The sequence below is a fragment of the Ovis canadensis genome, chromosome 3, assembly GCF_042477335.2.
Source record: "Ovis canadensis isolate MfBH-ARS-UI-01 breed Bighorn chromosome 3, ARS-UI_OviCan_v2, whole genome shotgun sequence".
Taxonomy (NCBI): Eukaryota; Metazoa; Chordata; class Mammalia; order Artiodactyla; family Bovidae; genus Ovis; species Ovis canadensis.
The window spans coordinates 112854529-113142886 of NC_091247.1; the positions used below are offsets into that span (position 1 = coordinate 112854529).

At 39.8% G+C, this 288358-nt stretch overlaps 1 protein-coding gene across 1 annotated transcript; it reads right to left on the minus strand.

The window, feature by feature from the left end:
- Positions 1 to 30883: 30883 nt before the first annotated feature.
- Positions 30884 to 215149, minus strand: TSPAN8 (tetraspanin 8). Its single transcript, XM_069584009.1, has 12 exons — positions 215063 to 215149; positions 165094 to 165299; positions 147979 to 148127; positions 146745 to 146790; positions 66663 to 66830; positions 57300 to 57362; positions 49367 to 49504; positions 44889 to 44963; positions 44682 to 44789; positions 37747 to 37878; positions 34333 to 34416; positions 30884 to 31170 (listed from the first exon to the last, which is right to left on the minus strand). Exons 5-12 carry the CDS (start codon positions 66720 to 66722, stop codon positions 31117 to 31119), a joined length of 714 nt encoding a protein of 237 aa, XP_069440110.1. The 5' UTR covers positions 66723 to 66830; positions 146745 to 146790; positions 147979 to 148127; positions 165094 to 165299; positions 215063 to 215149; the 3' UTR covers positions 30884 to 31116.
- Between the last annotated feature and the right edge of the window lie 73209 nt (positions 215150 to 288358).

A 288358-nucleotide genomic window follows, 5' to 3' on the forward strand; every position in this document is an offset into this window, starting at 1 on the left:
ATAGCTCAGCTGGTAAAGAATCTGCCTGCAATGCAGAAGACCCCGGTTCGATTCCTGAGTCAGGAAGATCCCCTGGAGAAGGGACAGGCTACCTACTCTGGTATCCTTGGGCTTCCCTTGTGGCTTAGCTGGTAAAGAATCTGCCTTCAATGTGGGAAACCTGGGCTCCATCCCTGGGTTGGGAAGATCCCCTGGAGAAGAGAAAAGTCTACCCACTCCAGTAAGCTATTTAGTTAAGTCAACAGACTTAAAACACTATCTATGATTTTCTCATCTACAAAACAGAGATAATAATAATAATGTCTATTTCATTTACTTCTAAAGGTTTGAGGAACCTTTAAAGAAACCATGTAAGTCAAAAGACTTGGCAAAATACACCAAATATAGGGAAGGACTTCCCTGGTGGCTCAGATGGTAAAGCGTCTGTCTACAATGTGGGAGACCCGGGTTCGAGCCCTGGGTTGGGAAGATCTCCTGGAGAAGGAAATGGCAATCCACTCCAGTACTATTGCCTGGAAAATCCGATGGACAGAGGAGCCTGGCAGGCTGCAGTCTATGGGGTTGCAAAGAGTCAGATATGACTGAGCGACTTCACTTCAGTCCTATAGAACCTGCATTCTCTAAAAAGATTAAATTATGAACTGTATACTTTTAATGATCAACCTAGTCTAGTCATACCATGGAATATGGGAAACTTTGTAATAATAAAGAGATTAATTAAATATAAATTCTTCCTTTTCATGATGCCTAAAACAGAGAGCTTTCTAAACTGGGTTCCAAGTAGACTAAAGCATACAAGTTACACTGACATTCACTTCGTTTCCTGGGATTTCATCATCTCAGTATATAACAGGCAAAACGAGAAGTACTCTTCATTGCCTCACCTGTAAAACATAGAGATTGGTAGATGATCTGCAAAAATCTTTCCAGTTCAAGAGTTTTTAGGATGTCTATATTATTCCAAAAGAGCGATAATTCAAGGCAATGCTTCCCAGGATTATAGTTGGGGTATAGGGAAAGAAATGTATACCATCTGTAAGCTTGCTGTAGTTTTCAACACATTACCCATTAAAAAAAAATAGTCTTTGCAGTGAACATCCTAACAATGAACACACTCCAAAGAGATCTTGAACCCAATAATCTTCTTATCATAAATTGCAGTTTACTGCTCAGATTTTCGGAGAACTATCATCCACAGTGGTCAACTACCAACTGTCAATATTCTAACCAAATATTGAGCCAGGATAAAAAAAAATGTCAGTGTGTTTGTTCTTGTCTTAGATATTACAGCTGAATTCAGTACATTCAAAAATTCCATTTACTTAATTGAGTATGTGTGTGAGTATGTGTCTTCTTCATATTAAGGCCTCTGAATTCGGTGAAATTCTTATTAATTGTCTTCAGGCATACAAAATTGCCTGACTCCAAATAGGCAAAACTCAAAACAATCAACTCATCTTTTTCCCAACGTTGGCTACTTCATAGGAAAGGAACTTGTAATAAATCTAGTCCAAAGAAATCTGTTACATATCAGTCCAAAATAATTACCCAAGCCCAGCTCAAACTCAGTTCAATTGGCCAATTCTTTTATCTCTGTGATGTTTACACAAATCTTAGGTTTGGCTTGAAGGCTGCCAAAAGGATAATAATTTAAAAATAAAAAATAAAAAATTCATATTTGACTCCACTTTTACCAGCTCTGGAGTGCTAAAAAGAACCTTCAGGATACATGACTAGATGTTGCCCTCTGTTTTGTGAATTAAGAACCATTTGACCTGTAAAAGAGTCTTTCTGCTCTGTTCAGATTACCTCAGAGGTATGTATCCCTGTAAACAGCCATAGCTATGGCCACTTTTTAGCATGTTAAAAATAAAAGTATCAGGTGGGGCATCTCCAATTCATCAACCTTAGGGAGCATTTCAATTCATGTAAATTCAGGAGTTTGGGCCTATTCCTCACTTAAGCCAGATATACTTTAGGATTCATGTTTTTCAGATTTGGGAAAGGTAATAAGAAGCATATATGGAGTACCATCCCCAGGGAAGTCGGGAAACACACAATCAACTATATGATCATGACTTCAGTGAAATACATGAATAGCCACATTCAGTGGAATAGACTATTAATAGCTTCAAGTCAATTCAGGACAAGTTTTGTAATAAAATGAATTATGAAAACAACTCACTTTCTAGAATTTTTTGGATTTGGAAATTGGAACTCATGATTGTAGATCTGTAGTGGAATTAGGATTTGAGTGTAAGAGAGGAAGAAGGAAAGAAAAATCAGTTTGTTTTAGTGTGTTCCTGTCTAGAAAAGAAAAGATATCTCCACTCTCAATAGTTAAAAGAATCTTTTGAGGGTTGATTCTCTCCAACTGAGACCTCAGCTTCTCACCTTCAAAAGGATCCTTGCAAGTAGATAGCAAGCATCTGTGCTTCCAATGTAGACCCTACAGTAATTTACTGCTTCCAAACTCCATCCAATTTCTTTTATGATGTTCACAGTTTCAGAAGACAGCTCTGCTCAAGCCTGAAATAGCAGCCCACCTGGCTCCATTTATCTCCCTTTCATATTAAGGACAATGTAACCCAAAACCTTTATCTTCAACCTTTAAAGATTTCACACAGGCCATTTGGGAAATTTATTGTCATCTTACAGAGACTTGTCTTTTTCATTCAGTGTACCCTACTACAAAAACCAGCTCGGTACCTGTCGGCCATCTGGTCTCTGTGTACATACCAGGCCAAAATTTCCAGATTTCCTTCTTTGAGCTTGCTCTGTAGAAGACAAATCCGATTAGGTGAAAAATAGTGCTGGAAGATTTACAAGCCATTATTCTGAGCACAGATGACATTTTCTTTAATAAGAGTTCCCAGTTTAAATAAGCTTTGAACTTCAGATCTGCCTGGGTGCTGGGGTTTGTTTGCAATAGTCTTGTAGTCAACATGACGACACCTTTGGCTGAGACCCAGATATTTTTAATCAGCAAAGCTGTAGTGTATGAAACCAGATTCAAATGGCCCTTCCTTTTTCCATGTCAGAAATTTCCATGAACCTAACCTAGTGATTTTAGGACAGAGTAAATAAAAGTAAACCAAAGTTAATTCTATCATTACAGTCAGCATCTACTAGCAACTTGAAATCTAGCAGATTCTTCTAACAATAATTAAGGAAATATTTATTTATTGAGAATATATAGGGTTATATGATGGTGATAGATGGGGAGAGTTCAGTTTCTGATCAAGCTATGTTATTATTTTATTAACAGGTATTATTTCCTTCTCGTCACTGTTTCTCATTTCTACCTGTATATCAGTATCTTTGGAGAAACTTTAAAAAATATCAGTGCAGCTATCTATGACAAACCCACAGCAAACATTATCCTCAATGGTGAAAAATTGAAAGCATTTCCCCTAAAGTCAGGAACAAGACAAGGGTGTCCACTTTCACCGCTACTATTCAACATAGTTCTGGAAGTTTTGGCCACAGCAATCAGAGCAGAAAAAGAAATAAAAGGAATCCAAATTGGAAAAGAAGAAGTAAAACTCTCACTGTTTGCAGATGACATGATCCTCTACATGGAAAACCCTAAAGACTCCACCAGAAAATTACTAGAGCTCATCAATGAATATAGTAAAGTTGCAGGATATAAAATCAACACACAGAAATCCCTTGCATTCCTATACACGAATAATGAGAAAGTAGAAAAAGAAATTAAGGAAACAATTCCATTCACCATTGCAACGAAAAGAATAAAATACTTAGGAATATATCTACCTAAAGAAACTAAAGACCTATATATAGAAAACTATAAAACACTGATGAAAGAAAACAAAGAGGACACTAATAGATGGAGAAATATACCATGTTCATGGATTGGAAGAATCAATATAGTGAAAATGAGTATACTACCCAAAGCAATTTACAAATTCAATGCAATCCCTATCAAACTACCAGCCACATTTCTCACAGAACTAGAACAAATAATTTCAAGATTTGTATGGAAATACAAAAAACCTCGAATAGCCAAAGCAATCTTGAGAAAGAAGAATGGAACTGGAGGAATCAACTTGCCTGACTTCAGGCTCTACTACAAAGCCACAGTCATCAAGACAGTATGGTACTGGCACAAAGACAGACACATAGATCAATGGAACAAAATAGAAAGCCCAGAGATAAATCCACACACATATGGACACCTTATCTTTGACAAAGGAGGCAAGAATATACAATGGAGTAAAGACAATCTCTTTAACAAGTGGTGCTGGGAAAACTGGTCAACCACTTGTAAAAGAATGAAACTAGATCACTTTCTAACACCGCACACAAAAATAAACTCAAAATGGATTAAAGATCTAAATGTAAGATCAGAAACTATAAAACTCCTAGAGGAGAATATAGGCAAAACACTCTCAGACATAAATCACAGCAGGATCCTCTATGATCCACCTCCCAGAATTCTGGAAATAAAAGCAAAAATAAACAAATGGGATCTAATTAAAATTAAAAGCTTCTGCACAACAAAGGAAAATATAAGCAAGGTGAAAAGACAGCCTTCTGAATGGGAGAAAATAATAGCAAATGAAGCAACTGACAAACAACTAATCTCAAAAATATACAAGCAACTTATGCAGCTCAATTCCAGAAAAATAAACGACCCAATCAAAAAATGGGCCAAAGAACTAAATAGACATTTCTCCAAAGAAGACATACGGATGGCTAACAAACACATGAAAAGATGCTCAACATCACTCATTATTAGAGAAATGCAAATCAAAACCACAATGAGGTACCACTTCACACCAGTCAGAATGGCTGCGATCCAAAAATCTGCAAGCAATAAATGCTGGAGAGGGTGTGGAGAAAAGGGAACCCTCCTACACTGTTGGTGGGAATGCAAACTAGTACAGCCACTATGGAGAACAGTGTGGAGATTCCTTAAAAAATTGCAAATAGAACTACCTTATGACCCAGCAATCCCACTTCTGGGCATACACACCGAGGAAACCAGAATTGAAAGAGACACATGTACCCCAATGTTCATCGCAGCACTGCTTATAATAGCCAGGACATGGAAACAACCTAGATGTCCATCAGCAGATGAATGGATAAGCAAGCTGTGGTACATATACACAATGGAGTATTACTCAGCCGTTAAAAAGAATTCATTTCAATCAGTTCTGATGAGATGGATGAAACTGGAGCCGATTATACAGAGTGAAGTAAGCCAGAAAGAAAAACACCAATACAGTATACTAACACATATATATGGAATTTAGGAAGATGGCAATGACGACCCTGTATGCAAGACAGGGAAAGAGACACAGATGTGTGTGACGGACTTTTGGACTCAGAGGGAGAGGGAGAGGGTGGGATGATTTGGGAGAATGACATTCTAACATGTATACTATCAGGTGAATTGAATCGCCAGTCTATGTCTGACGCAGGATGCAGCATGCTTGGGGCTGGTGCATGGGGATGACCCAGGGGGATGTTGTGGGGAGGGAGGTGGGAGGGGGGTTCATGTTTGGGAATGCATGTAAGAATTAAAGATTTTAAAATTTAAAAAATAAAAAACTAAAATTAAAAAATAAATAAATAAATAAATAAAAATTAAAAATATCAGTGCAACAGACTTTGCAACAGAAAGTAAACCAGACACTCTAGATGTGGGTTTCAGGAGTCTTTACATTTTAAAGTTTTCTTGGTGATTCAAATGTGCTGCCGATTTTGATAACAGCTACTATGAACCACTCGTTCATTCAATTACTCAACAAGTGTGTATTGACTACCAACTATGTCCTGGGACTATTCTGAACACTGGAGATTTGGAGAAAAAAAAAAAAGCTGGAGGACTGGCATCAAAGGTCACAGCTGCTGTTTGGACAGAGTGCAGGACCTGGGTCATATAGAAGTTTGAAGAACTTTGGATTTTATTCAAGGTGCAAGGGAAGGCCATGGATGGGGTGGGAGAGGAGAAGGTTAAGCACAGAAGTGACATGATCTGATTTAGATTTTTAAAAGAACACTTTGGCCACCCCCTTGGAGAATATCATTAAAATGATGAGGTTTGAAGACAAAACAAACCATGAGTTTGGGGAACATGACAATAGAAACTGTTAGACACTTGTTTTTATTATTGCCTTTGTCTCAGACCAACAGAATAGTACACCAGCTGTTTTAGAGTTATCATTCCTCTGGGCCATATTTACATGAATTACTCCTGCACTAGCCCATTCTGTGAGCTCCCAGTATTTGGAGGAGACTACACATGACTTCCTTAGCTACTAGACAGAAGTCACTTTCAGAGCACAGCTCACATTTCTCATCTTGATTGTGCATGAATGACTGCTTCCCAGCCCAAGTGTTCACTCAGTAAGAGGAGGATTAAAAGAATCTAAAAGATAACTCTCCCCAGCTGAGGCTTTATATGCTCATAGACTAACAATTTCTCCTTGTCAAATATTGTTCAGATTATAGATTCATTAAATGACATCACAGCAGCAGCATCTTTCTAATTTTTGCAAAATGGAATTAAATGTTTACTCCATTATACTATACCCTTAAAAGCACTTTAAATTTTAATTATTTAAAATAAATGCTTAAAATATGTATTGTTGTGATCATAAGAAGAGTAACCCTCCTGCCTAGCTTGATTCTATTTTCATCCTAATTATATAGAATGCTTACTAAGCAAAATATCCATGCAAACTGATTTTAGCTAGCTGCCCAGTGAGTATACATTTACTTACATTTATTTACTATTTTTATCATTCATTAATTTATGCTTTAACTTATGAATAAGCAAGGAAAAAGGCAATATGTTATGGAATGTGAGTCAAAATACCTCCTTTTAAGCATGGTGCCAAAAACACTAGCTATTTGTTTGTCTGGGTCTCAGTCAAGTATTCATTCCACTTTGTAGAGCTCTCAGCTTTCTTTGCTGACACCTTAAAAGACAAAAAAATAACAGTTGATTAAAAGCAAAAAATGTACATAAGGCTAAAACAGCAGACACAAGCTTTAAGTGTACACGTGTACAGCTACAGAGTATGGGGAATAGTGGGGGAAAGGGCGTTGGAGAAAGCGTTCTGAAAGAGAATGTCGGGCAGTGCAGATGAATGAGATTTCCAACAGAAGAATGAGATTTCTGATTTCACAGTTATGCCCAAGAGAATCCCTATAGTCCTGCATTTCCGTTGTGAGTCAGAGCATAATGTTTCAATTCTTAAAAATATTAGCTTGTCTTTTCATCTGACGCCACCCATTGATAAGACTACTAAGGGAATTAATGGAATTATTCTTATTTCCTGAGCTTTTTGTCCCCTCTCAAAGGGTCAGGTTCCTAGAGGATGGTAATAAATGAACCATGATAGAGCAGTTTGTGGAAATTTTTACTTGACCTGTAACTTAGCTTTATAAATAATTCTAAACAGTCATAAAATGACTATGTTTGAAAGATAATTGCTCATTGAGGTAGCAAATAAACTCTCTCCACACAATTCAGCAAGAATATAATATCTAAAAAAGACTTTCATCTAAAATTATGGTTTATAGCTATCATTTTTGTATGCTTGGCTAATTCTATAACTTTATATTTTTAGAAAGTATACATTTTGCATATTTTAAAGGAAGAGGGAAAAATATTTACTTTAGTGATCCAGGATTTTTATTTTTATTTTTTATGAGACAACATAGGGAGAGGACCCAGGGAAAGAATTATTGAATTGGAAGATAAATCTAAGATTTTATAGTATAGCTCAGAAAGTTAAAAGCAGGGACCTATAAGAGATTCAGTTATGTGGAGGCTATGCTGAGAAAGCAAAATATATATATACGTATGTATGTACACACATAAAATAAGAATCATAGAAGAATGATGACTTGACAATTTAATATCTGAAGCAGGACACATTACAGCGTGAGATGAAAGAGGCAATGAGAAAATTAAAATTGTAATCTTTAAACATGTATTTATTAACCTATAAATTGAAGTGAAGTGAAGTGAAAGTGGCTCAGTCGTGTCCGACCCTTTGCAACCCCATAGACTGTACAGTCCATGGAATCCTCCAGACCAGAATACTGGACTGGGCAGCTTTTCCCTTCTCTAGGGGATCTTCCCAACCCATGGATCAAACATTGCAGGCTGATTCTTTACCAGCTGAGCCACAAGGGAAGCTCAAAATTGGTTTCCCTTTAATTACTGATCTACAAAATAGTTCTATTCAATGTATTTTCAAAAATAAAACTTATTTAAAAAATTAAATAACATATAATAAAGAAAAGACACACAGTGTGAAACCGTCTTAAAAAGTCAAAAGACTTCCCTGGTGGCTCAGATGGTAAAGTGTCTGCCTACAATGCGGGAGACCTGGGTTCAATCCCTGGGTTGGGAAGATTTCCTGGAGAAGAAAATGGCAACCCACTTCAGTATTCTTGCCTGAAAAATCCCATGGACGGAGGACCCTGGTGGGCTACAGTCCATGGGGTCACAAAGAGTCGGACACGACTGAGCGACTTCACTTTCACTTTCACTTTGAGGGGATATGTTCAGAGAACCCTCATCCTGATCCTTTTCCCTCCGCTTCGCTTCCCTGGTAGCTCAGACGGTAAAGCATCTGTCTACAACGCAGAGACCTGGGTTCGATCTCTGGATCGGGAAGATCCCCTGGAGAAGGGTATGGCAACCCACTCCAGTATTCATGCCTGGAAAATCCCATGGACTGTCACCCTGCTTATTTAACTTACATGCAGAATACATCATGAGAAACGCTGGGCCGGAAGAAGCACAAGCTGGAATCAAGATTGCCGGGAGAAATATCAATAACCTCAGATATGCAGATGACACCACCCTTATGGCAGAAAGTAAAGAGGAAATAAAAAGCCTCTTGATGAAAGTAAAAGAGGAGAGTGAAAAAGTTGGCTTAAAGCTCAACATTCAGAAAACTAAGATCATGGCATCCGGTCCCATCACTTCATGGCAAATAAATGGAGAAACAGTGGAAACAGTGTCAGACTTTATTTTGGGGGGCTCCAAAATCACTGCAAACGGTGACTGCAGCCATGAAATTAAAAGACGCTTACTCCTTGGAAGAAAGGTTATGACCAACCTAGATAGCATATTGAAAAGCAGAGACATTACTTGGCCAATAAAGGTCGGTCTAGTTAAGGCTATGGTTTTTCCAGTAGTCATGTATGGATGTGAGAGTTGAACTGTGAAGAAAGCTGAGTGCCAAAGAATTGATGCTTTTGAACTGTGGTGTTGGAGAAGGCTCTTGAGAGTCCCTTGGACTGCAAGGAGATCCAATCAATCCATTCTGAAGGAGATCAGTCCTGCGTGTTCTTTGGAAGGATTGATGCTAAAGCTGAAACTCCAGTACTTTGGCCACCTCATGTGAAGAGTTGACTCATTGGAGAAGACTCTGATGCTGGGAGGGGTTGAGGGCAGGAGGAGAAGGGGACGGCAGAGGATGAGATGGCTGGATGGCATCACTGACTCGATGGACGTGAGTCTGAGTGAACTCCGGGAGCTGGTGATGGACAGGGAGGCCTGGCGTGCTGCAATTCATGGGGCCGCAAAGACTGAGCGACTTCACTTCTTCACTTCACTTCACTTCTCACTTCCCTTCCATACCCCCTCTGTGGGCAATCATTTTCATTAGTTTCTATTTTATCTTTTGGTCTCCTTTTCCACAAATGAGTGAATATGAATACATATTCCTATATCTCCTTATTTCTTATATACTGCTGTATATGCTGCTGCTGCTAAGTCACTTCAGTCGTGTCTGACTCTGTGTGACCCCATAGACGGCAGCCCACCAGGCTCCCCCGTCCCTGGGATTCTCCAGGCAAGAACACTGGAGTGGGTTGCCATTTCCTTCTCCAATGCATGAATGTGAAAAGTGAAACGGAAGTCGCTCAGTAGTGTTTGACTCTTCGCGACCCCATGTCCCGCAGCCTACAAGGCTCCTCTGTCCATGGGATTTTCCAGGCAAGAGTACTGGAGTGGGGTGCCATCGCCTTCTTATACACAGAATTATGATATTGCAACACACATCAAGATAGCCTAGAAATCAACTCATAGACAGGAGTCAGCTCACAGAGATCTTCCTCATTCTTTCCTTACAGCTGCATATTACCTCATAAGTGGACCATAGTTTATTTAACTCACCTCCTTTATTTGGACCCCCAGTCTTTTGCTATTGCAGATAACACCAACACATAAGCTTTGTGCATGCCATTTCACATTTGTGGAGGTGGAACCACAAGGCAGATTTCTAAATGTTGAGACTACAAGATCAAAGGTTAATCAGAGATGTAGCTTTGTCAGATATTTCTAAATTTCCATCTGCAGAGGTTAGACACTTTTCCAAGCCTACAGCATTATATAAAAGGGCTTATTTTTTTATAGTGCTGCCAACAAAATACATCATTAAAGCTTTCAGATATCTGTCAACCTGCAAGGTAAGAAATGATTTCTTAGAGCAGTTTAATTTATAGTTCTCTTATTTTCAGTTAGTTTTCTTTTTCTATAAACTGTCTTCATGTTTTTGCCCAATTTTCTATTGGATGCTTGATCTTTTTCCTCTTGATTGTAAATAGCTCTTTACATATAATGGAAATTAGCACTTTTCAGTTCAGTTCATTCAGTCTCTCAGTTTTGTCCGACTCTTTGTGAATCCATGAACTGCAGCATGCCAGGCCTTCCTGTCCATCACCAACTCAAGGAGTTTACTCAAACTCATGTCTATTGAGTCAGTGATGCCATCCAACCGTCTCATCCTCTGTCGTCCCCTTCTCCTCCTGCCTTCAATCTTTCCCAGAATCAGGGTCTTTTCCAATGAGTCAGCCCTTCACATCAGGTGTCTAAAGTGTTGGAGTTTCAGCTTCAACATCAGTCCTTCCAATGAACACTCAGGACTGATCTCCTTTAGGATGGACTGGTTGGATCTCCTTGCAGTCCAAGGGACTCTCAAGAGTCTTCTCCAACACAACAGTTCAAAACATCAATTCTTTAGCACTCAGCTTTCTTTATAGTCCAACTCTCACATCCATACATGACTACTGGAAAAACCATAGCCTTGAATAGACGGACCTTTGTTGGCCAAGTCATGTCTCTGCTTTTTAATATGCTGTCTAGGTTGGTCATAACTTTCCTTCCAAGGAATAAGCGTCTTTTAATTTCATGGCTGCAATCACCATCTGCAGTGATTTTGGAGCTTAAAAAAATAAAGGCTGCCACTGTTTCCACTGTTTCTCTATTGATTTGCCACGAAGTGATGGGACCAGATGCCATGATCTTAGTTTTCTGAATATTGAGCTTTAAGCCAATGTTTTCACTCTCCTCTTTCACTTTCATCAAGAGGCTCTTTAGTTCTTCTTCACTTTCTGCCAAAAGGGTAGTGTCATCTGCATATCTGAGGTTATTGATATTTCTCCCAGGAAAAGCACTTTTAAGTTGTAAATATTTTCTCCAGCTTATTCTTCTTCTTTTGACTTTAATAGTGGCTCACTTTTTTATACTACTTCTTACATAGACAACATTATGGGTATATCTCAGGCCAGAATTCTTTACTTTTATGTAAAAATTAGATGTATTAATTTTTACTGCTTCTGTATTTTATGAAATAGTTTTTAAATTTTTCTTTAATTCTAGATTAGTAAAGAATGGAATGGTTCTTTTTGCTGCTTATGCTTTCTTTTTTAAGATTCACTTAGAATTATTATGGTATAGTATGAAATGAAGATATACTTTTATTGTTTATCAAATGCTGTCCAATTGCTCCAACAGAATTTACTAAAACTCATTTTTCCCCATAGTGATTTGAGATGCCACCTTTACCATAAACTAGTCAGATGGACTTCAGGGTGTTTATGGAATTTCTATTCTCTTTGTATCATATTATCAATTGTTTTCATTATTACTCTTCATTTTGCTGCATACTTATTTTTTGCATATGAATTTTAGACTAAGTCATCTAGCTACAAAAAGAATGCTTTTTGATATTTGTATTCAGATTGCATTAAATGTGCATACTAATGAGATAATTGACATAATTATGATATCGAATCTTCTGCTCCAAGAACAAGAGTTATCTATTTTTTCAAGCCTTATTTGTGTTTTTCAAGCATTTTCAAGTTTTCTTCATACAGATTTTAAGCATTTTATGTGAAATTTTACCCTTAAGTATTATATCTTTTTTGTTTCTATTATAAATGCAATCTTTTCCTCTATCTTTTAAACCCATTTGCTACTGTTATTGTTTAGTTTCTAAGTGGTATCCATCTCTTTTGCAATCCTATGGACTGTAGCTTGCCGCATTCTCTGTGGGATTTCCCAGGCAAGAATACTTGAGTAGGTTGCCATTTCCTTCTTTAGGGTATCTTCCCCATCCAAGGATCAAACCCATGTCTCCTGCATTGCAGGTGGGTTCTGTACCACTGAGCCATAATTATATGATTTTTCTCATTATTCTCTTTGTAGATTAAATATTTGTATACTATATACATTCATGCATAGATTTATGTGTGTGTGTTTCTTTAACTTGATCAAAAGCACACACATACACACACAAAGGAACTGACCAAATTAAATATCAGAGTTGGATCTGTCTGAATCAAACACTAACAGAAAACATCTCCCTCTCCAGATGGGAGAGAAAGCGGTGATTACAGCAGCTACATTCCCTAGCATAAAACTTTATTTTAAAATGTAGCTGTAAAAATTATTAAAGAAAATTAATAAACAATATATGTTTTTTGATAAATAATTTTGTATGTATACAATGGAAAAATATAAAGCAATGAAAATTAATCATCTACAACTACGCTAAAAATTGTGACTAAATTTCATAAACATAATATGGAGAGATAAAAGGCAGACACAAAGTAGTATATACTGATACATTCCACTTATATCAAGTACAAAAAAGGGAAAAATGAAGTATGCTGTTAGAAGTCACTAATAGCATCACCCTCACACTGATGACTCAAAAGGAGCAGAAAAGGGGCTTCTGAGTTACTGGAAGTAGTGGAGTAAAGTTCTGTGTCCCAATCTGACCACTAGGGTGTTCAGTTTCTGAAAATTCTTTGAGCTGTACACTTACTGATTTTTTGGCTAACAAAGTACTTAGAAGGTAGAGAGTTAAAAGAGCAATGAATCATTATTATATAATTTCTTTGGGCTAGAAATTGGTGAAAGGCTTAACTGGGTAGTTCTGGTTCAAGATCTCTCAAGAGAGTTAAACTTTTTTTTTTTTTCTTCCAAATGAATTTTTTTTTTTATTAAAAAAAAGAGAGAGTTAAGCTTGAATGCAATAGTCATCTAAAGGCTGGATGGGGCTGAGGGATCTACTTCTAAGAAGGTTCACTCACAGACTGTTGGTGAGAGCCTCAGTTCCTCACCACACAGATGTCTCCAGAGGGATGCTTGAGTGTCCTCACAATCTAGCACCTGGCTTCAAGGGCAAGGGGGAAGCCACAGTGCTTTTTACAATCTGCTTTCAGAATTCACACACTATCACTTCTACAGCTTTCTATTCATTAGAGTGAGTCATTACATCCCCACAATCAAGGGGAGCAGAATTGGACTTTACATTTGGAGAAAGGAGTAGTAGAGAATTTGTAGACTTGCTTTAAAAGCCTCACACTCGTAGGGACTTTGGGAAGGTCATATAGACAGCTGCCATATTTAAAGTGGATAACCAACAAGGACCTACTGTGTAGCCCTATGCTCAGTGGACTCTGCTCAATGTCATGAGGCAGCCTGGATGGAGGGGAGTTTGGGGGAGAATGGATACATGTATATGTATGGCTGAGTCCCTTCATTGTTCACCTGAAACTACCACAACATTGTTAATTGGCTATACTCCAATAAAAAAAACAAAAAGTTTTAAGTTTGGGGGAAAAAAAACAAACTCACACTTGTAGTTGTTTTTTTTTTTTTTAATGCACACCATTCTTATGACAAACCTAGATAGCATATTCAAAAGCAGAGACATTACATTGTCAACAAAAGTCCGTCTATTCAAGGCTATGGTTTTTCCAGTGGTCATGTATGGATGCAAGAGTTGGACTGTGAAGAAAGCTGAGCACCGAAGAATTGATGCTTTTGAACTGTGGCGTTGGAGAAGACTCTTGAGAGTCCCTTGGACTGCAAGGAGATCCAACCAATCCATTCTGAAGGAGATCAGCCCTCGGTGTTCTTTGGAAGGAACGATGCTAAAGCTGAAACTCCAGTACTTTGGCCACCTCATGCAAAGAGTTGACTCATTGGAAAAGACTCTGATGCTGGGAGGGATTGGGGGCAGGAGGAAAAGGGGATGACAGAGGATGAGATGGCTGGATGGCAACACCGACTCGATGGACGTGTGAACTCCGGGAGCTGGTGATGGACTGGGAGGCCTGGCATGCTGCTATTCACAGGGTCACAAAAAGTCAGGCACGACTGAGCAACTGAAATGAACTGAACTGAACTGATTCTTTGAGTAGACGGTAGAACAATGCAATTTTAAAATTAATACTCTTTCAACTTATACAAGGCTGTATGTCAATTATATCTCAATAAAACTGGAAATAAAGGCTTTAAGCCTAAAAAATAAATAAAAATTTTAAATAACTAAAAAGTTTATTTCAAATGAGTACTGTATGGAGAAGCACTTCTTCCCCATATCTGATATTTCTTTCCTATTTAGGGACCCCTGTTAGTTTAACTCTGGAGGGCTCTGTGCATGCCATCCCCAGCCCCTATTCAACATCAAGCTATCCTACAGCCAGCCTTCCTCCAGAGAAGGTAGAGTGATTCATCTGGTGGTAAATTAGAAAATAATACACTGGGCCTCCTTGGCTTAACTCCTCCTCTCCCCTTTAGAAGCCAGCATTCATCTCAGCTTACTTCATGGGTGTATTTTATCGTTTGGGGAATGTTATCTCAAACCCACCTTTTGGTGTATGTGCTTTGAACACTGAGAAATCAAACTGGGAGTAGAATTTATAGATCCAATTTTCTTATAGGGCTTGTATTCATGGGCCATGGATTTAAATGCGTGGGGAAGGAATGCTCCTTTGACAGTTCGTAAAACCCTACTTACAGTAAGCCAAGAGGGTTTTTACTATGGCATGACTGGAATTTAACTGCTGCAGCTTGACCTTGGCAGGTGGTTACCACTTTTGGCAATATTGTCCACAGGTTAATGGCTGTTTCATAGAGGCAGGACAGTCTTTGGACCATGGAGGCCTCAGCAAAGGCATGGGAGTGGAAGGACCTGGCATGGGCTGAGGAGGTGCAGCGCAGATCTCAGGAAAGATGTTTGCCATCAGCCCATCCTAAGCCAAATGGTGGAGGTTTTATAACACAAGCTGCTGTGCTTACTCCACAGGCACACCTGAGGCAAAGATTCAAGTTTAAAGAAAGGACAGCCATTGCATGTTAGACAATAGAAGACGGAATCATCTTTGCTGCTTTCTTCATTATAATTTATTTGCTTCTGGCTGTGCTGGGTCTGCCTTACTGCAGGGGTTTTCTCTAGTTGTGGTACATGGGCTTCTCGCCGTGGTGGCTTCTCTTGTTGTGGTGCACAGGCCTCAGAGCACATGGGCTTCAGTGGTTGTGGTGCGTGGGCTCACTAGTTGCAGCTCCTGGGCCCCAGAGCGCAGGTTCAGGAGCTGTGGTACACGGACTTAGTTGCTAAAAGGCACATGGGATCTTCCCAGACCAGGGATTGAACCCATGTCTCCTGCATTGTCAGGTGGATTCTGTACCCCTTGAGCCACCAGGGATTCCCTGCTTGCTGCTTTCAATGCAAGATTTCTTAAGTTCTTTACATACTACCAAACACTAAGGAGATTATAGCTATGAATTATTAGAGCCAGTCTGTAGGAAGGCAGTCATTCCACATTAGACAATAGAAGACAGAATAATGTTTGTTTAGCTACCCCGACTTTCACTCTGAAATAAGGCTGAGATGGAACCCATGGAAAAACTAATGTTGAATTTATAAAGCTTATCCACAGGCTCAAGAGCAGAAAATATTTAGAATTTACTGGGCACATTTCAAGGTGACATTTAGGAGTTACTGCACATTTCAAGGTGACATTTAGGAGTTACTGGGCATATTGTAGGTGTATGCAGTGCTCTGATGGGAATGTGCTTGACAAAATTTTTGAAATTCAACAGCACACAGAAAAGATACTGAGCAACTAACACTTTGTTTCACTTTCCTTCATGGTCCAGTGGTTAAGAATTCACCTTCCAATGCAGGGGACACAGTTTTCTCTCTGGGCAGGGAACTAAGATCTCCACAGGCCATGCAGCAACTGAGCCCACCTTCTAGAGCCTGCAGTCCACGACCCAAAAAGCCCCTGTCCTTCACTGAAGAGCCCTGTGCCTCAACTAAGACCTGATGCAGCTAATATATAAATAAATAATTTTTTTAAAGGGAGTACTAGGAGCAGAAACTGGTTCTCACTGAATTCCTCTAAGGACCTGGTTCTCAAGTGCACTGCACATCCATTAATTCAAAATCTCAAGGGATCGGAGCCAGGCATTGGTACTGAGATATCAACTTGGAATAAAGCATGCAAAGTGCCTAGCCTTGAACCTGACAAATAGCTGGTGTCTACTAGATAGACGACGGTGCCTGTCCCAGTTTTCACCTCTGCATAATGTGGTCTTTCCTTCTCCTAGAATGATTGCATAAGTTTCCCAAAGAATGTTAATTATTTTACCAACATTTTTTTCACAACAGGTAATTCAACACTTCAGTTTAATCCAACCAGCTCAGAAAACCTTATTTGAAAGGTTTTGAAAACCTTTTCTTTGGAGACTTAGCAGTCTTGTAATCCCAGCACCATTCTTTCTTTTTCCCCTTTCTCAGTTGTTTAACCAGGACACACATTACTACCATTTAACCATAAAGATATAGAATAATTATATATAAGAGTAATCTGAGCATAAGGAAATAGCATGTCTGCTTTATGTGTCTTGAATATTTCTGTTTCCAAGATATTTTTAGACTTTATATGGCTGGATGCTGCCCAGGAAAGTTGGTTATTCCATCAGAAATTTGCTCTTTCTATCTAAGTATTTTTAGATCTTTAGATCTTTGGAAACTACTTTCCAAAATCCAGAATTTTAACCACTGGGGGATAATTAATGAGGATAAAAATGGTATTGGGATTTTAGCCAACATCACACAAAGCCAGGCCCACAGCCTGACAGCTCCAGCTTCCAGACCCATGAGACTGTGCTTTTCCCAGGTCACCTAGTCTTCACATCTTAATGCTCTTTATACACGTTTGATAATCATTTTAATTCTTAGTACTTACTGGGCTTAGTTTTCTTTAACTTGCCTGTCTGTATATAAGGCTTTCTCTTTTGGTTATGAAAAAAAAATAGGTTCAATTGCCAATTATTATAGCTTCCAGGTATGAACTTATTAATGATTTCTTGCATGTTTATGACATTCCTGACCATTTCCATTTGCTATGACCCTAACCTGTTTTCCAAAATTGCGATTTCTTCAGAGAACAACATGTTCTGTTGGAATCACTTGAAATAATGCCACAAATTACTCTTGGAGGTATCCTGAGCCAGGTGCAATGTCATGTTCGCCTCAGTTTGTTATTGCTCTTGGCTTTGCCACAACTGAGGCTCAGATCGTATTAAATAGACACAACTTATTCAGGTCTCACCTTACTGGCAAAGCTAACTGATGTTTCTCTCCATTTGATGCATGCTGTTTAATATCATGATGAGCTCTGAATTACATCCCTTTCCATTTACTATCTGTCTTTCCATGCAGCTTGATTCCTGGCCTATTATTCCTTCCTTGTTTTCTTGATTCTGTAACTTAACATGATCACTGGATGGCAGTCTTGGAAAAAGATTTTGGGCAAATTTATCATTCTGTGGAGGAGCTGGGGTCAAAATCCATCTCAAAAATTCAGATCTTTGAAGATGAATTCCATGATGGCTCCAAACTTTCTTTGAAGTGTAAAGAAGCTTCATAATCAAAACCAAAACTTGGTAAGTGAGTATTTAATGGTAACACTAGGTCTACTTATTCTTATAATGATGATATTATAGCTATTAACACTTATTGAGTAGTAACTGTAGAATACATTCTAAATATTTTGTATGCATTGACTGCCTCATTTAATCTCACAATAGCCATCTCCTTGGTTTTCAGATGAGGCACAGAGAAAGTAAGTAACATGTTCAAAATGACTCCATGACTAGACATTGAAGCCATGATTGGAACTTGGACATACCTGATTCCAGATTCTATAGTTCTTAATCACCACCAATTGTTATAAGAGGAGATCAAACTGATCAACTAAACAAACTCTTTTCAGGAAAGAGGACAAGATATTTTAATCTCCCAGTATCTTTTGGAATCAAGTTCAGTGCAGTTCAGTTCAGTCACTCAGTCATGTCCGACTCTTTGCAACCCCATGAATCGCAGCACTCCAGGCCTCCCTGTCCATCACCAACTCCCGGAGTTCACTCAAACTCATGTCCATCGAGTCCGTGATGCCATCCAGCCATCTCATCCTCTGTTGTCCCCTTCTCCTCCTGCCCCCAATCCCTCCCAGCATCAGAGTATTTTCCAATGAGTCAATTCTTCGCATGAGGTGGCCAAAGTACTGGAGTTTCAGCTTTAGCACCATTCTTTCCAAAGAACACTCAGGACTGATCTCCTTCAGAATGGACTGGTTGGATCTCCTTGCAATCCAAGGGACTCTCAAGAGTCTTCTCCAACACCACAGTTCAAAAGCATCAATTCTTCGGCGCTCAGCCTTCTTCATAGTCCAACTCTCACATCCATACATGACCGCTGGAAAAACCATAGCCTTGACTAGACAGACCTTTGTTGACAATGTAATGTCTCTGCTTTTTAATATGCTATCTAGATTGGTCATAACTTTCCTTCCAAGGAGTAAACGTCTTTTAATTTCGTGGCTGCAGTCACCATCTGCAGTGATTTTGGAGCCCAAAAAAATAAAGTCTGACACTGTTTCCACTGTTTCCCCATGAAGTGATGGGACCAGATGCCATGATCTTCATTTTCTGAATATTGAGTTTAAGCCAACTTTTTCACTCTCCCCTTTCACTTTCATCAAGAGGCTTTTTAGTTCCTCTTCACTTTCTGCCATAAGGGTGGTGTCATCTGCATATCTGAGGTTATTGAGATTTCCCCCAGCAACCTTGATTTCAGCATGTGCTACACCTAGAGCCAGAGATCCTGGAATGTGAAGTCAAGTGGGCCTTAAAAAGCATCACTATGAACAAAACTAGTGGAGGTGATGGAATTCCAATTGAGCTATTTCAAATCCTAAAAGATAATACTGTGAAAGTGCTACACTCAATATGCCAGCAAATTGGGAAACTCAGCAGTGGCCACAGGACTGGAAAAGGTCGTTTTCATTCCAATCCCAAAGAAAGGCAATGCCAAAGAATCCTCAAACTACTGCACAAGTGCACTCATCTCACATGCTAGTGAAGTAATGCTCAAAATTCTCCAAGCCAGGCTTCAGCAATACATGAACCGTGAACTTCCAGATCCTCAAGCTGGATTTAGAAAAGGCAGAGGAACCAGAGATCAAATTGCCAACATCCGCTGGATCATGAAAAAAGCAAGAGAGTTACAGAAAAAAACAAACAAACAAACAAACATCTATTTCTGCTTTATTGACTATGCCAAAGCCTTTGACTGTGTGGATCACAAGAAACTGTGGAAAATTCTGAAAGAGATGAGAATACCAGACCACCTGACCTGCCTCTTGAGAAACCTATATGCAGGTCAGGAAGCAACAGTTAGAACTGGACATGGAACAACAGACTGGTTCCAAATAGGAAAAGGAGTATGTCAAGGCTGTATATTGTCACCCTGCTTATTTAAATTATATGGAGAGTACATGATGAAAAACGCTGGGCTAGAGGAAGCACAAGCTGGAATCAAGATTGCCGGGAGAACTATCAATAAGCTCAGATATGCAGATGACACCTGTAACTTAAGAAAGAGGTAAAAAATGCCTGACACTGTTTCCTCTGGAGACCCCTGGCCTTCCTGCCTGTTACCCTCTCAGCAACGGGAATAAACTAAAGTGACATGAAACAATACACATGAATCTCACAAAATGTTGAGCAAAAGAAGCTATAATGCGGACTTTACTTTCTATTTGTAGAAAGTTCAAGAAGGAGCAAAATAAACAAATGGTCATAGAAATTAGAAGAATAATTACCTTTAGGGAGGTATTTGCTGAAGGGTAGTGGTGTATTGATAAATGTTTAACAACCAGTACTCCAAAAGAATGTCCTGATTTTACAGAATTTCTGTGATGTAAATACTTAAATATTCCCACAGTAGTGGATTTCAAGGTGCTAATGTGCTGTCACTGAGCATGAAGATGGGAAGAGATGTATATGTACATGCATAGATATTGCTCTGACAAGTGAGTTGTCAACTACAAACTGGCATATACCAAGAGCATTGCCAATGACTGACCAACAAAGGCCTTTGCCATCTGCGTGTATGGAGATTGAACCCCGTGCTGCTATAGCTGTTGACCTTCAGTAACCCCTGAGCGAGTTCAGGGTGAAGCGAGGCACTCTGTGCTCCAGGGAATCTGGTGGGACAGGTCTTTAGATGGTTGGATGTTTTTAGGAACAGATTTTATGATCTCAGTCCTTGCATCTCCTCATATCTAGAGAAGCACTAAATCCCTTCATGGCGATGTTAGATCCTCATGACTCACAAAAAGCCTTTTGTAAAATGAGTGCCTCATGGTATTGAACTCCCCCTTCACCAAAACCTTATATATTGTCTTTCCCGCACTGCCCACTTGGAGCAGTCTCTCAGAGCTATCTGAGATGCTGCCTCGCAGGCTGCAATCCTCATTTTGCCCCTAATAAAACTTAACTTACAACTCTCAAGTTGTACATCTCTTTTTAGTCGACAGTTATGGTGACCACAAAGGGACCCAGAGTGGACTTCCTTCCATCAGCTGGAGTCCATGAGGAGCCAGAGCTTTGATACCAACAGCGGCACCTTGCACCCATCCGCCTCCATGGGGAGTGCAGACGAATTTGGGTAAGTCTCTCCTGGTTCTTGAATCTCCCGTACCGGTTGAGATTCTGAGTTTTATTTGGCAGTGGAGCAGGTTACCTGCCCCCTCCTAGTAGGAAAGATAATGGGGAGGGGGGTGCAGGTGAAACATCCAGGGCATACCCACTCATGGTCTAGACACTGAATGGGGTTCAGTTGGAAGATACCAAGGAATTCCCACCTAGTCCAAAAAGACTGGGTGAGGGGCTGCCTGAAAGATGCCAGGAGAATTGCCCACCCAGTAGAAATGTACTGAGTAGGGGGGCTCAATTGGGAAAAAATCAAGGAATACCTGGGGCTTGGCTGAAAGATGCCGAGGTGGCTCTGTTGTAGGGGACTGAATGGTCTTGGCTGAGTGGTTAAGTAAGAGGCTGATCTGACACTTTTCCTCAATTTGACTGCCTTTATAAAATTTGTCAGAATAAAAGTGAGGAAAATACATGAGAGCTTTGCTCTGAAGAAAAGGGACAAGACTCCTGGCTTGTTTCGGTTTTCTCAGGTGACTGAGAAATTTACTGGAGTGGTGGAGGCCTAGTCCTCATACCACGCAGTGGGAAAACCATTCATTAATTAAAATACTTGCTCATCCGGGGGTCACACATAAGAACTGGCCATTCAGCAACCTGAGCAGCCACAGTGGTCTTAGATTGCCAGAGGCAGAATCTGAGACATGTAAGACAAGCTGAAACGACTCTGGGGTGACTCCTGGAGGAGTTATGCTCACAAGCAGCACATGGGCCCACTACCCAAGTTCACTAGTGATTTGTATCCCTGACAAATTCAGCTTAAAATAGGAAACAGAATCTCTCAACAGAAACAAAGGAGTGTCAGAAAGCCAGTCTCTGATTAACACTCTAGCCAGATTCATGTACAATACATACAGAGCTCATACTTGCAAGTACCTAGTTAATTGAAGAAACTATACTAAAAGAGATTTCAACCTAAAATGGCCAAATTGGGGTTCTTTTGATATTCTAAAATTGATAGTTTTGCATGCACAATTAGAAAAGGCCGGCCGTGCTTTGACTGGTGTCTAGAAGTTTGTTTCTAAAACAGGAAACTTCTTCACAGAAAATCAACAAGAAATTGCTTAAAACTATCAGGACTAAAAAGGCTGCTAGCACTGATTTGCCAGGTCACAGGTCTAGTGGAACTGAGAAGTCACATTTGGCATTTATGCCATTTGGCTTTTGATTTCTGGGCATCTCTTTGCCTTCTGTTTCATTTGGAGTGTGACTCCTGGCTGGTGAAGTTCTGGTTTGGTTTGGATTGTTGGTTTGGTTTGAGTGCACAGACATCTGGTACAAACTGTTTGAGCTAGTATGTGAATTGCTCACTCTAAGGTTCCACACCCAACCTGGGAACCCCTTGGGAAAATTTTTTAAATGACTAGTCAATCTATAGCTATAATCCAATGACAAGAAAACTGGGCTAAAAATATTAGATCTTTATTGATATAGGAATGAAAAATGGACTGAAGTTCCCTTACGTCCAGGACTTCCTCTTGTAATCAACAACCAGGGGCTCATCAGACTGAGACCCCTACTTCCCCAGAGGGACAATCCCTGCTGGGACCAATCTGCCCTTAGTATCAGGGCCAAGTTGAGCACTATCTGGTCTAAATTTCAGCTATAAAACTATGGTCACAAAAAAAGTACAATATTTGACAATGTGGTCACAATATTCTTTAGACTCCAGAGGAAGTTTGAAGAAAAAATTCTCTCTTTAAGAATTCTTGCCATGAGGAAATAACTCCTCCTATACCTTTAGACCAGAGCTCTCTGGATCACTTATCTAGACCATATCTAATTTCTGAAACCAAAAGGAACAAAAAAAGGGGAACAAAGCCTTTTAAAATCCTACTCCAACCATTTTTTATTCATAACTTAGTTTGGGAAATAAAGCTATAGGATCTCTTGTGTCTATTTGGATGCATGTATGTTTCAGTGTGTGTCTTTGGTTTTTTTTAATATATATATATAATATTGCTGATTGTTGAGATCAGCTTGTAAATGAGCTCTAATCTAATTGGACTTTACAAAAAAAAGTAAGTGCTTACAAATAAAATAATTCTAAATACAAGAGAAATTAACCTTAATGAATTTCAGGTTCATGTGAAATAGGAAATATTCAGTGCTAAATACCTGTTATTAATGTTTATTTGTTGATCTAAATAATGTTGACATGTCTAGGAGTAATTAACATTAAGCAGAATATTTTCATTGTACCTAGGTTTAATATAAGCTAAATATTATTACTGGAGAACGGAATGGCAACCCACTACAGTATTCTTGCCTGGAGAATCCCAGGGACAGAGGAGCCTGGTGGGCTGCCGTCTATGGGGTCGCACAGAGTCGGTCACGACTGATGTGACTTAGCAGCAGCAGCAAATATTATTTTATCTGTTACAAGTTTGTCAACAAGGAAATTACCTCGAGTGAAGAAATTTCTAAAAGAAATGTAAATGAGATATGAGCCTTAGATAGACTCTATTACAACAATTATGCTCTTTAGGAATATGTGTCTAAAATAGTCTCTCCAGATTGGTATAACTTGAACTTCTAAGCGTTGTGCTTAAATAAATGTTGGAAGTCTATTGAATAGCTAAGTTATTGAAACAGTTACTACTAAACACTGATTACCTCTTACAGAGACACTAAAGAGATTTGGGATTAAAAATAAGTGATGCTTGGTGCCATCCTAAAATGTTCTAAGAAAACCAAGGTGTTAGAAATTATCACTGGTATTTATGCCCACCAATCTATAAAATTCTAATATAAAAGCCATTTCTTGGTTGCTTAAGGGAAGTAGGAAGTGTGTTCCCAGTAAAAAAGGAGACCTTGAGAAGGGAGTAATTCACTTAGATCTTTCAGTCTGAGATGTTTACAGTCTCAGCAAAGCAGAAAATCTATGATCAATAATGGTTATATAAATCATCAGGCCAAGTTTATTGCGACCAGACCTATATTACAAACAAGTTTTAATTTGGTTATATTTGGTAAAAATGATGGTGATTTTCAGGAGAAAAAGATATTTCAATGAATGTTAAATCCCAGTTGGTTAATGGAGGATAGTTCTATGTTCTTAGGGTATATTAATGTAATTTTAATTGCACTATTAAAGGACACTCTAGGGTTGTTTCTGAAGCTAATTTTAGTAATCTATCTTTGGATGAAGATCAGATACCTCACACATGACCTGCAATCAAGACTGCAAGACATCATTTAAGGAACTGTCTCCAACCTGGATGGATGGACCTTTCTATCAGGTACTCTTAACTAGCTCACTCCCAGTGAAATTGAAGGGAAATTGACTCTGGGGTTAACTCCCACTTCCAAAGGCCCCTAAGCTGGACTGGTCTATAGAGAGGCCTGCTGACCTCAAAAGCACCTTAAAACAATGCTCAAACAAAGGAAACTAAACTACATGAGGACGAGAAGACGACTTCAGAAGTAGACAGCTTGCCCAAGATGCTGGTCTGACTTTTATGATCATTTATAATCTTTTCTTGATTCCTTGGACCTATGCCTATCAATCAAATGCTTTCTATCATGGACATGATTCTATCCTAGTATAAACTCAATCCAATTGTTTGGTTGTGGCCAGTTACCTATGTCTGGTACTTCTGGGATTACCTTGGAGGATTTCTGTTCTCTAGGGATACCCACTAGGAAATTTATTTTAGATAAATTCTATCTTCATGATATTACTAGATGGGATTCTCTCACCTGACCAGTTAATAATACCTGCTCTGAGGATGCTGGCCTTAGATTTAACTTTTCTCTTATAGTCATTTATACTCAGTTGGAGTGATGAGCTAAGTCTCAATAAAAAAATTAACTTCTCATCTATTTAAAGGAAAACTCCCACAACTATGGGGAGAATCTACATAGTTAACACCAGGCTATGGTCATTTAGGTTTAAAGGTTCCTCTATGTTGGGAATGGTTGAAAATGAAAGTGAAGCCACTCAGTCATGTTCGACTCTTCATGAACCCATGGACTGCAGCCTACCAGGCTCCTCTGCCCATGGGATTTTCCAGGCAAGAGTACTGGAGTGGGGTGCCATTGCCTTCTCCTCATTAACTTATAGAATACATCGTGGGCAGATTCTTTACCAGCTGAGCCACAAGGGAAGCCCAAGAATACTGGAGTGGGTAGCCTATACCTTCTCCAGCAGATCTTCCCAACCCAGGGATCAAACTGGGATCTTCTGCATTGCAGGCATATTCTTTATCAGCTGAGCTATCAGCTGATAGCTGATAGCTATCAGGGAAGCCTAAAATAACCTCCGCCTGAATGGGAGGGTTAAATCATACTAAAAATGGTCAACCTGGTAATTATGAGACAAGGCTGGGTGCTTTATGAACTATATCTATTATTACCTTAGAGTGGTTGATATGGAACTCTGGATTTGTGGCACTAATTCATGGCCTTCACATCTACAGGGATGGATATGAAACTGTGGCCTGGGAATTTATGTAGCATGAATTTAAGGTCATACATGTTAACAAAGCCTTCCCTGATGGCTCAGATGGTAAAGCATCTGTCTGCAATGCAGGAGACCTGGGTTCGATCCCTGGGTTGGGAAGATCTCCTGGAGAAGGAAATGGCAGGACAGGCCTTCCCAGAAATGTGGGACAAAATGGTCTTGAAATACCCCCCAAAGTATAGTCAGAATTATGACCACAAGGGAGCTGTGTCAACTAGAAAGTGGCACTTACAAAAGCATTGCCAACGACTGAACAACAAAGGCCTTTGCCATCTGCCTGTATGGAGATTGAACCCCGTGCTGCTATAACTGTTGACTTTCAACAATCCCTGAGCGAGTTCAGGGTAGAGTGAGGCACTCTGTGCTCCAGGGAATCTGGTGGGACAGGTCTTTAGATGGTTGGATGTTTTTAGGAACAGATTTTATGATCTCAATCCTTGCATCTCCTCATATCTAGAGAAGCACTAAAACCCTTCATGGTGATATTAGATCCTCATGACTCACAAAAAGCCTTTTGTAAAATGAGTGCCTCATGGTATTGAACCCCCCTTCACCAAAACCTTCTATATTGTCTTTCCCCCACTACCAATTTGGAGCAGTCTCTCAGAGCTCTCTGAGATGCTGCCTCCTGGGCTGCAGTCCTCAGTTCAGTTCAGTTCAGTGGCTCGGGCATGTCCGACTCGTTGCGACCCCATGAATCGCAGCACGCCAGGCCTCCCTGTCCATCACCAACTCCCAGTCTTCACTCAGACTCACGTCCATCAACTCAGTAATGCCATCCAGCCAACTCATTCTCTGTGGTCCCCTTCTTCTCCTGCCCCCAATGCCTCCCAGCATCAGTCTTTTCCAGTGAGTCAACTCTTCGCATGAGGTGGCCAAGGTACTAGCGTTTCAACTTTAGCATCATTCCTTCCAAAGAAATCCCAGGGCTGATCTCCTTCAGAATGGACTGGTTGGATCTCCTTGCAGTCCAAGGGACTCTCAAGGGTCTTCTCGAACACCACAGTTCAAAGCATCAATTCTTCAGCACTCAGCCTTCTTCACAAGGCTGAGTCCAACTCTCACATCCATACATGACTACTAGAAAAACCATAGTCTTGACTAGACGGACCTTTGTTGGCAAAGTAATGTCTCTGCTTTTCAATATGCTATCTAGATTGGTCATAACTTTTTTTCCAAGGAATAAGCGTCTTTTAATTTCATGGCTGCAGTCACCATCTGCGGTGATTTTGGAGCCCCCCAAAATAAAGTCTGACACTGTTTCCACTGTTTCCCCATCTATTTCCCATGAAGTGATGGGACCAGATGTCATGATCTTCGTTTTCTGAATGTTGAGCTTTAAGCCAACATTTTCACTCTCCTCTTTCACTTTCATCAAAAGGCTTTTTAGTTCCTCTTCACTTTTTGCCATAAGGATGGTGTCATCTGCATATCTGAGGTTATTAATATTTCTCCCGTCAATCTTGATTCCTGCTTGTGCTTCTTCCAGCCCAGCGTTTCTCATGATGTACTCTGCATATAAGTTAAATAAGCAGGGTGACAATATACAGACTTGGCGTACTCCTTTTCCTATTTGGAACCAGTCTGTTGTTCCATGTCCAGTTCTAACTATTGCTTCCTGGCCTGCATACAGGTTTCTCAAGAGGCAGGTCAGGTCGTCTGGTATTCCCATCTCTTTCAGAATTTTTCACAGTTTCTTGTGATCCACAGAGTCAAAGGCTTTGGTATAGTCAATAAAGCAGAAATAGATGTTTTTCTGGAACTCTCTTGCTTTTTCCATGATCCAGCAGATGTTGGCAATTTGATCTCTGGGTCCTCTGCCTTTTCTAAAACCAGCTTGAACATCAGGAAGTTCATGGTTATGTATTACTGAAGCCTGGCTTGGAGAATTTTGAGCATTACTTTACTAGTGTGTGAGATGAGTGCAATTGTGCAGTAGTTTGAGCATTCATTGGGATTGCGTTTCTTTGGAATTGGAATGAAAACTGACCTTTTCCAGTCCTGTGGCCACTGCTGAGTTTTCCAAATTTGATGGCTTATTGAGTGTAGCACTTTCATAGCATCATGTTTCACGATTTGAAACAGCTCAACTGGAATTCCATCACCTCCACTAGCTTTGTTCGTAGTGATGCTTTCTAAGGCCCACTTGACTTCACATTCCAGGATGTCTGGCTCTAGATGAGTGATCACACCATCGTGATTATCTTGGTTGTGAAGATCTTTTTTGTATAGTTCTTCTGTGTATTCTTGCCACCTCTTCTTAATATCTTCTGCCTCTGTTAGGTCCATACCATTTCTGTCCTTTATCGAGGCCATCTTTGCATAAAATGTTCCCTTGGTGTCTCTCATTTTCTTGAAGAGATCCCTAGCCTTTCCCATTCTGTTGTTTTCCTCTATTTCTTTGCATTGATTGCTGAGGAAGGCTTTCTTAACTCTTCTTTGCTATTCTTTGGAACGCTGCATTCAGATGCTTGTATCTTTCCTTTTCTCCTTTGCTTTTCGCTTCTCTTCTTTTCACAGCTATTTGTAAGGCCTCCCCAGATAGCCATTTTGCTTTTTTGCATTTCTTTTCCATGGGGATGGTCTTGATCCCTGTCTCCTGTACAGAGTCATGAACCTCAGTCCATAGTTCATCAGGCACTCTGTCTATCAGACCTAGGCCCTTAAATCTATTTCTCACTTCCACTGTATAATCATAAGGGATTGGATTTAGGTCATACCTGAATGGTCTAGTGGTTTTCCCTACTTTCTTCAATTTGAGTCTGAATTTGGTAATAAGGAGTTCATGATCTGAGCCACAGTCAGCTCCTGGTCTTGTTTTTGTTGACTGTATAGAGCTTCTACATCTTTGGCTGCCAAGAATATAATCAATCTGATTTCGGTGTTGACCATCTGGTGAAGTCCATGTGTAGAGTCTTCTCTTGTATTGTTGGAAGGGGGTGTTTGCTATGACCAGTGCATTTTCTTAGCAAAACTCTATTAGTCTTTGCCCTACTTCATTCCATATTCCAAGGCCAAATTTGCCTGTTACTCTAGGTGTTTCTTGACTTCCTACTTTTGCATTCCAGTCCCCTATAATTAAAAGCACATCTTTTTTGGGTGTTAGTTCTAAAAAGTCTTGGAGGTCTTCATAGAACCACTCAACTTCAGCTTTTTCAGCATTGCTGGTTTGGGCATAGACTTGGATTACCGTGATATTGAATGGTTTGCCTTGGAAACGAACAGAGATCATTCTGTTGTTTTTGAGATTGCATCCAAGTACTGCATTTCAGACTCTTTTGTTGGCCATGATGGCTACTCCATTTCTTCTAAGGGATTCCTGCCCACAGTAGTAGATATAATGGTCATCTGAGTTAAATTCACCCATTCCAGTCCATTTTAATTCGCTGATTTCTAGAATGTCAATGTTCATTCTTGCCCTCTGTTTGACCACTTCCAATTTGCCTTGATTCATGGACCTGACATTCCAGGTTCCTATGCAGTATTGCTCTTTACAGCATCGAACCTTGCTTCTATCACCAGTCACATCCACAACTGGGTATTGTTTTTGCTTTGGCTCCAACCCTTCATTCTTTCTGGAGTTATTTCTCCACTGATCTCCAGTAGCATATTGGGCACCTACTGACCTGGGGAGTTCCTCTTTCAGTATCCTATCATTTTGCCTTTTCATATTGTTCATCGGGTTCTCAAGGCAAGGATACTGAAGTGGTTTGCCATTCCCTTCTCCAGTGGACCACATTGTGTCAGACCTCTCCACCATACCCACCCGTCTTGGGTGGCCCCACAGGGTATGGCTTAGTTTCATTGAGTTAGACAAGTCTGTGGTCCTAGTGTGATTAGACTGACTAGTTTTCTGTGATTGTGGTTTCAATGTGTCTGCCCTCTTGCAACACATACCATCTTACTTGGGTTTCTCTTACCTTGGACATGGGGTATCTCTTACCTTGGACAGGGGTATCTCCTCACTGCTGCCCCTCCTGACCTTGAATGTGGAATAGCTCCTCTAGGCCCTCTGGTGCCCACTCAGCTACCGCTCCTTGGACGTGGGGTCGCTCCTCCTGGCCACCGCCCCTGGCCTCGAGCGGGGGTAGCTCCTCTCGGCTGCTCCTGCGCTGTTGCAGCCTGGCACTCTAGGCGTAGCTCCTCTAGGCTGCCGCCCCTGATCTCAGACATGGAGTAGCTCCTCTAGGCCGCCGCCCCTCAGGCGTGGGGTCGTCCCGACTTCTGCCCCTGACCTAGGACGTGGGGTGGCTCCTCTCGCCTGCTCTCTGTGCATCATCGCAGCCACCCGGGCTCTGAGTGTCGTCACAGCCTCCCGCACTCGGCGTAGTTTTTGTGTAGCAGAGTTTTATTAAAGTGAAAAGGGGACAGAAAAATTCTGACATAGACATCAGAAGGGGGCTGGAAAGTGCTCCTCTCAAGTTGTACATCTTTTTTTAGTCGACATAGTGAAAGCCAGCTTTAGTATGCCCCACAGTGGAGGGTAGTACGAAGGGTGTCTGGTGTGCTGGAGATGCTCTGTGTCTTCATCTGGACAGTGCATACTATCCAGGTACTGAATACTTGAGATTTGTACATTTTATTGTGTATAAGCACATGTGCACGCATGCTAAGTCACTTCAGTTGCGTCCAATTCTTTGAAACCCCATGGACTGCAGCCTGCCAGGCTCCTCTGTTCATTGGATTCTCCAGGCAAGCATACTGGAGAGGGTTGCCAGGCCTCCTCAAGGAGATCTTCCTGACCCAAGGATCGAACCCACATCTCTCATGTCTCCTGTATTGGCAGGTGGGTTCTTTACCTCTAGCACCACCTGAGAAGCCCTTATTGTGTGGATATTATACCTCAATATAAAGTAAAATGCAAAAATGCTCATGAGAATTAAAAAAGATAAAAGCACTTATAACTATGTTCCAGAGGAAAATCCACAGACACCAGCAATTCACTGGCTGGAAAGGAAGCATCTTCTTGTCCTCACAGAGAGAGAAAGAGACCCCATTAGTAAACCTTGGCAAGACTGGCAAACTAATGGCAAGACACCACTAGTAAACATAGACTAGATGTGGTGACTTTTCACTAGGCCATTCTCAATCTTCCAACATGAGGCTTAATTCAATCTTATCATCAATGGTTGATACATCTCACGAGAGAGTATTACTTCTAAAAAGACTAGTCACACAGCCCTAACTATGGCCCTGTTACTCAGAGATTATTATTCCACTGGGTGGCTCCAGATGAATGTTTTAAGCTGTGTTCAGTACCACCTGAACACAATAATCAGACAGGATTGCACCAAAGAAAAGACTATTACTTTTATTTGGGGGAAAAATACACAGTCATATAATTTCCTGTGTCTCTGAAATTTTAAATATGTTCAATATGACAGGAAGATCTCTGTGATCCAGCTAAATGACACATTTTAATAGGAAAGCTGCTCTCACCATGGCACTCATAAAGTAACAACTCCAAAGTAAAACTTTAAAGGGGTTTGACCGATGATGCCTCGACACATCCACAGTTTTATTTCTTCCTCATCTGGCAGTACAGGACAATAGAAAATATCAGACCAAGTACCTAGAAAATAGAATGACAGGAGGAACACGGAATTTAAGGATACACTAGAGATATTATAAATAAAAAGAACATTATTTATGAAAAAATTCTGGCTATTGACAATTCTAATATTATTAATCTAAGTCATCTCTCTTACTGGGAGTCTAACATTGAGAAAGCTTCTGAGTACTTTTTGTCTTAATCAGGGTTTTCGGCTGGCAGTCTGCCTCGATCTGGCCCTATTTGACCGTGCAGTAGCACTGCCTCTGGAGCAACCCAACCTTCTGAAACACGCACACCCTTCTGTAGGTCATGGCCCTGGAACTCCGGGAACTCAGGCCTCCAGGGCTAAAGACACAGACTGCTTCTATCATCTGGTTTAGATCATCCATGGAAAAATCAAGGAGTCTAGAATTTCTCTTTCCATATTTTTAGGCATCTCCAAGAAGAATGGGGAAAAAAGTAACTTATTTCTTAAAAAGCTTCTAAATCTAAAGGGAAGAGCAGCATCCAGGAATTTCCTTTAAAGTGAGAATGCACAGCTGAAAATCTGGGGCATAATTTCCATCTCATTAAATGGCTCCCCCAAGAATAAGGGACCTCAAAACAGTGCCTAATTGTCTCTGAAATTGGTGAGTGGCATACTGTGGCTTTGATGCAGAAATGACAGAAAGGACCTGTGTGTACTGTGGAAGGAAAGTTTTGGCTCCACCAGCCTCCTCCGAGAAGAGGCAGAGGGTGAGACACCATTTATGCTGAGTCATCTCCAGTGCTCCCACTGTACTGAGGTATCCTGCTCACTATTCCGTTCCTGAAAATGCCCTCCAAATGAGAACTTATGCGCAATATTTTTTTCCCTACCAAAAAAAAAATATATATACACACACACACACACACACACACACACACACACACACACACATATATATATATATATATATATATATATATATATCAACATCAATTCTCTGGGAGGACAACAACTTTCATTCAGAACGTTCTAAAAGTCATTCTTTTAGAATGACTTGAGAAAACATTACAACTTAGTCTTTTGCTTTGCTCCCAAGACTTAAATCTGGGAGACCAGTACCAGCAAAGAAAAAAAAAAAAAAATGTCCAAAACAGTGGGATGAGGCAGCTATTGCTTTTTGCTGTTGCAAACTTGAAATAGAAGCCCACCATGCATCAGCAAACTAGACAGTTAATATCACACTTTCCTGCATTTCACTGCCTCTGAAAAGAAAACGGATCATTGTTCACAAAAATAGGCAATAATTAGGAGATTCATCCTACAGTAATGTACGCTAAGACTCAGGATAATCTTGCTAAGTAATGTGCACAAGCTCCCATATTCTGAAGCCATCTAAAAAATGTAAAATTACTTTTTTCTCTTATGTAACTGCTCCATTCCTGGAACTTTCTTTTAGTATAACTTTTAGCCTGCAAGTGGTGACTATCAGTGTCAATGGATTTTTTTCTTTTCTTTTTTCTTTTCTTAATTAAAGTGAAGAGAGAAAGTACTAATCTTTTTTGTGTGTGCTTGTAAGTCGCTATAGTCAAGTAAGGAGAGATATCATAGTTTGGCTATTTAACTCAATGATGAGAATTCCAATGTCTATAGATAAAAAATAAATCATTTTGGGGACTTCCCTGGTGGTCCAGTGGCTAAGCCTTGGGGCTCCCAAAGTAGGGGGCCCAGGTTCAATCCCTGCTCAGGAAACTAGATCACACATGCAGCAACTAAGACCTGCTAAAGCGGAAGAAATTAATTTTAAAAAATACAAAGAAGAGAAACAAAGGAACTTTTACAATGGGCAGAATAGAGAGAAATAGACTTATTGCTCAGCATCATTTGATTTGGGTCATATAGTGGATGTAAAGAAAGACAGCTACATCTACCAACCAAGAATGCTTCATATCTGGACCTATTCATCTGGGCTAGAGGCAAGTCTGGAGGAGGGTATGGCAACCCACTCCAGTATCTTGCCTGGAGAATCCCATGGACAGAGGAGCCTGACAGGACACAGTCCATAGAGTCACAAAGAGTCTTACACAACTGAAGTGACTTAGCATGCACAAGGAGGTCAGGCTTAACAGCCCAATTTTCTGCTCATAGTTCAACCCTGTCTCTTATGCTTTGGCTGGGAAAGTCCACCAGTAACCTAAATGACAATCTAGGATACTTAATTGCTTCAATCTGTGCTAAAATTCCTCTCAGACAGTGATGTGGCACAAGAGAGGTAAAAGTTACCAGAAAGCCCAAGGAGAACATTGGGCAGCATTTGTGAGAGTGAAGCAGAAGTTACTTCACTGAGCAAACCAGCCTGCAGAGGTGTTAACTAGGGAGACACCTTACACCAGTAGGATTCTTGCCAAGGCCCTGATGTGGGTTGTGAGTGAATTTGACTCATTTGCTATCTAAATTAGCAAGATCCAATTATTGATTCCAAAACACTTCCCTGAAACAGTTTTATTTCATCTTTTTGCAAAGAATTTCAGGTCACATTAAAAAAAAAATTCCTTCAGTTTCTGCAAAAGTCCTACTAGGAGGGCCCATCAAGATAAAAACCTATACAGAATTCTTTTTTTCGAAGTCAATAATCAAATTGATGAGAGCAAATGCAGACATCTCAAGCAAAGCTTCCTCAAAAACTTCTCCAAGTGAGTTCATAGTTCTTACAGTGAGAAACTCAAAGTCAACTGTCTAATTTTTAGAACTTGTTAGATTTCTCTATAACAGAATACCAGGAAAATAGCTCTCCACACTTCTGAGCTCGGATATTTTCTGTTTCAAAATCAGGAAGAGAGATAAAAAAATTGCAAAGTTTGTATTTTCATTTTGTTTGCTGCTGTTTCTTCAAATGAAAAAACATTAAATCTGTGCTAGTTTTCAATGGGAAAAGAATAGCTGGGACTAAAAACTGTGTGGAAACTAATTCCGTTTTCTCCCTCAGGAGAGAAATCATTCAGAAATAATAGCTTCAGCCCTGCTGAATTCCTAAGACTATAATCACCTCCCCAGACCCAAGGATGATAGATGCAGCTGCTGGGCCATAGGCACTTGGTACCCAGTGCTTTTCTGGAGCACCTGGTTTGTATCTGGCTCTTCATACATTTGTTAGAAAAATTAATGAGCAAACAAAGGAATAAACAAAGAATGAATAATGCAAGATAATACTGTACCTCAATAGCCGCCAGTCCAAATGCTAGTGCCGTAACTATGAAAAGGTGTTTTGAAAACATGTGGCTTATCGAGGCATAGCATGACTGTTAAAAACAAAATATAAAAAATTACTGTTTGCCAAATTTTGACCTTGTTTTAATATGTACAGATTTTTATTCATTGGGTTGACGTTTTTATGTGACTATCAAGGAATATACTCAACAAAAAGGAATTGGATTGTTCCTATTATCCCAGCTCCTTACCCGTGCCCTTCAAAGGTTGTAACTGTTGTGGTTGGTTCATACATTAGGAAGCATTTGAGGAACAAAGTTTTTGCTTCAACTTCCTAATTGCTGAATCTAGGACTATTTAGCTATAAATACTCATTTTACCCTAACTTCTGATTGTTCATTTTAGAGCTGTTATCACCTTGACTATGTATCTTTTAGGTTTGTAACCTGCAGCAGAGAGTTCCCTAGTTGAGGTTTCAGCTAATTATAGTATAGATTTTCACTTTTAAAACAAGCTCTTTTTCCAAAATCCCTTAATATGTCTCAGGGTTATTTTTATCTTAAAAACGGAAAAAAAATCATTATATCTACTGTTATATTCTTACCTTAGACAAAAAAACAGAATTTAGAAAATTGTCTCTCTGCCACATTTTTAAACATTTATTCAAAGCAGCATGAAATATCAAGCTCAAATTATTTTAGTATACTTTGAAGTCAGGTTGATTCCTGTAACTCCACTCTTCTTTTTCAAGATTGCTTTGGCTACTCAGGGTCTTTTGTATTTCCATACAAATTGTGAACTTTATGTTATAGATCTGTGAAAAATACTATTGGTAGTTTGATAGGGATTGCATTGTAAAGCAATTATCTTACAATTAAAAATAAACTCATTAAAAAATTTTTAGGCCAGACCTAAAAATTTCAGCAATTGTAAATTATGTGGATAATTTTTAAAATGGAAAAATAATATGCAATATGATAGTGGTATTGTCTGTATTGCCAGAAAATATATTATTCCTATGATAGTCTTTTAAGTGCAAAGGGTTAACAAAATATTGCTGTTTGTTAAATAAAAGTTCTGCATGTGGTTGAGTAAAACAGTTTTTTTCCCTGCGTTCCTGAATGTAATAGGTTTCCCCATTCTCATCTGATTCAAAATGGTAAACTTGAGAGGAAATTATTATATCATTCAAGATAAACTATGAGATTAATGATATCTACTGAGTCACATTCATTATATTTTAGGTGTTTTCTCCCTCCTTTCCCTCTAATCAGGTTATCCTGGCAAAAGGGAAGGGGAAAAATGTGAATTATGGACATTCCAGATTTCTTATTTTTCCAGACTTCTTTCAAATGACACAAGGCAGACAAAAGTATTTTATGACTTTATGATCTTCCTTTTGGGAAACTGGTGCAACCATAAGCCTATCGTCAGCTGAATTATGTGTGAATTTGGAGGGAATATCTATTATCTTTCAGGATAATACTAGGGCTTTTCAAAATCTATTCTCAGGAAAGATATCTTTGAGTTGAATCTTTAACAGGACACAGATAGCAATTTGCAATTTAATTTACTAATTCCCTCAATAACCTAAGAGGAATCTGCATTTGTTAACATCATATTTATTCCCTCTTTTCCTTGTGGAGATTGTGTCACTAAAATTATGTAGAGAGAAGGAGAACAGAGAGGAGTATAAAAATTAATAATAAAGCATTTTAGTCAGATCACTTTGGTAGCTCTGTAATCTGATGGATAATTTCTCCCCCAATATGTTACTTAAATACTTGGAACAGCAATTTCTCTTCAGAACAGTCTCCTTAACTTTGATAAAATTATTGGGTTGGCCAAAAAGTTCATCTGGGTTTTTTCATAACATCTTGCAGATGTTACAGAAGAGCTTGAATGAACATTTTGGCCAACCCATTAGTAAAAGGGCTGTGATAGTCAACAGGTGAGATGTTTCCCCTGAGATACTTTTTATTTCCTAATCTATAATTAACCTCAGTAGCCAGTACTCAACCAATGCTAGATTGAAAATAAATCTTTAGGTATTATAGAAATCAACCCATTGAAATATAATATTTCATGTATCTCTTTCCCAACTAGACTATAGTCTCCTAGAGGGTCTAAAAGCATGTCTAAGTCTAGCAAAGGTCTCTCTGACACATGGTGGTGGTGGTTTAGTCACTAAGTCCTGTACGACTCTTGCGACCCCACAGACCATAGCCTGCCAGGCTCCTCTGTCCATGGGATTTTCTAGGCAAGAATACTGGAGTGGGTTGTCATTCCCTTCTCCAGGGGATCTTCCCAACCCAGAAATTGAACCTGGGTCTCCTGCACTGCAGGCAGATTCTTTACCAACCTAGCTATGAGGGAAGCCTATACGACACAGAGTAGGCACCAAATAATAACAAATAAGTGAAACATTAATATCAGCTGTCATTTTTGTACACATCCATCCAAAGTTTCTTCTAGGAAGGAATAAATTATGTAAAACTCTATGGTAAGGGGTAGATATCATGTTTTCCATGAAGCTGTATCTTGAACCCCAAAGACTGAGTTACATGCGGTTAGATATCTTGTGCCTGTCCCTATCCAAGAAATACCAGTAGTTCAGTGAGTTAAAGTTGCCTAATTATTTTTGTCTCTTCCCTATGAGACCATTCATTTCATGAGTGCAGACACTGCAGGATATTCAGGAATGGATATCCAGCTGCTGATAAAAGGCCAGCACATAGGAAGTGGCCAGTAAATATTTGATGAATTAAGCAATAATAAGGAATATGACATCCACGTGTTAACACCTGCAAGTAACATAAATATGTCGTCTATAATACATGAAAGACAAACCCAAGTTTTCATTGACTTTAAAGGTGTGAAGCAACTTCTCAACTGGAACAATAATCAGACAAACTGGTAGGTACATTTAACAGCTCTGAAGAGCTGAAATCTCTAAAGTCCAGGTTATTTTTCTACATTCAATACAAGTCCTTGAGAAAGGCAAACTTTGATTAGAAAAAGAAAGCTTTACTTTGAAAACTAAAGTAAAAATATACATTTCTAAAGCATATGTTAAAATAGAAAACAAAATAGTGGAGAAAAGATGATTAAAGTCACCAAAGAGAGGACAAAATAAATTTTATCTGTTAGTTTGTACTTTGCCTCCCCTTGCAGCAGAATGATTCTTTGATCTAGTAAGGTTGAGTTTAAATGATGCCAAACTCATAGAAGAAATAAAAAACTTTTATTCTTTTATATCTGCTTTTATCTTTAAAAAAGGATTTATTTTTTATTTACCAGGGAAATTCCTGGGACTTTTATATCAAGATTCCCATTGAAATTGCTGAAATTTAATATTTTGTAGAGACATTGTGAATAAAATAACAGAACCCCTTATTGTGCCAAATTTTATTTGTTCTTACCTGTTTGTAAATAGTTTTTCCACTATACTTTATACAAGAATCTGATTCCCTTGGACATTCACATGTCTTGTAGTAGTGCCGAAAATTACTTCCCCAATCAGAAGCTCCATTGACCAAACCACAACATCTTAGCTGTTTGATGAAAAGTAGATGTGAAAAACAGTCACTAGAGAGGATAGAACACTGTCAATACATTGAATCACGTTCTTTTGAAATTACTATAAAGATGCTTCTTATACCAGAATATTGTGTGAGTAACCTCACCTACCTCCTTGAATGTAGAAACAAGAATGAAAAAATATTCCATTTTGGACTTCATATCAATGGAGGAAAAATAAAGTTTCAGGCATAAAAGTCTGAAGAATTTGGAATAAATATTAAGCATTCACCTTCTATTTTTTAATAACAAAAGAGAGGCAGAATCATATTTATGTTTCTTATATCTTAGGAAATAAGCTTCTAGAGAGCTCATGAGAAAGTCAAAGTTTCTTTAAAGTACCTTTACTTTAAAAAATATGAGAGGTTTATAAGGTGAAATTTCTATCTCATGACCTTTGGTCACTTTTGGAGGAAAGGGAGAGAAGAGTGAGAGGCATCTCAAAACCCAAAGAAGATGCTCAGTTGGCCTTCCATGAGACTGAATTTTACTTAGACATCTGTAAAACAGCAAAAGGGGGAAATGAAGAATGAAATTCTTAGAATAATGTCAAGAAGGTTAAGGCTTAAAATAAACCAAACATTTGATTGTTGGTCAGCCGCTCAGTCATGTTCAACTCTTTGCGACGCCATGGGCTACAGCACAACAGGCTTCCCTATTCTTCACCAGCTCCTGCAGCTTGCCCAAACTCAAGTCCATTTAGTCAGTGATGCCACCCAACCATCTCATCCTGTCATCCTCTTCTCCTCCTGCCTTCAAACTTTCCTTCAAACTTTCTCCAAACTTTCTTTCAAAAAGAATCAGGGTCTTTTCCTTCGTATCAGGTGGCTAAAGTATTGGAGCTTCAGCTTCAGCATCAGTCCTTCCAGTGAATATTCAGTGTTGATTTCCTTTAGGACTGACCGGTTGGATCTCCTTGCAGTCCAACGGACTCTCAAGAGTCTTCTCCAACACCACACTTCAAAAACATCAATTCTTCTGCACTCAGCTATTTTTATAGTCCAACTCTCACATCCGTACATGAACACTGGAAAAACCATGGGCTTGACTAGACAGACATTTGTTGTCAAAGTAATGTCTCTGCTTTTTAATATGCTGTCTGATTTGGTCATGACTTTCCTTCCAAGGAGTAAGCATCTTTTAATTTCATGGCTGCATTCACTATCTGCAGTGATTTTGGAGCCCAAGAAAATAGTTTCCCACTGTTTCCATTGTTTCCCCATCTATTTGCCATGAAGTGATGGGACCAGATGCCATCTTCGTTTTTTGAATGTTCTGTTTTAAAACAACTTTTTCACTCTCCTCTTTCACTTTCATCAAGAGGCTTTTTAGTTCCTGTTCACTTCCTGCCATAAGGGTGGTGTCATCTGCGTATCTAAGGTTATTGATACTTTTTCTGGCAATCTTGATTCCAGCTTATGCTTCATCCAACCCAGCATTTCGCATGATGTACTCTGCATGGAAGTTAAATAAGCAAGGTGGCAATATACAGCCTTGATGTACTCCTTTCCCAATTTTGAAACAGTCTCTTGTTCCATGTCCAGTTCTAACTATTGCTTTTTAACCATACAGGTTTCTCTGGAGACAGGAAAGGTGGTCTGGTACTCCCGGCTCTTGAAGAATTTTCCACAGTTTGTTGTGATCCACACAGACAAAGGCTTTAGCATGGTAAATGAAGCAGAATAAGATGTTTTTCTGGGATTCTCTTGCTTTTTCTATGATCCAACAGATGTTGGCAATTTGATCTCTGGTTCCTCTTCCTTTTCTAAAACCAGCTTGAACATCTGGAAATTCTTGGTTCATGTACTGTTGAAGCCTAGCTTAGAGAATTTTGAGCGTTACTTTGCTAGCATGTGAAATGAATATAATTGTATGGTAGTTTGGACATTTTTTGGCACTGCCTTTCTTTGGGATTGGAATGAAAACTGACCTTTTCCAGTCCTGTGGCCACTGCTGAGTTTTCCAAATGTGCTGGCATGTTGAGTGCAGCACTTTACCAGAATCATCTTTTAGGATTTGAAATAGCTCAGCTGGAATTCCATCACCTCCACTAGCTTTGTTTGAAGTGTTGTTTTCTATGGCCATTAAACACGGGCAAACACTAAGGGAAGTTGTGGTCATGTTTGGGAAAGGAAAACAAGAAAGCAATAAGCCCAATGACTCAGAGTAATGGGTCACAGTATTATTAGATGAAAGTGAGAGGTAATTCTCTCTCCTCTTGTCATATTTGCTCTAAATAGAGACAAAACTTTTCATGCAGAAAAGAAGAAAAAATTGCTTAAGAAAATAGAACCAACACTTGGTGGTTTTCTTAGGCTCAGATGCATTGCCATACAAGGATATTAAAAGGACTTTCACTTACTGAGTGACCTGTTACTCACGTTCCTTAAACCTCTCTACACCACAATTTCTTCATCTGTAAAATACAGATAATGATAGTTTTTAATGATAGTATCATTCCTTCATAGCTTTGTTGTAAAGATAAATTAGAATATCCATGTGAAGATATGAAGTGTTTAGCCCAATGCCTGGGCTAGAAAGTACTCAATATATGTTGTCATCATTGTTGGTTCTATTTTGTGGTGGTTGTTGTGGTTGTTGTTATTGCTCTCATGTGGACAGGATCTGTTCAACACTAATATGAATATTTTAGATAACATTATGGAAAATGCCTTTTCAACTCTATAGCTGATATACAGGTGGGAATGATGATTAATACACTTGAATGCAAATTGGAGTTCCAAAGGTATTTCACACAGTGGCCTTCAGCAGGTCCAACTGTGGCAGATATAAAGCCTTGTGATTTGGCTCAAAGATTCACTTGCACAAATGTATGACTCATTAGATATTTACATGACAAAGAGTTGGAGATTTCAGATGGTTTCAAGGTCAATCAATATTAGCAAAGAGAGTAATCTTGAAACAACTTCTTTTCTGGCTTCCACAGTAGACACAATCAATTGCTCACTCCTTCTGATTAAATAAACTTGAATGACTGATACAGACACAGCAGATCAAAAAGAATATAAATCCCACTACATACACTCACAGATCAATCCATTTTTGGAATACAGTATCCCTTAGGACAGCATAGAGATACACAGGAGACAGAGCAGGAGGTAGAAAGGCTAAACTTGGTTTGGAATCTAGTCACCAGATCAGGTGTGGGAGCAGCTGGGGAAGAAGTTGGTTGGGATGTATTAAAAGTGTGATAGCAATGGATGAACAAGGCACTTCTCAGTGAATGATACAAATAGTCATTTCCAAGAATCCAAGATGGGCACATTCTACTAGTATATTAGCAGAGAATTTGTGTGAGAATTCCCTGAAAACCAAAAAGAAAGTCACTTAGCAACTACAAATTATCTCTGTGTGATGGGACCCCAGGTCACCCAGCCAGAGTTTTCTTTTTCCAAAGAAGCATTAGTTAAAAATAGAAAAGAAAGTCCTGGTGGATATATATTATAAAACAAACAAAAACCAGAATAGACAATTCTGTAAAAAAGAACCATAGTCCTGTGAACCCAAGAAGCTTCAGGCACAGAATTCATGCACGGAAATACGTCAGAATTGTGCCCCACACAGGGAGCTCAGCTCAGTGCTCTGTGATGACATAGAGGGCTGGGGTGAGGGGTGGGAGGGAGGTGCAAGAGGAGAGGCATGCATACAAATAGCTGATTCAGTTCATTGTACAATAGAAACTAATACAGCATTGTAAAGCAATTATTTGTCTTTGTTGTTCAGTCATTAAGTCGTGTCCAACTCTTAGCATGTCCATGGACTGCAGCACCCCAGGCTTCCCTGTCCTTCACTATCTCCCAAACATGAGTTTGCATAATCTCATGTCCATTGAGTCAGTGATGCCATCCACCCATCTCATCCACTGTTGCCCCTTTCTCCTCCTACCCCCAATCTTTCCAAAGTCAGGATCTTTTCCAATGAGTCGGCTCTTCACATCAGGTGGCTGAATTATTGAAGCTTCACTATTAAAATATCTGACAGTAAGTGTATTGTCTTCAGAAGAAAAGTATAAATGTATATATAATTTAAAAAAAAAAAGAATTGTGTTACAACAAACAGAACACTTAGAATCCTGTGGATGACACTAAGACCTTGGATACCAGGGACAACATGCAGCAAGTGTGACTCAGGAGCCACCCAGAGACCCCGTGGTTACCTGTAGTATATTTTGTCCTAGATTAACAGGGAAAATCAAGGATGCTTGGCCCCTCCCAGTGGAGAAGCTGAGTTGCCTATATTTTTCCTGCTTTTAAATCTAGATTAATCTGGACTCTAAAGTGGGAATGATCCAGGAGGAGAGAGGATCAAGGAATGCAGCTCTGGCTGAGCTAGGAGAAACACAGCACAGAGGAAGTTAAACAGGGACTAATGCATATCAGGTTTCAGCTCCTGGAAATGATGCTTTAAGCAGAATTTTTACAAGCTGGAGTCTATCCAAATAGGAACTGGGCTCTGGGGGAAATGTCATCTGATAAATAGTTCAAAAAACCAGGGATGTTAAGATGTTTTGACTTGAAAAACCAAAGCTCTTAGAAGTCATACAAGAAGCCAGTTTCAAAGAAAAAGTTCCAATATGTAGAAGTAGATTTTCTTTTTCCTCTGAAACTCCATAAGGAAGAACTAAAACTAAATTATATAAAGTCTAGGGGAGAAAGATTTTGTTTCAAATTAAGAAAGAACACATTAATCATCAGACTTAGATGCAAAGGGAATGGGATGGGATGGGCAAAATGGGCAAACTGTCGGCTCTTCCATATTTAATTAGAAGGTGGGTGGACATAAACATAAAATACTTCCGTTACTGATGTGTGTGCTAAGTCACTTCAGTCATGTGCAACTCTTCGCGTCCCTATGGACTGTAGCCCAACAGGCTCCTCTGTCCATGGGATTCTCCAGGCAAGAAAACTAGGGTGGGTCGCCATTCCCTTCTCCAGGGGATCTTCCTGACCCAGGGATGAAACTCACATCTCACACCTACATGCATTGACAGGCGGGTTCTTTACCACTAATACCATCTGGGAAGCCCCAGTTAATGATAAGTCAGGTTAAATGTCCTGTAAATCCTGCTCTACTCTTGAGAGTCTGAGGATTTCTATGGCATACGTGAAATAAATGCTACATGTCATTAATATGATGGAAATTCTGAGTAAATAAACTGTAGAGCGGAGAAGTTTCACAGAGCAATATTTCAGTCAAGTCTCAAAGTACAGGTAGTATTTGTAAAGAAAGAACAGACTTCTGGACTCAGTGGGAAAAGGAGAGGGTGGGATGACTTGAGAGAATAGCATGAAACATATACATTAGCATATGTAAAACAGATGGCCAGTGGGGGTTTGGTGTATGACACAAGGCAGTCAATACCAGTGCTTTATGATATTCTGGAGGGATAGAGGGAAGAGGGGGGTTCCAAAGGGAGGGGACACATGTATGCCTGTGGCCAATTCACACTGATGCATGGCAAAAACCATCACAATATTGTAATTATCCTCCAATTAAAAATTTTTTAGAAAAGAAAGCAAGTCAAAAAAAAAAAAAAGAAAAGTAGTAAGTACATTCCAAGGATGAGGAATGATGCAAAGGCAGGAAGGCAGAGGTATTTAACACATCCTCAGTAGACACTGGTTGGACCAGAGTGCTTTCTTCATGGAGTAGACTTTAGTAAAGTTAAAATACGAGGTAGGAGCCAGAGAGTAGAATACCTTCAACCTCTGTCCAAATCTTGACTTTACCCTGAAGACAGTGAAGTAGCCAAAGTAAATACATACATACATACATACATACATACATACATACATAAATACATACATACATACATACCTAGGGGGAGGGGGGCTAGTGTACTGATTAAAAAGAATTAGTGAGTCAGACAGATCTGCATTCAAATTCCAACCCCATCACTTGTTAGCTGTCATGCCTCTCTAAGTTGTAATCCCCTCATCTGTCTATTAAAGATAATGCTGCTGCTGCTGTTGCTAAGTCGCTTCAGTCGTGTCTGACTCTGTGCGACCCCACAGAGGGCAGCCCGCCAGGCTCCCCCATCCCTGGGATTCTCCAGGCAGAAACACTGGAGTGGATTGCCATTTCCTTCTCCAATGCATGAAAGTGAAAAGTGAAAGTGAAGACGCTCAGTCGTGTCTGACTCTTAGCGTCCCCATGAACTACAGCCTACCAGGCTCCTCCCTCCATGGGATTGTCCAAGCAAGAGTACTGGAGTGGGTTGCCGTTGTTTTCTCTGGTTAAAGATAATGAGGGTAATGATATTATCCATCTCATAGACTTGTTGTCAGAATTAAGTGAGCTATTGAATGCAAATCTGATACATACTAAGCAACAATAAACAGTAGCTATAATTATTTTTAAAAGAGAAGTGGATAAAAAAATAAAGAAAAATAAAAAAATAAAAGAGGAGTGGGACATGGAGGCAGAGAAAGAGAGAAGGGAAATTCCAAGCATTCAAAACACACTATCCTTCTAAATGGTAAATATTAAAGCAATTATTGATTTGGCTCAATCAAGACTTAATCTATCATAAACATATCATCTTAATATCTGTCCTAAACTGCCTCAGAATTTCATAAGAAGCTGGGGAAAAAATTAGAAATAGTCCCGGCTTCTTCTTATTGCATAGTGACAGAATAATTGGTCAAAATATGCAAAAGGGAGACATTTTTCCAATTCTTAAGGAACACAGCTGTCAAAAATTAAGTAAAAGGAGAACTATCTCCAACTCTCCAAATAACCCACAAGTTCTAATTACCTCTTCTTGAAGTTCAGAAAAGGCTTTCTGGAATACTCTTTCATTTTCATTTGTTGAACTCAAAAGACGTGCATTCATCAGGAGAGTCTTATTCAGAGCTTGTTCAGTCTGAAAATTGAAAAGTGCTGTTAAATGATTCATGTCAGGAGGTAGCATGTCAATTTTATGCACTTTTCCAAAACTGTCAGGTATAATATGTGTACACACCTTAGATTTCCTAGCAGTTGCTAGGATACCTGCCGCCACCTGCAGGAGTAGGATCATAAGCAGTCCTATGAAAAACTGACAAAAAAGAAAAGGAAAATATATTCAATATTATCCCCAATACATTCCATAACCACCTGGGGACATTTCAGACATGGCGCTTCTTTCTGCACTAGAGATCCTAATTACAGTATTAACCATGCTCTGCATTTATTCTACTCTCTGCCTCAAAAATCGAAGTTGGAGCCATTACTGCTCAGAAACATTTGCTCCAGAGACTGACTAAGGAAAATGATTAAAACTAAAATCGAATAATAGGATTGTAGGCATCAGTACGATGTTGAATGGAGGGAAGTTCAAAAATTCAAATGAAGTTGTTTGAATATGATTTTTTTCTTCATAAAATACCAACTCAAACTTCAAGACGAATTTCAGAACTGACTTCAAAACAATGTCTCTACCACTATGAGAATCACCTGGAGTCTTTTTACAAATGTAGTCCTGAAATCTGCCTCAGATATACTGAATTCTAATTTCAGAGGTTCCCACAAATTAGTTTTCATAAAAACAAGCTCAAGTAATTAAAGTCCCCAAATTGCAAATGAGGCCTTATTAATCAAAAACCAACCACCAGGGATGATATTAGTGTTCCATTAAAGCTCTTTCATTGAAAAAGCAAGAGAGTTCCAGAAAATCATCTACTTCTGCTTTATTGACTGTACCAAAGCCTTTGACTGTGTGGATCACAACAAACTGTAGAAAATTCTTCAAGATATGGGAATACCAGACCACCTAACCTGCCTCCTGAGAAATCTATATGTGGCTCAAGAAGCAACAGTTAGAACTGGACATGGAACTACAGACTGGTTCCAAATCGGGAAAGGAGTACACCAAGACTGTAGATTGTCACCCTGTTTATTTAACTTCTATGCAGAGTACATCATGAGAAATGCCAGGCTGGAAGAAGCACAGCTGGAATCAAGATTGCCAGGAGAAATATCAATAACTTTAGATATGCACATAACACCACCCTCACAGCAGAAAGTGAAGAAGAACTAAAGAGCCTCTTGATGGAAATGAAAGAAGAGAGTGAAAAAGCTGGTTTAAAACTCAACATTCAGAAAACTAAGATCATGGCATCCGGTCCTGTCACTTGATGGCAAATAGATGGGAAACAATGGAAACAGTGAGAGACTTTATTTTGGTTGGGCGGGGGGGGGGGGGGGGGTGCTCAAAAATCACTGCAGATAGTGACTGCAGCCATGAAATTAAGAGACTCTTGCTCCTTGGAAGAAAAACTATGACAAACTTAGACAGTATATTAAAAAACAGAGACATTACTTTGACAACAAAGGTCCATCTAGTCAAAACTATGGTTTTTCCAGTAATCATGCATAGATATGGATAGTTGGACCATAAGGAAAACTGTTCACTGAAGAATTGATGCTTTTGAACTGTGGTGTTGGAGAAGACTCTTGAGAGTCCCTTGGACTCAAAGGAGATCCAACCAGTCCATCCTAAAGGAAATCGGTCCTGAATATTCATTGGAAGGACTCATGTTGAAGCTGAAACTATAATACTTTGGCCACCTGATGTGAAGAGCTGACTCATTTGAAAAGACCCTGATGCTGGGAAAGATTGAGGTCAGGAGAAGGGGATGACAGAAAATGAGATGGTTGGATGGCATTACCAAATCGACGGACATGAGTTTGAGCAAGCTCCAGGAGTTGGTGACGGACAGGGAGGCCTGGCATGCTGCAGTCCATGGGGTCACAAATAGTCTGATATGACTGAGTGACTGAGCTGAACTGAACTGAAAGCTCTTTTACCTTGCTTCATAATAAACCATCAGTTAAAAAATATTTGTTCAGGGACTGACACAATGCTTCTTTTATTAGAGAAGAAACAAGTTCAGATGAGCTCTGATAAATTTTTATGTCAGTTTTCTATCCAATAAATACTTAAATTAAAATTTTTTTTCTATATCTACTTATTATTTTCTACTGTGTATGTGTTCAAAGTAAATTATCTGTTGGTTATCTCAACCCAAATTATCCTTGAAGATTTCTAAAGGACAAATCTGATTATCTCATGTCCTTACAATTTTCTTAGCATGCACTGTGATTTGACACTAGTCCACACTCAGACCCACCTTCCATCACTTACTGAATATAGTCCTTACACACTCTAGCCATACCCAGAAATTTTCAGTTCCCCAAAGATGCTAGCATTATAGTTCCAGGCCCTCTCCCTGGAAAGCTCATCGCACCCTTACCCATACAAACACCTTATCCACTTCTGCGTCCAGCTTGAAAGTTCCCTCCTCCATCCTTGCTCTTTTCTTCTTGGACCACCTTTGCTGTAGCTAATTGCTTACTTGTTAGTCTTCCTTATGGGTTCCATGACGTGATGGGAACGATTGCCACGATCTTAGTTTTCTGAATGTTGAGCTTTAAGCCAACGTTTTTACTCTCCTCTCACTTTCATCAAGAGGCTCTTTAGTGCTTCTTCACTTTCTGCCATAAGGGTGGCATCTGCATATCTGAGGTTATTGAGATTTCTCCCAGCAATCTTGATTGCTGTTTCTGCTTCTTCCAGCCCAGCGTTTCTCATGGTGTACTCTGCGTATAAGTTAAATAAGCAGGGTGACAATATACAGCCTTGACGTACTCTTTTCCCAATCTGGAATCAGTCTGTTGTTCCATGTCCAGTTCTAACTGTTGCTTCCTGACCTGCATACAGATTTCTCAAGAGGCAGGTCAGCTGGTCTGGTTTTCTCATCTCTTTCAGAATTTTCCACAGTTTATGATCCATATAGTCAAAGGCTTTGGCATAGTCTATAAAGCAGAAGTAGATGTTTTTCTGGAACTCTCTTGCTTTTTTGATGATCCAGTGGATGTTGGCAATTTGATTTCTGGTTCCTCTGCTTTTTCTAAAACCAGCTTGAACATCTGGAAGTTCATGGTTTACGTATTGCTGAAGCCCGGCTTGGAAAATTTTAAGCATTACTTTACTAGCATGTGAGATGAGTGCAATTGTGTGGTAGTTTGAGCATTCTTTGGCATTGCCTTTCTTTGGGATTGGAATGAAAACTGACCTTTTCCAGTCCTGTGGCCACTGCTGAGTTTTCCAAATTTTCTGGCACATTGAATGTAGCACTTTCACAGCATCATCTTTTAAGCTTTGAAATGGCTCAACTGGAATTCCATCACTTCCACTAGCTTTGGTCATAGTGATGCTTACTAAAGCCCACTTGAATTCGCATTCCAGGATGTCTGGTTCTAGGTGAATGATCACACCACTGTGATTATCTGGGTCATGAATATCTTTTTTGTATAGTTCTTCTGTGTATTCTTACCATCTCTTCTTAATATCTTCTGCTTCCATTAAGTCCATACCATTCCTGTCCTTTATTGAGCCCATCTTTGCATGAAATGTTCCCTTGGTAGCTCTAATTTTCTTGAAGAGATCCCTAGTCTTTCCTGTTAAATTGTTTTCCTCTCTATCTTTGCACTGGTCACTGAGGAAAGCTTTCTCATCTCTCCTTGCTGTTCTTTGGAACTCTGCATTCAGATGGGTATATCTTTCCTTTTTTCCTTTGCTTTTCACTTCTCTTCTTTACACAACTATTTGTAAGGCCTCCTCAGACAACTATTTTTCCTTTTTGCATTTCTTTTTCTTGGGGATGGTCTTGATCACTGCCTCCTCCTGTACAATGAAACTGAGTTCTGTCCATAGTTCATCAGGTACTCTGTCTATCAGATCTAGTCCCTTAAATCTATTTCTCACTTCCACTGTATAATCATAAAGAATTTGACTTAGGTCATGCCTGAATGGTCTAGTGGTTTTCCCTACTGTCTTCCATTTAAGTCTGAATTTGGCAATAAAGAGTTCGTGATCTGAGCCACAGTCAGCTCCCAGTATTTTTGTTTTGTTTTGTTTTGTTTTCGCTGACTGTATAGAGCTTCTCCGTCTTTGGCTGCAAAGAACATAATCAATCTGTTGACCATCTGGTGATGTCCATGTGTAGAGACTTCTCTTGTGTTGTTGAAGAGGGTGTTTGCTATGACCCATGCATTCTCTTGGCAAAATTCTGTTAGCCTTTGCCTTGCTTCATTCTGTACTCCAAGGCCAAATTTGCCTGTTACTCCAGGTGTTTCTTGACTTCCTACTTTTGTATTCCAGTCTCCTATAATAAAAAAGATGTCTTTTTGGGGTGTTAGTACTAAAAGGTCTTGTAGGTCTTCATAGAGCCATTCAACTTCAGCTTCTTCAGTGTTACTGGTTGGGACATAGACTTGGATTACTTCTCTCAGGGTACCCTCTAATTTGAGATAATTATATTAGCTTCCACAACCAAACCCTCTAAATAAAGTGAGGGTTACATCAGTCTTCACGAGTCCTTCTTACAGATAATGGGGATGGGAGATAATCCTCCAAAGTCTGAAAGTTGGGTATTGGGATGCATTGGGAAAACTCACCAAAATCATCATGAACTGGTTTTCTTTCATGGCACCACAGCATCCCAGGAAACCCAGAATCATGATGACAGCACCCACAAAAATTAATATATTCACAGCAATAAAAGGGCTAAGGTTAGCATCCCCAGGAGTGAAAATCTGAAAATGAAAAAGAGATTAATGACGGAAAATTCCTTTTCTTGATGTTTGCTATTCAACAAATATCCACTGGGGAACTACTATATGCCAAACACTGTTCTTAGACACTGAGATGCTACAGTGACATAAACAAGCAAAAATTCCTGCCTTTAAGGAGCTTACCTTCTTTTGAGGTATTACTTGTCCAATGTTCCAATTTTATGTCTTTTGAAGATTTATATTGGATGTTGGACGGAAGAAATGCAATAGGCTTTTCAAACAAAAATTTTTTCAAGTTTAGAAGGATCAGTAGCTTTATCCATGATGTGATCTTTGATTTGCATATTTTGTGTTTTATGCCTAAGTAGCATCATAAATATGTTTTTATGGCAGTTTAGTTAAATTATAAAGCCTAAGTTCCTCTGAACTGAACTGAAGTTCCACAAACTACTGACTCAACAGTATGAGCAAATCTCTAAAATATTATGTTGAGCTAAATGTACCTTATTCAAGAGTGACTGCTGTATAATTCCATTTATATAGCAATCCAGAATAGATAAATCTATGCAAAAATAAACAAATGGGATATCATCAAACTTACTAGCCTATGCATAGCAAAGGAAACCATAAACAAAACAAAATGTACCCCAATGTTCATCGCAGCACAGTTTATAATAGCAAGGACATGGAAACAACCTAGATGTCCATCAGCAGATGAATGGATAAGAAAGCTGTGGTACATATACACAATGGAGTATTACTCAGCCGTTAAAAAGAATTCATTTGAATCAGTTCTGATGAGATGGATGAAACTGGAGCCGATTATACAGAGTGAAGTAAGCCAGAAAGAAAAACACCAATACAGTATACTAACACATATATATGGAATTTAGGAAGATGGCAATGACGACCCTGTATGCAAGACAGGGAAAGAGACACAGAAGTGTATAACGGACTTTTGGACTCAGAGGGAGAGGGAGAGGGTGGGATGATTTGGGAGAATGACATTCTAACATGTATACTATCATGTGAATTGAATCGCCAGTCTATGTCTGACGCAGGATGCAGCATGCTTGGGGCTGGTGCATGGGGATGACCCAGAAAGATGTTATGGGGAGGGAGGTGGGAGGGGGGTTCATGTTTGGGAATGCATGTAAGAATTAAAGATTTTAAAATTTAAAAAATAAAAAACTAAAACTAAAAAAAAAAAAAAGAAAAAAAAATAAATACAGTTTTTATCACCCTTTAAAAAAAAAAAAAAAAAACCAAAAAGACAACCTACAAAATGGGAGAAAATATTTGCAAAAATGCGACCTACAAGAGATTAATTTACAAAAGATACAAATAGCTCATGCTATCAACAGCAACAACAACAAAAACAATGCAATCAAAAAATGGGTAGAAGAACTAAGTGGACATTTCTACAAGGACATAAAGATAGCTAACACACATGTGAAAAGGTGTTCAATATAGCTTACTATTAAAGCAATGCAAATCAAAACTATAATGAGATATCATCTCATATCAATTAGAATGGCCGTGATGAAGCCTACAAAAAAGTGAGGGAGAGGGTGTGGAGAAAAGGGATCCCTCCTACATGGTTGGTGGGGTAAAAGCTGGTGCAGTCACTATGGAAGCAATATGGAGGTTCCTCAAAAACTAAAAATAGAGTTGCCATATCACCCAGCAATCCTAGTCCTAGGCATATATCCAGATAAAGCTATAATTCAAAAAAATATGCATCCTTATGTTCAAAGCAACACTATTCACAATAGCTAAGACATCAAAACAGCCTAAATGTCCATCAATGGATGAATGGATAAAGAAGATATGCTATATATGCTATTTAAAATAGCTAGGACATAGAAGCAAGCCAGACGTCCATCGACAGAGGAATGGATAAAGAAGTTGTGGTGAATATACTAAATAGAATGTTATTCAGCTATAAAAAGGAATGCATTTGAGTCAGTTCCAATGAGATGGATGGACCTAGAGCTTATTATACAGAGTGAAGTAAGTCAGAAAGTGAAGGACAAATATCATTATTAATGCATATAGAGAAAGTCTAGAAAGATGGTACTGATGGTCCTATTTACAGGGCAGCAAAGGAGATGCAGACAGAAAAGACAGACTGTTGGTCACAGTAGACGGGAGAAGGTGGGAAGACTGTGGAGAGTAGTAGTGAAACATATGCATTACCATATCTAAAATGTAGAGTCAGTGGGAATTCCTGTATGATGCAGGAAACCCAAAGCCAGTGCTCTGTGATCATCTAGAAGGGTGGGATGGAGAGGGAGGTGGGAGGGAGGCTTAAGAGAGAGGGAACAGATGTATACCTATGGCTGATTCATGTTGATGTGTGGCAGGAATCATCACAATATTGTAAAATAATTATTCTCCAATTAAAAATAAAAAATTTAAGAAGATATGCTCTGTTATTCATACAATGTCTGATATTCAAACATTGTCTGATAGTCATACAATGCTACACATATGCACACTTGCAATATGGAATACTACTCAGCCATTAGAAAGAATAAAGTAATGCCATTTGCAGTAACATCAAAGAACCCAGAGATTATCATAGTAAGTAAAGTAAGTCAGAAAGAGCAAGATAAATACCATATCATATAACTTATATGTGGAATCTAAAATATGACACAAATGAGCTTTTATGAAACAGACTCACAGACATAGAGGAGAGACTTGTGGTCCCAAGGAGGAGGTGGGGTGGGAGGGGACGGAGTGGGAATTTGAGGTTAACAGATGAAAACTGTTAGATACAGAATGAGTAAACAACAAGGCCCTGCTGTGTAGCACAGGGAACTGTATTCAATATTCTGTGATAAACCATAATGGAAAAGAATATTTTAAATGAATATATATATATGTACAGTATAATTGAATCACTTTTCTGTACAGCAGAAGTTAATATAACATTGTAAAGCAACTATAATTTTATTAAAAAAAAAACTAGATGGGGAATTAAAAAAAGAGTAGGTAAATCTAAGCTATGATGATAGAAATCAGAGCAGTGATGGACTTGGAGCAGAGTATCAAGTAAAGAGGGAACAGATTGCAAAGGGATATGAGGAAACTTTCATGAGTTAATAAAAATTCTTCTCATTTTGATTGTAATAGTGATTACAGAGGTCTATACATTTGCCAAAACAAACCAACCATATTTTAAACTAAGAAAATAAGTCTAGTTCCTGATATTCTACATCAAGTCTATCTCGTTCCCAGGAGGTATAGTCTATAGAGTCTTCCAGAAACTCTTTATTTTGCCTGACTATTTAGAAATGGGATATTGAGGAAAACATCTTAGGTCTCTTTATGATGGGCTGGACTACCAATCCTGCATAATTTGGTTCTTCTCTTCCCCACATACATAACCTTCCTCACTATAACCTAGCCTCAATCGATATCTTGCTCTACAGATATGACCAGAAGCAAATCACAATGAAACAATGAAACCTTGTGCCTGTGTGATATATGAGTGCTGTGCACAGCCCATTCATCTCTCAGGAGCTTTATCTACTGGGTTATTTCTAGGCAGACTACTAGTTCTTACACTAGCTAAGAGGCTGCCGTCTGGGATCTGCGGCACAGTATGCAGATGTGTGCCTTTAACAGGAAATACCAAAAAACAAACGAACACTACTACTCATGATCTTTACATTTTTAAAGACTTTTAAAATCAATCCATAGCCTAGACAAAGCCTTTGCTTGACAATCAGAAGGAAGGAATGTGCCCAAGATGTAAGCGCACTAAAACAAAATCTATATTCTAGTCAGAGTCTTTATAAATTAGTTTCTAACCATGAAAGTCAACTAACTTTACTGGGCTCCAGTTTCCCGCTTATGAAAGGAATTAAGTCAGCCTCTGTGAATACCCAAGGCTTCTTTTGTCTTTAAGAGTTGATGCTTACAGATAATGTTTCAGTTTGCATATTTAGAAAGCTTGGTTAAGTCCTTAAGATTGTTTGCCTCTTTTTCAGGCTTTTCTGGTTTCTTTCTTTCTTTCTTTCTTTTTTAATTGGTTTGCTTGTTAAGATTGGAGCTAAGAGATCAGTTTTGTTAGTAACCAGGCATGGCATCTGAGTGAAGACAGACAACAACCCAAAAAAGCAGCATCAGGAAACCCACTCACCATCAAACATTGTTTCATGACATCATAGCCAGTCAGGAAAACCCTAACACATCCAAGACAGTTGAAGCCTCGCCAGCGGAGCTATCGGTACTTTGGTCAGACAACCCGGATATAGAAACAGTAGGTCAAATAGCTGCCAGTGAGACGCGAACAGCGTGTTGTTGCTGTTGTTCAGTCACTCAGTCGTGTCTGACTCTTTGCGACTCCACAGACTGTAACCCGCCAGGTTCCTCTGTCCATGGGATCTTCTGGGCAGGAATACCAGAATGGGTTGCCATTTCCTTTTCCAAGGGATCTTCCCAACCCAGGGATGGAACTCGCATCTCTTGAGTTTCCTGCATTGGCAGGCGGGTTCTTTACCACTGAGCCACCTGGGAGGCCCCTGCAGAGTGTGGCCAGCACTTATTTGGCAGGTAATGAAGCACTTCTATGAGACTGATCTGGGCACAGCAACCCACTACCAATGTGGCCTGAAAACGATGTGCTGGCTACATAACGGTCACTGTTTTAAGACCAGCCCAACAAGTGGCTATTCTTATTTAGAAACAAAGTGAACATTTGAATTCAGGTATTTGTGTCATGGGAGAGATGTGTGTGCACGGTGGCTCAGTCGTGTCCGACTCTTTGCAACCCCGTGGACTGTAGCCCACCAGGCTCCTCTGTCCATGGGATTCTCCAGGCAAGAGTACTGGAGTGGGTTGCCTTTTCCTTCTACAGGGGATCTTCCTGACCCAGGGATTGAACCCGCATCTCCTGCATTGATTGGTAGGCAGATTCTTACCACTGTGCCACCTGGCAAGCCCTCAGGGAAGAGACAGCAGTTTTAAAAGCTGTCTTGGAGAGATGTTATGACGAGGGAGGTGGGAGGGGGGTTCATGTTTGGGAATGCATGTAAGAATTAAAGATTTTAAAATTTAAAAAAAGAATAAAAAAAAAATAAAAGCTGTCTTGGAAGAACACAGTCTCTGTGTGTCTTTGGATGAGGGGGGAATTTCTATAGAAAAGGACATGACAGAACCTTGAAGAAGAAGACTCAGGGTCCTTTTTGGATTATAAGGAATCTCCTAGGATGGCTGCACATACACTTTGCCTTATGCAGGGCTGAGTTCATCCTGAGGGAGAACAAGGCATCTCTAGGGGACACTTTAGTACCCATGGCTTTGCTGAAAGATGTGCACAAAGACATCCTGGCATCCTTCTTTTCTGTGTTTGCTCTCAGGTCTCCCCCTTCTAAAACTTCTCCTGTTTTTCCAGTAGTAAACTTTGGTCCTCTGCACAGTCTTGATTCTTTGTCACTGACTTTGAATAAATATAAGTCAATTTCTCGTCTGTCAAGCTGGTTAAAGTTGTTCTGGATGATACTGCCTTTTGTTTAGGGAATAGAGACAGAGTACAAGAGTCAAAATATAACTCAAGATGATGTCTAGCTCTATTAACTCATTCTTATCCCCAGATTTGGAGTAACTCTCTCAAGGACAGCTCTTTAATACATTCAATGTGTGTAATTTCTGAGACTAAACACCAAGTTTGTTTACCAGAAGCACTGGGGGGAAATACAGCATTCCCACATCTACCAGAAACACAATAAAATGTTTAAATGAAATACAGGTTGCACACACATCTTAAAAAAAAGGCCAAAGTGAAGTGAAGTCACTCAGTCGTGTCCGACTCTTTGTGACCCCATGGACTGTAGCCTACAAGGTTCCTCCCTCCATGGGATTCTCCAGGCAAGAGTACTGGAGTGGGTTGCCATTTCCTTCTCCAGGGGATCTTCCCAACCCAGGGATCGAATCTGGGTCAGGGATTGAACCCGGTCAGAAATTGAACCTGCATCTCCCGCATTCCAGGCAGACGCTTTAACCTCTGAGCCACCAGGAAAAGCACCCTCTAAATCAATGGCTGTTAATCTCTATGCTTATTTATGAGTTCCCAAGTCAGACATCAGTTTCTCAATGATTCTATACACTTTTGAATACTGTTCTTGGCTCAAATTTCAGAATCCAAGGACATCAAGAAGTCACAGTTATATTTATCAGTATAAAACAACAAAGTCCAGATGGAGTAGAATGTTACCAACTCATTGTCACACCTGTCTCCGACTCAGTGTCCTCACCATGGCGAGGCTCAGAATGAAGATGTGCTTAATCACCACTGTGGTTTTCTGGGTTCTCTAATGGTAGAAAGCAAATTTTAAAGGAAAGGAAAGAAAAGGAAAAGAAAGAAAGAGGGAGGGAAGAAAAGGAGGGAAAGAAAGAAGGAAAAACAAGAGAGAAACAGTGAGAGAAAGAGAGAAGGTGAGGAAAAAAAAAAAGAAAGGTCCAGAAAACCCACCCATTTTAGGAAAAAGAATCAAAAGAGACGTCAACTTGCTTTTTCTTTCAACTAGGTTATTATGTCTAATAGCATATAATTGCACCACGGTCAAATGAGTTTTAATAGATGATGCATTACCTGAATTTTTGTTTTAAGAATAACTTAATACTTATTAGATAGGAACTGATAGTCCTCTTAAAGAGGAAACTTTACCTGGGCAAACACTTTGAAATGGCCCTAGAAGTAGAATATGTGAGCCTGAACAGTGGTGAGAATCCAGATAACAGAGCACAAGGTAACTGCCCCGCAAGAGGTAAGAATCACAATCTCAAGGGTGGGACATCCCTGAGAAGAAGGGAGACAGGAGAAAGGCAGCAGGGAAGTCAGGAAATGGTGCCAGGCACCTGTGCTGACTAAAATTGACAGAACAACCCCACATACACACACCCTCCCCCCCACCACCCCCACACTCTTTCCACACTGTGACACTGTGGTACGGAACAGAAACCACATGTATGGAAATAAAGACTAGAGCCAGAATTAACTGTATGAACTAAACTTCCTCCAGACCTACAGAAATCCTGATAAGTGCTTTGGCAGCCATGGAATGGCATGCGGTGGGAGAAATGGGATCCTGCTAATCTTATCTTGATGTCAGGAAGTTGGACATCACCAGTCAACTGCTGAGTTGCGTGGCTATGACCAGCCTCTTACTGTTACAAGGGATTACCCTCAACACCAGCTGCCCCAAGTCATTACAACTCTCTTTGAATTTTGCTGCCTTTAAAACAGTTAAAAAAAAGAAATAAAACAGATTCAAGTAATTCTTCTCCAAGAGAACATCTTACCATCTTTCCTTTTGGAGCACCACCTCACCCTGGGAATCAGCCAAATTAATTGTCAATGTCTTGTACAAAATTTCTCCTGGTTGGAGAGGCAAAGCAGTCTATATCCTGTAGATAATTTCAGGCTATCTTGTATTTATTTATTTATTTATTTATTTTGGTGGAGAAAATCTTAGAATGAACTTTTTTTTAAATCAGGCTATACTTTAACAAATAATGAAGCAGGCTTATTTCTGCTTTGGCCCCTTCTCACCTCTACTTTCAATGCAATCTTCCTATTTGGGGAGTAACATCTCTGTTCTCCAGAAGGACTCGTTAATGCCTAACACAGTGCCAGGCACAGAGTGAGCAATCTTGATTAACTAAATTATAAAATCACTTAGCACAAATAATTATGTGAGGCAGTTAGGAAAATGCTATAAAAACATTTTATTATTACTATCATTACTTTCACCGCTATAAGAGAAATAAACTACTTTGTCAATGGAATAACATATTTATTTACCTCTTGACCAATTTTCCCTGCTCGTATTGAAATAGCTACGGAAAGGATAATGGCACCACATAGCTGCAGAAAAAAGGAAAAAAAAATGTTAGAGTGTGCCTAAGATAAACTAAAACTCTAATTCCATACAACCCTAGCCATCTGGTTACAATGGTTTATCATTAATTCTACCATTATATCCTAAAAGACATAAATGAGGAATATTCGTGTATAGATAATTGCTTGAATATTCCACTGCAGTTGGAAAGTTTGATAAGAATAATCTGTTTCCCATCCAGTCATTCATAGGTCTAGAACAAGAAGTCATCTTCACTATGGGGGACAGGAAAGATGGTTTTCCATATTTCAACTCTGTTTTTGCTAGATTTTAGCGTGCAAAGGGCTTCCAGGTGGCACAGTGGTAAAAAATCCACCTGTCAACGCAGGAGACACAAGAGACCTAGCTAGGTTCAGTCCCTGGGTCGGGAAGATCCCTTGGAGTAGGAAATGGTAACCCACTCCAGTATTCTTGCCTGGAAAATTCCCTGGACAGAGGAGCCTGGTGGGCTAGAGTCCATGGGGTCACAGAGAGTCAGACACGACTGAGCACACACAGGCACACTCACACCACATACAAAAATTATGTCATAACAATTTTAAGAAAAAATATCCTTATCAGGCCTCTGGGCTTGTCTCTCGGAAGCTGTCTTAGACCTAAAAGGAAAGGTGTAACATAATCACCAAACATTCCTACAAGATTCAAGTCAGATATACAGGCAATAGTAGAATATTTGACAAAATTTGCAGTTAAGCAACAACGGTTTATAACACTTTTTGTGCCCAAACTCTTTAAAATAAGCTCTTTAAGGTAGTAAAGCTTACCCAGAGAAGAGGAACGATGAGGAACAGTATTTAAAGTCTTAAGTTCCTGTAATGACTGTACCAGATTATTTAATTTGGACCAAGGCCAACACATAAAATGTGAAACACATTTTACTTTAGTGTAAGAAAAAACCTTGTTTTTTAGGTTTGGGGTTTTTGTTTTGTTTGTTTATGATGTAGATGTTATAGCCTTAAAAAAAATCAAAGACAAAGACGTTGAGAACAAGCTTGGTAACTGACAGACACAGCGGTAGACCTTAGAGGAGTTTCCAGACTATTCTGGCCTCAGGGTGCTCTGACAGAGAAATGTCTGAGTCCTCCAAACCCCATGACCTGGTAGCATCATTGCTTTCATGCATGCTTGGGCTGAATGCTCCAAACCCCCAAAGAGCTGTTTCACTTAATGGCTTCTCATTACATTTGGTGTGCAAGCAGACTCAGGGCTTTGTGAAAGCAATAGCAAGTGCAATGAGTGACTAGACCTATGCTCCCTAATAGATCTCAGAAACCATCTAAATTCAAACATTTCATTTCAATAAAGAAACTGGAATCTCCCAAGAGATAACTGTCACATGGCGAAAGTCCAGTACCACTCCAAATTTAGCCCTGACCTTACTTCAACACAACAAACACAATGGGAAACCAAAGCTTTCTACCAGAGAACTCTTTGCCAAGGCACCAAATAACCTATACAATTTAATTATCTTATAGGTGCGCGCGCGCACACACACACACACACACACACACTGTAAAACACAAAACATTGAAAAAACAGCTTTAGAGTCTGAAAACCCTTCTTACTTCTTTTCCTTCTTTCTGCTAAATCCTAATTTTATTTGCAGATGGAGATCAATACTCATTTTAGCAGTTCTTGTTAATAAATCAATCTGTAAGAATTTATGTCAAATGATAATGAGACCCTCTGGGATTTTTAGTAATTTTATAACAGTTGGATTTTTATTTGTTATTTCAATTTGTTGACTGACATTTTTCTTTCTTTCTCTTTTTCTCCCTTTCACAAGTAGATTTACATTGATTGTCTTAATAGTCACTCTGACTTTCAGCTTTAACTGAAAATAACATTAATTATATGAAGTTATTATTATTATATTTACTTGAGTTTTTAATGAAATTATACATGAGACAATTTTAAGAACTACATAATTTATTAATTAAATTAATTAAATGTAACTTTTATATCAAGAATGATCAATCTAGAGTCATGATTGATACTAACTTGTTTTATCCCAATTGTAACACTGACCTTCATAATAGTTCTTGGAGCCCTTTCTCCAGTTTGACTTTAAGCATTCACTCTTGGTCTTTTTATAATGCCTTAAATAATTTGGAGTATGAATTAAAAAATAAGCATCCAAGTCTGTCCTCCTCTCTGTTGTTAAGATTGTAAAAGGAAATGAGGTCATATGTTGGACCCCCACAGTGGATACTAAGGAACTTACTAGGCCTTCACCCACTTCACCCCCCTTTCTGGTTTCTCTTTGAAGAAAGTCATTTTTGTTGCCACTCAGCTCTCCTGAGACATCTTTCTTTTTATGAAATTAGGATGCAGTTGGTCTGAACCAGCATTCTACAAAATTAGGTAATTGACACTTGCTTACAAGTATGCTATGGACTGAGTTATGTGCCCCCTAACTTTCTATGTTGAAACTCTAATCCCCAATGTGACTATATTTGGGGTATGTACCCAAAGTGGAGTGAGCACCTCCCTCTAGCCCCACAGATTCCTTGTCCCATGAGGTTGGAAAAGGATAAGAGTAGGGCTAAAATACTATCACATCAGATTCCAGTATTTTTAAATTAAAAAGCAATTTGATTGTTGGAACTGGAAAAATAGCATTAATTGAATTATTATTGTGTGTCAGTCCCTAGTCACAAGCTTTCATAAAGTAGATTAGTTAATCTTCACCATTGATCCTACGACATAAAATTACCATCACTGAACAAGTGCAGAGACTGAGGCAAAGAAAAGTCAAGGAGCATAGGTCTTTACAACTGTTGCTCTTACACAAGATATCTCATCTAGAGATTGTAGATCCCACCACTATGCTAATGGGAAGAACAAGGTCTTTTCAGGAAAGTTAGAAACATCTAACTGAAATCCATAACATCAGAAAGACTTCATTATCAGGAAAACAGGCCACAAAGCAATGTAGATTCAGGATTTGCATCTCAGTCTGTTAGTTTCTTCAAAATCCATTTGCTTTCCATTCTTCTAATTTATAATAAAAGAATTTCTGACATCATAATTCTTGCCATCTTATTTCTTCTTCTGTTTCAAAATCCAACATTGGAATTTACTTCTCACTAAAGTAACGTTCAAAATTCTCCAAGCTAGGCTTCAGCAATACATGAACCATGAATTTCCTGATGTTTAAGCTGGTTTTCAAAAAGGCAGAGGAACCAGAAATAAATTGCCAAAATCCACTGGATCATGGAAAAAGCAAGAGAGTTCCAGAAAAACATCTATTTCTGCTTTATTGACTCTGCCAAAGCCTTTGACTGTGTGGATCACAATAAACTGGAAAATTCTGAAAGAGATGGGAATACCAGACCACCTGACCTGCCTCTTGAGAAATCTGTATGCAGGTCAGGAAGCAACAGTCAGAATTGGACATGGAACAACAGATTGGTTCCAAATAGGAAAAGGAGTACATCAAGGCTGTATATTGTCACCCTGCTTATTTAACTTGTATGCAGAGTACATCATGAGAAACGCTGGACTGGAAGAAACACAAGCTGGAGTCAAGACTGCCGGGAGAAATATCAATAACCTCAGATATGCAGATGATACCACCCTTATGGCAGAAAGTGAAGAGGAACTAAAAAGCCTCTTGATGAAAGTGAAAGAGGAGAGTGAAAAAGTCGGCTTAAAGCTCAACATTCAGAAAACGAAGATCATGACATCCGGTCCCATCACTCCATGGGAAATAGATGGAGAAACAGTGGAAACAGTGTCAGACTTTATTTTTGGGGGCTCCAAAATCACTGCAGATGGTGATTGCAGCCCTGAAATTAAAAGATACTTACTCCTTGGAAGAAAAGTTATGACCAACCTAGATAGTGTATTGAAAAGCAGAGAAAAGGTCCATCTAGTCAAGGCTATGGTTTTTCCTGTGGTCATGTATGGATGTGAGAGTTGGACTGTGAAGAAGGCTGAGTGCCGCAGAATTGATGCTTTTGAACTGTGATGTTGGAGAAGACTCTTGAGAGTCCCTTGGACTGCAAGGAGATCCAACCAGTCCATTCTGAAGGAGATCAACCCTGGGATTTCTTTGGAAGGAATGATGCTAAAGCTGAAACTCCAGTACTTTGGCCACCTCACGCGAAGAGTTGACTCATTGGAAAAGACTCGGATGCTGGGAGGGATTGGGGGTAGGAGAAGAAGGGGACGACTGAGGATGAGATGGCTGGATGGCATCACTGACTTGATGGACGCAAGTCTGAGTGAACTCTGGGAGTTGGTGATGGACAGGGAGGCCTGGCGTGCTGCGATTCATGGGGTCGCAAAGAGTCGGACATGACTGAGCAACTGAAATGAACTGAATGCAGAGTGGCTTCATATTGCTATCTCATAAAACTGCCTATACAATGATGGCTGAAATACCTGTTTCTTAAACATTTATTCAGCATTATTCTGAGTTCCTTGTATGTATGAACCCATCTAAACTTCACAATAGCCCATAAAGTTAAAACTATTACTAGTCCCATTTTATAGATAAGGAAATGTAAAGCTCAGAGAGGTTAACCAATTTCCCTAGAGTCACACAACTGATGATGAAACAATTGAGGTTCAGCTCTTGACCTCTGGGCTCCAGGAATTTTGTCATTGTTATAGTTCCAAGCTAACTGCATAGTGGTAGGAAACCATTATATTTACAAAGATCACACATTTTCATCATGGTCAAGTTTTAACTTGGGGGACTTCATCAATCAGAATGGAATATAATCATGCCTTATTTTTCAGGGATCTCATCTCATAGTTATGTCTACTCTGTTTTGCTGTTGTGTAGTTACTAGTCATGACCGACTCTTTGAGATCCCATGGCCTATAGCTCACCAGGCTCCCCTGTCTATGGGATTTCCCAGGCAAGAATACTGGAGTGAGTTACCATTTCCTCCTCCAGGGGATCTTCCCAACACAAGGATCAAACCTGCATCTCCTGCATTGGCAGGCAGATTCTTTACCACTGAGCCACCAAAAGCCCCTACTCTGCTTTAACTGTTTTAATTGCTCTCGGCACATCCAATCTAGAGGCCCAAGTACCATATAAAATGCAATGATGACATTGAAATGTTGGTTTCTGAACTCTCTCAATTCCTGACATCCTTCTGCTGTCTTCAAAACTTTTCATGTGTCATCTTCCTTCAGCTGCTAACACATTTGGTTTTATAACCCGGCTCCTCCTTCTCACCTTCCCCCATTTGGGTTAAGTAAAGTTACTTCACTCTGCTTTCTTTCATGAAAAACCGGCCTTTCCACAATCTCTGCCTCTGGCAATGATTTCACTGTATCTGTGTGCTACAGGCCTGTGTTCCATGCTTGTTGTCATGATCATTGTTTAGTCACTAAGTTGTGTCCAACTCTTTTGTGACCTTGTGGACTGCAACCTGCCAGGTTTCTTCTGCACCAGACCCCTAAGATACTCCAAGCATCCAAAACACTCCTAAGCCAGACCTAAGAGGACCGTAAGAAAATGTGGGCAGTTTATCTGTTTCAACACAATAGGAGAAATAGGGTTTACACCCATCATTTACCTATTCTCCACCATACCTGTCATTCACTCTAATTTGCATCAAACTCTAGCATGAGTGATTAAAAATTATTTTTAGTTTCACTTATTTTTCTTCAATTGCATATTCTAACCAAGAGAAATGACTGCCCACTTACGTGACATGTCTCCAGTTCTCTCACAAAAGAAAGTGGTATGTTAGCTTAAATGACCATATGCATATGTTGGAGCTATTTCAACATATGGCCCTGCTTTACAAAGGCTTAGCTTCTCGAAAGTTACACCAGAAAGAATGCATTTGAAAACACAAGGTCATGGATATCTACAAGAAAACCACATCAGTGGGACCGTAAAATAGTTGCTTAAGTAAACATTAGAAATGTGACAAATTGCTAATTTCCTATGAAGGATTGTAAAACTCCAGCTGAGAACTCTGGGTTGGGAGTACAAGGGAGACTAGAATAGGAATAGTTTCCTAACCTCACAGACTCCTCCTGCTCTAACTTTTGAATGAAAATATTTATGTCATCTGTTGGCTGAGAAGTTATTATCAGCCTTTATGACTGTTGGGAAGATCCCCTGGAGAAGGAAAAGTCTACCCACTCCAGTATTCTGGCCTGAAGAATTCCATGGACAACAGTCCATGGGGTCGCAAAGAGTCGGGCATGACTGAGCAACTTTCACTTTCACTTTTCATGACTGTTGTTCTTCCTCAAGATACCTAAAGACTGTAAATCCCACCGCTATGCTGATGGGAAGAACAAGGCCTTTTAAGGGAAGTTAGAAACATCTAACTGAAATCCACACCATCAGAAAGACTTGATTATCAGGAAAGCAGAGATAGAGGTAAACCTAAAATAATCACAGCTTTCCAGGAAAGCAGTGACAATGTTCGGGTACAGCACGTGCAGATGTCTGCAGCTCACCTTGTACGCTCATTGTAATTTTATAATCCTGAACTGTAACATACCCATTTCCTAGACTGTCCTTTTCATTTCAGTTTAAAATTCAGATCTCTTTCAAATTCCTGATAAGCAATTTAATGAAACACTGACCTCTTATGTATTTACACTAGTCATCAAAATTTTGCATGCTGTTTTTATACAACAGGGATATATTTTGACTATTTTATAATTTGAGGATTGTTACTAGTTTGAAGACTCTGAAACATGTTATTAAAATAGAAGCATATTTATTAGCATATTTCTATTTCAGTTTGTTTAAATGGCTGGTATACATTGTGTATCATAAAAAGACAATGGCTTCAGCTTTTTAAAAACAGGTATCAGGACTTCTTAGAGAAATAGCCGATTCCAGGTCTGAGGCAGGAAACGAGAAAGTGAGCCTGGAACATCTTATCATCCTAAATAGTGAAGAAGTTATCAGAGTTATTAGGGCCATGTAGAAAGGACTCAGGAGCCAAACTGAAGATGCTCCCATTGCCAAAAATGGAATAAATTACACATCAGTGAGGATAAGAATGGTGATAGTATTTAACTCTATTATTTTTTAAGGATATTTAAAAAACTACTTGCTTATTACTGCTGCATGATAACAGAAAATTAACTCTTCCTTTTGAAATCTGTTGAGTAAAGAGTAAAAACATTTCTGCTTCTATCTTAAAAAATAAAAATTGGGCACTAATGTTAACCAATTAGTAAATACTAAATCTCTTCTTGTTGAAAGTATTCCAGCTAACAAATGAAGGGAATGATAAATATAGGATATCACCACTCCGAGACGCTTAATGAACTAACAGGTTTAGGTTCTTAAGCACCAATAGCTACTAACATCACAAAAAGAGAGATGGTCAGAGAGTATATACCTTTTGATGAAAGAACAAAATATTACTTATAAATTAGTTATCCCCTATATACCCCAAATAATAACCTGAATCTCATCAATTGCCAAATGCAACTACTAAGTTAAAGATAATATAAAAGACAAGGGAACATGTTAAACTATACCATGGATGTGCAAACAGCAAAATCCAGATCATGGAAAATATAAGACAAACCAAACATGCAACTATATAAAGTTTCTGGGGGAAGAGTGGGGAGATGAACCTAGATGGAGAACCTAAAAATGAAAACTGACATAAAAAATAAATAAACTCATCACAGTGTTTGGACTCTGTTTGTATTCAAATTCAAAGAGGAACATTTGTGAGGCAACTGGAAATTTGAATCTTGAATAGATACTTGATAAGCAATTTAAAAATTGTTGTTAATTTAGTGTGATGGTTGCATTTTTTTAAAAGAGATTCTTTATCTTTTAAATTTATACATTAAAGTATTTACAGATGAAATGGCATATCCAGGATTGGCTTCAAAATAATATGTGGGGGGGGGAAAGTATATGAGGATATCGATGGAGAAAGATTGGCCAAGGTTTCATGGCTCTTGGGCTTGGCTGATGGGACTGATTACCCTTTTATATTTTGTGAATGTTTGAGATTCTCCATAATAAAAACTTAAAAGCAAAGCCAACCAAAGCACATAGGCATTTCTTTGTTTACATTCTACTCTCAATGTTTAATCAATTTTAAATATTTCAAAGGGAAGAAATTGATCAGAACAAACTTCTAAAATCTGGCATTGTATTCATGTGCCTCATTTAATATTTGCAAAATCAGCCCATTTTTCTAAAGAAAAGAGGAAGCACAAAGAACAAAACTTCTTTATTTTATTTATCTATATTCTCTCTTATTTACTTTAACAATATATCGCTTGTACTCATTAGGACTACTGACACTGAAAGTCATTCTTGGCAGTAAGACTGTATGCATCTACTTAAGTTTAATTAAGAATATCGTTATTTTAATAGGAAATAGAAATTTACCAACATGTAGATACCAGCTGCCTATTTACCAGGTGAAAAAAAAATAGAACTTTCTTTTGCTTATATTGTATAAGTCATTTTTCAATATAGTACACAAAATAATTTTTTTATTTAAGCATTTTGGGCTATTTCTACTGACTTACTTTTAAACAATCTTTAATGGCACCACTTATATTACAAATGACAACATCAATTTTCCAACATCCCAATCCATATCTCATTTTTCCTTTTTTCAGTGTTAGATGCTGCTTATCAATCTGTTATTTCTTATGTCAGTAGACTTTCAACAGAAATGTAAGAGTTGGTTAAAACACAAACTTTATTGATTAAAAGATGAGGTGATAATACATCAAAATACTAGCTTTAAATTTCTGATTCAAAAGTAGTGGCTTAGTTTAATCTTTCCATGATTAAATAATTTTATTGTTTCTCTCCCAAGTTTAGAATGACCATTGTTTCTTCTTTGGACCTTTGAAAGTGATCCTCTTCTGATGTCTTTACACCCTACCATTCATCTGTTTCTAACCCAGGTGTCAAGATTAGAATTATGGAATTGGGCTCCAGGTGGAATCAGACAGAGTCCTTAAACTAAGGATGACTGCGTGATATACAACTAAGAACTGTCCTCTAGTTAAGGGATATTTTTTTCCTCTGTGATTGTTTTATAACAATATCAAAACATTTATGAAATGTTTATCCCCACAGAACCTGAGGTGCCCTTTTTGGGGTCATTGTCTCATTTTCAATTACTGAAATAACCAAAGAAAGAACAAACAGGTTCTAACAAGTCAATGGAAAATATATTCTCCTCCTCCTCCTATTTCTCTAGTGCAGTCTGTTCTCATTTATGCTATTTGCATCAAGATCCCCTTTCTTGCATAAAATTGATAATTACAAGAAAAACACTTACCCAGAACACAAAGTTGAAGATAAACATAGAACATTTTATACAGATGTTTACACCTGCCATGTTGGAAAAGGCTCAGGAATTCTGATACTGTGAGTTTAACTGTTTCTTCTAGGATTGTTCTGTGATGGCTCTGGAGTAATTTGCCTGCAGAGATTTCTGCACTCACAGCTTCAAAGCAAAAATAAAAAGCAAAGAAGTGGAGGGGGGAGAGTGATAATATGGTTATTAAAGTGGATAAAAAGAATTAACCCACACATTTAAATATCACAAGGACTATCTCTAGGCAGGTGTGTTCTTTTGCTTGCCATGGCTCCTGGGGTATTGGGTCAGAATATTTATGATCCTTTCTCCAAAACTGCCTCCCCTAAAGTAACTACTAGTTTAAGGGAGAAGGGCTGGAGCAGGGAGAGAAGGACACAGCCGTGATACAACATCATTGGATTCAGATAACACAACCTGACTTCCCCTACACTTCCCCTTCCAATACAGGGAAATAAGATTGTTTTGCCCTGAGATAAAGGGACATTGTGTGTCACCTCATTTTTGCACTGCTTTTTCTCAAGAGCACAAAATTTGTTCTCGAAGCAAAAAAAAAAAAAATGCATTTAGAAATCTGCAAAGTCTTCAGGCTTAGCTACAGCAATCCTTTATCCTTAACCCCAGAAGAGTGAGAACAACCATTACCTAGACCTGCCTTCCAAAGCTTCAAAATTTAATTCAAAACAATCCCATGAAGCTGCCTTAAATGCATTGCAGATAAGGGAAGTGGGGAGGGAGAAGTTGCCCTGTCCATCCCAAGACTGCTCAGCTTTTTAATTTTTATTTCTTTATGAAGTAAAAGGGAAAAAGTTCTAAGAGTTACTCTCTGACTGTCACTTCTGAAGTCATTTTCCAACATGTAGCCATTCTGATAGCTTAGTTGGCATTGTACTTCTCTTCCTCTGAAAAACTGTATCTAACAACACTTCTCTCCACTAACTCAGTTTCTGTATACCCTGGTCCTCTTGAACAGAAAATTGAGAATAAGAAGGTAGTCATAGTTCAGTGATCATAGATTGTACAATTTGTTTCCAGTACTAATAAAAGGCAGCTGTCACAGGTAAAGGCAAAATTGCCTGCCCTAATCAGGGAGGTGTAGACTGCTTTTGTGTAAACAGTTTGGGTCATGCTAATTTCCACATCCTGTTTCTAAAGGGGAGTTCTTTTTCCCCCCAGTCAAAGAATTCTATACTTCAAAAGATTGTTGGGAAAAATTATTCTTTTAAATCTTTGTGAAGTTCTATACACTAAACAAGCATGGACTTCTTTAAAATGTGATCACTTAAAAGAATATTTTTCAAATTTTTCAATGACATATAAAGATGCCTTTGAAAAATCCCATTCCCCAAATATTAAATTTTTAATGTAATAGTGGCAATAATATTTGGAGTTAAGGCCAAATTTAGGGTTACTTAAAAAATAATAAGGGCTTCCCAGGTGTGCCAGTAGAAAGAATCTGCCCGCCAATGCAGGAGATGCATAAGATGTGGGTTCAATCCCTGGGTTGGGGAGATCCCCTGGAGGAGGAAATAGCAACCCACTTCAGTATTTTTGCCTGAGAAATCCCATGGACAGAGGAGCCTGGCGGGCTACGGTACATGAGGTTGCACAGAGTAGAACACGACTGAGTGGCTGAGCACACACACAGATACTGGCTTAACATTTGAATAATCATGAAATTATTGGTGTCCTGAGCGGTTTCCTCCTAGAATATAAAAATAATTTCACCAACTTCTACTGAGATACTAATGTATACAAAACTATCCATGGCTAAAAGAAGAGAGATGCTGACTGAATGAAAAACAAATGGATTTATAGTCCTAGAAATGATTATCTATCGTTTAGAGGTAAAATCAAAAAAATGTATAGATTAAAATGCTGTTTTGTTGACAAGAATGTATTGAGAGTACCTATCAAATTTTGAAATAGATTTTTCTGTAGATGTTGAATCTCCTTTAATATGTATATGTATATATAGTCTTTGGTTAAATTATTATTGAACCCTGAAACAAAAAGAAAATTTATGTGTGTGTTTACAGGAAAATTACTCTGTGTAATAGAATCCTCAGTCCAATACAAAATCTATATGAAATAGCTCACTGTTTCTATCTTAGTAGATTTTATAATTACCGACATTTGCCCAGGCCAAATGCTACACAGTCATTTTGTATTCCTCTTTTTGCCTCATATCCAAGCATTTCCCATGGTCTGTTGAGCTCCTAAATTGCCTTCAAACCTGTTTCTTACTTCTCATCCTTTGCCACTGTCATTCAACTCTTTATTGTCTCTTACTTGAGACATTTCAATAAAATCATAACTTGTTTTCCTACCAGTCTCATCCCTCTCCTATCCGTCTTAGCATGCCAGAATTTTCTCTCTTGTCTTTCCATAATCCCCTTTGTAAAATACTTATTGCCATGTACTTCCCCTGATTAAAAACCATTCTAAGGATGGCTTCCTGTTACCTACAGGATAAATTTCAGACTTCACAGAATAAGACTTAAAACATCTCCCAAAACTTTCTCCTGCTCCTCTCTCCCTAGGTAACCACAACTCTTAGACTCCACAGCTTCAGAATTATTTCACAGGCCTAGAATATACCTGGGGATGCTATGCCTCTGTGCATGTTGTTCCTTCTGCCTGGAATATTCTTTCCTACCTCCTCTACTTGGTGAGGGCTTCCCTGATGGCTCACATAGTAAAGAATCTGCCTGCAATGCAAGAGATTCAGGTTGGATCCCTGGATCAGGAAGATGCCCTGGAGGAGGCATGGCAACCCACTGCAGTATTCTTGCCTGGAGAATCCCCATGGACAGAGGAGAAGAGTGGGCTACAGTCCATGGGGTCACAAAAGAGTCAGACAGACTGAAGCAGCAGCATGCAGCACACCCTGCTTGGTGAGTTATTCCAAGACCTCTTGGTGCTCAGCTCAGCTGGCGTTTCACCTGTGGAAACTGCTCTTCTTTATCCACTGCCCCTACTCTGGGAAGACCTCCTTGCTTCTCAGTTGTTATGCCACTGAAATATGAACAAATCTTTAGTCCAAAATCACTGTCCTTTATAGCATTGATTTTAATGCATGAAAGGCCAAGATCCTGACTTATTTATTTATCTCTATGCCCACAGCAACTAGCATGGAAAATAAGGGGATGTGTGATTACAGCCAAGACTTCTAGAGAGTTCAACTGGGACTCCTTCATAAATTTCAAAGGAACTACCAAGATGTTTCCTCTCCCCACAATAAAAGTCAATTGCCAAGTAAATTATTTCCTTTATTCCAGGACTTGTCAGCATCTTAACTTGCTAATGTTCAAGTAGGTGATAGAGTGTGTATGTGTGTGGTGTGGGTAGGTGGGTGTGTGGGGGTGTGTGGGGGTGTGCTCAGTTGCTCAGTTGTGTCCTACTCTTTTCATCCCCCATCTCTGTCCATGGGATTTCCCAGGCAAGAAACTGGAGAGGGTTGCCATTCTCTTCTCCAGGGGATCTTCCCAACCCAGGGATTGAACCCTTAGTCTCCGTCATCTCCTGCACTGGCAGGTGGATTCTTTACCACTAAGCCACCTGGGGAGCCCCACAAAGTATATACATAGCAATTCCCAAATGAATGTGACCTCAGAACATATTTTTGAAAGACATATACATGGATCTATGTGGAAACAATGATCTAGATAAATCCTCACATGAGAAAAGGGAATCACAGAGAGACTGAGTAGCCCAAGCTCACAAAACTGGCAGAGCTCTTTCTAGAAATGAGTCCTCATGATGACCAGATCAGTATTCTGCCCACTTGCATAAACCATCTCTTGGGTTACATACAGTGATTATGAGTCAATTAGCACCTTGGATCTGGAGAAACTGTCATATAATATAGGTAAGGGTGACCAATAGCAGGTACAGGAGGGGGGTGGAGAGTGTCACTAGTAACTCTTAGACCCAGGGAAAGGCCAGGTCTGAAAGGAGAAACAATGAAGAGTGGGATATCGCAAGAAATGACAGCTGTAGAGCAGAAGGAAAAGTCTCAGTAAATTTAGATAAAGTTTTCCTAATGCTCTAATCCTGTCAAGTATTATCTCATACAGTGACTGCATCGAGTAAAGCAGGATGAGGACGGAAATCTGAATAATCATGAAGACTCTCCACAAAGCAGTTGTATTAAACTAGGTTTTCCTAGCAGTATGGGAACCCTGGCGCAGAAAAAAGAGAGATTCCCTGTGTTCAAAGCAGACGAAAGGGCATGAATAGAACAGTCAGATACCCTACACAGCATTTCCTCTAGGTCATCAAGCAAAGTAGGCCTACATTTGGGGTGTAAACCAGAAAACAGACATTGGTAAGAGGTCCATAATCTTATCACTATGTTTCCTCTACAACATATGCCTAATAATTCGTTCAACCAATATTTTGAATGTCTTCTATGTCCCATGCATGATACTAGGAGCTGGAAGGACTGCAGCTTACTAAAAAAGATAAAAATCCCTGCCTTCATGGAAGATTATATAGATATATGTGTAATTAGAGAGAATAATTAGATATTTTGAGTAACCAGATATTTTGGTAACAATAGTTTAAGAAGGAAGTTTTTCCTCATTACTATGTGAACAAATACAGATGTTTTGTTATTATTTTTTTAATTAACATATTCAGATAACTTACTATTTAGTCTACTATTCTTTCAGCAAATATCTATTGAATACCCACTATATTCTGAGACCTGGGGTATGGCACTGAACAACACAAAAATGCTCCGATCTCTTGAATTTTACACCACCAGAGAGGAAGACAACTTCCTGTTTCTATTCTTGCTTCAAACATCTAGTTAACCAATACATCTGTCAGTGGAAAGTGTGAAAGAGTTAGTTGCTCAGTCATATCTGATTCTTTGGGACTCCATGGACTGTAACCCACAAGGCTCCTCTGTCCATGGGATTTTCCAGGCAAAAATACTGGAGCGGGTTGCCATTTCCTACTCCAGAGAATCTTTGTGACTCGGTGATCGAACCTGGGTTTCCTGCATTACTGGAAGATTCTTTACCATCTGACCTACCAGGGAAGCCCCTGTCAGTGGAGTGGGTACTGAAAAACCAAACCACATGTTTTAGAGAAAAGATTACTTTTTTTTTTTCATCTTATATAGCCTCCTATTATCACCATCACTCTATACTAGAGGGCATATTTGGCATTGTGAGTCTTCAGCTCATTTTTCAAAGGCTGATAACAGTAGCAAGAAAAATGATCCTGAAATTTCTCTTCCTTATGACTGTGCTTAGGTGTGAACATGCAAGTGCATGAGGTGATGAGTCATGCGTTCTAAAAGGAGTGAAGAGAAAATTTTGGTATTCTTTAGCACTTCATTTGTAAAACCTTTTTTCTTATTTTTGGAAAATCAAGATTGCTCATTTATGGGTTTTACGATCCCTTTTATAAGAGCAGAAGCTTGGCTCTTGTCCTCTGATCCAATTCCAGCATTCTAGAGACCAACATTCCTCTTATGCTTTCATTTGAACACAGTGCTCTGTGCTTCCTATCCTGTGTGCGTATGGAGTCTGGCTTATAAAAACATTCTGCATATTCTCACCAGGAACAAGAAGCATCTGGTATGAGGATGATCCCTCTTCTCCTTTGTAGGACATTCTGAAACCAACATATCTACTTGCAGTATTAGTTCTAGCTCAAAAAAAAAAAAATGTGAGTGAAACTGTCAATCTGAAGTAGCAATATGGTTTATGAAGAATGGGTACTAATATTCTTCCTTTTTATGGGTATTTTATTCTAAAATATCCTGGATTTTCACCTGGACATAAAATTAATAACCAATAAAGGTCACATAAAGAAAAATATGAAAGTATGTATTACAGTATACTAACACATATATATGGAATTTAGAAAGATGGCAATGACAACCCTGTATGCAAGACAGCAAAAAAGACACAGAGGTGTATAACGGACTTTTGGACTCAGACGGAGAGGGAGAGGGTGGGATGATTTGGGAGAATGGCATTGTAACAGGTATACCATCATGTAAGAATCAAATCGCCAGTCTATGTCCGACGCAGGATACAGCATGCTCGGGGCTGGTGCACGGTGATGACCCAGAGAGATGTTATGGGGAGGGAGGTGGGAGGGGGGTTCATGTTTGGGAACGCATGTACACCCGTGGTGGATTCATGTCAATGTATGGCAAAACCAATACAGTATTGTAAAGTAAAATAAAAATAAAAGTTAAAAAAAAGAAAGTATATATTAGAATACAGACTTTGGATCACCAAAATCTATTGTGTTTTTAAGTAAAGATTGAAGCAAAATGGTATGGTAATTAAAAATCTGTTTTCTGAGCATGATGGATTAGAGATACCTATGATTTCTTATTCACAGAGGATGAGATGATTGGATAGCATCACCAACTCAATGGACGTGAGTGTGGGCAATCTCCAGGAGATAGTGAAAGACGGGGCAGCCCGGCGGGCTGCAGTCTGTGGGGTCGTGGACATGACTTAGCAACTGAACAACAACAACAACAATGAATTCTTATTAGTCCTCACTGCAGTGTTTATATTCCTTTTGTATTTGTAAAAATTACCACACATTGAGAAAAAGGCCAGCTACTGGGTGGGCTTGGGGTCTGGTCCTTGGCCTGGCAGCTCCCTAAATTCAGCTTTGCCAGCCTTTCCTTAAGTGATCTGCTTCTTAGAACAGATTCCCTTTAAATTATCTCACAGGAACCAGAATGTCAATTTATTAGTTCATCATAAGAAATAGCCCCCCATCAAGCCATCTAGCAAGAGATGCAGGATGATCATAAAATCCTCTCCCATAAAGAAACAGACTTACAGATATAGAGAAAAAACTGGTAGTTACCAGTGGGGAGAGGGAAGGGGAAGGGGCAGTATAGGGGTAGGGGATTAAGTAAAAACTACCATACATAAAATAAATAAGCTAAAAGGATATATATACAGCATAAAAATTATAGCCAATAGTTTATAATAACTATAAATGAAATATGACTTTTAAAAATTGTGAATCGCTATATTCTACACCTTAAACATATAATATTGTGCATCAACTATTGTTTGCTGTTTAGTTGGTAAGTCGTGTCTGCCTCTTCTGTGATGCCATGGACTGTAACCTGCCCGGCTCCTCTGTCCATGGGATTTCCCAGGCAAGAATACTGGGGTGGGTTGCCATTTCTTTCAGAAAGCAACAGAGAAGCCAGAGCACACACAGGGGTTTTCATGGTGTAAGGAGGGAACAATAAATTCAGTAAAGGAGGCAGTAGACATATAGCCAAGATTTGGTAGGCTGATGGTGAGTCTAGAACCATCCCAGGAATCCAAAAACTAAATCCGCCACAAGACCCTCTTCTTCCACAATATGACAGTAATGCACCACCGTATTCTTTCTCCTCCAGGTGGCTTGCCCTGTACTCTCTTCAGTTCATGCCTTGTCATGTGATCACAGTCTATCCCTAGATAAGAAGACATCAAAATTGACTAGGTATCCATTTACCAAACTGCCTTCTCAGGTCCTGCTAGTGGTAAAGAACCCACCTGCCAATGCAGGAAACATGAGACTTGGTTTTGATCCCTGGATGGAAAAGATCCCCTGGAGGAGAAAATGGCAACCCACTACAATATTCTGCCCTGGAGAATCACGTGGACATAAGAGCCTGGTGGACATAGGAGCCTGGTGGGCTACAATCCATAGAGTAGCAAAAAGTTGGATATGACTGAAGCAAATTAGCATTCACTCACTCACTCAATTATAATTCAGTCCTGCTTCCAAGATTGCCTTTTCATTGCATTTTAGATAATTCAAAAATTCTTCATTTAAACATGACTGCTTTCTTGGTCCATTTCTATAGATTTTACTAGCTGATTTCTCAGAGGTCATTCTTCTCTCCAAACTGGGATGTGGGCCCTTGTACGGATGACACTCAACAAGAGAATGAAGAACGCAAAACACAGCTTTGTAATCACCAGCCCAGGATCACTGGATATTCCATTTGTGTGCTGAATATTCGCCTGGCTGTTTGCTTTTTAAATGTTCAGTTTAAATGCCAATGTACTTTCCCATGAGTTCTTCCTGAATCAGCCTTTGTGTGGACAGTTCACGGGTACACATTAGCTGCCAGTATAATTAGGCTCTTGGAGTAACAGTGGTTAAGAGGGAAGTTACTAGAGGCCACCAACACAGAATTTAAAAAGAAAAAATGTATATCATGGTGGGGGGGGGATAAAAAAAAAAAGAATAGGCTGTCTGATACAAGCATGTTTAATGTTTGTATCAGACACAAGATTTTCAAACTAAAGAAGCCAAGAAAATGTGACAGGCTTCTTCCATGACTAGTCAGAAATAAACATAGACATTTTACTTTATTAGGACCTCACAAGTGACTAATTCCAAATTATGGTGGAGCCTGGTGGGCTGCCATCTGCGGGGCTGCACAGAGTCGGACACAACTGAAGCGACTTAGCAGCAGCAGCAGCATTCAACCTCACACAGTGGGAATGAATTGAATGTCTATTCTGCTTCCCAGGAGACAGTACATAACAGGAAATAACTATAAGAAATCGCTTATCAGGGAATCTCAAACTTCCATTTCACATCTTTATAAGAGGCAACAGCATGTATCCCTTATAAGCTCAGGTAGAAAAGAACTCAAACCCTGGTTTGAATTTTTTTTAACCATGGAGAGTCCTATTTAGATTTTCCTTGTACACTTGGAAAGCCTTTCTTAATGTAAGAAGGCAAACAAAATAGATATCCCAGGAATTCTATGGCCTAACACCTAGAAACAAGAGGGCCTGCCTACATTTTCCTTACTCTTGGCCCGTATGAATGGATCACCCTAATTTCAATCCATATCAAATAAAAGCACACTATTCAAATGCAATCTTTAAGGATACAATAACCAAATGAAATCTTTCCAGAAACGAGCATGGACTATGCCATTTCTCCTAGAAATCTCCTCTAGCCCCTTTTTTCATTTATACTCAGGCTGTACTGCATCCTTCCTTGAACTTCCAAGTAATTCTTATTTATTAACAACGTGATTGATTCAAAAAATGCTTTAGTCATAGGCCAACCATGTGAGGAGGTCAAAACTTTTTAAAATAAGCTACTCTTGGGGTCATGTAAGTGCCTGTGGGTAAAACAAAATCAAGGGATTGTTTCACTTTACGTGAAGCCATCATGCTTGTGCTCAGTCTCTAGGTCTTGTCTGATTTTCTGTTGCCCGCCAGGCTCCTCTGGATTACTGTCCATGGATTACTCCTCTGTCCATGGATTACTCCAGGCAAGAATACCGGAGTGGGTAGCCATTGCCTTCTCCATGGGATCTTCCTGACCCAGGGGTCAAACCTGCATCTCCTGCATCGCAGGCAGACTCTTTATCACTGAGGCACCAGGGAGGCCCTACATGGAGTCATATTGACTCCTAATTCTACCTACATTAATCACTAAACTTCCAGAAACTATTCCAAAGGAAAGGGTACTGATTGTGTTTAATTGTGGAAAGGACCCAAACCTTCTCTGCATGCTCTACTTGAAGCTTCAGCGAGCCAGAGAATTACTGTAAGTGTTCTGCTCTCTTTCCTCTTAATTCTTCACGCTTTCTTGGATGCACAAGTGTGAAGAGGTATTGTTAAGCCAAAAACCCTGGCCTAGCTAAGGCCCATCTGAAAGGAATGTGAAAATCTGGGAACATATTCCAGTATTTCTAGCTACCAGTACAGGACCTGATGTATAAGCAGTATCAGCCAGAAATATCAAGTTTCTCAAGAACCACTGAGTCTCAGCCAATCCCCTAAAGAGTTTTCAGGAAATAGTTCATAAAGCAATTCTCTGTGCAGTAAAAGATTATGTCACCCCCAGGCTTTGAACCCTCTAATGGATTCCCATCACAACTAAGATGAAATCCAAAGCCACACAAGATGGGCCCTTGGCTGCCTCGCTGACCTCATTTCCTCCTCCCTTTCTCCCTCACTCAGGCTGCTCCAGCCACAGTGGACTCCATGCTGCTCCTTGGACTGGCCAAATGTGCCCCCAACTGGGCGCCTTCCCATTTCCTCTCCCCTCCGGGGAATCCTCTTCATCTGCAGAGTGAGATGGCTCATCCTCTCTACTCATTGGATTACATATTTCTTTGTCTGATTGAAATTTTCCTCTCTGGAATGGAAACTTCAGAATATTGGGAACATTTTCTGTATGTATTGTTTATTACCTGTCCCTGGGGCTTAGGATACAGTTCAGTTCAATTCAGTCTCTCAGTTGTATCCGACTCTGCAACCCCATGGACTGCAGCACGCCAGGCTTCACTGTAATCACCAACTCCCGAAGCTTGCTCAAACTCATGTCCATCGGGTCGGTGATGCCATCCAATCATCTGATCCTCTGTGGTCCTTTCTCCTCCCACCTTCAATCTTTTCCAGCACTAGGGTCTTTCCAAATGAGTCAGTTCTTCACATAGGGCTTCCCTTGTGGCTTAGCTAGTAAAGAATCCACCTGCAGTGTGGGAGACCTGGATTCAATCCCTGATCTGATCCCCTGGAGAAGGGAAAGGCTACCCACTCTGGTATTCTGGCTTGGAGAATTCCATGAACAGTATATATAGTTCATGGGATCACAAAGACCTGGACATGACTGAGCGACTTTCACTTTCAGAATATTGTAGGTGTTCCATAAATATTTATTGAGTGAATGACTAAACAGTAAGTTACCTGAATACAATAACTCATGTTTTAATAATAACAAAGAGCATCTGTTGTATTCACCATTACCTTCCTATTGCCTAGCACAGTGACTGGCACATTTTAATGCCCATATGTGCCAGGATACAATGCTGCAAAAGGAAAATGAGGCTGCTCTTATGAACCTTATATTCCACCAACTTGAGGCTGCAAAAAAATACACAAATACACCCAGGGATCAAACCAGTGTCTCCTGCATAGGCAGGAGGATTCTTTATGGCTGAACCACCAAAAAAGTCCCCTTTAAAGAGGTAGTTAAGGTAAAATGGGGTCACTAAAGTGGACTTTAATCCAATATGATTAATGTCCTTGTAAGAAGAGGAAATTAAGACACATACATGGAAGAAAGACCACATGAAGATGCAAAGAGAAGACCACCTACAAGCCAAGGAGAGAAGCCTCACCGGTCTCCCACATTGCAGGCAGACGCTTTAACCTCTGAGCCACCAGGGAAGCCCCTCAGAAGAAATCAGCATACCAATATCTTGATCTTAGACTTTTATCCTCTAGAATCGTAAGATTAATTTCTCCTAAATCACTTGGTCTGCAGTACTTTGGTATCATAGCCCTAGCCAATTAACACAGCAAGTTTTAAGCAGTTAAAGTGACATGATACAGTGATCCAGGAAGAAGATGATGGTGGTTTGTCTAGGTTGAACGTGCAGAGGAAGAGAAGCAATTGGATTCAAGATACACTTTAGAGCTAAGATTGATGTTGAAGGTGAGAGAAAGAGAGGATCCTGGATGCCACTCAAATCCTACTGTGAACAACATGGTACTAGCAACGTCACCAAGACGGAGAAAACCCCTGACCCCACCTGTTCCCTTATTAACAGCATCTTGCCTTAGTGTGGTACATTTATTACGGTTGATGTGTTAACTATTAACACATTATTAATAACTAAAGCCCATAGTTCACATTAAGGTTCACTCTTTGTGTTTATATTCTATGGATATTGGTGAAAGTATGACGTATACCCAACCCACCGTTCAAGTATCAAACACAATAGTTTCATGGCCCTAAAATCCCCTGTACTCCACTAACCCATCCTCTTTCCCTCCCCCACTCCAAATCCTGGCAACCACTGATTATTTTACTCTACATGCAGTCTTGCCATTTTCAAAATGCTGCAGAGTTTGATCCTGTGGCGTAATAGGAAATATATGCTTAGCTTTTGTCCCAGTTCCTGGCAGACAGCTTCCAAAACCCCTAGAACTTTCAGAAGAATAACAATGTCTTTTGTATGCTAATAAAAGGACTGGTGACTGGGGGGCCCTAAATAACTTCAGGATGATAGCTGGTTGCCTGAGAGACTAAGGCTTGATTGCAACTTTCAGCCCCACCCCTGACCTCTGGGAGGGGAGAGAGGTTGGACATTGAATTGATCATCAATAGCTAAGGACTGAACCCATCATGTATATCTTATGAGACCTGCGTAAAAACCCCTAACTAATGATACTGAGAGAGCTTCTAAGTTGGTGAACACATTGAGGGGCTGGGCGGGCGGCATGACTAGAGCAGGCCTGGAAGCTCTGTGCACAGCAATCCCCTAGTACCTTCCACTGTATATCTCTCCCATTTGGTTGCTCCTGGGTTGTATCCTTTATAACAAACCAGCAATTTTAAGGAACGTGCCTTCCTAAGTTCTGTGAGTCACATAAGCAAATTATAAAACCTGAAAAAGGCATATGGGGACTTCTGAACCCAGTCCCTCAGAAGTGACCAGCGTTTGAAGTAGGGGGCGCGGCACGCTGAGAGTGAGTCCTTAACCCCTGGAGTTTGTGCTAACTTTGAGTAGTTAATGTCAGAACTGAACAGAGTTGTTGGATATCTCTGGTGTCTGGAAAGTTGGAGAACTGGTTGGTGTGGGGAGGAAAAAAACCCATTATTTGGTAACAGAAGTGTTGTGAATAAAAGCAGTTCAGAGTTCCCTTTTCAGAATGACCTCTTTCACTTAAGAATGTGCATGTGTATTTCCTCCATGACTTTTCATGGCTCAATAATTAATTTCCTTTTAATGGTAACTAATATTCCATTGTATAGATATACCAGCTTATCTATCCATTCACCTATCAAAAGATATTTTGATTGTGTCCAAATTTTGGCAACATGAATAGAGGTGCTGTCAACATTTATGTACAAGTGTTCATATGGACAGGAGTTTTCAACTCAATTATACCAAGGAGCATGATTGCTGGATCATATGGTAAGAATATGTTTAGTTTTGAAAGAAACTGGCAACTATCCTCCATAGTAGATCTACCATTTTACATTCTCAGCAGCAATGAATGAGAATTGCTGATTCTCCACATCCTTGCCAGCATTTGGTGTTGTTGGTATTCTGGATTTTGGCCATTCTAATAAGTGTGTTGTAGTATCTCACTGTGTTTTAATGTCCAATTCTTTAACAACATATGAGTCCTTTTTTATACTTTTATTTACCATCTATAGATCTGTTGTGAGGTGTTTTTCAGATCTTTTGCTCAGTTGTTCTTTGGGTTGTTTGTTTTCTTATTGCTAGGGTTTTAGAGACAATCATTTGTCAGATAATGTGTTTCGCAAATACTTTCTCCCATTCTGTGGCTTTTGTTTCCATTCCCTTAATCCCATTTTTTTTTAATGAAACAAGCATCATTGCATGGGAAACTGAGATTCAAAAATATTATTCTTAATTCTTTCTTCCAATTTACTGACACATTTTGTGAATTCCATCTCTGAAAACTTCTAGCTTCAAGTCCACTGCCGAAACCATATTGTACATTATTAAATTACTACATTAGCTGTCTCCAGGTATCTTAACATTTCAGTCTGTCACGAACTGTGAAGGTTCTGATGTTTCACCCTGCTTTCAAACTAACCAACTAGCCTGTTGCAGTTGACAGCAACAAGACTCTTGAATCAGAGACAAATGTCTTTATAACTCACGGCACAGCAACCTCTATGAGCCTCTTTTTCATTGGTTCTTTTGGATCCCCAAGTCCCAAAGGAGAAACGCCCAGCAGTCTAGGTGGATGTTGAGGATAATTAGTTTATATCACACTGAGAGACTCAGGTTAGGAAACGCCAATTTCTTAAAATCTTCCTTTTTAAAATCCCTCTGCCACACTATCTATTTCCAAGGACATTCTTGAAAACCTATCCAAAATAAAAGTTTTCAATGTCCGCTCAGAAGATATACAGCAGTGTGAGAGACCCATGGAGAATTTTCCCTCGATGTAATCTTCATCTCTCTACTTTATGGTGGACAGTCAGAACAAGTAATCAATTAAAAACTCCTTATGTTTAATAAAAACCTTTGATAATTCTGTTTCCTAAACAAAATATAAATTCCTCATATTTGAGGCCTTTCAACACCTTGCAGAGCAGCAGTCTCCTAATCTCCCCTTTTAACCTTAATTCCTAAGACTTCCCAATGTATACCATCCATGCCAATCAATAAGGACTTTTTCTGACTTTATCAGCTCTATATATCCTTTTATTCCTTCCATTCTTCCTGCCTCAAATATTCTCCCTATATCAATAATCACTGATAAAGTCAGATCTGTTCAACTCTTAACTCATGACATGTTTTTAAAATAGATCTCGTCCTAGGAGGATGTGGAGTAAAGGAAACTCTCTTGTACTGTTGGTGGTAATGTAAACTGACCCACTCACTATAGAGACCAGTATGGATATTTCTTTAAAAACTAGGAATAAAACTACCATATGACCCAGCAATCCCACTACTAGGCATATACTTTGAGAAAACCATAATTCAAAAAGGCACAGGTACCCCAAAATTCTCTGCAGCACCATATACAATAGCCAGGACATAGAAGCAACCTAAATGTCCTTGGACAGATGAATGAACAAAGAAGTTGTGGTACATATTAATATATACAATGGAATACAACTCAGCCACAAAAAGGAATGAATTTGAGTCTGTTGAACTGAGTTGGATGAACCTAGAGCCTATTATACAGAGTGAAGTCAGAAAGCAGAAAACAAATATCATATATTAACACACATATATGGAATCTGTCTTCCCTTGTGGCTTAGAGCACAAAGAATCTCCCTGTAATACAAGAGACGTGGATTCAGTCGCTGATCAGGAAGATCCCTTGGAGAAAGGAATGGCAACCCACTCCAGTTTTCTTGCCTGGAAAATTCCATGGACAGAGCATCCTAGTGGGCTAAAGAGTTAGACATGACTGAGTGACTAACACTTTGTGGAATCTAGAAAAATGGTAATGAAGAATCTATTTGCAGGGCAAGAATAGAGACACAAATGTAGAGAACAGACTTGTGGACCCAGCAGGAGAGGGAGAGGGTGGGATAAATTGAAATAGAAGCATTGACATATATACACTACCATGTGTAAACTAGATAGCTGGTGGGAAGTTGCCTTAAAAATAGGGAGTTCAGTCGATTTCTCTGTGACAACCTAGAGGGGTGGGATGGGATAGGTGGGGGAAGCTTAAGAGGGAGCTGATAACAATATACTTATGGCTGATTCACATTATTATACAGCAGAAACCAACACAACATTGTAAAGCAATTCTCTTCCTTCTCATCTCTTACAGCATTTTCCCCATAACTCAATTTAAGTATTCTCTATTAGTTAGTAGTCTATTTTCATTTTCTTTCTACTAGTGTTTCTTTCTACTAGCTAGGGTTTATATTCTTCAATTTCTTATCTCTCATACTATGATCCATATCTAGTGAATATTGAATGTTAATCAATAAATAGATATTATTTTTGCTTTTCCCTAAGTAACGGGCTTCCCCTGTGGCTCAGACGGTAAAGAATACGTTGCAATGCCAAAGACCCAGGCTCAGTTCCTGGGTCAGGAAGATCCCCTGGAAAAGCGAATGGCAACCCTCTCCATTATTCTTGCCTGGAGAATTTCATGGACAGAGAAGCCTGGCAGGCTACAGTCCATGGGGTCTCAAGAGTCAGACACAACTTAGCACCTCAACAATAACAATGAAAGAAAAGGACAAATTATCAAGAATGTCAATGATAGTAAGAATCTACTTTGAAGATACTCCTTGGGAGGTAGCGTTTTAGTTGAGGTGCAGAAATAAAGGAATCAGTCATACAAGAGTTGACGGGGGGATTATTCAGGAAAAGGAAAGGTGTTTTACTTCTTTCACAAGATATCTACATATAAAGCGCTCAGCACAAGACTGCATTTTGTAAATTCTCAGTAAATGAACATATTTGTAATTGCTATGACTGTTGAACTTATTCTCTTGGTAGCCAGTCCATAAAGACCTGCAGAACACTGACTAATCTTCTAAACCCTAACAGATACTCAAAAAATAAGCACTGGCAGTTACATCTTTAAACAAGAGGGAAATACATAGAAAATTTTACAAACAGAAAATCTCATGAGAAATTCAGCTTCCTTTCTCTCTTTTTCCCTTCATTAATCATTCTCTAGATTTCTATATTATGAAAAACCTCACTAATTAATATAATGATAATTAAGGAATTCACATTTGTTCTGTGAAGCAAATGAATAATGTAATCAAAATATAAGGAGGTAGAGTGTTTAATTAAGGAAACCTTTTGTTTCTGAGCATTTGCAACCATATACATTTACATACAATCAATGTGTTGATTACAAATGATGGACTTTTTCATTAAAACAAGATACATTAAGATCTTACTCTTTAACTCTTGACCTTCTTAAACTTATCTTTCTTGTCAAAGTATGCCATAAATTAGGTATATCACTGAGACAGATTCTTTTCTTTGGTTAGTCCAAGTTAAAGTTCTTTGTGTGGCCAGTCCTAAATTGACTTGCTTTCCTTTCATAGATTTTTATAATTCATACTTTGTCATTTTCCAGAAGTTAGTGGATCTAATTAAGTTATACTCTTTTACGGTTAAATGATTTTTTAAATTGTTATAATTTGATAAAGATTGAAAGGGTGTTCAAGATGTAATTTTCCTTCCTTTATTATTCTGCCAAATCTTCTTTCTATAATCCTCAAGACTATTTCCATATCTCTAATTCCACATGCCCAGAGCTCCATAAGGGCCCCATATGGTACTCTACATACCTTTAAAAAATTGTCTGTGTTCTCAGCCTCATGGCAGGAGATGAATTGCTAAGTTTTAGCACCAAGACCCTGAAGTCAGGCCTCGCCTTAGACAAAAGGTTTTAAACTTGACCCTGAATGACTAATGTGTTCTATTAATCTTAAATGATAATATTGATGTCCCATAGGAAGGACAGTTTCAGATCATCTCTAGAGTATGTCTTATTCAGACCGTCATGTAAAGTATTTTAAAATATCCAAGATAAGACAATCATCCAAGACAACTTTTGGTTACTGTTAAAGCATTTTTTTTAAACAATAATGTCATGACACTCATGTAGATATCAAATAAGCCTGCATTTAGATTTTTATTAGTCATTAATCAAGGAGTTAAGAGGTTACAAGCAACTTTAAAAAGACTCCAAAGACCATGTATAGGTCAAGAGCACTGAAATGAATTTGCAAATGGAGGCAACGTTAGCTACTTTCACAGTGAAGGACAGGAAGGTAAGAAAAAACAGTTTTGGAGGAAAGATGAGCTTAGTTATGAAAATTTTAAAGTTGAGGCTAAAAACAAAGAGCAGAAAGTTGGATACCAAAGACAACTCAAAAGAAGAGTCAGCAGTGATAGAGATTCATGAATCTCTCATCATAAGGAGATAATCAAAACCATGAGGAAAAATAAAATGACCCCAGATAAGCAAAAAGTCAAAAGAGAAAAGACAGAGGTAAGAATGTTGGGATACTTTAACGTTAAAAAGTATGGACTAGGAAAGAGGACCCTATGAAGGGATGAGGAATGAGGAGAAGTGGGGGATTCAAGAGTGAGAGAGTTGCAAATCCTAGGGAAAGGAATGGTTTTAAGGATGATGCCTGCATGCATGCTAAATCACTTCAGTCGTGTCCAGTTTTTTGCGACACTATGGACTATAGCCCGCCAGGCTCCTCTGTCCAAGGGATTCTCCAGGCAAGAATACTGGAGTGGGATGCCATGCCCTCCTCCAGGGGATCTTCTTGACCCAGGATCAAACCCATGTCTCAGTTCTCCCGCATTGGCAGGTGGGGTCTTTACCACTAGCACCAACTGGGAAGCCCTTCAAGGATGATAAAATGGCTCATTTCAAATGCCATTTGTAAGACAAATCCTGTGGAGGTTTCAGTCATCACTTTCCTTACCATAGAGGTTTTGGTAGTGAAAAGTGTGGTTAAAGAAGTTACTTGAAAGGTGAATAGGGACTTCCCTGGTTGTCCAGTGGTTAAGACTCTGTGCTTCCACTGCAGGGGGCATGGGTTTTGACCCCTGGTCAAGGAACTACGATCCCGCATGCTACATGCCACAAGGCTCAGCCAAAATAAAAAATAAATAAAATAATTTTTTTAAAAAAAGAAAGATGAGTAGGAATACCTGGTTAAAGACACCAGATAGAAAATATTCATGTACTCTTGTTCTTTCTTGAATTCACCAAGATAACAGTAAAAAAAATTTTGAAACCCGTTAACCTGTGGAGACAAACCCAACAAGCAAGGAGGCAACAAAAAATTTTGGAATCTGGAAAACTGATGGATGAGTGGCAAATGACTACATGATATCAAGAACGCTGAATCTAAAGCAACAGTGAAGACAGTTAAGAAGCCAATCATTTCTTTCCACAGATCCCGTATCCAAGAATTCTGGAAGTAGTGGCACCAGATTCTGATGCTGCTGAAGTTTGTCTCTTCCCAGGTGGCGCTAATGGTAAAGAACACCTGCCAATGCAGGAGACATGGGTTCAATCCCTGGGCCCGCTCTGGAAGATCCCCTGGAAAAGGAAATGGCAACCCACTCCAGTATTCCTGCTTGGAAAGCTCCATCGACAGAGAAGCCTGATGGACTACAGTCCAAGGAATTGCGAAGAGGCAGACACAACCGAAGTGACTAGCATGCACAAGGGGTTCAAAAGAGAAGAATCATTTGAGGATTTGTACAGAACAGACTCCAAGATGGCCACCCTCTCCAGTAGAAAGACTTCACCTCTTACAGAAGACTAGAAGTTTATAGTCTGTAGAGGGTGTGAAATTTCTTGCACTAGAAGATGCCAACACAGCCACTGGAAGTGTACCCATACTGAATTCCAGATGAGTGGGAACTGAGATTTAAAGGAGGACTTTTGAATACCAAATATTGAAATCTTCAGCCTCTTTGACAAGTCTGTCCCCATAAAACTGGCAGCTAGAATTACAACTTTCATGCAGAAGATTAGAAACATCTTTCCCAGAGACTCCAGCCAGCAAAAGGGAAAAGTTTTAAAATATGGACATCAGGAATTCCTGAGGAAACAGGCAGCCACATCTCCACCATTAAGCTTATTGTCCATGATGCAGAATGCACACTACCCTTTCAGATATTTTCATCAGCTTTTAGGTTCTTCAACTTAAACATAAACATATAGTCGAGGATCCCTAAACAACAAAGAAAGCCGCTAACATGAAAGGCAGAAAACAAAACAAACAGCAAATAAATCAACTGTGCAGGGAGGTGAAAACCTCAAAACACTAATATTTATATGTCAGAGAAATAAGACATGTTACCCTTGAAACACGAACAGAAATGCTGCAGATAAGGGAAACAAAGAATAAGAAAGAACTCTTGGAAAAATAGAAATATGTTCGCAGATATGACAAAAGGGAAATCTTAGAAAAGGAAAAACTAAGAAAAATGAGGAAATCTCCTCATAAGTAGACCAAAAGGTAACAAGAAAATAAATTGGAAAATCAACAAGGGAAGTTCAACATTCAAATAATAGGAGTTTCAGAAAGAATGAATAAAGAAAATGGAGGAAAGAAATCATCCAATAACAAATTCAAGAACACGTCCTACATTGAAAGCATCCGCAGAGTGTCCCCCCAAAATACAACAGATAAAATATTCCATGTCAAGGCACATCCTGAGAAATTTCAGGACACTGTTCACAAATATATTCCTAAAAAAGTAGCTGTAGAGAAAAATTAAAAGAAAATATCAGTAAGGAAGATGAAGAGGGCATAGTAGGAGGATGCTGAGCTCACCTCCCCTGAAAATACATAAAAAATATGACCATATGAGGAGCAATTCTCACTGAAAACAATCTAGACACTGGCAGAAACTATTCTACAACCAAGGCTGTAAGGAAAGCTCCAAATGGAATTTGATGGGAAGCATGGAGAAGTGACCTAGTCAGGACCCACACACCTAACAGGGGACATGGAAGAGGAGAGAAGTATTGCAATCTCAGATATCCAGATATCCTTCCTTGTGAGTGAGAAGTTTGAGTTACTTTTTCAGTTCAGTTCAGTTGGTCAGTCGTGTCTGACCTTGTGACCCCATAGACTGTGGCACGCCAGGCCTCCCTGTGCATTATCAACTCCCAGAGTTAACGGAAACTCATGTCCATTGAGTTGGTTTATCAACCATCACATCCTCTGTAGACCCCTTCTCCTCCTGCCTTCAATCTTTTCCAGCATCACGGTCTTTTCCAAAGAGTCAGTTCTTTGCATCAAGTGGCCAAAGTATTGGAGTTTCAGCTTCAGCATCAGTCCTTCCAATGAGTATTCAGAACTGATTTCCTTTGGGATGGACTGGTTGGATCTCTTTGCTGTCCTAGGGACTCTCAAGAGTCTTCTCCAACATCACAGTTCAAAGACATCAATTCTTCAGCACTCAGCTTTCTTTATAGTCCAACTCTCACATCCGCACATAACTATTGGAAAAATCATAGTTTTGACTAGATGGACATTTGTTGGCAAAGTCATGTCTCTGCTTTTTAATATGCTGTCTACGTTGGTCATAACATTTCTTCCAAGGAGCAAGAGTCTTTTAATTTCATGGCTGCAGTCACCATCTGCAGTGATTTTGGAGCGCCCCATAATAAAGTCTGTCACCGTTTCCATTGTTTCCCCATCTATTTGCCATGAAGTGATGGGACCGGATGCCATGATCTTAGTTTTCTGAATGTTGAGTTTTAAGCCAGCTTTTGCACACTCCTCTTTCACTTTCATCAAAAGGCTCTTCAGTTCTTCTTCTCTCTCTGCCATAAGGGTGGTGTTATTTGAATATCTGAGGTTATTGATATTTCTCCCAGCAATCTTGATTCCAACTTGTGCTTCATCTAGCTCAGCATTCTCATGATGTACTCTGCATGTACATTAAATAAGCAGGGTGACAATATACAGCCTTGACGAATTCCTTTCCTGATTTGGAACCAGTCTGTTGGTCCATGTCCAGTTCTAAGTGTTGCTTCTTAATGTGCATACAGATATCTCAGAGGCAGGTCAGGTGGTCTGGTATTCCCATCTCTTGAAGAATTTTTCACAGTTTGTTGTGATCCACACAGTTGAAGGCTTTGGCATAGTTAATAAAGCAGAAGTAGATGTTTTTCTGGAACTCTCTTCCTTTTTCGATGATCCAGCGGATGTTGGGTATTTGATCCCTGGTTCCTCTGTCTTTTCTAAATCCAACTTGAACTTTTGGAATTCACTGTTCATGTATTGCTGAAGCCTGTCTTGGAGAATTTTGAATATTATTTTCAATTTCACTTTCAATTTCACTTTCAATTTCAATTTCACAGTAGTTTGAGCATTCTTTGGCATTGCCTTTCCTTGGGATTGGAATGAAAGAAAACTGACATTTTCCAGTCCTATGGCCACTGTTGAGTTTTCCAAATTCGCTGGCATATTGAGTGTAGCACTTTCACAGCATCATCTTTTAGGATTTGAAATAGCTCAGCTGGAATTCCATTACCTCTGCTAGCTTCGTTCATAGTGATGCTTCCTAAGGCCCACTTGACTTTGGACTCCAGGATGTCTGGCTCTAGATGAGTCATCGCACCATCATGGTTATCTGGGTCATTAAGATCTTTTTTGTATGGTTCTTCAGTGTTTTGTTGCCACCTCTCCTTAATATCTTCTTCTGTTAAGTCCATACCATTTCTGTCCTTTATTGAGCCCATATTTGCATGAAATGTTCCCTTGGTATCTCTAATTTTCTTGAAGATATCTCTAGTCTTTACCATTTTATTGCTTTCCTCTGGTTCTTTGCATTGATCACCAAGGAAGGTTTTCTTATCTCTTCTTGCTATTCTTTGTAATTCTGCATTCAAATGGGTATATTTTTCCTTTTCTCCTTTGCCTTTCACTTCTCTTCTTTTCACAGCTATTTTTAAGGCCTCCTCAGACAACCATTTTTCCTTTTTGCATTTCTTTTTCTTGGCAATGGTCTTGATACCTGCCTCCTGTACAGTTTCATGTACCTCAGTGCATAGTTCTTCAGGCACTCTAAGAGATCTAATCCCTTGAATCTATTTCTCACTTCCACTGTATAATCATAAGGGATTGGATTTAGGTCATACCTGAATGGTCTAGTGGTTTTCCTTATTTTCTTCAATTTAAGTCTGAATTTGGCAATAAGGAGTTCATGATCTGAGCCACAGTCAGCTTCTGGTCTTGTTTTTGCTGACTGTATAGAGCTTCTCTATCTTTGCCTGCAAAGAATATAATCAATCTGATTTCTATATTGACCATCTGGTAATGTCCATGTGGAGAGTCTTCTCTTGTGTTGTTGGAAGAGGGTATTTGCTTTGACCAGTGCATTCTCTTAGCAAAACTCTATTACCCTTTTCCCTGCTTCATTCTGTACTCCAAGGCCAAATTTGCCTGTTACTCCAGGTATTTCTTGACTTCCTACTTTTGCATTCCAGTTCCCTATAATGAAAAGGACATCTTTTTTGGGTATTAGTTCTAGAAGGTCTTGTAGGTCTTCACAGAACTATTAACTTCAGCTTCTTCAGCATTACTGGTCGGGGCATAGACTTGAATTACCAAGATATTGAATGGTTGCCTTGGAAATGAACAGAGATCATCCTGTCATTTTTGAGATTGCATCCAAGTACTGTACTTTGGACTCTTGTTGACTATGATGGCTACTCCATTTCTTCTAAGGCATTCCTGCCCACAGTAGTAGATATAATGGTCATCTGAGTTAAATTCACCCATTCCAGCCCATTTTAGTCTGCTGATTCCTAAAATGTTGATGTTCACTCTTGCCATCTCCTGTTTAACCTTTTCCAATTTGCCTTGATTCATGGACTTAACATTCCAGGTTCCTATGCAATATTGCTCTTTACAGCATCAGACTTTACTTCCATCACCAGTCACATCCACAGCTGGGTGTTGTTTTTGCTTTGACTCCATCTCTTCATTCTTTCTGAAGTTATTTCTCCACTGGTCTGCAGTAGCATATTGGGCACCTACCGACCCAGGGAGTTCATCTTTCAGTGTCCTATCTTTGCCTTTTCATACTGTTCATGGGTTTCTCAAGGCAAGAATACTGAAGTGGTTTGCCCTTCCCTTCTCCAGTGGACCACATTTTGCCAGAACTCTCCACCATGACCCATCCATCTTGGATGGCCCTACACAGCATGGCTCATAGTTTCATTGAGTTAGACAAGGCTGTGGTCCATGTGATCAAATTGGTTAGTTTTCTGTGATTGTGGCTTTCAATCTGTCTGCCCTCTGATGGAGAAGGATAAGAGGATTAAGGAAGCTTCCTGATGGGAGAGACTGAGGGGAAACTGGATCTTGTTCTGATGGACAGGGCCATGCTCAGTAAATCTTTAATCCAATTTTCTGTTGATGGGTGGGGCTGCATTCTCTCCCTATTATTTACCTGAGGCCAAACTATGGTGGAGGTAATGAAGATAATAGCCATCTCCTGCGAAAGGTCCCATGCAGACACTGCTACATTCAGTACCCTCAAGTCTGCAGCAGGCCACTGCTGACCCATGCCTCCACTGGGAACTCCTGGACACTCACGGGAAAGTCTGGGTTAGTCTCTTGTGGGGTCACTGCTCCTTTCTCCTCGGCCCTGGCGCACATAAGGTTCTATTTGTGCCTTCCAAGAGTCTGTTTCCCCAGTCCTATGTAAGTTCTGGCGGTTCTATGGTGGGGTTAATGGCGGCCAAGAGGGTTTATGCCATACCCAGGTCTGCTGCACCCAGAGCCCCTGCCCCTGCGGCAGTCCACTGCTGACCCATACCTTCTCAGGAGACACCCAAACACAGTTCTGTCTCAGTCTGTGTGGGGTCTCTAGGTCTTAGTGTGCACAAGGTTTGTTTGAGCCCTCTGAGTGTTTCTGGTGGGTATGGGGTTTGATTCTAAATGTGATTTTGCCCCTCCTACCATCTTGCTGGGGCTTCTTCTTTGCCCTTGTATGTGAGGTATCTTCTCAAAGTCACTCCAGCACCACAAAGCCACTTATTAGGTACCCAATTGAAAAATGGGCAAAAGACCTGAATAGGCATATTTTGGAAGAAGGCATACAGATGGCCCATATTACATGAAAATATGTGCAACATTGTAATCATCAAGGAAATGCAAATCAAAACAATAAGATATCAGCTTTCACCTATCAGGATGGCTATTTTCAAAAAGACCACAAATAACAAATGTTAACAAAAAGGCGGAGAAAAGGGAACCCTGGTACCCATGATGGGAATGCAAACTGGTATAATCCCTGTGAAAAACAGTATGGAAGCACCTCAAAAAACTAAAAATAGAACTATGATATGATCCAGCAATTCCACTCTTGAGTGTATCCGAAAAAAAAAAACAACACTAATTCAAAAAGATTATTTGCAACCCGATGTTCAAAGCAGCATTATTTACAACATCCAACATATGGAGGCAACCTAAATGTCCAATCAACAGATGAGTGGATAAAGAAAATGTGAGGTATACACATGTATACATACAATATATGTATTATATACATATAAAATGTATATAATGGAATATTACTCAGCTGTAAAAAAAAACGAGAGAGAATGACATATTGCCATTTACAGCAAAAGAGATGGACCTGGAGTATATTATACTCTGTAAAAATAACCAAGACAAATTCTGTATGTTTTGACATGCATGTGGAACCTAAAAAAATTTTTTAACGAATACAATATAACAAAACAGATGCACAGATACAGAGAAGGGAGAGGGAAGTAGGGAGGGTCATATAGGAACAGGGGACTAAGAGGTACAAACCACTGTGTACAAAATGAATGAGATACAAGGATGCAGTATACAGCACAGGGAGGATAGCCAATAGTTAATAATAACTTTAAATGGAGTATAATCTATAAAAATATTAAAACACTATGTCATACACTTGAAACTAATATTATAAATCAACTATTGTTTAATAAAGGTAAATAAATAAACAAAATTAAGTCACAAAGAAATCAAGGATTAGAATATCTTTGGATTTCTTAGCAACACAAAAACAATGGCGGAATGGTTTCAAAATTCTGATAGAAAGTGCCTTCTGATTCAGAATTCTAGATAGAGACATACTACCAATCAAGTGTAATGAAAGACTGCAGAGATTTTTAAACAGGCAGGAAACCAAAATATTTACACACATCCCCTATGTACCCTTTCTCTAGAAGTTACTACAAATATTCTGCCAAAGAGGGTATAGAAACAGGAAACCCACCTCAAGGGCTATGCAGAGGAAATTGTGAGTGATGAGCTAAGATTAGAGAAGGACAGGCATGTCACAGCCAGTCAAAACTGGAGCAGGCCAGAAGTTCGAGTAAAGAAGTCTGCAAAAGGTGAAATTGATACAATCCCTGGTGTGTTTTGAGGGATTAAATCAGTTTATAGAAAAACTAAGCAAATGAAGACAAGACAAATTAACTCCAGGGAATATTTAAAAAGTGTGCAGGAAAGAACATCTAATTATGTGAGTCCCCTGTGAATGACATTTAAAAGTCATAGCCATGTGACACCAAAATTGGTCTTTAACTATATAAGGAAGGGAGTTCTTAAAAGTACATGTGTGAAGGACAGAGTTATCAATAAAAGAAACCTCATCTTCATGGAAGTGGTCAATAGATAGAGCCTACAATGTAAGAATCAAGGAGTAGTATGCTACTTAAAGATATTGAGTAAAAAATAAAAGAAATAAAAGTCTATTGCCCATGGGCTGCCAGAGAGGCAAAGTCTGGGGTTTTGTTATAAGCTTTGGAAAACTATCTGACCCCTTAAGTTGAAATTTTAATCAAGTTTTACATTTTGGTAAAAATGTAAACTAAATTTTTAAAAAGTGAATGGGAGTTGAGGACATTGAGATAATTACACATGAGTTTTGGATGAATTCGGTGGAGGAAGAAAAAATAAGGTAGGTAGGTAAAGAAAGACAAGAGAAGTTTTTTACAAATATGGAGAAGTGAGACTTCCCTGGCTGTCCAGTTGTTAAAACTTTGTCTTCCAGGGCAAGGGGTGTGGGTTAGATCTCTAATCAGGGAATTACAATCCCACATGCCTCAGGGCCAAAAAAAAAAAAAAAAACTCAAAGCATAAGATAGAAGCAATATTGTAACAAACTCAATAAAGACTTTAAAATGGTCCTCATTAAGAAAAAACCTTTTATTTAAAAAAAATAATGAGATTCTTGAGCATTTACATGAGTCGCAATGTCAGAGCCAGAAAATGGAAAGAAGTCACAAGTATACATGAGAGAAGAAACAGTAAGGGAACAGGGTCCTCCCCTTGATGGAGTAGGAAGAAATGACTTGGAAAGCACAACTTTGCACAGAAGAGGGGACACCTTTTCTGAAATTTGAGGAGGGGTGGGAAAGTGTGTGCATACAGACAAAATGAAGTGATCTTGGAAGGGAGAAGCAGGAAAAATACAACAGTCTAACACCAAATTCTCAAAATTCAATGAACTCTGAGATTTGAATTTTCACTACATTTGAGATACTCTTTCTAGTATCCAAAATCAGTCCCCACTATTTTTGTTATTATGTTGTGAAGTCAATGCACTCAGCGATCCCTGACCTTTTCAAGTCACTCATGCAACAGTAAATGTGGGTTTGCGTTCATGTCTACACACACAGTCATACCTCTTTCACTTACTGATAGACACCTGCTTCCAAGAAATTATGCTGATGCCATAGCAAAAAAGGCTTTGGAATTTTCTTGTAATTGAAAGAAATCTATTCCTGTTTGCATCTCTTAAGGATACAGCAGCAGTGGTACCTTGTGGCAGCTACCAGCTTAACTCTACACTTAATTTAGGTATGGTAGTTCAACAACAGGTTCATCAAGTTACATTTCCCGTGCATCTCTAGAGCCATGTTAATTGATCATGCCAACAACAGTGTCAGTGTCCTGTAAGATCACATCTCCCAAATGATAAATCATTAGCCAGGGAGCAATAAGTAATCAATTGTCTCCATCCTATTTGATGGTGCTAAATTTTCAATTACAGCTTTCTCACATTTATGTGCCTTGTAAAATTCCTGGTTGCACTTCAAACACAAATAACTATCATTAATGGATAATTTATAATGTGTCAAACACTGCTTATTTTTTGTGTATTCATGTCAGCATTTTACTTTCATTAACTTCTGTTATTCTCCTAACAGCCACCTTACAGCAGAAGTAGAATATGTACTGGCCTTGCTTTAAGGAATGTGAAGTGACTGAGCCAGGATTCAAACCCAGGCATGTCTCCCTCCAGAGTCCTAGAACAGCAGGTACTATGCCTCTCTTGCTCCCAGGGCACAGGGGCAACAGAGTGAGGTTTAGACTAAACCCTTGACACTGGTCCATTGGAAAGAGCCATTTCTCCTTTTTGCTTCACAGCATATTTGATGCAAGCCTTTCATAGAGCTGACATCTGCTACAAAGCTTATATAAATCCTCCCTCCTATTACAAACATTCTTCCTGAATTCTTTAGGGCTTGGAGATGACTCTGTGTGTGTGTGTGTGTGTGTGTGTGTGTGTACATGTATGCCCATATGCCAGAAACTCTATGTTACTTTTTCAAATTTAGCAATAACATTATGAATTATAGAAGCTGGTGCAAAAGTAACTGCAGTTTTTGCATTGTTGAAATTTGCTGTTTGATACCAGAATACATTCTTAAATAAATGTGGTTATGTTATACACCACTTTAATGTGAATTTCTGGCTTATGTGTTTTTTGGTTTTTTTTGCTAATGACTTATTGCTTTTTTATATTTATTTAAGACTATGAAAATGATGTTAGACAAAAAGCAAATCTGAGCAGTTTCCTTATTTGAGTTCAAAATGGATTGTAAAGCACTGGAGACAACTCACAACATCAACAACACCTTCGGCCCAGGAACTTCTAGCAAACATACAGCACAGTGGTGGTTCTAGAAGTTTTGCAAAGGAGACAAGAACCTTGAAGATGATGAGCACAGTGGCTAGCCATAGGAAGTTGATGACAACGAATTGAGAGCCATCACTGAAGCTGATCCTCTTACAACTACACGAGAAGTTGCTGAAGAGCTCAACATTAACCATTCTATGGTCATTTGGCATTTGAAGCAAATTGGAAAGGTGAAAAAGCTCAATAAGTGAGTGCCTTGTGACCTGACCAAAAAAAAAAAAAATCATCATCATCATTTGGAAGTGTCATCTTCTCTTATTCTACCCAACAACAAGGAACTATTTCTCAATCAGATTGTGACATGCAACAAAAAGTGGATTTTATACAACAACCAGTAACAGCCAGCTCAGTGGTTGGATGGAGAAGAAGCTCCAAATCACTTCTCAAAGCCAAACTTGCACCAAAAAAGGTCACAGTCACTGTTTGGGGGTCTGCTGCCCATCTGATCCAGTACAACTTTCTGAATTCTGGTGAAAGTAATATATCTGAGAAGCATACTCAGTAAATCAAGATGCACCAAAAACTCCAATGCCTGCAGCCGGCATTGGTCAACAGAATGGGCCCAATTCTTCTCTACGACAATGCCCACACAGCCAGCACTTCAAAGGTTGAACAAATTGGGCTACGAAGTTTTGCCTCATCCGCCATATTCACCTGATCTCTCACCAACTGACTACCACTTCTTCAAGCATCTCAACAACTTTTTGCAGAGAAAATGCTTCCACAACTGCCAGTATGCACAAAGTGCTTTCTAAGAGTTTGTCAAATCCTGAAGCATGATTTTTACCCTACAAGAATGAACAAACTTATTTCTCATTTGGCCAAAGTGTGTTGACTGAAATGGTTCCTATTTTGATTAATAAAGATGTGTTTGAGCCTAGTTATAATGATTTAAATTTTATAATGATTTAAATTCCAGGGTCCAAAGCCACAATTACTTTTGTACTAACAACTCAATTTGTGATTATCCATGGTGCTATGTTTTATGGGGGGAAAACTGGGATTCAAAATGGCTAAGTGATGTCTTGTTTAAACAACTCAGAACTGCTGAGCCTAAGAGTTTGGGAGAAAATGCAACATAGAACCACCTTTTGTGCCCAGCTCTGAATACAAAAGCTGGGAATACAACAGAAGGTGCAGCTGTATTCCTCTTATCTGTTGCTGTTATGCAAATGGCCCAAAGGTGATGAAGAAATGTAAATATTTCTCATTAATTTCATTAAAGACCCTTGATAGCATTGATTTAGGAAATTATATATGTATACTATTAAATGGAGACGCACAAAGTGAATCCTTAATGCAGGAAATGATAGGGTACACTCAGCTCATTATTTTTTTATGATAGGGGAATAGAACAAGGATGCTCATTGAACATAAATATAAGACCATACAAAAATTACTCCTTCATAAGTCTCATGTTGTACAACACAAGGCTCAACAATCCCTTGGATGCTGAAAACAACTGTGCTTGGTCCTTCTAAAAGATGAAAGATTTCCCTGAACAACTTCATTTCTTTCCTGATAAAGCAAGAGTTTCTCTGCTTTGCAATATTCAAAGGACAGCCTGTTCTCACCAAGAACCAGGAAACAATGCTCTGCTTTCTATAGAAAACTGGCCTCACAAAATTATCCTGACCTTGAGATTTTTTGAAGTAGAATCAATGTGAAAACTGTCCTTGGGCACCTCCTTTCCCAAAAGAAAAGTTTCATGGGAAATTTCCACTACCTGAACTGTTTAATCATGGTTTCTACTTTCATCACATCTTATTCTTGTCTTTTGAAGGAGCCCTTATTTATTTTAGTTGGAGCAGACCGAGGACTGGCATACACAAAGTCACTGTAATAACTCACACCCTCAGGAGTTAGAAAAGGATAATTCAATTCTTTTTAAAAATCACATAAAAGTATATTTTCTTCATATGGTTATCTGGCTCTATACTCCAAATCTAAATATACTACGAACATCAAAAAATAGAGTATGTTTGTGCATGCTATATGCACCATCTTCAGAAAGCTCTGCCTACTTTAACAGACTTTTCTTTTCCACAAGGAAGATTCTAGAAACTATACAAGCCTATCTTGTTAGAAAATTAAAAATAAATTTGCACACTGATGCCAGCTAAACCCAGAATCAACTTTAAAATACAAAACAGTTCCACATTAGTAATTATGCAAAACATCCCAAACAGGAGGTTGTCACACCCAAGGGAACCCCTCAAACTTAAAAATCTCATCACTTGTGTGACTTTCAGAGATTTATGCTCTTCTCTCACTTCAAACTACATCATATGTTACCGTTTCATCAAAGCAGTTTGTTTCATTTAAAATATCTTCAAGGAGCTTAGCGAGAACAGCTGCAATGCAGGCCCCTCCTCTCACAAGAATACTACTGAGTGTTCCTTTCTGTTTTGTCTTCAAACTAGACTTGATTAATCAGATTTCTGGTAAGTCTGCCCAGACCCCTCTCTCCATGTTGAAAGTTAACCATTGTTTGTCTCACTTGAGTATGAGTGGATAACATTAGTGTACTTTTTATAGGGAGAACAAACAAGTTTTAATCATCAGAAAGGAAGGGAGGAAGGACAGGAGGAAAGGAAGACATGAAGGGAAGAGAGAGGGAGAGGGAAGAGGAAGAACTTTTTATAAGAGAGTGCCCTGGTTGCTTTTCATGGCAGAACTAATCACCATACTTAGCTATATTGGCATTAGCATTAATCAGTTACCCTGGGACAGGAGTCAGTGTAGAGCCAGGAAGCACCCATTTGCTCTGCAGACTTCAGTATATGAAATATAGTGATGCTCTCCTACATACATTGTCTATTGTGACATCATTTGGCCAGTGAGCCCACACTCTTCAAGTTGGAACTTGTAAAGTGCCACTGTGAGCCCTCCTCCTGAGCAACCCCGCCCTGCTCCAAACTGCCCCACCCCACCCCACCCCATTACACCATTATTTGTATAATCTTACTCCACTATGGTTTCTTTCAAATTGGTTACAATTCAACAAACTATTTTCTGCAGAAAAAAAGACATATGGACAAAAGTAAAAGAACAAATTAAAACATTTTAGCTGTTAAGATGAACATAAATATACTGTGCCTCACCGGTAGCTCAGTCTATAAAGAATCTGCCTGCTATGCAGGAGACCCAGGTTCCATCCCTGAGTCATTAAGATGCCCTGGAGAAGGAAATGGCAAACCTCTTCGGTATCCTTGCCTGGAGAATCCCTTCAGTCCTTGGGGTTGCAAAGAGTAAGGCACAACTGTTCTATTTACACTTTTACTCTAATAAACTAATCAGATGTTTGTCCATACATTATACATAGAATCACCATCAATAAAGCAGAACTGCCAAGACTGAATGCTGAAAATTAAAGGAAATGTTGACACTAAATTTACATACATTTTGGGTGTGTAGCATTAACCTTTTAATTCTTTTTAGTTTCACACATCTGGTCCTCTTTGTTTTCTTGTGAATTTCTGTATACAAAATAATACTAGTTAAGGTCAGAAGCTTGACATTGTTCCTTTGAATTGTCTAGGAAGCAGCTTTACAAATGTGCTTCTTTATTGGGGCAACATATTCCGAAGAGTGGGGCTTCCCTGATGGCTCAGTGGTAAAGAAGCTGTCTGCCAATATCAAAATCAACCTTTAGGAGATACAGGTTCGATCCCTGGGTGAGGAAGATCCCCTGGAGAAGAAAATGGCAACCCACTCCAGTATTCTTCCCTGGGAAATCCCACGGACAGAGGAGTCTAGAGGGCTACAGTCCATGGAATCACAAAAGAGTCCAACAGGACTTAGCAACTAAACAATTTAGAAGAGTAGAGACTCATCATCTCCAGGAAGAATGGTTTAGTTATAAAAACTAGTGGTGCAGAAAGAACAGTGTCAAAAGCCATTCACTCTAACTCACACTGCTACAACCACTGGTAGCAAAGTATATTTACATGGCAGCCTTGATCACAGGTGTATCACTACATAGTGGGGCATCCTGGGTGGCTCAGACAGTAGAAAACCTGCCTGTACTATATACACACATCCTATATTTTAAGAGGGTCATATCTCTGGAGAAACAAAAATCTCTGTAAAGCAGAAGTGTATGTATCTGTGGTTCACTGATTGGGGTGAGAATCTCAGGGCATAGATGCTTTCAGTATTAGTTCTAAGCTTCATCCAGGGACAGTCTCATCTTCTCAAGTGAAAGAGTTGGAAAAAGATTCCCCCAAGAATCTTTTAATTACCTACAACTGAGGAAAGTAGATAGATTAGACCTAATTTAATTAGCTAAATGCTTTTCCAGGGAAATGGGTAAAAAGAAGAACCCCAGGCTGAAAACTGTAAACGCATTCTTCGCAATATCGTACATGTGGCAGTCCCATTCATGGGTAGCAGCGTAATGCAATGAGGTGTCAGATTCTGGGTGTTTTCTGAACCTGGTTTTCCCATTCAATAGCTATCTGATGGTAGAATGGTTGTCTAAGTTTCCTGGGCCTTCATTTGCTCATATTTTCCAAATGGATAGGAACTGTGTGTTTGTCTTGCTTTGTCCTGTAATCATAAAGGTTTTTAAACTCAGTCACTGAAATGTATACAGAAGGGGAAAATTACATTCTAAGACTGTCATAGCTCTTGCTATTTCTGTTTCATTATTTCCAAGCAAGGCACTGAGAACATACCACTATTACCAGGCAACCTAGATGGCTCAACAAGCTTTCTTGTCCAGTATTAATATCCACGATGCAATTAATCAAGCTAGCAGGACTTCCAGAGAAAACAGATGCCTACAAGGGAAAAATGGCATGGATCTGCCTCACAGTGATTTCCAGGCAGTTCTCCTGGTGGATGCCAGATGAGTGACTAAATTGGGATTCAGCAAACTTTCTCTGCGGAAGGCCAGATAATAAATATTTTAAGTTTTGCAGGCCTTTGTCAAAGCTACGCAGCTCGACCATTATTGTACAAATGTGGTCATAAACAGTATGTACATGAAGAGTATGGCTCTGTTCCAATGAAACTTTATGGCCACTGATATTTAAATTTCATAATTTTCACATATCACAAAATCTTCTTCTTCTTTTCTTTTTTTCCCCTCAGCTGTTTAAAAATGTAAGGGGTGGGAGGGGGGTTCATTTTTGGGAACTCATGTACACCTGTGGCAGATTCATGTCTATGTATGGCAAAACCAATACAGTATTGTAAAGTAAAATAAAGTTAAAAAAAAATGTGAAAGTCAGAAGAGTGAGAAAGGGGATCAGAGAGATGGCAGTGTGAGGACTCAGCAGCACATTGTTGGATGAAGGGGCCACAGGCAAGAAATGCAGGCAGCCTCTAGAAGCTGGAAAAGGTAAAGAAACAGATTCTCTCCAGAGCATCCAGAAGGAAGCAGGTAACACCTTGATTTCACTCAGTGAGACTGGTGTTGAGAGTCTAACCTACAAAACTAAAATAAATGTGTTGTTTTAAAACTCTAAAAAAAAAATGTAAAAGTCATTCTTAGCTCTTTGGTGTACAAAAGCAAGCATTCCCCAGTATTTGGGCCAATGGCCTTAATTTGCAGATCTCTAGATGAATGTTAAGAAATTATAGAGGCTTTTCCTCTGGCTCTGTTGAAATGTCTGTCTGGGTTACACTGTGTGGTTATTCATTGTTCTCAGCACTGATTCCCCTGGCAAGGGACAGTGCAAGGGACCGTGTGCAAAGTGAATACACCGAGAGAGAAACCAAACCACACCAAGCATCTCACAAGTGGCACCAAGACAAAGGTTAGCAGTGGATACAAGTCTGAAGCCAGGTGGCAGGTACTCTGATCTCTGATCCTGCCTTCACCATGGAATCACCATGAGACGAAAGGGAAGATAACAGTGGGCGCCCCACACAATATAGGCAATGCCACGTTGGTGTCTGCACATGAAACAACATTCTGCCCTCTAACAGAGCTCATCTAGTACCTTGATCACCTGCTCCTGAACTGGTTTCACAGGTCTTGGAGGCCCCCTGCCCATTATAGAGGGAAAAATTCTGTTTAATACCATGTACACTCAGTCTTACCTCTAATTCCCTTTGGAAATTGCAAATAATTCTCAAAAAAAAGAAAATTCAGTAAGTCATCAATGTTTGTGTTGATCAGATTATTTGACTCAGGGCTTAGAGCAAACAAAACCTGGTAGAGGCCTGGGGTGAACAGACATTCAAGAAGAAGAAAAGAAGTCAACAAGAAGAAGGAAGGACCCAAACTTCATCAGTTTCATAGTTCAGACTATGTGAATTCTTGCCATTTGTTCCATAGCATTTACTGAGCTCTTCCTCAACTCAAAGTTGGAAACCAGAACCTTTACCTTCATGATGCTTACAAACACAGAAATATGATTGAGGATTATCCCTGTGTTAATAATAGCCAATGTTAAACTAAAAGGTCAATTGGACTCTAGTAAGAAAGTCGGATTTAGTTGGGAATTTCAGAAGTATCTATTTTCATTCAAAATAGCCTATAATCAAATCTGCAGCATAATGATACACTGAGTTGATTGCCTACCAGATCCTTTTGCTTATATTTTTTTCTCACATTTGTAATCAGAATACATTGGTTGTTCAACACCAATGTAATGGTTGTGATGGTCAATCAGCCACGTTCAAGAAAAATACATAGAAAGAACAGTCCCAATTTAAGTTTGGCAAGATTTCCTACCATTTGCTTCACTAATATTTTGTGGTAGGAACAAAGCTCAAGAAATTCTCTGTGGAACACTCAGCTCATTAAAGTATACATTAATTAGGCCACTAACAGAGGCATAGACAGCCATTATAGCCATTATAATGGCCATATACAGCCACTAACATATTGCCACTAACAGTGTTGGAAAGGCAGGTTGATTGGAAATGTCTAAAAAATAGGGGGTAACACCAAGGATGAAGTAAAGTCTAGAGTCAGATGGGTCCAGATAGGAGTTCTGGTTCAACCATCTACTAGCAGTGTGACCTCACAAAGTGATGTCCGCTTCCCAAGACTCAGTCTTCTCATCTGTAAGACACGAGTAGGAATTCGTCCCTACAGGTTGTTGTGAGTATTCCACAACATGCTGTCTAGAAGAGGGTTCAGGAAAGCATCAGGCACAAAGTAGGCTTCCAATCAGTGTCAACCTCTCTAAAGAAATCAGATTGTGTTGGTCAAGTCCTGTAAAGTCAAAATCCAGGGCACAGTCATTGGCTTCCTGGTAAACTGAGATTATACAACAAACCCCTGCTCCCAGGCACTGGGAAACCTGGATTCACTTTCCTGCTTCAAGTAGGAAGAGATTTGGGGGATTTTTTTTTTTTTGGTAACTGAGGACCTAGCAGTGACTGCGCAGATCTAAATCCTGTCACTTGTTGAGACTTTGCAAATTGTTTAACCCCGTCTATACCTCAGCCATGCATGTACAGTAGCTCAGTCATATCCTACTCTTTGTGACCTCCTGAATTGTAGTCCACCCGGGATCCTCTGTTCATGGAATTCTCCAGGCAAGAATACTGGAGTGGGTTGCCATGTTCTCCTCCAGGGGATCTTGACACAGGGATCAAACTCACATCTCCTGCAGGTCCTGCATGCAGCAGGCGGATTCCTTACCACTGAGCCACCTGGAAATTCCTTCTATGCCTCAGGATAATGTCTTTAAAATTAGAATAATAGTAATACCTAATTCTTATGCTATTAGCATTATTGTGTAGAATTACACACACAGATGAGCCTGCAATCGGCTACAGTCCATGGGTCACATAAGAGCCAGACATGACTTAATGGCTAAACAACACACACATACATATATACATACAAACACACATATAATAGCAATTCTGTGTAAGTTTAGTAATAGTAATTCTATATAAGACTGTAAGTATTAGCTTTATAATTAACACTGACATTCTGGACATTAAAGAAAAGTATATATAGAAAAAAAATACTGAAGCTAAAAGATTGAGAAGGTCAGCTAAATGCACAAAGACAGCAAGCTTTATTCATTAATAAAACCATTATTGAGTACTGTAAGGTACTAGGCACTGTCCTTATTTTTAATTTAAATTTATTTATTTTAATTAGAGGCTAATTACTTCACAATATTGTATTGGTTTTCCATACATCAACATTTGCTATCCTCCTTCTAAAGGTGAGGGGAGACTTCACCTGCAAGATACACTTTCAAAATTATTTGCTTGTTTAAAAAAATCTATACTTTATTTATTTAATGACTGACAGATTTTTGGCTGCACTGGGTCTTCCTTTCTGTGTGGGTTTTTCTCTAGTTGCTGCGAGTGCAGGCTGCTCTCCAGCTGTGGTGCACAGGCTTCTCATTGCGGTGGCTTTTCTTGCAGAGGAGCATGGGTTTTAGGGTGCTAGGGCTTCAGTGGTTTCAGCACAGGGGCTCCATAGTTGCAGTTTTCAGGCTACAGAGCACAGGGTCAGTAGTTGTGCGCAAGGGCCTAGTTGCTCCACAGTATGTGGGATCTTCCCGGATCAGGGATTGAATCCCATGTTTCCTACACTGGCAGGCAGATTCTTCACCACTGAGTCACCAGTGAAGCCTTGTTTTAAAATTTTAAATAAATCTCTTTGTAAAGTTATGCTGCAGCCATTTGCTTCTTTCTCAAAAACCTGAAGAGACAGAAAAACAATTCAATCCAAGGGGATTTTTTCCATAGTTCTGATCCCCTAATAGATTTGTTTCTTTGCTTAGTTCTGCAGGAGCCCTCTCACCTCTCATCTTGGATTTTGAGAGAAGGTTGCAACATCGTTGCGGTGTCATAGGAGATGCAGCCTATTAAAGGAAACCTTGCTCTTGGAAGCTGCACTTAAATGTACCTTCTATAAATGTTGTATTTAAGGCAAGAGGTAGCTCTGAGCCAAAAAGAAACTGAGACAGTTCCCCAATCCTAACTTGTGGTGATAGACTCCTAATGCTGGAAGGATAAATCCCAGCTGCTGTGAGGTAACAGCAGCAGACTAACTCTTTAAAGAAGCTGTTTCTCAGGGATGGGGAGAGATGGAGATGAGGGCCTTTACAGAATGTGTGACCCAAATCAGTACTCAAGACTTAAAATAAATCTTTTTTGACTAACAGTGACTAATACAAAGTGAAATGTGAAAACAAATGCTCTGGGGTCAGGATGCATATTGGTTTCCCAAATATAGAGCCCTCTGGAATTGAGCAGCTTGGGATGTGATGCCCTGAGGCTACTAGAGCCACCCTCCATGGCCCCACTGATGGAGGACTCTGTGCCCCCCTCTGCCCTGTGACAGCAGCTAGGGCTGAGATTCTGCTCTGCCATGTCAGATGCTTGCTTTCTGGTGATCTGTACACCACTTCCGAGAGGGCCGGGCCTTCCTTCACCGCAGCACTCTGCTGAACACCACCTCCTCCCCCAGGCTGAAGACAGTGTTCCTGGATATGGGTTTAAATAGGTCAAAATATAAAAGAGCTAGTTATACCCTTCCAGCAAGAAAATGGCTCATACTTTCTGTCACTTATATAGCTGAGGTAAACCAATGAAATGTTTTGCACAGATTGAGGAAAATCTGCTTCATTTGCTCTCCTGCAAATAACAATCAAATTCTCTGAGGAAATAAAATGTCACCTCTGTAGATCTCTGGTTAGGCACTCACTCACAATTTAAAGAGGCCTCCAGCTGACCCAAAAGAATTCAATTTTGGAAAATTACTAACCATGTACTAGCTACTGAGCTCTGAGAATGCATTTTAATGTACTTGTTTGACAACAACCCCCCCCCCAAAAAAATAAAACCCAGTTTTCTTTGTTTTGTTTATTGTTTCTCCTTGAAAATTTTGCATTAAATTGATAGGATAACTTAATGTCCATGATATCCTAACAGTGAAAGAATATGGTATAGAATCTTTCCATAAAATCCCAACAGAAACCAGGTTGTGAATATCCACCGATGTGCAAGGGTCTCCATTTGGAAAATAATGGAGAAGCAGGAGAGGTATTTTAAACAAATGAGTGAGTAAATTGGATGGATTTTACTATAGTAACTAGTCTAAACTAATAGAGAAGAAGGGCTAGAGAGGGCAGCAGGAGGCCGAGAACAAGGTCAGCAATTTAAAAGCCATTTCTCAGGGACTGAAAAAAAAAATCAGTGGATATTTAAGAGATATTTCAGCAATAGCACCTCCAATATGTGGTTGTCATTCTAATTGGGTCAGGACTGAGAGGAAAGGAATAGGCCCATGAGGAAAACCACACTGATTGTAAATATTATTCAGACTTAGAACAGGAGGAGGGGAAAGTGAATGGCTTTCCTGAGCATATTCTCCAAAAGTAACTCTTATGCAAGGGCAGGTAGACTTCAGTGAAAAGAATGAAGACTAATAGATGTCACTGACACATTCTGTGACCACACCTGGAGGCAGGTAGAGAAGGTAATCGAAGCATGGTCCCTGTCTATGCGCTTGATTCCTCACCCACAAAAGGCCAGGCCCTGTCCACTGCTTCCAAACTAATTTTCTCCAATATCTACACTTGTCTTGGCCTGTTTCAAGGCCAGATTAATTAATTAATACCATGGTAACAAGCAATCATCCATCTACGGATACAACCCTGGTTTGCGGGGGGAAACTCATGAGGTTCAATGAAATGAACAGGAACAACCCAATTCAGTAAGAGTGAGCCAGACAGACGTGATGTTTCAGAAGGGAGGCACCAATGAGGAGGAGCTCAACTGCTATGGTTTGCAATAGGTGTAACCCAAATTACCCTCAAATTTCCTTGATTCTGTGGATTGTGGGATGTATCACTGTAACATCATTTTTCAAGATTGTGAGGGGCATAAAGCCACCATATTAAATACACACATTTGTAAGATATTTTCTAATCTCAGAAGCAGTTTTTAAAACAGGCATCTTAGAATGAAGAAATAAAGTAATTGCATACATCAAATAAGTGATTAAGTATTACAGGTGCCATGGAGAATTTATTCACTCATTCATTCTCTCATTTACTGAGTCTTCTCTATATGCTTGGTACATGCTGTGATCTGGAATTACAATGTTGAACAAAGCAAAAATCCTTGACCTCAACAGAATCTCGGGCTGGGGTGGAGATAAGCATGTGAACACATTCAAAAGGGCCATCTTAAAGAACCTCCAAGAGTCAGTACAACACAGCGATTCATAGCCTTGAATAGCAAGGTTACGACCCAAGCTGTGCCGCTTACTAGTTGAGCTCTAGGGTATTCTTAACCTTCTGCCCTGGTTCAGCAACCATAAAATGGAATGAGAATAACCATACTTACTTTTATTAGACAGTAGGAATAAGTAAATTAGTTAATGAATCAAAAATGCTTAGCATGGTCTTGGACACATAATAAAAGTTGACTCCTAATCTTGCTATGTACACACAGGATGCAGAATTGTGTGTGGAAAGAGACCAAGGAAGTTTTACCAGACGGGTGCCAGAACCCAGCATTGAGGGACTAGGAATTCATTTGGCAGATAAGATAGATTTCTGAGTCTCGTTTTCTAAATATGTCCCATTTTAGGAACCAGTCAGAAGGCGGCTTCTGGTCAACTACCTTGGGGTCAGATCATGAAAGAATTTTGTGCCAGTTGCATTTGGCTAGCAGTTTGTCTAGTCAGAACAAGCAAAGTTTTGTCAACTTGAACCAAAGAAAACAGGGAAAAAGAAGAAGTCAATTTATTTACAGGTTGTGGATAACACTGAATAAGCAAGTCTTTGAAAGAATCCATGAGAGCTAAGTAATTCCAGGTAACTGGAGCAAATGGTCTGTCTTCTTAAAGTGCCTTAATCTAGAATGTGTGTCAGCAACAGAATCTACAATACGTGCCTGAAATAAACCACTTCCAACAACTTTCAGTCCTTCTTTCTCCTCACTCAAAAATGAAAATGTTCAGGCCTGCAGGCATTGGACCTGGGTAATTCCCCAAAGTAACATGAGTTGTGTGGCTCCCAGGAAAGTCGAGGATGGATATTCCATGGGCAAAAAGAGACACACAAGAGTCTTGCATGCTCTGCCAATGAGTCTGGACTTTTTGTGTAGGCAGAGGGAAACCTGTGGAGGTGTAAAGATGGAGATGATCCACACATCCGTTCTCTTCAGGAACACAAGACTCTACTCTGGAAAATGTAATGAATCCCAGTGAGCCAGCACTAACCCAGAACCCAGCCTCACCCACAGTGAGCAAGCACCAGTCCCGGGATGCCTGGGCCCTGGCCTTGCCCACCAGCCCTGGGAATCCCAAGTCCTACATCCAGAGACCCCAGGACCCGGTTCTGCTCACCAGTAGGCAGACACTAATCCCAAGACCACCTCAACCCTGCAGCCTGCCATGTTAGGACCAAGTCCACCCACCAGCAGACCAACACTAGCTCCAACACTAGCTTGAACCCCTCAGCCAGCCAGCTCACCAGTGGGCCAGCTTAGTTCAGTTCAGTTCATTTCAGTTGCTCAGTCATGTCCGATTCTTTGCGACCCCATGAATCGCAGCACGCCAGGCCTCCCTGTCCATCATCAACTCCTGGAGTTCACTCAGACTCGTGTCTATTGAGTCCGTGATGCCATCCAGCCATCTCATCCTGTCGTCCCCTTCTCCTCCTGCCCCCAATCCCTCCCAGCATCAGAGTCTTTTCCAATGAGTCAGCGCTTTGCGTCAGGTGGCCAAAGTACTGGAGTTTCAGCTTTAGCATCATTCCCTCCAAAGAAACCCCAGGGCTGATCTCCTTCAGAATGGACTGGTTGGATCTCCTTGCAGTCCAAGGGACTCTCAAGAGTCTTCTCCAACACCACAGTTCAAAAGCATCAATTCTTTGGCTCTCAGCTTTCTTCACAGTCCAACTCTCACATCCATACATGACTACTGGAAAAACCATAGCCTTGACTAGACGGACCTTAGTCAGCAAAGTAATGTCTCTGCTTTTGAATATGCTATCTAGGGCCAGCTTAGGGACACCACAAATCCTCCAACTAGCTGTATGAGGAACCAGCCACATCCATTAGCAGGCCAGTACTAGATCCGGAAATCTCAACCTGGCAACCACCCACATCCAAACCAGGTTCCACCTACCAGTGAGCCAGCACTAGCCTTGGACTAGCCCACCCTCTCCCCGGGCCCACAGCTAGGCATCTCATGACCCAGCCTTGCCAAACGGAAGCCAACAGCCTCCACCCAAGGCACAGCATGGAAAACAACCAGTCCAGGGCCAGCCACCCACGGTAGTCAGACCACCACAACAGAAGGGGCACCACTCAGTCCACATAGGGGACACCCCTAGAGCATGTAGCTCTGGCGACCAGAAGAGAATGTGCTGCTGGGATACATAGGATGTCTCCTACAGAAGGCCACTTCTCCACAGTCAGAAAATGTAACCAACCTACCACATACATAGCAATAAAAATGAGACAACAGAGGACCGTGTTCAAAGAGAAGGAACAAGACAAACCCCAGAACAACAACTAACTAAAGGGCAGCTAGGCAATCTGCCCAACAAAGAGTTCAAAGTGATGATATGTTCAAAGAAATCAGGAGAAAAGATTGGATGAAAAGAGTGAGAAGTTAGAATTGAGTGAGAAGTGAGAAATTAGAATACAGTAAGAGTTGGAAAATATAAAGAAGAAACAAATAGAGATGAAGTATACAATAACTGAAATGAAAAATACATTAGAAGGTATCAACAGTAGATTAGATGATATCAAGGAACAGATAAGCAAGCTAGAAGACAGAGGAATGGAAAACACTGAAGCTGAACAGAAAAAAGACAAGAGGAAAAATAAAAAAGAATGAGAACAGTTTAAGAGACATCTGAGACAACATCAAGCATACTAACATTTGCATTATAGGGGTCCTAGGAGGAGAAGATACAGAGAAAGGGGCAGAGAATATACTTTAAGACATAATAACTGAAAACTTTCCTAACTTTGGAAGGAAAACAGATTTCCAGGTCCAGGAAGCAGAGAGAATCCCAACAGGATCAATTCAAAGAGGCAGATTATGATGTATAAACTTCCAGCTGTGAAATAAATGAGTCATGGGTATGAAATGTACAGTGTGGGGAATATAGTCAAAAGTATCTTGGCATGGTGACATATCATAACAAGACTTATGGTGGTGATCAGTGCAAACTATATCATCAAATCACTATATTATGTAACAGGAACTAACATAGTATTTTAGGTCAATTTTACTTCAAAAACAAACTCATAGAAAAAGAGACTGCATTTGTGCTCATGACAGGTAGGAAGTTGGGGGAGGGAGGATAGGGTGAAAACAGTCAAAGGTTACAAACTTTCAATTATAAGATAAATAAGCATTTAGGGAGGTAACGTGTGACATGATAAATAAAATTGACCTTGCCTGTGTTACATATGAAAGTTGTCAAGAGAGTAAATCTTAAGCGTTCTCATTACAATTTAAAAAAAATCCATCTCTTTAGTTTTATATCTTATGATATGATGGATGTTCACTAAACTTATTGTGATAATCACTTCATGATGTATGCAAACCAAATCATGCTGTACACTTTAAATTTATACAATGCTGTATGCCAACTATATCCCAACAAAACTGGAAGAAAAAATAGTAAAATCAGAATGCAGTGTCTGAATTTCAGTTCTATACACTGGCAGTTCAGTTCAATTGAGTTGCTCAGTCGTGTCTGACTCTTTGTGACCCCATGAACCGCAGCATGCCAGGCTGCCCTGTCCATCATCAACTCCCAGAGTCCACCCAAACCCATGTCCATCGAGTCAGTGATGCCACCCAACCATCTCATCCTCTGTCGTCCCCTTCTCCTCCTGGCCTCAATCTTTCCCAGCATCAGGGTCTTTTCAAATGAGTCAGCTCTTCGCATGAGGTAGCCAAAGTATTGGAGTTTCAGCTTTAGCATCAGTCCTTCCAAAGAACACCCAGGACTGATCTCCTTTAGAATGGACTGGTTGGATCTTCTTGCAGTCCAAGGGACTCTAAAGAGTCTTCTCCAACACCACAATTCAAAAGCATCAATTCTTCAGCGTTCAGCTTTCTTTATAGTCCGACTCTCACATCCATACATGACTACTGGAAAAACCATTGCCTTGACTATATGGACCTTTGTTGGCAAAGTAACGTCTCTGCTTTTTAATATGCTGCCTAGGTTGGTTATAACTTTCCTTCCAAGGAGTAAGTGTCTTTTAATATCATGGCTGCAATCACCATCTGCAGTGATTTTGAAGCCAAAAAAATAAAGTCAGCCACTGTTTCCACAGTTTCCCCATCTATTTCCCATGAAGTGATGGGACCAGATGCCATGATCTTCGTTTTCTGAATGTTGAGCTTTAAGCCAACTTTTTCACTCCCCTCGTTCACTTTCATTAAGAGGCTCTTTAGTTCTTCACTTTTTGCCAAAAGGGTGGTGTCATCTGCATATCTGAGGTTATTGATGTCTCTCCCAGCAATCTTGATTCCAGCTTGGGCTTCCAAGCACAGCCCTTCTCATGATGTACACTGCATATAAGTTAAATAAGCAGGGTGACAATATACAGCCTTGACATACCCTTTTCCTATTTGGAACCAGTTTGTTGTTCCATGTCCAGTTCTAACTGCAGAGAATGCTCTAATTTCTATTCTACAGCATTTATATACAAGCACTGTACTTATACAGCTGGATTTAAAAATATATATAACCTTTTTTCCTGAAGGAGCTCACAATATAAGTGTTTCAACCTCTTCAAAGCTCTTTAAATTTCTATATAATTACTTAGCTGAAGATTTCTCACATTAACAAATTATTAATGTGCTATTTATCAAGTCCCAGATAAGACTATTCCCATCTGTGTGAAACAAAATAAGCTACATAAAATATACAAAGGTAGATTTTCTTACTAGAATTAGAATCAAAAACTCCACTTCTCATGTAAATGGCAGAAGAAAACAAATTTTAGATAGAGTAATAGATCCCAAGTTATTTATATTTAGTTTTTGATTGTTTGAGGAAAAAGATGTACTTTCTACCTGTACCCAGTTCCTCCATCCACCAGTAACTTTCTACATACTTCAGTCAGTTTAGTTATTGGATGTTTTAGAGGCTTCCCAGGTGGTGCCAGTGGTAAAGAACAACCTACCAATTCAGGAGACCGTAAGAAATGCAGGTTCAATCCCTGGGTAGGGAAGATCCCCTGGAGGAGGACATGGCAACCCACTCCAGTATTCTTGCCTGGAGAACCCCAAAGACAGAGAAGCCTGATGGGTTACAGTCCATAAGGTTGCAAAGAGTTGGACACGACTGAAGCGACTTAGCACACATGCATGCAGAGCCAGGAGAATCAAGTGATTAAAAGCTAGGGCATCAGTATAATATAGTGTCAAAACCAGAGCACTTTGGGGAGTGAATAAAGTCACAGTAAGAAAAGGTCAGTTTTCATCCCAATCCCAAAGAAAGGCAATCCCAAAGAATGTTCAAACTACCGCACAATTACACTCATTTCACACGCTAGTAAAGTAATACTCAAAATTCTCCAAGCCAGGCTTCAGCAATATGTGAACCATGAACTTCCAGATGTTCAAGCTGGTTTTAGAAAAGACAGAGGAACCACAGATCAAATTGCCAACATCCGCTGGATCATGGAAAAAGCAAGAGAGTTCCAGTAAAACATCTATTTCTGCTTTATTGACTATGCAAAAGCCTTTCACTGTGTGGATCATAATAAACTGTGGAAAATTCTTAAAGAGATGGGAATACCAGACCTACTTGACCTGCCTCTTGGGAAACCTACATGCAGGTCAGGAAGCAACAGTAAGAACTGGACATGGAACAACAGACTGGTTCCAAATAGGAAAAGGAGTACGTCAAGGCTGTATATTGTCACCCTGCTTATTTAACCTCTATGCAGAGTACATCACGAGAAACACTGGGCTGGAGGAACACAAGCTGGAATCAAGATTGCCAGGAGAAATACCAATAACCTCAAATATGCAGATGACACCACCCTTATGGCAGAAAGTGAAGAGGAACTAAAGAGCCTCTTGATGAAAGTGAAAGTGGAGAGTGAAAAAGTTGGCTTAAAGCTCAACATTCAGAAAACGAAGATCATGGCATCTGGTCCCATCACTTCATGGGAAATAGATGGAGAAAGAGTGGAAACAGTCAGACTTTTTTTTTTTTTTTTTTTTGGCTCCAAAATCACTGCAGATGGTGACTGCAGCCATGAAATTAAAAGACGCTTACTCTTTAGAAGGAAAATTATGACCAACCTAGATAGCATATTCAAAAGCAGAGACATTACTTTGCCGACTAAGGTCCGTCTAGTCAAGGCTGCGGTTTTTCCTGTGGTCATGAATGGATGTGAGAGTTGGACTATAAAGAAAGCTGAACGCTGAAGAATTGATGCTTTTGAATTGTGGCATTGGAGAAGACTCTTGAGAGTCCCTTGGAATGCAAGAAGATCCAACCAGTCCATCCTAAAGGAGATCAGTCCTGGGTGTTCTTTGGAAGGAATGATGCTAAAGCTGAAACTCTAATACTTTGGCCACCTCATGCTAAAAGTTGACTCACTGGAAAAGACCCTGATGCTGAGAGGGATTGGGGGCAGGTGAAGAAGGGGACGTCAGAGGATGAGATAGCTGGATGGCATCACCAATTCGATGCACATGAGTTTAAGTAAACTCCAGGAGTTGGTGATGGACAAGGAGTCCTGGCATGCTGTGATTCATGGGGTTGCAAAGAGTCGGACACAACTGAGCGACTGAACTGAACTGAACTGAATTACGTTGGGACAACAGAAGTAACCTGAGACCATCTGAGGCAAACTGAGTCATTACAGTCACCTTATTGAAAACTTGTGCTCTGAGGTCAGAGTTTGTGGGTAGGGAGGGACAAGTGAAGGATTTTGAGTAGTGTTGTTAAATGACCAGGACTTCAGGAAACTTAGTCTAAAAGTGAATTATGGCTATATTGGAGCAGAGACAAACTGAGGATAGAGAAGCCCATGAAGATGTAGCTAGGAAGGAAATAATGAACACGTCAAGCTAGGATGGTGGCAATAAAAAGAGAAAACCTAGGAGAACTAGAAGGCAGAAGAAAAGGTGGATGTGGAGTACATATCCCTCCACAGATACATCAGAAATACACCTTCAGACACAGAAGTGCATACAGAACACCAGCTGAGAGTGGACAGGAGGACCTGACCAGTGGGAAATATGTATATATAGAACCACACAAAACTCTGTAGGATGAAGGAACTGGGAGAAAAATAGGAGTATTCATAGGACTGGACCTACCCTTGGTGGGTGGGGGAACTGAAGCAGGGGTCCAATCCCCACAGTGGGGCAATTTTCTGAGTCAGAGGAGAAACATTTAAGACTGAGAGTGAAACAGCTGATCTATGGCAGCCTAAATGGAATGAGAATCAGACAGTCCTTGCCAGACCTATATATATGCCAGGCAAGAATGTGGGTCTCCTGGAAGGCGCAGCAGCTGGGAGCTGGAGTTTAAGGATTGTGGAGCAATCACAGTGCAAGGGCTGCTGTTGACTGCAAACAGACAGATCGAGGGGATGTGAGGGAGGAGATCATGGTGGGAAATGCCTGTGTTGGAAAACCAGGCAGCCATGGAAGCAAGGTGATACTGCTGAGTCATGTGTAGAGGGTGGAGCCATCACCATAGCCTCTCTCTCTCTCCACATGCCAGCATTGGCAGCTGGCCAATAGAGAGACTGGCCGATCAGATGCCTGACAATATGCCTGATGGGCTGAACAACAGAAAGTGTCCCTAGGCAAGGGATCCCTCTAAGTGCCTGAGTGGGCAGAGCTATGGAGAAAGACTGGCCAAAGAGGTCTTCTGACTGCCAGCTACAAGAGGCTAAAAAAAGGACTCTGATAGGGCCATAACTCCTGCTATGGAGGCAGTTCGTGTCCCTGAACACTTGGCACTGCCAGGGTCCCTGCAAGCCAAGCAGCTGCACCATCTTCATGCCCAACTCTCATTGGAGCAGAGCTGCCACAGGCAAAAAAAAAAAAAGTATTTATGAGCACAAGGTCGCTTTCGTCCTGTCCGACTCTTTGTGACCCTGTAGACTGTGGCCTTCCAGGGACTTCCCTGGTGCCTCAGAGGTTAAAGCATCTGCCTCCAATGCAGGAGACCCAAGTTCGATCCCTGGGTCAGGAAGATCCCCTGGAGAAGGAGATGGTAACCCACTGCAGTATTCTTGCCTGGAGAATCCCATGGACAGAGAAGCCTGGTAGGCTACAGTCCACGGGGTCGCAAAGAGTCGGACACAACTGAGCGACTTCACTTCACTTCAGATTGTGGCCTGCCAGGCTTCTCTGTCAGACGGGGGTTCTCCAGGCAAGAATACTGGAGCATATTGGCCAATGCTCATTGCTATACCCTTCTAGAGCACTATATTTCATACTACCCTAGCCACCTACCCCCCTGGGTACCTGGAGCTGCAAGAACCCCTGCGACCCAAGCAGCTGCACCACCTCCACACCTGGCCCTCACAGGGGCAAACCCAACAACTCCAGGGCAGCCTCAGAAGCTAAACCCCAGTGGACGACCCACACATAGAGGCTGAAATAAAACCACAATTGAAACCCAGGGGCAGTGTGGCTAAGGAAGACGACCCAAAACCTTCCCACCAGCTGTACAACATGCAGATAAAATCCACATGGTCAACTAAGCAGACTCTGTGTCTGTGGAACATACAAAATGTCATTGAGAGCTCCCACTAAAGAAAACACACTAGCTCTGATAGCTGTGGACATTGGAAGCAAGAACTGCATGTGTAGGACCAGATTAGAATCTGAGCAGCCCCCACAGCAGGTCCAGAGATCAGTACAGTGTTAGAGGGCATCCTAGGGAGGCGAGGTAGACTGATTCCCAGAGAGAGAAGGATTCTAACAGCAGAGACTCAAGAAAACCATTCATTATTTTTATTTTTTGACTTGTTCTGTAGTTTATTTTGGATTTTTAAAATTTTTTTTCCTTCGTGCCCCTCCCTGCCGCCCCTCCCCCCAGTGTAGCTGTCAATTTTTTTCTTTTTCCTCAGTCACATTTTTTACTGTTGTCATAAACTTCTGCCTCTATGTTGGGCTTTTGCTACTTCACTTTCACTTTCACTGAAGAAATCAAAAGGGAAATCAAAAAAATTCTAGAGACAAATGACAATGAAAACACAACTCAAAACCTATGGGATGCAGCAAAAGCAGTTCTAAGAGGGAAGTTTATAGCAATACAATCCTACCTCAAGAAACAAGAAAAGCATAGAATAGACAACCTAACTTTACATCTAAAGCAACTGTAAAAAGAAGGGGAAAAAATTAGTACAAGGAAAGGATTCATAAAGATTGAAGTAGAGACAAATGAAAAAGAAATGAAAGAAACAACAGTAAAGATTAATAAAACTAAAGGCTGGTTCTTCAAGAAGATAAAAAAAATTGACAAACCCTTAGCCAGTCTTCAGTATTCTAACGTCGAGAATCCCATAAACAGTATGCAAAAGCAAAAAGATAAGATACTGAAAGATGTACTCCCCAGGATGGTAGGTACCAAATATGCTACAGGAGATCAGTGGAGAGATTACTCCAGAAAGAATGAAGAGATGGAGCCAAAGCAAAAACAACACCCAGTTGTGGATGTGACTGGTGATGGAAACAAGGCCTGATGCTGTAAAGAGCAATATTGCATAGGAATCTGGAATGTGGGCCTGAATCAATGCAAATTGGAAGTGGTCAAACAGGAGATGGCAAGAGTGAACATCGACATTTTAAAATCAGGGAATTAAAATGGGCTGAAATGGGTTAATTTAACTGAGATGACCATCTACTACTATGGGCAAGAATCTCTTAGAAGAAATGGAGTAGCCATCATAGTCAACAAAAAAGTCCAAAATGCAGTACTTGGGTGCAATCTCAGAAACGACAGGATGATCTCTGTTCGTTTCCAAGGCAACCATTCAATATCATGGTAATCCAAGTCTGTGCCCTGACCAGTAATGCTGAAGAAGCTGAAGTTGAACCATTCTATGAAGACCTACAAAAACTTCTAGAACTAACACCCAAAAAAGATGTCCTTTTCATTATAAAGAAAGTGAAAGTGCAGTTGCTCAGCCGTGTCTGACTCTTTGTGACCCCATGGACTGTAGCCTATCAGGTTCCTCCATCCTTAGGATTTTCCATGCGTGAGTGCTGGAATGGATTGCCATTTTCTTCTCCAGGGGATCTTCCCAACCCGGGAATCGAAGCCAGGCCTCCCACATTGCAGGCAGACACTTTACTGTCTGAGCCACCAGAAAGATCCCTCATTATAGAGAACTGGAATACAAAAGTAGGAAGTCAAGAAACACCTGAAGTAACAGGCAAATTTGGCCTTGGAGTACAGAATGAAGCAGAGAAAATGCTAATAGAGTTTTGCCAAGAGAATGCACTGGTCATAGCAAACACCCTCTTTCAGCAACACAAAAGACTCTACACATGGACATCATCAAATGGGCAGCACAGAAATCAGATTGATTATATTATTTGCAGCCAAAGATGAAGAAGCTCTATACAGTCACCAAAAACAAGACCAGGAGCTGACTGTGGCTCAGATCATGAACTCCTTACTGCTAAATTCAGACTTAAATTGAAGAAAGCAGGGAAATCCACTAGACCATTCAGTTATGACCTAAATCCTATCCTTAAAGATTATAAATGGAAATGAAATGGATTAAGGGACTAAATCTGATAGAGTGCCTGATGAACTATGGACAGAGATTCCTGATATTGTATAGGAGACAGGGATCAAGACTATCCCTAAGAAAAAGAAATGGAAAAAAGCAATATGGCTGTCTGAAGAGGCCTTATAAATAGCTGTGAAAAGAAGAGAAGTGAAAAGCAAAGGAGAAAAGGAAAGATATACCCTTTTGAATGCAGAGTTCCAAAGAATAGCAAGGACAGATAAGAAAGTCTTCCTCAGTGACCAGTGCAAAGACAGAGAAGAAAATAATAGAATGGGAAAGACTAGAGATCTCTTCAAGAAAATTACAGATACAAAGGGAATATTTCTTGCAAAGATGGGCTCAATAAAGGACAGAAATTGTATGGACCTAACAGAGGCAGAAGATAGTAAGAAGAGGTGGCAAGAATACACAAAAGAACTGCACAAAAAAGATCTTCACAACTCAAATAATCATGAGTGTGATCACTCCCCTAGAGCCAGACACCCTGGAATGTGAAGTCAAGTGGGCCTTAGGAAGCATCACTACGAACAAAGCTGGAAGAGGTGATGGAGTTCCAGTTGAGCTATTTCAAATCCTGAAAGATGATGCTGTGAAAGTGCTACACTCAATATACTAGCGAATTTGGAAAACTCAACAGTGGCCACAGGACTGGAAAATGTCAGTTTTCATTCCAATCCCAAAGAAAGGCAATGCAAAAGAATGCTCAAACTACCGCACAATTGCACTCATCTCACATGCTAGTAAAGTAATGCTCAAAATTATCCAAGACAGGCTTCAGCAATATGTTAACCATGAACTTCCAGAAGTTCAAGTTGGATTTAAAAAAGACAGAGGAACCAGAGATCAAATTGCCAACATCCTCTGGATCATCAAAAAAGCAAGAGCGTTCCAGAAAAACATATATTTCTGCTTTATTGACTATGTCAAGCCCTTTGACTGTGTGGATCACAACACACCATGGAAAATTCTTCAAAAGATGAAAATATCAGGCCACCTGACCTGCCTCTTGAGAAATCTGTATGCAGGTCAGGAAGCAACAGTTAGAACTGAACATGGAACAATAGACTGGTTCCAAATAGGAAAAGGAGTACGTCAAGGCTGTATATTGTCACCCTGCTTATTTAACTTCTATGCAGAGTACATCATGAGAAGGGCTGGGCTGGATGAAGCCCAAGCTGGAATCAAGATTGCTGGGAGATACATCAATGTCCTCAGATATGCAATCGACACCAACTTTATGGCAGAAAGTGAAGGACTAAAGAGCCTCTTGATGAAAGTGAAAGAGGAGAGTGAAAAAGTTAGCTTAAAACTCAACATTCAGAAAGCTAACATCATGGCATCCAGTCCCATCACTTCATGGCAAATAGATGGAGAAACAGTGGAAACAGTGGCAGACTTTATCTTGAGGGGTCCAAAATCACTGCAGATGGTGATTGCAGCCATGAAATAAAAAGACACTTACTCCTTAGAAGAAAAACTATGACCAACCTAGACAGTATATTAAAAAGCAGAGACATTACTTTGCCAACTAAGGTCCATCTAGTCAAGGCTATGGTTTTGTCAGTAGTCATGTATAGATGTGAGAGTTGAAGTATAAAGAAATCTGAACTCCGAAGAATTAATGTTTTTGAACTGTGGTGTTGGAGAAGACTCTTGAGAGTCCTTTGGACTGCAAGAAAGTCCAACCAGTCCATCCTAAAGGAAATCAGTCCTGAATATTCATTGGAAGGACTGATCCTGAAGCTGAAACTCCAATAGTTTGGCCACCTGATGTGAAGCTCTGACTTATTTGAAAAGTCCCTGATGCTGGGAAAGATCGAAGGCGGGAGAAGAAGGGGATGACGGAGGATGAGATGCTTGGATGGCATCACCAACTGTATGAACATGACTTTGAGTAGACTCCAGGAGTTGGTGATGTACAGGGAGGCCTGGCTTGCTGCAGTCCATGGGGGTGCAAAGAGTCAGACGCATCTGAGCTACTGAACTGAGCTGAACTGAACTAACCAGACTCATCAAGAAAAAAAAGAGAGAATAACCAAATCAACGAAATTAGAAATGAAAAGGGAGAGGTTTTAACAGACAATACAGAAATACAAAGGATTATAAGAGACTATTATGAACAACTATATGGCAATAAAATAAATATCCTGGAAGAAAAGACAGATTCTTAGAAAAGCTCAATCTTCCAAGACTGAACGAGGAAGAAATAGAAATTATGAACAACTCAATTACAAGCACTGAAATTGAAGCCATGATAAAAAAAATCTCCCAAAAAATAAAAGCCCAGAACCAGATGGCTTCACAGATGAATTCTATCAAACATTTAGAAAGAGCTAATGCCTATCATTCTAAAACTCTTTCAAAAAATTGCAGAGGAAGGAACACTTCCAAACTCATTCTACAAGGCCATCATCACCCTGATATGAAAACCAGACAGAGACAACACAAAAAAAGAAAACTACAGGCCAATATTACTGATGAACATAGATGTAAAAATCCTCAACAATATTTTAGGAAACAGAATTCAGCAACACATCAAAAAGCTCATACACCATGATCAAGTTGGATTTATTCCAAGGATGCAAGGATTCTTCAATATATGAAAATCAATCAATGTGATACACCATATTAACAAATTGAAAGATTAAAACCATATGATCTTCTCAATAGATGCAGAAAGAGCCTTTGACAAAATGCATCACCTATTTATGATTAAAACTTTTCAGAAAATGGGCATAGAAGGAACCTACCTCAACATAGTAAGGCCATATATGATAAGCCTACAACAAACATTATTCTCAATGGTAAAAAAACTGAAAGCATTTCCCTTAAGATTAAGAACAAGACAAGGGTGTCCACTTGTGCCACTATTATTCAACATAGTTCCAGAAGTGCTAGCTATAGCAATCAGAGAAGAAAAAGAAATAAAAGGAATCCAGATTGGAAAAGAAGAAGTAAAGCTCTCACTGTTTGCAGATGACATGATACTGTACATAGAAAACCCTAAAGATAGTATCAGAAAATTACTAGAGCTAATCAGTGAATTTAGCAAAGCTGCAGGATACAAAATCAATGCACAGAAATCACTTGCATTTCTATATACTAACAATGAAAAATCAGAAAGGCAATTAAAGAATCAATCCCATTCACCATTGAAACAAAAATAATTAAATATCTAGGAATATACTTACCTAAGGAGACAAAAGAACTGTATACAGAAAATTATAAGACACTAATGAAATAAATCCAAGATGACATAAACAGATGGAGAGATATTCCATGTTCCTGGGTAGAAAGAATCAATATTGTGAAAATGACTATACTACCAAATGTAATCTACAGATTGAATGCAATCCTTATCAAATTACCAATGGCATTTTTTCAAAGAACTTTAACAAAAAATTTCACAATTCATATGGAAACACAAAAGACACCAAATAGCCAAAGCAGCCTTGAGAAAGAAGAATGGAGCTGGAAGAATCAACCTTCCTGACTTCAGGTTATATGACAAAGCTACAGTCATCAAGACAGTATGGTACTGGCTCAAAAACAAAAATATAGACCAATGGAACAAGGTAGAAAGCCAAGAATAAACACATGTACCTATAGGTACCATATTTTTGACAAAGGAGGCAAGAATATACAATGGGGCAAAGACAGCCTCTTCAATAAATGGTGCTAGGAAAACTGAACAGCTCATGTAAAAGAATGAAATTAGAACACTTTCTAACACCGCACACAATGATAAACTCAAAAAGGATTAAAGACTTAAATGTAAGACCAGAAATTATAAAACTTTGAGGAAAACTTAGGCAGAACACTGGATGACATAAATCAAAGCCAGATCCTCCTCCTAGAGTAACAGAAATAAAAACAGAAGTAAATAAGTGGGACCTGATGCAGGTGACACCACCCTTATGGCAGAAAGTGAAGAGGAACTAAGAAGCCTCTTGATGAAAGTGAAAGAGGAGAGTGAAAAAGTTGGCTTAAAGCTCAACATTCAGAAAACAAAGATCATGGCATCCGGTCCCATCACTTCATGGGAAATAGATAGGAAAACAGTGGAAACAGTGTCAGACTTTATTTTTGGGGGCTCCAAAATCACTGCAGATGGTGACTGCAGCCATGAAATTAAAAGATGCTTACTCCTTGGAAGAAAAGCTATGAGCAACTTGGATAGCATATTGAAAAGCAGAGACATTACTTTGCCAACAAAGGTCCGTCTAGTCAAGGCTATGGTTTTTCCAGTAGTCATGTATGGATGTGAGAGTTGGACTGTGAAGAAGGCTGAGCGCCGAAGAATTGATGCTTTTGAACTGGGATGTTGGAGAAGACTCTTGAGAGTCCCTTGGACTGCAAGGAGATCCAACCAGTCCGTTCTGAAGGAGATCAGTTCTGCGATTTCTTTGGAAGGAATGACACTAAAGCGGAAACTCCAGTACTTTGGCCACCTCATGAGAAGAGTTGACTCATTGGAAAAGACTTTGATGCTGTGAGGGATTGAGGGCAGGAGGAGAAGGGGACAACAGAGGATGAGATGGCTGGATGGCATCACTGACTCGATGGACACGAGTCTGAGTGAACTCCGGGAGTTGATGATGGACAGGGAAGCCTGGCGTGCTGCAATCCATGGGGTCGCAAAGAGTCAGACACGACTGAGCGACTGAACTGAACTGATTAAATTTAAAAGCTTTTGTGCAGCAACGAAAAGTATAAGCAAGGTGAAAAGACAACCCTCAGATTGGGAGAAAATAATAGCAAATGAAATAACTGACAAAGGATTAATCTCCAAAATACACAAGCAGCTCATACAACTCAATACCAGAAAAACAAACAACACAATCAAAAAGTGGGAAAAAGACTTAAATAGACATTTTTCCAAAGAGGACATACAAATGTCTGATAAACACATAAAATGATACTCAACATGACTCATTATTAGAGAAATGCAAATCAAAACTACAGTGAGATATCACCTCACGCCAGTCCAAATGGCCCTCATCAAAAAGTCTACAAACAATAAATGCTGGAGAGGGAGTGGAGAAAAGGGAGCACTCTTGCTCTGTTGGTGGGATTGTAAATTGATACAGCCATTGCAGAAGACAGTATGGAGATTCCTTTAAAAACTAGGAATAAAACCACCATGTGACCCAGCAATCCCACTCCAGCAATCGCACTCCACTCTCACTCCTACACTGTGCGGAAACCAAAATTGAAAGAGACACATGCATCCTATTGTTCATTGCAGCACTATATACAATAGCTAGAACATTGAAGCAACCTAGATGTCCATCGACAGATGAATAGAATAAGAATTTGTGGTATATATACACAATGGAATATTACTCAGCCATAAAAGCGAACACATTTGAGTCAGTTCTAATGAGGTGGATGAACCTATAACCTATTATACAGAGTGAAATGAATCAGAAAGAGAAAGATAAATACCGTATTCTAACACATATATGGAATCTAGAAAAATGGTACTGAAGAATTTACTTACACAGCAACAATGCAGAAACATAGAGAATAAACTTATGGACATGGGAAGAGGGGAGGAGAGGGTGAGATGTATGAAAAGAGTAACATGGAAACTTACATTCAGTTCAGTTCAGTTCAGTCGCTCAGTCATGTCTGACTCTGCAACCCCATGAATCGCAGCATGCCAGGCCTCCCTGTCCATCACAAATTCCCGGAGTTCACTCAGACTCACGTCCATCGAGTCAGTGATGCCATCCAGCCATCTCATCCTCCGTCGTCCCCTTCTTCTCCTGCCCCCAATCCCTCCCAGCATCAGAGTCTTTTCCAATGAGTCAACATTTCACATGAGGTGGCCCATATGTAAAATAGATAGCCAATGGGAATTTGCTGTATGGCTCAGGAAACTCACACAAGGGCTCTGTATCAACCTAGAGGGGTGGAATGGGGCAGGAGAGGGGAAGGAGTTTCAACAGGAGGAGGATATATGTATACCTATGGCTGGTTCATATTGAGATTAGACAGTTCAGTTCAGTTCAGTCGCTCAGTCGTGTCCGACTCTCTGCGACCCCATGAATCACAGCACGCCAGGCCTCCCTGTTCATCACCATCTCCCGGAGTTCACTCAGACTCACGTCCATTGAGTCAGTGATGCCTTCCAGCCATCTCATCCTCTGTCGTCCCCTTCTCCTCCTACCCCCAATCCCTCACAGCATCAAAGTCTTTTCCAATGAGTCAACTCTTCACATGAGGTGGCCAAAGTACTGGAGTTTCCACTTTAGCGTCATTCCTTCCAAAGAACACTCAGGACTGATCTCCTTCAGTTCGGACTGGTTGGATCTCCTTGCAGTCCAAGGGATTCTCTAGAGTCGTCTCCAACACCACAGTTCAAAAGCATCAATTCTTCGGCGCTCAGCCTTCTTCACAGTCCAACTCTCACATCCATACATGACCACAGGAAAAACCATAGCCTTGACTAGACGGACCTTAGTTGGCAATGTGTGTCTCTGCTTTTCAATATGCTATCTAGGTTGGCCATAACTTTTCTTCCAAGGAGTAAGCGTGTTTTAATTTCATGGCTGCAGTCACCATCTGCAGTGATTTTGGAGCCCCCCCCAAAAAAAGGCTGACACTATTTCCACTGTTTCCCCATCTATTTCCCATGAAGTGATGGGACCAGATGCCATAATCTTCGGTTCCTGAATGTTGAGTTTTAAGCCAACTTTTTTGCTCTCTTCTTTCACTTTCATCAAGAGGCTTTTTAGCTCCTCTTCACTTTCTTCTATAAGGGTGGTGTTATCTGCATATCTGAGGTTATTGATATTTCTCCCCACAATCTTGATTCCAGCTTGTGTTTCTTCCAGTCCAGCGTTTCTCATGATGTACTCTGCATAGAAGTTAAACAAGTAGGGTGACAATATACAGCCTTGATGTACTCCTTTTCCTATTTGGAACCAGTCTGTTGTTCCATTTCCAATTCTAACTGTTGCTTCCTGACCTGCATACAGATTGCCCCAGAGGCAGGTCAGGTGGTCTGGTATTCCCATCTCTTTCAGAATTTTTCACAGTTTCTTGTGATCCACACAGTCAAAGGCTTTGGCATAGTCAATAAAGCAGAAATAGATGTTTTTCTGGAACTCTCTTGCTTTTTCCATGATCTAGCGGATGTTGGCAATTTGATCTCTGGTTCCTCTGCCTTTTCTAAAACCAGCTTGAACATCAGGGAGTTCATGGTTCACGTATTGCTGAAGCCTGGCTTGGAGAATTTTGAGCATTACTTTACTAGCATGTGAGATGAGTGCAATTGTGCGGTAGTTTGAGCATTCTTTTGCATTTCCTTTCTTTGGAATAGGAATGAAAACTGACCTTTTCCAGTCCTGTGGACACTGCTGAGTTTTCCAAATGTGCTGGCATATTGAGTGCAGCACTTTCACAGCATCATCTTTCAGGATTTGAAACAGCTCAACTGGGATTCCATCACCTCCACTAGCTTTCTTCATAGTGATGCTTTCTAAGGCCCACTTGACTTCACATTCCAGGATGTCTGGCTCTAAATTAGTGATCACATCATCATGATTATCTGGGTCGGAAGATCTTCTTTGTACAGTTGTTCCGTGTATTCTTGCCACCTCTTCTTAATAGCTTCTACTTCTGTTAGGTCCAGACCATTTCTGTCCTTTATCGAGTCCATCTTTGCATGAAATGTTCCCTTGGTATCTCCAATTTTCTTGAAGTGATCTCTAGTCTTTCCCATTCTGTTGTTTTCCTCTATTTCTTTGCATTGATCACTGAAGAAGGCTTTCTTATCTCTTCTTGCTTTTCTTTGGAACTCTGCATTCAGATGCTTATATCTTTCCTTTTCTCCTTTGCTTCTCGCCTCTCTTCTTTTCACAGCTATTTGTAAGGCCTCCCCAGACAGGCATTTTGCTTTTTTGCATTTCTTTTCCATGGGGATGGTCTTGATTCCTGTCTCCTGTACAATGTCACGAAACTCAGTCCATAGTTCATCAGGCACTCTATCTATCAGATCTAGGCCCTTAAATGTATTTCTCACTTCCACTGTATAATCATAAGGGATTTGGTTTAGGTCATACCTGAATGGTCTAGCGTTTTTCCCTACTTTCTTCAATTTGAGTCTGAATTTGGTAATAAGGAGTTCATGATCTGAGCCACAGTCAGCTCCTGGTCTTGTTTTTGTTGACTGTATAGAGCTTCTCCATTTTTGGCTGCAAAGAATATAATCAATCTGATTTCGGTGTTGACCATCTGGTGATGTCCATGTGTAGAGTCTTCTCTCGTGTTGTTGGAAGAGGGTGTTTGCTCTGACCAGTGCATTTTCTTGGAAAAACTATATTAGTCTTTGCCCTGCTTCATTCCACATTCCAAGGCCAAATTTGCCTATTACTCCAGGTGTTTTTTGACTTCCTACTTTTGCATTCCAGTCCCCTACAATGAAAAGGACATCTTTTGGGGGTGTTAGTTCTAAAAGATCTTGTAGGTCTTCATAAAACCGTTCAACTTCAGCTTCTTCAGTGTTACTGGTTGGGGCATAGACTTGGATAACTGTGATATTGAATGGTTTGCCTAGGAGATGAACAGAGATCATTCTGTCATTTTTAGAGGTTTGACAGAAAACAGCAAAATTCTGTAAAGCAATTATCCTTCAATAAAAAATAAGTTAATTTTTAAAAAGAGAGAAAGAAAACCTATATAAAGAGATCAGGCAGTTAAAGAAGTCATACGAGTTGTAAAACTAGTCCTAGTAGTTAGAAAATACTGATTACATCTCCAGGGTCTTGACATGTGAAAGCTGGTCATAGTGAAGCACCTGCCAGTTGGAGAAACAAATGCGGGCTTAGATTCTAGGGCAAAAGACTTGGCTCCCTATCCATTTTCATGCTTCCTCTTCATGTCAGTGTCAGGGTCACAGGTGTATCCTTCATCCCAAGGATATTTAGAACCCTCCATATACCTTTTGCTGTGCAAGGAGTATGTAAGTCAAGAGTTTGTAGGGTAATAAAATGGCACCAACAGTTGCTCCAGACACCACTTGGTGGCACCAGCACTTCGAAATGATTGAATGCAACCAGCTCCTCTTCATTACACTGGAAACTTTAGGCTCATAAAGGTCTTCAGCCAACCTTCAAGGTCCAAAGTTTTCAGCATTATTTGACTTCTTCCAGCATCGTCACATCCTCTTTTAATCTTAATCTAACAGAGATCCAGAAAACTGAAAGATAGAAAGCTTTATTTTGATAAGGATCTATTATTTCAAAAACTCTTTTGCAAGAATTATACATATGATTTTGCCTAAATGTGACCATACTCAATTTTTCTCATGTTAGCCTCTTCTTTTATATTTCTCACATGCCACCACTGCAATTGTTCCCACTGCCTCCAAAAAAACCCTAGTGTGTATTTATCCATTTCTGTCACCATATAAGCTTATACAAATATGTGTATAGAGAAATTATAGAGGTTAAACGTATACCTATAAAAGTTTTTGATCAACAATTTATAAAATGGGCTCATGTAGTATACTTTTCTATACATCTTGCTTTTCTCCCTCACCAGCCTCTGGTGGCAATTCTTCTAAACAACTAGCATTGTTCCAATTCACTTTCTGGGGAAAGTGTTGGTAGCTCAGTCATGTCCAACCCTTTGCTACCCCATGTTCTTGCCAGGCTCCTCTGTCCGTGAGATTTCCCAGGCAAGATACTGGAGTGGGTTGCCATTCCCTTCTCCAGGGGATCTTCCCAACCCAGGGATCGAACCCAAGTCTCCTGCATTGTAGGCGGATTCTTTACATCTGAGCCACCAGGGAAATTCCCATAATATTCCATGGTATAGACATACCTTAATTTATTCAACAACAGTCCTTTACTGAAGGGTATTCACCTGGTTTTGGTTTTTGTCTGTTTTGCGACAAAAAATAAAACTGCTGTAGCAACCCTGGGCCTATATCTTATTTACTAATGCTTTAGTCTCTGTGAGTTAGATTCTGAAGCAAGAAATGCTGGACTGAGGTTAAGTATGTATTTATAATTTTAAGAAGCTTTGCAAGATTTATTTCCAAAATAATCTGTATAAAACCTCCATTTCCACCAGGAATATATGAAAGTGCACTTTTATTCACATCACCAAGAGCAATGTGTGTTTTTGCTTTTTGCATTTTTCCTGCCTGATGGATGTAAAGAGATATCTCATCATTGTTTTACTTTTTGTTTTCCCAACTAGTTGTAATTTTGAGCATCTTTCCAGGTGTTTTGGCCATTTTGATTTGATTCTTCAAAGATTTTGCCCAAACGCAAGGATATTTTAGAAGTACCTTTGCTTAGTGAAGAAGGTATAAAAATATTGCTAATATATTTTAGAAAATAGAAGAATAGGATTTATCATACTCATCAATATCTACATGTGATGTCTAACCCACTAACTAAAAGCACTGAGATGTCAGAAAATAACCTTGTGAGTACTGTTCAATTCCAGAATGTTTATTCTAAGGGCAGAAGATAGTTTTGTTTTGTTTTGTTTTTTTCATAAGGGATTGTCTACTTAGTGCCTCATTTTTGACTGGGCAATGTATTACTGTATATGCTTAAGTATATGCTTACTGTATATGCTTATTATTAAATAGAAACAGCCCCATTTATTTGAGTATCATTCAAAATACTTTTTAAAAAGGAACAAAATTAAGTAGGGAAAGAAACCATATTTTTAAGCTTCTAAGAAAGTTTTATAAACAATGGAGCCCAGAGAACCAAAAAAAAAAAAAGTCATAAAATTATTTGACAGTGTCCTTCTAAGTAAACATACGTGAGTTTTATTCATCCGCATGTGATCACATATGCCTTACATATGCACAGCCAACTGCTAACCAAGTAGATTGTTCAATGTGTATGTTTACTGTAAAATAAGCTGAAAGTGTTTGGTCTCTTTGTTAGAGAAACAGCTCATAATTTCAAGTATACAATTGTCAGTTGTTTTTCATTTCTTTGTCTTCCAAGCCAAATGAGCTGCTGATGCTCAATTTGGCAGCATCCTAACTGAGGCTGACTCTCGGCCAGCCACAGAAACCCAGCCCTGAAAGTTCAGGAAATTTTTACAATAAGTTTTTTCCTAATGGCTCCCTAAACCATAGAAACTTTTTTTAGAGCCTTAGCCAGTTCTTCCCCATTCAGCATCCCAAAGAATAATCACTAACATGGTTTGGATACTAATGGATGGAGTTAGGGTGTGAAATGAGGTTATCAAATCATCCAATACTTTGGTCCAATACCTTGACCAAACACTTTGGTCAAACTCTTCCAAAGCCCACTGTTCACAGAGAACAGAGATTATTTTTGTGATATATCAACTTTATCTATGAGCCCTCAATATCTCATCTTTTATTTCACCCTTTACAACATTGCCCCACAGCTTAAAATGGTGAAATGGGTTTGAACTAATTTCCAATTGAGGATAAAGACTTTGGGCCAATTATACATCCACTTCCAAAATTACAGTATTAAGCCAAATTATCACTAATATTCTCTGATACTAACATGAATATTCTCTGAATAGCAGAAAGAAAAAGCCTGTAAGGAAGAAAGCTGTAATGAAATGAGTTTGTGCTCTAGAGTGGGAGAATGTGTATCCAGTTCAGACTCTGCCGTTCTCTGGCCTAGCAGTAAGCAGCTTCATGCCTCTAACTTCAGTTTTCTCATTAGCTGGATGAGAATAATAATGCTGATTTCATATGTTTCTGGTGAAGATTAAATAAAATAATTCATGTAAAAGGACAATGTACAGTACTGGGAATATAGTGAACACTTAGTAAATGTGAATTTCTTTCTTCTGTATTTCCACCCTCCACCCCATAAAAGAGAGAGATGTGAGAACCAAGAATGTTTCTTGGTGAAGGAGATAGCCCAAAATCCCCAAACCCAATGTTGGAGGAGGGGGAGGCTGAATTCAACAGCAAAATTTTATTTAAAATGTTAGTTTTTGAGATCATTAACAGAGACTAGACTGAGAGACATGTTATGTATTTGTGCAAATACATACTCATTTGTCAAATGCATACTTATTTACTTAGCACCTTCTGTATGTCTAGAATAGTGCTTGGCATTAAGTCAATGTTAATAAATATTTTATAAATGAATGAATGCTAAACACTTAAAGCGCCATCATAATTTTTTCCTTGGTGCTTCGTGATGATGCCCTGCTTTCCAAGGCAGAAGTATGAGTGTTTGTTGTCACTGACTTATTCAGTCCCTGAAAAACATCTAGAAGTGTCCTGTCCACCCTCCAGTTTGCAAACACAGGCCCCTTCTACATCTAACCAGTTCTCATTCCCTCTTTCCCTCCTCCCATTCACTCTTCCTGAAGCTGTCCAGTATTTCACCAGAACTAAGAAAGTAAAATTCCTATCGCTGCAGGTGTCCATGTGTTTGGGGCAAAATGAGCCATGGCTGACAATTGCAAAGAAAGAGTGAACAGCTGTTTGCATCTGGATATGGGGTAAGAAGGAGAGAAGCAGCTGCTGGCAGCTGTGGCAGACAAGAAAGTGAGCAAGTGAGCAGCTGCGGGTAATTCAAAATCTACCAGACTGCCCAGAATAATTGAAATCCAGAGGAAGCATGCAAGACTCAATTTAACTGCTTTACTATATCCTGCTCTTCATTAGCTCTTACTTGTCCTTCATTAGATACATTGCCATGAGCGCCTCAGAAGGGCTCCAAGCAGGAATATCAGCCCCAAGCTCTCCATCCACAGCCGTTGGAGAATCAAACCAAGAGACTTGAAATGGTACAGACTTTTCTTCCAGTAAGTCCATATTTATTTATATTTTATGAGAAGAAAAAGTCTATGATTGGCAAGGATTGTTGTTCAGTTGATGACTCATGTCTGACTGTGACCCCATGAACTGCAGCACACCAGGCTTCCTGTCCTCCACTGTCTCTGTGAGTTTGCTCAGACTCATGTCCATTGAGTCAGTGATGTCATCCAACCACCTCATCCTCTGTTGCCCCCTTCTTCTCTTGCCCTCAATCTTTCCCAGCATCAGGGTCTTTTCCAGTGAGTCAGCTCTTCACATCAAGTGACCAAAGTATTGGAGTTTCAGCTTCAGCATCAGTCCTTCCAATGAATAGTCAGGACTGATCTCCATTAGGATGGACCGGTTGGATCTCCGTGCTACCCAAGGGACTCTTGAGAGTCTTCTCCAGCACCACAGTTTGAAAGCATCAATTCTTCAGCATTCAATCTTCTTTACAGTTGGCAAGGGAAGGAATATTAACTGAAATGGATCTGACATGAGATGGAGCAAAAAGAGTTCTTTCCATATTACAAGAGATAATGGTCATTTGGATGATGACACCACAATTTAGAATTTGGTTGCTTTTTAGTCACTAAGTCACATCCTTTTCATACTGTTCATGGGGTTCTCAACACATGAATACTAGAGTGGTTTACCATTCCCTTCTCCAATGGACCATCTTTAGTATTACTATGATCAAAGCTAGTGGAGGTGATGGAATTCCACCTGATCTATTTCAAATCCTAAAAGATAATGCTGTAAAAGTGCTGTACTTAGTATGACAATAAATTTGGAAAACTCAGCTGTAACCACAGGACTGGAAAAGGTCAATTTTTATTCCAATCTCAAAGAAAGGCAATGCCAAAGAATGTTCAAAGTACCATATAATTGCATACATACTAGCAAGGTAGTGCTCAAAATCCTTCAAGCTAAGCTTTAGCAGTATGTGAACGGAGAACTTCTAGATGTACCAAGTAGATTTAGAAAAAGGCAGTGGAACAAGAGATCAAATTGCCAACATCTGTTAGATCATAGAAAAAGCAGGGGGGTGGGGGGAGAAAAAGAAAAAGCAACGGAATTCCAGAAAAACATCATCAGCTCTTCACATCAAGGTGGCCAAAGTATTGGAGCTTCAGCATCAGCCCTTCCAATGAATATTCAGGATTGACTTCCTTTAGGAATGACTGGTTTGATCTTACTATCCAAGCGACTCTCAAGAGTCTTCTCCAGCACAATTCTAAAGCATTAATTCTTCAGTGCTCAGTCTTCTTTGTAGTCCAACTCTCAAATCCATACATGACTACTGGAAAAACCATAGCTTTGACTAAACAGACATTTGTCAGCAAACTGATGTGTCTACTTTTTAATACACTGTCTAAGTTTGTCATTGCTTTTCTTCCAAGGAGCAAGCGTCTTTTAATTTCATTGCTTCAGTCACTGTTCACAGTGATTTCAGAGCCCGAAAAAAATAAAATCTGTCACTGTCTCCACTTTCTCCCCATCTATTTGCCATGAAGTGATGGGACCTGATGCCATGATCTTCATTTTTTGAATGTTGAGTTTTAAGTCAGCTTTTTCACTCTCCTCTTCCACCTTCATCAGGAGGCTGTTTAGTTCCTCTTTGCTTTCTGCCATTAGAGTGATATCATCTGCATATATGAGGTTGTTGATATTTCTCCTGGCAATCTTGATTCCAGCTTGTGCTTCATCCAACCCAGCATTTTGCATGATGTACTCTGCATATAAGTTAAGTAAGCCGGGTGACAATATACTCTTGACATATCCCTTTCCTAATTTTGATCCAGTGTGTTGTTCCATGTCCAGTTCTAACTGTTGCTTCTTGATCTACATACAGGTTTCTCAGGAGGCAGGTAAGGTGGTCTGGTATTCCCATGTCTTTAAGATTTAGACTTCAAAAAGTACATTTTAAACCTTGTCAGTTGTTTTAATGTATCTTACCTCTTTGTATGTATAATCCAGTGGATATACATACACAGAAATCACTTATTCTACTTTCTTTTTTATTTTTAATAATAATAATAATAAGGTAAACATCTTTGTATCATTCCTCAGATGACAAACTGATGAGTTTGGTTTGGTTTTGTGCTTCACACTGGTTCTTCTAACCAGCTGGGATCCTAAGATAAACTGAGCGACCCAAAAGTATGTCAGTCTATTTCTCACCTTGCTCAACCCAGAAGAATAGGATCTCACCACTCCAACTTGTAGAATTTCAACTCTTTACTTTCTGAAAGGCACAATTCAAGAGAAGAAAAAGAGAAGCTACTGCGCAATGTTATTTCTGTATAAAATTATTGAATTATATACAACTAAATGCCCGAAATAAAAGAATAATTAAATAATTATATGGCGAGCTATGTGTATTTAAAGAAGCTAGCATTTTGAAGATAATGATGGGGAAACTGCTTATGATACAAGCTTCATGGAAAATCTCCCAAGAAGATTCATAAGCGAAAAGTTGAATGCAAAATGTGCACGGTGACTAAAACTTCAGTAAATAGATAAACATAAGACACCATTATGAAAGGAGTTTTTTTTTTTTATCTAGAAGAAGTTAAAAGAGGAAACCAGAGAGGGAATTTTAAATTTCATTTCTTTAATTTTCATTTTGTTTTATTTCTTTTATTTTATGCTGATAAATTATATAATACAAAAGATGTAAGTAATAGGTGAATTATCATAAAAATTACTGACAAAATCACTAAACTCTAAGCCCCAGAAGGATCCGATCCTTCCATAGAAAAATGTTTTTTATCATTTTTAATATGCAATGCCTGCCACAGTGTCTAAATAGCAATAAATATTTGAGAAATGAAGAAGTAAATGAAGTGTGTGAATCATCTACACGTTTAAACCATGGTCGTGAAAGAGTGAAATCACTTCTACCGATAGCATGCGTGTGACTGAGAAAGAAGGTCTGCTCTACTCTAAGGATCAGTTAGAAACGTCTCAGAAGGCTGCACTCACAGTGTTTTGAAACTGGCTCTACCTTGGTGAGATATGTGGCCCTAATGAGTTCCCACATTCTGAAATGGGAGAGACAAAGAAACTAATCAGTCTCCAAGTATGTCTCCAATTCTAACATATGATTCTACAACCTGGATTAAGAGAAAAGAGAGAGTGAATAATTGCCAAAGGACTAGTGTCCCAAGCACTTGGTCTTCAATTTACCAACCAAGAATGGCCTGTGACGTTCCCAGACGTTTTGTGCTCCAGGTGAGTAACTTTCCTCAAAGCAAATTTGATTAATGTTTCTATCCACAGCTCCCCTCCCGGATCCAGGCTTTATTCCCTGGTCTGGCACTGAAAGAAGTGCTTGAGCTTTAAACAAGGTGGAAAGAATGTGAGATGTCGTCCATTCTTGATTTTACTGTTCGGTACTCCTGCAACAGTAGACTTCAAAGTTTAATGACTTTTTACTACATTAAAGGCTGTCTCTAAACCAGCCTTGTCCACTCAGCTGTTCCCTGGGGACATTGTGAGGGGTTTATCATTCCAGTATTAATATCTTTATACAAAGTCTGTTTTCCAGATATTTTGAAACTTCCCTAAGTCCTGCTTATATAAAGTGTGAATGTTCCGTATTAACATAAGTTACTCCTGCACTCTGAGCATGGGGTAACTCAAGACCCTGACAAACTTGTATTTTTTCCAAAATATGTTTGCAGCATTTCCCTCTTGCCTATAAAACAGCATTAAAGGAAATATCTCGCTCCATAAATATTAACTGTCAAGTACTTAAGTGCCTTGCACTTCATCAGCATCATCACCAAAATCATAAAGTATCTATTTTGTCCAGGGCTTGGTGACTGCAGCCATGAAATTAAAAGACGCTTACTTCTTGGAAGAAAAGTTATGACCAACCTAGATAGCCTATTCAAAAGCAGAGACTTTACTTTGCCAACAAAAGTCCATATAGTCAAGGCTATGGTTTTTCCAGTAGTCATGTATAGATGTGAGAGTTGGACTGTGAAGAAAGCTGAGCACCGAAGAATTAATGCTTTTGAACTATGGTGTTGGAGAAGACTCTTGAGAGTCCCTTGGACTGCAAGGAGATCCAACCAGTTCATTCTGAAGGAGATCAGCCCTGGGATTTCTTTGGAAGGAATGATGCTCAAGCTGAAACTCCAGTACTTTGGCCACCTCATGTGAAGAGTTGACTCATTGGGAAAGACTCTGATGCTGGGAGGGATTGGGGTCAGGAGGAGAAGGGGACGATAGAGGATGAGATGGCTGGATGGCATCACCAACTCGATGGATGTGAGTCTGGGTGAACTCTGGGAGTTGGTGATGGACAGGGAGGCCTGGCGTGCTGTGATTCATGGGGTCGCAAAGAGTTGGACATGACTGAGCGACTGAACTGAACTGAACTGAGGATCACAATGTATTGGGCATATTCCACAGATATTTGAGTAATACACTGAGAAGATGCAGTCACTGAGGGTTTGTTTTTATCAACCTTTTCTAAAGGGACCAGTCGTTTCCAAATACGATTTCTGTATTTGAAGTGTGATGGTTAATTTTTGTGTCAATTTGACTGACCATGCGATGCCCAGATACTTGATCAAACATTATCCAGTGTTTCTATAAGGGATTTTTATTTTCTTTTTTTAATGAGGGTATTTATGAGGGTTTTTTTAACTGAGGGGTTTTTTTTAATGAGGGTTTTTTTAATGAAATTAACAAATTGGTAGACTGAGTAAAGCAGATTGCCCTCCATAATGTGAGTATGCCTCATCTAGTCGTTGAAGACCTGAATAGAATAAAGTCTGAGTCTCCCTTGAGCGAGGATTCTTCCTGCCGGAAAGCCTCCATATGTAAGTGTATTGACTTCTTCCTGCCTTTGAACTTGAACTGAAACACTGACCCTTCATGAGTTGTGAGCCTCCTGGCCTTAAGACTGGAACTATGCCATTAGCTTTACTGGGTCTCCACCTTCACCCACTCACCTTGCAGGTCTTGAAACTTGCCAAGCTCCATTGGTACATGAGCAATTCTTTGTAATAGATCTCTGTCTCTCTACATACATGTCTTACTGGTTTTCCTTCTCTTGAGAACACTGACTAATAGAGCACATAAAAATCAACATATTATTCAACATGGAGGATTTCATCTATTGATAGAGGATTCTGTGAACTTGAAGTAGGGGGCACCAGGATTCTGTCTCCCCATGCAAATAACAATTGCACTGGCAGAATCTCTTGGATGTACTTGAACTCTGGAGTCTGTTGAAGGTTTGCAATTTCCAGAGGAAGCCTTGGATGGTAAATTACAGTTAATTTTGGTCAATTTCAGCTCTTAGCATAGCAGCAGCTATCCATCCCCCACTCCCAGCCCTATGGTGGGCAGCTGTGCTGGTGTTCCTGGAGCAACTTGTACATAGCTTATAGAAGTCAGAGAAGTCAAAAAGGACCCTGTCCTATAAATACTGGAAATCTACACTGCTTACTTATAGCTGTTTCTGATCACAGAGGGGCAGACAGAAAGGCAGGCAGCTGCCGCACACAATGCTGCAAGCCCCTCCTGCTGCTGCTGCTGCTAAGTCGCTTCAGTCGTGTCCAACTCTGTGCGGCCCCACAGATGGCAGCCCAGCAGGCTCCCCCATCCCTGGGATTCTCCAGGCAAGAAGACTGGAGTGGGTTGCCATTTCCTTCTCCAATGCGTGAAAGTGAAAAGTCAAAGTGAAGTCGCTCAGTCATGTCCGACTGTTAGCGACCCCATGGACTGCAACCCACCAGGCTCCTCTGTCCATGGGACTTTTCCAGGCAAGAGTACTGGAGTGGGGTGCCATTGCCTTCTCCTAAGCTGAAGTGAATTCCAGGGTATTTAAAGGTCCAGTTTTCTGTCCCCTCCACTTCATTTTTTACTTTTCCCTCTTTTATAAGCCAGATATTAAAAACGAGGACATTCAAAAATCACTACATATATACGGGAAAAATTAGACAGTGACCATACATACCTAGGAAAAGTCTCAGAAAAGACCTGAGAAGATCTTAGGTTTACAACTCAGCCTGATCCTCAGCATAGAGACATTTGACACAATTAAAAAACAAATAAACAAAAAAGGAATAATGACAAAAAACAGCAAATCCTGGGGAAGAGGGAGAATCTTATTTATAGAGTTATCACATTATTAGATTCAAATGTCCACTGTGCAACAAAAAGGCACAAGCACACAAAGAAGTCAGGAAGTGTGGCTCATTTAAAGGGAAAAAAAAGAAACTTTCTTTACAGAAAGTTTCTGTAAAGACCTAATGGCAGATCTCCAAGACAAAAACTTTAAAACAACTGTCTTAAAATGCTCAAAAACTAAAGGAAGATGTAGAAAAACTCAAAAAGATGATATGTGAACAAAATGGAAATATCATTAAAGAGACAGACAATCTGAAAAAAAGATCAAAATGAAATTCTGGAGCTGAAAAGTACAGTAACCCAAATGAAAAAACTCACTACAGGAGTTCAAAGGCAGGTTTGAACAAGCAGAAGAGAGTATCAGCAAACTTTAAGATAAGATCATGGAAATTGTCAAATATGAGGAATAGGAAAAAAGGGATTAAAGAAAAGCAAACAAATCCATCTATGTTACTGCAAATGGAAAAATGTCGTTCTTTTTATAGCTGAGTGGTAGTCATGTGGTGATATACATACCGCATCATCTTTAGCCACTCATCTATCAGTGTACGTTCACGCGGCTGCCATATCTTGGCTATTGCAAATAACGCTGCAGTGCGTATGGGGATAAAGATAACTTTTCAAGTTACAGTTTTTCATTTTTCTTTGGATAAATACCCAAACGTGAGTTGCTAAAGCATATGATAGTTCTATTTTTAATATTTTGGGGAATCTCCATACAGTTTTCCATTGCGGATACCTCAATTTACGTTCCCACCAAAAATGTATGAGAGTTCTCTTTTTTCCACATCCTCTCCAACTCTTATTCTTGTCTTTTGGATAATAGTCATTCGAACAGGATATCTCCAAGATGATATCTCATTGTGGTTTTGACTTTCATTTCTCTGATAATAAGTGACATTGAGCATCTTTTCATGCAATTGTTGGCCATCTGTATGTTTTCTATGGAAAAATAGGCAAAGAGGATTAAGAGAGACAACTACCTGGTATGAAATAAATAAGTTATAAGGATGTAAAGTACAACACAGGAAATATAAGCAACATTTTATAGTAACTTTGTATTTGGGCTTCCCAGGTGGCACTAGTGGTAAAGAACCCGCCTACAAATGCAGGAAAAGAAATAAATACAGGTTCGATCCCTGGGTCAGGAAGATCCCCTAGAGGAAAAAATGGCAACCCCTTCCAACATTCTTGCCTGAAAAATTCCATGAACAGAGGAGCCTGACAGGCTACACATGGGATTGCAAAGAGTCAGACATGACTGAGCACAGCAGCACAAGCACAATATCCAATATCCATACGCAGTGTAATCTATAAAGATATTAAATTAGTGCATTTCACACCAGAAACAATGTAATATTTTAAGTAAACCCTATTTCAATAAAGATAAATATAAAAATAAAATAAAAATTAACCCTGACCATTTAAAAGAAAAAAATGCAAACAAGGAACCTAAAATCTAATCCACTAAAACTAAGATGTGCAAAACATATACGGCATGTTTATTTTAGTATCCTTATGACTTAATCTCTTCCAGATTAAACAGTCTATATCTGGCGACTATTCAGTCTTTCAAACTCCCTCCTTCCCTCTCACTCCTGCACGTGCCATCTCAGGCTGCATCAACACTGATGTGGCTTCGTTGTGATAAGGGGCGGGAAGATGGGGCATCTTGGATCCCTTTCACCAGCTGAGTTCTTGCTGGTTTCTATTGTGGGACTATATCTATATCCTGACAAATCCAGATCTGTTAATGTGGAAATGGACCCATCTCTCTTTGGGGCACTGTGCCAGCATTCACTGCTGAAGTCAGGAAGATCAGTCAGTTATCTCTTGTAGATCCCCCATTATGCTCTTTGTCTAGTTCCCAAGCCTCCGTGCAATCGAGTCCCACTCCATTACCTCTTTGACCTCTTCCCTATCACTCTTCTGATTGTCTGCTGCTGCTAAGTCGCTTCATTCATGTCTGACTCTGTGCGACCCCATAGTCGGCAGCCTGCCAGGCTCCCCCGTCCCTGGGATTCTCCAGGCAAGAATACTGGAGTGGGTTGCCATTTCCTTCTCCAATGCATGAAAGTGAAAAGTGAAAAAGAAGTCGCTCAGTCGTGTCCGACTCCTAGCGACCCCATGGACTGCAGCCCACCAGGCTCCTCCATCCATGGGATTTTCCAGGCAAGAGTACAGGAGTGGGGTGCCATTGCCTTCTCCATTGCCTAGCCTTCCCCAGCTGCATTAAATTAACCTCCCTATTTTTCCTAATGCATTTGGTGTGTTTCTATGTCAGGGTCTCTGTACCATTCTTCCCTCTATTTGGAAGTCATGGCTTGCTTCCTCTCTGTTTTCAAGCCTTTGTTCAGATGTCACCTTCCCTTTGCATATTCCTTAACCATCTTACTTAAAACCAAATACCACTCCTGAGTTCCCACACTTCCTTCTTGCTTTATTTAATCCATGACAGTCATCACTATCAAATATATCATATGCTTTATGTATTTGTTTGACTTATTATCTGTTTCCCTCCTCATGAATGTGGGCTCACTATAGAGATTGGTGGTTGTGGTTTAGTCACCAAGTCGTGTCCGACTCTTGCGATCCCATGGACTGTAGCCTGTCAGGCTCCTCTGTCCATGGGATTCTCCAGGCAAGGATACTGGAGTAGATTGCCATTTCCTTCTCCAGGGGATCTTCCCGACCCAGGAACCGAACCCAGGTCTCCTGCATTGCAGGCAGATGATTTACCAACTGAGCTATGAGGGAAGCCCACTATAGAGATAAGGGTTGACAAATAGTGCATAGGATTCAGAATTGATATGGTACCTTCTCCATGATCCTAGGACTTCTCCATGACCCTACCCTTAAGGAATGATGAGGAATGAACGGTACAATAAACACCTCATATGATTTTGGGTGGAATCTAGTCAGTACCAAGCCACTGTCCCATCCATTCATGTCCTCCTCTTTTCAGATTCAATAACTGTCCTCTTTCAGTCTTATTGGCTCTTATTTTAAAACTCCAAAGGTCCTAACAAATGACAAAGGTATCTTTTTGTTGTTGAAAATTTATTGAGGACCTACTTACGTTTTCGTACTAGTGAAGTAAACTCTAGCTGCTATAATAAAAGTATTTCAACCAAATAACCTTATTTCTCACTGAGACAATCAGTCCAATGTGATACATGTGGCTGACAGTGGGTTTTATCCTTAGAGGGATTTAAAAACACAGGCATGTCCCATCTTATGACTCTACCCTCCCTGTTGGTTGCTCAGCACCCAGCTGCGAGAGGAAACAGAGAGAGATACAAACAGAGCAGCTGCCTAAACACCTGGACCACACACGTCACTTCTGCTCACACACTATTGTTCAGAACTAGATAATGAAATAACTGGATGCAGGAAGCTGTGGAAATTGCAGTCTCTGCCTGGCAACTCTTTCCCCATGCCATTTCTATGCCATAGAAGGGGAAGCACAGATCGGGGGCAGTTAGTTGTTTCTACCATGGACACTGCATGACATGAGAGCACTTTCACATATATCACTTCATTAATTCTTTCAACATCCTTATAAGTTATTAAGATTATTCCTATTATTCAGAGGAGGAGATTGATACCTAGAGATAAAAGCTGAATTTCCAAGGTTTTCGAATGTGATTCCATTTGAGGAGATTCGCATTTTTAACTGAGATATAACTCACATACCATACAATTCACTAATTTAAAATGTACAAATCAATGGTTCTTTTGGTATGACCACAGAGCTGCGCAACCATCACCATGATGGATTGCAGGGTATTCAATCACCCCAAAAGGAAACTGTGTACTCACTAGCCCTTCCTTCCCACTTTCTGCTCAGGCCCTTCAGCCCTCAGTCACCACCAGTCTACCTCCTGTCTCTATCCGTTCTGTTCAGTTCAGTTCAGTCGCTCAGTCATGTCCGACTCTTTGCGACCCCATGAATCGCAGCACACCAGGCCTCCCTGTCCATCACCAACTCCCGGAGTTCACTCAGACTCACGTCCATCAAGTCAGTGATGCCATCCAGCCATCTCATCCTCTGTTGTCTCCTTCTCCTCCTGCCCCCAATCCCTCCCAGCATCACAGTCTTTTCCAATGAGTCAACTCTTCGCATGAGGTGGCCAAAGTACTGGAATTTCAGCTTTGGCATCATTCCCTCCAAAGAAATCCCAGGGCTAATCTCCTTCAGAATGGACTGGTTGGATCTCTTGCAGTCCAAGGGACTCTCAAGAGTCTTCTCCAACACCACAGTTCAAAAGCATCAATTATTCAGTGCTCAGCTTTCTTCACAATACAATTATCACATCCATACATGACCACTGGGAAAACCATAGCCTTGACTAGACAGAACTTTGTTGGCAAAGTAATGTCTCCGCTTTTGAATTTGCTGTCTAGGTTGGTCATAACTTTTCTTCTGAGGAGTAAGCGTCTTTTAATTTCATGGTTGCAGTCACCATCTGCAGTGATTTTAGAGCCGCTCAAAATAAAGTCTGACACTGTTTCCACAGTTTCCCCATCTATTACCCATGAAATAGATCTCATGACCAGATGCCATGACCTTCATTTTCTGAATGTTGAGCTTTAAGCCAACTTTTTCACTCTCCTCTTTCACTTTCATCAAGAGCCTTTTTAGCTCCTCTTCAATTTCTGCCATAATGGTAGTGTCATCTGGATATCGGAGGTTATTGATATTTCTCCCAGCAATCTTGATTCCAGCTTGTGCTTCTTCCAGCCCAGCGTTTCTCATGATGTACTCTGCATAGAAGTTAAATAAGCAGGGTGACAATATACAGACTTGGCGTACTCCTTTTCGTATTTGGAACCAGTCTGTTGTTCCATGTCCAGTTCTAGCTGTTGCTTCCTGACCTGCAATTGTTTTCTCAAGAGGCAGGTCAGGTGGTCTGGCACTCCCATCTCTTTCAGAATTTTCCACAGTTTATTGTGATCCACACAGTCAAAGGCTCTGGCATAGGCAATAAAGCAGAAATAGATGTTTCTCTGGAACCCTCTTGCTTTTTTGATGATCCAGCAGATGTTGGCACTCTGATCGCTGGTTCCTCTGCCTTTTCTAGAACCAGCTTGAACATCTGGAAGTTCCCAGTTCACGTATTGCTGAAGCCTGGCTTGGAGAATTTTGAGCATTACTTTACTAGCATGTAAGATGAGTGCAATTGTGCAGTAGTTTGAACATTCTTTGGCATTGCCTTTCTTTGGGGTTGGAATGAAAACTGATCTTTTCCAGACCTGTGGCCACTGCTGAGTTTTCCAAATTTGATGGCATATTGAGTGCAGCACTTTCACAGCATCATCTTTCAGGATTTGAAATAGCTCAACTGGAATTCCATCACCTCCACTAGCTTTGGTCATAGTGATGCTTTCTAAGGCCCACTTGACTTCACATTCCAGGATGTCTGGCTCTAGATGAGTGATCACACCATCGTGATTATCTTGGTCATGAAGTTCTTTTTTGTATAGTTCTTCTGTGTATTCTTGACACCTCTTCTTAATATCTTCTGCTTCTGTTACGTCCAGACCATTTCTGTCCTTTATCGAGCCCATCTTTGCATGAAATATTCCCTTGGTATCTCTCATTTTCTTGAAGTGATCTCTAGTCTTTTCCATTCTATTGTTATCCTCTATTTCTTTGCATTGATCGCTGAAGAAGGCTTTCTTATCTCTTCTTGCTTTTCTTTGGAACTCTGCATTCAGATGCTTATATCTTTCCTTTTCTCCTTTGCTTTTCGCTTCTCTTCTTTTCACAGCTATTTGGAAGGCCTCCTCAGATAGCCATTTTGCTTTTTTCCATTTCTTTTCCATGGGGATGGTCTTGATCCCTGTCTCCTGTACAAGTCACGAACCTCATCCCATAGTTCATCAGGCACTCTATCTATCAGATCTAGGCCCTTAAATGTATTTCTCACTTCCACTGTATAATCATAAGGGATTTGGTTTAGGTCATACCTGAATGGTCTAGTGGTTTTCCTTACTTCAATTTAAGTCTGAATTTAGCAATAAAGAGTTCATGATCTTAGCCACAGTCAGCTCCATCTTTGGCTGCAAAGAATATAATCAATCTGATTTTGGTGTTAACTATCTGGTGATGTCCATGTGTAGAGTTTTCTCTTGTGTTGTTGGAAGGTGTTTGCTATGACCAGTGCATTTTCTTGGAAAAACTCTATTAGTCTTTGCCCTACTTCATTCCATATTCCAAGGCCAAATTTGCCTGTTACTCCAAGTGTTTCTTGACTCCCTACTTTTGCATTCCAGTCCCCTATAATGAAAAGGACATCTTTCTGGGGTGTTAGTTTTAAAAGATCTTGGAGGTCTTCATAGAACCGTTCAACTTCAGCTTCTTCAGCATTACTGGTTGGGGCATAGACTTGGATTACCGTGATATTGAATGGTTTGCCTTGGAAATGAACAGGGATCATTCTGTCATTTTTGAGATTGCATCCAAGGACTGCATTTCAGACTCTTTTGTTGACCATGATGGCTACTCCATTTCTTCTAAGGGATTCCTGCCCTCAGTAGTAGATATAATGGTCATCTGAGTTAAATTCACCCATTCCGGTCCATTTTAGTTCGCTGATTCCTAGAGTGTTGACGTTCACTCTTGCCATCTCCTGTTTGACCATTTCCTATTTGCCTTGATTCATGGACCTGACATTCCAGGTTCCTATGGAATATTGCTCTTTACAGCATCGGACCTTGCTTCTATCACCAGTCCCATCCACAACTGGGTATTGTTTTTGCTTTGGCTCCATCCCTTCATTCTTTCTGGAGTTATTTCTCCACTGATCTCCAGTAGCATACAGCGTGCAGAGTGCGAGCGGCTGCAATGGCGTACAGAGGACGGCCAAGAGGAGCTATGCCACGTCCGAGGTCAGGGGCGGCAGCCAAGAATGTCAGGCTGGGACAGTGCAGGAGTAGGCGGGAGGAGCTTCCTCATGCCTGAGGCCAGGGGCAGCGGCCAGGAGGAGCGACCCCACATCCAAGGAACGGTGGCCGCGCGGGCGCCGGAGGGCCTAGAGGAGCTATTCCACGTTCAAGGTAGGGAGGGGCGGTGGTGAGGAGATACCCCTCATCCAAGGCAAGGAGCAGCAGCTGTGCTTTGCTGGAGCAGCCGTGAAGAGATACCCCATGTCCAAGGTAAGAGAAACCCAAGTAAGATGGTAGCATTGCAAGAGGGCATCAGAGGGCAGACACACTGAAACCATAATCACAGAAAACTAGTCAATCTAAGCACACTAGGACCACAGCCTTGTCTAACTCAGTGAAACTAAGCCATGCCCTGTGGGGCCACCCAAGATGGGCAGGCATGGTGGAGAGGTCTGACACAATGTGGTTCACTGGAGAAGGGAATGGCAAACCACTTCAGTATTCTTGCCTGTCTCTATAAATCTGCATATTCTGGACATTTAATATAAATGCAATCATACAATATGTGGTCTTTTGTGACTGGCTTTTTTCACTCAGATTAATGTCTTCAAGATTCATCCTTGTTGTACTAAATCAGTACTTTATTTCTTTATATTGCCCCCAAATACTGCATTATATGGATAAAGGACAAATTTGCTTATCCATTCATCAGGTGATAGCCACTTGGATTGTTTTCACTGTTACCTATTATGAATAATGCTGCTACAAACACTTGTAAACAAGTTTTTATGTGGACACACGTTTTTAGTTTTCTTGGGTATATACCTAGGAACAGATTTGCTGGGTTATATGGTAATTTATGGGCTTCCCAGGTGGCACTAATGGTAAAGAACCCGCCTGCCAATGTGGAGACATAAGAGACTCGGGTTCAGTCCCTGGGTCAGGAAGATCCCCTGGAGGCAGGCATGGCAACCCACTCCAGCATTCTTGCCTGGAAAATCCCATGGACAGAGGAGCCTGGCAAACTACAGTCCATAGGGTGGCAAAAAGTCAGACACAACTGAAGCAACTGAGCATGCACACACTCATGGTAATCTATGTGTAACATTTTGGGAATCTGTCAGGCTGTTTTCCAAAGTGGCTGTGCTGTGTTACAATCTCCCCAGCAGGGTAGAGAGGTCCAGTTTGTCCACATCCTCCCCAACACTTATTATTTCTCTTTTCTATAGTGGAATTTGCATTGTGAAAGATGGCTACTTCCGTCAACTTCAAGATTAGAATTACAGTTCAGTTCCCTTAGTAAGAAACTAGATAAGGAAAGAGAAACCTAGGGGAAAAAAACTATAAAGGGTTTGTCTCCTGAGCGCTGACAATTATCTTGAAATTGGTCATGCAATGGTCTGATCAGCGTCATCTTGATTATTTTAAGTACAGTTAATCTTCAATACCAGGATCAATTTGTTCCCATTTCTCCAAGGTCATTTCTCAGAATTGTGGCAACTTGTGTTGTGGCTATGGTCTGGTCATCATGTAGTTAACTTCTTCCACCTGGTAAGGGTTTCAGTATCTATGAGACAGCCCACAAACCTGTGGACTTTCTGATCTTGTGGACAATCTTTGACCCTTGTATACAGGAATTAAAAGCTTTACATCAAAACTATGCTTATATGGATAAAAATACTCATTAAGAAAGTATTTTTAGACCTACTTCTTATTGAGCTACTTTAATTCTTTGATAAAATTTTTATTCCCAGACATTAAGATATTTCCTTTTTTTTCCATTGTAATTTTTAATTTATGGAAATTCTTTTCATTGGGATCAATTATTTTCCACATAAGGTTTAAATGAAAATGTTATCCAATGTGGTTTTTCCTTCTTATTGCTCATATCAAATTTTTACTGATTATAGTTTCTGCAATTGCAAGTTTTCTTTTATAGCTATTATTTGTACCAAACCCAATTGTCTCAGGTCAAATTATTCATACCTAAACTTAGTCAAAAAATTAGATTCTTCTGTCAATTTTAGGCAATAATAAATTTTAACATATGCCAGGGTAGTTGTTAGCAGTTTTATTTAGTGTTGATTACTTTTGCCAAGTCTAATTTTTCCCTGTTTGACATGTGCATGTTTCAAAATGAGCATAAAGGCATGATTCTTTGGCCAGATTTTCATCTATAACAAATTTTATCATGTGTAGTTTCAACCACTATCATTTTCTTTTGTACTGCTTATTCCTACCGATAATATTTACTAGGAAATGGATAAAAGACTGATAATTGTTGCTTGTTTTGGTTTTGGCCGTGACATGTGAGCTTTTAGTTCCCCAACCAGAGATGGAACCTGTGCCCTCTGCATTGAAAGTGTAGAGTCTTAACCACTGGACCACCAGGAACCCCAGGACTGATAGGCTGAATTTTCTTTCTCTTTAGCTAATTCATTAGAAAACTATGAGATTAAACTTAAAAGCTTCTGCACAACAAAGGAAACTATAACCAAGGTGAAAAGACAGCCTTCAGGATGGGAGAAAATAATAGCAAATGAAGCAACTGACAAACAACTAATCTCAAAAATATATAAGCAACTCATGCAGCTCAATTCCATAAAAATAAACGACCCAATCAAAAAATGGGCCAAAGAACTAAATGGACATTTCTCCAAAGAAGACATACGGATAGCTAACAAACACATGAAAAGATGCTCAACATCACTCATTATCAGAGAAATGCAAATCAAAACCACAAAGAGGTACCATTTCAGGCCAGTCAGAATGGCTATGATCCAAAAGTCTACAAGCAACAAATGCTGGAGAGGGTGTGGAGAAAAGGGAACCCTCTTACACTGTTGGTGGGAATGCAAACTAGTACAGCCACTATGGAGAACAGTGTGGAGATTCCTTAAAAAACTGGAAATAGAACTGCCTTATGACCCAGCAATCTCACTGGTGTGCATACACACCGAGGAAACCAGAATCGAGACACATGTACCCCAATGTTCATCGCAGCACTGTTTATAATAGCCAGGACATGGAAACAACCTAGATGTCCACCATCAGATGAATGGATAAGAAAGCTGTGGTACATATACACAATGGAGTATTACTCAGCCATTAAAAAGAATACATTTGAATCAGTTCTAATGAGGTGGATGAAACTGGAGCCTATTATACAGAGTGAAGTAAGCCAGAAAGAAAAACACCAATACAGTATACTAACGCATATATATGGAATTTAGAAAGATGGTAACAATAACACTGTATGAGGAATGAGTGAAGTCGCTCAGTCGTGTCCGACTCTTTGCGACCCCATGGACTGTAACCTACCAGGCTCCTCCGTCCATGGGATTTTCCAGGCAAGAATATTGTATGTGAGACAGCAAAAGAAACACAGATGTATAGAACAGTCTTTTGGACTCTGTGGGAGAGGGAGGGGGTGGGATGATTTGGGAGAATGGCACTGAAACATGTATAATATCATATATGAAATGAATCGCTAGTCCAGGTTTGATGCATGATACTGGATGCTTGGGGCTGGTGCACTGGGATGACCCAGAGGGATGGTACAGGGAGGGAGGAGGGATGGGGGGGTTCAGGATGGGGAACACGTGTATACCTGTGGCAGATTCATGTTGATGTATGGCAAAACCAATACAATATTGTAAAGTAATTAACCTCCAATTAAAATAAATAAATTTATATTTAAAAAAAGAAAACTATGAGAAGTTTCCTTCAGCTACATCAAAGTTATTCTGCTGAGGTGAATTTCTCTGTATGGATGACTTAATTCTTTAACATATTTTTAATGAAGCTGAGTATTCCATATTAACAACCCATGCTAATGGCAGGGCAATGAGCAAATGGTGGGATTATAATATCCTTGAGTCAAGAGTCCCCGGACCAATATAACCCAAAGTCACAAAATTAATCTGCTCAATGTGTTTATGCCAGATTCATCACTGGAATCAGCTAGGTAACTTCTTTTAAACATACAGTTACCTGCTGCTTCTGCTGCTATGTCGCTTCAGTCGTGTCCAACTCTGTGTGACCCCATAGACGGCAGCCCACCAGGCTCCCCCATCTGTGGGATTCTCCAGGCAAGAACACTGGAGTGGGTTGCCATTTCCTTCTCCAGTGCATGAAAGTGAAAAGTGAACGTGAAAAGTGAAAGTGAAGTCACTCAGTCATGTCCGACTTCTCGACCACATGGACTGCAGCCTACCAGGCTCCTCCATCCATGGGATTTTCCAGGCAAGAGTACTGGAGTGGGGTGCCACTGCCTTCTCTGATACAGTTACCTAACCTACCTCATCTATCCCTATCTGTCCCAAGTCAGCAAACTCTCATGTTACATGTCTGAGATGGGCTCCCAGCAGCTGGAATTTTTAAAATTTCTCTAGTGACTCTCATGTCTTGCCAGAGGTGGATGGATTCTCACCCAAAGCTGGTTTGGTTCTGATGTTGGTACTGATGCTGCCACATACACACAGACACATACACACACACACACCAAAAGGGTACAGAAAGGCTTATTACTTACGTGATTGAGGTGTCTGGGGAGAACAGGACAGGCTTCCCAAGTGAGACTGAAATAAAAAAGAAATGAGAATGGCCTGGGTTGTATTGTGGGGCTGGGCAAGGAATCCCCATGTAGCAAGGGCTTATGGTTTGACTGGCACTAAAAAGGTGAATACCCAGGCTTTCTTATCAGCTTGTCCTAGTGTGAGGCTGAAGGGGAAGAGGAGGAGGTAAGGCTCAAAGCTGTCAACAGTCAATTTATCAAAATATGAAGTCAGATATTCTTCATTAGAACAGCAAAAATTGTCCTTGATTTCATTTGTCCACTCGGAAATCTCCTGGAGCAACCAGCATCTTGTCTGGTCCTTGGTACTTAAGAAGAATTATTATTACTGTGGGACTTTCTTGGGGGCTCAGATGGTAAAGAACCCGCCTACAATGCAGGAGACCCAGGTTTGATCCCTAGATTGGGAAGATCCACTGGAGTAGGAAACGGCAACCCATTCCAATATTCTTTCTTGGAGAATTCCATGGACAGAGGAGCCTGGTGGGTTACAGTTGATGGGATCGCCAAGAGTTGGACATGACTAAGCAACTAACACACACACACATTATTACCATTATAGCAATTGATTATTTATAAAGTCCCAGGAACTCTTGTGTTTTACATGTATATTTCATTTAATCCTGATTGTAATTTTATGAGACAAGTATCATTATTGTCCCACTTTATAGATGAGTAAAGTGAGGCACAGAAGTAATGGTATCTCCCTGCTGCTGGACTCTGGCTTTCTGTCTTCAGATTCTGTTCTCTAATCTCTCTTTCTTATCTTCCAAGTCTTTCTCAACCTACTGTTATAGGATAATAGTGAGCTGCTTTGGTATACAGGAAGTTGCCAAAGGTTGTCTCTACCACTAGGGCTTGCTGCTTCCGTGTGACTCTAAACCTGGAAGCAGGGCTCTAATCCGGAAATGGGTCAGCTAGGATCCAGGCAGAAATCAAATGGCACTTTCAGACTGGGTAATTTAAGGAGAAATCATAAAATAATTGTTTGCAAAAATATGAGCAGAGTTTAGGAAAAGGACCAAAGAGCAGAACAGGGATCCATCATCACCTGACACCCCAGCCTGATCAGATGGGGGAGGAAGTGGTTAGAGGAACCAAGAAAGTGAGCTGTGGGGAGAGGGCCATCTGAGAGGAGTGTGGCCTTTAGCTGAGAAGCACCACAGAGAAGGTGAAGAATAAATATTCCGACCTGACTTTCCTCCTGCTCTCCAGATCTCTTGCCAATGTCTTCTACTAGCAAAACCCATTGGAAGAATGGAGGGAAAGGAAATTGTTGGCACAGTCCATATGGATAGCCACCCAAGGCACCAGGATGGCTATGAAGGATGAAAAATGGACCTGCGGAGTAAAATGGAAAATGTCCATCAGAGGCTTACTGATATCTATGCTTTTTATCAATATATATACACATACACATGAAGATGGAGGTAAGTAGAAAGGAAACTTCTCCCTCCCTCTCAATTTCTCTCTTTCTCTTTCTGCTCACTCTTCCCATTTCTTAGAAACCCATTGAACTGCCAGTAATACAGTGTATGCCATACATGGGCTTAAACACTAAAACACTACTTTTATATAAGTAGTTAAAAAACATAATAGACCACCAAGGTTCCATCTTTCAGCTCTACCATCCTGGACATTTTGGCTTTCATCCTTACTTTAGTCTGGTGGCTCAGAGGTTAAAACGTCTGCTGGCAATGCAGGAGTCCTGGGTTCAATCCCTGGGTTGGGAAGATTCCCCTGGAGAAGGAAATGGCAACCCACTCCAGTATTCTTGCCTGGAGAATCCCATGGACGGAGGAACCTAATGGGCTACAGTCCACAGGGTCGCAAAGAGTCGGACACGACTGAGTGACTTCACTTTCACTTTCTTTCACTTTAGTCGTCTCTGGTTAGGATGGCTGCTCCTCCTAGAAGCACATTGGCGCATCTGTATAGTAAGCCAAAAGAAGAATAAAAGGAAAAGAGGAAGACAAAGACTCCCAGGAAGGCATCACTTATGTCTCATTGGCTAGACTGTGTCTCATAACAACCTTGGATCCTTGGACTACGGAACAACGTAGTTCTCTTGTAAAATGTAATAGAATGTACTACATTGAGAATGTAGTAGAATAAACTCCAGCAATTGCCTTTATTATAGTTGGGAGAGTTAGAGTTTTCTTCAAAAGGATGGAAAGAAAAGAGACACTGGGTAGGCAGCTGTTGGGCTTTCCCAGTGGCTCAGAAGGAAAGAATCCACCTGCAATGCAGGAACCACAGGAAACTCGAGTTCAAGCCCTGGGTTGGGAAGATGCCCTGGAGGAAAATATGGCAACCCACTTCAATATTCTTGCCTGGAGAATTCTATGGACAGAGGAGCCTGAAGGACTATGATCCATAGAGTTGCAAAGAGTGAGACATAACTGAAGTGACTTAGCATGCACGCATGCAGGCAGCTGTCAGTATCTGATATATTTAACATTTTTATCTATATATCTTTTTAAATTCTTTTCAGCTCCCATAACTCTTTAGGTCACTGGAAATCAAATCTAAGAAGAGATTTACAGACTCTGGGTTGGGGGGTTCTGTAAGGAGGGAGAGAGAGAAATAGATGGATATATAAATAGACAGAGAGAGAAAGAAAGTTGAAAACATAACTGCTCAGCTACATGTTTCTTAGACCTTTTTGCAGCTAGATGTGAATGTTTATCATCTTCTCGCCTACTGAATGTGAACAGAAGAGATTTGTGCTCTTGTATCAAGGTCTTAAGACACAGGAACGTGTTCCTACAGCTCCTTCCCTTTCCTACAGTCTAAAAGCTAGTGCCTGTGACCAGCCTCTGCTATACTCTAGGAGATAATGGATCACAAGATGGCATCACTTTATATGTCTACATGAAGCAAAGATATGGCCATACCTGGACTGTTAAATCCAAGACTGTTAAAGAAATAAGAGCTTCTTTATTTTATAAGTGACTTCTTTTTGAAGTCTCTATGTCACAGCCTCAAATACCTTCTGACCCAAACATGGTTGTCCAGGATGGTTACTACCTCATCCAAAGCCATGCCTGGGTTTATCTGTGATATTTTCCCAGGCTTCCCAAAGTCAGTGGTTAAGTTCTCATCCCCTTGTTTGCTTGTCATTACTTATTTTCCAAGGACTTCCTTTTCCAAGCACTGTTCCATCCTTCTCATCCCATCTACCAAGTTCAGATGGGAAGAGGGAGGATCATTCTTGTGGATTAGCAGCCATTCTTTGGGCATTCTGGATGTTCTCAGGAAGGATGAAGATAAACAAGATCTAAAGTCATGTGCAAGAGGGACATAGAACAGCTAAATAAGACCAGGACATGAGAAGTCCACAATAGGAAATTCTCACAATCCTTCCCCTAGGTCGCTGGGGAGACTGAGTCTCGTTTAACCAAATCTTGACGTGTTCAGTTTTCCAGGTCTGTATCACTTGAGGTAGTTATAGTCGCAGTGTGCACGTGTGCTCAGTTACTAAAGTCGTGTCTGACTCTTTGTGACTCCATGGACTATATTCTGACAGGCTCCTCTGTCCATAGGATTTCCAAGGCAAAAATACTGGAGTGGATTCCATTTCCTTCTCCAGGTGATGGTGGTGGTTTAGTCTCTAACTCATGTCCAACTCTTGCAACCCCATGGACTGTAGCCCGCCAGGTTCCTCTATCCATGGGATTATCCAGGCAAGAATACTAGCGTGGGTTGCCATTTCCTTCTCCAGGGGAATCTTCCTGACCCAGGAATCAAATTCAGGTCTCCCACATTGCAGGCAGATTCTTTACTGACTGAGCTTTGAGGGAAGCTTTTCCTTCTCCAGGGGATCTTCCCAACCTAGGGATCAAGCCTGCATCTCCTACATTCTCAGGCAGATTTGTTACCACTGAGTCACCAGGGTTGGGATAACACTTGTCCATCCTCCTGATTTATCCAGAGAAAATTGTGGAAAGAAACTTTAAGAATCTCACAGGTGGTTATGAAAAATAGGAGAGGGAGATGAAGAAGAATGTGGTTGTTCTTTACTACTAGGGTACAGGAAGGCTTAAATTAAAGATATTCAATGGAAACTGTCTGTTTTAAGAAATGTCCAAAGATCAAAGGTGAAAGCTTGGAAAAGCTATCACCTTCATTATGTCATCTTCTGGAAGATTCCAAGGGAATCTGTCTTGACTCTGCTGTTGATGTAGAAATTCAGGAAATAAATATATAAAGACAAGGATGCAAGGGTTGATCCTCTTTAGTTTTACTACAGTGTTTGTGGTTCACAACACTTGGAATGATCCTTTCCAATGATGTTTGAGAAGAGTCTTACGTTGTGGTTGTTTTCTGTAATCCAAGACTTGAGACTGAAGGGGTTCCAGTACTTTATCACTGAGAGAAGCTGCTTGGACCTGTTGATGATCTTGAGTATGCTGCCTTCATCCCCTACAGTATTTTGCCATGTTGAACTGTAAAAGAACAGCCAAGTCAGGGGGTGAAAACCCAACATGCAATGGGCTTCTAGTGACAAGTTCATGTGGGAATAGTCTTTGAGTTCCTAATGGCCTGAGAACTAAGGGCAAAGCCTTAACCTTGGCAACTAAAGTTCTTAAAGTAGTTTTACAAGCCTCAGTTGGTACCTCAGTCACTAGATAAATAGGTGGGTATTGCCAAGTGGAAAACACAAAGCCTAAAAGTTTCTTTACTACTATTAAAGGAGTTGCTTTATGGCAATGAACGACTTTTAGAAGACTAGAAACACAAACACATTGATAAAAACATATTCATCACAACATAAAGGGAATAACTGAATGAAGTCCATTTGTAGATAGATTTCCAGAAGGTCCTAAAGGTTTTGGCTTCTGTTTATGCCTCAGCTTTACAATTTTTCAAGACGGTAGGTTTGACAGATGGGAAATACAGCAAAGTTATACTTTAAGATCTTATTGAAATGTCCCCATCACCATTTATTTTTGATAGTTTTAAAATTTTCCTTCCCATAGTGGGTCATAGCATGTAACACTTTTTAAGAAGATTCATTTAAGCCTCTTGGGCAGAACCAAGAGACCCTTTTTGTGCCACCATAGCTTTCTGGGTGAAGAAAACAATTTGATTTTTCCAAAACACTTCTTCAGAATCAAATGCTTAATACTGGAGTCAACTCTACATATCATGCCAATAGTTACAAGTTAGTTTTGGCTTTGACTCTTGGATTTGCTGGACAGCCTGGAGGTGTTAAAGCAGCTCATTTAGTGCAGTAACCTGCTAAAGTGTTACCCTTTGCTCCTTGAGTCTGCATTGTTACTGTAGGGCTCAACCCTAAGACAGCCAATTCCTTTGGCAAAACCAGGCATCTAATAGAACCCTTATGTGGCTGCCATGCTTAATTGGAAAACCAGATGCAGTTAAGAAGCAAAACTGCTTCCAAAACATATCAAAATCATGAATTACTCCCCAAAGCATATTTGTTATATGTATAGATATTTGCTCTCTTATCTCTACTTAACTGACAGACTGTAGTAAGTGCTACAATTTCATCAACTTCTGTCGATTTTACCTCTGGTAAAATATAATATTCAAGTAAGTCTGAGTGAGTTGCAAACCCATACTAAGTTTGATAACTTCATTGTTCATTTCTCAAATTGACTCCTTCCATAACCAGTTCTAAATCTGGATTGTCTAAAAGAGTTTTGAGGAGATCAGAGTAAGGCAAGGAAAATATCTGAATAAGTGCATAACATGGTGAGGTTCTTCTTCTTTGGGGAAGGAAAAAAGCTGAAGGGCTTTGGGGATTACAGAATGGGTGGAAACATGTGTGAGTGAGAAGAGGACAATTTTGTAGAAGGTCAGTCTAGAGGTAGAAAAGCACTGAGTGTTTTCAATAAAGAGTAAGATCTGAATGACATGAGGACCATAAGATTAAGTGGAGATCTTAAGACTAAGTCTAAAACTTAAGATCTTAAGACTAAGTAGAAACCTCAGTTAACTTTGCTGCTGTTGCCACTTAATATAAACAAAGAGGGGAGGCTTTGCTGTAGGATAAAGCATAGAGGCAATTTTAAGTGACGAGTGTCTGAAACCCATTGTGTTGTTGAGTTAGAACACTCAAAGCTTGTCTTTGGATCTTTCCAATACAAACAGAAAGAAAGTTCAGTTCATTCACTCAGTAGTGTCCAGCTCTTTGTGACCCCATGGAATGCAGCACACCAGGCCTCCTTGTCCACCACCGGCTGCCGGAACTTGCTCAAACTCATGTCCATCCAGTAGGTGATGCCATCCAACCATCTCATTCTCTGTCATCCCCTTCTCCTGCTGCCTTCAGTCTTTACCAGCATCAGGGTCTTTTCAAGTAAGTCAATTCTTTGCATCAGGTGGCCAAAGTATTGGAGTTTCAGCTTCAGCATGAGTCTTTCCAATGAATGTTCAGGACTGATTTCCTTTAGGATGGACTGGTTGGATCTCCTTGCAGTCAAAGGGACTCTCAAGAGTCTTCTCCAACACCACAGTTCAAAAGCATCAATTCTTCAGAACTCAGCTTTCTTTATGGTCCAACTCTCACATCCATACATGACTACTGGATAAAACCATAGCATTGACTAGATGGACTTTTGTCAACAAAGTAATGTCTCTGCTTTTCAATTTGCTATCTAGGTTGGTCATAGGTTTTCTTCCAAGGAGCAACTGTCTTTTAATTTCATGCCTGCAGTCACCATCTGCAGTGATTTTGGAGCCCAAGAAAATAAAGTCTGTCACTGTTTCCATTGTTTCCTCATCTATTTGCCATGAAGTGATGGGACTTGGATGCCATGATCTTAGTTTTCCGAATGTTGTGTTTTAAGCCAACGTTTGGACTCTCTTCTTTCACTTTCATCCAGAGGCTCTTCAGTTTCTCTTCTCTTTCTGCCATAAGGGTGGTGTCATCTGCATATCTGAGGTTATTGATATTTCTCCCAGCAATCTTGATTCCAGCTTGTGCTTCATCCAGTCCAGCATTTCACATGATGTAATCTGCATAGAATTTAAATAAGCATTGTGATAACAAACAGCCTTGATGCACTCCTTTCCCAATTTGGAATCAGTCCATTGTTCCATGTCCAGTTCTAACTATTGTTTCTTGACGTGCATACAGATTTCTCAGGAGGCAGGTCAGGTGGTCTAGAATTTTCCACAGTTTGTTGTGATGCACAATTTGTTTGTGATTCCTTGGTTACTCTAAGGAAGGAATGATGGGTTTATAGTAGGAAGTGTAGGTCTAGTATCAAAAAAGAAACATCCTAGGTTGGTTTTTTTTTTTTTTTTTCAAAATTGTATGGTAATTTCATCTTTACATTTTAAGGGCAATTTTAGAAAACCAGAGGATCTACTTACTCAAAGACAAGTCACTGTGTTAAGCAAAGGTGGCTCTTTGTCACTTTAGATTCTGTCTTTCAAGTTAAGGTTTTTTAGTGTTTTTTTATCTTAATAGTATCCACAGGTATCTTTGTCTAGACTAGCTATAGAGATGTTTTTGTTCCTGGATTTCTCTAATGGCTTATCTGAAAAGTTATTAATTTAATCTGTAATTTTGTTTATCTGAGCCAAAGTATCTTCAAAGTGCTAACTGAGCCCTTATAATTCAGAGAAAGCAGTGTATACAATCTCGTATTCCATTTCCTAACTAAATCTGTCACTTCAGATTTAAGACCACCAGCAAAGAAGGTAGTTAAGGCAGTTGTGATATCTTCATCCCTATGGAGAAAAGAATATTCTTCATCCCTATGGAGAAAAGAATATGGTAGTTAAGCTGTTTCTGAAATCAAGGATGGATCTATTTTCTCCCTCTTTACATAACTGGATTTTTGACAAGTGAATTTTGACAGAAAGACCTCAGGAATAGCTGCTAAGAGATCTTATCCAACTTTTTCACTTTTTATAAAAAATTTAAATTTTGTCCCATTTCTTGTGTCATTTCAGTAATCAATCCATTCTCATTTTCAAATGAATTTCTACTACCTCTGGTTTCCCACAAAGAGATGAACTAATTTATAGAGATCAGGGAAGCCCAGACTACACATTCCTACGACAATGCTTAAAATCTTCAACTAACTTCTGTTTCCTCCCTAGGAAGAATCAGAAAGTCCTTTGCTAAATTATGAAAATCTGTTTTGACCAAGATTTAAAACTGAAGAATGATTTCAATCTACATTAAAAGATATTGTGAGGGGATAGTTTCCACTGAGAGGACTATATTTAGAAATGGGCAGTAGAGGAGAAGGGGATTGAGGGAAGGTTCAAGAGGAGGAGGAGCAGATCAGGGAAAGGAAGAAGTTGGGGGACCAGGAGGAGAGTCAATTTAAAGATGGAGCAGAAGTGGAAAAAGCAAGCTTAGTTTTGATTTTGAGGCCCTCCACATTTTTATTAGCTTTTCCTAAGGAATCCTGCAGCCATGAAATTAAAAGACGCTTACTCCTTGGAAGGAAAGTTATGACCAACCTAGATAGCATATTGAAAAGCAGAGACATTACTTTGCCAACAAAGTCCATAGAGTCAAGGCTATGGTTTTTTCCTGTGGTCATGTATGGATATGAGAGTTGGACTGTGAAGAAAGCTGAGCGCCAAAGAATTGATGCTTTTGAACTGCGGTGTTGGAGAAGACTCTTGAGAGTCCCTTGGACTGCAAGGAGATCCAACCAGTCCATTCTGAAGGAGATCAACCCTGGGATTTCTTTGGAGGGAATGATGCTAAAGCTGAAACTCCAGTACTTTAGCCACCTCATGCAAAGAGCTGACTCATTGGAAAAGACTCTGGTGCTGGGAGGGATTGAGGGCAGGAGAAGGGAACGAGGATGAGATGGCTGGATGGCATCACCGACTTGATGGATGTGAGTCTGAGTGAACTCCGGGAGTTGGTGATGGACAGGGAGGCCTGGCGTGCTGCGATTCATGGGGTCGCAAAGAGTTGGACACAACTGAGTGACTGAACTGAACTGAAGGAATCCTTAAGAGATGTAATTTCATAACTTTGCTATATTTTAGGGGACCTTTTTTTTTCTGGTCTTTAAAGAGACCTCTTCATATGAGTTAAAAACTTATTGACCATTGAATATTTAGAATCTGAATCTTTTCATTCACTGAAGTTCCAAACTACTTCCAAATGTTCAGTGCTATTGGTTTTATAATGTTAAACCTATATTCAAGTGGCCTAAACAAACTAATGAAACCTCCTTAGCACTATGGCTCTACCATGACTACAAGAATTTCTGTGAGCCGAATAAATCAAACCAAGAGATGTATACCAAAGATAAACAGAAAGAATAAAGGCTTAAGCAGTGCTTCAAGACCAAGATAACTGGACACTGGCATGGTCCATGGAAGGACTTACTCCTCTACGAAGTGGCCAGGCTGAGCACCAAAGGGACCTATCCCGCCTGAAACTCAGTAGCAAAATTATGGATGAAATCAACTAGACAGCCATTAGGAAAGACTCTCAAGGCAGGCTCCAGAGGAACATTCTATTTGGAGAAGGATGGTGGAAAATTCTGCGTGGCTTTAGCAGGAGAGAGTTGGCCGAAGTTCAGCTCAATTTAGCAGGATAGGGGTTGGCTGAAGTCCAGCTAGTTTTGGAAATGGGCATAGAGGGATTGTTCTCGGGGAATGAGAATCATTGTCTGGGCAGCCTGTATTTCACTGAATGAGGTGAAGAGGAGGAATTAGGGGTGAAAAGGGGATGGGAAGGAACAGTTGTGGGGTGAGAATGGGGATGCAAAAACTCGTAAAAGTCAAAGGGGAAAGTTCTCCAGTCTCAAGTCATTTGGGATCTTTTACATACAAAAGCAGTAAAACTTGTTTTCATTGAGGCCTTCAATGCCTTCATTCAAAGTGATTTCCAACAAAGTGACCATGTCAGGGAGGACAATGTCTTGTAACAGAATACCCTTGACTAAGTCCTGAGACTCCTGGACTAGGCTGTGGGATGGGGGCTTCTGGGGAAAGAAGAGGAACATTTCCTTCAATGGCCTTTTCTTTTAACAGATGAGAATTCAGATTTGTCAGGAATTTTGCAGGGTAGGATTCAAATGGAAAAACGTAAATCCAGTGGATAAATTCCTCCAGGTTACTGCATATCCAGATAAATGTGAAAACCTTTTAGAATTCAGCAGTGTTCTTTTATTCTGTCAAGATCCCAGGATAATGAAACATAATTTTGAGGAAGAAAATTCAAAGTACTTGGATGTTTGCTTATTTTGGTTCAGGAGAATGCTGGCACCCTTAGAAGACTAGCGCTTAAGTATGTGACATTGGAATGGAAGTCGAGTAGAAAAAAGCACTGGTTCTTCTTACATAAATTTCAGCTGAATATAACTTTCTCATGACATTTCAGCCTTTTTCCCCCCTCCCATCTTGGATAGAAATAAGTGAAAAGATAGGACCAAAAGAAGAGACAGTATAAAGAGATTTTCCAGATGCTTTAAAACCCTGGGAAGCATTCAATTCTTGTTTAACATGGGGTATAAGTGAGTCCACTTATTTTTTTTTTTTCCCTCTGAATCATACAGCTGGTTCTTGAACTGAATGTTCATCTGTGCCCTTGTGAACAATTCCACTGCAGTCAGAGGTGAAAATACTGGAGCAGCTTCCACAAATCTGAGTCACTGAAGGGAATTCGTGTTACTTTTGTCCTTTTCTCCTTTTCATGATTAAAAAAAAAATTGTAATAACAACATTGTTTTGCCATAATTTCAAAGAAAGTCATAACATTGATGGATCCTGGCAGAGTGGATCATTTAAATAACTACTTATTCCAGCTTTGCCACAGATGTAGAGTAACATGCTGTAGGTGTTACTTGCCTGTACTCGAGTCTTATGAAATATAAAACCTGTTCATTACCAGATTTAACTCTTGTTTGAGGTTTATTTGAACCTGTTTTTTCAATGTGTATGGAATGTATAAAAATTGACTTTGTCCAAACTGTTTGTTTAATTGCTTTCAACTGCTTGGTGAGTGTACCATGTACCAGGCATGATAGTGTTTTGTACTAAGAAAATATTGTTCTGAAATAGCAGGAAAACAACACTGTTGTCAGGGTTTAATACAAAACTCATCAGGGCCAGAAATTCATTATTTCATTCTTTTTACTGTGAGAAGACATAACGATAAATGTTTAAGCCTAATGTTGTTTCTTTCAAGATATCTATCTTCTTTTCTTCCATTAGCCATTCACCTATTACCTTCTGCTAAAGGCAGTGCAGAGCATTTTCAGTTGTTTCAAGAACACAAACTGTAGAAATTCTAATTTTTACAGTTATGCTTTTGAAATTATCAGAGAAAGGTAACTTTTTTCCTGTACTTAAAAGGAAGTGTCTGCTAAAGGGAACTCAATTTAACAAGCTGTGTTAAATAATGTGACTGGCAATTTATAAATTCTATAAATACTTCAAAGATAAGATTAATATATTTCTTTATGAGTACATGGATACTTAGAAAAAAGATATACAGGAAATCAAAAAAAAAATTGAGACTACAAAATTTCAAATCTGGGATTGAAGTAAGTTTCCCAGTAAAATTGTTACATAAATAAATTTTATCTTCCTTTGCTCTCCTTGTCCTTTTTAATGCTATTTTCTCTCAGTTGTGGATGCACTTATTCAATCAGTTGTATAAAATAATTCACACTAGGGTAACCTTGATTGAAATCTCTAAATATTTGTTAGACATCTCCTCATGGCCCAAACTCTGTATGTGGGATTATAAGCTTTCTCTCTTTGATCTTCAGACTTTCCCCTAGAACATCAGCATTATCTGTGAACCTGTTAGAAAGGCAGAATTTAGACCAACTAAATACGAATCTGCATTTAGACGTATTTTCCAAATGATTTTTTTTAAACACATTGGAATTTGAGACACAATGGTCTGGAGCAAAGATTCTCAAACTTTAGCTTAATCACATTCATCTGGGTGGTTTTGTCATGAGGTCTCCATTTGAAGAACCTCAGGTTTAGAGGAGATAAAAGAAATCTTTGCCTTTAAGCATTTTATAACATAGCTGGGAAGCAAATTGATCATGCATTGAATAATTAGGGAACAGTTGAGTGCTAATCTGTGTGATTTTAACGCAGTGGAAATTTGAGAAGGGAAAGATTCATGTGGAGTTGAGTTGTCAGGAAAAGTTCCATTGCCTGGGAAAGGCAGTAACACTGATGAAACTGAGAAAGGCAGAAAGTGTGGCCAACTGGCAAGAAAGGTTCTGTTTCATCTCAGATAAACTCAGCTAGAGGGACTGATGGACCAAATCGTTATTGAATTTTTCAGTCTCTCGGTTGTGTTTCTTTGTGACCCCATGGACTGTAGTGTTTCAGGCTTCTCTGTTTATGGGATTCTCCAGGCAAGAATACTAGAGCGGGTTGCCATTTCCTCCTCCAGGGAGTCTTCCCAACCCAGGGATCAAATCTGCATTTCCTGCATTTCCTGAATTGCAGGCGGATATTTTTATTAAACCTCCAATGGGCCAAAAGAAAGTTCATATCCCTGACACTGGAAATACATAATTGCAGTGCAGCTCAAGCTAAGAATTAAACAACTACTTGTACCGAGGGCAGAAGCCTTACCTTATTCCTCCATCTTCAGTGCTACTGGTATACCCGACACACAAGGAGGTGTTCCGAAGCTTTTTGCTGACTTCATGAATAAATGAATTTAGATTGCTCCCTGAAGCTACGATTCTTCACAAATTTTCCCACTTAGATTGCATTTAGTCTTTTAAAGAAGACAACAAGAATAACCAAAAAGCTTAAACCAAAACTATAAATCTTAAATAGTGGATTTTCCAGCCCTGAGGAAGCCAAAAGAAAAATATTTTTGGTGGGAAACATCTAACTGCCTACATGCCCTATGAATAAGGCTACTATATAGGGAACTGTGTGTATATTTCATTTTCTGTTTGTCATGTGTTTCATTAGGAGAAAAATTGTTAGTGTTTAAGACAAATCTTAAACACTCTCAGAAAACCTTCTAAAATGAATTTGAACCTTGTGATCTTCCCATTATCATTACTGAACAGCACTGGGTGCTACTGCCTGCAAAGTCTCCTCTCCCAGCCAAGAAAAACCTGCTTATTGTGGGCAGTTTTATAGAGGGAAACATAGTTTCTAGCCAATTCTTCTATAATCATCCATCATATCTCTTGATTTCCAGTATTTCTTTTTGGAGCCTAGTTTATATAAACAAGGTTGAGTTTGTTTCACTGCCTCCATGCACAACTGAAGTTGGTGTCAGGGTTGGAAGGCTCCATTGCTGTTTAACTAATCGTTCAATGTTAAGGTGCTATTTACTGGCTTGAGGCTCTTGGGATGTGGCATAACATTACATCCAGATCACTCAAAGTAGCTTTAAAAACACAATCCAGCTTTCAACAAAATAGAAAAGAGATAGAAGAAGGAATCATCGCACCCCCTCCCCCACTGAAATGTGAAGGATGAATTGCACATGTAAAAAGCCAGCTTTTATGTTGAGATTTATACTTATTATTTTATAAGCATGCTGTAGTATATCAAATAGGCTCCCCAGGTGGTGCAGTGGTAAAAAATCTGCCTGTCAATGCAGGAGATGCAGTTTTGATCCCTGGGTCAGGGAGATTCCATGGAGTAGGAAATGGAAACCCACTCCGGTATGCTTTCCTGGAAAATTCCTTGGACAGAGGAGCCTGACGGGCTACTGTCCATGGGGTTGCAAAGAGTCAGACATGACTGAGTGACTGAGCATGCACGTGCAAGTATATAAAATACTTATGTAAAAAATCAATTAAATTTAAACCTTTTTAAGCAATTTCTGATTCAGTAAACAGCTTTTCCCTTTACTCTGTTGTGATCAGACAGTTGTCATACTTACAACACATACCATATAATCCACCCATACGTAGAAATGACTATCCCACTTGTGTCTTACCTTCTGAATCAGAATCCCCCACTCTTATTGCTTTGGAAACCATTATGAAAACTAAATCCGTGGCTTTTAAATACATTACAGGGAAAAAGTGAAGAAAAAATAAAATCAGCTTAGGGGATCTGATCCTATTTTCCTCATCAAAATGAGGAAATTTAGATTCAGTCCTAGATCCTAGATTCATCTAGGTTAGAAAAGCATCTTCTTTTTAAAATACAAATACCATGTTGAAGGTTATGTGACTGTTTTCCAATTATGTTTTAGAATGATTTTCTCCACCCAGTTGCTTTCCTCTTAATCATTGGCTGGGCGAATTGCACTCAGAACTGGGAGTTTTGAGTGAAATAACCACGGCATATGGAGCCATGGTGAGGTGAGGGGAGGGAGCAAATGTTACTAGCATGTTGCAGTGGAGCATTGAGGGTGACACAGAAATATCAATATTAATGACTGAGACTAGACAGCAGGAAATTCTATATTGTCTTCTATAGAAGACAATGTGAAACAGTGTCAAAATTAAATTTCATGTGCTTTAAATTTTTGTTTGCTAATCCAGAAATAGGAAGAGAAACCTTTTTGTCTTTCTTCATATACCCCAAAGATACTTTATCTTGGGATCCACAATTCTGGCTGGTAGTTTAGCCTTGAAGAAGGAAATGGCACCCCACTCCAATATTCTTGCTTGAAGAAAACCATGGACAGAGGAGCCTGGTGGGCTACAGTCCATAGGGTTGCAAAGAGTTAGACACGACTTAGTGACTAAACCACCATACCACTTCAGAGATCCTTTCTCTTGGGATCCACAATTCATTAATAAAAGGATTTTTGTCTTGCCTGTCTTTGACTCATAAGTGCTCAAGTGTACAAACAATCCTTTTGAGTTTGCACTTCTATACAGCATGCACGTTCCCTATCTAAACTACCTTAAGTGCAAAAAGCTCCCTCTCCACAGAATTCATGGTTCACATTATTAGGAACACATATACATAAAGGTGAGGAAGAAAACTGCTTGGATGCAAACACAAACTTAGAAACTCATCAATGACACTATCTCTATTCTAATTACAAAATTTGTGAGATTAGATTCTATCATAAGTTTTCCATCACTTCCTGAAATTTCAACAAAATAGTGTGCTGTTCTCAGTTTAAGAACTAAAGTAATGCAAAGGTTGCAAAATTCCAAGAATGATTAAAATCAGTTGCATTGCTAAATTAAAAACTAAATCAACAGGAGCATATTGTACTTGAAACAAGGTTCCTCCCCACCACTGCACCCCACCCCAGTCCCTGAAACATATTGAACCAAGTCATTTGGCTCAAGAAATCATGGTACTGTTCATGCCTTATCACTAGGGAAAAACTAAGGACAAACTTTGTTCTTCTAAATATCAGAAGCCCATTTTGTACCTTGTTAGAAGACCTCACTACACCCTGAAGAATGGACTGCCTGTGGCTTACTGCCTATTCCCTATTTAGTTGAGCTAAACTAAAAAGACTAAGAAAACCCATTGTTGCATTATTTTAGAGTTCAACAAAATGCAAACTAAGAGCTTCAGTTCAAATAACCTTAGTGTTCAGAAAAATTAGTTAATATATAATATATATAATATTAATAGATACTCATGTATAGTGCATCATATAAATGCATATAATATATACTATAAAATCAGGTTAGTAAATACAACTCTTAATTTCCTGTCTTTAAGAAATGTGATTTCTGGTTTGACCATGCAGTCTTCAAATTAGACGTACTAGTCACATAATTACTTTAGCCAGCTGGCCATTTGGGCTGTTCATATGATGGAAAACAAATGCTTTGTACGTGAGTCTTTTCTAGCTTAGACCGGATAGACCAAATAATTTTTTTTGAGAAATGTTTTATTGTGGGCTACAGTTAGGCAATAAGAATCGAGCCAGTCACCCACATTCATTGGCAAGCGCTATGCCCTTTCCAAAGCCATTTGTTTGCTTTTATGACAGCAAACTGAAAATTAAATCCAAGGAATATTAAATTATTATTAATGAGGACATTTGTGGGACACTAAATTAAACCATTGCAATATTCTACAAGGCTACATGATTATGGAGAGAGAGAGAAGCAATTGAGCTAGTTTAACACTGTTTTGTTTAAAGCCATCACAACCAGTTTCAGAAGCATACATGATGCTCCAGGGTCTAGTGTACCTGAGAACATGATACTTCCAACAGGAATTTATTCAGTTTCCAAATGATCCATTAAGAAATTATAAAGTACAAGAAATGTTCCCAACTACCCTTCAGCAAACAAAATTTTTAGTGCTTGTAGGTGAGTCCGAAAAACACCATTCTATACAACTATAATAAAAGTTTTGTGTTCCAGAACCTTTTGCCAAGATCATTTATATCTTATTTTGTTAACCGTACTTTTAAGGATTGTTCAGGTCCCTTGCTTGCTGCACTTACTTTTCCCCTTCAAAAAAATAGAGAGAATCATCTCCTCCAAGAAAGAAACTTACTCCCCTCCAACAAAGAGAGTGACATCTTCTGTACACATACATTTTTTTCCATCCAATTCTAAAGATATGTAAAACTAGACCATAAACTCATTTATCTGTTAGGGGTCACATGTGTGAAATGGACTGTGTAAGACAATGTAAACTCTAGTTAGACTATTATATATAACTTTTGTGGGACTGATTAAGAAACAATAGAAAAATGAGCTTATGATATAAGTAAAAACATAAATATAAAATTTTTAGTAAAGTGTGACTAAGTACACAAAAACTGTGCATAAGAAATGGCTAACGATATTTTGTTTAATTAGCACTTAAACAGAATAATTAAGCAAAATAATTATTTATTTGCCAATTCAGTGAAAACAAAACTTGTGCTTGAATTAGCCTTAAATTTCTACTTTACTTGTTTATGTGAGCTGGTCTAATAATTATATCTTCGTTAAAAAAAAATAAAGATACTTCCCATTGGCTTTGCCTTTGCTATTTTGATGGGTGTTCTGGGAGGAATAAGAAAAAAAAATAGTTCTGGGAGGAATAAGAACAATGACTCAAAACTGTACCACGTATGTATGTTTCCTTTTCATATTATCCTTGTTATTCTTAAGAGGATAGTTACTCAGTATAACTTTTGAAATATATTCAAAATATATTCTTTTGAAATAGTATCATAAAAGGTATCAGATGTGTTCCTGACAAACCATTCTTATAATTCTTAAAGAAAATATTTAACAGTTGAAAATATATGCATTGTTATATGGTTTTAAATATATTATTGCTTATGCCTTTGTAAATAAATAATACAAACTGATAGGAAACTTACCTACCAAATTACAAAACCATAGAAAAATCTCACAATGCGTATTCAAAGGGATTGTCCTTCAAAAAGGTATTGTGTAAAACCAGATGTCAAGATGAGATTAATTATACAAAAGATTAAATGGAGGAAACATCTACGAGGGAAAATGACACAGGGCTCCAGGGGAGGCTCAGAGAACCGTCAGACCAGGATGCAAATCTGACCCCTGTGAAGGAAAGAGGGAAGGATGTGAGGCTGGGTAACGAGCATCTGAGTTGTGTGTGTGCATGCTCAATTGTGTCCAGCTCTTTTGCAGCCCCATGGACTGTAGCCTGCTAGGCTTCTCTGTCCATGGGATTTTCCAGGCAAGAATACTGGAGTGGGCTGCCATTGCCTACTCCAGGGGATCTTCCCAACCCAGGGGTCAAACCCATGTCTCTTGCATGTTCTACATTGACAGGCACATTCTTTACCACTGTGCCATCTGAGACTGCAGTGCAACTTGAAGGAAGTTCAGCAAGGTTGCTGGGAAGTCCTTGAGACAAAGTCTCCCACCAGAGAGTCCTTTCTTTTCCAGGAATGGCCATGTCCTAGTAATCCTACAGTGTTCAGTCACAGACTTAAAACAGCCTGTGGGAAATGTGGCCTCTGCGTCACAGCAGTGGTGGATTTAGAATGTGGCAGCTGAGACCATCTGGTAATTATGCCATCTGCAACAGGAGCTCTGAGAAGCTCTTTTTCCTGGCTGCACAGGTAATATTTACTTACACTCAGAACAGAGCATCCTATTTTATAATGAAGCATCTATTTCAATGTCCAATGTTATTTGATGGTATTTTTTTTAATGTACGGTTCATTTTTGTCCTATTTCTATTTATTTATTTAGGCTGTGTGGTAGCATGTAGGAGCTTAGTTCCTCAACCAGGAATTAAACCCACGCCTCCTGCCATGGAAGCATGAAGTTTTAACCACTGGACCTCCAAAAAAGTTCGATGTGTTTTTTTAAAAATGAAATGACCATGAGTTTCTCATGACAACAGCCTGGGAAACACTTAGGAAAGCGTGTATCTCCACTGTTTTGGTGAGGAAACTGAGGAATAAAGAAGCAAAAAGACTTACCGAAGTTAGAAACAAGCAATAAACCAGAGTGAAAATCACCGTTATTTCAGTATAGGAAGCCGCTTCTCTTTTATGTCCATACATACAGAGATATAATAAGATTTGTGAGATGTTAGCGTCAGTTCAGTTCAGTTCAGTCGCTCAGTCGTGTCCGACTCTAGATAACATAAATTTCGAAGACCAAATGGCTCCCAAGTTCACTTGTTCTATAAGAAAGGAGATTTCACATTTAAGCATATTTATTTCCAAATGGACTCAAAGGACCCAGTGTCTACTCATAAAGTTTCCTAAGAGAATTGATTTTTTACCTCTTATCTTCTGATTCAGCAAATTAGGGAGAAATATTAATATTTTCTTCATTAAGTCTTGAGTGTACATACTCAGTTCTGAGTTCAGCCAAAGAATTCAACCAAAGAAAAAGATATGTCCTTCTGGCCACTGGGCACAAAGAAATTATTTAAGGCCTTTAAAACAATACCTAGCCCCAAATATCTGATTTAAAACAGGTAGAAAACAGATTTCTCTTTTGATTCTATACACGTTAAGACCCAAATTACCCTTAAAAGTAGAATATTTTCCTCTGCCCAGCTGTTATGAGACTGGTCCCTTTATTAAGGGACTTTATTAAGTCTTTAGACTTTATTAGTCTTTATTAAGACTTTATTAAGACTGGTAATTTATTAAGCCAAATTTTTAAGTGAACAAACTGAGGATGTTTGAAAACTGAATTAAATCATTAATGCGTATTAGCTATACTGAGCAACTGAACTGAACTGAACTGATAGCAATTCAAGTTTTAGGGACCATCATCACTAGATTTTAAATTGAGCCTGAAACAGCCTACCTCAAAGACCTCTCTTGAGCAGCTTCAGTTCATTTCAGTGGCTCAGTCGTGTCCGACTCTTTGTGACCCCATGAATCACAGCATGACAGGCCTCCCTGTCCATCACCAACTCCTGGAGTTCACTCAGACTCATGTCCATTGAGTCAGTGATGCCATCCAGCCATCTCAACTTCTGTCATCCCCTACTCCTCCTGCCCCCAATGTCTCCCAGCATCAGGGTCTTTTCAAAGGATTCAGCTCTTCGCATGAGGTGGCCAAAATATTGGAGTTTCAGCTTCAGCATCAGTGCTTCCAATGAACACCCAGGACTTTAGGATGGACTGGTTGGATCTCCTTGCAGTCCAAGGGACTCTCAAGAGTCTTCTCCAACACCACAATTCAAAAGCATCAATTCTTCGGCGCTTAGCCTTCTTCACAGTCCAACTCTCACATCCATACATGACCACTGGAAAAAGCAAAGCCTTGACTAGACGGACCTTTGTTAGCAAGGTAATGTCTCTGCTTTTCAATATGCTATCTAGGTTGGTCATAACTTTCCTTCCAAGCAGTAAGCGTCTTTTAATTTCATGGCTGCAATCACCATCTGCAGTGACTTTCTAGCCCCAAAAAATAAAGTCTGACACTGTGTTCCACTGTTTCCCTATCCATTTCCCATGAAGTGATGGGATCGGATGCCATGATCTTCTTTTTCTGAATGCTGAGTTTTAAGCCAACCTTTTCACTCTCCACTTTCACTTTCATCAAGAGGCTCTTTAGTTCTTCATAGGCTTTCTGCCATAGGGTGGTGTCATCTGCATATCTGAGGTTATTGATATTTCTCCCAGCAATCTTGATTCCAGCTTGTGCTTCATTCAGCACAGCGTTTCTCATGATGTACTCTGCATATAAGTTAAATAAGCAGGGTGACAATATATAGCCTTGACATACTCCTTTTCCTATTTGGAACCAGTCTGTTGTTCCATGTCCAGTTCTAACTGTTGCTTCCTGACCTGCATACAGATTTCTCAAGAGGCAGGTCAGGTGGTCTGGTATTGCCATCTCTTTCAGAATTTTCCACAGTTGTGATCCACACAGTCAAAGGCTTTGGCATAGTCAATAAAGAAGAAATAGATGTTTTTCTGGAACTCTCTTGCTTTTTTGATGATCCAGCAGATGTTGGCAATTTGATCTCTGGTTCCTCTGTCTTTTCTAAAACCAGCTTGAACATCTGGAAGTATATGGCTCACGTATTGCTTTAGCCTGGCTTGGATAATTTTGAGCATTACTTTACTAGCATGTGAGATGACTGCAATTGTGCGGTAGTTTGTGCATTCTTTGGCATTGCCTCTCTTTGGGATTGGAATGAAAACTGACTTTTTCCAGTCCTGTAGCCACTGCTGACTTTTCCAAATGTGCTGGCATAGTGAGTTTAGCACTTTCATAGCATCATCTTTCAGGATTTGAAATAGCTCAACTGGAATTCCATCACCTCCACTAGCTTTGTTCGTACTGATGCTTTCTAAGGCCCACATGACTTCACATTCCAGAATCTGGCTCTAGGTGAGTGATCACACCATCGTGATTATCTGGGTCATGAAGCTCTATTTTGTACAGTTCTTCTGTGTATTCTTGCCACCTCTTCTTAATATTTTCTGCTTCTGTTAGGTCCAGACCATTTCTGTCCTTTATCAAGCCCATCTTTGCATGAAATGTTCCCTTGGTGTCTCTAATTTTCTTGAAAAGATCTCTAGTCTTTCCCATTCTGTTGTTTTCCTCTATTTCTTTGCATTGATCACTGAGGAAGGCTTTCTTATCTCTCCTTGCTATTCTTTGGAAGTCTGCATTCAGATGCTTATATCTTTCTTTTTCTCCTTTGCTTTTCACTTCTCTTCTTTTCACAGCTATTTGTAAGGCCTCCTCAGACAGCCAGCTTAGTAACTTTATCTTTTTCTACTCTAGCCATCTACATAGCTAAATCAGAGCAAACCCACATCATTTATTTTGCACATTTGACTCCACTCCTTTGGGGCAAATTCATTCTCTGGATGAAATGGAACTGGCAAGGGTGTTCATAATACTTGATCATCTAGAGGGAAACAGAACATATACTCCCTGGTAAATATTTATTAGATCATTGGTATTTTTGCATAATAATTTCATACAAACATAACTATATGAATGAATGAAAATAAATTTAACTTTCACTCAGTTTTTTTTAAAAGGGGATTCAAGAAAGTAATTGCAAAAGTTTAAAACAATGATTTGTCTTCATTAAGTCAAAATTACTCAAATATATTCAATTTCAAATCAACCAGAGGTAAAACAATCAGAGAGATTTGGAGCTTGAAAGATTTAATAAGTTACTTTATCACAGATACAGCTTTACTTGTGGGTAATAAAGACCCAAGTTAATGTTGTCTCAAACAAGATGGAAGTTAATTTTTCTCCAACACAACCCTGCTGAAGCAGGCAAAGTGCTAGGATATTCTGCTCTGTAAAGTATCTAGGGGCCCAGGATTCTTCATATTCTTCATCATATTGCTCTATCATAATTAATGTGATGTCTTTGTTCACATGGCCCTTGATTCAGTTCAGTTCAGTTCAGTTGCTCAGTCATGTCGGACTCTTTGCGGCCCCATGGACTGCAGCAAACCAGGCCTCCCTGTTCATCACCAACTCCCGGAACTTGCTCAAACTCATGCCCATCCAGTTGGCGATGCCATCCAACCATCTCATCCTCTGTCGTCCCCTGCCCTCCCATCTTCGATCTTTCCCAGCATCAGGGTTTTTTCAAATACGTCAGTGCTTCGCATCAGGTGGCCAAACTATTGGAGTTTCAGCCTCAGCATCAATCCTTCTAATTAATATTCAGGGTTAATTTCCTTTAGGATGAACTGGTTGGATCTCCTTGCAGTCCAAGGGACTCTCAAGAGTCTTCTCCAACACCACAGTTCAAAAGCATCAATTCTTCAGCAATCCGCTTTCTTTATAGTCCAACTCTCACATCTACACATGACTACTAGAAAAACCAAAGCTTTGACTAGACAGACTTCTGTTGGCAAAATCATGTCTCTGCTTTTTAATATACTGTCTAGGTTGATCATAACTTTTCTTCCAAGCAGCAAACGCCTTTTAATTTGCCATGAAGTGATGGGACTGGATTCCATGATCTTAGTTTTCTGAACGTTGAGTTTTAAGTCAGCTTTTTCACTCTCCTCTTTCACTTTCATCAAGAGGTTCTTTAGTTCTTCTTTGCTTTCTGCCATAAGGGTGGTGTCATCTGCATATCTGAGATTATTGATATTTCTCCTGGCAATCTTGATTCCAGCTTGTGCTTCATCCAGTCCAGCGTTTCTCATGATGTACTCTGCATATAAGTTAAAATAAACAGGGTGACAATATACAGCCTTGACGTACTGCTTTTCCGATCTGGAACCAGTCTGTTGTTCCATGTCCAGTTCTAACTGTTGCTTCCTGACCTGCATACACATTTCTCAAGAGGCAAGTCAGGTGCTCTGGTATTCCCATCTCTTTCAGAATTTTCCACAGTTTATTGTGATCCACACAGTCAAAGGCTTTAGCGTTGTAAATAAAGCAGATGGTTTTCTGGATCTCTCTTGCTTTTTCGATGATCCAGCAGATATTGGCAATTTGATCTCTGGTTCCTCTGCCTTTTCTAAAACCAGCTTGAACATCTGGAAGTTCATGGTTCATGTATTGCTGAAGCCTGGCTTGGAGAATTTTGAACATTACTTTGCTAGCACATGAAATGAATATAATTGTATGGTAGTTTGAGCATTCTTTAGCACTGCCTTTCTTTGGGATTGGAATGGAAACTGACTTTTTCCAGTCCTGTGGCCACTGCTGAGTTTTCCAAATTTGCTGACATATTGAGTGCAGCACTTTCATGGCATCATCATTTAGGATTTGAAAGAGCTCAGCTGGAATTCCATCACTTCCACTGGCTTTGTTCATAGAGATGCTTCCTAAGGCACACTTGACTTCGTATTCCAGGATGTCTGGCTCTAGGTGAGTGACCACACCATTATGATTATCTGTGTCATGAAGATACTTTTGGAAAGTTCTTCTGTGTATTCTTGCTGCCTCTTCTTAATATCTTCTGCTCCTGCTAGGTCCATACCATTTCTGTACTTTATTGTTCCAATCTTTGCATGAAATGTTCCCTTTGAATCTCTAATTTTCTTGAAGAGATCTCTAGTCTTTCCCATTCTATTGTTTTTCTCTACTTCTTTGCATTGATCACTGAGGAAGGCTTTCTTATCTCTTCTTGCTATTCTTTGGAACTCTGGATTCAAATGGGTATATCTTCCCTTTTTTCCTTTGCTTTTCACTTCCTTTCTTTTCACAGCTATTTGCAAGGCCTCCTCAGATAACCATTTTGCTTTTTTGTATTTCTTTTCCATCGGAATGGTCTTGATCCCTGTCTCCTGAACAACGTCACGAACCTCTGTCCATAGTTCATCAGGCACTCTGTCTATCAGATCTAGTCCCGTAAATCTATTTCTCACTTCCACTGTAGAATCATAAGAGATTTGATTTAGGTCAGACCTGAATGGTATAGTGGTTTTCCTTACTTTCTTCAATTTAAGTCTGAATTTGGCAATAAAGAGTTCATTATCTGAGTCACAGTCAGCTCCCGGTCTTGTTTTTGCTGACTGTATAGAGCTTCTCCATCTTTGGCTGCAAAGAATATAATCAATCTGATTTCAGTGTTGACCATCTAGTGATGTCCATGTGTGGAGTCTTCTCTTGTGTTGTTGGAAGAAGGTGTTTACTATGACCAGTGCATTATCTTGGCAAAACTCTATTAGCCTTTGTCCTGCTTCATTCTGTACTCCAAGACCAAATTTGCCTTTTACTCCAGATGTTTCTCAGAGAAGGACATGGCACCCCACTCCATTACTCTTGCCTGGAAAATCCCATGGGTGGAGGAGCCTGGTAGACTGCAGTCCATGGGGTCGCGAAGAGTCGGACATGACTGAGAGATTTCACTTTCACTTTTCACTTTCGTGCATTGGAGAAGGAAATGGCAACCCACTCCAGTGTTCTTTCCTGGAGAATCCCAGGGACAGGGGAGCCTGGTGGGCTGCTGTCTATGGGGTCGCACAGAGTCGGACACGACTGAAGTGACTTAGCAGCAGCAGCCAGGTATTTCTTGACTTCCTACTCTTGACTTCCTACTCCAGCCCCCTATAATGAAAAGAACATCTTCTTTGAGTGTTAGTTCTAAAAGGCTTCCTTAGCCAGCCATTTTTCCTTTTTGCATTTCTTTTTCTGTGGTATGGTCTTGATCACTGCCTCCTGTACAATGTCATGAAATTCTGTCCATAGTTCTTCAGGCACTCTAACAGATCTAATCCCTTGAATCTATTTCTCACTCCCACTGCATAATCGCAAGTGATTTGATTTAGGTCATACCTGAATGGTCTAGTGGTTTTCCTACTTTCTTCAATTTAAGTCTGAATTTGGCAATAAGGAGTTCATATCTGAGCCAGTCAGCTCCTGGTCTTGTTTTTGCTGACTGTATAGAGTTTTTTCATCTTTGGCTGCAAAGAATATAATCAATCTGATTTCAGTGTTGACCACCTGGTGATGTTCATGTAGAGTCTTCTCTTGTGTTGTTGGAAGAGGGTGTTTGCTATGACCAGTGCATTCTCTTGGAGAAACTCTGTTAGCCTTTGCCCTGCTTTGTTCTGTACTCCTAGGCTAAATTTGCCTGGCCCTTGATTGCTCATCATCTAATTCCTATTTCAGATATAACCTAAATTTTGTATACATCACTCTGCTCCTATCCCATTGGCCAGATATCAGTCACATGGCCATACCTAGATGCAAAAGATGCTGGGAATTGTAGTGTTTAATCTTAATATTCACCTGCCCAGCTAGAATTCAGTTACTATGAAAAATGAACAGAAGATACTTGAGAGGATTAGTTAAGAGACTGTGCATCAGAGGTGATTGTAGATCCTAATATATAAAACAAATAAAAACTGAGCTCTGATTAAAGGTGGTGAGGTGTTAGACCCCTGTTCCGTGCCTCTTGATTCCTCATGAGGATCCTCTAATGACCAGGGCCTTGTAAGACACATTTGGAAACTATTGCTCTAGACCAGGGATGGAAAACTAAAATGTCAAAAAAAAGGTCAGATGGGTAAAGTGAATAAACACAGCATATGAATGCGTCCAGTGACTGACAATGGGACAACCTAAAGAAAACATTCCCAACTAGATCAGAAGTTTCTAACATACTCAGTATCAGCAGGTTTTTGTCCATAAAATTCTGGATCCTGCTTACCAGACTTCCAATTTTTCAAGAGAAGCTTAGAAATCTATGTTTTAGTCAAATGTCCTGCTTTTTTAATATTGGTTACCAGTTAACACATCTTATTATATTTCAAAGGTCGAAAGTACACCCGCAAGCCAGACCTACTGAAGGGCCACTGAGTACAGTTTACAATCATCTAAGCCAATCAGATTATTCTCTAGACAAGGAAACAGAGGCTTTGAATGCTTGAATAACTAGCTCACAGTAATGTAGCCACACCTGGTTAGGTTTTATTTTTTGTCTTTGAATTTAGTACTCCTTACATGATACCATCATAAAATGCCACAGTGACGTTCAGAATAAGCAAATAAGAAAAAAAAAGGCCAGGGAGGCGGGGGGAATGTCTTTAAAAGCAATCTAATTCTATGCTACAATTTAGTGTTTGGCTTTGAAATAAAATATTTGACAGCAGATCAAGTGTGTGTTCTTTGTCCCATTCCCTCTCAATCCCATAACTGAAAGTAAAATCTGTTCTGTTTTCTACCTTCCTGGCCTGGACTTGCCAGATCCTGGCTGCCTGATCGGGAACACACAAGGCCAAGAAGCGTCACAGATACCCCTGGCACCCACACAGTAGCCAGTTTCTCCTCTCTCCAGCATGGCCCATTTAATCACACACTTGTATCATATCAGTGGCAGATTCATTGCAAGCACATTTTTCATTTTTATATGTATTTTTTTCTGTATGCTGTAAAGTAAAATGGCTAAAATGTTTGTGGCTAAAAGTTTTAAATATATGGAAATGGATAAGATTTACCTTCTAAATGCCTAAGTAGGACTAAATTGTTCACGGATTAGTTTACTGTACTTTCATAAGATTTTTTATGAATATTTCTATTCCTTAGAAACTTCTTACAGAAGAATCTTATACTGAAAGTGTGTGTCCAGCATGAAAAATGCTCTTATACATTTTTTCTACCTTATGATAGTCTGTTAGGTCCAAAACTTAGATGAAGGGATGTGCTTATTTTCTGCCTTTATTCCTAGAATCTTTTGTTTAGATCAATCTTTCCAATACTTAAATTAGATTTTTTTTATTTGGTCCAGTGACTGTTATCCTAAATGTATAATAAGGGGAAATGTTGGAAATATAAGTAGTCTATACCTAATAATAATTCAAAAAGATATTAAATTCTCAAATTTTCATTTTCTTTCATTTAAAATCATTAGGGTTCTTTTTTCAACCTGAGGTTTTCATGGTTTCTGTGATACTAGCAGTTAGCAAAAGTAATGTCTTTAGGGGGCCAACCTCAAGAAATAAGAGCAAAGGAGTGGGTTTGGTTTGGCTGGGAAAATACATTATTTTTCCATTGCCTATTGCTAATGTCTTAAATCATCAGATTTTATTAATAGAATAAAGCGAACCACATGGAGCAATTCCAATATCACTGTTGGAAAAACATGGATGCAAACATACAAACAAAGCTGCTCCATTTCCCGGTCACTTTCTGCAGTTGTTTTTTTTTTTTTAATCTTCTATCTTTCTTTATTCTTCTTTCTTTCTTCTTTCCCTCTTCTATTTATTTGCATTAACTTCAACCTAAATATGAAAACATTAGATTTTCACTACATTTAGGGTAAAAGCTTGTTATCTTTTTAAAAAGAGGACTCTTCCACCCTGTGCTAAAGAGAACATCCCAGCTAGTGTACAGGTAGCAGCTTTCATTACATTAAACAGGGAACAAAGTTAGGAATGTGATAGAAAGATAAAATCCCAAGTAATGAGAGTCAGAGAGAAAGTATTACATAGCAATGAGGCAAGAAGGAAGATGATTCAGACAGCACAGGGAAGGACAAAAGTGGTTTTAAAATGGTTCAGTGTGAATTGCTTCATGTACATGACACTAAATCAGTTATAAGCGAATAGGTTTAAATAAGCCATTAATGATTCAACATTCTTCAAATGAAATGGGTCTTCCTTTGCCTCAGCATCACTCACCACCTTATTCAGTGACAAAAGTAAAAAAGTGAAAGTTAATTGCTCAACCATGTCTAACTCTTTGCGACTCCACAGATTGAAGCCCACCAGGCTCCTCTGTCAATGAAATTCTCCAGGCAAGAATACTGGAGTGGGTAGCCATTCCTTTCTCCAGGGGATCTTCCTGACCCAGGGATCAAACCCAAGTCTCCCGCATTGCAAGCAGATTCTTTACTGTCTGAGCCACCAGAGAAGCCCACAAAGAGGGTCCTGAATATAAGAGGTAAAGGAGGTAAGAACTTATCAACACGTCCACAACTTAGCAAAGACTCCTTTGGTCTGGTTTCACTCGTCTTACTGCAGTATCCTCTTTTTAAGAATACAGATAAACTGAGATAGTTATATTTAGGAGAAGGAGGCAAAGAAAAATTATTGAGAGTAGTTGCATGGGCAGAGTTGGGCAAGGGAAACAAAAAATACAGGAAAGATGAGAAATAAGCCACAGAGAGGAATCTCTCTCTCTCTCTCTCTCTCTCTCTCTCTCTCTCTCTCTCTCCCCCCCCCCGCCCCCACCCCCGTCTCTCTCTGTTCCCTCTCTGTCTCTCTCTCTGTCTCTCTCCCTCTCTGTCTCTCTCCCTCTCTGTCTCTCTCTCTTTGTTCCCTCTCTGTCTCTGTCTCTGTCTCTCTCCCTCTCTGTCTCTCTCTCTTTGTTCCCTCTCTCTCTCTCTGTCTCTCTCCCTCTCTGTCTCTCTCTCTTTGTTCCCTCTCTGTCTCTGTCTCTCTCTTTGTTCCCTCTCTGTCTCTGTCTCTCTCTCTCTCTCTCTCTGTCTCCCCTCCTCTCCTGCTCTCTCCTCTTCATCCTTGCTTCCCTTCTTTTTCCCCTCCCTCCCTTCCATTTTCTCATCTTCCATTGACCTCCTCCTCCCCCTTGATGCTACCAAGCATTTCCCTCCATGTAATAACCTAGATCCTTAGGCAGTTCTTATTCACTCTTCTGCTCTTTTCACTCTTTCCTTATGACTCACAGTGCTTTGGAAATAAGGAACGGGGAGAGGGATAGTATTTCAAAGCCATAATGTTTCATCTAAATTCCTATAAGTACTAACTGATTTCTCTGCCACTCAGGTGGTCTCTGATTAACCTGTCTGCCACTCCTCTGCCAGAAAGTGCAAATAAATCACATTGTTACTACACTGGAAGCCTTTTGAGATGATTTCTGAAGGTGTACAGGATGCTGTCATCTTAATCAACTGAACACAAAATCTACCCCTCCACCTCCAACTATCCCCAAGTATTTATTATCATTCCCCAAACATGTCATGTGGGCCTTTGGGCTAGTGTCTTTGCACACACAGATCCCTTTGTTTTCCTACCCATCTTCAAAAATTCTCCTGGAGGGACTTCCTTGGTGGTCCAGTGGTTTAGAATTCACCTTGCAATGCCTGGGACAAAGGTTCAACTCCTGGTCAAGGAACTAAGATCCCACATGTCTCGAGCAACTAAGACCATGTGCCGCAATTACTGAGCCCAAGAGCCACACCCAGAGTCTGTGCCACAAGGAAAGCTCTCACATAACACAACAAAGATTCCGTGCGCTGCAACAAAGCCCTGAGGCAGTCTAATAGACTGATTTAAAAATGCACCTGTATTGGTATTTTTCTTTCTGGCTTACTTCACTCTGTATAATCGGCTCCAGTTTCATCCATCTCATCAGAACTGATTCAAATGAATTCTTTTTAACGGCTGAGTAATGGGGATGACCCAGAAAGATGTTCTGGGGAGGGAGGTGGGAGGGGGGTTCATGTTTGGGAATGCATGTAAGAATTAAAGATTTTAAAATTTAAAAAATAAAAAACTAAAAATTAAAAAAAAAAAAACAAAAAAAAATAAATAAATAAAAAAAATAAAAAAAAAAAATGCACCTGGAGCTGTCCTCCTGCAGAAAGTGTCCCTTACCCATATGACTTAGCTCTCTCTGCCCGTGTCACATCACATTTCTTTTTTTTTTTAATTTTTTTTATTTTTTAAATTTTAAAATCTTTAATTCTTACATGCGTTCCCAAACATGACCCCCCCTCCCACCTCCCTCCCCACAACATCTCTCTGGGTCATCCCCATGCACCAGCCCCAAGCATGCTGCACCCTACGTCAGACATGGACTGGCGATTCAATTCTTACATGATAGTATACATGTTAGAATTCCCATTCTCCCAAATCATCCCACCCTCTCCCTCTCCCTCTGAGTCCAAAAGTCCGTTATACACATCTGTGTCTTTTTTCCTGTCTTGCATACAGGGTCGTCATTGCCATCTTCCTAAATTCCATATATATGTGTTAGTATACTGTATTGGTGTTTTTCTTTCTGGCTTACTTCACTCTGTATAATTGGCTCCAGTTTCATCCATCTCATCAGAACTGATTCAAATGAATTCTTTTTAACGGCTGAGTAATACTCCATTCATATACAATTATAAGAGGTAGATTCATCTGTCTGTCTCCTGATCTACAAGCCCCTAAGCAAGTAAGCAAAATGTTGGTAATAAGGGAGGTGTTTGGTGGTGAGAGATGCTTTTACATAGCGTGGAAGAGTAGAAGCTTCCATCTCCTCATATACCAGTTCTAACAGGTCATGTTCCCGTACACACATCATCTGCCTTCCTGAATTGACCTCAAATTCATCGTTTGTAAAGCTGAAAAAGCCTGGCTAATAGTAAACACTCCAAAATATGATGACAGCTTTGCATCTCTGTTTACGTCTATAGCTATGAATCTGTGTTTATATCTGTAGCTATAGCTACGTGTAAATCTATGTGTCTGCCTCGAGTATGCACAGAGTCTAAACCTTGTTGTCACTCTCCCTGCAAGCATGCCCGTAGGCAGGCTTCTCTTAGAAATGTGCTCTAGAAACCAGTTTTGGATAAATTTATCAAATATTCTTAAGACTAAATATGCTCAAGGGATACAAACAATGTTAGAGATTTGAAAAAGACTCCAAGCCAAATTTTTCATTTTATTCAGTCTTATATTTACGACTAGAGTGACCATCCATCCTAGTTTGCTTGGAATGGCACCAGGTTACACCTTTCATTCTGTCATATTTGTTATCTACTGTTTTATTGAAGTATAATTGCTTTACAATATGATAGTTTCTGCTGTATAAGAAAGTGAATCAGCTGCATGTATACATATATCCTCTCCCTCCTAGAGCTCCCTCCCACCGCCACCCTCATCCTACCCCTCTAGGTCATCACAGAGCACCAAGCAGAACTTCCTGTGCTCTGCAGAGGCTTCCCACTAGCTATCTAGTTTCCATGTGGCAGTGTATGTCAAATCTAATCTCCTATCTGATACTAAAAGTATTTAACAGCTGGTAGGGCACGCTGTGCTCTACTTAGTTGTTTCACTGTGTCTGACTCTGCGACCCCATGGAAGCCCTTCAGGTTCCTCTGTCCATGGAGATTCTCTAGGCAAGAATGCTGGAGTGGGTAGCAGGCACTGGCCAATTAGAAAAGGAACACTGTGATCAGTCAGAATGCTCAGAAGCCACAAGGAGAGAGGCCATATAATTAATTGTCCAAATCAAGACACTCTGGAGAGTGAATCTACTAAAAATTATGCCAGATTCACCTCTCTTACAGCTGGACCTTATCTCTTTCTCTTCTTTTTTTCAGGTTCTATCACTGTTAAGAATATTTGGTCCTTACTTTATTCCCTTTCTAATCCTATAGGAATTTAAAATGCTATCCTGGTCATGCCCAGTTGTCACAAACCATTTTTCTTCAAAAGTGGAAATTCTAGCTACTGTCCCTCTATATACAAACATCCTCTGCTGATTTGCAGATGAGTTAGTTAGAAATGTCTTCTACTTGGCCAGTCCTAGAATTTCTTCACAGAGTACATTTCCTGGAAAGGCAAGCTAGGGAAATTAAGTTCTGTAGTTTAAAAAGCATATATCCTTGCCATATCCATAAAGCTGACCTCCTTAGACTAAAAAGTTAATGAGAATTGTACCACTCAATAATTTGGCAGGGAGGAAATATTTTCTACCACAGAATTTCTAACGGAATTCATGTCAACTGGATTCATATGGTAAGAAAAGCTGTGCGCACAGTCAGAATAAAGTCCTTCCCAAGAATAACATGATCTTGAAATAGAGCATTTTTACCCTTACTAGAAAGTTTAAAGAGTTATGAGATTAGAGCAGTGAGTAGCTATTGGTGTTTATTCCATGATTTTCTACAGATAAAGACAGAAGTTAGCAGTTCAGGTTGGGGCTTAGCTAAGTAATTTTGCCCTGAAAGGTTTACACAGCTCTGTCTATTTACTGCCATTCATACAGAATACATTCTGATAAACACAGTAGGATCTAGGGAATAGGGGTTGAATAGTGATTAACTAACCCAAGTTCAAATAAGAATAATAGCTACTATATATTCAGACTTACCACATGTATTGGCAAACCATGCAATTCAATCTCCACTCTGAAACTGAAGCCAAATCTACATGTAAAACAATTGCTTTGCAGTATGCAAACTTTGATGTCAGACAAATGGCATATCAAGAAGCATATAATGAAAGATTTCTATTTGCTTTCAAGTGAACAAAATATCAGATACTGCTATGATCACACAAGTCAGTGAAAACAAATCTTGTTTAATAATTTCTCACTATATGCTTCCAAGAATAGGACAGTGAGGTAGTTAGAGGGTTCCTTAAAAGAACATTTCTTAATAGCCCCATTCAACAATGACAGGTGTAAATTTCAAAAGGGAATCAACAATTAAAGGAAAGAATTTTTCCTATCCCCTAGTACATCTGTCTCAAAATTACACTTTGGGATGTACGCCTTAGATTTATGTTGCTTAAAGTATCAATATGCTAACTTTGCTACATTATGAGATAAAGATCTTACACCAGAATATAAATCCGACTGCTCTCTTCATTGAGAACATCTTGCAACCAAAAGAAAAAGTCAGCTGAATTGAACAGTGTGTTTAGTAAAGAAACTGGTCTATATTCTGGTGCTAGCTGCTGATTTTATTGCCACTGGTGGCAAAGTCCAGGATTGACAGTAGCTTGCAGAACACAGTTTCACTGTTGCATTGTGAAATATGAAGTTTTGTGTCTGTTAGAAATTATATTCAGCTGCTAATGAAACCCAACTACAGAAGCTTCAGTGAATTAAGAGATTCTTCTCTCACAGAAAACATGTAACAGACTATCTGAGACATGGAAGTCCATCACAAGTTTTCTATCAGATCCATCAAATCATAAGGTGAGGTGGGCCCAGCAGCATCCCATAAGATGTAAATGGTACCTTTGGCATCAGGTGTTCACAAGGCACACAGCAGCCACCCCAGTCCCTTGTGTTATGTACGACCGTCACACCAGTACCTCTCTCCCAGCTCTTCTCTGCAGCAACGTGAGGAGTCCATTGTGATCAACTAAGGGCCAAGCTTGTTTGGAGGAGGGAAATGGCCAAGCTTGGCAGCCTGGTCAACTCCATATGTGAGTATAAGCCCAAAATGGGTAATTTCTGCTCTACTGCCAACTCAGAGTAGCCCTGAAAGGAAGTGGGGAGAGAAATCCTCCCAATAGATAGGGTTTTAAGCAATCCACCTGGTCATTCACTTTGTGTGGAAAGAGAAGGGCTGGAGTCAAGAATAAATACGGCATAAAGAATATAATAATATGGAAGACATAGAGGTTTGGTAAGAGGTGTCGGGAACAGGGAAAAGTACTGCATTTTACCCATCAGAGAAGGTGACAAAGCAGTAGACAGGGAGAGTGCCCGGCCCGTCAGCAGCCCCGGCCCTTAACCAGCCAGTCAGAGCGCAAGGCGCATGTGAGCAGCACCGCCGTGCGCTGCGGACAAAGTCCAGCTGCAGGGGCCCCCACTCAGGGCACTGCTTTAAGCTTTGCTTCTGACGAAAGTCCAAACCTGCCAGCAGCAGAGACAAATTCTGAGCCACCAGTTTGGCACCAGTTCTCCACTAGACTCCTGTCACCCTGGAAAATGCAGTAATTTGTCTTGACTGAAATCAACACATATTCCTAACATGGCTTTGCCTTTCTTGCCGTCTGGATGTCAGCCAGTGTTATCATCCACATGGCTACAGAATGTGAGACCGACTGACTTGGGGTCCCACATAATGTTGAAGGGGATGAAAGGACACAATTAAAGGGAAGACAGTTAGAGACAAATGATCATGGACTCATCTCTCTATGTACAAAGATGCTTAGACTTTCTACTGTCTGCTGGACCAATACACATGGGGATATCAGTGTGTGTAGGACAGGACTTGACTCATTATTCTCTATGAATCCTCTAGTTTTCAAAAGCCTTTCTCTGATGGTTTGTGCCTCAGCCAGAGCACTTTCTATAGCACATCACTTTACTTTCATTGTTCTCTTCTGAACGTATTTAGGGTGTCCGACATTATTCCTCCCTTCTTATCCTTTTTTTTAAAAAAAAATATGGACCATTTTTAAAGTCTTTATTGAATTTATTACAATATTGCTTCGGTGTTTTGTTTTGTTTTGTTTTTTGGCCACGACCGGGGTGGAACCCACACCCCCTGCATTGGAAGGCAAAATGTTAACCACTGGACCACCAGAGAATGCCTTCTTTTCCTATCTTATCTTACTCTCATAGAATCTTGTCTTACTGTATATAATACAGTTCTTGGAATTTATTTCCCAACATAATGGGGCTTCCCAGGTGGCACAATGGTAAAGAATCTGCCTGCCAATACAGGAGATGCAAGAGATGAGGTTTGGATCCCTGGGTCAGGAAGACTCCCCTGGAGGAGGAAATAGCAACCCACTCCAGTATTCTTGCCTAGAAAATCCCATGGACAGAGGAGCCTGGCAGGCTACAGTTCCTGGGACTGCAAAGAGTAGGACACGACTGAGCGACTGAGGGCACACAATACTGCCAGCAGTATTGAACTATAGCGATGTCCTTTTGGTTCATCTAAAAACTAAAAATAATATTAAAAAGCAAAAGCATGTTTAGCAGATAGTACCTTCTAACAGGTTAGTGGTTACAAAATAAGAATCAGTTTCAAGCATCACACAGGGAAAATTTTTCCTATACCTTCTGTTCTCCAATCCTTCTGAATAACTGTTCTCTCTTTAATTAATAAAAATATTTTCTTTTTCCATTAAAGAGATTTTTTTTCTCTGCTTCTACAAAATACAGGCAAGATCAATTGGTTACTTCTGATTTTTTTCATCTCTTTGTCTTATGTTTTCTATTAAAATGTTAAAAGCCTAAAATAAATACACTCCTCCACAAAGCAAGATTTTTTGTCTCTTCATTAAATGCAATTTTCCCTGTCTGACTTGACATACACACTATTATATTTAAAATAGATAACCAACAATGACCTGTATAGCACAGAGAACTCTGCTCAATAATCTGCAATAAACTATATGGAAAAAGAATAGATACATGTATATGTACAACTGAATCATTTTGCTGAATACCTAAAACTAATAGAATATTGTTAATCAACTATGCTCCAACATAAAATAAAAATTCCTTTAAAAATGCAATATCATCAATATTCTAATCATGTGCGAAGTCAACCAACTTCTCAGTATACAGCAAGTTCACAGTAGTGTCACGTATCAACAGTTAACTTCTCTCTGCTTCCAGAAAAGAATCTTCTACATCTGGTTGTCTCTATGCCCCCGATCCTGTTTCCACTGCCGTCTTCTATTCTATTCAGCCAGCTTAGAGCATCACAGTGCCTTTCTACCCACGCAAGAAACTCTGTCTTCCCATTTCTCTAACACGCACTTTTTCTCTTTTAATAAAAGCTTGGCCTCTTTAACTGTATTTCTGGAACATCGAGTCAGAAGTTCTTGTTATTTTTTTTCCAGCTCTTTATTCCAAAATATATCCCATGTTACTTTACTCTTGAAGCTTACATCATCTTCTTTCATCCTTAGCAAGGAATGATTACAAATATGCCTCTTGGAGTAATTCTTAGTTATTTGAGAATCAAAATTCCCATAACATAATCCCCAAGCAGCCCATACCAATTTATCTTTTGAATCTTTTTCTGACAATAAAACACTGCTGAAACAATTCAGTGATGTCTGCTTCACAGTTTCAAATAGGTTTCCCTTTCCCATTTGGGTTTCCACTTTCTTAACTTAGATCTCAAGAGGAATGGAGGGATCTGAAAGAAAATTAACCCCTGCTGCCCAATAACAGATGAACCTTAAACAGTCCAGCAATAAACTGGATATTTTGAAGACTACACCTTCACAGATAAAGCATTAATCATTTGAAAAATATTAGGCATCTGGCATGTAAAATATGCATGAAATTAGCATCCAGCTGAATTGAACAAAAATTCTTAGAAAAAGGTGAAAATGCTGTTCACTTCAGTTCAGCTCAGTCGCTCAGCCGTGTCCAACTCTTTGTGGCCCCATGAATCGCGGTACACCAGGCCTCCCTGTCCATCACCAACTCCTGGAGTTTACTTAAACTCATGTCCATCTAGTCGGTGATGCCATCTATAGCAAAACTAAAAGGCAAAATCTTCCATAATTCATCAATTCCAACAAATTGATTTTCTGGAAGTTTATTTTTAGTGAATTGCCCTATTTCTCATTTGGAGAAATGTCTCACCTCAGTTGCTGACACAGTCTTCAATTAAGGCTCCAGGTTTGCGGGTGGGCACTGCACATGGTTTCTGACCCAGGACCTTCATCCACACCTTAACGCTCTCCTACCTGGTGGTGCTTTTTCTTGTGTGTTTCTCTCAAGATTTTCACCTCTGTGAAGGTTGGGGATATATGCCACATCTCATGACTCCATATTCTTATCACCTTGCACACATATTTGGTAGCATGCTAGCTATTAAGTGATCAAGTGAGACCAGTACCCCAATCCAACCACCTCATCTTTGAAGGGGTGGTTAGGGGAACCCTCTAAAGATATTCCCTCCTAATGGCGGCTCAAAAGTTTCATCTTTGTATGTGAAAGACATATTACTATTATAACTACATTGAGAGTAATCCGAAGCTGATTAAAATTTTCCTGCCCTATTCTAACCCCAACCAACTTGACTAAAGTCTGTTCCTTTTCTTAAGTGGAAATTGAAAAAGGAACCATATATTATCCTGCCAATTATTGTATGATTTTTATATAATAAACTTTGAGATTTTTGTTACCAATATTTCCCTTTTAGTAGGAATCTGAATTATTTGAATACACTGTTCTTTCTGTTTTGCAATGATGCAAAGCCAAACCAGAAAGCAGAGCTTTTCAAGCCATGAACCTAGTCTACTGGCTATTTTATTATATCAGACATGCCTCCACCCTTCCCCCAGATATTATAACCAATGGATGAATTGCCTTCACCTCTGACCCTCACGGGCAAACGTCTTCCCATATCTGCTTCCTTACTTATATCTCAGATGTCCCATGATTACTCCTGGATGTCCCCTATGATATTCAGTTGGGGAAGTCTCTAGTCTGGTGCAGCTTTGTGCTGTTTCCTGAAACTCATTTATGGGGTTGTTTTCAAAGCCTAAACATACCCTCTTGTGAAATCTGATTAATCTGCATTGTTCTAAGGTATATCTTGTCTGTATGCTACCATAGCATGTTTCATATTACATTTTAGTTACACTCATATTTTACACCCCCCCCATATTCTGAACATTCTTTTTACCTCTTGCCCTTAAACAGACAGTGGTCTCTTATAATGTATGCTTTTATACTAGTAAGAGTCATCTTTTCTGGAAATCCCCAAAGCTCCTAGAACATAATCTAATCAAATCTCAAACTACTAGAACACAAGCTCCATGAGACCAGCGAGCGTCCCTGCATTCATCCCAATATCCTAGTTTACAGAACAGAGCAATGGTCAGCACTAGTCTCAAGGACATTAGTGGTACAAAAGAGTACTTTGTTAATATGCAACATTATGAAGAGAACCATGTTATATCCATTTCTTTAGATATTTGTAAGGCCCTGAGAAATGGAGTGTCTCCTGCCATATCAGGAAACAAGGACGTCACAGTCATCAGCGATTGCAGCCCTCCCGTGTGAGCCCCTGGGGCACTCAGGAAGAGGAAGAACACATGGGACCTGGTAGCCATCAAGCTGCAGCCACTCCCTATGGTGAGCCCCAAGGGAGAGCTCAGGATGTGGAAAAAAGACAGGATACTGGCCCAGGAGAGCTGAGATGCATATGAGAGGAACAATTCCAGTGAGTCCAGACTCACATCCTCCCAAACATAAAAAGGTGCTAAATTCCCTAACTTGAGATATCTGGTTTTCTTTAACTAGTAATAATCTCTTGATGTCCAAACCACCTGCCCTTTGTAGCAAAACTTCTATACAACCTGGCTCATTCCCTGTCTGCTCAGAGCAGTTCTCTCAGGGTCACTTGAGATGCTGTCTCCTGGGCTTGAAGTCCTAAAAATTCCCCCCAAATAAACACAACTCAATTTTTAGGTTGTGAATATTTTCGAAGTCAACAACTCCAATAACCCTTTCACACCCCACAGACAGAAGACTACCTAGGATTTAAAATTTTTCCATCACTGATAGTTTTTATTCATGTGGTTTCACAAGAACACTCTTACTTTGGTACTCAAACAACTGTCATTTTTTAAAGCTTTATGGGTTCTGGTTATCTGCTTGCAAAGTGACTGCTGTATCCACCTAGAAAGTCAAGCAGTTGATCTCATCTTGGGTACAAAGAACAGTCCTATAGGATAACTAGAAGAATCAGACCACTTCACCCCTAGATTCTTCCTGTATTCTCCGAGCAGTTCAGATTGTTTCCTGGTGTAAAATGTCCAAGGATGCTTGTCTGCATGGGTCCCAGAGCTCGCAGGAAAAAACTTAAACCTGACCAGCTACTGGGGTTTGGACATGTCCCTTTATGTGGCATGAGGGATCCCTGAAAGAAACCAAACTGAAGGAAGAGAAAGTGGAGTACTGAAAAAACAGGAGGGAAAAAAAAAAAAAAAAAACCTGCCACAGTGGAGATAAAAGCCTGGCCAGGTGGGCAGAGTGAGCTTCAGAGAAGTTGGGTTCCATGGACTGTGTTCGACCTGCACCCATGCCTGTGCCTGAGCCCGGCAGGAGGGGAGTAACGTGCCTAAGGGTTAAAAGCAAGTGAGCAGTGAGGGTGAGAGCAAATCAGTGACTCACTGAAACAAAGGTTCATGGAACAGTGGTGCAAAAGCAGAGAGCAGCAATCAGACGGAGAGGCTGCAGCAGTGATTATGCAGGACACCCTCTTTGACTTCTTGGGGAAAGCTCAATGAGATAAGAAAGACAGAATTTCCTACCAAACAAGGCTCAGACCATTGTTCCCACCTCCCACCTCCAGCTAGAGGAAAGAAACGTTACATGAATCAGAAGCAGCAAACTGAATAGAAGGAAAAAAAAAAAAAAAACCACTTTTAAAAGTGTAAGTCACGTCACCAGATCAGCTCCTAGCAGTCTTTCCCAACAAAAATGTAAAAGGAAAATGGAAAATGAAAAACAACATCTATTTGAAAGCTTCTTTGTCATGTAACATCTTGTGAAGGAAGGTGAAAGAGGCAGATGGTCTAGACTAGATGGAAACTGAAGTGTGGCACCAGGAAGGTGTGCTCCCCTCAGGCTATTTCAGCCTGAGTGTATGAAAGGGAAATACCAGTGAAAGGAGTGACTGAGCTACTCACCAGCACCTTGGCAAGAGCTGGAGTATCCAAGAGATCGTCCACTCCAAACTCAGTAACTGCAGGGGTCCCCTAGGACCGTAGGAGCAAAAGAGGAAACGGTGTTGCCAGAACCTAGAGTGTGGGCCTCTGAGGCCGCTGAGAAGCCCTCTACTGCCCATGCTCCACCGGGGCCCCTGGGGCCAGCACCTCCTCAAACGCCCACTGCTGCTGCCGCCGCTGGAGACACACGGACCCAGAACCCACAGCCCGCAAGGGAGCTCTACCGCCAGAGGCACCCGACAGAAGCCAGGAGGAAACGCATGTCCTTCCCTCTTCCCAGTTCCCAATCACCTGCCCGTGTCTCCCATTAATAGAACTTAATAGGAAGGCAACCAGTAAGGGAATCTGGGGAAAGAGCTTTACAGACTTTCAGACACCAAAGTGCAGAGTATCAAGAAGGCAAGGGGTGAAACTGAGAAGCCAGACACTCTAGCAACTAAGTAAAGCATAGTTTACATTATCAAGAGAAGTTCATTTGCCTTCTTAGAAACAAAGGAAAGGAACAGTTGGCTCAAAACAATAGTCAAATTTTTAGGCTTTTTATCCCAGAAAGATATCTATACATATATGTTTTTTCCAACTTTACTGAGACAACTGACACAAAGAAGTATAAGTTTAAGGTATACTACGTGTTATTTGATACATTTATAAATTGCAACATAAATTACATTTATAAATTTATAAATTACTCGGTGGCACTAGCAGTAAAGAAACTGCCTGCCACTTCAGGGGACTTAAGAGACATAGGTTTGATCCCTGGGTCGGGAAGATCCCCTGGAGAAGGGCGTGGCAACCCACTCCAATATTCTTGTCTGCAGAATTCCATGGACAGAGGAGCCTGGAGGGCTACAGTCCTTAGTGTTGCAAAGAGTCAAACACGGCTGAAGTGACTAAGCATGGCATGGCACTGTAGTATTAACTATCGCTTCCATTCATTCAGCTGGTAAAGAATCCGCCTGCAATGCAGGAGACACCAGTTTGATTCCTGGGTCTGGAAGATCCCCTGGAGAAGGCATAGGCTACCCACTCCAGTATCCTCAGGCTTCCCTGGTGGCTCAGATGGTAAAGAATCCACCTATAATGCGGGAGACTTGGATTCGATCCCTGGGTGAGGACAATCCCCTGGAGAAAGGAATGGCAACCCACTCCAGTATTCTTGCCTGGAGAGTCCCATGGACAGAGGAGCCTGGCAGGTTACAGTCCCTGGGGTTGCAAAGAGCCTGACACGACTGAGCAACTTTCGCTTTCACACCATTCTATCACATAGTTACATTTTCTCTCTTTTCTTGTGGGCGGATAAGAATATCTAAGATCTACCCTCTTAGCAACATTCATAAAATATTATTATCCTTAATCACCATCCTGTTTATCAGTTTCCCAAACTTGATAATCTTATAACTGGAAGTGTGTGTCCTTTAAACAATATCTCCCTATTTTTCCCACTCCATAACCCCTGGTAAATACCACTCTACTCTCTGTTTCCAGGACTTTGGGGTTTTTTTATTTTTCTTATATCTGAGATATAATTTATATCTCATACATATAAATGAGATTATACAGTATTTGTCTGTGTCTGACTTATTCTACTTGGCATAATGTCCTCAAAGTCACAAGCAGCAGGATTTCCTTCTTATGGCTGAATAATTCCACTGTGCGTGTGTGTGTGTGTGACGTTACAGTATCTTTATTTATTCCATCTGTTGACAGACACTTAGGTTTCTTCTATATCTTGGCTATTGTAACACTGCAATGAACATGGGAGTGCAGTTATTTCTGCAAGATTCTGATTTCATTTGCTGTGGATATGTACCCAGAAGTGGGATTTCTGGATTATATGGTAGTTCTGTTTTTAATTTTTTGAGGAATTCCCATACAACTTTCCATAGTAGCTCTATCAATTTACATTCTCAATAGCAGGGCATGAGGGTTCCCTTTTCTCCACACCCTCACCACTTGTTATCGCTTATCTTTTTTTGTAAGAGCCATTCTAACTGGTGTTAGGTGATATCTCATTGTGGTTTTGATTTGCATTTCTCTGATGATCAGTGATGTTGAGCAGTTTTTAATTACCAGCAATTATATGACTTAATTGAGAACTTAAAAAATATCAATATATGCTGTATTTATCCACATAGTCTCTTTTATCTAAGATTAAATCAGGGTCAAAGATGATATAATTTATTATTCTACTTATTTTCCTGAATTCTCAAGGTCAGGCCAAAAAATTGATGCATAGTGTCAAAATTTTTACTCACACTAATAAATATTACTTAAGTCATTATATGAACAAAGAAGTATAGATATTTAAGAAAGTTAAATAAATTTTCTCTAACTATATAAACCATTAAGATAATACATTTTCAATTTTAAAATCCTTAGCAATAGTATAGACATTTACAGCTTTCTAACATTATTATTAAATGGTAGCAACTTTTTGAAACCTCTTGTTGACACTTTAATTTTTCATTCAAGGGTGTTTTCATCAAGTCTGAACTCACATATGGCATTTTTTTCCTAAATAATTTTGAAAATGACATGTTTTACCTTCTCTTTTGACTCGTATTAAAGGCCTAAAATACCCATAAATGAGGGATAATTAAGGAGTAGCTCTTCAAAGACCTGGTGCTTTGCCTTGAATGCAACCACAAGGTTGAAAAAGATAAAGATAAGGACCAGGAGCTGTTGGATTTGGGAATAAAAACCCATTGGTGAGCTGCCCAGGTTCTGTGGAATAGCAAATTTTGACAGTGAGAATTTAAGTACTAAGGTCAGACTAGCAGAGTTTGGAATGTCTTCAATATTTTCAAGTTACTTGTTTCCCTGTGTCTCATTTTCCTTATGTGTAGAGGTACAAATACCTAACTCGGGGCACATTAAATACAGTAATATATTTAAGGCTCTTAGAACAAAACATGACAAGTAGAAAGCGGTCATTAAAAGTTTATTGTCATCAGTATTGACGCACTGGGTTACAGAATAGTCATGCACCGCTGCTGGAAGTTCCAAGATGCTAACACGCAGTGGAGATCAGTTTGGCATTCACTTGTTAACTTAGTAATCCTGAGCCTGGGAATTTATCCAACAGATAAGCCTGCTCACACAGAATGGCACGTACAATATTGGTAATTGCAGCACTGTCTGAAGATAAAGGTTAGAAAAAACACAGGAGACCAATTCTATACACCATCTTGTATCGCCAAAGGAAAACAAAGCCACTTATACAAAGGCTGAGAAGGCCTTTGGTGTTCTGATCAAACAATCTCCCAAGATACATTATGAAATGTAAAACTCAAGGGGCCAACAACTGTGTATCATATGCTTCTTTTTCATTTAATCAAAGGGGGACATCCCTGGCAGTCCAACAGTTAGGAATCTGACTTGTAATGCAGGGGACATGGGTGTGATCCCTGGTCGGGAACCAAGATCCCACATATGTTGTATGTGCTTAGTCATGTCTGACTCTCTGCAACCCCATGGACTGTAGCCCACCAGGCTCCTCTGTCCATGAGGATTCTCCAGGCAAGAATACTGGAGTGGGTTCCATGCCCTCCTCCAGGGGATCTTCCCAACTCAGGGATCGAACCCAGGTCTCCCACAGTGCAGGCAGATTCCTTACCAAGGTCCCACATGCCAAGGAGCAACTAAGCCAGGTGCCATAACTACGGAGCCCACACTCCACAAGCAGACTCCGTGCTTCACAACGAAGGGGCCCCTGTCACGCAATGAAGATGCTGCATGCTGGAAATAAGACCCAATGCAGTTCAATAAATAAATCAATTAATTGACATTTTAGAAGAGAAAAGGAAAATAAAAGAATCATTCTTCAAAAGCAGTTTGTTACCCAATCATGGAAGTCATTCAGTGATCAAAAAAATTCTCCCACACCAACATTTAGAGTAATTGAACTATGGACTATGGCTCTGACATCTGCCTGAGACAAGAGTTAATTATTTCCGTCACGAAGACAGCTTTCTTTTGGTCTCCTGATAGTCCCTCAATCTTCCTTCCTTCCTGGTTCCCCTTCCCCTTCCATCCTTTCCTTTTCTGCTCTGTTCTCTTAACTCTTTTCTTATGCATTTTCTTTTTCCTTTGACCCTTCTTGTCCCTCTTACTCACAGGTATGCCCAAGCCATACAAGCAACACTCAGGACCAGATTCCTAATCATCCCTACTAGAGCATCTCATCCTGTAAATATCACAGCAACAAAAGCCTGGTTTTAACTTTCCGTATTGATCACTTTCACATCAAATCTCTAAACAACTAATTATCCATAAAACACGTTCATCTTAAAAGCCCAAACCTGGAAGTTACTCTAGCCAACAGCAACACCAGCTAGTTCACCATTTGAGGTTCAGTAACTGTGTTCTTATTTTAGCTCTATTACTTAATGCTTACAATTAGCTGAAAACTCATTCCTGAGACTAAGGGCCACAGGAAAAGGTGTTAGTTGCACATGATGCTCATTTCCACACTGAACAGACTTTCCTGTTTCCAAAGGTGGTGGAAGAACTACTTTGAGAGAACGAGTTTTGCAGATGAAGCGTAACAAATCTTAGAAGAAAAGCCACATTGCCCCTTAGGTTTGCCAAAACCTGTTAGTACACCCAGGGAGCAATGCAAGGCACAGACGATACTTTTACCCAACAGGATTTTTCTTAGCCCAAGTCCAGGTAGACATTTACCAGGAACAATATTTGCTCATCTCTATCTTATCAATACAACTTTTCATGCTCTTTTTCTTGAGGATTATAAAAATAATTACATTCGGATTAATGGGAAGACCGTCAAAGACGGTGTCTGATAATATAGGTTTTGAGATCAGACTTACTGGCTGCATGATTAAATGAAAGCTACATAGCTCCCTTGAGATTTAGTTTCATCCCAAAATGGTGATGAAAATGATTTTCATATCTACAGATTTGTTGGGAAGATTATATGAAAAATAGGTCAAGTATGTGGCAGAGGATGTGAACAGGTGGCTTAGCGGTAAAGAATCTGCCTTCCAAGGCAGGAGATGCAGGAGATATGGGTTCAATCCCTGGCTCAGGAAGATCCCATGGAGGAGAAAATGGCAACCCACTCCAGTACTCTTGCCTGGTAAATCTCATGGACAAAGGAGCCCGGCAGGCTACAGTCCACAGCATCACAAAGAGTCAGACACATCTGAGTGATTGAGCAATGTGACACTTAATGGACACTTAAAATTAGCTACTAATACTACTGCTACTTTTTTACAACCCAGATGGGTGACTATGTCCTTCTCACTGGTGATCTTCAACATATAAAATACACAGTTCACCAAAACTCATCTCTAGGGTAGGGCTATATGCCTCTGGGCACACATAAGTGCCCATTTCACCACCGTGTGTGTCTGTGAGTTCAGCCATGCCCAACTCTTTGCTACCCCATGGACTGTAGCCCTCTAGGCTCCTCTGTCTGTGAAATTTTCCAGGCAAGGATACTGGAGTAGGTTGCCATTTCCTTCTCCAGGGATGTTCCCAACCCAGGAATTGAACCCTTGTCTCTTATGTCTCCTGCATTGGCAGGCAGGTTGTTTACCACTAGCACCATCTCAGCTTAAATCAAAATTGGTATCTTATTCTGTGTGCTTATCTGATGGCAAACTCTTGCCAGAACCATCCAGGAAACAGAGCAATCCTTCTCTATAAAGAAGCTTTTTTAAAAATATCAAACTTGCAATACACAATTCTCACTTTAAAAAATACAGTCTTCCCTGATGTCATCATTAAATCATGTTCCTCACTGTCAGACTAGCTCTTCTGTAGATGTTTAAATGATAAAATGGCCACAATTTTTTAAAAGAGCAAAACAAAGGAGGATGAGGGGGGAGAAAGCAATGCCAAAAAGGAGTAAGAGCAAGAGAATGAGAGCAAGAGAGTAAATCAATTTAAAATGTCAAAACTGGGAAATAAAAGGAAAAGCAGCTCCGCTGAATATAATCCAGACCTGCAGGAGCATTATAGGAAAGAAGAAAAAGATAAACCCCTCAATCAAGTTCCAATCATGCTCTAGCCCTGGCTGGATCCTATGGCCGATGGTTGTGTTTACAAGAAATGCACAAGTCTGCGTTAGTTCCTAATTAGGTTAGGGTGGCTGCCAAGGAAAGTAGTAGTGTTTTTAAATGTAAGGGTTTGGTTACAAATGGATATCAAAAGCCTTGACACTTAAGTAGCCATGACAATAACTGCCAACTGAATCTACATAATTGGTCCCCCAAGGTTGCGCCAGCGACTTGGGTTTCATTCTCATGAGGGCCGTCCCTCCAAGAATCATAGCCTCTAGAAGGCGGTGCAATGTCAACTCATTAAATTAATTGACATTATTAACTTGGATTAAGATAAAGACAAAATGCAATTGATTTTAAAATAATTGTGGGCTTTATTACACTATTTACTTCTACCACTCACCTGGGAAGAGGGTAATTTGATAGTAGTTTCTTTAAAAATCTCTGATGTGGATTCAGGAAGGAAAAAAAAATAACTGTTTCTGGACAAAATGTGCACCATTTTTTGCTCCACAAAAACCACTCTAAGAAATAAAATAATTGACTAAATTTTCCAAATCAAGTTAAACTGGTCTTTCAGTTTAATTTGCTTTTATTAGCCAGGTAAATAAATAATAAAAGTAGACCATTTGGAATCATCATCAGTGGCACTGTCTCAAGTAAAAGGTACAAATGAAATTCTTGCAGATCACAAATCTAAATGCATTATGTCTTAGAATCCAACAAAATGTCATCGAGAGGCTCACAGAATACATTTTTCCACTGCACTGCCAAAGAAAAAAATGGGCAAAGTTCAAAGTGTCTGGAGAGCAGAGAAGTCCTTTTGAACCATGCTTGCCAATTAGCACATTTATTTTGCCTTTAATGAGTCCTAAAAATATTTATTGAAAATGGCATTTATTGTTAATGAAAATTCCTTCTTTCCTCCAGCAGAATTCAGTGCTGGATCAAAAGTAGCAAGTGAAAATAACCTGCAAAAGCAATGCACCACTATTATCCACATCAGAATTATATCAGGAAGCCCACTGGAGTGAGTGGCACCTGTCTCTCCCTTAGGTACCTTGTCAGTAATATGAAAACATAAATCTAATTTCTAAGGAATACACCTAATAAAATGTTACAGAAATCTACCAAAGCCAAACTCAATTTCACAGCTCTTGGGAAAGACAATATGAACTATGTGATCCTACTGCTGAAGAAAGTGACTTATGATTATTCTTTACCTAGAACAGTGGTTCTCAACCAGGGGTTATGTCCCTCAAGGGCAATTTGGGCAGTGTCAGAAAACATTTCTAGTTGTACAACTAAAAATGTGGGGGTGCAACTGGCACCTCACAGGTAGTGACCGGGAATGCTATGAAACATTCTATAATGCACGCATGGCACCAACACCCCCAAAGGAAAAACAAAACAAAAATTAACTGACCCAACATATCAATAGTCCATAGAACAAAATACCTGAGACAACATTCTAGAACTATTGCACTATAGCTATCGGAATCCAATAATTTCACTTTTATTTTTTCAGCTTCATCATTCAGATCCTCAAAGCATTATGTTAAGATCAACAACAAAATAGCTTACACTTACTGAGCAGTTTCTTCATAGCATGTGCCTTCCTAAGCATTTTCATATATCATTTAATCCTCCCAAGACTCCAATGAGCAATAAACTGCTATCATCATTTCACAGGTAAGAAAACTGAGGCGTAGGGAAGACATGACCCACCCAGGACACACAGCTTCAAAGGAATGAGATGCAAACCCAGGCCCATCTGAATCCAGAAGGGAGTCAGGGGCCTTAATCCACAATACCCCGCAAGGCAGCCACAGAGACAGAAACCAGAGGAGACCTTAGAGACAATTTCCTAAAAGAGAAAAACAAGACTTTTTTAATGAGCTGCCAGATGAAACTAAATTATGCCTGGTCAACTCCCCAATGCCAGCACTTAATCCACAGGGGCCCAGCCCCTCTCTCTTCTTTTTTTTAACACATGAAAATGTCTAGAAATGGCCCAACTTACAAATACTGAATGAGTTCAGTATCCATCTGTGTGGTTCTCCAAATCTCTAGCTTCACTTTATAGTAAAAAAAAAAAAAAAATCTGTTTCTAAACTAATTCAGAGCTGACTTGTATATATAAAAATAACTAATATTTTCCATGGAATCTTGAGGCAAGGTTTTTGGCCTGAATGATGTTGAGTGGATGGGGAGCAGCAAGCTAACAGTTTCTCCAAATATTTTGCTTTGTGTTGGAGCCCCGATTAGAAGCACTCGAAACCAGCTTTAGTTGGCAACTGGACGGAGAAGGCAATGGCAACCCACTCCAGTGCTCTTGCCGGGAAGGTCCCATGCATGGAGGAGCCTGGTAGGCTGCAGTCCATGGGATCGCTAGGAGTCGGACATGAATTCACTTTCACTTTTCACTTTCATGCATTGGAGAAGGAAATGGCACCCACTCCAGTATTCTTGGCTGGAGAATCCCAGGGACAGGAGAGTCGGGTGGGCTGCCATCTATGGGGTCACACAGAAATACAAAAAAGCAAAATGGCTGTCTGGGGAGGCCTTACAAATAGCTCTGAAAAGAAGAGAGTGAAAAGCAAAGGAGAAAAGGAAAGATACAAGCATCTGAATGCAGCGTTCCAAAGAATAGCAAGGAGAGATAAGAAAGCCTTCTTCAGCGATCAGTGCAAAGAAATAGAGGAAAACAACAGAATGGGAAAGACTAGAGATCTCCTCAAGAAAATGAGAGACACCAAGGGAACATTTCATACAAAGATGTGCTCGATAGAGGACAGAAATGGTATGGACCTAACAGAAGCAGAAGATATTAAGAAGAGGTAGCAAGAATACACAGAAGAACTGTACAAAAAAGATCTTCAAGACCCAGATAATCATGATGGTGTGATCACTCACCTAGAGCCAGGCATCCTGGAATGTGAAATCAAGTGGGCCTTAGGAAACATCACTACGAACAAAGCTAGTGGAGGTGATGGAATTCCAGTTGAGCTATTTCAGATCCTGAAAGATGATGCTGTGAAAGTGCTGCACTCAATATGCCAGCACATTTGGAAAACTCAGCAGTGGCCACAGGACTGGAAAAGGTCAGTTTTCATTCCAATCCCAAAGAAAGGCAATGCCAAAGAATGCTCAAACTACCGCACAATTGCACTCATCTCACATGCTAGTAAAGTAATGCTCAAAATTCTCCAAGCCAGTCTTCAGAAATACATGAACCGTGAACTTACAGATGTTCAAGCTGGTTTTAGAAAAGGCAGAGGAACCAGAGATCAAATTGCCAACATCCGCTGGATCATGGAGAAAGCAAGAGAGTTCCAGAAAAACATCTATTTCTGCTCTATTGACTATGCCAAAGCCTATATGTGACTGTGTGGATCACAATAAACTGTGGAAAATTCTGAAAGAGATGGGAGTGCCAGACCACCTGACCTGCCTCTTGAGAAATCTGTATGCAGGTCAGGAAGCAACAGTTAGAAGTGGACATGAAACAACAGACTGGTTCCAAATAGGAAAAGGAGTATGTCAAGGCTATATATTGTCACCCTGCTTATTTAACTTACATGCAGAGTACATCATGAGAAATGCTGGGCTGGATGAAGCACAAGCTGGAATCAAGATTGCCGGGAGAAATATCAATAACCTCAGATATGCAGATGACACCACCCTTATGGCAGAAAGTGAAGAGGAACTAAAAAGCCTCTTGATGAAAGTGAAAGAGGAGAGTGAAAAAGTTGGCTTAAAGCTAAATATTCAGAAAACGAAGATCATGGTATCTGGTCTCATCACTCCATGGGAAATAGATGGGGAAACAGTGGAATACAGTGTCAGACTTCATTTTTTGGGGCTCCAAAATCACTGCAGATGGTGACTGCAGCCATGAAATTAAAAGATGCTTACTCCTTGGAAGAAAAGTTATGACCAACCTAGATAGCATATTCAAAAGCAGAGACATTACTTTGCTGACTAAGGTCCGTCTAGTCGAGGCTATGGTTTTTCCTGTGGTCATGTATGGATGTTAGAGTTGGACTGTGAAGAAGGCTGAGCGCCAAAGAATTGATGCTTTTGAACTATGGAGTTGGAGAAGACTCTTGAGAGTCCCTTGGACTGCAAGGAGATTCAACCAGTCCATTCTGAAGGAGATCAACCCTAGGATTTCTTCGGAAGGAATGATGCTAAAGCTGAAACTCCAGTACTTTGGCCACCTCATGCGAAGAGTTGACTCATTGGAAAAGACTCTGACGCTGGGAGGGATTGGGGGCAGGAGGAGAAGGGGACAACCTAGGATGAGATGGCTGGATGGCATCATGGACTCGATGGACGTGAGTCTGAGTGAACTCTGGGAGTTGGTGATGGACAGGGAGGCCTGGTGTGCTGTGATTCATGGGGTTGCAAAGAGCTGGACATGACTGAGCGTCTGAACTGAACTGAAACCAGCTTTGGCATGGTACCCCAACTTAGGCTAAACAAGACAGTAGGATGGGACCCTAGAGCCACTAGCATTTGAAGAACACATACACACACACACCAACACAACTGTAATTGTAAATGGAAACAGCAAACTGTTGCCATCTGTGACTAAGTGAAGTCACCTTAGTCATGGGTATGGGGCGGAATCAGGGATGGAGGGAGCATAGATAAGTTATGTAAAGGGAAAACAGTCAAAAATATTCTTCATAAGAAAGCACTTAGTTGTTGTTGTCATCTATCTGGTAAAGAACATCCAGAGATGATAAAAAGTACCATTCAGCACCACACCATTGCGGGTCCTTCAACTTGATGGCCAATAAACATAAAATAGTAGCAACTTTTAAGGTGTTATATGAGTGATAAACAGGGTTATTAGATTGGAACTAGCCTGAGACAAGTATTCCTAAACTATGTAGGTCTTCAGTTCAGTTCAGTTCAGTTCAGTCGCTCAGTCGTGTCTGACTCTTTGCGACCCCAAGAATCGCAGCACGCCAGGCCTCCCTGTCTGTCACCAACTCCCGGAGTTCACTCAGACACACATCCATCGAGTCAGTGATGCCATCCAGCCATCTCATCCTCTGTTGTCCCCAGGGTTGATCTCCTTCAGAATGGACTGGTTGTATCTCCTTGCAGTCCAAGGGACTCTCAAGAGTCTTCTCCAACACCACAGTTCAAAAGCATCAATTCTTTGGCTCTCAGTCTTCTTCACAGTCCAACTCTCACATCCATACATGACTACTGGAAAAACCATAGCCTCGACTAGACGGACCTTAGTCGGCAAAGTAATGTCTCTGCTTTTGAATATGCTATTTAGGTTGGTCATAACTTTTCTTCCAAGTAGTAAGTGTCTTTTAATTTCACGGCTGCAGTCACCATCTGCAGTGATTTTGGAGCCCAAAAAAATAAAGTCTGACACTGTATTCCACTGTTTCCCCATCTATTTCCCATGAAGTGATGGGACCGGATGCCATGATCTTCGTTTTCTGAATGTTGAGCTCTAAGCCAACTTTTTCACTCTCCTCTTTCACTTTCATCAAGAGGCTTTTTAGTTCCTCTTCACTTTCTGCCATAAAGGTGGGGTCATCTGCATATCTGAGGTTATTGATATTTCTCCCAGCAATCTTGATTCCAGCTTGTGTTTCTTCCAGTCCAGCGTTTCTCATGATGTACTCTCCAGGTCTCCTTGATCCCAAATGGATTTTCATCATTCTATGATTCTTCTACCAAAGTCCTGATTCTATCAGCAAGTCTTGCAGACCCTTCTATTATAACCCTCATCATATAGCATTGATATGCTAGTCTTCTTCCTTAGGCTGTGAGTCTCCTGATACCAGGAACTAGACCATGTTCACAATTTATCCTCAAGTCATAACCTCATTTGGTCTCTAACAGGTACCAAAGAGAATATTGACAAGTGCAGGAGTATCATCATAAAGGGAGTTCCTAGAGTAATGCAACTAGCCTATTACTGTTAAATATTTTCTATTAATGACTTGTATGAATATAGAAAGCTCAGTAATATTTTTTAATGGCACAAGGATGGCAGAGTTAGCTAAATACATTATATGACAGAAATAAAATTTTAAAATACCTCTAGAGGCGTGACTATTAGGTCAAAACTAACAAGAAGCAATTTAGCAGAGATAAATGTAAAATCCTACACTTGGGTTCAAACACTCAGTTGCACAAATATAAGCTAAATTTGTCTTAGTTTAGTAGTATTTTATGCAACAAAGAATGTCAGGGATTTCACTGACAGAAATTTCATATGAGCCAAGTGCATGATCTGACGGCTAGGAAAGCTAGTGTGAGTACAGGTTGCCTTAGCAGCAGCGAGTCGTTTACGGCATAAGCCCATCTAATTGAGAACCAGTTTGGTATGGCCATCACCAGTGGTGTAACAAATAGAATCAGAGAGATGGAAGGCCTGTTGCACTCTGTACGGTCATGCCACCTGAGTGCTCTCTGTTCAGCGCTAGTGGCACGTTTTAAGAGGGATATTGACAAATCCAAGTATCTGAAGATGCTGCCAACTGGAAAGAGCTCCAGAAAACGGATTCTATGCTCCAATTCTGGGCAGAGGAAAAATACTCAGAATTTTTTAAGCTGGAGAAGGAAAGGCTTTCCTTGAGAGTTTTCATGATTGAAATGTGCCCAGTTCTCTGTCTTGCGATCTCCACAGCTAGGGCCACTGGAGTGCCATTTTTATTCACTCATTGCTGCTGCTACTGCTGCTAAGTGGCTTCAGTCGTGTCCTACTCTGTGCGACCCCATAGATGGCAGCCCACCAGGCTCCCCCCATCCCTGAGATTCTCCAGGCAAGAACACTGGAGTGGGTTGCCATTTCCTTCTCCAATGCATGAAAGTGAAAAGTGACAGTGAAGTCACTCAGTCATGTCCAACTCCTAGCCACCTCATGGACTGCAGCCTACCAGGCTCCTCCATTCATTGGATTTGCCAGGCAAGAGTACTGGAGTGGGGTGCCATTGCCTTCTCTGATTCACTCATTAAGCATCTCTAATTTGCATTATGTGAAAACATGAATCCAGCCTCTACTAAGGGAAAGCATAAAGAACCTTGATTTAATGGCTCACTTGTTTTAAATTGTTGGTGATCTCACAAGAAGTTCATGGACTCTGATCCCTGTGACCAAACTATAACCGCATTCCCCATTGCAGCATCTGAATCCATGGTGTGTTCTGCATGCTTTGATTGTCTTCCTGGTGATGTTATCACCTGTCTGCCTCCTTACCTGGATTTCCGAGTCTAGTCCATTTACAGTTTCCCTGTGACTGTATTGGCATAGACATCACCTTAAGGACCTCCTCCTTAAGGAACTGTTGATCCTGAAGGCTATCCCACTGGTCAGACTTGTAAACATACCTAGGTCCCAGGCCCCATAGGCTCCCTTCCTACACCCATCATCTGCACGATTCAGAAGACTGGGTATGTCAGATGTAGAGGAAATAAGGTGATGGTTTTTTAAATACAATTGCAATGAATATGTTTCAAATAATCAGTCTTGAGAAAAATCCCGAGAAGCTTCCTTCTCAGAGAGAAAGTGAGGGCTCTTCAGGAGCTCCCATGAACCCTGGGAGTGATTGCAACAATGCCACAAAATGATTTTTGCATTGTTACAAAACTGGGCTAGATTGAGTCTAGGGTAGAGTCCCAAGCTTTGCTGTATTAACTATCAGCCAGGAAGCATATTTTTAAAATGGCAGAAGTCCCAGAATTCAGTGGGTGCAGATTGGAGTCCAAGAATCAGCATTTCTGACAACCCACCCCCTCTCCAAGTGATTTCAATACATGTGAACGTGGGTTATGTTGTTTAAAACACGCCTCAAAGGAGAGTAGCCAACATTTACTGAAAGTCCTCTCTATGTTAACAGTTTTGTGTATTTTTTCTTAATTACACCTCAAATAGTTCTTGAGAGCTGTGGCATAATTATTAAAGACCTAGCCTCAAGAACTAGACTATTAAGATTCTAATCTGACTTCTCTACTTCCTAAAATTTTCCCCATCTCAATTTCCATTTCTGCAAAATGGGGTTCATATTAGTAATGACCTCATAAAGTTATGAAGATTAAATCATTCATCTCATATGATGTACTTAAAACAGTTCTTGGCACATAGTAAGCACTTAGCATTACTATTCCTGTGAGGCAGTACTAGAGTTCCCCCATTAATACATAAGGAAATTGAGACTCAAGGAAATGAAGTCAGTTTGCCTCAGATCCCTCGCTAGTCATGACTTCAGTCTGTCTTCAAAGATTGTCCATTATATTGTTCCTTCCAACTCTGAGAGTATATGATCCTACCAGCCAAAGAGATCATCATTGATAGGATTGGTTGGGAAACTGATTCTAAAGATGGCCCTATTCCTGTGGGGATTGCTGCTGCTGCTGCTGCTGCTGCTGCTGCTGCTGCTGCTGCTGCTAAGTCGCTTCAGTCATGTCTGACTCTGAGTGACCCCATAGACGGCAGCCCACCAGGCTCCCCCATCCCTGGGATTCTCCAGGCAAGAACACTGGAGTGGGTTGCCATTTCCTTCTCCAATGCATGAAAGTGAAAAGTGAAAGTGAAGTCTCTCAGTCGTGTCCGACTCTTAGCGACCCCATGGACTGCAGCCCACCAGGCTCCTCTATCCATGGGATTTTCCAGGCAAGAGTACTGGAGTGGGGTGCCATGCCTTCTCCAGTTTCTGTGAGGATCAGACAGACACTTATCTCAAATTCCACCAGGAATGATTTTACAAATGAGAAAACTGAGGTTAAGAGAGTGAAATGATGTTGATAAGCACTCATTCAAGGGTTTAAATCTGAACCTATGTTTCTTCTGCCCCCTACCGTGTGGCTCTAACCTAGAGTGAGTCACTGTCTGGAAAATCCTTCTTCTCATCCTAGTAAACACAAATGTTTTAGAAACAAAAGTGGAATTTAGGGTAAAACTCGTTCTTGTACAAAGACACTGCCACCCATAAACATGGAAAGAGCATACTTGAGAAAAATATTTATTTGCTATCCCATAGGTGCAGCCTAGAAAACTGCTAACATTTGACACCTTGAAAGTAACCTCAAAAGACAGCACCATGGGGAGAGAATCTATCTTAAAAACAAGGCAAATATAGGAAACTGGGCATAGAATGAATTGCTTCTTGGACACATGCAACCTTGTCTGACGCCTTGCCTCTGCCACTTACTAGCAGTTTTCTGAAATTCGGTTTCCTCATTTACAAGGAGGCTATCACACCTATCTTGTAGAGGGTGAGATTTCAAGTGGCATCTTTTAAGCAAAGCCCCTAGAACAGCAATCATCACACGGAAAGTGCTCAGTGATCATGGCCACAAATCGGGACCTCTAAACTGCTAGTGGAGGTGATGGAATTCCAGTTGAGCTGTTTCAAATCGTGAAAGATGATGCTGTGAAAGTGCTGCACTCAATATGCCAGCACATTTGGAAAACTCAGCAGTGGCCACAGGACTGGAAAAGGTCAGTTTTCATTCCAATCCCAAAGAAAGGCAATGCCAAAGAATGCTCAAACTACCGCACAATTGCACTCATCTCACATGCTAGTAAAGTAATGCTCAAAATTCTCCAAGCCAGGCTTCAGCAATACTTGAACCGTGAACTTCCTGATGTTCAAGATGGTTTTGGAAAAGGCAGAGAAACCAGAGATCAAATTGCCAACATCTGCTGGATCATCAAAAAAGCAAGAGAGTTCCAGAAAAAACGTCTATTTCTGCTTTATTGACTATGCCAAAGCCTTTGTCTATGTGGATCACAATAAATTGTGGAAAATTCTGAAAGAGATGGGAATACCAGACCACCTGACCTCCCTCCTGAGAAACGTATTGCAGGTCAGGAAACAACAGTTAGAAGTGGACATGAAACAACAGACTGGTTCCAAATAGGAAAAGGAGTACATCAAAGCTGTATATTGTCACCCTGCTTATTTAACTTATATACAGAGTACATCATGAGAAATGCTGGGCTGGATGAAGCACAAGCCGGAATCAAGATTGCTGGGAGAAATATCAATAACCTCAGATATGCAGATGACACCACCCTTATAGCAGAAAGTGAAGAGGAGCTAAAATGCCTTTTGATGAAAGTGAAAGAGGAGAGTGAAAAAGTTGGCTTAAAGCTAAATATTCAAAAAACGAAGATCATGGCATCTGGTCCCATCACTCCATGGGAAATAGATGGGGAAACAGTGGAATACAGTGTAAGACTTTATTTTTGGGGGCTCCAAAGTCACTGCAGATGGTGATTGCAGCCATGAAATTAAAAGACGCTTACTCCTTGGAAGAAAAGTTATGACCAACCTAGATAGCATATTCAAAAGCTGAGACGTTACTTTGCCAACAAAGGTCTGTCTTGTCAAGGCTATTGTTTTTCCTGTGGTCATATATGGATGTGAGAGTTGGACTGTGAAGAAGGCTGAGCGCCAAAGAATTGATGCTTTTGAACTGTGGTGTTGGAGAAGACTCTTGAGAGTCCCTTGGACTGCAAGGAAATCCAACCAGTCCATTCTGAAGGAGATCAACCCTGGGGTTTCTTTGGAAGGATTGATGCTAAAGCTGAAACTCCAGTACTTTGGCCACCTCATGCGAAGAGTTGACTCATTGGAAAAGACTCTGATGCTGGGAGTGATTGGGGGCAGGAGGAGAAGGGGACGACCGAGGATGAGATGGCTGGATGGCATCACTGACTCAATGGACGTGAGTTTGAGTGAACTCCAGGAGTTGGTGCTGGACAGGGAGCCCTGGCGTGCTGCAATTCATGGGGTCGCAAACAGTCGGACACGACTGAGCGACTGAACCGAAACTGCCACAATAGGGAAGCACAGTGTTCATCTCATGCTCCAGAGAGCAGGGAGCACACTGTGTAACCATGTGGGCAGGGAAAAGGATGCTAGCAAAGAGGGTAAAGAGAAAAGTTCACAGTCTGCACATATTGCACCAAACCTTGAGACAGAGCTCTTCCGAGGAAATAATTGTGAGAATCTAATATTACTATGTTTCTTTGCCCAAGTCAGTATCTCTTTGTAAAATTCTTAGTATGACTGTCTAAATAACATACAATCATTTCATACAATCTCCTCTAGGATGAAAAACTTGTCCTACACATCTCTCTATTCCTAATGCTGGTTATAAAGGTTTTATTGAATGAAAGAATAAAAGTGTGAATAAATGAATCAATTAATGGCATTCAGGTTTCCACAAAAGAAACCAAGCATAAACAAGTCCTCAGAACGAATACACTAAGGAATTTTCTAATTCAGAGGATAGCAAATTTTTTTCTGTAGAAAGCATACCATCAATGTTCTAAGCTTTGAGGAACATACAGTCTCTGTCGCGTATACTCAACTTCGCCATCACAGCATGAAAGCAGCCGAGCGTGCTATGCATACTACATCGCTCACCCGTGTCCAACTCTGCGTGACCCCACGGTCCATCGCCCACCAGGCTCCTCTGTCCATGGGATTCTCCAGGCAAGCATACTGAGTGGGTTGCCGTGCCCTCCTCCAGGGGATCTTCCTGACCCAGGGATCGAACCTGTGTCTCATATTTCCTGCACTGGCAGGCAGGTTCTTTACCAAGCAGCCATAGGCAATGCAAAAACAAATGAATGGGTCTGTGTGATTTACGGATACTGAAATTTAAATTTCCTATCATTTTCATGTGTCAAAAGATATTCTTTTAAAAAATATTTTTCAATTGTTTTAAACATAAGGACCATTCCTAGCTCACGGTCAGTACAGAAACAGGCAGACTGTCCTAGACTCTAGTCATTTCCACAAGCACCGGTAAACGTTTCTGTGCAAAGCTGTTTCCAATTAAGAAAGGAGGGGCTGAGTTTAAAGCCATTTCTTCAGTGCTCCTAAATATTTTTTTTACACCCATGTTAAAAAAAAAAAAAAGCTCAAACTCAAAATACATACAAATGGTAGCTTTATTCTAGCTTTCAACCTCCAGTGGTTGATGTGATATGCCTGCCTCATGATATAGACACAAGAGAGCCTTTACTAGAAACATAAGTAGAAAAAACACACTCTAAGAGATATATTCCCTTAAATGTAAACATTTCTTCTAAATGATCATTTACTGGGAAAGTCAAATGTTCCATGAATATAAGGGTAACTAGGTATCCATTAGGATCTTCTTAAGGGAGCCTAAACTTCATGATAGGCTGTTCATTTTAAACTCATGCGTAGAATCTAAATGAATTAACCATCCACATTTAGAAAGTTCAGATAAGCATCCATATGGTTACCTACACTGCATTTCTGTTATCTCTAAAATGTCAGTGCAGGCAAAAACAGGAACAGGATATCTGTGAGATTTAAATCTCTGCTAATCTAGTCAGTTTGTACACTGGCTATAGATAGCAAACCAAAAACCATAACTATGAATAATGAGACAATCTTTGGGCATTTTAAAAAATCAAACAAGTATCCTTATCACATGTACTCACTTTTATTTTAAAACAGCATTATTTATGGCCTGCTGGAGGGAAAGGCATAATCTTAGAAGGGCTAATCTTAGTAGCTAAAATTTAGAAATAGAAAGAGAATTTTATTTAAAAGATCATCTGGGGCCCATCCCAAATTTACCACTGACTCACCTGAACACTGGCAAGTTAGAACCTCTTGAATCACAGTCTCCTCATTGTTAACTTCTCATGATAATTATTTTGGTTAACTTCTTGTGATTCAAAGAATACTTTAATACTACATCTGCTGAGCTGGATAAGAACCAGAGGTTGTATTTGACAGAAGACTCAGGACCAGTAATTCTATACCCCCACCACTAGATAAATCAACAGTCAGTCTTCAAGGTTCCTGATTATCTGTTTCTTGCTTTTTTATACATACTAATTCATGTTGGTCATGAATACATAGATGTAGGATGTAATAACTAATATCAAATAACTAGTTATCTAGTTTTGGGCTTCCCTGGTGGCTCAGCTGGTAAAGAATCTGTCTGCAATGCAGGAGACCTGGGTTCAATCCCTGGGTTGGGAAGGTAAGGCTACCCACTTCAGTATTCTGGCCTGGAGAATTCCATGGACTGTATAGTCCACGGGGTGGCAAAGAGTCAGATAGAACTGAGCAACTTTCACTTTCAATAACTAGTTATCTAGTATTATAACAGTGTTTGAGTTATGGTCCATAGGAAGTCAAAAATACATGGGATTTTTATTATCTCTCTTCCTTTTCTTGGTTCCTGAAATCCCTTTAGAGTACCTGTTCAGATTGTAGCATTTATTCTTTTACCTGGAGTTCCTAACTTTCTAAGCAGCCTAACATCTTAAAATGTTTTACATGATTTATTTGTCAATGAATAAATATCCATTTTGTTTGTTTTTTACTACTCTATCCTAAGTAGTATATCTAAAAAGCAAACAATAAAGACTGCAAGGAGATTAAACCAGTTAATCCTAAAGGAAATCAACCCTAAATATTCATTGGAAGGACTGATACTGAAGCTGAAGCTCCAATACTTTGGCCACCCGATGTAAAGAGCCAACTCATTGGAAAACACCCTAATCCTGGGAAAGATTGAAGGCAAAGGAGAAGGGGGCAGCAGAGGATGAAATGGTTAGGTAGTTATCACCAATTCAATGGACATGAATTTGAGCAAACTTCAAGAGATAGTGAAAGACAGAGAAGCCTGGCGTGCTGCAACCCATGTAGCTGCAAAGAGTTCCCACTAATGGGCATACACACTAAGGAAACCAGAATTGAAAGAGACACGTGTACCCCAATGTTCATCGCAGCACTGTTTATAATAGCCAGGACATGGAAGCAACCTAGATGTCCATCAGCAGATGAATGGATAAGAAAGCTGTGGTACATATACACAATGAAGTATTACTCAGCCATTAAAAAGGAATACATTTGAATCAGTTCTAATGAGATGGATGAAACTGGAGCTGATTATATAGAGTGAAGTAAGCCAGAAAGAAAAACACCAATACAGTATACTAACACATATATATGGAATTTAGAAAGATGGTAATGATAACCCTGTATGCGAGACAGCAAAAGAGACACAGATGTATAGAACAGTCTTTTGGACTCTGTGGGAGAGGGAGAGGGTGGAATGATTTGGGAGAATGGCTTTGAAACATGCATAATATCATATAAGAAATGAATCGCCAGTCTAGGTTTGATGCAAGATACAGGATGCTTGAGGCTGGTGCACTGGGATGACCCAGAGGGATGGTATGGGGAGGGAGGTGGGAGGGGGGTTCAGGATTGGGAACACATGTACACCCGTGGCGGATTGATGTTGATGTATGGCAAAATCAATACAATATTGTAAAATTTAAAAAAAATAAATAAATAATAAAATTTAAAAAAAAAAAAAGAGTTGGACACAACTTAGCGACTGAACAACAACAAAAACCCCCAATTGATCCTATCTCAAGAGATTACCAATGTTTTGTGTGTGGTATCTAATCTCCTAAACCTGTCTCTATGCATTAAGGCATTCACCAACATATATATCTACATACTGATTTTTGCTTACTTCATCTCTTTAACTTGGATTATCTTTTATATTTACTCTGCAATTTGTTTTATTTCACTTAAAATGTATCTAGGACATGCTAGCAGATGAATATATATTATACACACACATATATATAATTGAGTTGACCTTATTCTGGTTTGATATCTGCATAATATCCCACAGCATGGACTTTTAAAATAAATATTTTCAATAATTCTCTAAATGGATAGACTTCAGGATTTTTTCCCAGGTGTTTCCACTACAAACATCCATATACAGTTGACCCTTGAACAACCTATGGTTTGGGGCACTGACCCTCCTTGCAGTTGAAAATCTGCAGGTAGTATGTGTATAGCCAGTCTTCTGTATACATGATCTCCCCACAAACTCAGTTCCACATCTGTGGATTCAACCGCAGGTGGATTGCATGGTACTATAGTATTTACTGTCGAAAAAAATCTGTGTATACGTGGACCTGTGCAGCTTAAACCTGTAGTGTTCAGAGGTCAACTGTGTATGTTTATGCAGTTGGGCAAATATTAATATTTCTCTTGGACATAATCCAAAAATAGGAATTTTCCTGACAAATAACTTTCCTAAAGATTAAATGAGCTCACTCCAGGTATATGTGAATATTAATATTATTAAGCTCTTTAATGGTTTCCAATATAATGGGTGAAAAATATTTGATTAGTGCTTTATGATCTACTTTCTTCATCAATAGTAAGTGTGATTATATTTTAAAGTATTTATTAAACATTTGACTTTATTTCTTCCATTAGGCTTTTTTGTCTTTTTGTTAATCACTGTGTAGCAACACTTTAAAGGTTTGCAACAATAACCCTTTGTCATTAGTATTGAAAACATTTTCTCCAAATTTGTCGTGTCATTTGACTCTTCTAATGATATAGATGAACACATACAGAAATTTAATTTTTGTAGTCAACCATCTATTTATTTCTTTAAGGGCTCTGAAGTGAAGTGAAGAGAAGTGAAGTCGCTCAGTCGTGTCCGACTCTTTGCGACCCCGTGGACTGCAGCCCACCAGGCTCCTCCGTCCATGGGATTCTCCAGGCAAGAATACTGGAGTGGGTTGCCATTTCCTTCTCCAGGGGATCCTCCCGACCCAGGGATAGAAACTGGGTCTCCCACATTACAGGCACATGCTTTACTGCCTGAACCACCAGGGGACCCCTAAGATCTCTGAGGCCCCTTCTTTCTTAATTTCCCTTTTCCTTTGTTTTCACTTTTATTTTCCTCCAGTTTTAAAACTGACATGTAGCACTCTATAGGTTGCATGTGTACAGCATAATGATTTCACTTACATCATGAAATGATGGTCACAATAAACTTAAAGAACATCTGTCATCTCACATACATACAAAATTTTTTAAAACAGAAACAAAATTTTTTTGTGATACATGTATATGTATAGCTGACTCACTTTGCTGTACACCAGAAACACAGCACTGCGAATCAACCAAAAATTTAGTTAAAACAAAATTAATTTTTTTAAAAGTCTGCCAGTGAGAAAGAGACTCACTCACAGGTACATGCCCCTGGATGCCAACAACTCAGCAACAATCTCACTTGAGTAATTATGCTTAAAGAGATGATATCAGCCTACTTATGCTTCTCAAAGTAAGCCAATGCTGTTCAACACTCTACAGAATATCAGCAGTCTACTCTTCTCAGAGAGGCTTTGAAAGCATAGTTCTCCCTTATAAATAGATTGAGCTGTCTTTTTTATTTCAAGTATTAAGAAGTGATCTCACCACACTTTGGCATCAATAAAGATGTATTTGAAGCTAACTATGAGACTAAAAAAATAAAAGGGTGGTGAGGCAAGGTTGCTGCTCCTCCGTGACTTTAAAATGGAGTGTGCACTATTTCTAAAGGTGTTTAATGTCCCTAAATATCCTGAAAATGCAGCGAGGATAGGAATTAGGAATAAGAACAATATAGAAATCTGTGCAAGAAAAAACATCTCTGAACTGTAACTGAAATAATTCTAGTTTCCCATCTATCCAAATGTTCGTGATACCTACGATTTTAATTAGCTGACCTGCAGTACACCTTTAGATCCTTTTGGGGACTAGACAGATGAGTAAGAAAAGGAAGGGAAAAGGAGGATATAAAAGTGAAAATCAGTAAAGGAGAAAGAATAAAAAGAAGAGGAAGCAAGTTCTGACAGACTATGTGCAAGAAAGGCAAGCTTCAGTGCGTCTGTAACCTGAACCCAGGGTTTTCTTCGTGCTTCCTTCGGTCTCCCATAGCCTCACTCCTGGCCCCTGAGGAGTACTCTCAGAGGTCCTCTCTCGATTTCTTCCCCTTGTCTTAACTGAGGACCTAACTTTCTCTCACTTTTCTGTCAACTAATCCCCATAAGAAGGTTATAAACCTTTTGTTAAAAACATTTATTGGGCATTCACTGTGTATCAGGCCCAATACTGGGTGTTATTCCTCCCAGAGAGATTCTTAATGACCCAAGGGGCTGAAAACCCCAAATAATAAGTCCTCTGGTGAAATTTCAAGCCCTCGGATATCTGATAAGGCAGGTATTCGGGACCAGGGAACCATACAAATATCCAAGATAGTATTTGCAAACTTTGATAAATTCCTATAAGCCTTATTAAATTTCACCTTACTCCCACCTTTCCCATCCTCAAGATGAGACAAATTATACCTTTCATATTTCTCTGTGTCTTTACATGGAGGGAGGGATTAAGTTTACCAGAGCCATTGCAGGAAACAGTGGATTTGACTAATCTATCCCTTAGTCACTATCAGAAATAAAAATGTAAACAGAATGAATCTCTATGATTTCATACTATTTTGTGTTTTATGACTGCCATTATTCTCCATGTAGAAGAACTACAGCAGCTATAGCCCTTTGACTTCAACTTTCTTTGCATAAAGATTTGAAAATCATGATGATGTTAATACAGACACAATTTTCTAATTCTGTCTGCTAAACTACTGCTAAATTTAATACCTATATGATGGCAAAGCTTTCTTCGCCATGAAAATGTCAGTTGCCATTGTATTTAGTATGAAATCAGCCCCCAGATTTTTTTACTTTTAAAACTGGAAGGGAATTCACTCAAAATTGTATGGGCTAGGGGCCTGCCTGGTGGCTGAGTGATAAAGAGTTCGCCTGCCAGTGCAGGAGACATGGGTTCGATCCCTGATTCAGGAGGATCCCATGTGCTGGGGAGCAACTAAGTCACAACAATTGAGCCTGTGCCCTGGAGCTCAGGATCCACAACTTCTGCCGCCGCCGCACCCTGGAGGCCATGCTCCACCGAGGAGCCACCGCAGTGAGCTGGCCACGCACGGCGACTGGAGAGCCACCCCCATTCTCTGCAACCGAGAAAGCCCAGGCAGCAATGGAGACCCGGCACAGCCAAAACAATAAGTAGACAAAGTTTTCAAGAGACTGTGTGGGTTAGAATTAAATTTGTTTAAATACATTCAACATCTGAGTACTTAAAATTGATCTCCTTATTTAAAATATTTGCTTTCTTAAGCTGCATGTACTAAATAAATGAACTGTTTATGTTTTCCCCTAATTTTTCAGTAAAATAGGATGTATACTTTCTTAAAGTAGAAAGTGATCTGAATTCCAACAGTTTTGCCCCTATTTCTTAAGTTTTCATAGGCCAGGTCCAAAAAGAATCTCTGACATCCCCTGGCATCTCTTTTTTTTTTTTTTTCCTTACTTTTCTCCTTTTCTTTCTTTTCTTTTCTTTTTTTTTTTTTTCTTCTGAAATATTGACAGAACTGGTGTATTTTCCTCTTACAAAACTGAACCACGGAAAACACTTCTGTGTGATGTTTGTGTATTTACATATTTTATTGCTTTTTTAATGGAGCTAATTCCATTGTAATGGTAACCTAATCTAGAAATTACCATGTCAACAATAAACTGTTAACATAATAATGTTGTTGGAAGAACCAAGTTGGAACATTGTTTGACAATTCATTACCATATGCTCTCATTAGTGATATAGCTCTAGGCAATCCCTGAGGTTCTACCTGTCTCAGATTCTCCATCTGTAAAAGGGAGATAATAATTCCTCTATGGCTCAGACAGGAAAGAATTTGCCTGCAATGCAGGATACCTGAGTTCAGTCCTTGGGTTGGGAAGATCCCCTGGAGAAGGGAATGACAACCCACTCCAGTATTCTTGCCTGGAGAATCCCATGGACAGAGGAACCGGCAGGCTACAGGGAAGGACACCACTGAGTGACTGACACTTTCCTGCAAAGTGGATTCATAATTCTTAGGAACAAATGGGATCAAACACAACAATGTAGCAAAAGCACTTGGTAGATGTTTAAAAAAATTAAATCAAATACTCTTTTCTAGTACACATATGGCAAGCTTTGGTACAAGGACCATACAAGAGAGGGACTGAAAGAAAAAATTTAAATAAGACTAAGCAAAGACATTGTAGCTTTTCTCCTAGCTAGCCTAGAAAATTAGTTATACAGCTACTATTTTGTTAACAGTATTAGTGAGGAGGAATTCGGATAGGAAGGTCCAAGAATGTCAATTTCTATTAGGTTAATTTGTCACTCCAGAAAGATACACACTGAACATTTCAGGAAATATACATCCTGTATTCTTGGATTTCTGATTGAGACATTATAACTCATTTTATATGGCCTTCTCACCAGCAGTAATATTTTCTTATTTTTATTTCATTTTACTACTGTTTCAAACTTATCATTATTTTTTTTTTATTTTTTTTTAAATTTTAAAATCTTTAATTCTTACATGCATTCCCAAACATGAACCCCCCTCCCACCTCCCTCCCCATAACATCTTTCTGGGTCATCCCCATGCACCAGCCCCAAGCATGCTGCATCCTGCGTCAGACATAGACTGGCGATTCAATTCACATGATAGTATACATGTTAGAATGTCATTCTCCCAAATCATCCCACCCTCTCCCTCTCCCTCTGAGTCCAAAAGTCCGTTATACACATCTGTGTCTCTTTCCCTGTCTTGCATACAGGGTCGTCATTGCCATCTTCCTAAATTCCATATATATGTGTTAGTATACTGTATTGGTGTTTTTCTTTCTGGCTTACTTCACTCTGTATAATCGGCTCCAGTTTCATCCATCTCATCAGAACTGATTCAAATGAATTCTTTTTAACGGCTGAGTAATACTCCATTGTGTATATGTACCACTGCTTTCTTATCCATTCATCTGCTGATGGACATCTAGGTTCAAACTTATCATTATATCAAATGAACCTTTATCAAATTCTTCCTACAAAACTCCATGTCCGTCTGTCTCAGCTTCCACGGCACATTTTGCAAGTTAAGTCAATGTCTACATCAGCCCTTCTATTATAAATTTGTTTTCTAGGGGTTCAAACTCATCTGTAAAAATTGACTAAGGCTGAAACTTGACAAACAGCTTAGAAGCACATTTTGTTTTACCATTTTTCAAGAAAATCCATATAGCTATTTCTAAATTGCTGTATATCAGGCTCAAACAAAACACATCTTGGCCAACACAAGACACCTATTTAAATTAATTCACATCATAAACCGGGTTTTTTTGTTTGTTTGTTTGTTTGTTTTTTTACTTTGACTGAGCAACTGAACTGAACTGAATACTGTATTGGTTTTGCCATACATTGACATGAATCCACCACGGGTGTACATCAGTTACCGATCCTGAACCCCCTTCCCACCTCCCACCCCATATCATCTCTCCGGATCATCCCCATGCACCAGCCCCAAGCATCCTGTATCCTGTATCAAACATAGACTGGCGATTCGTTTCTTACATGATAGTATACATGTTTCAGTGCCATTCTCCCAAATCATCCCACCCTCTCCATCTCCCTCAGAGTCCAAAAGTCCATTCTATACATCTGTGTCTCTTTTGCTGTCTCGCATACAGGGTTATCATTACCATCTTTCTAAATTCCATATATATGTGTTAGTATACTGTATTGGTGTTTTTCTTTCTGGCTTACTTCACTCTGTATAATCGGCTCCAGTTTCATCCATCTCATTAGAACTGATTCAAATGTATTCTTTTTAATGGCTGAGTAATACTCCATTGTATAAACAGGGGTTTTTTAATGCAATGTTTCCATGCCTGGCTCTCATCTCTCCTCCAAGTCCTTCAGCCACCACCCTGGGTGGCTGCCTGATCACCTGGTGTCCGGCCTCTCTGACACCTGCACCCCATCCTTGGAACCATGAGATGCCTAGCTAATATCTCATGCTGTCTTAGGGCTGTGAGTTTCCTGGAAGCTGCCAACTGAATTGACACATCAAGAATATCCTTGGCTCAGCCCTGTTTCTCCTCTGTCCTACCCAAATACATGCCCACATAGTACTGTGGTCACCTCCATAAGCCCCTGGAGGCAGCCTCTGAAAAACCTGCTTCTCACCCCTGTAGGTAGAGCTGTCTCTAATCTGACAAATCATGCCATGGCTCTGAACTGTTGGAAAAGAATTCTCCACGGGTTTCCCTTGTCTTTGCACATCTTGCAAATGAGGCATCCACTGCTTTCTGTTTCAATGATGTTTATATAGTTAACAGCCTTGGAAGGCAGAGATAGGGTCTTCCTCTGGGGGAAGGGGCATACATGCTTGCTTTGCAGCATCATCAAAGATAATGTCTCACAAAATAAAGGCCAGGCATGCTTGGTGCCCATTACGGTGGACTCAGGTTCCTAAACTCCTAAACAGGAGCAGTCCTCACCTGCCTCTCCAAGCACCATCTGGCCTTCTTCACATTCACCCTGCAGGAAGTGGGCCTTGAGGAAAGTGAAAGTGTCCATCACTCAGTTGTGTCTGACTCTTTGTGACTACATGGACGCAGCCTGCCAGGCTCCTCTGTCCATGGAAATCTCCAGGCAAGAACACTGGAGTGGGTTATCATTCCCTCCTCCAGGGGATCTTCCCGACACAGGGATTAAACCCAGGTCTTCTGCATTGCAGGCAGATGCTTTACTCTTGAGCCACGAGGGAAGCCCACACAAATGCTGACTCCCCTGCAATTCCTATTACTCTGAGTCCTTTTCCTCTGATCCAGGTATCTCATCTCTTCTGACAAGATTCATGAAACTCCAGCAGGTTAACTTGTTAGCTTGCAAATAGGATGAAAGACTCTTACAAGGATGATGAAACTGAGAACACATAAACTGTCCCTGCCACTAGAATATAAGCTTCTTCCAGGCTGAGACCATGTCTAGTCTGTCATTTAATCATTCAGTCATACCCAGCTCTTTGTGACCTGGGACTGTAGCCCACCAGGCTCCTCTGTCCATGAGATTCCTCAAGCAGGAATACTGGAATGAGCTGCCATTCCCTTGTCCAGAAGGTCTTCCCAGCACAAGGATTGAAACCACATCTCATGCGCTGCCAGGCAGATTCTCTACCACTGAGCCCCCAGGGGAGCACATAGCTTTACTTATCACTTATCGCTGTATCCAAGAACTCAGACCAGTACCTAGTAAACAAATGCTGCTCAGTAAATACTTGTTGAATCAGTATGTGGTAGAGATGGAAATTCAAAACTGAGGAGGAGCAATCTCGGGGGGCTTCTTGGTGACAACAGGTTTAGTAAAGGAAGTGACATTTGAGGAAAGAACACTGATTGCTCCTCTAGCCTACTCTCTACTCCACTGTGAGAATTTGAAAATATCACTCAGAGACACTTTTAGATTGCTGGTAGAAACACATCTTCTAGCATCCTATAGCTTTTCTTCTTTGCCTCTAGTGGATCACGCAATGTAACCTCAAAGATACCGTATCCTCTGTGGTTCTCTCCCTTTGAATCTCAGCTTCTTAAATGTTTCTGCTCTCCCTCCCCAAAGGGCAGAATTGGAGCAGCAAAGTGAATGACAGCTTCTTTATCCCTTTTCTCAAAAACACATCTGTCAAGGGACAACCAGGGTATATTCCCTTAAAATACTGAAATTAATTTTTCCTGAATTTTTCCCAAAATTTAAAAAAAAAGATTCCCCCTCTACATTGGTTCTTTGATCTGACTTCATGAAAACATGCAATTTTCTATTCTATTTCCAGAGAAAGGTTTTTAATTCCTAATAAGAGTTTAGAAGGCCCAAGGCTAATTTGGAGACAGTTTTAAAACTGAAAAGGCCAGCGTGCTCATGTTCAGGAACAGCAGCCAAGTTGGGCAGAGACAAGAGAGGATGGGGAGTGGATGGTGACTGCAGAAGAAAAGGACAGAAAGCAATTACCTGCCTGGGTCTGAGCAGGGATCCTGGTATGGTCAGCACAAAAGTTCATAAGGAAACTTTAAATCTCAAATACAAAACCCTGAGAGAATCATATCGTCGTTGGATTGAGATGTTCCTTAGGATTCATGATGCAGAAAAAGCAGAACTTCTTAATATAGCTCTGATAATCCTTTGTTTTCCGTTAAACTGTTTCAGAAGGCTTCCACTTTTCCCATTATTTTTAGTCTCAGATGGAAAACCTTAAACACTCACACTTCACTGCCAACCTACAAACGAAAACCCAATCATAACATACAAATGGCTAGGGAGTCTGTGGACGTCGACGTGCGGAGATGAAAAGTCGATAGTTTTACTTACCAATTAGTCTCAGGCTTTACATCTTTCCAGCTTCAGAAGAGCAGATTCCTAACGAGTGGGTTTGAAGAGTTTGAAAAGTTTGATGTCATGGATGTCATGTTCATGACAGAGAAGGATTAACAGCGCTTGGCCTGCAGCGAGCACACGTCCAGGCAGGTGGCAGGCAGGATCCCACTCTGCAGAGCCAGGACACCTCAGGCGAGCCCGGCTTACCCAACCCCTGGCCTCCCCTTCAACAGACACTGCCAGCTGGAGCAAAAGGAGCCAAATGGTGTGGTGGTTTTCTAATGAGGCTAATCAGGGAGAGAACGAACCAAGTAAATTTTTTCTCATGGCCAACGGAAAGCTAAGTAATAAACTCAGACCTCCAGAGGTGAGAGGCTTATGTACTCACCAGCTGCCACTTCTGCCCTTCACACGAAGCCTCAGAGTGTGGCCATGCACTTAGAACTCTTGAAACGGGTGCCAGGAGTTCCCTTGCAAATAGCTTTTCATTCTGGGCAGTGAAGCAACCTCTGGGTGTGAAGTCACGTCTGAGGTTTACAAACTATTACTGACATCGATAAAATGCAACATTTGTTACCCTCCTTTCAGTATCCTGTAGGCGTACTGGCACTCATTAAATGCTTCCTAAAAATATCATTTGGCAAACTTTTGTGTTTTGTCTATAAAGGCTTAAGTACATCATTCAGAGCGTCATTTTAGAAGGCTGCTATAAAAATTTAAGTATGTGTTTTCATTAAATCAGTTTGTTTCATTTTAATTAATCTGCAGAACTCTTTCTCTCTGCCCAAAAGCACAGCTTATATTCCAAAGGACTGCTTTTGAAGCCTCCCTGTACCTCTAGGGGATCCCACACTGCTCTCAAATGGAGCCAAGTTTGTAGCTCTCAGTGTCAGCTTTCCTCAGATAATGCTTGAAACATAAAGGGTAAACCATTTAAGAATTCTTCAGCAGGATGTTTCACCAATTAATCTGTCAGTTAGATGTGCTTGCCTACATTCCCATCTGGTGTTTTGGGACTCCAAAAGCTGTCTAATTCAGGTATAAGTAGAAATGAGAATTGACTAGACATGCTTTTTAAACCAGGCTGAAAGGAAAGCTAATGACCACCTTGTTTAACTGGGGCCAAAAATACACTGAGGAACATTGCATTACAAGTATAGGGATCCTCAAAAGAAAACATCAGTGGAATAGAATTCTTCCCTGCTGAACTCTCTTTCCAGCCCTATCCTAACCCAGACAGCCAATATAAAGCAGAAGTAAGAATAAACAGAGATTAAAAAAGGAGAGAAAGCAAGATGATGGGTTGAAGAGCTGTTTGCAGAATGCCTTCACTGAGTGACTGTCCAACCCCTTCCTGTGTAGCAGAGTCATATGTACTCAAGCTAAAGCAGAAAAGTATGCTGTGACGACATTGAGCTATCTGCTTTAAAGGAAGGAAGTCTTCCAAGTCAGATACTGGAACTACATAGTAGAGCCCTCATTGTTTTGGCAAGTCTTGTGAGCATTGGAGTAGAGAATTCTACTTTCCTCTTTCGAAGGCTCTACAATCTAAAGTGAGATCAACAGTCAACAAGCTGCCCATGTTACACAGAGCTCAGTCACCTCTCTCATTCAGGAAACAGGCTAGGAAAGTCAGACAAACAACAAAGCACTAATCTGTATGAATCAAACCTTAGCTTTGCATTCACAAATATGAACAGAAAACCAAGGTCAACAGACATGTGAGGAAAGACCAGCAACACCAAAGAAAAGGATCAAGCTGAACAAAACAAATTGACCCCAGAGGAAACAAAAATAATTCAGACCTAATCAAGAGAATTTTTAATTAATATCATCAATATCAAGAAAAGTGTTATAACAAAGAAAAAGCTTAAAAATGAATAATGAGGAGAAAAGAGCACTTGGAAAATACTAACCTGACAGCCAAGATAAATTTTCACTAGAAAGCTAGAGTAAAAAGCTAAGGTAATGTACAAGTACACAAAAAAGGTATAATTATTAAAAATATGAGAAAAATTACAGAAGATATAGAATCAATCAAGGATATCCAATTTCTACTTAATAAGCATTCCAGAACAAATAAAACATAAAATCAGGAGAAAGAAACAATTTTAAAAAAGAAAAAAAAATGTCAGAACCAAAAGAAAAGTCTTCAAATTACACTGTATCACTGGCTGCAGAGCAGGATAAATGAAGTCACACCCACACCTAGGAACATTTCACAAAACCAGAAGAGTAAGACTAACAAAATGACCAAAAAGTATCCAGAGGAACAAACCCACAAGGAAGAAAAATATCACATTTCTCATTAGCCACACTGCATGTTGGAAACTAATGAAGCAACACCTTCTCAGATAAAACAGAAAATTATTTTCTACTTAGAATTCTGCATCTAGCCAAAGTCCCAATCAAACTGTACAGAAGATATAAAGACTTTTGTATATACAGATAATCAGTAGGTTTATCTACCTTTCTGTGAAAAAAAAATATTACTTGAATATAGATTACAGTTAAATTAAAAAGGAAACCAAAAAAAGAAGACATACAATAAAAAAGAATCCAGAATGAAGCTTCTACAGCAGGCCTGGGACCCATATAGATGTATCTAATAGTATAGTTATTAAGAAGAAATCAAATTATTCTAGGAACACAGTTTATAAAGCAGAAGTTCTTTTCTGAAAAACAAGAAAGAAAGAAAGGCATTTAGAAACTCTAAAAGGAATTTAAAACCGTAGAAGAAGTTTATGATGCAAGTAAGAAGCATATTAAAATGTCATTCTTTGGGAATTCCCTGGTGGTTCAGTGGTTAAGACTCTGCACTGCCATGGCTGAGGGCTCAGGTTCCATCCCTTGTGAGGGAGCTAAGATCCCATAAACCCCACAGAGCCACTAAAAAAAAAAGTCATTTCTGGGAGTAATAAGCATCTGAAAAAGGCAACTTACTTGACTTTTGTGCTCAGAGCTTCCAAACAGTACAGATTTAGGGATGTAAGATCCTGTTTCTTTTTCCGTAGATTTTTACACATAGAAATATTTACATAATTGTCATATTTTACATACTTCTTATCAGTTTCCATTTTAAATTCAAATTTAAAAAATGACATGAAATCTCTATTTATAACAATGGCAAAGAATTCAAAAGTTGTAAAACTTAACCGTGTAAAGTACTAGTACAGTTGGCTGATTTTGAAAAGAGAAAGGAAAAGAAATGGAGGAGGGGAACATGTAAGCACACCAAAGTGTTTATCTTGTATAGTTGGAAGCAGAGAGAAATGTCTAACAATGATTAGGAGACAGCTTAAGGAGTAGGGAGTGATCAGATACAAATTTAACTAGAAAGTAAACAACTAAAGGTATAAGCATAAACTTTAACACTGATAATTCATTATCAGAAAAGACAAATCCAGAAACGGTCAAAATGACTTTGTCTGAGATAGCAATTCTCCAAACACGGTTCAGAACCCATGGAGTCCACAGACTTTTTTCAGGGATCCACAAGATCAAAACTATATTCCTGATAATACCAAAATGTTGCCTTTTTCAATCTTACTTTAACATCGCCGCACAGTGGATTTCTCTAGAGGCCACATGATGTGTAATATTACGACAGACGGAACACAGAAGCAGAGGTGAGGATCCTCATCTGTATTCATCCAGACATTAAAGAGATGTACAAAAACAAACAATACCATTCTTCTCACTATCATGGAAGATCTTTTTTGATATTTTTCATTAAGTGGTATGTCTAATGTTAATAGGCAATGGGTTTATCATTAATGTTTCAAATGAATTAATAAATATTTTATAGCCTTCTCAGTTTCTAATATGATAAACATCAATATGATTAGCATATTAGCAAATATTCTTTCCTGCTAAGTCACTTCAGTCGTGTTCAACTCTGTGCGACCCCATAGACGGCAGCCCACCAGGCTCCCCCGTCCCTGGGATTCTCCAGGCAAGAACAGTGGAGTGGGTTGCCACTTCCTTCTCCAATGCATGAAAGTGAAAAGTGAAAATGAAGTTGCTCAGTTGTGTCCAACTCTTAGCGACCCCATGAACTGCAGCCCACCAGGCTCCTCTGTCCATGGGATTTTCCAGGCAAGAGTACTGGAGTGGGGTGCCATACTTTGGGGGCTTCAATAACTACTAGGAGTCTAAAAGGATCCTGAGATCAAAAAGTTTTCTCTGAGGAATAAGAGAAGGGTAAAGAAAGGGAAAACTTCCCATTTCCATGTGAATATTTTCATCCATTTTACCTATTTGCATGTACATACATTACTTTTTTATTGTGATATACTTAATGTATAACATTATATGAGTTTCAGTGTACAATGTAATTATTCAATATGTGTATATATTGTGAAATGAACACCAAAGTCTAGCTACTTTTTAAATATTGATTTATTTGACAGTGCTGGGTCTTAGTTGTGCCATGCAGGATCTTCAGTTGTGGCATGCAAATTCTTAGTTGTAGCATGTGGGATCTAGCTCCCCGACCAGGGATCAAACCCGGGCCCCCTGCATTGGAAGCATGGAGTCTCGGGCCCCCTGCATTGGAAGCATGGAGTCCTAAACACTGGGTTGTCAAGGAAGTCCCTCTAGTTAATTTTTAATAGCAATTTCTAAGTGTGCGCACAAATAAGACAGTGGTGTTCAGGTAAGAGAAGCACAAAAATAGTAACCTCACATTGATGATAACTAAAAGAGAGCTAGCGTTTTCAGGAAGTGAACACATTTTTCCCAGCAAAGATTATTACACACTGAGATCAACCAACAGATTTTACCTGTGGAAAACCTTTAGATGACCCCAGATAAGCCATCTTCTTGTAGACCTTCGGTGTATTTCCAGGCCAAGAAGAGGACTTGACTAAACAGCTCTGGAGACTCCTTAGAAATTCCAGCATACAGTGTTCCTCAGAGTGTTAAGCTGATACCCACTCATGTTCAATAACATCAATTTAACATCTCTTTCTAAGTTCTTTTACAGCATATTGGTGGATGCCACATAAACACATATGTAGATAATAATGCTGTGTTTGTAATGCCAGTTTTCTTTCATGAAGCTTAAATTGTCTTACAAACACCACCTCAGTCCAATTTCTTGTCCAAAAATTATGCTTGTCCAGAGCCAGAACATATACTTCTCTCATGATTCCCCTCTCTCCTCTTTCTCTCTTCCTAGGCTTAAGCATGGTCTTTTACAGATTGTTAAAAATAAAAATCATGATTCTTTTGGAAATGTCAAGATTTCCTAAGTAAAATCTATTATACCATTTATTGCCAAAGTCAGGGAAGCCAATTAAACTGCAATTTTTTTTGGCTTTAGGAATGCCAGAAACTGGAGCCAAGATTATATTTCAGCAATCTAAATTAATTTAGCTTCAAATGGCTGTTCAAAAAGAAAGTAAAAAGGACAATCTTGCTGATTCTAGTGTGTTGTCTCTGTAATCCATATCAGGTCACAACTGTTTTGTTTTCATATCATTGATGAGCATTGTTTACACCATGAATAATGTTTATACTTGTTTGTCTTGCCTTTTCAAAAGACCACAGACAAAAGGCAAGAGTGACAAGAAGCATATTAAGAAATTACACAACCAAAGACTTTGTATTGTGAGACACATATAATCTAATTCTGAAGACAGAAAGTATGCTCTCCACTAACATTCAATATGAAGATATCTTTGGACTGTATGTAACTATTTAGAAGCTTGAAATAATAAGTCATTTCTATTGAAATGATTTCTATGGGCTAGTCACTGTGCTAAGCACTTTATATTCATATTTCATCAGTCCTAACAACCCCCCTACTTTAGATATTCTTATCTAATATTATTATACCCCATTTGTATGTAAATGAATTGAAGCTTACAAGAGGTTGGTAATTTGCCCAAGGTTTCAGAACTAGTCTGTGGCAAGGCTAGAACTCAAGCCCAGATCTGCTTAATTTCATAGCCCATGTCTTAACCACTTTGCCAAACATGAAGAGCTCATGAAGAGCTTATGAAGGCGTCCTATAAATATGAGACAATGAACCTTCAGTTGCTTATCAGCCATCACTTAGAATGGGCACTTTACTATGAGCCCAAGATATACAACATAATGTCATTTTTAAGGAGCATTTAATGTCTACTATATTTATGACAGAGTCAGACACGACTGTGCGACTTACTGAACTGAACTGATATTTAAGACGCTATACTAGAAGACACTAAGAAGGGAATCAGAGAAACAGGTAAGGCAGCTGATCTGAATGGGGACTGCAGTCTAGTGAGGGTGAAAGTCATCCTAACACAAGGTAGAATTAAATAAGTGGAGAAAGAGACATGAGCTCTCAGAGTGCAAAGGGAAGCTTCATAGTCAGATGTTCAAGCATCATCTCAAAGAATGAATGGGATTTTTTTTTTAATGTAAAGAATCAAAGAAAGGCACATAGACTGAGACCTAGGTGTGATTAAAGTCACAAAGGAGACAGACACAGGGATAACCAAGGGGCGCAAATGGTTTGGCTGCGTGTGAAGCTATGAGGCACACAAAGCTAGAAAGATATTTGGGAACCAGATTTAAGGAAAATTTCTATGCCTTCATAAAGAAACTGGTAATCTCTTCCAGGGGAATAAAAAGCAAGGAGTTTGCAGGAAAGGGAAATGAATTAATGACATCAGAAGCCATGCTGGTTATTACATTAGCCAACATAGGAAATGATGAAAGTCTAGACTTCAGAGTGACTGAAAATAGAGTAAGGAGGAGAAAAATAAGAAGTCAGCTAGTGAGATATGGGATAAGAAGCAGATAGCTCCTTGAAGTGGACTAGAAAATAAAATGAGAAAAGAAGGAGAAGAAACAATATAACAGATTTGGTTTGAGACGTCATAGTCTTGAGGTACCTAAAGAAAATCCATGCAAAGATATCAGGTAACTGTTGGACATTTGAGCCTAGGAATTGAAAGAAATGCCAATGCTAGAGGCATATGTTAAGGAATTATCGTTAGCATGAAGATGACAGGGAGGCTATTAGGTAAGACTTGAATGAGAAGAGAACAGAGGGTAGCATTCTGATAAACACTAATTTTTAAGGGGAAGACAAGAGAAGCGGAATTTAAGATAACAGGGCAGGAGACAAACATCAGAAAACTTCATCTTCATAGAAGGCAAGAGGGAAGAATATTCGCAAGAAATAGTGAGTTATCACTGATATACTCTTTTGAGATTAACTAAAATGAGACTGAGAAGACACTTAGAGCCAAGACGGCCCCACAATCTCCATGTTGTTTCTCATGCTCTTCTTATTTGCAGTCACCACTGCTTCTCCCTTGCTGCCTGTAGGTATCACTAGAAGAGATGCGCAGTTTCACTGGTCAAAACACATGTGTTCCTGTAGTGATGATGATGACATTGATTGCTGGCATAGGAAGCATTATATCCAGGATCTGCTTCTGATTTAGATCTTAGGAGTTTAGGAAGAGAGTCATTTTCTTCCCCAGTTGGACTTTTGTTCCAATACAACTCCCCAGCAAGTATCTATTATAAGCAACTTGCAATTTCTCACCTGATCTTGGCGTATGTTAAAGCCAGAAATAGATTCTCTGTGCTTCTAACTTGAAAAATGAGTATTTCCTTCTTACGGTGAAAGAGCTATATGACATTTTCTACTTTAAATTCAATCACTCATTCATCAACAAGCATTTGTCAAGCATTTGAAGTGTATACAACAGGGATATAGTCATAAATTGAACAAAGCTCCAGCCCACGTGGAACTTACATTCTAGTGGCTGAGACAGATACTAAACGAGTGAGTGGATACAGCTGTGTAATCTCAGACTTAAGTCATTAAGTGTTCTAGGGGAAACAGCAAAGCCAGTAGTGTGGTCTACAAGGCAAGGCCTCCAATCTGAGATTTGGAGAGGGAATATTCCTGGCAAAAAGAACAGCAAATGCAATGTCTCCGAGGCTCAGCACGGGATCTTGGCACATTCAAAGAACAGCATTACCTTTGGATATATACCCAGCAAAGGAATGGCTGGGTCATACGGTAGTTCTATTTATAGTTTTTGGAGAAACCTCCATAATATTTTCCATTGTGACTGCACTAATTTATATTCCCACCAACAAGGCACAAGAGTTCCCTTTTCTTCACATCTTTGCGAACACGTGTTATCTCTGCTACTGCTACTGCTAAGTCGCTTCAGTCGTGTCCGACTCTGTGCAACCCCATAGACGGCAGCCCACTAGGCTCGTCTGTCTCTGGGATTCTCCAGGCAAGAATACTGGAGTGGGGTGCCATTGCCTTCTCCAGTGCACGAAAGTGAAAAGCGAAAGTGAAGTCTCTCAGTCGTGCCGACTCTTAGCGACCCCATGGACTGCAGCCTTCCAGGCTCCTCCATCCATGGGACTTTCCAGGCAAGAGTACTGGAGTGGGGTGCCATTGCCTTCTCTGGTGTTATCTCTAGTCTTCTTGATAATAGCCATTCTAACAGCTGTGAGGTGATATCTCATTGTGACTTGGATTTGCGTTTTCCTCTTGATAAGTAATACTGAGCATCTTTTCACGTACTTGTTGGCCATCTGTATGTCTTCTTTGAAAAACATCAATTCAGGTCCTTTGGCCCTTTTTCAATCAAGTTATTTGGTTTTGTTGTCCTTGTTATTTGAGTTGTATCAGTTCCTTATATAATTTTGGATATTAACCCCTTATCAAGTGTATGTTTTGCAAATATTTTCTCCAAGTCCATATATGAATGTAGTTAATAATATTGTATTATTTATAATTGCCAAGATAGTATCTGCTAAGAAATTCGAGAATTGTGTATTTGAAATTTGTTTCTATACCACACATATACGATCACATAAACAGTAATTATGGGAGGTAATGGACATGTTAATTGGCAACATTGTGGCAATTATTTCACAATGTATACATATAATAAATCATCACATTGTACACATCTTTAAGAATCATGCTGTACAATGTAAACACACACAATTTGTCAAAGAGCAGCGGGCTCTTCTGCAAGCTCAGTAGAAGCTGAGAAGACATGAAGGACTCAGGACTGACTAGGGACCACTTCCTCCAGCGCTGCTTTTATGCATTTCACTAGCAAAGACGTCAAATTCTTCAGCTTTTCTTTCTCAATAGAAATTCTGAAAGACAGATATTCTTAGAGATCTCTCATGTCTACTTCATTTATCCAAACAAGTAAGGGAGAAAGACTCAGAATTCTTTTCTCTGGGCCCCACAAGTAAAGGATGGTTAATTTTTTGCTTTAGTATTAAAGTCTGGTGAAGAACTATTACCCTTTCTTTGGAAACAGTATGCCTGAAAAGAGATGCCATCAGAAGGAAAGGTCATGTTTATTTACTGCCTTTTTAGCCAACTTTTACTCTTGCACAGCCCTGATGGATAATTACTTTTGGCACTGTGTCCTTGATTATGGGTACTGAGCTATACACACGGTATATTCATAACTGTCCAGAGAACAGCTAACCATTGACCACTTCAGGCTGCCTCCATGGGTCCCTTTGAGAAACTGCTGCCAGGCGGGAATGAATAGCATGTGAGGTGAAAGCACAATTTGCTGAAGAGGAAAGATGTTTTCATTCTAAACAAAGACAGTGTATGATTTACCTTTCTTGGGGTATACATAGCTTGTTATATAGTGCTTAGGACTATAAGGAAGATTGCTGCTGCTGCTAAGTCGCTTCAGTCGTGTCCGACTCTGTGCGACCCCATGGACGGCAGCCCACCAGGCTCCCCCATCCCTGGGATTCTCCAGGCAAGAACACTGGAGTGGGTTGCCATTTCCTTCTCCAATGCGTGAAAGTGAAAAGTGAAAGTGAAGCCGCTCAGTTGTGTCTGACTCTTAGCGACCCCATGGACTGCAGCCTACCAGGCTCCTCCGTCCATGGGATTTTCCAGGCAAGAGTACTGGAGTGGGGTGCCACTGCCTTCTCCATAAGGAAGACTATTAACCATTAAAAAAGAATGACCTTAAGGGTGGTCATTACTGCCCTAAGAGAAAAATTCAAATTTACTCTTCAGAAGGCAAAAACAGGTAACATTTCTTATGCAACTGTCAGGAAGAAATCATGCAGAGACAATTGAATTATTTTAGTAGGAAAGGCATCATGAAATGCTGCTGAGAGCTAGTAACCAGCTTTATTTCCTTACAGAAGATTACCTATCTATTTCTCTATTTTAGACTTGAGGAATATATCCATAGCCAGATCTGTAGATATAAATTAGTGTGATGAAAAACTATTTGTGATAGACTTAAAAAGTGTCTTTTCCCATTGGACAAATATGTACTATAATATGAATATTAAAATATTAAATTTCCAAAAACGTAAAACTGAAATACTTAAAATAGAATTAACACTAAAGTATTTAAAATATAATTACATTTGATATTAAAATATAGTTATATAGAGAGAGATATATAAATCTCTCTTTATGTGTATATGTATGTATGTATATATATATTTATACATATACATAAATATATGGGACTCCCAGGTGGAGCTGGTGGTAAAGAACCTGCCTGTCAATGCAGGAGATTTAAGAGACACTGGTTTGATCCCTGGGTGGGGAAGATCCCCTGGAAGAGGGCATGGCAACCTACTCCAGTATTCTTGCCCATGGACAGTGGAGCCTGGCAAGCCACAGTCCATAGGGTTGCAAAGAGTTGGACACAACTGAAGCGACTTAGCACACATGCACATAAATATGTACACATATGTACTGACATACACTGAGAGTTTGATCCTACATAGGACCTAAAAAGGAAATGATAATAGTTCTTAGTGAAAGCAGGATTTCATCTGACACTGTATATGACATGCAGTTCAACTCTTTGCCTTTTAAAATATGACAATAATAATTATATCTCTTCCATTTTTATAGCCTTTGCCCTTTTTTGTACATTTACTGGTAAAGAATGAAGAAGAAAAGGAGACCACAGAGGGCAGCTGAAGCTTTGATTCTGTGCAGTGTGGCAAAACAGCCCGTGATCTACACAAGAAAGGGAAAATCGATCACAGCTAATTCTATCCATTAATATGGCCATCTCCTGTCACATGATATTCAGTTCAGTTCAGTCACTCAGTCATGTCCGACTCTTTGCAACCCCATGGACTGCACCACACCAGGCCTTCCTGGCCATCACCAACTCCCGGAGTTCACTCAAACTCATGTCCATCAGGTCAGTGATACCATCCAACCATCTCATCCTCTGTTGTCCCCTTCTCCTCCCGCCTTCAATCTTTCCCAGCATCAGGGTCTTTTCAAATAAGTCAGTTCTTCGCATGAGGTGGACAAAGTATCAGAGTTTCAGCTTCAACATCAGTCCTTCCAATGAATATTCAGGACTGATTTCCTTTAGGATTGACTGGTTGGATCTCCTTGCAATCCAAGGGACTCTCAAGAGTCTTCTCCAACACCACAGTTCAAAAGCATCAGTTCTTGCTCAGCTTTCTTTATAGTCCAACTCTCACATCCATACATGACTACTGAAAAAACAATAGCTTTGATTAGATGGACTTTTGTTGGCAAAGTAATGTCTCTGCTTTTTAATATGCTGTCTAGGTTTGTCATAGCTTTTCTTCCAAGGAGCAAGCATCTTTTAATTTCATGGCTGCAGTCAGCATCTGCAGTGATTTTGGAGTCCAAAAAAATAAAGCCTGTCACTGTTTCCATTGTCTCCCCATCTATTTTGCCATGAAGTGATGGGACCAGATGCCATGATCTTAGTTTTCTGAATGTTGAGTATAATATTAGAACACCTATTTCCATAAATTCCTAACGGGGAGACCTTCCATGTCCTCTCATTTCCTTTGATAACCAAAAACAAACAAACAAAAAAACCACACATTTTTTTAAAAACACTAAAACAAAGCAAAAACAGACAGAACACTGCAAAAAGTAAGAAAAAGTTTATTTGGGGTCTTAAAAGTTGCAGTTGGTGAGATACAGGTATGAGTAAAATTGAAAGAATGTTCTGGGGAAGAGAGAGAGTAAGGGGCTCATAAAGGCAAAAGTCAGTTTACACTCTGACACAAGAAAGGAAATATTTGTCCTTAACAGATAGGCTATCGTGAGTTATTTAGGGTGAGGGTGTGGTAAGTATCTTGGCTTCTGGAACTTTGGCCAAGTGTTCTGGATGCCTACATTAAGACAGTAAGTGGTCCAAGGTCAGTTTTCATCTCAGCTGAGATATGCATAAGTCATATTTCCTCAGGGGTCTTGTGGCTCTGTTTTAGAGAGCTCTCTTAGCAATACCAATTCCATTTTTATTTTCCTTTGGCACCTTCAGGAATGAAATGGGCATTCAACACATTTGTGATTTCCATGTCCAATTAGCAGGAATAAATAGACCAGTTAGGTGTGCCCCCTACAATGGAACTAATAGTTATAATCAGAGTGAATTAATGAGCTTTTGTAACCTTTTATGTTCAATATTATGGCCCACTTTACTCCTGCAGGATAAAATTGATTCTTTGCAACACTGAAAGAAGGAAAGCCCTTTAGGTTAAAATTTAAGAAAGGAGAGTTTTTTATCTGAGATAGTTCCTCCAAGCTCAAAGTCTCCAGAAATCTGGTAGGTATTCTTTGCCTCATATACTATGTCTCACTGAAATGAATCTTAAAATATTCACTATTTGGGATAGTTCAAGCTCCTTGGAGTGTTGGATTACAACATTTCATGAGAGGGAGCAGAGTTATATATAAGAGAAAGGCAACACACATCAAACCTGTTTCACAAGCCAGTGCTCTGGGAGAAGAAAAAGGAGCAAGGAGTATTGAAAAAATTTATCTTGTCACTCAGGTTCTCAGTGAAACAGTACAGGGGGAACTTACAGACTTACAAAGAAGTAGGAATATGTTCCGTGACTTCTCAAAGTAAGTATCTCAAAATATAAAATAAGCAACTGGAAAATAAATTATCAAAAAATATTTCTTAATGAGGTTCTTGGTCAGTAAGTTCATATTTTTTAATGAAAACTAAGAAATAATATAAGGAGTTTACAACAAATTCTGTATCTTGAACAGAGTAAAATCTAGGCTAAATATAGACTATAAATAAATAACTAAATTATATTTTTAAAGTCAGAAATATTCAATTATTTCTTTGTTAAGATGATCAACAATTAAATAAGCAATATTTCAAAGAATTAGTTCAATCCTATTGTCAGTCCCTTAAAAAATGAAGACCTGTTTGGGATATATATTTCATAATTAATGTTTTGCTTTTGGGTTAGGTATTTTTCATATAATCTTTAATGTATATTATTAATACACAGAATGACTGTTAAAGTTTTCAGAGAACTGTCCTATGTCCCAGGAAGCTCCTTGGTCCTGGGATGGCTGTTTACCTACCACTAAAATCTGTATTATAGCATCTCTCTATTATCTCAACAAAAATTTTATGTTTCCATCAGAAAATTGCGTTAAACAAATATTTGGAGCCTGCATCCCTCTCATGGTAAATATGTAGACTATATCTATGATTGGATAACAGAACTAACTCAGGTTGACAGGAGTTTAAGGTAAACTTGGAGAGTAAGAAGATAGATAATGCTTATAAAGAAAACACATGAATTTCCACAGTAACATTCTTTCCATCAGTATTCATAAACTATACTTTAAACTGAGAAAATGTTAGTCCCAGATCCTTTAGCATGGGAATCACTAATCTTAGTAATATGGAAAAAGCAATGAAAGCATGGAAATTTCCATAGGAATATCAAATTTTCCTCAATCATATTGATTTATTGAAATACTTAGCAATGGACTTCTAAAATATATTCTTACCGCAGGAGATTCCCCAAAGGGAATTACTTAGAGATCAAGGTTATTCATTTTAAGTGAATTTGACAATAATAAACTGTTTAGTAGTTTTATGGTTAACAGAGACAATAATTTCCAGAGAATTTTTGGACCCCCAGCTAACAAGCATAGCCAATTTTTTTGAGAAGTCTAAATAATGTGCAATTTCTTCAGTACCTGATGCCAGTGAATCTATTATTTCTCAGTTTAAAGCCTTTGTTGTATCTGCTTTTCATTTAAACTCAGGAGAAAACATTTTGTTTCTGGAACAGTTTCTTGGAAAAAAGAGTAAGCCATTCAGTACATTACCAAAACCTAGGGCTTTATTTCCTTCCCTTGCTGCATCACCATCTATTGCTGCCTGAAAATACCCCACATATGTGGTCCTGTCATTTGGCAATGAAAACCTCTGATCCAGCAGTGATGAAAGAGCCATGTTTGAAAGAAAGCGATCCAAGATAATTTCACTGCTAACACTTAGAGAGGGTCCAAATAAACTCGACAACACATCCAATGTATGAGGTACATTAATAAGGAGAGTACTCAGGATCACAGGGCACATTTCAACCAAGCATTTTTCAAAATGAGAAGCTTATGCCCATGAGAGTAGTGAAGCCTTTCTTACATAGAACCAAAGGGAATCCGAGGTTGCTGTGAAGGTCTCTTACTCTAGCACTAATCTGTTTTTAATTGCTAACGTGTTGCTCATTCTAAGCCAAACAGATATGGCAACATTCGGAAAGGAAGAAAAAAAGACTTCCAAACTTGAATTCTGTTTTCCCCAGATGAATAACATAAAATATTAATCATTATGTGGTTTTTAACTTTTTCTGGTCCTTCTGTTGTTCTTTCTGTCCTTCTTTCAAATACTTGCAGAACGCATTTCCATGTTGACTCTGTGACATGCTCAGAAAACACAGTAACTCTGGGGCCTAAGCAAGGAAGAGCACAAAAGTTTTATTGAGTTTCAACTTTCCTCATGTTCCAAGGGAAAAAATATAATTCAGTTTTATCACTCATATGTAATATAAAGTCTGTACTAAAGCCAAACGATTGTGGGAAAATATATGTTTTAAATATAGTCCCCTGAACACTACACATTTAACTCCAGTAGTGATACTAGCATCTCACGCATTAGTCACTCAGTCAAGTGAGACTCTTTGGGAACCCATGGACTGTGACCTACCAGTCTCCTCTGTCCATGGGATTCTCCAGGCAAGGATACTGAAGTGGGTTGCCATTCCCTTTTCCAGGGGAATCTTCCTGATCCAGGGATCAAATCTAGGTCTCCTGCACTGCAACCAGATTCTTTATCACCTGAGCCACTAGGGAAGCCCCAGTCTAGTATTAGTAATAGCACTAGTATTAGTAACAGCCTAGTACTAGTACTAGCTCCAGCCCCATACTAGTAATGTAAGAACTAGTATCTTACATTACAGTTTTACAAAGCACACACACACATATATATATATATATACACACACACATATATACATATATATATAATTTCATCTGATCATCATAAAATTCTTTTAAATAAGTAGAATAATATTATCCTTATTTCATAAATGAGGAAAATTGAGGTTCACAGATTCCATACTAAGGACACCTTTTAACAGTTCATTCAACATCCATTCCACTACCCCATCATACCACTTTAACTAGAGTAGCATACATTTTGAGTGTCTGCCATCCACTGAGTGTTGTGCCAGGGAGCTGTGAATACAGTGGTGAACAAGAAAACCTCAGACTCTGTCCTCAAAAGAATTTTAATAAAAATTATCATTTGATAATTTATACAAAATCAGTTATATAATGACTTAGTCCCTTGAATGGATAGAAAATTTACTGACTAGACTGGAAAGTATAACACCAGAAAATCATCAAGATTAGTTTCTATATAAGTATTAATATAATTGGAAACATATTTATGAGCCTGTATGAATCCCCAAATTCAACAAAGTCCTACTTCCAGGCAGAACAGTGTAATGACTGAGAGGTTGCCTCTCATGTTAAATTATTGAGATTTGAATTGCAGATCCTCCAAATTAACTAACTTCCCTAAGCTTCTGCTCTCCTCATGCACGAAATGGGGATAATAATGGTATCCATCTCTGGCTGTTAAATTAAGGTCATCTATGTGAAGTCCTGGAGAAGGCAATGGCACCCCACTCCAGTACTCTTGCCTGGAAAATCCCATGGATAGAGGAGCCTGGTGGGCTGCGGTCCATGGGGTCGCTAAGAGTCAGACACGACTGAGCGACTTCAGTTTCACTTTTCACTTTTCACTTTTCACTTTCGTGCATTGGAGAAGGAAATGGCAACCCACTCCAGTATTCTTGCCTAGAGAATCCTAGGGATGGGGGGGCCTGGTGGGCTGCCGTCTCTGGGGTCCCATAGAGTCGGACACAACTGAAGCGACTTAGCAGCAGCAGTATGTGAAGTCCTTAGCCCTGCACACAACTTACAGTAATTAACTTAATAAGCCTAGCAGTTATTTGAACCTACAATTTTTGTCCTGCCCTCCTGTGTCTTTGGTCTTTATGACTATGAGTCATTACCCATTGGAAACCACACAAAGATTCACGTTGCTTGTTTTCCATTTTAAAATCATTAGTGACACCACTTATAAACAAAGGAGACAAAGAGCTCTAGAGCTGGATCTAGACACAGATACGTCATACAAGATCACCGCCAAGTTCTAAGTAGTCCCTCAGCCTGATAAGATAAAGCCACCCATCAACTAAAAGCATGCATAAACACGCACATTCTAGAGGTATAAAGCGATAATATGTAACCTAATGATGTAGACTAGGAGGAATACGGAAGAATGCAGTTCTTTTGACCAATATCATTCATGTTGATCAGCAGAACCATTATTTCACAGAATATATAAATTCTATCCCATAACTGATGATAACAGAAGTCATCATAAGTAGTTTACTATTATTAGTGATTTCATTAGTAACTAACCTCACAAAGAAATTAATTCACTTCTTAATTAATCAAAGAAGTGAATCCTGCCTCAGGTAAGGAAAAATATTACATGAGAATTGGGTGATCATTGCTAATTCATGTTCATTTTAATAGATCAGTGTTTAATCTTATGCAACCAGCATAATGCTGCAAGTAGGCAGTCACACCCCTGGTGAAGTGTATGGGTATCTTTTCTGTCCAGGGCAAATCCACAAAGCGGTTCATTACTCGTGAACCTACCACAGAATAAGTATTTCTTGAAAACACAGTACTGTTCTAATACAAACATTCTATCTCAATTTTTCTGATGATTAAAGGGGATTTTAATTATACAATCAATGAGAACATAGATAGGAACCATCTGGACATACTTCTGTTTTCTGCCAAAGAATTTTCTTTTGTTTTACATATCAATGACTTAAGCTAACAAAGGAATTTCAGTGCCAGTCATTTGTTCTTGGCAGGGCTGGATCTTTTTTACGTTATGAAAGATCTTTTAAATTTACTGATTAAGAGTCAAATTATCCCACATGGTCAGTGAATTAACCTCAACATTTTCCTACACAGAAAACCAAGAACAAAGGAAATTTTTAATTGCTTGGTCTTTAAAGCGCACAAACTTTAAATCATTTTGTACTTCAATGTTTTTACTAATCAGGGTGGTCAACAGTCAAACACACTTTTTCTTTTTTTAAGACACTGATGGAAAATGATTAACCAGTAAGGTACTAAAAAAAAAAAAATGCTGTTGGTTTCAAATGTAATAAAAGAATGGAGAAGGACATGGCATCAAAGAAACAAAGAGAGCCTTCCAGAAGTTACATTGCTATAATATTGAACAACCAGTCTGCAAGAAGTAAATCTTCAGGGAAGTCACCCGAGGACAGACTGCCAAGAAGTCTAGCTCCAAGTGAGAGGAGCAAAAGTGAACTACCTGAAAGAGTAAACGAACTGTTAAGTTAGAAACTAAAGCCCACTTCTGCCATTGCTCTGAGAATAGAAGAAAAAGTGGCAGGCTGGCTATGGACTCTGCCACAATTCTCTGTCGAGCACCACTTTGACTTTGACTTTGAAAGGTGGATTTCATTTCTTAAATCTACTCTCTGTAAGGAATTGTACAAAACAGAAGATAGGTCCTTCCATGGACCAAAGAAGTGACAAGATTTTTTTCAACATTCTACAGAGGCATTTCTATAATAAGCAGGATTTCTTGATTTGATAGATGGGCAAAGAAAACCAGTAGCATATGGGACTTGAAAATTTAGTGTGCAAAGAATACTAAAGAATTACATTACCATTTGCAGTAGGAAAAGAAATCACTGATTTGAAAGTTTGATTCACAACTATATATTTTAAGATTTATATATTTATTTTTATTTATTTCTTTTCATTTCTATTTTTAGGCCAGTCCACTCAGCATATGGGATCTTAGTTCCCCAACCAGGGACCAAACCCATGGTCCCTGCAGCGGAAGCATGGAGTCTTAAACACTGGACCACCAAGGAATTCCCTCACAACTATATATTTTAGAGATATGTTATAGGACTAACGCACAAAAGTTTTTCAAAGATATCTTAACAATTTCTTTGGAGGAGAAGAAAGAACTGGAAATTGATATAAAATTCATGAAAGTGTCAACAGCTCTGAAAGGAAGGAATTTGACCAAGAAATATTTTCTCCCTTGGGTACTTCTTTTAAAAAATAACAACTATGATTTGTTTGGGGTTAGAAACTACTATGAAAATTCACAGAGAAAAAAAAATCAAGGAAAGAAAATTACCTTTTATTTATTACTAAGCTAACATCACTTTACTATCTTCATTTTTTTAAAAATTCCCAATTTAAGGTATTCAGATGAACTTCTTTGCTTGCTATTACTTACAAAAGGTGATTATTCAGGTCATTACTGAAAGTTAAGGTAAAATAGAATTTAATGACCCAGTATGTGAGGTCTAAAGATATATCTTTTAGAAATTTTAAGGATTTTTGACAAAGAGAGTCAAAATTAAATTAGTGAACTTCCAAAAAACATAATGAAATTATTTTGTCTTCACCTTAATATTTATAGGTCCTTGATGATTACCAGATTTTAACTTGCATAACTCCTTGCAAATTAAATACAGTGTATTGGAAGGGATAATGTAGGTATTTTAAAATAAAATAAACACAGTTTCAAAAAGCTACAAAGTAAAGTGTGTTTTCGAGCTCACTGCTGAAGGAGCACTGGAAACAGTCATGTTAGACCCTGTAAATGGAGCGGAGGTGAGACGGACAGGGAGAGGTGGGGCTGTGTTGGGGAAGGGGCATGACTTCTGCCCATAACCTGCTTGCCACTGGAGAGCCGGCCCTGATTCTTGCTACCTTGGGTAAGTTATACTATAAAATCTGGTCTCCTCCTCCTTCTTAGAACCGTTTTGAGGGATTTCAGAGAAGAACATTTTTCTCTATCCTTCTAGGTTCTTCTGGCTGGTCTTAGAATTAAATGAGACAGATAAACGAGAAAATTAGACAAAAATTTAGTAACACTTATACATGGAAGAGATCCAAGGAAAACTGAATAACGCCAAAATGGCCGAAACCTTCACCTTAAGCAGCATATCTTCAGCTAAAAACAACAGAGGGTATTGGGAGTAGTGATTTGGGACTTCAAAGCAGAGGAAGGCAATTGGCATGAGGATGGAAAAGGAAATGTTTGAAGAATAAACGTTTTCTGGTTCCTGCAGAAACAGTGGGACACAAGGAATTTTAAGAGACTTTGCTGGACTCCTCCTGTCTACTATAGTTCAGTACAGTTCAGTTCAGTCCCTCAGTTGTGTCCGACTTTTTGTGACCCCATGAACTGCAGCATGCCAGGCCTCCCTGTCCATCACCAACTCCCTAGTCCACCCGAACCCATGTCCATTGAGTCGGTGATGCCATCCAACCATCTCATCCTTTATTGTCCCCTTCTCCTCCTGCCCTCAGTCTTTCCAAGCATCAGGGTCTTTTCAAATGAATAAGCTCTTCGCATCAGGTGGCCAAAGTATTGCAGTTTCAACTTCAACACCAGTCCTTCCAATGAATATTCAGGACTGATTTCCTTTAGGATGGACTGGTTGGATCTCCTTGCAGTCCAAGGGACTCTCAAGAGTCTTCTCCAACACCACAGTTCAAAAGCATCAATTCTTCGGTGTTCAGATTTCTTTATAGTCCAACTCTCACATCCATCCATGACCACTGGAAAAACCATAGCCTTGACTAGACGGACCTTTGTTGACAAAGTAATGTCTCAGCTTTTTAATATGCTGTCTAGGTGGTTCATAACTTTCCTTCCAAGGAGGAAGCGTCTTTCAATTTCATGGCTGCAGTCACCATCTGCAGTGATTTTGGAGCCAAAAGAAAATAAATGTCAGCCACTATTTCCACTGTTTCCCCATCTATTTCCCATGGGACCAGATGCCATGATCTTAGTTTTCTGAATGTTGAGCTTTAAGCCAAGTTTCTCACTCTCCTCTTTCACTTTCATCAAGAGGGTTTTTAGTTCCTCTTCACTTTCTGCCATAAGGGTGGTATCATCTGCATATCTGAGGTTATTGATATTTCTCCTGGCAATCTTGATTCCAGCCTGTGCTTCATCCAGCCCAGCATTTCTCATGATGTACTCTGCATATAAATTAAATAAGCAGGGTGACAATATATAGCCTTGACGTACTCCTTTTCCTATTTGGAACCAGTCTGTTGTTCCATGTCCAGTTCTAACTGTTGCTTCCTGACCTGCATACAGATTTCTCAAGAGGCAGGTCAGGTGGTCTGGTATTCCCATCTCTTTCAGAATTTTCCACAGTTTATTGTGATCCACACAGTCAAAGGCTTTGGCATAGTCAATAAAGCAGAAATAGATGTTTCTCTGGAACTCTCTTGCTTTTTTGATGATCCAGCAGATGTTGACAATTTGATCTCTGGTTCCTCTGCCTTTTCTAAAACCAGCTTGAACATCTGGAAGTTCACGGTTCACGTATCGCTGAAGCCTGGCTTGGAGAATTTTGAGCATTACTTTACTAGCATGTGAGATGAGTGCAATTGTGCAGTAGTTTGAGCATTCTTTGGCGTTGAGCACTACAGTTAGATAACACTATAGTGAACTTCAATGATAGCTCCTTTTCTGAAAGGGTCCTCCGTCTAAACTCTTTTTAAATGTATTTCTTCACATTCATCTTTATCTATTTATACATTTGCCTGTGCCTGCCCTTACTGCAGCACATGGGGTCTTCAATCCTCATTGCAGCATGTAGGCTCTTTAGTTGTGGCATGCGAACTCTTAGTTGCACCATGTGGGATCTAGTTCCCTGACAAGGGATTGAACCTGGGCCCCTGCATTGGGATCGCGGAGTTTTAGCCACTGGGCCACCAGGGAAGTCCCTTATTTAAATCCTCTGCCACTGTCCTCTTTAGTATAGTGGTGAGTATCCCCACCTGTCAGGGGGAGACCAGGGTTTGATTCCCCAGCTCTTTTAAGGGCTTCCCTGATGGCTCAAGAGTAAAGAATCCGCCTGCTAAGGCAGGAGACACAAGAGATGCAGGTTCGATCCCTGGGTCGGGAAGATCCCCTGGTGAAGGAAATGGCAACCCACTCCAGTATCCGTGCCTGGAGAATCCCTTGGACAGAGGGGTTCAGGGGATCACAGAGAGTTGGACATGACGATAGTGTACCTTTACCTTTAGGCAACTAAGGAAGAAATAAAAATAAAGACTTCCTGAATCTTCTGTTCCTTAAAAACGATCCTCAGGCCTAGGAGACACATTTTCGGGTAGCAAATTTCATTCCCCTACAGGGTTAAATAAAATTATATATGCTAAACATTTTATATAATACATGTAACAGTGTATGTGTCACCAGGCACACAAAAGATGCCCAGTAAACACGAATGCTATGTCCCCTAGACTAAAGCAGGGAAGTGGGAGAAGAAAGCCGTGAAGGCACAGTGGAGAATGCAAGTGTATGATGAGCTAACCTGCAGGAGGTTGCTGCAGGAGGCCCACTTCCCACAGCCACCAGCAGTGTGCCCACTAGCAGGTCACAGAAGAGCCCCTTCAGAGGATGGCCCGAAGCCACATGCTGTTCCAGAGGCAGCTGTCTTCAGTGACTGGAGGAGAAGGCCCCCAAAGGCTCAGCTCAGGTCATTCATAAAGTACCATCCCAGCTTCAGAGTGCCAAGTGGGAGCCACTGGGATTTCCGGTGCCAGTACATCACAGATCAAATGCTCCCACTGCCCAGCCCAGCTTCCCTCCTCTCTTTATAGATGCGGTTCCTGACAACATTCCCAAATAAACCTTCTGCAGGCAAACTTTCATGTCAGAATCTATCTCCCTAAGACAAAAGTTAACAGGAGTGAGAGGCAGGGTATGGGTTAATTCAGTGTAAACAAGCAGGGATTTTCTGAGGTTACGAATTATTAATATTGTGATTATGCAAGATCATTTGCACAGTTTCTGTCTTCCACTACATGTGAGATTGGTCTTCCCCAGTGGTTCAGCAGTAAGGAATCCACGTGCAATGCAGGAGACACTGGTTTGATCCCTGGGTCAGGAAGATCCCCTAGAAGAGCGCATAGCAACCCACTCCAGTACTCTTGCATGGGAAATCCCATGGACAGAGGAGCCTGGCAGGCTACAGTCCATGGAGTTGAACACAGTCAAACATGACTGAGAGACTAACAAGCGAATAATTTACCTTCCCAGATTCTATAACATTATACAATATGCCTATTCTGACTTTACAAAATACCTATTCTGACTCACAATACATATACATTGCAGTAGCCATATCTAGCCTCTCTAGGTCTTTATCATCATGCCTCCTAATCAGTTTCTAGACATAATGTAAAAACTGTATTGAATGGTTAGAACATCTAGGCCACACTCTCCTGTCTGGGGAAGATGAGGGCTCTTCACTTCCTCTTTGTTCAGCCTGACATTCAAGACAAAGCATCCCATCACAGCCAAGAAATATGGATCTGCAGAGGAACAGAAATTATTCCTGCCCAGAAAAATAGGCTGGATTCTCCTGAATTGTAGAATCCCATACTGAGACTTAAGGCTTACCAGGTGGTTCAGTGGTAAAGAATCTTCCTGCAATGCAGGAGACCAGGGTTCAATCCCTGAGTTGGGAAGATCTCCTAGGGGAGGAAATGGCAACCCACTCCAGTATTCTTGCCTGTGAAATCCTATGGATAGAGGGGCCTGGTGGGCTACAGTCCATGAGGTCACAAAGAGCCAGACATGACTGAGTACATACACACACATTGAGACTTAAACCCACACATTCTAATTTCCAGCAAGGGGCACACCTCCTCAGTCACTATCACTGTTTGAATAGAGAAATGTTTGCCGCATTTTATTTTAGACTTTGCAGTTCAATGGCTCAGAGGGTAAAGCGCCTATCTACAATGTGGAAGACCCAGGTTCGATCCCTGGGTCAGAAAGATCCCCTGGAGAAGGGAATGGCAATCCACTCCAGTACTATCGCCTGGAGAATCCCATGGACAGAGGAGCCTGGTAGGCTACAGTCCATAGGGTCGCAAAGAGTCGGACACGACTGAGCGACTTCACTCCCTTCACTCACTCAGTTAATACTTACTATGTGCCAGACACTCTGCTAAGTGTTTTTCTGCATTGTATTATTAACTCCAATGACAAAACTAGTTAGTTATTATAATAATTCCAATTTTATAAAGGGAGGAAAACAATGTCAGGGAAAGTATCCTTCCCTGATTCTAGGAGGGATGAAAAGCTGGGACCACCTAGTTGTCAGCTCAGCCAGATAGAGCAGGGATCTGAAGGATGTAAGAACTATAGAGAACCACCACTAAGAATAAGTTTATAAGAAGAGGAAGGAGAAAAAAGAGTTTTTTTCATATTGTGAAAGGAAAATCCAAATGGAGGTGGTACTGCTGAGAGCTCTTTAAAAAGGAACCTGAAGGCCATTGAGGAAGTATGACTTACACACATCTTAGTCAGGATGGAACATGAATTTTTGACAACTTATTGTCCTAAGGAAGACATTCAGAACATCTGTCAGAAACTCAAGATACTTATCAGCCTCTTACCCTAAACTAACTTGTGACAGCCTATCTATTATCAGACCCTTAACCTAAAACAACTCATGAGAGACAGCCTGTCCCTTAAGGACAAGTACTTTCCTTCCTGTGTCAAAGCGCAGCCTCATGACTCTTGTCTTTATAAGCCTCTGATTCCTTCTCTTCCCTGGAACATTCTTTTACTTTATCCAGATCTGTGTCTCCAAAATTGAAATTCATAAGACCTCAGATAAAACTCTTTGTTCTTTGCAGCCTCTATATTGATCATTGATTATATTACTATTGTTTAGTCACTAAGTCGTGTCCAACTCTTTTGCAACCCAGTGGACTGTAGCTTGCCAGGTTCCTCTGTCCATGGGGTATCCCAGGCAAGACTACTGGAGTGGGTATTCATTTCCTTCTTCAAGGGATCTTCCCGACCCAGAGAAACACATGACTTCAGCATTGGCAGGCAGATTCTTTACCGCTGAGCCATCAGGGAAACTCATCAATTATATACATAATCCTATATTGACACTTTTAAATAAGTAGTATTGATTTTATTATGGAGATATTCTTAAGGAAAGAAATCTGTATGCAGGTCAGGAAGCAACAGTTAGAACTGGACATGGAACAACAGACTGGTTCCAAATAGGAAAAGGAGTATGTCAAGGCTATATATTGTCACCCTGCTTATTTAATTTATATGCAGAGTACATCATGAGAAACGCTGGGCTGGAGGAAGCACAAGCTAGAATCAAGATTGCCAGGAGAAATATCAATAACCTGAGATATGCAGATGACACCACCCTTACGGCAGAAAATGAAGAAGAACTAAAAAGCCTCTTGATGAAAGAGAAAGAGGAGAGTAAAAAAGTTGGCTTAAAACTCAACATTCAGAAAACTAAGACCATGGCATCCAGTCCCATCACTTCATGGCAAATAGATGGGGAAACAGTGGAAACAGTGTCAGACTTTATTTTGGGGGGCTCCAAAATCACTGCAGATGGTGACTGCAGCCATGACATTGAAAGACGCTTACTTCTTGGAAGGAAAGTTATGGCCAACCTAGATAGCATATTCAAAAGCAGAGACATTACTTTGCCAACTAAGGTCCGTCTAGTCAAGGCTATGGTTTTTCCTGTGGTCATGTATGGATGTGAGAGTTGGACTATAAGGAAAGCTGAGCACCAAAGAATTGATGCTTTTGAACTGTGGTGTTGGAGAAGACTCTTGAGAGTCCCTTGGACTGCAAGGAGATCCAACCAGTCCATCCTATAGGAAATCAGTCCTGAATATTCATTGGAAGGACTGATGTTGAAGCTGAAACTCCAATACCTTGGCCACCTGTTGTGAAGAACTGACTCATTTGAAAAGACCCTGATTCTGGGAAAGATTGAAGGCAGGAGGAGAAGGGGACGACAGAGCATGAGATGGTTGAATGGTATCACCGACTCAATAGACATGAGTTAGGGTGGACTCTGGGAGTTGGTGATGGACAGGGAGGCCTAGAGTGCCGTGATCCATGGGGTCAAGAAGAATCAGACATGACTAAGCGACTGAACTGAACTAAATTTCCCAGAATACCAGATCCTTTTGTAAGTAGAAAAAGAAAATGGAGAAAGTTAAACATTTCATCAATCAGGATATTAGATTTTTGTTAAAAACAAAACCAAAAAACCTCTCAAGACAAAGCAAAGGCAGGAAGCCAACTTGAAATGACAGCAATGAGTTCTCTCTACGCCAAGATTAAAGGCCAGAGTCCTGAAACCAGATAGTCTGCCCAATTCACCAGGCTTGATCTTTTTCAATAACTTTAATCTGCTAGGATGTTGTTTCTCTTTCTAGGCCTTTTACTAAGTATTGACTAGATTTTTCCCAGATCAAGTGAAGCCATTTGTTTGAATTAGTCATCCTTATTTACTAAAAACCAATTGATATATTTCATCAAGGTTGATATCATAAGTCAAATTATGAACAAGTGAAACTAACTTAATTGAGGACAATGAGATCTTGCATTCCTTGATGATTTGATGAAATTGAGTTGTTCAAGTTCTCACTTTCTCTCCCAAGCCAAAACATTGCATTGAGGTCATTTGTCCAAGCCACTTTAAAATCAATTTTTAGTCATTTCACATACGCAGTAAACTTAGCCTCTCTATGGGCCACATAAGGAAGTCAGGAAGATTTTTAGCCCCAGTTTCCCAGAGTTGGAAGAAGCCCAGTGTTCCTCTCTAGTGGGCACTGCAGTGAAAAGCTAGATGCATCCTCTATACCCTTGCAGGGTTTGCAGGCTTCCACAGATGCAGTCTTGGCAGCACAAAAGTCGTGATGGATTCACCATCCTATTCAGACAAGAAATTCAGTAAGGACCACAACCTCCCTGGGGACCCTTCTGTTTACAGCCCAAAATTAATAGCAGGCTTTCTCCTTGTGGTTCAGTTACAGGGGCAGGACCAGAAATTCTTAAACCAGCACTTTAGTGATAGGGTGGTGGCACTGTCCCTTAATTTTGTCTTACAAGATGGGAACCTTGATTTTTCCCAATTAAAATATCTTCCAAGGAGATGGTGATCTGGCTGAAATATTAGTCACTCCCACTGAGCAGAAAGGCTATTTTAGAGGTGCTGAATTTGTGGTTGCAGTCTCTTTTCGATCTGTTATTCAGTTCAGTTCAGTTCCATTCAGTCACTCAGTCATGCCTGACTCTTTTCTACCCCATGGACTGCAGCACACCAGGCCTCCCTGTCCATCACCAACACCTGGAGTATACTCAGACTCATGTCCATTGAGTCAGTGATGCCATCTAACCATCTTATCCTCTGTCGTCCCCTTCTCCTCCCACTTTCAATCTTTCCCAGCATCAGGGTCTTTTCAAAAGAGTCAGTTCTTCGCATCAGGTGGCCAAAGTTTCGGAGTTTCAGCTTCAACATCAGTCCTTCCATTGAATATTCAGGACTGATTTCCTTTAGGATGGACTGGTTGGATCTCCTTGCTGTCCAAGGGATTCTCAAGAGTTCGCCAACACCATAGTTGAAAAGCATCAATATTTCAGCACTCAGCTTTCTTTATAGTTCAACTCTCACATCCACACGTGACTACTGGAAAAAACATAGCCTTGACTAGATGGACCTTTGTTGGCAAAGTAATGTCTCTGCATTTCAATATGCTATCTAAGTTTGTCATAGCTTTTCTTCCAAGGAGCAAGCATCTTTTAATTTCATGGCTGCAGTCACCATCTGCAGTGATACTGGAGCCCAAGAAAATAAAGTCTATCACTGTTTCCATTGTTTTTCCATCTATTTTGCCATGAAGTGATGGGGCCAGATGCCATGATCTTAGTTTTCTGAATGTTGAGCTTTAAGCCAACTTTTTCACTCTCCTCTTTCACTTTCATCAAGAGGCTTTTTAGTTCGTCTTTGTTTTCTGCCATAAGGGTGGTATCATCTGCATATCTGAGGTTATTGATATTTCTCCCAACAGTCTTGATTCCAGCTTGTGCTTTATCCAGCCTGGCATTTCTCATGATGTTCTCTGCATATAAGTTAAATAAGGGGGGTGACAACATACAGCCTTGACATACTCCTTTCTCGATTTGGAACTAGTCTGTCGTTTCATGTCCAGTTCTAACTGTTGCTTCCTAACCTGCATACAGATTTCTCAGGAGGCAGATCAGGTGGTCTGGTATTCCCATCTCTTTATCTGCCATTAGTCTTCTTCAACACTTCTAAGTTTAACCCACAAAGACACTATAAGCACATCTTCAGAAAGGGGTATGCTTTATTTGTTCTGCTGTGTTGGAAATTTTGTACTGATTAAGCCACATGCTTTCAACCTGTCACCCTGATAACCAGCACTGTTAATGCACAGCACAGTTCACTGGCCTAATTAAGTCCATATTCATAGTCTGGATGCTAGTAACTAGAGGGACCATAACTGCCCCATATGAGGGTCAAGAATATGGTCTTGGGCTTGTTAACATGCTATTGTAACTACTTGAGCTGGCCAGCAAAAAATATTTCTTAAGCAGTTAAAAACTTTTTAGTAGCTGTATGTGTGTGTGAGTATATATATATATACTCATATATATACATGACACAGTGATTTTTTAAAAACATATACCCCTGGTGTTTTCGTGTCTTATCTTTACTTTCTCCACTCTGAATTTACTGCTTTAGAAAGAACTTAGTCCTGGGTCAGCAAACGTTTTCAGACATTAAGTATTTTAGGAAAAGACCATGCAGTACCTGTCCAGCATCACCACTCATCCTGTCATTGTAATATGAAAGTAGCCCTGATCAACATGTAAACAAACGAATGTCTGCATCTCAGTGAGTGAGTGAAAGCTGCTCAGCCGTGTCCGACTCTTTGTGACCCCATGGACTGTATAGCCCATTCTCCCGGCCAGAAGACTGGAGCGGGTAGCCTTTCCCTTCTCCAGGGGAACTTCCTAACCCAGGGATCAAACCCAGGTCTTCCGCATTACAGGAAGATTCTTTACCAGCTGAGCCACTATTTACCAAAACAGGTGACAGGCCAGATGTAGCCATAGTTTAATGATCCTGATCTAAACCAAAGGTTGATGAGGTCAGGAAACTACCCCTTCGTGTGTCCCCAGCACCCGGCACACAGTGGGTATTCAAATCTGTTAACCTGTATGAATAAAAATAAATTTCAAGAACCAAGAAAGGATCCTAGATCAATTGTAATAACAAAATGAATCACACCTAGCAGTGCGGAAACAAAGTAACTTGCCAGTAGAGAAACAGTTGCTGAATAACTGAAACTCAATTTTATTTCACACCCAAGATTAATCTCTGTCTTTTATTCTTGATTTATGCTCTGGATTATCTTTTGGGAATTTATTGTTGGTTCAAAACACTATTAAAAGATGCATTAAACTTGGGCTATGGCCCTACATATATTTGCTCCTTTAAAAAGTACTCTAAATAGAAAAAGACATCTTGAAGAACTGCTTCTTTTCTGTGTGTGCCCACTCACAAGTTGTTTCAATTTTTCAGCTTCATCAAGTCATGTAGCTTGCTGCTGCTGCTAAGTCGCTTCAGTCGTGTCCGACTCTGTGCGACCCCATAGACAGCAGCCCACCGGGCTCCCCCGTCCCTGGGATTCTCCAGGCAAAAACACTGGAGTGGGTTGCCATTTCCTTCTCTGAAGTCAGGTAGGCTGCCACCTAATTGATTATTGACAGTTTTCCTGGTTTTAGCTAAAACTTTGGCAGTTGATTTTTTTTTAATGAAGGTAGCCAATGTTCTAATAAAATTCAACCCTCTATCCCTAGAGAAATTATTTAGTTTTTTAGAACTTGCTTTCAGACCAACTTTTCCCAGAAAGGCTTCATATCTTCCCTCTCCTTCAGAAATTCTCCCTTTTTGCAGTCAACTGTCACAGATGATAACTTATTGGCTATAAAAAGAGTTTTTAACTTTCATTACAAAATAAGGTAACATTGCAAATAAGCCTTATGAAATGATAAGCACACTATTTTTAAAGGCATTTACACAATATCCCTATCATAAGATGCTTAGGGGGCAAAATAAAGGAAATCAGAATTATAATCACTCAAAATAAATAATTTGCCCTTCTGGTTAAAAAGAGAAATGCTGGTATTAAAGATTTATAACAGAAATTCATCATAAGAAGAGACCTGTACAGTTTCTTTATTCAGCTTAGCTTTTTTAAAATGATTTTATTCCTGCTCCATTGAGGCAGGATTGACAAATAAAAATTGCCTATACTTAAGGTCTGCTGCTGCTGCTGCTGCTGCTGCTGCTAAGTCGCTTCAGTCATGTCCAACCCCGTGTGACCGCATAGACAGCAGCCCACCAGGCTCCCCCATCCCTGGGATTCTCCAGGCAAGAACACTGGAGTGGGGTGCTTCGATACACATACACGTTGTGAAATGACTACCACTATCAAGCTCATTGGGCTTCCTTGGTGGCTCAGTGTTAAAGACTTTGCCTGGCAGTGCAGGAGACATGGATTCAATCCCTGGGTTGGAAAGATCCCCTGGAGAAGGGAATGGCAAACTACTTCAGTATTCTTGCCTGGGAAATTCCATGGACAGAGGAGTCTGGCTGGCTACAGTCTATGGGATTACAAAGAGTCAGATATGACTTAGTGACTCAGTTCAGTTCAGTCGCTCAGTCGTGTCCAACTCTTTGCGACCCCATGAATCGCAGCACGCCAGGCCTCCCTGTCCATCACCAACTCCCGAAGTTCACTCAGATTCATGTCCACCAGGTCAGTGATGCCATCCAGCCATCTCATCCTCGGTCGTCCCCTTCTCCTCCTGCCCCCAATCACTCCCAGCATCAGAGTCTTTTCCAATGAGTCAACTCTTCGCATGAGGTGGCCAAAGTACTGGAGTTTCAGCTTTAGCATCAGTCCTTCCGAAGAAATCCCAGGGCTGATCTCCTTCAGAATGGACTGGTTGGATCTCCTTGCAGTCCAAGGGACTCTCAAGAGTCTTGTCCAACACCACAGTTCAAAAGTATCAATTCTTTGGTGCTCAGCCTTCTTCACAGTCCAACTCTCACATCCATACATGACCACAGGAAAAACCATAGCCTTGACTAGATGGACCTTAGTCAGCAAAGTAATGTCTCTGCTTTTGAATATGCTATCTAGGTTGGTCATAACTTTTCTTCCAAGCAGTAAGTGTCTTTTAATTTCATGGCTGCAGTCACCATCTACAGTGATTTTGGAGCCCAAAAAAATAAAGTCTGACACTGTATTCCACTGTTTCCGCATCTATTTCCCGTGAAGTGATGGGACTGGATGCCGTGATCTTCGTTTTCTGAATGTTGAGCTTTAAGCCAACTTTTTCACTCTCCTCACAAAATCAAGGTCATTAACATGTCCATCACCTCCCATAGTAGCCCTATTTTTGTTTGTGCTGAGGACCCTTAAAAGCGACTCTTAGCAACAGTCATATATACATTACATTATTATCACCTACAGTCACCATGCTGTACATTACAGCCACAAAACTTATTCATTTTTCCCCCATGGAAAGGCATTTTATTTTAAATATAACAATGTGTACATGTGAATCCCGAACTCCCAACCTATCCCTCTCTCCCCACTCTTCTCCACTGGTAACCCTAAGTTCCTTCTCTGGAGAACTTACTGATTTGATAAGTGGAAATTTGTACCCTTGACCAACATATCCCTATTTCCTCTACCCCTAAACTCCTGGTAACCATTATGCTACTCTTTGTATAAGGTCAACATTTTTAGATTCCACAAACAGAGGCTAGTATATTTCTTAACGACAACAACAAAATCTCAATACTCGGGGGCAGAAAAAAATATACCTATATACCTGACTTCCTTTTCTGTTTTTTTCCTGGCCATGCCGTGTGGCATGCAAGATCTTAGTTCCCTGACCAGGGGTCTAAGCCATGCTTCCTGCACTGGAAGCCCAGAGTCTTAACCACTGGACTGCCAGGGAAGTCCTCCTTTTCTTTTCCTAATCTATCTTTTCAAAAAAGTCTTACTATAATGCCTTTCTTTTCTCCAAAAACAAATTGTATCTAGAGGTTTCAGAAAATTAGTACTGCCTTAAGGAAAAAAACAGAAAAGATGTAGCTACCGTATCCTACTTATCCTCTACTAGAGCCCAGATATGCCTGGTTATCGAAATCATGAAATCATCCAGTCAGTCTTTAGAGCACACAGATGGCTGGGCCCCACTAAAGGGTCGAGTTGAACGTTCTGTTAGTTTGGATTGAGATAGTCTTCAGATAGTCCTCACAGTATTTCAGATTTGGGAACCCTTGCACCAGCAGACTCTCCCAGCAAGACTGCTGTATCTGGTCCACACTTTTATTATTCAAAAGGCCCCAGATTCCTTTTCTCAGCAGTGAGCAACTGCTGAGATTTTCTTTTCACCCTTTTGATCTTCACCAAATATTAGGTGCCAGCCACAAAATCCTATTTACTCTTACTGTAAGCCCAACATCTGTCTTAACAAACACAGACCTTCTTTCATTTTGTAGCCATTCCAGTCTTTAAAAACAAAGGCTGATGTTCACACACAGAAGTGTACTTTTCAGAAAGCCACAAAATAAAGTGACTGTTTCTCGTTCTGATTGCAGAAAAACCATATGTCAGTTTAAATATCTTCTGCCCTGATTACACACATCAGTATGTGAAAATACTGGCAGAACCTAAGTATAGAATTCAGTGCAACAATGCAAAATTCCACCCACCACACTTGTGAAATTCAGAAACACAGCATTAATAATTAAAATGAAAAACAACAACAACACATATTTGCTGAGTGTCTCTCTGTGCCAGGCAATTGGCAGATGAACAGAAACTTTCATTTAAAAAGACAGCATTTTAGTAAGTGATTTCAGTGCCACGATCAGTGAATTCCTTCATTAATATTTCCCAGCAAGTATTTAAGTTTCCCCAAAGAAATTATATCTTAGCAAAGAAATTTTTTAGATACAGTAACAATTGGGGTTTTTTTTCTGTATTGCTGAGATTTTAAATATTTTTTTGGCATATTCAACGAAACTGTTGACTTAGGTTCATTTTGTATACGGCTGATTTTGTATACTTTTGATAGTTCGATTACATGTCCAACAATAATACTTCTTCTTTTCTCTATGGAAAGTTTAGCATGCGTTCTTGTATTTTAGAGTTTCTAGGAGAAGGCAATGGCACCCCACTCCAGTACTCTTGCCTGGAAAATCCCATGGGTGGAGGAGCCTGGTGGGCTGCAGTCCATGGGGTTGCTAAGAGTCGGACACGACTGAGCGACTTCACTTTCACTTTTCACTTTCATGCATTGGAAAAGGAGATGGCAGCCCACTCCAGTGTTCTTGCCTGGAGAATCTCAGGGATGGGGGAGCCTGGTGGGCTGCCGTCTCTGGGGTTGCACAGAGTCACAGACACAACTGAGGCGACAGCAGCAGCAGCAGCAGACTTAGCTTATGAGAGAGTTTAGATACTAAGTGAGCTCAGTTAGAAACGTAATGCAATGTTTCCAAAGCAAGGCTAAGGATGAAACTAAGACAGCAGCAATAAAAGGGGCAGAGGGGCAGTGGAGAAGAAGACAAAGAGCGTTAAGCATGTCTCCAAGGTGATTTCCAGTTGTCAGCTTGGAAGAATTGTGATGCCGTATCTACCAAAATGGGAGACACATAAGGAGCCAATCTGGTGCTGACACAAAGGGGGAGAAACGATGACTTCAGTCATAAATACATGGCATGTCTAGTGCCGACAGGACCAAATGCCTTCAGGTGAGCTACTCGATTGGTGGAAGAAAGTAACACCCCTAGCTGAATTCTCCAGAATAAGGGTCAAACAAGATACGTACAATGCTCTAAAGGATTATGTATCAGGTATCTAAAGGGGGCTTCCCAGGTGGTGCCAGTGGTAAAGAACCCACCTGCCAATGCAAGACATAATAAGAGATGTGGATTCAACCCCCAAGTCAGGAAGATCCTCTGTAGTAGGAAATGGCAATGCCCTCCAGTATCCTTGCCTGCAGAATTCCATGGACAGAAGAGTCCGGCAGGCTACCATCCATGGGGTCACAGATTTGGACCTGACAGAGCGCATGCCCAGCTTAAGCACATCTATCAAGTATCCATTTGCAGCAAGGAAACAAAGTGTTTGTTTGCTGCAAAACAAACAACTATATAGCTCAAAGGATTTAAATAATAAGTAATTTTTTAGTTCTGGATTCTGCTGGTGATTGAATGGTTCTTCTGGTCTCAGCTAGACTCACTCACACTCCCATAGTCACGTACCATCTGTTTCAGCTGGGTTAAAGCTTTGGCTATGACAGCTGGGCTGACTCAGCACTGCTCAACACAATGTCTCATCCTCCAACAGGCTCATTCTCAAGGCAGTGGGAAGGCTTAGTAAGGGAGGGTCAGAGCTCCCCAAGCCTATTGAGGCCTGGCTCAGAACTGGGCACAGCTTCACTTTAGCACATTCTGCCAGCCAGAGCAAATCAAAGGCCAACTCAGACTCTAGAGGAAGAGAAATAGATTCTACCTCTAAACGGGAGAAACCCAACACCATATGGCAATGGGTACGAATCAGGGAGAGGGAGAGAATTGGAGCCATTTCTGCCATCAGTGTATCAGAGATCAGAATCAAATTTTTCTGATATAAACTGTTTTCTCATCTTAGAGAAGGTGAATAAGAGATTTACAAAAATTTCAGAGATGAAAGGGAATTGAGCTATTCGGCTTTCAAATCCTTTAATGTGCCCGATGTGGGAGCACAAGGAGGTCTGCTCACTCATAATTAAATAGCTAAATAGTTACAAAGCCAAGATAAAAAGTGCTTCTAAGTTCTGGAACTCTGCCTTTCCATCACACCACACCCCTAGCTCCCTGGAGTGTTCAGCCTCTTTAAATAACATGGTAGTAATAACTTTTTAATCAGGATGTGCTATTTTTTTTTCAGAACAATTTTTGGAAATGTGTATTTATTTAATACAAATAATGAAATCCTCATTTGCAAAAAATATTATGAACACAAAGGAATTTTTTACAAGTGATTCTATCCATCCATTATCCATCATTGTAAAGAAATATAAAGATAATAGTGATTAAATACAATGACTACAGACTATTGAGAGAAAATTATATAAATGGGTTTATTGTGATTTATATAATAAGTTTGACTCACTTCATCTTGGATTAATAATTTCTTAAAAGGTAGAACATAAACCATGCCAATCACTTATTTAGGGTTTCTCAAAACGCTTCCTAATCCATAAAAGTTACTCTCATGCTATTTGAGTTTTCTAGCTTATTTTCCTTTTGTAGTAATTAAGGAATTCTTAGTTAAAAACAAAAATGTAAATTAATAGATGGCTTACTTCTCATGTATAGAAAATTAATTTAAGAATATAGAAATTTTAGTCTTTTCTATTTTTTGTACACTTTACTATATTTCATGACCAGCTTTTATAAACACCTGATGTAAATGAAACCTATTTAAAATGGCTTTTTTTTTAAGTGAAAATAACTAATTAACTAAACAATAATTTCAGGAAAATGGTTAAATAAATTCTGGATCTTCTATACTGAAAAAAAAAATCAAATCAGTGAGTAATGAAAATCGTTTAAAGATAATGTTATAATCAAAAAAAAAGGAGGAAGAAAAAGAAATAAAATGTTTACCTAGAACACAGTTCAGTCAATTCAGTTCAGTTCAGTTGCTCAGTCATGTCTGACTCTTTGCAACCCCATGGACTGCAGCACTCCAGGCCTCCCTGTCCATCACCAACTCCCGGAGCTTGCTCACACTCATGCCCATTAAATCAGTGATGCCATCCAACTACCTCATCTGCCGTCCCCTTCTCCTCCTGCCCTCAATCACACAGTTACAATTTTTAAAATATGTACAACAAAAATACTGAAAGGATGTATAACAAAATATGCGCAGTGTTTTCTTTCTTTGGATGAGAGAACTCTAAGTGATTTATTTTTTAATGTACTTTTAATCAATCAAAATAATTTAAAAATTACATTATTTAAACAGTTAGCAATTGAAAAACAAGAAGGAAGTAAGCCACGAGATTAAAGTGATTGCACATATTTAAAATGCAAACTTTTGAAGATAATATATTTGAATAGAATAAATACTAGACAAAACATTTAAAGTTGATAGTCATATTTTTTAATCATCCTACACTCAAAAATGCATCTTGAGACCATAAAATTAGAATGTATGAGGTAACAATCCCATTTCAAAGATAAAAAGTTGATTCATACCCAGAAAGATTAAATGACTAATTTTTCCAATAATATATAACCAGTCCATTGTAGAATCAAGACTCACAATCTAGTCATGCTCTATTTTATCATTCTGTCTCTCTAAAAAATACTAAAAGAGACAATAAATTAAAATGCTGAGAGTTAACAAGCAGTGTCGTACCCGGTTTTTAAATATGTGATTGTCTTGTTCATCTTCTCTCATTTATGAGTTCGTCTCTAGAAATAGTCAGTTAGTTCAGTAGCTCAGTCATGTCTGACTCTTTGCGACCCCATGGACTGCAGCATGTCAGGCCTCGCTGTCCATCACCAACTCCCGGAGCTGGCTCAAACTCATGTCCATCCAGTTGGTGATGCCATCCCACCATCTCATCCTCTGTCGTCTCCTTCTCCTCCTGCCTTCAATCTTTCCTAGCATCAGAGTCTTTCCCAATGAGTCTGTTCTTCTCATCAGGTGGCCAAAATATTGGAGCTTCAGCTTTAGCATCAGTCCTTCAAGTGAATATTCAGGACTGATTTCCTTTAGGACTGACTGACCTGATCTCCTTGCAGTCCAAGGGACTCTCAAGAGTCTCTCCAACACCATAATTCACAAGCATCAATTTTTCAATGCTCAACTTATCTTAAAATGTTCTCACATTTTAGGATTTGCATATGGACATGACAATATATTTTAAATTTTTTCATTTTACTATCTTGATCTCATTTCAGATATTTTTGCTATTGATAAGAAAAATCACAATTTTCTTCAATCGTTTTAGTTTAGGGAAAAAAAGTAACACAGAAAGCTAAGAACTGAAACATCTATTCCTTTCTCACTAGTAAGCATATAGCAGTAAGCTCCACAGAGCAAGTCTTGTCATTAGTGAATTTCTAGCCTATTGAAATAAAAAGATGCATATGACATGGTGCCTGATTTCAAGGAGCTTAGAGTAGATTAGAGACAGACAGATACACAAGCAACTAAGAGCAACACAGGATTGTAGTTACTTATAAAGATGTTTTTACAAGTTTAAAAGAGGAATTAATTATTTCTCCCTTGGGGGATATGAGGTAACGTCATCAGGAAGTGTTTGTAAAGTCAAACCTGGGCTGAAAATGCCTCAAAAAAATCCAAGTTATAAAAAAAAACCTAGCAACTAGGTTTGAAGACTTTACCAATTCAAATGACCATTCTACGTATTAAGAAGATAGCAAGAGATATTTCTCAGAAGATGTGCATGCACGCACAGTCTCTTTAGGCACGTCCTACTCTTTGTGACCCCCTGGACTGTAGCCCGCCAGGCTCCTCTGTCCATGGCATTCTCCAGGCAAGAATACTGGAGTGGGTTGCCAGGCCCTACTCCAGGGGATCTGCCTGACCCAAGGATTGAACCTGCGTCTCCTGCATTGCAGGCAGATTACTTACCACCAGGTAAGCCCCTTCATAGAAGACAGTTTCCCTCAAATCAACATTCAATCATCTTATCTAATGTCCACATTTTTATAAACATATATACATATGAATTGAAAAGTATGTGATCAGCTCTATTCTAAGTGTTATGGGAGGTACAAAAATTTATGAGTCATATTGCCAACCTGTGAAGAGAATATTGTTATAGAGTCAATATATGAACACGTTCAAAGCAAGGGTCGATGCTGTAAAGAGCAATATTGCATAGGAACCTGGAATGTTAGGTCCATGATTCAAGGCAAATTGGAAGTGGTCAACAGGAGATGGCAAGAGTGAACATCGACCTTCTAGGAATCAGCTAACTAAGAAGGACTGGAATGGGTGAATTTAACTCAGATAACCATTATATCTACTACTGTGGGCAGGAATCCCTTAGAAGAAATGGAGTAGCCATCATAGTCAACAAAAGAGTCCAAAATGCAGTACTTGGATACAGTCTCAAAAACGACAAAATGATCACTGTTCGTCTCCAAGGCAAACCATTCAATATCACGGTAATCCAAGTCTTTGCCCTGACCAGTAATGCTGAAGAAGCTGAAGTTGAACAGTTCTATGAAGACGTACAAGACCTTCTAAAACTAACACCCAAAAAAGATATCCTTTTCATTATAAGGGACTGGAATGCAGAAGTAGGAAGTCAAGAAACACCTGGAGTAACAGGCAAATTTGGCCTTGGAGTACAGAATGAAGCAGGGCAAAGGCTAATAGAGTTCTGCCAAGAAAACACACTGGTCATAGTAAGCACCTTCTTCCAACAACACAAGAGAAGACTCTACACACGGACATCACCAGATCGTCAACACCAAAATCAGATTGATGATACTCTTTGCAGCCAAAGATGCAGAAGCTCTATACAGTCAGCAAAAACAAGACTGCGAGCTGACTGTGGCTCAGATCATGAGCTCCTTATTGCCAAATTCAGACTTAAATTGAAGAAAGTAAGGAAAACCACTAGACCACTCAGGTATGACCTAAATCAAATCCCTTATGACTATACAGTGGAAGTGAGAAATAGATTTAAGGGCCTAGATCTGATAGATAGAGTGCCTGATGAACTATGGACGGAAGTTCATGACATTGTACAGGAGACAGGAATCAAGACCATCCCCAAGAAAAAGAAATGCAAAAAAAAAGCAAAATGGCTGTCTAGGGAGGCCTTCCAAATAGCTGTGAAAAGAAAGGAAGCAAAAAGCAAAGGAGAAAAGGAAAGATATACCCATTTGAATGCACAATCCCAAAGAATAGCAGGGAGACATAAGAAAGCCTTCCTCGGCGATCAACGTAAAGAAATAGAGGAAAACAATAGAATGGGAAAAACTAGAGATCTCTTCAAGAAAATTAGAGATATCAAGGGAAAATTTTATGCAAAGATGGACTCAATAAAGGACAAAAATGGTAGGGACCTAACAGAAGCAGAAGATATTAAGAACAGGTGGCAAGAATACACGGAAGAACTGTACAAAACAGATCTTCATGACCCAGATAATCATGATGGTGTGACCACTCACCTAGAGCCAGACATCCTGGAATGTGAAGTCAAGTGGGCATTAGAAAGCATCACTATGAACAAAGCTAGTGGAGGCGATGGAATTCCAGTGGAGCTATTTCAAATCCTGAAAGATGATGCTGTGAAAGTGCTGCACTCAATATGTCAGCACATTTGGAAAAGTCAGCAGTGGCCACAGGACTGGAAAAGGTCAGTTTTCATTCCACTTCCAAAGAAAGGCAATGCCAAGGAATGCTCAAACTACCGCACAATTGCACTCATCTCACACACTAGTAAAGTAATGCTCAAAATTCTCCAAGCCAGGCCTCAGCAATACATGAACCATGAACTTCCAGATGTTCAAGCTGGTTTTAGAAAAGGCAGAGGAACCAGAGATCAAATTGCCAACATCCGCTCGATCATCAAAAAAGCAAGAGAGTTCCAGAAAAACATCTATTTCTTCTTTATTGACTATGCCAAAGTCTTTGACTGTGGATCACAATAAACTGGAAAATTCTGAAAGAGATGGGTATACCAGACCACCTGACCTGCCTCTTGAGAAACCTGTATGCAGGTTAGGAAGCAACAGTTAGAACTGGACATGGAAGAACAGACTGGTTCCAAATAGGAAAAGGAGTACACCAAGGCTGTATATTGTCACCCTACTTATTTAACTTATATGCAGAGTACATCATGAGAAATGCTGAGCTGGAAGCACAGGCTGTAATCAAGATTGTTGGGAGAAATATCAATAACGTCAGATATGCAGATGACACCACCCTTATGGCAGAAAGCAATGAACTGAAAAGTCTCTTGATGAAAGTGAAAGAGAAGAGTGAAAAAGTTGGCTTAAAGCTCAACTAAGATCATGGCATCTGGTCCCATCACTTCATGGGAAATAGATGGGGAAACAGTGGCTGACTTTATTTTTAGGGATTCCAAAATCACTGCAGATGGTGACTGCAGCCATGAAATTAAAAGATGCTTACTCCTTGGAAGGAAAGTTATGACCAACCTAGACAGCACATTAGAAAGCAGAGACATTACTTTGTCAACAAAGGTCCATGTAGTTAAGGCTATGTTTTTTCCAGTAGTCATGTATGGATGTGAGAGTTGGACTATAAAGAAAGCTGAACACAGAAGAATTGATGCTTTTGAACTGTGGTGTTGGAGAAGACTCTCGAGAGTCCCTTGGAGATCCAACCAATCCATCCTAAAGGAGATCAGTCCTGGGTGTTCTTTGGAAGGACTGATGTTGAAATTGAAACTCTAATCCTTTGGCCACATGATGGGAAGAGCTGACTCATTTGAAAAGACACTGATGCTGGGAAAGATTGAGGGCAGGAGGAGAAGGGGACGACAGAGGATGAGATGGTTGGATGGCATCACCAACTCTATGGACATGGGTTTGTGTCAACTCTGGGAGTTGCTGATGGACAGGGAGGCCTGGTGTGCTGTTGTTCATCGGGTCACAAAGAGTCGGACACCTTGGGCAACTGAACTGAACTGATATGAACACATGGGAATTGGTATCAGAGAAATTCTAGCCCATTTAATACACACAAAAGCCAGCAACATTATAACAAACATACCTTACCTTACATTGGCAACCCACTCCAGTACTCTTGCCTGGAAAATCCCATGGATAGAGAAACCTGGTGGGCTGCAGCCCATGGGGTCGCTAAGAGTCAGACATGACTGAGCGACTTCACTTTCGCTTTTCACTTTCATGCATTGGAGAAGGAAATGGCAGCCCACTCCAGTGTTCTTGCCTGGAGAATCCCAGGGATGGTGGAGCCTGGTGGGCTGCCATCTATGGGGTCGCACAGAGTCGGACACGACTGAAGCGACTTAGCAGCAGCAGCAGCAGCAGCAACCTCATAAAAGTCTATCTTGTGTTCACGTAAGGGTGCATTGTGCACACTCGTGGTTTGAAGTTAGCTTCCCTCCATTTGATGATTGTACAATATCGCTGCCTTGGCATATGTTTTGTGTGGCTCAGCAGCCTGCAGGAGCCTTAAACGGACAGTCGCCCCTGCCTCCAGCTCATGCCTGAGACAACAGCCCATAGAGTCACAAGTAGATGTCAGTCCTGACATGCTCCCCAATCACTTTGTGACAAGCAGTCTCACCAACTCTTCGTCAGTCTGAACTGACGAACCTGATTCCAGCCCTGGAATCCCAAAGTACTCTACCTGTAGACCCTAATAAAAGCATATGCCCCCAATCCTGCTGTCTCTGCCTGAACCCTTTCTTGGCCTCTCCACAAGGTCCTTGAGGCATTCCATGTATTGACAGTTCTTCCAGGAGCTCTGAGTAACAAGTTTCTCTCCTTCAGTTCCCTTGTCGTCTTTTGTTGAATCGGGGCTCATCGTCCAACACCCTGACTCCACATAACAAACATTAATGCTTAGGAACTACAACAACCGTGCAGGAGTACCAGCTCTGTCCACCTTGTCTGTCACTTGCTGCAGTCTTGCCATCTTCAGATGACAGCTGGTGGATGGGGGACAGAGAATAAAGAAGGCACACCACTTGCAACCTCCTTAGTCCAGAGTGGAGTAACAGCTTCCCTACTACCCACTGGCTGGAACAAGGACACAGCCCCACCAACACCTGGACAGCTGGCTAGGTCACTGCTTCCCAGCAATGACTCAACAACAGGGGAGGTGGAGAACAAATTCCAGGTGGATACCCGCCCATTTCTGCCATAGATTTTGCTTGCACATGAGGCTAGATTTTTTTTTTTTCCTGTCACATTAAAAAAATAGCTGCTTGCAGATCTCATCTGGAGCTTTCCTGGTGGCTCTGCAGTAAAGCATCTGCCTGCAGTGCAGGCGACACAGGTTCAATTCCTGGGCCAGGCAGACCCCCTGGAGGAGGGCAGAACAACCCACTCCAGTATTCTTGCCTGGAAAATCTCATGGACAGAAGAACCTGGTGGGCTACAGACCACAGGGTCGCAAAGAGTCGGACACGACTGAAGTGACTGAGACACGTGCATGATCTCGTCCGAGTGTTAAATAAACTTGGTCTTCACTAACACTTTTCTTCAAATCTTTAATTCCCTATCAAAATGTGTATGCTTCTGAAACTATAATCCCTCCAAGCCATCAATTCAAATAAATTATGCTTAACATTTTTTCTCTCAGAACTACTTTGTAGTTGACAGCACCTTATGTGAAATCATTTCAGCACATGAGCAAATGACACCCTTGGGCAGCTTATTCATTCATTTAACAAACATTCATGGAACACCTATCATGTTCTAGGACACACAATACTTAGGAGACAAAGACAAGCTAAGATATCCAGGATGGCTAGAGAGAGAAGCTGAATTCTATAATTACACTGAGATTCTATGAAGTAACAAAAACAATATGTTAAAACAATCTGTTGTAAATTTTTAGATTTGAGGCCCCAAACCATGAAAGTACCTAGACTACCCAACATGGCAGAGCAAAACCTGTAGGACAGAGAGGGGTAAGAGACGAGGTTAGCCCTAGGAAAGAAAAAGATAGTCTTCACAATTGTGCCAGATGTAGATTTAACAAGATGCTACATTAATGACATTTTTTAATGAGTGTAATTTAAACTTTTCTTAACTTAGCTACTCACATTTGCACTGGTTTATTTTGTAATCATTCATAACAGCGATAAAGACTCATGTAGTACTTAACAGTGTGGGATACTGTTCTAATTCTTCACATAATTCATGGAACCTTGACAACAACCCATGAGGAAAGGACTCTAATAATCACCATGTTAAAGATGAAGAAACTGAGGCACAGAAAGGCTAAGCAATTTACAAAGGGTTCCACAGCTGGCGAGGGCAGAGGTAGAATGTAAACCCAGGTCATCTGGGAGTTCCTTGGTGGTCCAGTGGCTAAGACTCTGTGTTCCCAATGCTGGGGGCCCAGACCCTGCATACCACAACTAAGAGCCCGCATCGTCAAATAAATGAATAACAAAGACAAAAACCTAGGCGGTCTAGCTTTGGAACCTGGTCTCACATCTCTTCTGCTGTATCGTTAGTCCACTTTACAAATAGTATTTCTCTCTTATTGTCTTTCATTATTCGAAGATTTGTTCTGAGACCCCTGGGGCATAAGATACAAGACTGCTTCTTCACATGGTATGTTCATCCAAACTGTCCTCACCAACTAAGCCAGATGCCGGCAAGTAGTCACCACGATCCCTTTGCTTCTCCAATCATCTGATTACAAAAGAGTGACTGGTGAGAGTTAATAGACCTCCTCCACTGGGAAGGAAGTAGCGATGGGAGAGCAGGGAAGACTCCACCTCACAGCTGCCTTCCTTCCTTCCACCCCAAAGCGCTGAAGAGTTAACAACTACCTTCAAAAAAGCTAAGAAGAAGGGTGAGGAAGGCTACACAGTTACTGTGCTGGCAGCTTTGTGCTGAGAATAAGTAACTATCACCTTTCACACAGGGTGAATAACCTACCTGAGATAAAGGAGTCAGCTCAGTTTAACTTCAAAGCCCAGACATGGTCCTTCCACACTGAAGTGCAAGCTTAGAGGGAGAAGACAAGTTCCTTTGATACCTGTTCATTTCATTGTGTCTTAACAGTTCTTCTGTAAAAACAGCATATTGAATAATTTTCAACATTGGTTTCTGGTTGGTATTACTACTAAGTGCCTACTATTCTTTATTGCAATTCATAACATGCAAAATACTGAAGAGTGGCTTTATGAAGTAATCTCTAGGGAGCATAGAGCAAGCAAAAACTAGGGTAGTGATATAGCAATAATAATCATATGCCTTATTAACTGCCCAAATTGACCTGGAATTTTTAAAAATTCTCTCTCAATGTGAATCTTTGTACTTGATTGACAGATATTTTCACTTAAAATAATCACTTAAAATTTGAAATACCTATGCTTATTTTCTCTTACTCAAAATATAATGGGAAAGAGTTGAAAACCTTTCCTTAAAAAAACAAGCAAATAAAAAGCATCAGTTTTTAAATTTAGCAAAAGGCCTACATAAGGTTGTTGTGAAAATAAATGAAATAATATGATTAAAGGGCATTTAGTATGATGCCTTATGGGTCATAAATGATCAATAAGTGGTAGAGATTTTTATTAGGAAAGCACTATAAAATTAAAATATTTAAAACTTCAAAACTCTACTGACCACCAAATTTATGGCTTCATAAAATGTTTTCATAACATTTTAACCAATTTAAATTATAACTTTTAACTACTTTATGTAAATAACACACTTACCATACTTTTCCATTTATTTTTACACACAAATCCATGAAGTATTTTTCAAATATTTCTATTGCACATATTTATAAAATAAGTGCTTTTATTCATCATTGGTACACAAAAGTGATAGCAAAGAATTCTAACTGGTCTTCTTCAAAAGAATATATCCTCTCTTTCTACATTTAAAAAAAAAAGTTTGCAGATTCCAAAAGAAATCTCTTTCTATCACTTTTTCCTGTTCCCCAAGGCTATTAATATTCATAGAATGCTGGTTTTAAAAATAAGGTTCTGGACACATTTGTAAGCAAACTTATTCTAATGCAATCATTAGAATCACAAGAATTACAGTGACCACACACATACATCAAAACCATTGTGGTTTGTGGGCTGTCAAAAACACTTCTAAAGAGAAGAGAAGGAAACGAGATTCTGTTGCATTTGTGACCTCTAGAGGCCAACATGAATGTGATGCGTTTTATTCATTCAACAGGCCCTCAAAGTACAATGTTCAAGAGTTTAAGATTTATAGGCTTTAGAAAATAGAGCAAATTCAAGAGAAGAGAGGTTCCATTTTAGGTGGATATGTTGCCTTGAACTAACAACCACAAACCGCAAATTGAAGTTTTAAATAATAATTGGAAAAACCCTCAGACTCTTGGAGAACCTTCATGGAAAATGAAAACCTTGCCTACTTCATGGTGGAGCTATCCAGACTAATTACTTATTGTGAGTAATCATCAAACTGAGGATGAACCTAGTGAAACACACTCATTGGACCTTGGAGGAAAAACTGGATTCTAGTATTTGTTAGTTACATATCCTGGAAAAATCATTAACCTCTGCACCTCAGTGTCATTATTTGTAAGTTAAGTATTCATAATAAAACCTACCTTGCAGTGATGTTTACAGATTAAATGAGATAACATATATTCAAACTATATCTTGAAAACTGCCAAATATGAAATCTGTAACACAAATTTCATTGTCATTTTATTACTGTTTGCTCAGATGTTTCCTTTTGTCTTTAAATGATAATACTTTTTTACCACAGTGATAAAACCAAAACAAAATATTAGTCTGATAAGGATTTCTTTATATTCAAAAATTTTTTGAAGTAGAACTTACTGCACTTTCTCACTACATTGTATTACTTGCACAAAAAGTCCTAATAACTCTGAATAGAATAAAGCAAGGAGCAGCAGTAAGTTACCTGCCCTATTAGATTATTTCCCTTTGTCCTGAATAATAATGGTATAACCTGTGATATGTTAGGGCATTTCTTCACTTCTCAACATGCTCAGAAGTGGTATCTACCCACTTCCCCACACACACTGCCAGTGTGTTCAGGAAATTTCAAGGGCCAAATCTTCCAAGTTAGTCCCTTTTACAGTTGGAGTGAAGTCTGAACTGTTACATTTTGGCATTTTGCCCACCTATCATATAAGAAAGGTTGGATAGACGACAGCTAAATGTTGCTGTAAAGTTCCCTGGTTCCATATTGATTCCCATAAAGCATAAGTCTAGTCACTGATCCTTTACTGCAAACCTTCTCCCATCCCAAAGAACACAAGAGAAATTCACTTGACTGTTATAATCACATTGTCTCTAATCTCAATACCACTCCCAAACCCTTATTTATTAGCTCTCTCTCAGGCCTCACAGCTTTTTGTTAAATCTCCACTATCTATGTCAAACGTCAGACCTCCTCTACTGAAATCTGTCTTCTGTTGTTCTCAACAACTAATTTAACTTACAGATGCCTTAAGATAGGAACTCATAAACTTCCTACCATCTACTTACCACTGAATTTTTACTCACAACCATTATTCCATTCTTCCCTCCTATTTCAGTGAATTAGGTTATCTTCTGCCTGAACTGAGCCGAATCTTCACACCATACCCTAGATCTATCTATGTTCTGTCACAATTAAGTTCAACCACAAGGGAAAGAAATATACAAAATGCATTTTTCTTTTGCAAAAGCTAAGACCTTACATAAGCAAATCAGGACTAATTTAACAGCTCTCCAATTGTTGCAGGAAGGGGTACCCCTTCCAGGGCCCGAAACTGGGCTCCTGTCTAACATTCAGAAATGAATTGTCCGAGGAGACACATGCGCTGGCAAAGCAAGAGATTTTATTGGAAAAGGGCACCCAAGTGGAGAGTAGTAGGAGTAGAACAGCTCTGTCGAATGGCTTGCAGTCTTGGGTTTCATGGTGATGGGATTAGTTTCCGGGTTGTCCTTAGCCAATCATTCTGACTCAGAGTACACCCTGGTGGTGTACACCTTGTTCAGCCAAGATGGATGCCAGAGAGGAGGATTCTGGGAGGTGGTCAGACAGGTGGTGTCTCCTTTTGACCTTTCCTGAGCTCTTCTGGTTGGTGGAGGCTTATTAGTTCCCTGTTCCTTACCAGGACCTCCTGTCGTAAAACAACTTATGCAAATGGTTACCATGCTTCCTGGCCAGGGTGGGCGCTTTCAGTCAGTGTGCTTCCCCTAGACAATCATCAGAGATATGGTTCCTTTCGACATATGTGTCCATTCTCAAAATATGGCTTCCACCTCACGGTCCAAGATAACTACTGAACTCCAGCCAATGTGCATGCATTCCAGCCAACACACAAAGCATCAACTTCTCTCTCACTGGCTAACTGGCCAGAATGTAACCACAAGGCCCACATGGCTACAAAGAAGCTAAGAAACATATTCTTAATATGAACAATTACATGAACACAGCTGAAAATCAAGGGAAGCAGAGAGTGGAAGAATGGATATTGAGGGAGAAGAAACAGAGTCAACCACAGTCCTCTCCCGTCTTCTCATATTCTTCATTATGTTCACATTTTCTCTCTCCTGTAACTTTTAATTTTCCCTCTAGTGAATCTTTCCTTTAACCCTTCAAACATCTTCCTAAACCTTGTGTCTCTCTCTACTGCTATATTTTCCTCCTCTTCTCTACCAAGATTTTTGAAGACTTTACTCATTGTCTTCACTTGCAGCATTCCCTTCTCAGCCCCCTGCTGTGTCCCCCCAAACATATGTCGAAATCCTAACCCCTAGTACCTATAAATGTGGCCTCACTTGGAAATAGGCTTTTTGCAGATGAAATGAAGTTAAGAGGAGGTCATACTGGATTAGGGTAGGTCCTAAATCCCCTGGTGCCTCACCCAGTAATGCAGGTGACCTGGGTTCCATCCTTGGGTTGGGAAGATCCCCTGGAGGAGGGCACGGCAACTCACTCCAATATTCTTGCCTGGAGAATCCCTGTGGAAAGAAGAGCCTGGGGAGCTATAGTCCATGGGGGCCACAAAGAGTCAGACACAACTAAGCACAGCACAGCATAAATCCAATAATTGTTATCATTATAAGAAGGCCATATGAAAATGTGGCAACACTGAAGAATACCTAAAAAGCACTAAGCGAGGATGGAAGAAGGGGTGTATCAGCAAGCCGCGGAGCACCAAGGACTGCTGGCCACCACCTACAGCTAGGAAGAAGGGAGGAAAGAGCCTCCCCAGCAGTCTACAAGGCCCTGCTGACACTCTGATTTCAGACCTGCAACGTCTAGACTTCTGATATATTTTCTACAGTGAGACAATAAAGTTCTGTTATTTTAAGCCATTGAGTTTGGAGCACTTTGTTATGGTAGCCCTAGCAAATTAACACAGTTCCCAGCCACTGCACCAAAACAGCCTTTGACTATGTCATAATGGGCTCTTTGTAATCCAGAGGGCAATTTTTAAGACTTAAAAATTCTATCTCTCTATAGCGTTTGTATATATAAAATGTTGTACTCCCTGCCATTGAAATCCTACTGGTTTCTTCATAGCTTTCAGGCTCTTCTACCTTTAGAAACTTTCCTTTCTAAATCTGCTTTTTTTCATACTCAAGTATTCCCGTTACCTACTTCCAACTTAATATGTTAACTGAGCCAAGATATCCTTAACTCCCCCGATCTTGCTCCCAAATTCCTAGTGAAATGAGTAGAACAGTATGCTTAGTTGTTCAGTCATGTCTGACTCTTTGTGATCCCATGAACTCCTCTGTCCATGGGGATTCTCCAGGCAATAAGACTGGACTGAGTTGCTAGGCTCTTCTCCAGGAAATTTTCCCAACCCAGGGATTGAACCGAGGTCTCTTGCATTGTGGGCAGATTCTTTACTGTCTGAGCCATCAGAGAAGCTCCCACATTTAAAAAACCTATTTTTCAGCAAATATTTTGTTTCTATCACATTCCAAACACTGTGCCACTATAGAAGATACAGAGATAGATGGACAAGGCAGACCAAGGTAGACTGGCCTCACAAGCTTTTATCCTTGCAGGGTTCGATAATAAACAACCAAAGAAATACATAAAGCAATTACAAGCATCATACACAGCATAAAGGAAACAAATAGGATGATGAGATAGAGCAGGAGTCAAGAGAATGTTTTCTGCTGATGGTTATATAGTAAATATTTTAGGGTTTGCAGGCCATGTGGCCCCTATTGCAATGACTCAAGTCTGCTATCTCAGCACAAAAGAAGCTACAGGAAATATACACATGTATAGGTATGTCTGTGTTCCAATAAACTTTTATTTACAAAAACAAGCAATGTGCTAGAGTTAACCTATGAACTGTAGTTTGCCAAACCTTAAGAGAGAGAGAAAAATTGGAATAGATCATTTTTGATGAGAGGGTCAACAATGACCTCTCAGAAGTGGCATTCGTTTTGAACTTGAAAGGGAGAAGGAGGCACACCTCCTTGAGTCTACCGACCAGCCTCTGTATTAGCAAGGACAACAAATAAATGTTTCATTCTTTTGTTAGCATCTGAAAGCCCTGAATGATAATCCATATAATCTACAAAATTCTTAACTTCAAATGATGGGGAAACATCAACCCCTGCATCTCCAGTGTGGGAATTTGCAAAAAAGAGAAAGATCACTCAATTTAAGACATTATTTAGTAGTTTTAAAGAGGCTTGGGGATCTGAAGCACCAAATAAATATTTTTCTTTAAACAGACCTTCTGAAATAAATGAGAGACAGCATTACAAGTGTCTTACTTGTATTCCAAGCAAGAGTTGAAAATACAGTATATCTATAAAAGAGGAATAATCTAAAGTATGTAAATATAGTTTCATTCAAAATCATTTTCACCACAAAGGTATCAAATTTTAAAGGAGGTTAATATAGAAAATTGAATCTGTGATTTTGTTCTTTAAGATGCAAAAACAACAGATATAGAGAGCAAATCCACAAGATACAATTTGCTTGTAATAGGAATTCTATGTAGAAATAGAACATCAGTTCAGTTCAGTTCACTCACTCAGTCGTGTCTGACTCTTTGGGACCCCATGAATCACAGCACGCCAAGCCTTCCTGTCCATCACCAACTCCCGGAGTTCACTCAAATTCATGTCCATCGAGTCGGTAATGCCATCCAACCATCTCATCCTCTGTCGTCCCCTTCTCCTCCTGCCCCCAATCCCTCCCAGCATCAGGGTCTTTTCCAATGAGTCAACTCTTCACATGAGGTGGCCAAAGTATTGGAGTTTCAGCTTCAGCATCAGTCCTTCCAATGAACACCCAGGACTGGTCTCCTTTAGGATAGACTTGTTGGATCTCCTTGCAGTCCAAGGGACTCTCGAGAGTCTTCTCCAACACCACAGTTCAAAAGCATCAAATCTTCGGTGCTCAGCTTTCTTCACAGTTCAACCACTGGAAAAACCATAGCCTTGACTAGACGGACCTTTGTTGGCAAAGTAATATCTCTGCTTTTCAATATACTATCTAGGTTGGTCATAACTTTCCTTCCAAGGAGTAACAGTCTTTTAATTTCATGGCTGCAATCACTATCTGCAGTGATTTTGGAGCCCAAAAAAATAAAGTCTGACACTGTTTCGACTGTTTCCCCATCTATTTCCCATGAAGGGATGGGACCAGATGCCATGATCTTAGTTTTCTAAATGTTGAGCCTTTAAGCCAACTTTTTCACTCTCCTCTTTCACTTTCATCAAGAGGCTTTTTAGTTCCTCTTCACTTTCCGTGAACCGTGAACTTCCAGATGTTCAAGCTGCTTTTAGAAAAGGCAGAGGAACCAGAGATCAAATTGCCGACATCCACTGGCTCATCAAAAAAGCAAGAGAGATCCAGAAAAACATCTATTTCTGCTTTATTGGCTATGCCAAAGCCTTTGACTGTGTGGATCACAATAAACTGTGGAAAATTCTGAAAGAGATGGGAATACCAGACCACCTGACTTGCCTCTTGAGAAACCTATATGCAGGTCAGGAAGCAACAGTTAGAACTGGACATGGAACAACAGACTGGTTCCAAATAGGAAAAGGAGTACGTCAAGGCTGTATATTGTCTCCCTGCTTATTTAACTTCTAAGCAGAGTACATCATGAGAAACACTGGGCCGGAAGAAGCACAAGCTGGAATCGAGATTGCTGGCAGAAATATCAATAACCTCAGATTTGCAGATGATATCACTTTTGTGGTAGAAAGTGAAATAGAACATATAAAGATATGATAAACTTCCTTAGAAATTGTGGAACAAGTTTGCCTTAGGAGAAGGTTTGTTTCAATAGTCCAAATGGATTAATAAACACCAGATCAAATTCATGTAGAAAAGAATAAACGTAAACATTTTCTGATTAAAATCAATGAATTTGAGGTTTTTAGGAAAAAGGAAACTATACATACCCAGAGCAGATAGGGCACGGGAGGTACGGAAAAAATAGAAAATGGGCAAAGAAAAAAATGTTTAGAAACAGCCATCCCTATAACACTGCAAGCTTTCAATGCTTCTAAAGATAAAGATTGTGATCCATGGATTCTGAATTCACTCAAATTATCGTTCACATCTAAGGGCAAAAAGGTTTTATAAAGATTCAGGAAGTATATCACTTCTGTGAAATACTTACAGTAAGAACATTCCAATCAACTGAGACTTGAATCAAAGGATGAAAAAAGCAAAACAAATAACTCAATGAACAACTATGATGTCTTGAAAGATGGTTGCAACATTACTTCCTTTCCCACAAACTCTTCAGTAATGTGGCCTTGCGGCTGTTCTCGGGTGGTGAGGTAGAATCTGTTTCTGCACAATCATGTATCTGGGTTAGACCTCTGATTATTGTGGCCAATAGAAACTATAAACTTGACATTATGCTAGTTCCACACAAAGCCCTTAACTGATATGGCAACTTCTACTTCTTTCCTCTTGGAGCCCTGAGCTCCCTGTAGGAAGAAGGATCAGGAGGGTTCACCAGAGGGAGAGGCTACGTGGAGGCGCATGAATCACCTCAGACACCTAGCCCCACTGAGCCTTCAAATAACTTCAACCTCCAACCTCTAACTGCAAACACATAAGAGACCCCAGTGACAACCACCCAAATGAGCCCCATCAAGCCAGAGAACTATGAGATAATAACAAATTGGTGATTTTTAAGACACTAACTTTTGAAGCGGTTTGTCACATAGCATTAGATCCCAAAACAAGGAGGGAAACACAATGTATTACCTAATTGCTGTTAATATTATCATAAAATGTTCAAGTGTATTTTTAAAGTTTTAAAAGATATGATACAAGATGCTAAAAAATTAGTAATAATATTCTGAATCTGAAAATCCCATGTTCTTTTGATAAAAGCTCAAAAGTGGGAGGAGATGAGAGAAGGAATTAAAAGTGAAATGCATTCTTCAACTTACACGGAGGATGAAAATAGTTACTATTTTATTCTTTACATTAATAGATAAATTAATAAGCAATTTGTTCGCAAAAGGAAAAAGTTTTCTTGTGTTTCTGATTATGACTCAGTAAATATTAGTTATAAAAGATTTACTTGATACAGAAAGGTATAAAGAAAAAAATAAATACTAACAATTTCACTTTCTAGAGATACTAGCAATATCCATTTGGTTCATAATCTTAATTTGTATTATGTATATTAATTAAGAGTCTGTTTAACACGATGTTAAAGGACATATTTAAACATGATTCCGCAAGTACTCCATCTCTATTTAAAGAAATTTTCAACTAGCTAGCATCTTTCTAACGCATTCATTAGTAAGCACTTCCTGAGTGCATGCTAAGTCACTTCAGTTGTGTCCAGCTGTTTGTAACACTATGCACTATAGCCCGCCAGGCTCCTCTGTCCTTGGGATTCTCCAGGTAAGAACACTGGAGTGGGCTGCCATTACTTTCTCCAGGGGATCCTCCCAACCCACGGTCAAACCCGCATCTCTTACGTCTCCTGCCTGGTCATCCCCATAATCAGTACACCTCTCAAAAGTAAATGATCTCTTCACTCTTCACCTTATATAACCAGAGAGAGGGATGGCAAATTGTGTCATTAATACTATACTTAAGAGTTGAGCAAACTCTCAAACTATGATGAATTACATTTGGTATGGTTTAATTGCAGTAACACAGTTCAAAAGCACCAGTTCTTCGGTGCTCAGCTTCTACTTTTTTTTTTATTTAAATTTATTTATTTTAATTGGAGGCTAATTACTTTACAATATTGTATTGGTTTTGCCATACATCAACATGAATCTGCCACGGGCACTCAGCTTTTAAACTGTGGTGTTGGAGAAGGCTCTTGAGAGTCCCTTGGACTGCAAGGAGATCCGACCAGTCCATCCTAAAGATCAGTCCTCAATATTCATTGGAAGGACTGATGCTGAAGCAGAAACTCCAATACTTCGGCCACCTGATGTGAAGAACTGACTCTTTTGAAAAGACCCTGATGCTGGGAAAGATTGAAAGTGGGAGGAGAAGGGGACGACAGAGGATAAGATGGTGGGATGGCATCACCGACTCAATGGACATGAGTCTGAGTAAATTCCGGGAGTTGGTGATGGACAGGGAGGCCTGGAGTGCTGCAGTCCATGGAGTCCCGAAGAGTCAGACACAGCTGAGTGACTGAACTGAATTGCAACACAAGTCTTGAGCTATTTTATTGAGTATAATACTACTTTGAAATAAATAGATCATTTTATGCCAAACAAACCAATCTTGTTTGATAGTGATGTAGAAAGATACCTATGCTCATTAACGTTGCCATTTCCTTCTCCAGGGGATCTTCCCAACCGAGGTACTTAACCCTGCATTGCAAGCAAATTCTTTACCATCTGAGTCACCAGGGAAGCCCCATTCTAATTGGGTATCATTTTAAATTTAAGAAATACACTAAAATCACTATTCCCCTGTATTTGCTACAGAATTCCAATCCAATTAGATGTTCTAAGAGTAAAGGAAGTCAGTATTCAGTAAGTTTAGAAAATTCTATCACAAACCATACTGAAAAAGTTATTCTCATTCATGTCTCCTTGTTTCCCTGTGCAAGATTTCCTCTGAGGGGTATATCCAGCCACAGAATTGTTATGGCAATGAGTATGTACACATGCAGTGTTCCTAAGTCTTCCTTGTGTCCCTTAATCTTCCGAATGGCTGCAGCAGGCTTTACCTCAGCCAGCAGTGACGAAGGGTTATTGATTCCTACAGCCTTGGCAGTACTTGACATTATCCAACTCTTTAATCATTGCCATTCTCATGGATAAAGTTTTAATGTGCAATTATCCAAGCTGAGTTTCTTTTCATATGCTTTATAGATATTTTAGCTTTCCCCTTCTGTGAACTGTCACTTTATATTATGTTTTAATCCTTTATTGATTGTTCATCCCAAACCTCTTCTCCTATTCTATTGATAGTGTCTTACATGAAACAGGAAATCACTAATTTTCATGTCATCTATTATACCAATTTTTTATGGTCTGTGCTTTTTTTTCACCTCATTTAAGGAATTCTTCCCTGCTGTTTTCATGAAGACATTCTCTGACATCACTGTATAATAGTTTTATAGTTTTGCCTTTGTCTTTAGATCTTTATTCCAACGAGAGATTATTTTTGTACTATGCCATAGAATGAGTTTGGGAGCTATTTTTCTCCAAATATTTTGTCAGTTTTCAAAATTCTGTTTATTAAATAATCTACCATTTCCTCAATGATCTACCAACAATTCAACAAGTTCCCATACACACACAGATTTGTCTTAGGTTGTCTCCTATTCTTTGTTTATTTGGCATTTCTAGAACTAGTATCTGGAGCAGGAAACAGCAACCCACTCCAGTATTCTTGCCTGGAGAATCCCACAGACAGAAGAGCCTAGCGGGCTATATAGTCCGTGGGGTCGCAAAGAGTCGGACGCGACGGAAGCAACTGAACACACACACACAGAACCAGTATCACGCTGAATTACTATAGCTTGTTGTTACTGTTGTTCAGTTGCTACGTTGTGTCTGACTCTCTGAGTTCCATGAAGCTTAATAACATATATTAGCATCTGGCAAGGTATTCCCCACATTGTTCTTCTTTCTAAGAATTGGTTCAGCTACGTGTAGATTTGCATGTACCCAAATCACTGCTGGGGCTTCCCGGGTGGCTCAGCGCTAAAGAAACTTCCTGCAATGCAGGAGATGCAGGAGACGAGGGTTCCATCCTGGGTCAGGAAGATCCCCTGGAAGAGGAAATGGCAACCCACTCCAGTATTCTTGCCTGGAAAGTCCCACTGACAGAGGAGCCTGGTAGGCTATAGGCCATGGGGTCACAAAGAATCGGACACGACTGAGCAACTGAACAATTCACTGCTGATGGGTTTTTAAAATTTTTATGTGTTTCTTGTTTTCATCTTTGTTTTACTGAGGTACAAATGACATACAACATTATCTAAGTTTTTTCCTACTCAGATCTACTTTTGTGTCTTTTAAAGTTTTAAAATATTATCCATAATAACTTGCATTTTAAGTCAATTCCTAGACATTTTATTTATTACCTTTTGACTGTTGTAAATGTCATATTATAGCCTGCTACATTTTCTAACTGGCTGTTGGTGTAAACAGATTCTATTGACTTTTACTTATTGATTTGTGCTCAAGCAAACATGCCGAACTCTCTTTTTAGCATTAATAGCTTGTCTGTTGATTCTCTTGGGTTTTCTATGTAAATAATCAATTCATCTATACATACTGACAGTTCAGTTTCTTCACTTATAGTCTTATCCCTTTTTTCTCTTACTTCTCATCTTCATTGGCCAGGACATGCAGTCCTTTGTTGAACAGAAAGGGTCATAGCAGGCATTGTTACTGACCTTAAAGAGAAGGCTTCTAAGATTTCTCTGTTAAGTATGATGTTTGAACATTCTTACCAGATCTGCCACTTAGGCAATACAATGTCTAATGGTATGTTTATTGATAAAGAAATCAGAAACTTTATTTTGGGAGATAGAATTTCTTGCCAATGTAACAGTAAGTTCCAAACTAAACTAAAAATTTGAACACATTATCCAACCTAAAATAGTTTAATTGTGCGTTTACATCCTGGGTTTTCTCATTTCCCTTTGCCGAATTGTGATCAGGGATAAAGAAACAATGTCAGCAGTCATCTGCAAAACGGCTGAAATAATATATAGTTTGAACTATAGACACAAGTTCTGCATCACTGTACATAAGGTGTGTAACTAGTGGAACTACTTAACAGTATTAAATAGTGCAGCTAGTAAATACTGAACTATTTTAGTTCAGTATAATATACCATAATATATTAAGTTTTAACATTCACATTTTCGAGGAAGATCAGTATTAGAATACCATATGTATCCAGGAACTAACTATGTGATTTTAAGCAAGTTACTTATCTCTCACTAAATTCATTTTCTCCTTCTGTAAGATGTATATAAATGTATCTAAAAGCCTGCTCGTAGGGTTGTTGTAATGAGATTAATAAATTTATCTCATAAAATTTTTGTGAAAATTGTATGTTTTTGTGATGACAGCATTTACAATGATGCTTGACCTAATGCTATTATTATTTCACATACATTTTATTTGAATCTCATAAAAAACTCTATGATGCCAGCAGAATCTATATGAATGTATAGTTTTTACTTATATTACAGATGGGAAAAGTCAAATTCATACACAGGACTAATATTCAGTAGGCATACAATGGCATATTCTTATCAGGTATTTAAATGTTGAGACAACTCCATATAGATTTACTGCCTAAGCACTCCAAGTACTACAAATCACCTCCCACCTCAATTCTCCGCCTTCTCCGCAGGATCCATGGACTTCTCCATTGATCTAGCAGTTACTAAGTTATACGTGTCTAGCATAAGGGCTCAAAAAAGGTTGGTTGGTGATCATGAGTTCCAGATTATTGAAAATTTTTTAATATCATCTTTGTTTATCCTCTAAGATTCAAACTCAGCTCTTCACAAAACCAAGTTCTAATTTACATAACAGACTATATAAGGAGGAAAAAATGGACCATAATTTCAATGTATAATCTTCTCATAAGTAAAAAAAGTAAGAGAATCCAGGAGAAGAAAGAGAATGTTAATTAGTTCAGTTCAGTAGCTCAGTCATGTCCAACTCCTTGCGACCCCATAGACTGCAGCATGCCAGGCTTCCCTGTCCATCACCAACTCTCAGAGCCTGTTCAAATTCATGTCCATCAAGTCGGTGATGCCATCAAACCATCTCATCCTCTGTCGTCCCCTTCTCTCCCCACCTTCAATCTTTCCCAGCATCAGAGTCTTTTCAAAGGAGTCAGTTCTTCACATCAGGTGGCCAAAATACTGGTGTTTCAGCTTCAGCATCAGTCCTTCCAGTGAATATTAAGTACTGATTTCCTTTAGGATTGACTGATTGGGTCTCCTCACAGTCCAAGGGACTCTCAAGAGACTTCTCCAACATCACAGTTCAAAACCATCAATTCTTTCAGTTCATTTCAGTTCAGTCGCTCAGTTGTGTCTGACTCTTTGCAACCCCATGAATCGTAGCACGCCAGGCCTCCCTGTCCATCACCAGCTCCCGGAGTTCACTCAGATTCACGTCCATCAAGTCAGTGATGCCATCCAGCCACCTCATCCTCTGTCGTCCCCTTCTCCTCCTGCCCCCAATCCCTCCCAGCATCAGTCTTTTCCAATGAGTCAACTCTTCACATGAGGTGGCCAAAGTACTGGAGTTTCAGCTTTAGCATCATTCCTTCCAAAGAAATCCCAGGGTGATCTTCTACAGAATAGACTGGCTGGATCTCCTTGCAGTACCTTGGTGCTCAGCTTTCTTTATGGTCCAACTCTCACATCCATACATGACCACTGGAAAAACTATAGCCTTGACTAGACAGACAAGAGAATGTCAAAAGTGCCTTTCTACTGATGGAAACAAATCAACCAAATCATGTTTTAAAGTTTGATTTAGTAAGGACTGAACATTAATAGAAATATGTATATGCCATGTTATTATATTATCTCTCACTTGAAATTATAAACCCTTATAAATCAAACTGAAACTGTAAGTGAAAGTCACTCAGTTATCTCCAATTCTTTGAGACCCCCTTGGAATTACTTCCCTGGTGGCTTAGACAGTAAAGCATCTGTCTACAATGCGGGAGACCTGGCTTCGATCCCTGGGTCGGGAAGATCCCCTGGAGAAGGAAATGGCAATCCACTCCAGTACTATTGCTTGGAAAATCCCATGGACAAAGGAGCCTGGTAGTCCATGGGGTCGCAAAGAGTCGGACACAACTGAGCAACTTCACTTCACTGGAATTCTCCAGGCCAGAATACTGGAGTAGGTAGCCATTCCCTTATCCAAGGGATCTTCCAAATCCAGGGATCGAACCCAGGTCTCCCACATTTGCAGGTGGATTCCTTACCAGCTGATGCAGAAGGGAAGCCCAAGAATACTGGAGTGGGTAGCCTATCCCTTCTCCAGGGGATCGTCCCAACCCAGGAATCAAACCAGGGTCTCCAGCTACCAGGGAAACCTTTTAGAAGTCAAGGATCATATAATATTTCCTTATATTTTCTCATGAGACCTAGCATTTTCAACTATGTGTTACTGTAAAATATGCTATATATTTAGCTGATATCAGGTGTCAACTATTAAAAAAAATTGAACAGGTGAATTAATTAATCAATAAACTAGCAACAGAAGCTAATTAATGATGATGAGATTTCTGGGCCAGCTCAATTTAATTCCCCAGTTAAATTCAATAAGTATCTATTGATCAACTACTCTGAGTCAGACACTTAGACTTTATGAAAATATAAGACCTACAGTGTAAAACCAAATAATCTAATCAGCATTCTCTATGGGGTATTTTTTTTTTAATGCATTTCAAGTCCCTATATCTTTGGAGTAGAAAAACATATCCTTCCTAGTTCCTTATTTGATATTCAATATTTCCATAAAAGAAAGCAACTTTCCATATCTTCAGAGCTACTCCTCAAGAAACATACGTCTCCTCTCTCTCTCTTTCCCTCTCTCTCACACACACAGGGAGAGAGAGAGAGAGAGAGAAAGCTAGAGAAAGGATAAAGTACAAAAAGGTATCTATTGGTTAATCATACCTAAAATTCATGCTGACGCTGCTCAGATCTTTGTTTATTTGGCAATGACTTCATTCTTAATAAATAAAAGATACTTTCAAACATTTTTAAAACAGGAGAAACAGCCCTTCCAGGGAATTTAATGCCCTCTTTCATCTACCTCAAAAAACCAGTTTAATAAAACAAGCACTTGCCAACCAAACCAATAAGGAATTGTACCTAAGGTCACAACACCACACAATCAGATATCTGAAATGCAGCTGACAGCTCTTCCATTAAAACAGGCTACATTGTCATCATTAACAAGTCATCAGTCAATCTGCTGAGAGTCACTTTCTGTATCATTTCCTCTCTGAAGGCATGAGGATCACATAGCACCATTGTACTAAACCGCTATGGGAAATCTGAAAAATGTTTAAGATGGAGAGTATAACTTGGTGTATAACTTCCCACTTACAGTTTTATCTGTCAGACTAGCATACCTGGTATTCTCATCATTAGCATCAGAAGTTCCATAAACATATCATAAGTAATATAAGGTTCTATGTTTGCAATTTGCTTACAATCACACCAGAAAGAAATTTCATGGTAGCTGCCTAGTTCCAGGAGTCATTTATTCTCATTAAAAAGCTGAAGCCAGCCATGATATGAACAGAGTTGACAATCACTGCTTGAGAGAAACTCAGAACAATTGGGATGTCACTTGGCTGACTCAGTGGATATTGGGGTGGAAATTAGCCTAGACTTAGCTTATCCAGGTGCATCATTTAATTTTATTCCAGCTAAATCTTAATTTGTAGTGAGATTTAAAGAAAAACTGCCTACTCCCTCAGAAAGTTGAGGGATATCTAAACGTACAGCTTGTTTGTTCATGTGTGGAACTGCAAGACTTTTTTAAAACCTCTATTTGGTGCTGTAAGGGCATGAGATATTTTTCTTGGGTCTCTAGTTCTATAATCCGTTTCCTGAGAATCTTAACCACAGCCAATTTTCTCATGAGAGAAGCTCAGTTTCAGGGACTAACAAAGCCCAAGAATCAAACTGAAGTCCAAGGTAAGCAGTCATCATAAAAGAATATTGATTAATAGATCCTTACTCATTTTCAAATTACTAGCAATACAATTTGTTGATCACTTTTGTGATAGCCACCAGTTTCTTAGTTGTATTCCTGGAAAAATGGTATTAGTGCAGTTGTTCATAAACTTTTTAATAAATATTAAAATTATTTTATGTTAAAATAAATTAAATACAAAATAAATTTTGAGCATTGTCACAGTGCCTCATAGGACTCCAACATCGGTGTAGCAACACTACTATTTTTCCTCTTAGTCACAGATTCCTCCTTCGCCATCAACTTTGCTGATTCATTCTCAACTTCCTGATCTCGTAACACTTAACAGGAGCACTGCAGCACTCCACTTTCTTTCATCTTTATATACATCAATTACTTCAACTTTCAGGGTTTTAAAAGACCATCAAAAGGCCAGGGATGCCGAAATTTACTAGTTCTAAACTCCAGACCCATACAACCAAATGTTTTCTCATCACTTCCATTAATTAGCCTCAGTGCCTGACAGTCTAAACTGCCTGCCTCCCAACCCACTCCCCTCAGAGCCATCCTTATCTCTGTGAATAGCAACTTCTAGGTGCTCAGGCCACAAGCCTTGGAGTCATTTTAATTCTCCTGTTCCTTCGCACCCAACATCTAATCCATCAGAGATTTTTCTTGGCTTCACTTTCCAAATACAGCCAGTGGAGAAACACTTGGCCGTGAAAGGGGGCACGCATGCACATACGTGTGCACACACAAGCGCACACACAGCACAAGTGCACAGGGAGGAATTTCAAAACCATTACTGCAACCCAAAAAGTTAGACACAGAAGAATGCAGTGTAGTTCATTTATGTGAAATTCAAGAACTGGCCGACCTAATCTATGGTGATAGAGATCAGAATAATCCTTACCTCGGGAAAGCTGCTGAATGAATTGACTGAAAAGGGTACAAAAAAGGGTTAGAGAAATTGAAATGTTCTATAGTGTGATCTAGGTGGTAGTTACAAGGATACATATACATGCTAAAATCGACCACACTTTTCACTTAAAATTCATAAATTTTATTTATAACCATCACAATATTGTGAAGTAATTATCCTCCAATTAAAATAAGCTAAATAATTTTTAAATATATTGGCCATTAAAAAATTTATAAATTTTATTGTATATTAATCATACCTCAGGTACGTATTTATATGTGTGTAATATGTATTACACCTTCTAGTGCCTTAGAAGGGTTAAAAAGTTGAAAATTTTTTGAAAAATTTAAATATGTGGTTCACAGATCCTCCCCAGCCAGCTCAACAAAAGCTGAAAATAAATATGGGATTATCTAGGAAAGACCTGTGGAAGAACCTCTTGCCTCATGGAATAAATTCCAAGACATACACGAAGAGACCCACAAGATTCTTAAGAATTTTATACAAACAGAACCAATTTGGACAAGCAGAACCAGTTGTCCAAAAAAAGGACAAAAAAAGGAAGTTTTCCGCAAGCAGAAAACAGACTGATAAAACTATTCAGTTCCAAGTACATGCTACCCTTCATGAAAAAATGAAGACAACTTCAACACAAACCTAGAGGGTAGAACCAGAAACCATGTGGATCGTTCTCAGGTCTTAAAACACAATGCCACCCATGCTCCTGGATTCAAAATTGCTTGGGGCTGGGGATTCTATTTTCAACTTTCCTCACCCTTTGAGTGACAAGGTCTGTAACTTCTGCAATGTCTGCCTCACAACAGCATTTTGGCACCAGCTCAATGTTTGTTGAGTTTCACAATTTCATACATAGAGAGAAACTGTGCTTCAGAATGGATTACAGAATGGATCACATATCTGGTTAGATTATGAGATCTTGGACTTTAAGCTAATGAAGTTAGATGAGATTAGATTACTTGTACTTCACTAGATGGTGTAATACGTTGAGATACTGGGGAGTGTTGGGATTGGGTGAAAGCATTTTGAATGTAGGTTAGATGTTAATCTTTAGGGAGCAGAGGGTAGACTGTGGCAATGCTTCCCCCAAAGATGTCCACTTCCTAATCCCTAAAACCAATGAATATGTTGAAAGTGTGTTACATGTAATGACAAAGGGAACTTGCCAATGTGATTAAGTTAAAAGACTTTCAGATAGAGAGGTTATCTTGGATTATCCAGATGTATCCAATGTAAATATGAGAGGTCTTATAATTGAAAGAAATGAGAAAGATTTAAAAATGAAGGAAGGAGCCAAGGAATACAGACAGCCTCCAGTAACTAGAAAAGGCAAAGAAATAGATTATCCCCCAGAGTCCCCAAAGAGAGAGTGAAGTCGCTCAGTCATGTAGAACTCTGTGACCTCATGGACTATACAGTCCATGGAATTCTCCAGGCCAGAATACTGGAGTGGGTAGCCACCTTCTCCAGGGGGTCCTCCCAATTCAGGGATCGAACCCAGGTCTCCCACATTGCAGGCAGATTCTTTACCAGCTGGGCCATAAGGGAAGCCCAAGAATTGGAGTGGGGAGCCTATCCCTTCTCCAGGGGATCTTCCCGACCCAAGAATGGAACTGGGGTCTCCTGCATTGCAGGCGGATTCTTTACCAGCTGAGCAACCTGGGAATCCGAAAGGAATGTATTTTAGCCCTGTTGACACCTTGATTTTAGACCAGTGGGACTTCTTACAGAACTGTAAGACAATCAGTTCCTGTTATTTTAAGCTAGTAAGTTTGTTCTCATTTCTTACAGCACCGGAGAAGGCAATAGCAACCCACTCCAGTACTCTTGCCTGGAAAATCCCAGGGACGGCAGAGCCTGGTGCGCTGCCATCTATGGGGTCGCACAGAGTAAGACACAACTGAAGAAACTTAGCAGCAGCAGCAGCTTACAGCGCCAATGGAAAACCAATACACCCACCTAGAGTTTACTTTCAATCTGACAGCCAGAAGGACCCTATTAAAACAGAAATCAGGTCACACCACTTTCTTAAAACCCTCCAGTCCAGTAGCTGCTTTCCTTCTCATACGGAACAAAAGGCCAAAGACCATGCGATTGTCCCTCACCCTACTCACAGCACACTTTGTCTCCTCTCTCCCCGTCCTCACCGCACATTCACCATGCACTCACGGCTGCTTCTACCCTCCAGGCCTATCGGAGCACATTTGTTTAAAACATCCTTCCCCCAGATTTTCCATGTCTTTCTTTCTCAACTCTCCAGGTCTTTGCTCAAGTGCCACCTGCTAAGTAAAACTTTTCCTTGCTATCTTATTTAGAACTAGACCTTCCCTGCCCCCAGCCAACAGCACTATCTACTCTCTTTTCCAGCATCAATCACTTTTCTTCTTTCATTTATCATTCTAATCACCTCCAAACATACTCTAGTTTACTTATTTTACTCATTGTCTCTCTTCTCCCACAAGATTAAAGTTCCCTCGGAACCAAATACCACCCTGCATTTAGAACTCAACAAATGATTGTGACATACATAAAGTCAGTATATTATCTTTAGCATTTATGACATGGGGCTTTTACAGGAACTTCCTGAGCTCCTCGTGGGCAAAAGACAAGTCTTGTACTGCTTATGGAAATATCTTTTCCCTCAGCTCAAGACTAGGTATTAAATGTGTTCTTACAGTGATTTTTATGTTTTTATTGTGATAAAATATATATAACATAAAATTACCATCTTAGCCTTTTTAAGTGTACAGCTCCTTGGCATTAGTACAACCACATTGTTGTGCAACGGCCACCACTATCCAAGCTCACAATTTTTTATCTCCACCAGCTGAAGCTTTGTCCCCATTAAGCACTAATTCCTCTTGTTCACCCCAGCAGTTCATGGTAATCATCCTTTTATTGTTCATCTCTATGGATTTAACTACTCTAGATGCCTCATATAAGTGGAGTCATACAAAGTCTGTCCTCTGTAACTCGCTTATTTCACTTAGCATAATGTCCTCAAGTTTCAGCCATGGTGCACACGTATCAGAATTTCCCTCCTTTTTAAGACTAAATAATGTTCCATCTAATGTGTCATATTTTGCTTCTCCTTTTGCCCGTCGGGGTCTCTTAGGTTGCTGCCACTTTTTGGCTATTGGGAATAATGCTGCTATGAACGTGGGTGTGCGAACCTCTGTTACAGTCCCTGCTTTTGTTTCATGTGTATCCAGAAGTGGAATTCGAGACAATACAGAAATGTTTAATTTTTTGAGGCACTGCATGCTGTTTTCTATAGCAACTGTACCATTTTATATTCCCACCCCTAATGCACAAAAGTTCTAATTTTTCCACAGCCTTGTCAACAATTTTTATTTCTGTATGGTTGGAGTTTTTTTTTATATAATAGTCATCTTAATGTGTGTAAAATAGCGCTTCACTGGATTTTTGATTTGCATTTCCTTACTGATTAGTTGAACATCTTTTCATATATTTATTGGCCATTTGTATATCTTTCTTGGAGAAATGTCTATATAAGTCTTTTGATCACTTTTTAATTGGGTTGTTCTATTGTTGAAGTGTAGAAAGATCTCCACAAATTCAAGATACTAACCTCTTATCATATATATGTTTTGCAAATATTTCTCCCATTCAGTGGATTGCCTTTTCACTCTGTTGATAATTTCCTTGGATGCACAAAAGTTTTTAATTTTGATGAAGTCAAACTTATTACTTTTTATTTTGTCTCCAATGGCTTTGTTGTTACATCCAAGAAGTCATTGCCAAACACAAAGTCATGCAAATCCAATAGTATTTGCCTTGTGCTTTCTTCTAAGTGATTAAAGTTGTAGCTCTTAAATGTAGGTCTTTGATCCATTTCAAGTTATTTTTATATATGGTGTAAGGTAAGGGTTCAACTTCATTATTTCCCCATGTGAATATCCATTTTTCCCAACATATTTTTGTTGAAAAGACTGTCCTTTTACCTTCGGATAGTCTCAGCATGCTATTTATGTCATCTTAATTAATCCACTTTACAATAAATTCTACTGTAAGTATTGAATAATTAAACTACAGACTGGTATAATAAATTTATTTTTACTTTTGAATGGATACAAGCAGCAACTTGCATGAACAAAGTCGAAAGTCACTCTACTATGCTGCATCATGGACTAACTTCTATAATTATTTGACTTTAAAAAGTGTACACCCGTGGTGGATTCACGTCAATGTATGGCAAAACTAATACAGTATTGTAAAGTAAAATAAAGTAAAACTAAAAACTAAAAAAAAAGACTAAAAAAAATAAAGTTCATTACAGTACCAAAAATAAAAATAAAAAAATAATAGTAATAAAAAAATAAACAAAAAGTGTAGCACATTTTATTACATATCACTTGTACCTAATTAATACAGAAAACTTTTGAAGATTATAATAAAATAGAACAAATACTTAAAGAAATGTCCTTAAATTTAATACAGGAGAAATAAAATCTACTTAACATAAGGAGAATAAAAAAGTAATTCAAGTCAGTTGTCTGAATTCCTGGAGGAGTTAGACTTATTTCCTCAAGGTCAGCCTAAGAGTTATCCTGATTTTGTGTTTTCCTTCTTAAATTTCTCTTGTTCTACCACTTACCCCATACTTAACCTTTCCTATCCTCAGAGATCTCATTAAACTTACCAATCATAATTCAATGCATTCTAGTCACCAAGTTATCTAAAGAGAAATAGAGGGCCATATTGTGCTCATAAAAATAAAGCTACAATGATAAGCCTAAATCCCTGTTACTTGTAATTTTTCATTTCTGCTCAATATTTATATATGATTTGGTCAAAAATACAGATAAAAGTAATGGTGATAATAGAAATAGTAGTATAAGTGTTCACAGAAACTTCAGCAAGTTATTTGGCTGTAGTGCCTCATATCTGTCAGTCACTTCTGACCCTTCATGACCCCATGGACTGTAGCCCACCAGGCTTCTCTGTCTGTGGAATTCTCCAGGCAAGAATACTGGATTGGATGGCCATTCTCTTCTCCAGGCTGCAACTGCTAAGTCACTTCAGTCGTGTCTGACTCTTAGCGACCCCATGGACGGCAGCCTACCAGGCTCCTCTGTCCATGGGATTTTCCAGGCAAGAGTACTGGAGTGGGGTGCCATCGCCTTCTCCGCTCTTCTCCAGGGGATGTTCCTAACCCAGGGATCGAACCTGGGTCTCCTGCATTGCAGACAGACTGTCTATCATCTGAGCCATGAGGGAAGCCTCAGTAGTATAAGTAGAGGAAGCTCGCATTCATTGAATGCTTATAATGTGCTAAGAACTTAATACTAAATGTCATTTAATCCTCAAATTAACCATATGAGATAGGTAAAATTATCAACCCATTCTAGAGTTGAAGAGACTGAGTTTTAGAGAGAATTTCACGCCCACATACCTTATAGACTAAATAGAAGAGACAGTCTTCAAGTCCAAAGCCTGTGCCCTTACCAATTACATCACTATTTCACAAGCTTTAATCAGTCAGGTATAACTTTCACATGTTTAAAATATGTCTATGCATTCTGTATTTCTATATTATTATTTAGTTACATTTTCATTTAAAAATCAACTCTTTTTTAAAAAATACCTTTAAAGATTTAAAAAAGAACAAGAAAAAAAGTCTTTAATGCTACATTAATTCAGTTCAGTTCAGTCACTCAGTCATGTCCAACTCTTTGCGACCCCATGAATTGCAGCACACCAGGCCTCCCTGTCCATCACCAACACCTGGAGTTCACTCAAACTCACGTCTGTATAGTCGGTGATGCCATCCAGCCATCTCATCCTCTGTTGTCCCCTTCTCCTCCTGCCCTCAATCCCTCCCAGCACCAGAGTCTTTTTCAATGAGTCAACTCTTCGCATGAGGTGGCCAAAGTACCAGATCTTCAGCTTTAGCATCATTCCTTCCAAAGAAATCCCAGGGCTGATCTCCTCTAGAATGGACTGGTTGGATCTCCTTGCAGTCCAAGGGACTCTCAAGAGTCTTCTCCAACACCACAGTTCAAAAGCATCAATTCTCTGGGAGTTGGTGATGGACAGGGAGGCCTGGCGTGCTGCGATTCATGGGGTCACAAAGAGTCGGACACGACTGAGTGACTGAACTGAACTGAACTGAAGTCTTTCTTTTGAACTAACCAGAAGAATCAAAATAAAATTCATAAAGAATGATTTATTATCTGTCTTAAAGTTCTTTAAACCTTACGATCATATCAAACAGAAGGAGTCCTGCACGATAATCTCCTGCCACTCACCTCGAGAGACAATTCATTGCCCTCGGTTGTATCTAGATATGCTGTGATATCAACAGCAAGTTCACTTGGCTACAAAACAACTACATAGGGAGGTCTCTGCAGTAGGAAGCTTCTCCAAACCCAGTGTCTCATAGAGACAACAATAGTTAAGGGAAGAGTCTGATGGAGGGAAGAGACAAGCTGACTTCCAAAGTCACGTAATAAGGGGTGGTAAACTAGTCCAATACAAGACCCAAGGCTCTTGTAAGACAAATGGAATTAAGAATTAAGGTAAAGAATCTACCTAGTGATGCAGGGGACAGGGTTCGAGAATTAAGGTAGAGAATCTACCTAGCGATGCAGGGGACAGGGTTCGATCTCTGGACAGGGAACTAAGATCCCACACACCACAGGGCAATGAAGTTCATGTGCTGTTTAACAAAAGACACAAGGAAGACCCCACATGCCACCTGCCACAGCCTAAATAAATAAATATTGCTTTTTAAAAAGCATTAAGGTATAATAAGGTCACACTTAATGCCAGAATTTATAAGAAAAATTTGTGAACTCTATCATAATAGGTTCCTGCAGATTTCATAAATTATAAATATATTTTAAAATCTATACTTTTATCTTCATAAAAGTTCCAGGTAATAATTTTGTAGATGCCGTATCTTCAAGCACCCTAAGTATAAAGCCATGCTACAATTTTTAACAAAAGGGAGGTCTGATTCATTTAAAAAGCCTAAGTCAGTACTGGCATCGGTAGTTGAGAATTTCCTGCGGCTGACCCAGCTGCAAGCTTAGAAAAGCATGGCTGTTCTCCATCCTGCCTCCAGGGACCCTCACACCAGCACCCACTGAAGTACGTGTGTGCCAAAACGCTTCAGGAGTGTCCAACTCTTTGTGACCCTGTGGACTGTAGCCTACCAGGCTCCTCTGCCCAGGCAAGCATACTGGAGTGGGTTGCCATGCCTTCCTTCAGGGGATCTTCCTGACCCCGGGATCGAACCCATGTCCCCTGCAGCTCCTGCACTGCAGGCAGATTCTTTACCTCTGAGCCCCAGGGGAAGCCCCACCCACTGCAGTGACACAGCAGGATTTCTACTGTCATTCTGCCTTCCTTTACCCCACGACTGTGGCCAGTATATTTAAGAGCCTATCAACTGAACTGACTATTATCCAGAAAAAAAACTTCATATTTCTTGTTTATAATTTGTCTGGTTGAATTTTAACTATGAATATTAGTCATCTTCATCACTTCGTGGCATTTGTAGCATCCATATGTATTGAAGACTTTGTTTAAAGACTTTTTAGAAATTGTGCTAATTAATATCAATAGGAACAAGCCTAGACTTACGCATTAAATAAATAAAAAAGCACTAGCCAATGCTAGGATTTCTTTTCCTAACAGTTAAATTATTATAATTACTCATGAACAGAGGAATAAGCGAAAGCTATTAAGTAAATGTAGAACACAGGCAGTTACCTGAAAACAAATGTGCCAGTGGGGAGACGGGTATATTCAGCCTAACTAGAAAGTATAATATCTGAAGCCTCGCCTACAGGATAGGTCTCTTGGGTGAAACAGGGCAGGCCCTGAAGTGCCTAGGGAGGCCACACTGAGGTCTGGAAGACAACGCCGACATGGTGGCAGCCCTGAGACGAAGACAAGATTCACGACACAGAACTGCAGCACTGGCCAAATGTAAAAGGAGCCTCTGCTGAGTCCACAAAACATGGAGCTATCTGAAGACTTAACCTCAGTGAAGGCAGTTGCTGTCCTAAGGAGGCACACAGTCTGCAGAGTGTCCTCTAGCGACCAAAGGCTGTCACTGCATGTCAAACAGAGATCTTTCTCCAGTCACAACCCGATCAGCAGTCCCTGCCCACAGCCTGATGCTTGGTAGTCCACCTGGTGACTAGTTTTCAAGTTTCCACATGGTTTTCCACTCAATCTTGATATCAGTAAACAAATCAAACAATGGAACTGAAAGCATCCTGATTTAGTGACCGAAAGGAGGCAACGGAGCAACCAAGAGTATGGTCTGGAGACTGACAGCCTGGGAGGGTAAACCTTGCAGGTAAAACTTGCTTACTTTGCAGTCATGCACGAAGGAAATCATCTTCTTGCTTCTCAGTGGACACATCTACAGAGTAGGGATAACAACTTTATCACCTCATAGAAGAATAATCCTGCATCCGTGCTCAGTCGTTTCAGTTGTGTCTGACTCTCTGCTACTCTATGCACGGCAGCCCACCAGGCTCTTCTGACCATGGGATTCTCCAGGCAAGAAAACTGGAGTGGGTTGCCATGCCCTCCTCCATGGGATCTTCCCTGGAGATCAAACCTGCATCTCTTACGTCTCCTACATGGACGGATGGCTTCTTTACCACTAGCACCGCTGGGAAACCCATAATAATCCTAGGAAGCAATAAATGTTACTAATGAAATCTGAGCCACTCTACCTCAGAATGTTTTTCTTATATTATTTTTCATATTCTTAAAGCCACTTTCAGCATATGCTTGCCACTAGTATTTGCAGCCATTATCCTTCTGATAACACTGTTATAAAGCAGTGATTCAATTATAATCCACAGTCTTCCAGTGGGCTAGATTTTAGCATGCTACAAACTGTTCAGTTACATAAATCATCCAACTCACTAGTTATACAAAGGAGAAAATCAAGGCCCAAAGAGATTAAATGTCTTATCCCAGGTCACACAGCTGGCAGAGCTGGGACTGTCTAAAACTCAATGTGCCTGGCCCCCAGTCCAGTGCCCTTTTTATCATATAATTCATCTCATTCTTATTCTCCATCCATAAAAGTCAGCACAAATCACAGTCCAAATCAGAGGGAGCAGAGATACCAACTATTTCTGCAACACATCTTCCAGATGTGACAACAGCTAACCACTTTTTAAAGGCAGGTAGTGGATTAGCCACAAGGTTACAAAAAAAAAAAAAAGATATTGGAAGAACTACTATGAAAGCAAAAGGACAGTCAGCTCATGGACAGCTATACAATCCATGGAATACTCTAGGCCAGAATCCTGGAATGGGTAGCCTTTCCTTTCTCCTGGGGATCTTTCCAACCCAGAGATCAAACCCAGGTTTCCCACATTGCAGGCAGATTCTTTAGCAACTAGGCCACAAGGGAAGCCCAAGAATACTGGAGTGGGTAGCCTATCCCTTCTCCAGTGGATCTTCCCAACCCCAGGAATCAAACCAGGGTCTCCTGCTTTGCAGGCGGATTCTTTACCAACTGATCTATCAGGGAAGTCCCAGCTCAATAATGTCTGAAATTCATTGATCAGACTTTGATACACAGAAAAATATAAACAAATGGAGCAACCATTTTAATGTGCTTTACTTACTAACCAACCCATGATGCTTCCTCTACCGGCTTCCCTGTCCTCAGTCCAGCCCTGGGGTTTAACACCCTAGCCCTACTAATGCCAGTTCTTTCATTAGAACCAGGCTATCATCCTGCATTCCCTCCAATTTACATCCTGCTCTCTCTTCTTGAGTCCAGAGAGTGAGGAGCAGAAAGATGATATTTAGTACTGCTCTGGAACTATCTTTTGGAGAAGGAAATGGCAACCCACTCCAGTACTCTCGCCTGGAAAATCCCATGGACAGAGGAGCCTGGTAGCTACAGTCCATGACATAGACCTTCAGATGGAAAATTCATTGTCATTCAGGTCTCAACTGGATGTCACCTCCTCCTCAGATGAGTCTTTTCTCATGATAACCTAAAGCAGCCCATTATCATCTTATCACATTATCCAACTTTATTTTATTCTAGTACCAGTTAGTACCTTCTGGATCTTTTTCATTAATTTTTGTACTTACTTCTTCCCATTTCCTCCAGCTAAAATGCATCCTGTTAGATACCTTGACTGCCAGCTTGTAAAGGATGTAAAGCAGTGCCTGAGAATAAGTACTCAGTACATGTTAGCTGAGCATTGCCTATGTTTACACTGTTAATTCCAAAGCCAAGATTAAAATTCAGATGTCTATCCACCAATTCTTTTCACTGCATTATGACTTCTAAATGACTTTATCTTGGAATACAATAAATTTGAAAACGTGCTACTTACTTTACCCATATTGATCTCTACCTACCTCTTCCTTTAAATTAAAATTATACTTATCTTCTAAGGCTTGTTTTATTTTCACCATGGTGCTTTTTTTAAATCACACAATCAAATTTACTCAATCCTTTCTCAGTAATACTATAACATCTTCATTACATTTCATTTTTGAAACTTATCTGGTTTTTTTATCTGGTTCTACTGACTCTTAGCTTCTTTTTTTAATCTAGACTATAAATTGTCTGAAGACAGTGATGATGTCTAAGTTTTTTCCATTTCTCCCTATGCCTATCAGACTGACTTGAATATAAAAAGTGAAAGTGAAAATCACTCAGTCTTGTCTGAGTCTTTGTAATCCCATGGACTACACAGTCCATTGTATTCTCCAAGCCAGAATACTGGAGTGGGTGGCCTTTCCCTTCTCCAGGGGATCTTCCCAACCCAGGGATCAAAATTGGGGTCTCCTACATTGCAGATGGATTCTTTACCAACTGAGCTCTCAGGGAAAGTATTCAATAAATTCTTGCTGAATTAAATTATTTTTTCTCCATGCAAAGATCTTGTTGATTTCCATAGATGTAGGGTGGTCATAAAACCATAAAAATCACTCAAGGAAGCAGAACAACCTGTTTATTGACACTAAAAAAATAAACACTAAAAAAACTCCCTGATATTTCCAGGGAATATATGGGAACAACTAAGGTTCAAGGCAATATTCCACACATTCTAGAGTGAATTCCATGGAGGAATAAACTGTATCTCACTGACTCAGAACCTATAAACGTTTTTCAAGTAATATCTACACAGGATGTTGAATTCCGAACAACTTTTGAAAACCACTAATCATTCACATTCTTCTCCAAATGTCACACAGTGTAAAACTGATGGATCTTTTGTGACCTGATGACATTTGTCTCCATTTCTGAAGGTATTATAATGGAAATGTGGTCTTCTATCATCCTGTTACAGTTGGTATAAATCCACTAGATACTTTTTAAAAATATTTTGGGAATACACAATAATGCAAACCAATGTCTGCCTGTCCCAGCAGGAGACAGTGAAAGACTTTACAAAGACCAGATGGGATTTAACAGCTTTAGTAAAACACAAAATGCTCCAAGAGTGCTAAGTCACTTCACCAACAACTCAAAATAAATATATTTGATTTCCATTATACATATTTTTCCTTCTTAAGAAATTCTAAAATTTTCCAATAAAAGTTTTATCATAATCCTTTGACATTTAATTCCTCTTAAAATTAAATTAAAATTACTTACCCTTTGTATGCCCTTTGTATACTTTGTATACAGATTATCATTTGTGGATATAGAAACAACTTTCTAATTTTACCACAAGTCTAGAACATATGGAGTTCAAAATAAGCATATTCTTGATTTCAATATTGAAATGCTTGCTTCACCAGAAATCCAACAGTCCAATGTGGCTTTTTATTTTTCTTATATCCAACCTTGTAACTATGTAGGAGTTGATATTTTGACAAATGCTTTTAAAAATAGTAATTGCCAATCACTTAATAAAATATGACCTAGAAAGACAATACTACCTAATTTTATTTTAAAAGATGACTTTCTTGGATTTTTCAAGGAATATAAGATTGTGATCATAAAATGGAGTCAATTTTCTATTCACAGCAAGCAGAAGCACAGATAACCCCCCCACTCCAAAAATACTCACTCGTGCAACTGGATTTTATCGTGTGTTTTACTCAAATAACAAGCACCCAGGTTGAGGGTAAGAAGAGACAAGATGTCTACAAATGTTCTCTACTATCGTTTTACTTAGATTAACATGGGAGAATGAATTGCTCTGCCCAACCACCTCTTAGGAATGATTGCAGTCTGGAAGAAAGCTGAATGCCAACCTGAGATGAAAGTTCAGCTGTATATAATATAGTGAGTACATAAACCACAAATAAACCATAAGGCAACTCAAGAAAAAATGTATTCGGGTGGCCCACCCCATGGACCACGCCTCATCCAAGAGCAGAGATGCTGCTTTCCACCCTCTGAACCACCCCACTCATCTCAGATAAGGAAACAATTCAAAGCAACAAGAGGCTATAACAGAAATCAGAGCAGCAGGAATCTAACACCTGTTAGCTTTACGTGATGACAGTTCCCAAACCAAAGAGGTCAAAGTCATGAACTTGCTCAAACATGGGGTCAAGAAAGGGTCTCTGTTCACAGAGAGTATCTTCAATCTAGAAGAGAATGAACGTCATCAAAAAACAAATCTAATTATGTCACTCTCCTACTTAAAACTCTTCACTGGCTACCTCTGACTTCAGGAGAAAGTTCAAACTCCCTAGAATGCCATCCAAAACCCTCCAGAACTTGGGTGAACTTATTTCTCTGGCTAGTCTCTCAACCTTCCCCCTTCCCCTGTCAAGGCTGCTCAACAACAGGCAATTCCTCATGAACATGCTAATCCTCCAACCTAGCACACCCCTCCCTCACCGTCTCCTGACACTTCCGTCCGTAACCCAGGGCTCCACTCAGAGGGCAGCTGCTCCAGGAGCCCCGCCTCTCCGAGTCTTGGGAGAGCAGAACACCCTCCCACCAGCTGCTCCACTTGTGCTGGCCCACATAGCATGGCGCTCCCTGTACTCAAACAGGGCAGTCTGTGTCTTCACTGTTGCCCTGCATTATTTACTGCTTCTGAAAACTGATGAGGCAGACCTCATGGTGCCATTTTACAGACAAAGAAATCAAGACTCAGAGATAACTTACTCAAGGTCACT

Coding starts and splice junctions, on each gene's coding strand:
- TSPAN8 (XM_069584009.1), bottom strand. CDS start 66,722: ATGGCAGGTGTAAACATCTGTATAAAATGTTCTATGTTTATCTTCAAC. Junction 57,363..66,662: donor TCTTCAACTTTGTGTTCTGG/GTAAGTGTTTTT, acceptor TTTTTTCTGCAG/CTATGTGGTGCCATTATCCT. Junction 49,505..57,299: donor CAGGGAAAATTGGTCAAGAG/GTAAATAAATAT, acceptor TTTCATTTTCAG/ATTTTCACTCCTGGGGATGC.